This window comes from Choloepus didactylus, chromosome 9, assembly GCF_015220235.1.
Source record: "Choloepus didactylus isolate mChoDid1 chromosome 9, mChoDid1.pri, whole genome shotgun sequence".
NCBI lineage: Eukaryota > Metazoa > Chordata > Mammalia > Pilosa > Megalonychidae > Choloepus > Choloepus didactylus.
In genome coordinates, this window is record NC_051315.1 from 99,145,260 (window position 1) to 99,378,590 (window position 233,331).

The window sequence follows — 233,331 nt, forward strand, 5'->3', positions numbered from 1 at the left end:
AAAGAAATAACAAAGATCACAGCAGAAACAAATGAAACTGAGAACAGGAAAACAATAGAGAGAGTCAACAAAACCAGAAGCTGGTTCTTTGAGAAAATCAACAAAATTTTGAACTCTTAGCTAGGCTAACAACAACAACAACAAAAAGACAGCAGATGCAAATAAATGCAATCAGAAACAGGAAAGGAAACATAACTACTGATCCTGCAGAAATAAAGAAGATAATGAGAAGATACTATGAGCAACTATATGCTAATGAACTGGACAACTTACACAAAATGAACAACTTCCTAAAAAAGCATAAACAACCAACATTGACCCAAGAAGAAATAGAGGACCTCAACAAACAAATCACAAGCAAAGAGATTGAGTCAGTCATCAAAAAGCTCCCAAAAAGGAAAAGCCCAGGACCAGATGGCTTCACATGTGAATTCTACCAAGCATTCAAGAAAGAATTAATATCAATCCTGCTCAAATTCTTCAAAAAAATTGAAGAGGAGGGAAAACTACCCAACTCATTCTATGAAGCCAACATCACCCTAATAGCAAAATCAGACAAAGATACTGCAAAAAAATAAAATTATAGACCAATCTCTTTAATGAATATAGATGCAAATATCCTCAACAAAATACTCACAAATCGAATCCAGCAGCACATTATAATAAACACCACGACCAAGTGGGGTTTATTCCAGGTATGCAAGGCTGGTTCAACATAAGAAAATCAATTAATGTAATACACCACATCAGTGAATCAAAGCAAAAGAAACACATGATCATCTCGATCGATGCAGGAGAGGCATTTGACAAAATTCAACATCCTTTCTTGATGAAAATACTTCAAAGGATAGGAATAGAAGGGAATTTTCTCAATCTGATAAAAGCAATATATGAAAAACCCAGAGCTAACATACTCAATGGGGGGAGACTGAAAGCTTTCCCTCTAAGATCTGGAAAAAGACAGGGATGCCCACTATCACCACTGTTATTCAACATTGTGCTAGAAGTTCTAGCTAGAGCAATCAGGCAAGAAAAAGAAATAAAAGGCATCCAAATTGGAGAGGAAGAAGTAAAACTTTCACTGTTTGCAGATGACATGATTCTATATGTAGAAAATCCAGAATAACCTACAGCAAAGCCATTAGAGCTAATCAATGAATACAGCAAAGTGGCAGGGTACAAGATCAACATGCAAAAATCTGTAGTGTTCTTATGCACAGGTAATGTGCAACAAGAGGAAGAAATTTAAAAAAATTCCATTTATCATAGCAACCAAAAGAATCAAGTATTTAGGAATAAACTTAACGAAGGCCACAAAAGACCTATATAAAGAAAATCATGAGAAACTGCTAAAAGAAATTGAACAGGACCTAAAACATGGAAGAACATACCATGTTCATGGATTGGAAGACTAAATATAATTAAGATGTCAACTCTACCTAAACTGATTTATAGATTCAATGCAATACCAATTAAAATCCCAACAACTTACTTTGCAGAAATAGAAAAAACAACCACATTTATTTGGAAGGGCAAGGTGCCCCAAATAGCCAAAAATATATTGAGAAAGAGGAGTGAAGTGGGAGGTCTCACAGTACCTGACTTTGAAGCATATTACAAAGCTACAGTGCTCAAAACAGCATGGCACTGGCATAAGGACAGAGATACTGACCAATGGAATTGAATTGAGTGTTCAGAAATAGAGTCTCGCATCTATGGACAACTGATCTTTGATAAGGCAGTCAAGCCAAATCAACTGGGACAGAGCACCTCTTCAATAAATGTTGTTTGGAGAACAGGATATCCATTTCCAAAAGAATGAAGGAGGACTCCTACCTCACACCTTATACAAAGATTAACTCTAATTGAATCAAAGACCTAAACATAAGCACTAAGACCATAAGACTCTTAGAAGAAAATGGAGAGCACAATTCTTAAAGATCTGATAGGAGGTTGTTTCCTAGACCTTTCACTCAAAGTGCAGGCAACCAAAGAACCAATAGACAAATGGGATCTCCTCAAAATCAAACAATTTTTTTCATCAAAGGACTTTGTTCAAAAAGTAAAAAGGCAGCCTACACAATGAGAGACAATATTTGGAAACCACATATCAGATAAGGGTTTAATATCCTGAATATATAAAGCAATCCTACAACTCAACAACAGAAAGACAAACAACCCAATTTAAAAATGGGCAAAAGACATGGACAGACACTTTTCTGAAGAGGAAATACAAATGGCTCAAAAACATGAAAAAATGCTCAACTTCACTGGCTATTAGGGAAATGCAAATCAAAACCACAATGAGAGCACCCCCCTGAGGAGCTGGTGGAGAATGCAGGGGTGTTGCGCTTCCCCACCTCGATGTTTGCTGATGTGTTCACAGACATAGGGAACTGGTGGTTTGATGGTCTGAGCCCTTTACCACGGGACTTGCCCTTGGGAAGACTGTTGCTGCAAAGGAGAGGCTAGACCTCCCTACAATTGTGCCTAGGAGTCTCCTCCTGAATGCCTCTTTGTTGCTCAGATGTGGCCCTCTCTCTCTAGCTAAGCCAACTTGAAAGGTGAAATCACTGCCCTCCCCCCTATATGGGATCTGACACCCAGGGGTGTAAATCTCCCTGGCAATGTGAAATATAACTCCCGGGGAGGAATCTAGACCCGGCATCATGGGATTGAGAACATCTTCTTGATCAAAAAGGGGAAGTGAAAGGAAATGAAATAAGTTTTAGTGGCAGAGAGATTCCAAAAAGAATTGAGAGATCACTCTGGTGGGCACTGTTATGCACAATATAGACAACCCTTTTTAGGTTCTAATGAATTGGAGTAGCTAGCAGTAAATACCTGAAACTATCAAACTACAACCCAGAACTCTTGATTCTTAAGACGATTGTATAAAAATGTAGCTTATGAGGTGTGACAATGTTGTTGGGAAAGCCATATGGACCACACTCCCTTTTGCCAGTATATGGATGTATGAGTAGAAAAATGGGGGCAAAGAAAAAATAAAAAGGTACCCAGTGTTCTTTTTTACTTTAATTGTTCTTTTTCACTTTAATTTTTATTCTTATTATTTTTGTGTGTGTGATAAGGAAAATGTTCAAAAATTATTTTTGGTGATGAATGCACAACTATATAATGGTACTGTGAACAATTGAACGTATGCTTTGTATGACTGCATGGTATGTGAATATATCTCAGTAACATTGAAAAAATTTTTAAAAAATTAAAAAAAAAAAACCACAATGAGATACCATCTCACACCTACCAGAATAGCCATTATCCAAAAAAACAGAAAATTACAGGTGCTAGAGAGGATGTGGAGAAAGAGGCACACTTACTCATTGCTGGTGGGAATGTAGAATGGTGCAACTACTCTGGAAGACTGTGGAGGTTCCTCAGGAAGCTAAGTATAGATCTGCCATATGACCCAGGTATTCCATTGCTAGGTATATACTCAAAGGAACTGAAAGTTAAGACACAAATGGACATTTGTAAACCGATGTTTATTGCAGAATTATTCACGATTGCCAAGAGATGGAAGCAGCCCAAATGTCCATCAATGGACAAGTGGATAAACAAACTGGTATATACACATGATGGAATATTATGCAGCTGTAAGACAGAACAAAGACATGGAATGTATAATAACGTGGATGAAGCTTGAGGACATTATGTTGAGTGAAGTTAGCCAGAAACAAAAGGACAAATACTGTATGGTCTCACTAATATGAAATAACACTAATGAGCAAAGCTTGAGAGTTAAAAGCTGATAACACAGGCTACCAGGAGATAGAAAGAGGGTAGAAATCAGGCATTTGATGCTGAAGAACTCAGAAATGTTCAGCAGGATTGATTGTATAGATCCAGAAATAGATAGCATAATATACTGTGTGATGGTAGCACAATATTTTAAGTACATGGAACAAAGATGTCTGTGAATAAAGCTGAAAGAGGTGGGATAGGAGAATGTGTGACACCAGAGGTAAAGATAGATGATGAAGACTGGGACTGTATAACTTGGCAAAAACTGGAGTGGCCAATGACTGTTGCTAAATGTACAAATATAAAAATGTTCTCACATGTGGGAGAACAAATGAATGTCAACCATGCAGAGTGTTGAAAAAGGGATGGTATTTGGGAAAAAACATAATCAAAGCAAACTGGAGTCTATGGTCAACAGTAACATTCCAGTGTTTCCATTAAATGTAACAAAGGCAATATACCAAAGTTAAATGTGTGTGAGTGGTTGATATAAGGGAGGGATATGAGACTCTTGTTAGTGGTACTGTTTTCTGTCCTTACTATTATATTGTATTGCATGACATTTTTATTTTTATTATCTTTTTTATTATTCACCAAAAAAAAAAGACTTTTTCATAATAATCAGTAATGTTCAAGTGCTGACTGTGGTGATAAATGTACAACTATGTGATAATGCCGTGAACAACTGATTGTACACTGTGGATGATTGTATGTTATGTGAATATATCTCTATAAGATTGTAGGAAAAAATATAAATAAGGGTAAAAGTGCTGGAGAAAACATGGAAAGAGGGATGTACCTATTTACTGTTGATGAGGAGGCAGAATGGTGTAACCTTTCTGGAGGTCACTGTGGTGGCTCCACAAGAAGCTAAGTATGTGGTGCCATAAGGTCCTACAACCTCATTATGGGGTATGTATTTGGAAGATCCGAGAGCAGAGACATGAATGGACATTTGCACACTGGTGTTTATGGAGGCAGTATTCATGATTTGCAATGGGTGGAGGTGGCCTAAGGGTACATCGACTGAGGAACAGAATGGTGAACTGTGGTGTATGCATACAATGGAATATTGAGCAACTATGAGTAGGAGTGAAGCTGTGAGACACACAACGAGGTGACTGGATCCTGTAGACAGCATGTTGAGTGAAGTATGCCAGAAACCAAGGCAAACACTATAATGCCTCACCGATATGGACTAACTACAATGTGTAAACTTGGAATTGAATCTTAGAGCACAGCCTAACAGGGAAATGATTATTGTAATGGTCCCTAGATTGTAAGCTCTTACAGCAGGCAAATCTATTCCTGAATTGTAGTGGCTATCTCCAAACTCTGAGATGTTGATCCCTTAATGTATAACCTGATTGGTCTCTGGAGCATTGGGTATCTGTGTTACACCTGAAACTCAGAGCTAGAGCTCGGCAGATATGAATGTCGGTATTAATGCATACAGCAACTGTTAAAAAAAAAAAAAAGCTGAAAAAGAGCCCAGACTTCAATTAGAGATGTGAATAAAGCAGATCTGGTTAAGACTAGAGCAAATCGGGCCAAAGGGTAAAGGCTGAAACTGACTGTCTTCAAACTTCAACTTCCATGTGAGACCAAGGGAAAAGATGTTTATTTGGTGTAGGATCCATATTTTCCAAACAATATAACTTCTACAGTTTGTTCAAACACTACAATTGCATGGAACTTTGAATAGGAAGCAAGCTATTGTAGGTCTGTATAGATTAGAATGAAATAGCAACACATCTGAAAGTAATTTGGGTAGAGAATAAAACTATATATTCGGGGGCCCCTGAGGAGCTGGGGGAGGATGTGGAGGTGTTGGACTTCCTCACCTGGATTGTTGCTGATGTTCTTACAAACACTGGGGACTGACGGCTTGATGTACTGAGCCCTTTGTCTTGGGGCTGGCCCCTATGAAGCTTGTTGCTGCAAGGAGAGGCTAATCCAGCTTATAATTGTGCCTAAGAGTCTCCCCCTGAGTGCCTCTTTGTTGCTCAGATGTGGCCCTCTCTCTCTAACTAAGCCACCCTGGTGGGTGATCTCGCTGCCCTCCCCACTACATGGGACCTGATACCCAGGAGTGTAAATCTCCCTGGCAATGCAGGGCATGACTCCTGGGGATCAATCTGGACCCGACATCATGGGATTGAGAACATCTTCTTGACCAAAGGGGAATGTGAAATGAAATGAAATAAAGCTTCAGTGGCTGAGAGATTTCAAATGGAGTTGAGAGGTCACTCTGGTGGACATTCTTATACACTATATAGATAATACTTTTTAGGTTTTATTGTATTGGAATAGCTAGAAGTAAATACCTGAAACTACCAAACTCCAACCCAGTACCCTTGACTATTGAAGACAATTGTATAACAATGTAGCTTATAAGGGTGACAGTGTGATTGTGAAAACCCTGTGGATCGCACTCCCTTTATCCAGTGTATGGATGGATGTGTAGAAAAATGGGGACAAAACCTAAATGAAAAATAGGGTGGGATAGGGGGATGGTTTGGGTGTTCTGTTTTATTTTTATTTTTATTCTGATTCTGGTTTAAGCAAAATGTTCAAAAATAGATTGGGGTGATGAATAAACAACTATAAGATGGTACTGTGAACAGTTGATTGTACTCTATGGATGATTGTATGGTATGTGAATATATCTCAATAAAACTGAATTTTTTAAAAAAGTATATAATTGTTTCCAAATAACTTAACTCCAATAATGAAGTACAATAGTATTTATATAAACACAGAACAAAAACCCAGCTCCCAACAAGATAAAGTTAACAATTTCTGGGATCCTATCAAGAATTACCAGGCATGCAGAGAAGCAGGAAAGTATAAGCCATAATGAAGAAAAACATCAATCAGTAGAAAGAGACCTAGAAATGGCACAGATGATAAGTTAGTAGACAAGGACATTAAAACAGAAAAAGTTATATTCCATATGTCTAAGAAGGTAGATGAAAGGATGAGTATGTTAAGGAGATACATGGAAAGACACAAGTCAAATTTCTAGAGATGAAAATCATATGGAAAAACACACTAGGTGAAATTAACACAGATTAGTTACTGCAGAAGAAAAGATTAGGGAACTTGAAGTAATAGCATTAGAAACTATTCAAAATAAAATACAAAGAGAAAAAAGACTGAAATAAAATGAACACAGTATTATGAGCTGTGAGACAACTTCAAGCAGCTTAGTACACACATAAAGGGAGTCCAGGAAGGAGATAAGGCACAGAAAAAAATGTGAAGAAATAATACCTAAAATATTTTCATATTTGATAAAAACCAAAAACCCATAGATCCAAGAAGCTAAATGAACCGCAAGCATAAGAAGCATGAAGAAAACTATACCAAATCACAACATAATAAAATTGCTTAAAACAAGAAATAAAGAGAAAACTGTAAAAGCAGCTAGAGATAAATGACACATATGGAAACAGGAATAATAATAAGAATTACCACAGACTTCTAATGTATGCTTGAAGACAGTGGAGAAAGATCTTTAAAGTAGTGAAAGATAAAAAGTCAACCTATTATTCTATAATCAGCAAATATATCTTTCAAAAACAAAGGAGATAGAAAGAGGGTAGAGATCAGGCATTTGATGCTGAAGAACTCAGAAATGTTTAGCAGAATTGATTGTATAGATCCAGAAATAGATAGCATAATACTGTGTAATGGTAGCACATTACATACCATCTCACACCTACCAGAATCGCCATTATCCAAAAAACAGAAAATTACAAGTGCTAGAGAAGATGTGGAGAAAGAGGCACACTTATTCATTGCTAGTGAGAATGTAGAATGGTGCAACCACTCTTGAAGACAGTGTGGAGGTTCCTCTTTGGGTTACCATAAGATCCAGTAATTCCATTTCCAGGTCTATACCCAAGAGAAATGAAAGCATACATCCACACCTAAACTTGTCTATCAATGTTTGGTGCAGCATTATTCATAATAGCCAAAAGTATAAACAACTCAAATTTTCATCAACTGATGAATAGATAAATGAAATCTGATATATCCATACAATGGGATATTATTCAACAATAAAAAGAAATGAAATATTGACACATGGGACAATGTGGATGAACTTTAAAAACATTAGGCCAAGTGAAAGAAGCCTGTCACAAAAGACCACATATGTATGATTCCATTTATGTAAAGCATCCAGAATAGGTAAATTTATAGAGACAGAAAGATTAGTAGTTGCTTAGGCCTGGAGGTGACAGGGAGAGAATGGAGAATGACAGTTAATGGGGATGGGGTTTCTTGGAGAAAGAAGAGAAATGTTCTAAAATTAGACTGTGGTGATGGTTGTACAACCATGTGTATATGCTGAAACATTTAAATGTGTACTTTAAAAGGATGAATTGTGTGGTATTTGAATTATATCTCCATATAGCTGTTAAAAATAATGATACAACCAAGGTGAAATAAATACTTTTTCAGACATCAAACATGGAAAAAGTATTCAGCAGAAGACCTCAACTATAGGAAATATTAAAGGAAGTCTTGTTCTCTTTTTCTTTTATTTTTATTTTTATTCTTATTTTTAATTTTTGGAGTAATGAAAATGTTCAAAAAATTGATTGTGATGAATGCACAACTATATGATGATACTGTGACAATTATTGTACACTTTGGATGATTGGTATGTAAATATATCTCAATAAAATTGCATTAAAAATAAAAATAAAATTTTAAAAATTTAAAAAAGGGAAGTCCTTCAAGCAAAAGGAAAATGATACTAGATGTTAATCTGGTTCTACATAAAGAAATGAATGGTAAATATTGTTTTTTTCCTTGTCTTTAAAATTTTGTTAAAATATTATTGACTTTTAAAGCAAAAACAACAGTGTATGGTAGCCTTTATAATATATATGAAGTACAATGTGACAACAATAATGCAAAGGCCAGAAAGGAGGGGAAATGGAAGTATACTGTTGTAAGGTTTTTATATTACGTGTGAGGTGATATAATATTATTTGAAGATAGACCATGAGAAAGATGTGTAATATAAACCTGAAACAGGAGGACTCCTGGGGAAGGAGGTGGAATAGGGAGCTCCAGGACTCAGCCCTTCCACCAAACAACTATCAAACAAGCAGGAACTGTCTGAAAAAAAAAGTATTTTGAAACCCCAAAAGCCAGAAGAACACTGTATAGCAACCAGGGAAGAGGGGGAGGAAGAGACTGATAAACTACGGTAAAAAGTTGTAAATTGGTCTCTCCATGTGGCAGCTACCAGTACCCACCCCCCACCCTCATGGCAGGCCAGTCCCTAGCTAGCTCACTAGAGACAGAAAGGGGCATAAAAATCTTCTTCCCCAAGAACAGGTGGGCACAGTTGATCGTTGATCACAGCTTTTGATCAGTGAATTCAAATTGCTGGGTCCCAGCTCTGAGGGAAACTATCATTTCAATCCACCTCAGACAGAGGGGGCAGCAGCCATTGTTTCAGCCATCCCTGGGCAAGGGCAGAGGTAGTGGACATTTAAAGACACAGCCCTTCCTCAGGGCTGCAGGGGAAAGTTAACTGAAGGGCTGCATTTGCTGGGCAGGGCAGAGAAGCTCAGCTTTGGGGAGCCACTGGAGAAGATTTTGGTGCCCTTTCTGAACCCAACCCAAGGGTACTTTGGAGCCAGTCTGTGTGCCCCGTTTGTGGGCTCTTGGCCCTGTGTTGGCTGGGAAAGATTGACTTGGGAAAGTTGTCTCAGGGATGACACTCCTACCAGAGTTGGCCCTCCCTGCAAAAGCAGCATGAGGCAACAAAAGGAATGTAAAAAACTACAGAGGCAGATGGTCTGGGACAAAGGCCTACTGACTTCAAATACCTGGGAGAGAGAGGTCTGTCTTCTGGGAAGTGGAAGGGACAAGCAAACTCCTGTAAACAGGGAAACTCCAAAACAACTAAAGACAGAGACCTAGTTAAACAGGGAAAACCCTGCACACTGCATCAGCCTTGCACAGACCTTACTATTCTTACAACCAGCTGGTTACAAAATATGTAAAACACAGGGGTCCAAACCATCTGATACAAAAACTTTCCACAAATCCTTTCTGGTAACTGCATTTCCAATCCTGACTTGCACTGAAATGCCTGCCTGGATCCATGTTCAGTTAAACTAGCACATGGAACACTATTCTCTGGGGACTCACTTTCTGGAAGCTCAAAATTTCCAAACCATCAATTTCTGGATTTTAGGGACCAGGAGTTCAGTTCTCATCTCATCCCTCTCCTCTCTCATTTTACTGTAAGCTGCAAGGAGAAGCCAGGATGCACTTTCTAGATTTAGTTTGGAAATCTCCATAGCTAAATATCCAAGCTCATCACTTTCAAATTCTGCCTTCCCTCTGACATCAGGACTCAATTTTGCCAAGCTCTCTGACACTTTAAAACAAGGGTTGCCTTTCTTCCAGTTTGCATTGACACATTCATCATTTCAGTCTAAGGCCTAATTGAAAATGCATTTAGCATCCTTATTTCTACCAACAGCCTCTTCAAAGCAATCTAGGCCTTTTCTATCAAGCGTCTCACAATTCTTCCAAGATGTACTCATTACCCAGTTTAAAAGCCTTTTTAACATTATGGTATTTGCATTAGCAGTAGCCTACTCCCAGTACTGAAGTTGTATTAGTCTGGGTTCTTTAGGGAAACAACCAACAGGAGATACCTGTAAATATTGTGAGATTTTGGAAAAATTGTCTTATCCAACTGTGGGAATGTATAAGTCCAAATTCTGTAGGGTAGGGTATAAGCTGGAAACTCCTGTGAAGGTTTTCAATGAATTCCCCAAGAGAAGCTGGCTGGCTGAAATAGAGATGGAAACTCTCTCTTCTGACTGTTGAAATCATCACTTCTCCTTTTAATGCCTTTAGCTGATTGGATGAGACATTTTTCATTGTTGAAAGGCATCTCCTCAGTTGATTGTAGATGTAATCAGGCATAGACCCAATCAACTTACTGATGATTCCAGTCCATGAAATATCCTCACAGTAAAAATCAAACCAGTGCTTGCTTGAAAATAAATGGGCACTGTTACCTAGCCAAGTAGACACACGAACCTAACCATCACAGACACCATCAAGCACACCAATATACACATTATGGGAGTCCCAGAATAAGAAAGAGAGAAAGAGGCATAAGGAATAGTCCCTAAATAATGACAGAGAACTTCTCAAACTTAGCAAAAAATATGAATATGCACATTCAAGAAGATCAGAAAACACCAAACAGAATAAACATATAGAAAAATACACCAGGTCATATGTTGATTACACTATCAAATTTAAAGGTCAAGGAGAGAGTTCTGAAAGCTACAAGAGAAGAGCAATATGTTAAATACAAGGGAGTCCCAATAAGATTGAGTGCTGATTTCTCATCAGAAATCATGGAGGCAAGAAGGCAGTGGGTTGAAATATTTAAAGTGCTGAAGGAAACAACTGCCAGCCAAGAATTTTATATCCACAAGAATCTTGCAAACGTGAGAAAAAGATTAAGAAATTCTCAGATAAAAGCTGAGGGAGTACATCACCATTAGAGCTACCCTACAAGCAATGCTAAAGGGAATCCTTCAGACTGAAAGAAAAGGACACTAGACAGTGGTTCAAAGCAGCATAAAGAAATAAAGACCTGTGGTAAAGGTAATCATTTGGGTAATTATAAATGCCAGTATTATTGTATTGTATTGTTTGGTATGTAACTCCATTTCTTTCTTCTTGCAGGTGCTAAAATGCAAATACATAAAAAGTGATGATAAATCTATGGTTTTGGATATACAATGCACAAAGATATAAGTGGTTAGGGACAGAGGGGTATAGGAAAAGTATATGTGCATGTTATTAAAGTTAAGTTTGTATCAAACCAAATACAACTGTTGTATATTTAGGATGTCATATTTTAACCTTATGGTAATCACAAGAAAAACAGATGAAAAACATATCAAGACAGAAATGAGAAGGCACTCAATATCGTACAAATCAAGAAAGCAAATAAATATAAAAGGAGGCTTTATTGGACATTAGGGACAAACAAAGGAATAAGGCTTACAAAACTAAATAGCAAAATGGCAGAAGAAAGACATATATTGTCAGTAGTGATTTTAAATGTAATGGGATTAAACTCTCTCCAGTCAAAAGGCAGAGAGGGTAGAATGAATAAAAAATCATGACCCATCTATATGAAGTCTGCAAGAGACTCACCTTAAAGTCAAAGATAAGTAAGTTGACAGTAAAAGGATGGAAAAAAGTATACACCATGCAAGTAGTAACTGAAAGAGAGCTGGGTGGCTATAATAATATCAGATAAAATAGACTTCAAGTATAAAACAGGAGGGACAAAGATGGTCATTACCTACAGATAAAGGGGCAATTCAACAGGAAAATGTAACAATTATAAGTATGTATATGCACCTAACAAGAAAGCCCCAAAATATATGAAGCAAATACTAACAGATTTGAAGGGAGAAGTTGATGGTTCTACATTAATACTAGCAGACTTTAACACACCATTCTCAATAATAGATAGAACTTCTAGTAAGATCAGTAAGGAAGTGCAGGGCTTGAATGATACACTAAGCAAACTAGACCTAACAGACATATATAGAATGCTGTACTCAATGAAAATAGAATGCACATTCTTCTTGAGCACACATGGATCTTTCTCCAGGAGTGACCATATGTTGTGTCACAAAACAAGTTTCAATAAATTCAAGAATACTTAAATCATACAATGTATATTCTCTGACCACAACAGAATGAAGTTAGAAATCAGCAACAGAGGGAGAAAGGGAAAATTCACAAATATGTGGAAATTAAATACCACACTCTTAAACAACCAATGGGTTAAAGAAGAATCTGAAGCGAAATTAGGAAATATCTTGAGGTGAATTGAAATGAAAATACAGTGTACCAAAACATGGGATGCAGTGAAGGCAGAGCTGAGAGAAAAATTTTTAACTCTAAATTCTTACATTAAAAAAGAAGAAAGACTTCAGATCAGAGAGCTAACCTCAAAATGGGAAGAACCAGAAAAATAAGAGCAAATTAATCCAAAGCAAGCAGAAGGAAGGAAATAACAAAGATTAGAGCAGAGATAAATGAAATAGAAAACAAACAATAGAGAGAATCAACAAAAACCAAAAGTAGGTTCTTTGAAAAATCAACGAAATTGACTAAACTTCAGCTAAAATGATGAAGTAAAAAAGAGAGAGAACACAAATAATGAAAATCAGAAATGAAAAGGGGGACATTACTAGCTATCATGATGAAATATAAAGGACTATAAGTAGATACCATGATTAACTGGATGCCAATAAATAAGGTAACCTAAATGATATGGACAAATTCTTAGAAATACACAAACTACCTTTACATCAACTCAAGAAGAAATAGAAGATCTCAACAAACCAATTACTAGTAAAGAGATTGAATTAGTAAACAAAACCCTCCCAGCAAAGAAAAGCTCAGGACCAGATGGCTTCACAGAGGAATTCTGCCAAACATTCCAAGAAGAATTAACTCCAATTCTGCATAAAGTCTTCCAAAACCTTGAAGAGGAGGGAACACTCCCTTACTCGTTGTATGAGGCCAGCATCACTCAAATACCAAAGCTGGATAAAGATACAAGAAAAGAAAACTACAGACCAATATGTTTTATGAATATAGATGCAAAAATTCTCAACAAAATCCTAGCATACCAAATCCAACAGCATATTAAAAGAATTATACACCATGATCAAGTGAGCTTTATCCCTTGTATGTGAGGTTGGTTCAACATAAGAAAAGCAATTAATCTAATACACCACATTAACAGAATAATTGGTAAAAACCACCTGATCATCTCAACTGATGCAGAAAAGGCATTTGACAAAATACAGCCCCCCTTCTTGATAAAGACACTTAGGACACTAGGAATAGAAGGAGGCTTCCTCAACATGAAAAAGGGCATATATGAAAAGCCCATAGCTAACATCCTAGCTAATGGTGAAAGACTGAAAGCTTTCCCTCTGAGATCAGGAACAAGACAAGGATGCACACTGTCACCACTGTTATTCAACATTTTACTGGAAGTTCTTGCCAGAGCAGTCAAGCAAGAAAAAGAAATAAAAGGCATCCAGATTGGAAAGTAAGAAGGAACACTTTCCCTATTTGCAGTTGATATGATGCTACATACAGAAAATCCTGAAAAATCCACTGTGCCGGTTTGAATGTACTATGTCCCCCAAAATGCAATTATCTTTGATGCAATCTTGTGTGGGCAGACATATTAGTGTTGATTAGATTGTAATTCTTTGAGTGTTTCCATGGAGATGCGACCTGCCCAACTGTAGTTGGTAATTCTGATAGGATAATTTCCATGGAGGTGTGGCCCCACCCATTCAGCGTGGGCCTTGATTAGTTCACTGCAGCACTATATAAGCTCAGACAGAAGGAGCGAGCTTGCTACAGCCAGGAGGGCACTTTGAAGAATGCACAGAAGCTGAGAGAGGAGCTGCAGATGAGAGACAGTTTGAAGATGGCCGTTGAAAGCAGACTCTTGCTCTGGAGAAGCTAAGAGAGACAAACACCCCAAGGGCAACTAAGAGTGACATTTTTGAGGAACTGCAGCCTAGAGAGGAATGTCCTGGGAGAAAGCCATTTTGAAACCAGAACTTTGGAGCATACACCAGTCATGTGCCTTCCCAGCTAACAGAGGTTTTCTGGACTCCATTGGCCATCCTCCAGTGAAGGTACCCAATTGCTGATGTGTTACCTTGGATACTTTATGGCCTTAAGACTGTAACTGTGTAATCCAATAAACCCCCTGTAATAAAAGCCAATCCATTTCTGGTGTTTTGCATTCTGGCAGCATTAGCAAATTAGAACATCCACCACAAAGCTCCTAGAGCTAATAAATGAATTCAGCAAAGTTGTGGGTCAACACCCCAAAATCAGTAGTTTTTCCATACACAAGCAATGAACAATGGGAAGAAGAAATCAAGACAAAATGTCCATTTACAGTAGTAACTAAAAGATTCAAATATCTGGGAATAAATATAACCAAGGATGTAAAGGACTTGTACACAGAAAGTACAAAACATTGCTAAAAGAAATTAAAGAAGACTTAAATAAATGGGAGGATATTCTGTGTTCATGGACTGGAAGACTATTGTTAAGATGTCAAACTACCCAAAGCAATTTATGAAATCCCATTAAATATTCCAACAACCTCCTCTGCAGAAATGGAAAAGCCAATCAGCAAATTTATATGGAAGGATAGAGGCCCTAAATAGTCCCAAAGCTATCTTGAAAAAGAAGAATGAAGTTGTAAGACTCACACTTCCCAATAATAAAGCTTATTACAAAGCCACAGTAATCAAAACAGTATGGTATTTGCAAAAGGACAGACATATAGACCAATGGAATAGAATTGAGAGCTCAGAAATTAACCTTCACATTTATGGACAACTGATTTTTGACAAGGTGGCAAAGACCACTCAATTGGGAAAGAATACTCTCTGCAAACAAATTGGATCTGCACTTGATTAAAAAAGGAGGACCTCTGCCTCATACCATATACATAATCAACTTAAAATGAATCAAAGACCTAAATAGAGGAATGTGCCAGTTTGAATGTATTATTTCCCCCAGAAAAAGCCATATTCTTTGATGCAGTCTTGTGAGAAAGACGTTTTGGTGCTGATTAGATTTGTATGGAACTGCACCCCACCCAACTGTAGGTGATAACTCTGATGAGATATTTCCATGGAGGCATGGCCCCACCCATTCAGGGTGGGCCTTGAGTAGTGGAGCCATGTAAATCAGCTGACAGGCAGCAGGAACTCAGTGCAGCTGTGAGTGATGTTTTGAAGAGGAGCTACAGCCAAGAGGGACGCTTTGAAGGAAGCACAGGAGCTGCAGATGAGAGACAGTTAGAAGATGGCTTTTGAAAGCAGACTCTTGCTCCAGAGAAGCTAAGAGAGGACAAATACCCCTAATGCAACTAAGAGTGACATTTTTGAGGAACTGCAGCCTAGAGAGGAACATCCTGGGAGAAAGCCATTTTGAAACCAGACTTTGGAGCAAACGCCAGCCACGTGCCTTCCCAGCTAACAGAGGTTTTCTGGACACCATTGGCCAGCCTCCAGTGAAAGTACCCAATTGCTGATATGTTACCTTTGACACTTCACGGCCTTAAGACTGTAACTGTGTAACCAAATAAACCCCCTTTTATAAAAGCCAATCCATCTCTGGTGTTTTGCATTCCAGCAGCATTAGCAAACTAGAACAAGGAGCTAGAATTATCAAACTCCTAGAAGAAAACATAAGGAAGTATCTTCAGAACCTTGTGTTAGGCAATGGTTTCTTAGACTTAAACCCGATGCACAAGCCACAATAGAGACATAGTATCCAGAATATATAAAGAAATCCTTCAACTTAACAATAAAAAGATAAGCAACCCAATTTAAAAAGGGACAAATTAGTTGAACAGACTTCTCTCCAAATAATTTATACAAATGGCCAGAAAGCACATGAAAAGGTGCTCAACATCATTAACCATCAGGGAAATGCAAATCACAACCACAATGAGATAACATTTCATAACCATTAGAAACGCTGCTATTAAAAACCAGAAAATAACATGTGATGGAGAGGATGTGGAGAAAGAACAGCTATTTGCACACTGATGTTCATAGTGGCATTATTCACAATTGCCAAAAGATCGAAGCAACCCAAGTGTACATCAACCTATGAATGGATAAATAAAATAAAATGTGGTATATACATACAATGGAATATTATTCATCTGTAAAAAGGAATGAAATCCAGATACATGCAACAACATGGATGAACCTTGAAAGCACCATGTGGAGTGAAATAAGCCAGACACAAAAAGACAAATATTGCATGATCTCGCTGGTTTGAAACAATTAGAATAAGCAAACTCATAGAGTCAGGAGCTAGAATATAAATTACCAGGGGGCTGGGTAGCAATAGGGAATGGGAAGTTAAGGCTTAATATGTACAGTGTTCCTATTTGGAATGATGGAAATGTTTTGGTAATGGATGGTGATGATGATAGCACAACATTGTGAATGCAATTAACAGCACTGAAATATATATATGAACATTATTAAAGGGGAAATGTTAAATTGTATATATGATGACAGAATAAAAAATTTTTAAAAATCCATGGAGCCACACCAGAGAAACAGTGAGCCCTAAGCTAAACCATGGACTTTAGTAATAATCCAGTTGTAAAAATATGCCATTATTAATCACAACAAATGATTCACACCAATGCAGTGTGTTGGTGGTGGTGTGTGGGAATTCTGTATTTTATGCATGATTGTCTTGTAAATCCACAACTTCTCTCATTAGAAAAAAAAAACCTAAACCATCAAAAAAAAAAAAAAAAAAAAAAAAAAAAAAAAAAAAAAACCCAGGAATTTTAGCTAATAACTCAATAAAGGAAATGAAGTAGAATCATAACTAATTAATTCAAAAAAAGGAAGTAATAGAGGAAAAGGGGGACAAAGAACAGAGGGAATTAGTAGAAAACTAAGAACAAAATGATAGATTTAAACAACCATATCAATAATCATATTGAATGTACATGATCTAAACTTTGCAGTAATTATGAAAGACAAAGAAGAGTATATACTGCATGAGTCCATTTATATAAAATTCTAGAAAATGCAAAATAATCTCTGGTAACATATCAGGATATCAGTTGTTGCCTGGGGGAAGTGGGAGTTGCAGAGAGAGGTGGTAGGGAGGGTTTACCAGGGCCCAAGGAAGCATGTGAAAGTGAATGATATATTCATTATCTTGGTTGTGGTGATGGTCTTATTGGTGTATATATACGTCAAAATGCATCAAATTGTACACTTAAATATGTACAGTTTATGGTAAGTCAGTTATTCCTCAATAAAGTTGTAAAACAAAAAACCAATAGATGTTTCCAAAGAAGTAGCTCGTAGAGCAGATTAAATGATGGTTTTGGCTGAGAGTGATAGGGGTAGTAATCAGATGGGGTTGCAAGATTGTTTTTTTATAGGAGGATTAGGATAATGGGAACCAGGTTTTTCACTATTGAAGAAGAGTATAATTATGGGGAAAAAGGAAGCTAGAATTATTCTGCATTGGATTGGTGAGAACCTCATGAGGGTTTCTATATAAATAAAAATACAGAAATAAATATAGCTTTAATGTGTGTGTGTGTATCCTAGCTCTGTTCAATGAAAGGGCCTGGGAGCAGCCACACCCCAGTTGTAACAAGTTACAACTTGTGTCCAGATCTTGGTTTCTAAAGATCACTCTGCACTGAAAGGAGTCAGGGTTTCTTGGAGATTGTCTGATTTCAAGACTGAGGCAGGGAAAGTACAAGGTGTGCCTGAACATATTTTGGTGCTAGAAGCAAGGAAATACTCAAACAATGATGGGGACATATCAAAATCAAAAGTTCTCAGAAGCCAGTTTATAGGGGCTTTCACTGGCCAAATCTGGTAATTTGAGTATCAAATTAAATAATGATAGTTATAGATTATAACTCATGAATAAAATATGGACATGTTGAGTCCACACCTGTAAAAGAAATAAATGAGTAGGAAGAAGAGAAAAGTTTTGGAATAGAAAGCCAATTAATAACTGTACAAAGAATGATGATAATAGAAAATTTCCATTTGGCAACAATCATAGTTAATCATAATTAACATTAATTATGATTATTGCTAATCATAATTGACATTAATGGATGCCAAAACTAGGGGTAAAGGTGAACTGAAGAATGAGATTTTGCATAGTCTCAAATTATTTCTCCACAAAATATTTATTAATTACAAAAGGGGAAAATTGTAACTTTACAGTTTTACAAACGTGGCAGACATGGTCTTAACCACGTGAAATTAACACCGCCAGAAATGGAACTATTACAGTCATCCTGCATGTGCAGGATGGGCCCACCCCTCCCCTGCCACCCAAAATTGGTTTGGGTGTCAAGATTGATGACACCATGAGGGCATGAAGAAATTGATTACTCATAGGTTGAGTCTTTCTGGGTAGAGCTGAGCAGGCTCCCAATGAGCTCTGAAAATGGCTTGAGAGAGCAAGGAAGGTGACTGGCTTTGGCTTTTACTGTGGTCAGAGGGTGGGGCTGGGGTGATGGTGCTCATGCATGGGCCAGTGATTGTTTGGCTTGAATTTCCTGCTGGCACCAAGGGAGGGGGCATGAGTGGGTAAGAGAGGAAGATGAAAAGGTAGGACTTGAACTCTGTCATTAGTCAAATATCAAAAATGGTGTTAGACTCTTTATTATACTGGGTAATAGCAGGATCCACCTGATAGATGCAATGAAAATAATACCACATCTATGATATTCCAGCCAAAACTACATCACCTGGATCCTAGTCATGATAAACAGCAGACAAATCCAATGTGTACAAAAGAGTTGTACAAAGATCACTATCTGTAGAAAGCTCTGCTTGCAAAGTTGGTCCTTGGCTGCCATCTGGGAATTTGGGGAGCATTCCTACCATACTAATTGATAAGACTGGCTCACTGTGCCTAAACTTTATATATACCATGTGGCTTAAGCTGAACACCTGCATTTCTTCTGAGAGTCTGGAAGTTTGGTATTTGCCAGGCAGAGGGTGCCTACATGAACAGGCCCCAGTAAGTACCTTGGGCCCTCAGTCTCTAATGAGCATCCTTGGTAGACATTTTTCTTATGTGTGATCACAACTTGTTGCAGGGGGAATTAAGCATGTTCTGTCTGAGTTCCCTAGGACAGGACTTTTGGAAGCATGTGCCTGGTTTCCCCTGAACTTCACCTTACGTACCTTTCCCCTTTGATGATTTTGCTTTGTATCTTTATTTAATAAATCATAGTTGTGAGTCTGACTACAGGCTGAGTCCCTTGAATCCTTCTAGTGAATCACTGAAACTGGGGTAGTTTTGTAGACCGCTGATACACCCTCACTGAAAGACATTCTACAAAATTATTGCTCTATAATCTTAAAAAATGTCAAGGTCATGAAAAGTCAAGGAAAGACTGAGGATATGTTCCAGATTGAAAGCCTAGAGAATCATGTAGCTGGGAACTATGTAAGATTCTGAATTGGATCTTTTGCTGAAAAGGGACTGCCCAAAATTAAATGGGGTCTCTGAACGACGGTATATGACAGTTTTTCATGCTAACCCTGCAACTTTCTGGCAAGTTTAGAACTGTTTAAAATTAAAAAAAAATTTTTTTTTTATTTTGAAAGCATATTTTATTGCCTGTTATAATGTTCTACTTCATGAGTTTACCATAATTTACATATCCTGATGGTTCTTAAACCTGGGTGTACATGAGAACCATTTTGACAGTTTTTAAAAATACACTTTCCCAGGCCCCATACCCAGAGATTTTGTTTCACTTGTTCTGGTGTGAGAGAGACTTGGTTATCATTGTAAAAATAAAGCCCCCCAAATGATTCTAACATGGAGCCAGAAATGGAACCAGTAGGCTAAATTATGGTAATTACCAATCCCTTAATTTTTACTATTTAGGTTGTTTCTATCCCTAATATTTCAATAAGTATCTTTGTGCATAAAGTTTTTCCCTTATTTTGTGTATTTTTAGCATAAATCTCAGAAGTCAAGGGTATGAATATTTTTAAGGCTTCTCTTTACATTTTTCCAAACTGTTTTTCAAAAGCAAATTGTCCAGTGTCTATTTTACTGTACATGAAAACTTTTAGCATTTTAACATCTTTGTTAAGATTGTATAGACAAAAGATTGTATCTTGTTTTCTTTTGGATTTCTTTGATTTCTTTAGCAGTTGAAGTAGTTCCAGTTTTCGCTGGCTGTTAGTGTTTCCTCTTTTTTTCTTTTAATATTAATTATATTTATATCCTTTTTCTTACAGTTTTATACAAGTGCTTTCACATAGTTGTTGCAGTATTTCCCCATTTGTGGTGTGCCTTTTAATTTTGGTCATTTTACTCTTTAAGAGAAAGAGCATTTTCTTGAGAATGAGAATATCGGCTGCTGCAGCAAGAAGGGTTGCCAATTCCAGGTATGTGCTATGTCCGAAAAGAGTTCCTGAGACAGAGGAGAAAAGAGATCCTTCAAGCTCCGGCAAAGGGGTTCAGTGTTTGTGTTATTGTTATTTGGGTAGTGAGGAATGTATAACACACCCAGGAAGATTTATTTTGTTCTTATAGGACTGTGTCCTGTTTTAAGGACTACATTAGAGTCAATAATAAACATTAGAATTGTTTTACTCCTGGATCATAGAATATATGGAAAACTGGACACTAAATTAGTTGTAATAGCCCCCAAAATAAAAATTGCTCAAAAATGATTTCATGTAAGAAATGTTGTGTGGGTTGGCAAAAATATAGGAATAAGCAGATCTTGCTATTCTTGAGAAAAATATTCTGTGCTAACCCCAGTCATAATCACTGAAGTATTCAATGTTACAGCACAAGAACTGTCATAACAACAAGATGTCGTTTCAGAAAATACAACTGAACACATATTTCAAAAGAAGATAAGTGGACTGTACATAGACCTGAGAATCGGTCTGCAAAACCCCATTCACTCTATCCAGGTTTGTGAAACTCTTCTGCCACATGGGGGAGCTCAAATCTCATGTCCATCCGTTTCTACTCAACCCCCAAAGAGGTTGACCAGTGATAATAGATTGACCAAGTTCAAAAACTTAGTGAAAGTCACAGTGCTAGGGACTGGAACTTTCTCTGTGCTGAGGGAAAGATTAAACACTCGTTCCTCATGGCAAATTTTCTTTCTTGGCCCCTCATGTTTGTAGGATTTTCTATCTTTGATTGGCATTTTAGGAAAAGTGACTTTCCACAGCTGGAGTGATATGAGGGGCCATTGTATCCCAAGACCTACAGGTCTTGGAGCATGATGGATGATTTCTGGGAACTAAGAAAAACTTTCCTTCCCCTCCTTGCCTTAATTGCAGTTCGATTTGGGATCGTTTTTCCTCTTCAGCAGAGCCAAACAATGATAATGACTGCAGGCCAGGCAATAGCCAATGCAAAATAAGGTAGCAATGATAGTAGTGAGTTAAGAATTAATTTCAAGGGCAGAACTGACATAGCTTCTCTGTAGAGAATTTTCACAGGTGGTGCTGGCATTGGCAGACAGGAGGATGGTACAATATTCACAGTATTTTCCTTTTTAGCTCCTTTTTTTCCCCTTCAGCCTCAGCTGAGATAACTATTGATATTACTGTGGACTTAGGAGCTAGCGAGTTGTGAAATTCATCACTAGATGGATGAAAAGGTGTGAAAGTCCTTCTGTTTTCTCCTTGTTCTCTTTCTTTCTTTAGTTCATTATTTGTTCATTCATTCTTTTCCTTTTGCAGGTGATTCCATCTACAAAATCAATACTTGTTTTTTAATTTAAAATTGGTTTTTAATTATATAAGTGATTCCTCAATAAGTTCTCCTTCCCCCAAACCAGAAACCTACAAATAAAGCTTCTGTGAAGTCCTCTTGGAACACTAACCCACTACCCCAATGCTGTATCCCACTTAGGGAGGGGCTAGAGCCAGATTACCTAGGCTCAAATTTAGCTCTACCACTTAACTGGCTGTGCAACTTCAGGCAAGTTACTCAACCTCTCTGTGCCTATATTTCCTCATCTGGAGAATGAAGATAATGTTAGTACCTACCTCATAGAGTGGCTTTCAGGATTAAATATTAATACTATATGCAAAGCACGTAAAACCCCACATGGCCCTTAGAAAGCCCTTAATAAATGTTAACCACTGTTTTCCCAGTCCTCACTTGTCATGCATACTCCTCCCAATTCCAGAGGTAACTAATGTAATGTTTTCAGTATTGTGTGTGTTTGACACAAGTGTTACCACATCGTACATATTATACTGAAGATTATTTTTTCAATCAGCAATCATGTTTTGAGATTTATCCATGATGACACGTATGGATCTAATATATTCCTTTTAACTGCTATATAAAACACTATTGTGCACCTAGAATTTCTTTAGCTATTTCCTTATTGATGGGCAGTAAAAATGTTATCGATTTTTGTCTATTATAAATAATGCTGCACAGAACCTTCATGTGTGTGTCTCCTTATGCTTATGGGTCAGAGTTTCTTTCAGAGAGAAATCCATACGTGGAACTGCTGGGTTTTAGGGAATGTGCAAATTGGTTGAACACATTTATTTATGCTTTGGAATTCTTTGGTCCTAACAATCCTACTTTCTAGGTAAGTATCTGAGAGTATTCAATTCCTCAAAAACCTGCAAAGACTCATTAATAATATTAATATTTTTGCCAATCTAATGGAGAGAAACAGTATGTCTATATCATTATTGCTTTAATTTGCATTTGTCTGATTCCCAGTGAGATTGAGCATCCTTTCATATGTTTATTGGCCATTTGTGTTTTCTCTTGTGTGAATCATCTGTCATAGCCTCTGTTCACATTTCTATTATAGGTTGTCTTTTTTTTGATCTGTAAGATAATTTTTTATTAAGTATGTTACAAATGCTTTCTCCCAATCAGATACTTTTTTGTTAGTGTCATTCATGGAGTTTTTAGTTATATAGGCCTACATTTTTAACCAAAATTTAGATTCTTAATTCAAAATTGAATCTAAATTCTAACCAAGTTGATTAATCTCCTCTCTCTCTCTCCCCCTCCCCACCCCTTGCTTTTAGTACCTTACTTGAGAAAGGCTATTTACTATAAGTTTGTAAGGATCTATCTATCTATCCATCTATCTATCTATCTATCTATCTATCTACTTCTTTTTCTTAGCAAGATCCTTTTTATACAGGGATGTGTCATCTTGGAAAATACCAACAACCATGGTCCCAGAACACTCTGACTCTAGCAATCGTGTTTGCTCAGAGGTAGATGAAAAACTACATAATGAGGAAGAAGGATTCAAATTCTGATATTGGATCAGAAAACTCTTACTTGTGCTTTGGAAGCAGTATGTCTGGAACATGGAGAATAATAGGACTAGTTGTAAAAATGGATTGTTAACTTGAAATCAAGTGGAAAGAGAAAATAAAGGGAAGGATGTCATTGATCAGTGTAAGCCTACATGTTGTAGAGAAGGAATGGGCTATCTTAGGAACAGGTGCAAGTTTGAGGAAAGAAAAAAAGTTTGAATCTGCCTGAATGAGACAGAAATTCACTAGAAGAAAATGGAATTGGAACATAAGAGTAAGAAGTTAAGTTGTGCTGTTGCAGAAAAGGAGGTAGAGAAAGTGGTATTTCTGTTGGCCAGAAAGAAGGCTAGAACACATGGGAGAAGACATATTCCTTCTTCTTGCACCACCAAAGGATTAAGAAAAATCACCAACAGTAGCTCCAATTCAGAATATGTTGATAGAATAATTCTCCAGCTGATGCAAATGTGGAGGCAGAATGGAAAACTCACCTAGGAAGTAGGATTGTTTAGAACCAAAGTATTCCAAAGCAAAAAAAAGTGATGGTGTCTTTAGAATAAATGACAGCACAGGACCTAAGAAACAAACAAACATGGTATCTGGTGGGAGATAGAGAAATAAAAAGAGAAGCGCATGAAATTGGGACTATGGGAAATAAAAGGCTGGGAACATTGTGTGCTTGGAGATGCCTCTTATAAATGGGTGGATCATGATCCCAAATGAGCAGAACCTGCACTCTTAAATGGGGCTCAAATTCAGTTCAGCATTGTGGCACCAGGAATATGGGATAAATATGAAAGCAAATTAAGAAAATTTGAATATGCAGAATGAACACCAATAGGAAAAAGAGGACTTGAGAAAGCCCTGGGAATTGGGTGAGACTCTCAATGCAAATTTCTGAATCATGCAAGAAGAGGGGACAGTGTACATGAGTGGTAGATTTTTTAATGAAATTTGGAATTTACTATCACAATCTCTTGATTGTATTTCCTCCAACTGAGTTTAAGGTCATGGGGGATGAGGAGGATGGACTCTGGACAACTGCACAAATTGACTGGCATCCTGGCAATGCTTTTCTCTTTTTCCATCTTCCTCTTTAGAATGTCCCTGTATTAGGGTCTTACAGCATTGTTCATTCCTCAGCCACCATACCTGCTGACTTGGGTAGATTATTTCTGTGAAGCAGGGCTATCCTGAAGCAAAACTGTGATGTTTTTTCAAATTCCGACCTTGGATCTACAGATTTATCTATAGCTACACCCTTCTTTATCTTCTTTCCAGACGTCCCCATCAAGTGGTACTGTGAGTTCATCCTTACAGTATTCCCCGCTGTTCTAAACTTGAAAGACATAGCAATGAAAATAAGAAAACTAGACATTTTCATGGGCCAGAAAAGGAAAAGAAACACTCCGCAGTGAGCTGGGACTACAGTGCAGGCCTGCTGGGCTAGAGGTCCGGAAATAGGCAGAGTGAGGAGCCTGACTCCTACCGGGTTACAAGAACCAAAGTAGCCCACATGCGGTGGGGGACCAGAGCCAGCACCACCATATAAAACGAAAGGCTAGGTGAGCCTGCCCTGGACATGAAAGGAGGTTGCAACAGTTCTGACCACTGCTTGAAACTGTGGCTTTTTAAGGCTGAATCCCTGTGGGAGATAGGAGGAAATAGAGCAAGCAGCAAGACCTGCTTGGCTCAGTAACTGCATTTGCAACAGCCCCCAAATCACCCTGGGCTTGCAACACTGTGCCTCCAATGTAAGACCTGGTTCAGGACTTTTGGGAGGGGTTCTTACTGGGAACTGAGTGGAGGCAACTGCAAGACTTATAGATAAGGAACCGGGAAGCACAGAGAGAGAAAACAACATAGTATAAAACAACAGCAAAAACCCCAACCCCACTCAGGATGAACCTACCAAACCAGATATAAGATCACAATTAGGAAAAGAACTATAGACAGATAATAAAATCATCAATCAGGAGATGAATTCACTCTTGATGAAATGCAAAATAATAGAAAATTATCAAAGGATTTAAAAAACTATGTTTCACTTCCTCAAAGAGAAAAGAAGAAGAAATCACAAAATAGAAATAGGTAGACAAGACTAAGAACTGATGGTCTAAAAAACAACAGTTAGAAATTATGAGATTGAAAATAAAGTTATTGAAATAAAAAGTTTAACAGACAGGGTAAGCCCTATACTGGACACAGTAGAAGGGCACACTAGTGAGCTGGAACTAGGTGATATTAAATTTCTGCTCTTCCTCCAACAGGCCAGTACATGAAGCTATTTAGATTGTTACTTGTTTCTCACCCCTCTCCCTTTCTTACTCTGTGTGCTCTTCCTCTGTAACTCATTTTCTTGTAGGGCTTCAGTTTCCTCTGAAGACATGAAAAACAGTTGCAAGAATAATTGTGCAGTTATGCATAACTGCAAACGTGGCAGTTGATACATGGACCATTGCAGCTTTTATTATTGGATAGGTTGCTGGGAAGGGTAAAGCTGATTTTCAGCCAGTGTAAAATAATTCGCTTGCCACAATTTAGCTTTGAAAGTCTCCATGGACTTTCTGTGACAGGCACAATGATGAATAAACTGTAGGCTCCAAGTTTTCATTTGCTATACAAGTTATAATTTTAGAATTATTCTGGCAAGCATGCTTTCTCTTTACCTGCTTGTTCCCTTCATAAAGTTGATTTTGAATTATGAAAATTGCCTATATACTCTGGCCTAAACAGACAAGAAGAACTTAACATGCATCTATCTTGAGGACACTTCATTTTCAGAGTTCAGTTACAGAGGGTAGACCCAGCTATGGAGGGTGAAGGGTGAATAACCCAAGCAACCAGATTTCAGAAAGCAACTTCAAGTGCCAGTAGAACAGGTCTTGGCTATTTACTAGACCATACATATGTTTGGAGCTCACTAATAAAAAGGAATTTGGTTAGTGGGTAGAATTTTATATCAAATTCAATGAGCAACTGTTCTTGGGATTTCTAGACTATGATCAATTGTTGGTGACTGAATCATGTCCCCCACAAAAGGCAAGTTCAGGTCCCACCTCCTGGTCCTGTGTGTGTGAACCTGTAAGTCAATGGGAATTTAAGGATGATATTATTAATGTGTGTTCAAACTGAATGAGGAGGGGTGGGCCTGAATCCAATATGGCTGAAATCTTTATAAGCAAAGGAAAGTGGACACAGAAGGAGAAGCCACAGGTGGCAGCCAGAAGCTGGAAGTCAACAGAAGACAGAAGTTAAAGGAGAAGACACTGCCATGTGCATTGCCATGCGATGGAAAAGCTAAGGACCAGAGATTGCCAGCGGCCAGTCTCAAAATACCAGCGTCTTTGGGAGGAAGCATCGCTTGCTGATTCCTCGATTTGGGCATTCTCCTAGCCTTTAAACCATTAGCCAATAAATTCTGTTGTTCAAGTCAACCCATTGCATGTTATTTGTTTTAGCAACTAGGAAACTAACACATAAATTGTCTGGTGAATTAGGACTGGAAATGTGTGGGAGATACTACTTGCCTTCCTAACAACTCTACTCCTTCCTCCTTTGCTAACAGAACACTAATTTTGTTCAGGGAGGCGATGAGTTCAGTCTCAAGCAAAATGGACTCCCAGGTGAGTCCTATGGCCTAAGAAGTCAGTTGTGATAATCCTGTTCTTTGCTTTCCCAGTCTTCCTCATCCTTCCTTAGGTGTGGCCATGTGACCCAGTTCTAGTAAACAAGATGTAAACAGGAATCTGTTAAGAAAGGGAGAGATGTGGTTAGTGCTGCTCTTACCTCTTTCCTGCTGCCTTGAACTTAACATGATGTTTGAAAATGCAGCAGCCATCTTGTGACCACGAGGTCAAGAGAACCACAGAAATGCCAGCCCTGACCCTGATAAGCTGGTTCAACACCAGCAGTCAACTACCTGGATGAGAAAATGTGGCCTTATCAGTGCTACTCACAGCAGAACACAATTCTGACTGTTAAAATGTAGAAGTAAAATAGTTGACTCCTTTAATCTGTATTTCAAAAGAATGAAACAACTAGATCAGTTCCAGACTAGAATAAAAGAAACACATATTAATTGGTCCGTACTCAATAAGAACTTATAGAAAAGAAAGTGGGAAGCATTTCCTTCACACGTGTTGCTGAATTTTTAGTGGATAAGCAGATCAGCTTAAACAATTGAACCCCTCTGACATGAAGATTGAATTAAATGAGTTTCTTGAATGTTCAAGTTGATCAGCATGTCTATTCATCGATTGTACATTAACAATAAACTAGACATTTAGGAGACTCAAACCAATATATTTTATAGAAAAGGATTCTTCAGAATTGGAGTAGCATAGAATGATCAGAAAATTGCTCTGGAGTGGCAGTATTGGGACTGTCTTCCTAGCCACATATTACTGTCATCCATTAGCTTGCTTATTTATTATTATTCTGAAATAATTTCAAACTTACAGAAATGTTGCAAGAAAATACAAAGAACTTGCATATACTCTTCACCCAGATTCACCAACTGTTAACATTTTGCCCCATTTGCTTTATCATTCTCTTTCAATATAGTAAATATTTTAAATTTTCTGAACTATTTTAAAGTAAATTGTAGCTATGATGTTCCTTTACCCCTAAATTCTTCAGTGTGTATTTCTGAAGAAGATGGAAATTCTCTTACATAACCACAGTAAAATTATCAAAATCAGGAAATAACATTGATACAATAGGTATTATCTAATCTATAGACTTTATTCTAATTTTGCCAGTTGTTCCAATAATGTGATAGATGGATGATAGAGTATAGATAGATGAAAAATAATAGATGGATAGATAGATAGATAGATAGATAGATAGATAGATAGATAGATAGATAGACAGACAGAAGGGGGTAGAGGGAAAGCTATCTTTTGGTCCAGGATCAAGTCAGGCTTATACATTGCATTTAGTTGTAATGAACCTCTAATTTTACAATTAAAACATGCCACACTGCCTATTTTCTTAGATGACCTTATGTAACAATCATAAAATAAGAAATACCATACTGAGTTATGTCCGCTGTCTGTCCAGCTCAAACGTCAGCAATGGAGGGAGATGATTTATAAGAATAAGGATATTATCCTTAATGTAAATTTAAAAATTTTTTACTTAAGTTTTAAACACATGTAGTTTAAAGAGTCAAGTAATTCATTCTGCAAGGTTTCTGTCCTAGTTTGCTAACGCTGCAGAATGCAAAACACCAGAGATGGATAGGCTTTTATAAAACGGAGGTTTATTTCACTACACAATTACAGTCTTAAGGCCACAAAGCATCCAAGGTAACACATCAGCAATCGGGTACCCTCACCGGAGGATGTCCAATGGCCTCCGGAAAACCTCTGTTAGCTAGGAAGGCAGCTGGCATCTGCTCCAAAGCTCCGGCCTCAAAACGGCTTTCTCCCAGGATGTTCCTCTCTAGCAAGCTTGCTCCTCTTCAAAACATCACTCCCAGCTGCACTCTCTTTCCTCTTTGAGTCAGCTCATTTATATAGCTCCACTGATCAAGGCCCACCCCGAATGGGTGGGGCCACGCCTCCATGGGAACATCTCATCAAAATTATCACCGACAGCTGGGTGGGGCACACTCCAAGCAAATCCAACCAGCACCCAAGGGTCTGCCCCACACAAGACCACAAAGATAATGGCATTTGGGGGACACAATACATTCAAACCGGCACAGTTTCTAATGAAAAAATGGCAGTCTCTACCCCAATTTCCTAGAAGCAAGTATGTTCAACTCTTTCAGCCAATTATTTTGGTATTTACTTCCACATTTCTAAATAACATACTTGGATTACTATTTTTTCTTTAGGGATGATGATACATAATCTACTGATTTCTCATAATGGAAAATACTATGGCAGATGAAAATTTGGCTCTTTCAATTCCTCATCATCCTTATATGCATGCCCTTCTCTTATCCCTCTTATATTGAAATTTTGGTTAGGTTAATATTCAGAGTTCAAATTATTATGGCTACAAAATGCTATAAATAGCTCATATTATATGCTTACTTTTCCTTTTCTTCCCAAATTCATTTTCTTTGGATTTAATAATTATATTGCTTTTATGTTTGATAAATATATATATCACTAATCCAAGGACAAATTCCTCCAGTTGTCTGAATCTCTTTTTAGTATGTTCAGATATGTCAGGTTGTTTATCAATTCATATTCCTGACAAAAATCTCTTCTGGAGCCTTCTGACCTTCTCCGATCTGGACCAGTTGCCACCTCTATTTGGGGATCCCTGTCATCCAGGCATCTCCCTTTACCCTCATTCTGAGGATTCTCATCCCCTTTCTCCTATGTTGTATTCCCCATTTCCTGTATTCCGTGTCTGTCTCTTTCATCTTTTACTCTAGCAGTTTTCTGATGCTGTCAGTTTTTGATCTTGTGGCAGTTCTAATGTATAAATTGAATTGCTTTTTAGCTGTTTCCCCTGCTGGCTTTTGATTCAACTTTCCTTGCAGTAATTTTCAAAAACAAAGTATACAGTGTTCTAATTCCCAGACTAATTGATACCAGGTTAAATTTCTTCTTTTGTACTTTCATAGCACACACACTACATTTCTGATTGCTTGTTTAATGTTTATATGCATTGCCAGACTTTAAGCTACATGAGGGCAGGTGGGTTGCATATCTCATTTGTCCCTGTAACCTAGTGCCCTGTACAGTAACTAGTGCATACTGGAATCTCAGTAAGTGTCATTGAATTGAAGTTCAGGATTCTATAACCTATGGATTTAATTTATACTTGTTTTGAAACTAATTTTTTAGTCTATACCACATCTTAGTGCTAATGAGTTCAGTAGGTTTACAATTCACTGTATAAAGTTGTACATACTTTCCTTTTTCCCATACTTTGTTTCTCAAACCTCAAAGACTCCCTTGTTATCCTGGTGTGTTGGTATTCCAGGGAGAAGTGTGCACTCACCTGATCTATTCTGTTCATAGTTCAGTAGGCTACTGTTAAGTTTCCTTTGTCTTTTGAGAATCAACAGATTTTCCGTTTTCTAAGTAGGGCTGAGAAATAGTCCTTCAGGCTAATTTTTGAAATTCCAAAGATACATGTTTTATTCTCTATGGGTCGCTGATAGATAGTTTTTATAACCCTACAATAATGATACAGTCAACCTCACTATAAAATTCCATTTTGGACTCCTATTTTGAGTTTTAAGAAATACATTTCTAAAAGGATGTATATAAGATATGCCTCATCTATAACAAACAGATCCCAAACCACACTACAATTCATGGCCAAAAGAGCTCTATATTAAAGTTGCATCTTAACAAGTATATTTAAAAAGATAGATTCTAAAGACTCTCAGAGTTGCAAATAGACAATTTGTTTGTTTCATCTCTTTAATTTTTGGTGGTATTTTTTTTGTGTGTGTGAGTAAACAGACAGAATAACAAACAAAGTGTTACTATTCTTATTTTTACTGGATGTTAATGTCAAGAATGAAATGTCTTTCTACTAAGACATCAACCCTACTTTAAATTATTGGGAGGAAGAATAAAGTTAAAATACTAGCTTAGGTTTTAATGATTTGTGATAATCTGGACCTTAACAACAAAAGGGAATTTGTTAATTAATAATGTAAAAAAAAATTATAGGGGAAATGGAAGAAAACAAACCTTGCAAGCCCTTTTTACATACTTAGAGTTGATGTGCTGCTTCATTCATTTATTAAATTAGTAAATTCTAATTCAGACCCACAATATGCCAGATGCTGTTCTAAGTGCTGGAGATACATTAGCGAACAAGACAGACAAAGAATCTCACTCCTCATGAACTTAGATTCTAGCAAGAGGGAGATAATTATTAATAAAATTTTAATAAAAATTAAATAAATAAATTAATTAATTAAATTAAATTTTTATTTTAAAAAATAAAATAAAAATAAAAATAAATAAAATTAAATAAATAAAAATTTTATTAATTTAATAAAAATTAATAAAATAAAAGTAAATAATTAAATCATGTTATGTTTCTAAAAGGGATAAGTGCTGTAAAAAAAAAAAAAGAAAAGCAAAGAAGAGAAGAGAAGAGAAAAGAAAAGAAAAGAAAAGAAAAGAAAAGAAAAGAAAAGAATTAACAGACCAGGGTAAAGGAAATAGGGAGCTCTGGAGTGGGTGGATGTGTGTGAATTACAAATAAATTATTTTATTCATTTAAACAGATTCTGAGGATCCCATATTTGACATCTTTTTTAAGCCCAATTTAAGTTACTATATATATTTTAAAGTAAAATATTTCATTTAAAAATGAATTCTTTAATTTCATTAATCATGTAGGCTGTTCTTTAGTTAATCTGAATTAGTGTGGTTTTAATGTTCTGCTTTTCAGTTGAGAGAGGGGAAGTTCATTGAAATAGTTTTTGTTTTCTAAAGAATACAAGTATAGCTCACTAACGTACACTAGTGTTTTTCTTAGTTCTGTAAATCTTTGGCAACGTGGGATTTCTTGGGGAAGCCACAGTGCTTGGAGCCAAAGGGAGCCAACCACCTTGAGGAGTGTTCTGAGGAGAAATGGCCATCAAAGCTGGGAGCCCACGTGAGTCGGGAATCCGAAGAGTTACGATAGGGACATGAGACTCCAGGTGGGAACCGCAGGGTAGACATACAGTATCAAGAGGTTTGGAATTGGAGGGTGGAGAGAGACAGAGCTATGGCTGCTTTATACAAGGGTCTGTGGCTTTGGGTTTTGGCAAGGAAGGAATCTTTAAGGGCTTTCTCTTGATTTAGACACCTGTATTTCCTTCTTGTTTAAAAAATAAGATACAATAACCTTTCTAATCCAAATTAAAAGCAACATTTAAAAACTCTCTACAAAGGGATGGTTCTAATCTGTGGTGAGGAAGAGGTGAATTCTGCAAAGATCTTCTGCAAAGACAAAAAAATGTGGATGATTCAATTCCCTTAAGGTTACTTCCTCACCAGATTGACCTTGATAAATAATTCTACCTGTGGGTGGAAGGTACCAGTACTTCTGGGCTATGATTTGAGGGGCAAGTAGGGGAATGACATCTTTGTCCACAAATCACTTCTCCATCAGTTTTCATCAGGCCCAAAATTCCCATTCATTTAGATTAAGACATTTTCTTTAGAAAATGCATATTAAAATGCAATAATGTAGCAAAAGAATTCATCTACCTGCTAATTTGGAAAACAAAGAACAGGGTCTACAGAGATTAGGACATTAGGCAGATAAAGAATGGGGAAAGGGAATGTAAAAAGGAGATAAAAGTAAACCATAGAGAGCAGCCCTGGAAAGGTAGCCTCTTGGGGGATTGTAATGAAACCTAATGGACCCCAGGAGGAAACAGAAAATTTTCCAAATGGGGCACATAGGTAAATTTTGCTTATATGAATATTTTACTTCATTTCTAGACTGAGCATTTATGGATTACATTCTTTTTAATTGGCATCAATTCATGAACATCATTTCAACTTTTTATGAACACTATTTCAAGTTTTTATTTCTAGTTATTTTTTCACCTCAACCATGGAAATGAAGATAGAGCAAATAGCAGAGATACAGGGAGGACTATTGTAAATAACTTTACAGCCTACAAGAGAAGGTGCCATGGTCTTTGTTAGCAGAGCTGCAATTCTAACTGGTCTTGAGCTGTTCCATACTAGCAACTCTTTCTTAGGCAGATTCTGCATTCAAATAATGGAAAATTGATGGATTAGATAGTCACTAGGTGACATGGATGATGGGGGCTGGGAGACAGCAGGGGAGCAGGGGATAATCTTCTGAGATTAAGGCTAAAATTGCCCAGCAACTTGTTAGGAAGACCTCAGACTGAGGAGGATCATTAGCCAGGAAAACAGATGGATAGTAGACAGGAATCAGATGATGGCTGTTCTCTGAGGAATGTTAGATGCCTCAGTGTGCAGGTAACACACTTTTTACTGAAAGCTTTACTTTGGAGTTTGCAATATGGTGGAATGGAAGGCCAAGACATTGAGTAAATATCTATAACTACTTTAAAATCATTAATTTTTTTTTAAATTAAAAGTTACTACTCACTTTATAGACATTGTTTCTTTGATGTAGTCTATCTATTCTCAATTAATCCCTGATTAATTTGATGGGCTAGGATTAAAAGTGGATATGCAAAAGGAATTGGCATAGGCTGTACTGGACACCCAGAGCTGGCAGTCCACAGATACCTTAGCTTTTAGCTTATTTCTTTTAAACCTTCTAAATCTTTTCTGTAATCCTTAGTGACATCCTACATCTCCCTGTGTCTTAGAATGTTTTAAAGCCTCTTTATATTAAAACATTTTTAGTGATAATTACAGAAAACCTAACTCAAATTGGATTAAAGAAGAGGGAGAATTTACTGATCCACTTACCTCTTGGTAAGCCCAAGAGTAGATGTCACCAGGCTTTTATCCTCCAATTATCACTTTGTTTTCTTTTTGTTGGCTCCATTCCCAGGCAAGCTCTCCTTTCATGGTGGCAAGATGGGTGGCCCATCTCCCAGACGCTCTAGCAAATGTTCAGGATTAGCTTCCATTGACTTTGATTGGATAATGGACCCATCATTGGACAAATCACAGTGGCCAGGGATGTTCTGATGGGCTAAACCTAGGTTATATAGCCACCTCTGGAACCAAGTTGCAGGCACAACTCATTCTGAGCCTCATGGATTGAAAATAGGTGAAGGATGATTCCCAAAGAACAGAAGAAGGAAATACGGATTTTGGCAGCTGTTCTAGTTTGCTAATGCCGCTAGAATGCAAAACATCAGAAATGGATTGGCTTTTATAAAAGGGGGTTTATTTGGTTACACAGTTACAGTCTTAAGGCTATAAAGTGTCCAAGGTAATGCATCGACAATCGGGTCTCTTCACTGAAGGATGGCCAGTGGCGTCTGGAAAACCTCTGTTAGCTGGGAAGGCACATGGCTGGTGTCTGCTCCAAAGTTCTGATTTCAAAATGGCTTTCTCCCAGGACGTTCCTCTCTAGGCTTTAGCTTCTCTCCAAAAGGTCACTCTCAGTTGCTCTTGGGGTGTTTATCCTCTCTTAGCTTTTCCGGAGCAAAAGTCTGCTTTCAAAGACCGTCTCTAAAATGTCTCTGTAAACTGTAGTTCCTCTCTCAGGTCCTGTGCATTCTGCAAAGTGTCCCTCTTGACTATAGCAAGCTCACTCCTTTCTGAGCTTTTATAGGGCTCCAGTGAACAAATCAAGGCCCATGCTGAATGGGCAGGGCCACACCTCCATGGAAATTATCCAGTGAAAGATCTTGCCCACAGTTGAGTGATCACATCTCCATGGAAATATCCAATCACGTCTCCAACCCAATCAACACCAATACGTATCCTGCCCACCCAAGACTGCATCAAAGATAATGGCATTTGGGGGGACATAATACATCCAAACCAGCACAGCATCCAAAAACTACAGTTACTCCTTACAGTTTTCTTTTGTGATTGGAATATAGTTAGATAGTATTCTAAAGATCTATGGCAAATTTAGTGTTTACTGGATGCTAGCGATACAGTATGGTTTGGTGCCAAGGTGTGGGGAGGATACAGACCCAGCTGAGAATTTTTCCAGAATCAATGGGTGGGTACAAGAGCCTTCCAGAAGAACTGAACAGTGGATGAGACTCCAGAAGAATAACAAAAGTGAATTGATGGAGACAACATTTGCAAACATACTTTTCCCATTTTTCCTTGTAATGGTCCTACTAGTTATAACTAGGTGTGGGCTAAATGCTGATAGAATGGAGCTATTGAACTGGGCAGGAATTGTGAAATATTGCAATATGGGCAGGGGTATAACTGACATAACCTATGTCAAAGCTGAGTCCTTGGAGCGGGGCTTCATGAAATCAATAACATTTCCTAAATTTCCATGTCAGACGGGGCTCTAACTTCTTCATGTTATCCTAGCAACCTCAGAATGTTTACAGCAGTTAGGAGAAGGCCTGAGGAGAGGTAACATAGTTAACTAAACATTTTTGCGTTGTGTAACTGGTTCACAATATAGTTGTGTTCTTTGTCCTCATCTATTAAGAGACTGTACCATTTTCCTTAGCTTTTTGCACACAGGAAGGTGATTTATGGACAAATACATTCCTGCAATGGTAGAAGGACCCTTTGTCATACTTCCATCCCTGATTATCTCTCTGGACATCTCCTTTTGGTTTGAGAAATAAATTCAATTAATGAAAATAAGACTAGTTCTGTGCACAAAGTTAGACCCAATGTCAATTGGGATGACTCATATTTCACCCTTAGGATTCACTAAAGACTTTTTCATCTTACATAAAGCAACTGCAGTTTGGGTTAAATACAAAAAGCCGTTCTAAACTACAGCAGAGAAATCCATTTAATACATATTTGACTCCAGTAGGGGTCATCATAACTTTTTCATTTATTTCTATTGTCATTTTTTTTTAAGGATAAAGTCTGTAGTTTATTTAAGATTTTGAAATGCAACAAAAAGTTTCTGATCACTCATCTAGCTGAAAAAGAAACTGTAGTTACTAGAATTAGTAAACACTTTTGGTTTGTAAATTGTAATGAGCAGTGTTCATTAAAAAGTAACTCAAGATAAAATAAGGAATTAAAATGCCCATTTCTTTAGCTTCTCTGGAAATTGTTTAATTATCCAATCTATTAAGATTCTAGAAAGAGAAGGATTAAACCAGGTTTTATAGCTCCAAAGATACCCCAATTTCGTTTTATTGCCCAAAATTAAAATTGTCAATTATGAGATGATTATGACACAACCTTATCAAACCTAAAAATCTAAAATTTTTTATGTTGAGAAATCAAACATACCAAATAGATTCCAAGGGCTCTATGTTAAACGAAGTATATATGTAAAGTAAAACACAATTAAGCTTTAAAACATGGAATATACATTTTGTGTAAGAATTATGTTATTGGGAATGTAACCTACAGAATATTTTTTTACTAAAACTTCAAAACCTTGATACCTGCACATGAAAAATCATGAAAATATCTAGATACAACTGTACAAAGAAACTGACACTGACATACATACTTCCATAGAGAAGTAAACGCTTCAACAGTTGTGTATTTTGGTAAAAGTTTTGAAAGTATGTATATTTTTAAAGTAATTAGGTTTTTAAATCATGTAGTCTTAGACTATCATTTTTTTTTTTTACTTTTTTTCCTTAAAAAAAACACATCAATATAACGCAAAATGAAAATCAAGGGTATATGGCAAATCATTCTTTTTAAAAGGTGACTTCTCGACTTCTTCCCCCTCCCCCCATAGGACACACTAATTTATTGAAGCCATAATCTCTTGACATTTAAATTTTAAGTTCACTCTGTCTGTAAAATATACTCAGATCCCTGCTGAAGTGCAATGACTATGCTGAAAAACTTTTAAGAGTAAATTTCACACAAATAGTAATCTTCAAAGAATATACAATGGTATCAGTTAGGAAACAATTGTGCAAAAGTTTTTTTTTTTCCTTTTCAACTTGGTGTAGGACAATAGCAAGTTTCTGATCTACAACAAGTAATTCATTGTTTCTATAAAGGTGACAACATGTAAGGCAGTTCAACGAATGCTGACTAACCAAACGATGCAGTTATTAGATTATCTTTCTATTCATATCAGCTTAACTTGTTATAACTCTTTGCTCTCACATCTGTACAGCACTCCATCTTAAACTCTTGATTAATCCCACTCTTGATTAATCTGTTATAAATGCCAGTATTATTGACACATTTTTTTTAGCCAGAAGTCTGGCTAGTTGTGGCATCAGGTGAGGCTGTCATCCCAGCTCTACTATCATTTACATTCACCAAGGGGAATTCTGGAAATCCAGCACTTGTCCCTGGTCCCCGAAAGTTCACCTGTCCATTGGCAGTGCTAAACTGAGTAGTTATTTCAGCTCTCGATTCATGATATGGAGCACAGAAAAGCTGTTCAATGGAGCTCATTTGGTGAGCTTGGACAGGCTGAGCCTGAGCTTTCTTCTGGAAGTCACTTGATCCAAAAAGTCCTATGTTGATGTGGCAGAAGTGTGGTTTCTTTCATCACCTAGTCAGCTCAGCTCCGCTGCACTTGCAGGAGGTGGTGGTGGCATATTGTCATGTATTTTTAAGTAATTGCTTATTGAGACCTGCTATTTACCTAGGAACTGTAGAAATAAAGATAACTAAGACATGGTCTTTGCTCTTTGTGATGAGTCCTATAAAAAGATTCAGATATACAGCCCCAATATCCCCAACAAATTCGTGGATCTTGGATAAGATGCTTTTAACTGTTGGTCCATATATCTGTTTAAATTTGTAGCCACCCCACCTCAGCCTTCTTTCTGGGCATCTACAAAATGGGAGGTTGTTTCACAGTTAGTTTATGTCACCTTCCAAATCTTCTCTCCTTTTGCTTTGGTGGCTCCTCTCATTCTTTCTCTTAATCATTAGGAACTATTTTTTAGCTTGTCCATATTGATTCTGCCTGAACTCTCCATTGCTCTACTTGGGCTACAATAACCTATGCCCCACCATTGGGGTTCACTTCTTTTTCTGGTTTGTTGGTAGCATCTTTTTTCTTCACCCTTTGGCAATTCTCTTAAAAACTCTGTGAGTTTCTCATAAGTCTTACAGGGGTTCACTCCATTAGATAAAAGTCACATACACAAATCTCTTGCATCTTGTTTCTTCATTCTTCTTTATGTTTTTGGAGTCTTCTCCATTCAATTGGCAGGTGGGGAAAGAGAGAGGATTACCTGTGGGAGAATGTTTTAATTGAGATCCAGAAGTGATGCTCATCTCTTCTGCCTGCATGCTGTTGGCCAGAACTCAGTCACATGGTCCCTAATACTTGCAAGGAAGGTTGGGAAATGCAGTTCAGCTGTTGTGCCCAGTAAAAAATAGGGTATTAGATAGTCATGAGACTCTGCCACATTTTACTCCAAAGGCCTTGACATTTATTTATCTATATATATGTTTATTCTTCATTTTAATATTAAAGATGTGTAAATAGAGGGCAATAGAGAGAGATAATTGGATAGGTTTCAAAGCGTCTCACAGTATACCAATAAACCTTTGTGTTTATGGAAAAGTGGCTCAAGGTTATGCCTCAGGGTGGGAGGAGGAGGAGGAGGAGGAGGTTTCTTGATAAATACTTTCCCTGATACACTAACTACTACATTAAAAATGTAATAGTTTAAAAACTGACGGTAATTCATTACCTGCTAAAATGCTGCTTGATAGTAATTCCTTCTTTAAATTCCCAGCCCATTACAATCCAATGTTATTGGCAGAGTACAATACAGAAAAAACTCTTAAAGAAATACATTTTACAGTGGAAATGATATTGAGTTTTGATTTTGATATTGCATTTTGATTTTGATTTTTCTTCCTTGGGTCCTTCCTGTTTTCATTCCAAGACAGCCAAAGTTATTAGAAATGTGGAACTAGAGCCAGTACTGGCCAGTGCTTGGATAAATAACTTTCTTAATGGTCACACTGTCAGATTTATGGAGTGGGAGAAAGGTATTCCAGTAATGGGGCAAAATTCACTTCTAAGGGGGAAATATCAACTATATTGCTAGTTCATGCCCACACAGACCAACAGAAAGAAATTCTCCTGGACTAAGTGCTGTATCCATTTTTGGTAAACTCTCCCAAGTCAACCACATTTATTACTGCTTAATTAAACAGCAAAACCTGTTGAAGATGAAGATAAACAATAGGAAGACATAATACTTTTATTGTCTTTATGTCTGTTAAACAATATCTTGGTCACATTTATTTACATTTAAAACATTTACAGAAACATTTTAAAATTAAAAATTAACACAGTTCTGAGTTGTTCAAGATGGGGAGAGGAGTTGCTATCTCAACAGTACAGAAAATGTCAAAGTTTAACTGCTGTTCTCAAATCTAACAGTGACTGCAGACTAGATTATGAAAATAGTGTTGAACGGGGTCTTTTTCAAGCTTACAATGAGACTGTTTTAGTCTCACTGATGTTTTTGCCAAAGATTTCTTCCTTGCATGCTAATTAGATCCCCCAACTTAGCCTTACTTAATCTTCTACTTAAGAAAGTCTACCAAGTATTGTGTAAGGGTTGAACTCAGAATTTTATAAATGAAGAATTTTATTGTTGTTATCATCATAAAATTAATATATTTTCATCATGTGAAATGTGAAAATCCAGAAAGAGTAGAAAGGACAATGAGAATTCCCCTAATCTTATTACCCAGAGACAACTACAGTTATCATTTTTGAGTTTTCCTTTGTAAATATAGAAAGGTATATTTTACAAAACTTAAGTAGTTGTAATCATACTATATACATATACAATTATGTTTCTTGATATTTACTGTCTGTTATAAGCATTTTCCAACTCATTACAGAACTTATAAATGTGATTTTACTGTAATATTTTATGCTTATAAAAATAAAGCACTATTATAGAAAATTTAGAAATAAGAAAAGGTAAAGAGAGCAATTACAAAAGAGTAATGGTCATCTGGTCATTTCTCTAATATTAATATGTGTATATATATTTTAAATGGATGAACTTGTATTTCATTTACAATTTCGTATCCAATCTTAACACCTAAAAATGCAATATATGCATATTCCTGTGTCATCAAAACTCTCTGTAAATAAAGTTTAAAAAGTTTTATAAAATTCTACTTTGATAATTTACTTAACCTATGTCCTATTATTGTACAAAATAATGCTTTGATGAATATCTTTGTATATAAACATTTGATGCATTTTTGAAATTTTTCTTAGGAGAGATTCCTAAAAGTCCAAGGGTATGAAAATGTTAAGACACATGGTCTACCTTTCCAGAATAGTTGCATCCATTTGCATTTCTACCAGCAGCAAATGCATGCCGGTGTCACACTGTTGTGTGCTTTTAGTATTTTTAAAAATTCTATATAAATGATAAGATGAAAGGCAATATCAGGTCCCACTGATCAAGCTCATTCTGAATGGCAGTTCAATATTCTGGGGACTTTAGCTGTTTGAATCCTACACCGTCCATTCCCCAGAGTCAGAAGTAACTTGCATGATGCGAATCTATCATTCAATACTATTTTTGAGTGCCGCAGTCCTCTGCTAGAATCTGGGGATGTAGAGATAAACAAGCCATGGTCCCAAAATATAAAGCAGAGTTTTTCAACTGGTATGCCTAGGCATTTGTGTGTGCTAAGATATTGAGCTCCTCGGCCTTTGGGGCACCTAGGAGGAGCCTGAGATGGCAAGGACCACTGGGTTGGTCACTTCCGACAGGTAGCACACTTCTCTACCTACTGCAGTGTGCCACAAAATATTATCATTTTCCATGTGGGACAAATGTAGGGAAGCATTGCCTCCTGGTCATCTTGATGTCTTGCCACGTCTCCGTATTCCTCAGAAGTACAGATTCATGGGAAGAACGAATATTTTGTGCATCTACTAGTCTTTCTTCATAGCTCCTGCCTCCTCACAAACACTTCCTGCTCCTGATGGTGGTGGATACTCATATTCTTTTTGGTCTACAAATAACTTGATAGAAGTCAATATTCCTTACTGCAGACTCAAGCAAACTGTTTGCAAAGCTGCAGGACTACCTTGGGCAAGGAAAATCTCTTCTGAAAGGTTACAAAATGTATTGGCAACACTCTGTATCACAATGGAAAAGATCACATTTTCAGATATCTTTAGAAATAAAAAGAGGCCCCCTGTGTATTCAAAACTAGGTTTATACCCAGAATTGGAATCAGTGCCACAGTTTGATCTCGCCCATTTTTTTTTTTTTTGCAACTAAGAGGAAATAATTTGTGTTGATCACAATGACATTTGCCTGTTTTCTCACTCACTAGAGTATGGGTTTAGGCAGTGGGGAAATCAGGCATATGAGTAAATCAACATGAAATGACGGTAGAGGCACATGGCTCCCGAGTCTTTTTAGGTTTTTCTCATCTGGCAGCAGCTTGGTCATTTAAAATGCTTTCCCCTGGATTCTGTCCATTTCCTTTGTAATGACTGTACATCAGAATTTGGAATAATTTTGACAGTATTTCTTATTTGGTTACAAATATTGTTTTGTGACATTTTTATGTAAGTTGATTTATTCAAGCCAATATTGACTCCACAGTCTATTTTCCCTTTTGGAGAGTGTGTGTGTGTGTTTGTGTGCGTGTTTGCCAGGCATAATTTGGATAATACGCAATATGTGCAATGATGTTTGAAGGTGGGATGTATAGCTATTTAGATATATAGATAGTTTACATTACTTTTTCCAAAACTTACTTGCCCATATTGAAATCATTTATTAGTTTGGCTTTGTCACATAGCATCAGAAAATCTGTTTATAGTTTATTCCAGTTGATCCAAACATTTTATTACAAGGAAGAACTTAATATTTCCTGCAAGATAGGGCATTTCAGAGTGCAATACTTCCCTCAGATAATTTATCAAAATAGCAAATAAAAAGTCTTAAAATGGAACTCTAGAGAATCCTAGAGTTTATTCCTTTCCTTCTGGAGAAGTGATTATTTGTCTCTATCATTTGTTCCCTGTCTCTCAGCCATGTCATTATCCATGACATGAATAGTCTAATCCCATGACAATCTGACAGAAACAATATAGCTAGTTCAGCTTTGACCTACATGCCACAATGTACTAAATGACATAAGGAATGTTGTATGAACTAAGGAGCTATACAAATGTTGGCTATTCCTTTTGTCTTAGAACAACAACTGAATAAAAATATTTAATGGTTGCTGCTCAGGGTTTAATCTTTCATGGTTATATCTTTAGAAATATAAACATATTAAAATGTAGCAAAAGCTAATATTATTTGGTAGGAGTAGGTTAATAAATGCTGCTAATAATAGTAATCATATTAAACTAAATTTAGGGGGTCACTATTTCGGTTAATTTTAAATCTAGAAAAAATTAAATTCTCTGTTAATTGAGAATCTTGGGCTTCTCTTGTGGAATGGTACTCAATGTAAGAAATAGATGTCCAGACCGTAATTAGGTTTTGTTTTGGAATTATATATATAATTGTATAGAATGATTGTGTTAAAAAATCTTTAATGTGAAATTAGGAACATAATTTAGAAGAGTTCTTTTCATGGATCAATGTGTCAGTGGTTTTAAACATAGACAAAAATAAAGTTTTAAATTGTATTTATAGCCAAGTGCCACCATGATTTCAAAACATTACAATTTCTTTAAAGTGACCATTTTAGGTGCTTTGTTTTGGGACTGTTATCAAATACATTATACAACATTCAGTGTTTTCCATTTCTAATAAAAATGAATTGCTAATTAAGTGTGGAGTGTGTACAGTTTTTAATTTTAGTGATTTTTTTTCAATGAATTTTATTATTATATTTGATAGATTGATAAAGTGTTTGCAAATCAGTATGGTATAATTGGGAATTTAGGCTTTGGAGTCAAGCAAACATGGGTGTTTAACCCAGCCCTGTTTCTTGTTACTTATGTGACCTTAGACAAGTTGTTTAACTTATCCACACCTCAGTTTCTTCACCTGTAAAAATGGGATGATAGTAATAGCACCTTCAGAATTGCATGACTATTAAATGAGATAATCCAGATAAAGAGCTTAACACAGCATCTGGCACATAATAGGTATTGCACAAATAATTCTTCCTCCTCCTACTTCTTGTTAGTATCATTATTTTTTAAATTATTTTCTTCATTCTTTTTTTGTTTGTCAACAAATTTGGTACTACCTACAACAGGATTTAAGCAGCTTCAGTTGCTGAGATCTTACGTTATTCTGAGGGTATTATAAAAATCTCATTGGGTGAGAAAATTTTCCCCAGGAAATATTTGAGAAGCAAAAGACAAGAGAAGTAGGAGAAGAGTAGGTATTTTATTTGGATGTATTATCCCCAAAGATGTGTTGGGCCTCTCCCATATTTCTTTTCTCTCATACTGGGCTACCACCATACTGCAGTGTGAAACTATTTTACGCTGCCAAACTATGGAAGTGGGCTTAGAGGAACTGATGATATTGGGGGTCCACATTTCATGGTTGTATTCTTCTTTGTATTTACAAAACACTGTCATGTGAGAGAACAGAAATGGATTACATTACTGACTGTACATAAATTTTGCAAGCCTATTCCGCTCCCCCTCCTCTCCCCACAAACCATGTACAAAGCACAGTGGAAAGTTCAGTGGCCTGGAAAAAGGAAATTTGAATCTTAGGCCCAACTAAGAAATTCCAGTTCTGATACCAACTAGCTGTGGGACCTGGGAAAATCTCTTAACCCAGTATCTTAATGCTGGCTGCACATTCAATTACTCTGGGAGGATTTTTAAAGGCACTGATGTTGGGCCCCACTTCTGAAGATTCTAAATACTCAAAGCATTGATAAAGCTCTCCAGGTGATTTAAATGTGCAGTTGGGGTTAGGAATCACTGCAAAAGCTCTGTGAGCCTTAGTATCCTCAGATCCACAATGGCACTCCTCAGAAGATTAATAGTAACTGCCTTCTCTGTGTCACAATGTTAAGGATTGTATTAGTTTGCCAGGGCTGCAGTGACAAATACCACTCAATGAGATGCTTTAAACAATATTGGGTCACGGTGTTAGAAGCCAGAAGTCTTAAATCAAGGCCTCGGCAAGGCTATGCTTTCTCCTGGGACAATACCATTCGGGTGCTGGCTTGTCAGAATCCTTGGGGTTCCTTGGCTTGCATCTCTGCTTCCCATCACTTGGCAATGTCCTTGGCTTCCTCCATGGAAGGGAAGACTGTATCAGAATTTCTTCTGCTTATAAAGGACTCCAGGGATACAGATAAGGACCAAGCTAATTCAGTTGGTCCACACCTTAACTCAAGATAACATTTTCAAAAGTTCCTATTTATAAATGGTTCACATCCACAGGAATGCGGATTAAGATTAAGAACATGTCTTTGTTGGAGTACATAATTCAATCTACCTCAAGGATTAAATAAAATAATATAGATACAAGCACTTTGCAATGTGCAAAGGCACAGTAATTATTAGAATAAACATTAGTCAAGGGTTTAGCTATTGTTATTAGGCATATGGGGGGATTATCATTAGTACATTGATTTTCTTGCTGGAGTTCTAACTTTTTCAGGTGAAATTCAGTTGCTGCCTCTAAAAGCAGTTGAAGTCCCCCTACCTGCCCCGTCTTGGCCCCCCACAATTAGCATGTGGTAATTTAGATGTCTGAGATAGTCACACAACTCAAGCATATTTACTTCTGCAGAACCTCCTAATGCTGCTTCTGTGACCCCAGTGAGAGCTTAATAATTACAGATTGACTTAGTGATTATTCCTAATAAACACAATTCTTCGAAGTTTTGTAGAGCACATACCATTACCATAAATCATCACATGCTTGTTTATCCCTTTGTGCCACAACTTTTGTAAATGCCCCAGACTTTGGGATAAACAAACCTAATGTTTTCATAGTAGGGAGGAAAAATCAACTGTTTTTCAAATTTAACCTCTTTTCTCAGGAATTCCCAATTAATACTCGTTTAATTTAAATTCCCTTTAAGAACTTAATTTGATGTTTTTTCCAGTGGTTGTTTGCCTTCAGGTATTTTCATGGTTTGATACTTTGATACATTTTTTTCTGTTTAATTACTCCACTAGATTTATTAAGAAATGTCTGTTACCACTGCAGTTCCAGTAATGAATACTTTTTCTCCTCAATAGTGTTGGAATAAGACACATCTTGATTTCTGAACCTGTCCCAGTGTGGTCTAGCCTTCAGAATGAGCTATAGTATATATAACACAGACTTGCAAGCTTATTTTTCATGAACTTGAAGTTTGCCTGTGACATAAGGTGTGGTTCTGCTGAGTGTGTTTGGAGCGCGTACTTGCTGCCCCACAGCCCCTCTTCAGGATTGAATTTGAGGAACATGGGCAAATCAACAGGTGTGACAGGCTCCAGGCAGGGCTGGGGCTGTCAGTGTGTGTGTTACTCCATCCTCTGACCTGTCACGGTTGTAGCATCCATTCAACATCTCTCTGCTCACCAGGAATGTATCTTGGCAAACCAAGAGTCATCTGGCATCTTTCTAGCATCTCCGCTTTTCTGATGAATGATGTCTGACATTTTCCCCACTATCTAAGTCTAGGAATTAGCTCTAAAAGGAGGAATGCTCTTTTTCCTTAGGATCCCTTCAAGTGATGAACATCTATTAAGAATTTGGTAGGTACTTATTGGTTAAATGAATAGCTGAAATACAGTGAAAAGCAACCACTTCAGAATTAGAGCCATGGATATTGTTGACACATTTTCTTTCCTTTTCTGCTGACAAGTATAGGAGATAACATAGTTGATGAATAATTTTACCTTAAGAGTGTCTATCTATCTATCTATCTATCCATTTATCAATGCTGACTCTATTCCAGGTACTGTACTAGGCTCTGTGGATTCAGGGATGACTGGGACACAGCCTCTCTCTCAGTACCTTATGATAGGGTAGAGATGATATGTACATAAATGAATAGAGAGCAAAGCAGTAGGTGGCAAGTGATTAAGAAAGTTACTAAATATTATGAGACCATAGAGGAGAATATTTAGAAATAAATTCTATAACAATAAAATTCCAATCTACCTAATGAGAATACTACTAAATCCAACAAATTGACCAAGTAAAGAACATTTGATTCTGTTTTTTAGCCTTCCCTTAAATATATGGTGTGGATTGAATTGCGCACCCCAGTTTGGACATGTTCTTCGTCTTGGTCTGCATCAGTTAAGGTGTGATCCAGCTGAATCAGTTTGGGCTTTAATCTGGATTACTGGAGTCCTTTATAAGCAGAGCAAAAGTCAGATGATGAGAGAATCCATGGAGAACAGTCAGAAGCTGAAAGTTAACTGAACCTGCAAGAGCAAGAAGACACTGCCATGTGTATTGCCATGTGACAGAAAAGCCAAGGACCAGAGATCACTGACAGCCAGATCCAGAGAGCCATAGTGGTAGCCTTGTTGATGCCTCAATTTTCAACTGCTCCTGGCCTCAAAACCATGAGACAATACATTTCCATTGCTTAAGTCAACCCATTGCATGGTATTTGTTTTAGCAGCCAGAAACCAAAACATATGGTGTAAGTATCAACCTTCCAGTAAATTTTCCTAAGTGATTTACTCCATCCTGACTCACTGTCTTAGTTACTGATATATTATCTTGCCTCCAGCAATGCTGTAAACAGCAAAGTTCTGTAAATAACTGTAATCTTTTGATTATAGTGTATAACATCCCTCTTTGTAAACACCACCCTTCCCCATTATTAGAAATGAAATCGAATCCTCATTCTTTACCCCAGGTACATAGAAAGATGGCTTATATCCAGTGGATGTTCAGTCAGTTTGGATGGTATGTTTATTTATTGGAATAGGCTTTGAAAGGTTGTCACTCAAATTTCAAGAGATGCCTTGCAAACAATTTTGCATCTCAGCATCTTTCTCCTTTCATTTCCTTCTCCCTTCCCATTCTTTGTATACCTCCTTTCTGGCCTCCTACCTCCCGGGCCCTTTTTCAGGATGTATATTATACTGAATATTAATCGGGTGAATCTGGCCAGGACATGCTTGTATTAAAGGAGACACTTGCAAATAGAGACTTGCAAGTAGGGTTAGGAGGTGGGAGAGTTCACCAACCTGCCCTAAATGTGACTCCTGCTTGTGTGTATCGCCCACTTGCTCATTCACTCATCACGCATTTTGAGTGCTTCCTCTGTGCTACAAACACCAAGCTAGTTCCTGGGGACACAATGGTGGGCAAAAAGGAAAACTGTCTCTGCCTTCCTATGGTGGAGACAGCATTAATTACAAATTTACATGAATAAATGTGTGACAAATTAATATCCTAGGTCTGATATAGAGAGGAAGAGCTAATGTTAGTGCCTAATTCCTTAACAGCTCTGTGATTTCAGGTCTCTGTGTTTCTCTCCGTGTGAGTCTTTGTCTCTCTCCCTCCCTCGTTGCTCTTTGTTAAGTGGGAATGGAGAAGATGGCTAACAGTAGTTCTGTCATGGCTAAAGTGCTTTATACTCACATTCTTTCTTTAAATCATGGAATTCTTGATCCCCCAAGTAGATGTTATCTCCATTTTAAATATAAATAACGGATTAAGACAATATTACGTTATCCAGACTGTCGTTGGGAGGGTGAATAAATGAATGCTTGCACCGTGGGAATTTTGGGGCAGAAATACGTCACAGGCCCCTAATTTGAAGCAGTCAGATTTAGTGCCTGCTAAACCACCTAAATCAAGAACCTCGGATTTAAATTTTTTTACAAAGCGGAAACCACCCCGCCTCCCCCTCCCCCTTTTTCTCTGCAGAAGTCAGGACTGTATCTTAAAATTGGAAATATGTCCTCCCAAACGCATGCCCACCCATGGTTGACAAACGGCGCGTTCCCAAGGTAGCGGCCACACGCTCAGTTTCTAATCTTTGTATTTCTTCGCCGCCGGAATTTCTAAGTCTTCTCGAATACGCCCAGTCATACTTTCTGAACTTCTGAGCTAACGCCTTCCGGTTTCATACGCTTTCCGCAAAGCCCCTAGGGACAGGTAGGGAGGACACCGGCCAGAGCCGGGCGCCCCAGTGCGGGGGACTCCTGCGCAGGGAAACTGGCTTCCCGCGGGGCTCTCCGCGTCAGCGCGCCAGCCAGCCAGCGACACGCAAACGTGGTTCCTCAGCCCGCGTCCCACCCGCTGCCTTGAACTGAATGAAGAGCAGAGCTATTTTTACCTTCCCGGCTGCAATCCTTTATATTTATTTGCAGGAAGGAAGTAAACAAAGGATTAAGAAGGAAGTGCTTGGCATTAGTTTTTCCCGAGCAGGAGAGAGTTGGAAGAGAAGGGTGTGTGAGGTCTCCGGTTGTGAAAAAGGTTGTGAAAAAGGCAGGTGGAGTCCTCTGCTGCTGATTTTCTCCAGACCATCCATCTCTAGCCTGGAAGCACCCCATTCTTTTTTCTCTCTGGCTCATCCTTGTCTTCCAGCTGCCACCTCCACCCGCCCCCACCTCTGGAGGTGCCACCGTCACCTCTGATGTTGCCGGGGATGCTGCATCACTCTGCTGCTTTTATTTTGTTTCCCCGACAATGAAACATGCGCAGTGCGTCCTCTGCCAGGCAACAGTATCAGCATCAGGACCCAAAGCCGCGCTCGGGCGCGCTCTCCGGGGCGGGGCGCACGCCCGAGCCGCGCGTCTCCGCGGCCGCTCGCTCCCGCTCGTCGCCTCAGCATCTTCAGCCCCGGCAACAGCCTCCGCAGTTGCTGGAGCGGCCGCGCCCGCGGCAGGGAAGAAGCAGCAGTTGGGGAGGCTCCAAGTTGGCGGAGCGGCGGGGACTCCTGGATTCTTCAGCGCCCTGCCCCGGGACGGGCTGAGAGACGAGCAGGGAAGGGCCCGCCTCCCGGCCCCGAGCCCCGAGCCTGTGGCAGCACCATGCACGCCGAGTCGGCGTGACCGGCTCCGCCCGCAGCTTCCCCGCTCCCTGCGCCTGCCGGGCGACCTGCAGCCCAGCCCGACACTCTCGCTGGCCACACCGAACGGCGCCCGGGAGCTATGAGCCATGAAGCCGCCAGGCAGCAGTTCCCGGCGGTCGCCTCTGGCGGGCGGCAGCCTCCGCGGCACCTCCTGCATCCCCTGCGGCGGCCCCGCCGGCCTGGCGCCTACCTGCGTCCTGGTCCGCGCGCCGCCTTGCCGCATGCTCCTCATGCTTCTCCTGCTGCCTCCTTTCGCCTCCTCGTCCCGGCCCCGCGCTTGGGGGACAGCTGCAGCCAGCGGTGGGTATGGCCCCGGTGCCCGTTGCGTTGCCTTCCCGGCGGGGTCTTGCAGAGAGGAAAGCGAAGGGCACGCGGGTCCGTGCGCCCCGGACACTACACCGGTTCGGCCTGTCAGTGCCTCCCTGCCTCCCAGTTCACTCCTCATTCCCCAAACCCACGTCGTTCCAGCTCACTTTTTGAAGTCCATTTCTTTTGTATCCACTAAAACCCTTTCCAGTTTCCATTGGTACCACTGGAAGGTATTTAGTGAATCCCGGGTCCCTCACCGATCTCTTCGCAACTTGGCTGAGGGGAAACCGGTGCATGGGAAAGTGCAGCTAGGGTGCAAGTTGCTTCTTGCGTGGTGGAGTCTTAATGTTAATGCAAGAAGGTTGTAATAGTGGTAATGGGTTGTTTCTTCAAATTTCCTACCAATTTTATTCACTGCTGTTGGAATTAAGGTGAGGAGGGATACTTGGGAGATATACACTTTTGGTTGTGATTTCTCAAATACTTGTCACTATAATGAACAGTTAATATAATATTTAATAATATAATGTTTAAATATATTGATGATTGAAAAATCACTGAAAGCTGAAAGCAGGCCTTGTCAGGAAAAAAAGAAGAAATTGGAAAGTTGCCACCATATGCATCCCCCTGCTCATTTCAAAATTAAAAGAAAAGAGAATTGTTAAAAGAATCAATTAGCATTCTGTGTCCATGAATTCAGTACTTAGTTATTTTAGGAGCGTTGTTAGCTCTCAGATGGGGTATAAATAGGCCGAGTACAGTTGAGCTTCTGTAGTCTCACAGAAGGAGTGAAGATGAGGGTCAGAACCCACTAGCATGTTCATTTAGTGACTCTTCCCTCAAATTCATTCGCCTCCTCCCTCCCCCTTTAGGAGTATAGATTCGTGACTGGTTGGAAAATGTGCATGTAACACAAATTAAAAAAAAACAAAATAAAACTCAGTACATTATTGTACAAGACTTATTAGCTGTGTTAACCTACCCAGGCCATTTAACTGTTGGAATAACTTGCTTTACTCTGTCTCTGCTCAGCTGCTTATAAATGGAAAACTTTGTTTTTGCTGGAAAAGTGCATTTTAGTACTTATATATTTATGGAGTTTGTGTGTGTGTGTTTGTGCTTTCTCCCTCCATCAGCTCCGCATTGGAATGAAACTGCAGAAAAAAATTTGGGAATCCTGGCAGATGAAGACAGAACATTGCAACAGAATAGCAGCAGTAATATCAGTTATAGCAATGCAATGCAGAAAGAAATTACACTGCCTTCAAGACTCATATATTACATTAACCAAGACTCGGAAAGCCCCTACCATGTTCTAGACACAAAGGCAAGACACCAGCAAAAACATAACAAGGTAGGGGGCCTGGTGTGCAAAAGTAGTTGCCATGAAGAGTTTTCCTTTGATTTGATTTCCTGCCAGAATATGATTTCACAAATTTTACTGCAGCACTTATCAGGAAAGCAATTATTATTGATAGGAGAGAAACTAGAGGGAATTAAGCTGGGATCTACTGGGATAGGATTGCTGTTTGTTTCTTTCTCTGGCTTTAAACTGGAATTGGAATTTTCTTATTGCTTCTTTAGCTTAACAGCCGAAATGTGATCCATGTTTCCTTCAGGTGGATTGGACACTGAGCAGTAGTTCAGTGTATGTTTATGGTCCTGACTTGTTTCTGTGTCGATTTATGTAAGGATGCGGTATTCTGTCTGATGATATAGAAACTGCTTTTGGTCTGCACACTTAGGATTGTTGTAAGAGACAACTTGGCTGTGGTTTCCCCATCAGTTAGTTGTTCACTTAGAAATGGAATGTTTAAATTGAAGCAACTTCTTTATTTAATTGATGCAATGAACTTTTTATTTATATTATCAGTAGGTAAGCAATTTGACATTTTAAAAGATAATTGTCAATAGAAACACATTATTTACATAACATAGAAAACAGTTTTGGTTGGGTTAATCCTTCAAGACTTAATCTGCCTTAACTGTGAGCAGTCACTTCCCTTTTTCAAGTTGGTTCTGAAAGTGGCACCAATTTTAAAAAGGCATTCACTGGAAGATAAAAATTTATTCACTGGAAGATAAACTTAATACCAAGTTTAAAGGACTTTTTTCCTACTTACTATTCTGTATTTGAATTAATAATATATTAGATCCCGAGCAGATTTACACAGTGGTTGTCAGACCCTCTGTTCTTCATCAGGAGCAGAAAATAAAGCCTGCATGTCAAATATTTCATTTTGAATTGTACCTGTGCAGTTGAGAAGAGCAGTAACTGTCTAAACTTCTAGGATTTAAGAAAAGTATCTGTGATTTACATCATCTTTTTGTTTTCTAAAAGATAGGCAAGTGGTATCAGTATTTATCCCCGTTTTACACATTGAGAAATAAAAAACTAAGGCTTTTAGATGATTTTCCCAACATTGTAAAGTAGTTAATATAAAATTCAGGAGGCCTAAATATTGTGTTTTTATTGTTTCTGACAAGTCAGATGTCAGAGAAAATGCTTCTTTCATATTTAATATTACTGGAGAAGTTAACTTTGTTTCATGTTATTATGAAGTGACTAGTTCTCATGTTGACTGAGATAAATGGGTCTGTTTTTTTCGACAGCCCCTTTTCCCATAAGCTACTCTGTAACTTAATGGGCTGACTCCTAGATCAGGTCTACCCATTTGTCTTATTGATGTGAGAAGTGGGTGATGTCATTAAGGAACAGAAATCCAAGGCCCTCTTGATAAAATGCAGTGAGGCCTATTTTATGGCTTTCCTAATAAATGAGGTCTTTTGTGGTTAAGTGACTGCCTTGAAAACTCCAGTGCCTTTGCATAGAGTGCTGAAGGAAGAAAAAACTACCTCAAAATCTATTTTAAAGAATGCTGAAGCTTCCCTGAGCTGAGGCTCAAAAGAAATATCAGCGGACCTCTTTATAATTCAGATGTTGGAGGCTATGACTAATGCCTGTCTTACAGTCTAACCTTATATGTTTGGTTTTGTAGCACATGATTTTACTATAATATATCTGAATTTCTGTGATAATAAAGACTGTTGAAACTTTACCCACCACTCATGTAGAGGAATAAATTTCTCATTATGAAACACCTACTTGATGTTGGAATGATTCTACCTCCCCATACCAACTCCACATGGTGGCTGGTTTGTTTTATAGGTAGACACTTAATAATGTTTACCCAGAAATTATATTTGAAAGCATTTTTTTCTCCTTTTCTCATCAGTTCAACAAACATTTGTTGCCCATTTCTCTTATGCAAAGCAGAGTGCTAAGAATCAAAGGATAAGAGATATAAGGTACAAGGATGATAAAAGCATGGTCTGTGCTCCAGGAGACACAAAAATGAGATAAGTGAGACTCCAAACAGTGCTTCTTCTGTAGAGGTATAACAGTGTTCTTATTTGGTGGGTTCTGAAATTTCCATTTGTGTTCTGTGATTTCCCTTTTACTTGTGTTTTTAAGCATCTCTTAAACTAGTTGACAAAAAGTGTTTCATATGGTTTCTGCTATTATCTTAGGTTGACTTGCTTCATGATAGTGATGAGAGACGTACTTCTCAGTTCAGCTGCTTTACAAATGTTTCAGCAGGGGCAAAAGTATAGCATTTTATAATTTTTGCTTTTATAAAAAGAAGTTTTGATTTTAATATCTGTGTAATATGTACCTTTTTTCTCCCCTGATTTCATTGCACTCAAGCACATTTTAATGAATGCCTTAGAAATGCTGAATCACTCTGCCACTCTCATGGATCTCTAGATTGGGGGTGGAAGTGGAGAGGAAATTCACAGATACAGGTTACAAGGCAGAGCTCTGAATTTATGTCTGAAGAAATTTCATAAATATTCAATATTGATCAATCCTTATTACTTTATAGCTGTGAAAGTTAAAATGTTTATTAACTCTTTCAAAAATGGTGTGTTTAAAAGCAGATTGTGCAAAGCACCTCTATACATATCAGCGTTTCTGAAAACCTTAAAGTTTTCTTTGTCAAAGAATATTTAGGGATCTTTTTATCTTCACATGGGGTGATGTATAGCTTATTGTCCAAACTGTGCTATTTTTGAGAGTGAAAGTAAGCACTATTAATAATTATGCCAGGACAGTAAGTATATGTGAAGATGGTCCGAAACAGTCAGGGAATATGGTCATCTCAGATCTAAACAGTTATGTTCCTTGATTTTTGGTACTTATCAATTAATTACTAGACATAAGCGTTTAGTTGACAATTAATATAACATATGAATAAAATGGACCATGCATTTGGAAAAGGGAAGAAACACTTTAGAGCCATTCATTAATTTGTTGTGAGATAATCCTGTGGTTCTGTTCCCAGGAAAGTTAAGGAACCTTTTCCTAAATCTTTCCTTTAGTCAAAAATTACTTGTCTTGTATCCTATTTCCTTAAGATTCTTTTCTCTTTCAGTGAGAAGGGATGGAAGAGGTATATTTTACCTGGGTGAAGGTAAAGGGCATCTCCTTTGACTTTAATCTGCCTGAGTATGGCTCAGTCTTTTGTTGTGCTCCCCAACCCCCGTCTCCCCAGGTTTGCGTCTTGAGCATAAGAGGAGAGAGAAAAGTTTAAGTGATTAGATCTTGGTCATTATTTTTTCTTCCTTCTCCACTCTACGACAAGACTGGTTTGAGGTTCCTTGACTGTCCAGAAGCTAGCTGCTCCATTGTTCTTGGATGTGAGACAGCAGAAAGAGGAGCTGGGGAGAGGGGGTCTGAGTGTCTGACCCATGAGATGCTATCACACTTTTTAGAGTTCTGGAACTCTGGCCCTTTCAGGGATTAATTTTTAAAAATCAATAGAAAGTTCTAGAGAGTGGAACATGGGGAAAATGTTCCCTTCTGGAAGTTTCATTAATAAGCACGGGTTTCAGTTAAGGAATAGTTTATAAAAATCTTATGGCATATATTGTGAAAACTGCTATGCTTCTTCCTAACTCAGTTATATGAATTTGGTTGGTTGTTAAGTCTGAATTGTCACAGGGAGCTTTTTTTTCCTTTCCTGCTCAGTCCCTATGGGAGGTTTTGTTTTGACTCTGTTCCCTAGCTCTTCTCTCCCATAAAGTCTAGACCATTTTTGATCATTTCAGCCTGGACTGATTTGACTGCCACCATGCTTTCCAGCAGCCCAAGGCTGAGCTGTGCTAGTGAGAAGTCTTGCTTCAATATGTGTCCCTAAATGTTTTCTGCTCTTTCTCCTTATGGATTGACTCATTCCTACTAACTGTTTACCTCTAGTGTCATTCTGTCTCCATTTATTCTCACATTTTGTTAACAGATTGGCCATTGTCTTTCTCTCTACAGCCAGCAGCTGGTCAGAAATTACCCAGGAGCATCTGCACAATGGCATTGCCGAGGGCTGGTGGCATCACCCAATGTGAGGGCTAAGTTTGTCAGGAAGAGAGCTGTCCTTGCTTTCCGATTTTTCTCATCAGTATCACTGTTTTCTCAGCAAAGAGGGAGCCTTAGAGTTATCTTTGACTCTTATCTCTCCTTCAGCTCCTTTCTATAAATAGTTACTCATTAAGTCTTGATGTTTCTTCCTTGAATCCATCCCTCCTCCTCTCTCTGCATTGTATTCCTGTCATTGCCTCTTGTCTCTTTCTCTGTCAATCCATCAGTCCCACTGCTGACAGATTAATTTTCATGGAACACTTATTTCATCATATGACTCCTTTTATCCGCATTCAACAAGCATAATTCAGCTAGTTGAATTTTACTTGTGGAGTGAAAGAGAGGCTGTGAACGGCTCTGGAGAGCTGCTCCTCTCCTTTTGAGTACCCACATTTGCCATATTCTTCTCTTTTCAGCATTTTTTTCCCAGGCATCTTTACACAAAGGTCAGTCCACAGCAGGAGTTGATTTTGTCTGGATGATTCCATTCATATCTGTTCAAAATCTGTGGCTAGTTATGGAAAACCCTTGTGGTAAATGGTAAGAACCAGTCTGCCAGTACTGTGTTCTCAGGCTGATGGTATAAATCCAAAATTCTGTTAAATTCTTGCTTCAGATGACCCTGTCATCGTCATCTTTAAGGTCTGAGTAATTAATCCCTCCCAGAGTAAATGTTTTCTGAATGAAAATACTTATATTCTTTTCAAGAATGTACATAATAATAAGGCTTTATTCACACAGAGTATTCATTTCACAGGTGATATGGCTACCCTTTAACCTTGTAAAAGACTCATTCATTCATATAATCCACTCATTTGTAATCCACTGAGTGTCTGAACTTTGCAATATTAAGGGAATCTTTGTGTTTAGAAGTTATATAAATTCAATATAATTCTAATAAAATTTAATGCTAGGAATAGTTTTATTAAAAGATGAGATCCAGTTATATTTTATTCAGAATAATGAGATGTTAAAAGCAGTCATGTTTATTCATGGTAAATTTGGATAAAGTTTTTGCTTTCTATAGATTAACATGAGAGGTCCATTATCCATCACTGGGTACCGAGTCTGGAACAGAGCCAAACCTGTGAATTAGCTGATAATGCTTCATAATAAGACTTGTTTATATAGGTGTCTTTTCTGGCTAAAGAGTGGGCAGAAGCTAATTTCCTCTTCTAGAGTATTACAAATTAATGAATTTGAGTACTCCTTTCAGTTCTATTATGAAAAACATTTGTTAATAAAATTACTTTAACTCCAACTGTTCTTTAAACCTTTTATTTAGAGATGAAAAGGATGGAAATTCAAACAGGTCTTCTCTACTGATAGAGACTAATTGCAGAGTAGTTAAGTTCAAAGAAACCAGTGAGCAAAGAGAAGTATACTTGGGACTTTATGACTTGTGACTGTATTGATCTTTAGCTTTGATCTGTATTTTTACTGGGGACATTTACCTTTTGCTTGTTTGCAAGAGAGTGTCTACTTTAGGAGTTTTTGGTGCACATTTTAAATCCTAGTGGGAACAAGGTCATCATATACTCTTGGACCACCTCTGTCTACCCTCAGTAGGGCTAAAGACTAACTTTAGTGATAGTCAAATCTAAGCACAGCTAGAGGCATGACATGAAAAACATCCCGGAGCTACAGAGAAATTGAGTTTTGGTATCTCTTCCAGTGTTTCCTTTCCTTTAGTGTGGAAATTGAAGAATTTGCTGAATCAAGTTGTAGTTTGGATCACTTAAGTGGGTGCTTTGTGCTGTCTTTTTAGTGTAAACAAGACTATTAATACCATATACTTTAATAGTTCTATTACAGGGGGACTCATGTAAGACAATCACTGCTTAGTAAAGTCTTCATCCCCCATGTGTCGCATTGCTCCTTTCTTTTTTCCATTAAGTAGAATGCATTAAATCAACTTGAAATTCAGTTTTCCAATGCATTGGTAGTAACAAATAAAATACATTGTCTTTGTATTAAATCTAATTAGTTTTATCAAGACACTTTAATATCTATAATCTCGCTTGGTCCTCAAAATGATTATTATTTCTGAGGAAACTAGGGTCAAAGAGGTTAGGTAAATTGCTCTAGGTCTTAGGAATTATTGACATGACAAGAATGACCAGAACCTTGGTATGTAGACTTCCAGTCCTTGTTCTTTCTAATCACATTTCTGTGGGTTGAATAGGAACATTTCTATTCCTTTTATATACCTTCCCTTTTGATGATAAGGACCTGTCAACTAATTACACCTTGTGTGCACACTCACACTTAACCATTTCTGGCTTCCTCTAGCAACCAATTGGTTTTGTCCCCCCAACCCCATATGAGTACTCTACACAAATAATTTTGTTTAAAATGCTGGCATTTAAAAAATATATATTTTGCTTATCTCCTTATCTTATTAATCTTCTTTAATTTTCTTTTTTCTCTGTCATATTTTTCTTCTTATTTACTGAACAAGCATTTCCAAAGTTAGACATTTGAACCATTCTAGAAATGGCTTTTTTAAAAAAAATATTCTCTAATACAGTGGTCAGTGGCTTGAAATAGATCTTCAAAACAAGCTGAATTTAAGAATTGGCTAATTTACCCTCCATTTTTGCTAATTAAAGAAATGACATAATACCCAATTTAAACTTTTTGTCAGCATGTGATAACCAGTGTTTCCATAATGACATGGTATTATTTCATCTCAGAGCGAGGAAATTGGCATCTTAATGATCCAGTATAACCATTTGTGGAATAAATATGATCTATGATAGGCTGTTTAAAATGTCAAAAATTCCTTTGACTTCTCTTACTACCTCCATTGCCACCTAGTGGAGGAAGAATGGTTGGGGGGTCAAGAATCGTGGGGTCGAACAGACAATGCTGTTACCAGCTCTTTGACTTATTGCCACTCACAGCCCCAGCTTCCTTATCAATAACATGGACCTAACAATCCGGAGGATTGTGACTGCCTATATAGGATCATTCGTGTCAAATAGTTGGACAGTGCCAGAGATATAGGAAGTCCTCAGTCAGTGTTACTGATTAGTTATTGATAAGAGATCCAGAGAATCCAAGTTGGGAACTGCTCTTTTAGGGAATAAAGCATTTGTTTTAAGAAAAAAAGAAAGAAAGTAGGTTTTGGGGTAGTTAAGGGGACAATTTGGGGGAAGATCATTCCTGGTTTGGCTACAGATGAACTTGATTGATTCACTGCAGATGGAAGTAGTTGCTACTTCTTAGGAGTGAACACGTGAGAATGTGATGTGATGTCTCGGAGCCCGCAATCCCCTGAACCAGGCTGAGGCTGTAGTATGTAAACATGCTGCTCATACTCTGGGGAAGTTGAAGAGTTTCCCCTAAATCTTTGCAAATAATCAGGGTACTCCAGGCAGGGCTTAGAAAGCAGACATTTTGGTGTGTGTAAGGTGAACTGTTTTCTTTGCAGAGTTAACTGCCAAGGTGGGTATGGCATAGAACCAGTACTTATACTATAAATGGCATGCACTGGTATGGTAATTTCCCCAAGAAATGTCCCTGTTAGACATCCATGCACCTCTTTCCCCTCACTCCCCAGCAAAACCCCCCAAAACCCCAAGAAATGTTTTCATCCACCATTGGTAGTTTTCTGGCCTGGGAATGAAATGCAGCAATTTTAACACCAAAATGAATAGAGTGGTATACAGACCTTTCAACCAGAAAAAAGTTAGCAGGGTAAAAATATCAGAAATATGGTTCTGTTTTTTGTTTGACACTGGGAAAAAATTGAAAATTCGTTGCCAGGAGGTAAAATCTTGGGCTTTGTATCTTAACCAAGTAGAATTCATACACTGATTCCCCTCTTCTTATAAATTACAGTTAAAACCAGTTAGTGAACTCTGATTAAATACCTTGCTAATTACTGTGAGCTGCCCGTTGCAGTATAATGGACTCCCATCTCTGTAGAATGTAGTTAGAGGCATTTATCACTATTAGGCTGAATAAATGCAATCAATTGTTCCCTTCAGAACCAGTGGGACAGTAAGATGATGTCATCTTGTTATTTTTGGCTTTGCAGTGGTATGTAAGACATTTTATGGAAATGGTTAATTATTATTTTTTACCTTTCTACTTAACTGTTTTTTCTTTTTATTTATTTTATTTTGGACAGTAATCCTTTTAAGACCTACTGATACGTTTTAAGATTATTACCCAAACAGTATATTTATAAACTCTTTTCTGCCTGTCAAATCCTAAATTGTCTTTCCGTTTTAGTTTTTTAGAGTTCTTGGATTTCCCTTTAGCTGTTTCAAGACCCTAACATGTTTAAAAGTTTATGAACTTATTTGACTTATTTGTATGAAACACTTGTTTGTTACATTTGAGAATCAGTTCTTTCACAAACTTGGCGTAATCTCTTGATACCCGGACTTACATATGCAACTATTGAGATGATGTCTCTGCTTGGATGTTTAATAGGCACCTCAAACTTACGTCCAAAATGGAATTCTTGATTTTAACACCTCCAATCCCAACCTGCCCTTCCCAAGTTCTTCCCCAGCTAGGGCCAGTTGCTTAAGCCAAGCACGTTTAATCTTCTCTTTCTCTCAAATGCCTCTTTAAGCCATCACATCTTGTTGGCTCTACCTTCACATGCTATCCAGAATCTGACCACTTCTCACTGCCTTCATTGCTGCCAAGCTGGTCTAATCCACCATCACCTCTTGCTTGCATTATGAAACATCTTCCTTACTGGTATCCCTGCTTTTGTCCTGCCCCCATCCCCTGACTCCAGTTCCTCTTATTCATATCAAACAGACCTGTCTTTTAAATCCTATATCACATCATGTCATGCCTCAGCTCAACAACCTCTAGGGGCTTCCTGTCTTACTCAGGGTGATTTTTTTCCCCCAAAACATCATATGGTTGCTCAAGAAAATTAAACTACTGCTAGTTGTTGCTGTTGGACAGCAGGAAGTGCTCTTTTTTGTGTGTTCAAGCATAAGTTAGATGAATAAGATTTAAACATCCTTTTCACTAAGGATTAAAAAACCAGACTCCATATTTTAATTTAAAATTAAATTGTTTTCATTATTTCTTGCTCCATTCATATTTTAATTTAAAAATTTGTCCCCATTTTCACATTGTAGGGCCAACATGCAATTAAAATGGATTAAGTATTTTTTAATTGTAACAATCAAAAATAAAAGTAACCCCTAAACATTTTTATTGACCTTATGACATGTTCAAGATTATCTATCCAATGGCCTGTTAAAAGATTGTACTTTCTTGTTTGCCTCAGAAGTGGAGATGATGCTTCTGAACAATGAGCTAAAGAAGGGAAGTATTATTGCTGTAGTAAGAGTTAGTATCACAGTTTTTATTTCCATCAAAAGTGGTGCTTTCTTCTTGCTAGCTGAGGAAATTGCTAGAGGTCAAAGAAAAGAAGCTTGATAGTGGTGGCAGGAATCTTCACAGAAATTTCAGAGGGGGGCTCTTATGTCAGAGCTAAAGGAAACAGATTGTGCTTCAACCTTTGGACTTCATGGGGAGAGGACGATTCCAGAGAGGTGAGTACGACTAAGTTCTTAAAGGAAAATTGCTCAAAAGGGAGTATTTGGAGATGGTGTGCAGGAAGCTGAGATTTGCCAGTAGTTAATGGCTAAACAAATGGAGAATATTGTTTGAGAGGAAGAATGATGAATAGTTCAATTTTTGCTTGTTTTCTCTAATAGATTCCTTTAAAAGGGAGATGGCCTACTGTTAGAATAATTAATTTGTTGCATACTGGTTGAGGTATTTTGGGCAAGTCAGTGATCTCTGGATTTAAATTTCCTTATTTTAAAAATAAGGAGGTTGGGCTAAATTTGAGGATCTCAAACTGTAGTGTGTGTTGGAATCACCTGTGGGGAGGTTACAGAAAAAGTTTGAGTTAGTAGGTCTATATAGGAACCAGGGATCTGTTTTGTTATAAGCTTCAGGTGATTTTGATGTGGGTGAATTCAATCTCTAGAATCCCTTATTTGCCTGAATTTCTGTGAAATAGCCTCCAACAAGAGATGATCAGGTGTTTATCAGAACAGAGTAAATGTGGGAGTGGGCAGTCAAGTTAGGGATTGTTCATCATTCCAAGCATTAATGGAATAGCTGGCTCCTTGGGTTTGTTTGGGCATATTGGAAGAAGAATGGGAATTAGTAAGTGTGGACATTTATTAATTGAAGGCAGGAAGAGTAGCTGGCTCTAGGAGTGGTTGACATCAGGTAATTTGGGGAGAAGAGAGTTTTTGAAAAACTGGGGCAGAAGAGGGTCTAAGGAACAATGTTCAGCACAGAGGCTGCTGGTGGGATCATAGTGCTCCTCTGATTTATCACCAAGGAGTCCTTGAAAGGACAATTTCTGGTGAGAGAATGCTGGAGTAGTGTTAGAAATCAGAGGGAAGGAATATTACAGTCGAAAAACTGATGACCTATTTGCATATATAAACATGCACACCTACACATGTAAAATGAGTAGTTACTCTAATATATTTACTTACATGGTCTAAATATTTTGAGTTCAGAAAGGTATAAAATGAAAAGCAAGCCTCTTTACCTATCACTTCTGAAAGGCTGTTAAATTTCCATTCTAGTTATTTTACCATTAAATAGTTTGTATCTTCTCTATTTTTAGATCTCTTAACCTTAGATATTGTCTCATGCCTGCCTACAAAGGCAGAAGAACGTCTCACGATTTTGTTGTGCTCCTCTCTATCTTTCCCCTATCTCTGGATTTTAATTTCTTATGTATTTTGAATTTTCTGGTGGTTTTAGCAGGTAAATGAACTCAGAGGGGGTGGGACTAGGTTTAGAATTTTGTGCCTGTGGGGAACCCAGGAACAACAGCTGGAACACAAGTACAAGTAGTACAAGTACCCCTCCCCCCCTCCCCACCTTTGATGATTTGTTAAGAGTTCCTGCTGCAGGGTACAAGGCCTGGGAAGGCTGATGGTGAGGAAGGAAGAGAAATTTAGGATAGGGATTCATTCCTCCCCCTCCTCTTCCTCCTCCTCCTCCTCCTCTTCTTCCTCTTCTTTTTTTCTCCTTCCATTCATTCTTTTAAAGGTAAGGTGAAGAGCTTATTAGGAATTGTGTTCTGATCACAGTAGGAAGCCGTTGATGGGTTTTAAACAGGGAAGTAACATTATCTGGCTTGTATTTTAAAAAGATCATTCTAGCAGCTTTGTGGATGGTGGACTGTAGGGGGCAAGAGTGGAAGCAAGGAGACCAGTTAGGAGACACTCATGGTTGTTCAGGGCAGAGGTGGTGTGGCCTGGACTAGGGCAGTACAGAGAAATTGGAGGAAGTAGATAGATTTGGAATGTATTTTGGAGGTAGAGCCTCCAGATTGCTATTCATTTGGTGGTGGTGGTGGAGGCAGGTGAGTTAGAAAAGGAAAGGAGTTGCAGTAGACAGAATAGTGGCCCTGTAAGATGCCCACATCCTAAACCCCAGAACCTATGAATATGTTATTTTACATGGCAAAAGGGACTTTTGAAATTAAGGATCTTGACATGGGGAGAATATTCTGGATTACCTGAGTGGGCCCAGTGTAATCATAAGGTCCCTTATAAGAAGGAGGCCAGAGGGTCAGTCAGAGAAATATGTGAGGCAGAGGACAGAGTGATATGGCCACAAGCCAAGGAATGTGAACAGCCTCTAGAATTTGGAAAAGGCAACGAAAATTCTCCCCTAAAGCCTCCAGAAGGAAGTAGTTCTGTTGGTACTTTGACTTTAGACTTTAGATTTGATTTTGGACTTTTGACCTCTAGAACTGTAAGGTAATAATTTTGTTGTTTTAAGCCACTAAGTTTTGGTAATTTGTTCCAGCAGCTATCAGAAACTAATACAGGAGTCAAGAATGATTGTAAGGCTTTTTCCTGGAAAACGAAATGGTGATACTATTTTCCTACATGGGAAAGGCTGGATAGCAAAGTTTAGAAAAAGGCTAAGAGAAAACTGAACCTCTTCAGCTTAGGGCCACCGGCCATGTAAGTGGATATGCCATTAAGCTGGCTGGCTGTGGTCTCAGGGCAGGTCAGGATGAGATGAAATGTGGGAATCATCAATGTATAAATGATATTTAGAGACTGGGGATTTTACACCCATGGAGAGAGCCTATTACATTAATTATGGAAAGAGAGCTTAGTAGCTTCTAAACAGGCCACATACAGACTTACTCCCTCTCATCCTTGCTGTTTAAATTATAGTTGTTTTCTTTTGAGTCACCAAATGACATTTCAGAAGATAATAAGAAGCTGCCACTTTGGAAGGGAAGAATGCGACAAAATGTCAAAAAAAGACATTTAGTCTTTTAAAAGATCAAATTTCTGGACTATGTAGATAATTGCAGCCGTTTTATTGAGATATATTCACATACCACACAATCCACCTGAAGTGTACAATCAGTGGCTTTTAGTATAGTCATAGAGTTGTACATTCATCACAACAATCAATTTTAGAGCCCCACAAGAAAAACCCCGTAAGAAAAACCCCATACCCCTTAGCAGTTACCTCTCAATCCTCTATCCTTCCCCAGTCCTATATATAACCAATAATCTAATTCTGTCTTTATAGATTTATATATATTTACATTTTATACAAATGGGATCATACCATATGTAGTACTTTGTGTCTTGTTTCTTTCCTTTAGCATAATGTTTTTTAAAAAAATTGTTTTTTTTTTAAATTATAGAAATTGTAGGTTGACATAAAAGTCATGTAAAAATGCAATGTTCCCATATACCCCTAGTTCTTGTTTGCTAATGCTGCCAGAATGCAAAACACCAGAAATAGATTGGCTTTTATAAAAGGGGGTTTATTTGGTTACATAATTACAGTCTTAAGTCCATAAAGTGTCCATCAACAAAGGGTACCTTCACTGGAGAAAGGTCATTGGCATCCAGAAAACCTCTGTTAGCTGGGAAGGCATGTGGCTGGCGTCTGCTCGCTCCCAGGTTGCGTTTCAAAATGGCATTCTCCAAAATGTCTGCATCAAAGATAATGGTGTTTTGGGGGGACATAATACATCTAAACTAGCATACCCCCTGTGCTGGTTTGGAACTGTTGTGTACCCCCAGAAGACACCATGTTATTTTAATCCACCTATTGTGGGTGGGACCTTTTGATTAGATTGTTTCAATTGGGATGTGACTCACCCAGTTCAAGGTGGGTCTTAATCCTTTACTGGAGCCCTTTATGAAAGGATAAAAGGCAGAGACAAATAGAGAGGGCAGAGAGATGAGAAACTCCCAGAGAAGCAAGAAGGAACCTTAACTGCTGAGAGCAAGAGCCATTGAAACCAGAACCCAGAAGAGAAGGACCAAAAGGCATCACCATGTGCCTTCCCATATGACAGAGGAACCCCGGATGCCAGCAGCCTTTCTTCAAAGAAGGTATCCTCTTGTTGATGCCTTAATTTGGACATTTTCATGGCCTTAGAATGGTAACTTATAACTTACTAAATCCCCGTTGTTAAAAGCCAGTCCATTTCTGATATATTGCGTTCCGAAACACCCCCCTATTGTTAACATTTTGCATTAGTGTGGTATCTTTGGTACAATTGATGAAAGAATATTAAAATATTACTGTTAACTATAGTCCATAGTTTGCATTAGGTGTATTTTTTCATTTATACCACTCTATTATTAACACTTTGTAATAGTGAAGTACGTTTGTTATAATTCATGTAAGAACATTCTTATACTTGCACTATTAACCATAGTCATTGTCCACAATAGTGTTCACTGTGTTAAACTGTCCCATGTTCTATCTAACTTTCCTTCTACTAACATCAAGGACCCCAAATTTCCCCCTTTCAATCACATTCATGCATGTAATTCAGCACTGTTAATTAATTACCCTCACAATAATGTGCTACCATCCCCACTATCTATTTCCAAACATTTACAATCAACCTAATTAGAAATTCTGCACAAATTAAGCATCAGCTCCCCATTCTCTAACTCCATTCTTTCCCCTGGTAACCTATATTCTAGACTCTGTGAGTTTGCTTGTTATAATTAGTTCATAGCAGTGAGATCATACGATATTTGCCCTTTTGTGTTCTGGCTTATTTCGCGCAACATAATGTCCTCAAGGTTCATTCATGTTGTCACATGCATCAGGCCTTCATTTCTTCTTACAGCTGAATAATATCCCAAAGTATATATATATATACCACATTTTGTTTATTCATTCATTTGTTGATGGGCACTTGGGTTGCTCCTGTCTTTTGGCAATTGTGAATAACTTGCCATGAACATTGGTGTGCAAATATCTGTTTGCATCCCTACTTTTAGTTCTTCTGGGTATATACCTACTAGTGGGCTTGCTGGATGCTATGGCAGTTCTATACTTAGCTTCCTGAGAAACTGTAAAACTGTTTTCCACAATGGCTGCACCATTTTGCATTCCCACCAGCAATGAATGAGTGTGCCTGTTTCTCCACATTCTCTCCAACACTTACGGTTTTCTTTTTTCTTTTTTTTTTTTTTTTAGTAGTAGCCATTCTAGTAGGTATACAATGGTATCTCATGGTTTTGATTTGTATTTCTCTAATAGCTAGTAATGTTAAGTATCTTTTCATGCTTTTGGGCCTTTTGTATGTCCTCTTTATAAAATGTCTATTCAAATCTTTTGCCCATTTTTAAATTGGGTTGTTTGTCTTTTTATTGTTGAGTTATAGGATATCTTTATATATTCTAGACATTAAATCCTTATCAGGTATGTGGTTTCCAAAAATTCTCTCCCATTGAGTAGGCTGCCTTTTCACTTTCTTGACAAAGTCCTTTGAAGCACAAAAGTTTTTAATTTTGAGAAGTTCCCATTTATCTATTTTTCTTTTGTTGCTTGTGCTTTGGGTATAAAGTCTAAGAAACCATTGCTTACATGATCTTGAAGATACCTCCCTGCATTTTCTTCTACAAGTTTTATGGTCGTGGCTCTTATATTTAGGTCTTTGATCCATTTTGAGTTAATTTTTATGTCATGTGTGAGATAGGGGTTGTCTTTCATTCTTTTGCAGATGGATATCCTGATCTCTCAGCTGCATGTGTTGAAGAGACTCTTCTGTTCCAGTTGAGTAGACTTGGCAGCCTTGTCAAATATCAGTTGGCCATAGATGTGTCTATTTTTGAACTCTCAATTTGATTCCATTGGTCAATGTAGCTGTCTTTATGCCAGTACCATGCTCTTTTGACCACTGTAAATTTATAATATGCTTTAAAGTCAGAGTTGTGAGTCCTCCAACTTGGTTGGAGAAAGTGTTGCAGAAAGAAAAGAGTTTGCCTGGAGTGTATATTTAAATGGATTTTTAATTTTGGGGCTAAGATAAACTGTGAAAGTTATTATAGTCTAATATTTTTAGAAACAGTTCATGTTCTACAAGTAGTTTTTATTTTAGACCATTTATCAAGTATATTTAACACATCATGTCCTCTCTAATAATGACTAACTAAACATAGACTTGGTATAGTTATTAGCTTATCTCAGGTAAAAAAAATCTGCTGAAATAGCTATAATTGAAATAAAATAAAATTGTAAAAATTGCCTGATTTCTCTTTCTTTTTCTTTTTTTTCAATGTTCAAGAAAATACTCCTTTTTGCCATTTAACTCAAGTGTCAGCCAAGTAAACAGATGTCAGTATGAAGAGATTCATACAGTGTTTTCTAGTTATTTCATTGCTAGATTTCAAAATATAAACTTTATTAAAATGGTAAGTGACTTTGAGAAGTCTACATTATTTAGTAGGATGTAGGATTTCTTTTGTTTTGTGACTTAAGATCAGGTCAATCCACTAAGATGGGAGATACAGTTTAAACTAAAATCAGTAATTATATATTTTTAAAAATTCCTAAAATGTGTTATGTAACAACATGTATCTAAAAACAATTTGAAATATTAAAGCAGTTAAGATAGCATGGCTTCCAGCATATGGAAATGAACTTCCAGGAAATCAAAGGTAAGCACTGTGTGTTTATTAGGAGTACATGCATGCACACACCTATGACCCATGTGGTTTGTTAGAGAACTGTCATCCTCCTTTGCTAATCATTTTTTTTTTTGTAATTTGAATACATATATACAGGATATATGAAAATTATGCTCTTGGACTCAAATCCTTTTGGGGGAGTTTGTAGTACATAATATACCCCTTAGGTTCCAAAGTGACTATTTATTAAAAATTGTTTATTTTGAAACCCAGTGAGTGGGTTGGTTTATACTGACTTCTAAGTTTTTCTCCCCTACAGTTTTTTTCCCCCAGTAGTCTCAGCTTTCTCATTTAAGCCCTAGCTATTTCAGACAGTATGGTATCTGCTGAACTGTACTTTCCTCATTAGTTCTTTCACTGGATTTTTTTTTTTTTTGGTATCCCTAATATTCCTTCATTTATTTACTCATTCACTTAACCATTCATTTATTCATTCATTTTGTTTACTTCTTAATTCACTTATTTACTTGTAGATATGTATTAGAGCATTTATCTATGTGCTTTGTGTCAAATTGCCTATTCCATGTCTCCACTTGGACATATACTTTGCATAACAAATTTTTAATAGGTGCCAAACAGAGGTCCTGAATCCTCATCACCTCCTTTCTTGCAGTCTTTTCTGTCTCTGTAAACTGCTTGCTCCTTCTGGTGAGTAAGATAAAAAAAAAAAATTGGAGTTTTGTTCATAACCTTTATCTAATCTGTAAGTAACTCCTTTTCCCCATCCTGTTCCCATCTACCAGAATCTGACCACTTCTCATCAACTCCTCTGTTACAACTCAAGTTCAACCCATTGTTACTTCCTATTATCAACCCATTATCACTTGGATCATTGCAACAACCTCTTAACTGGGCCCTCTGCTTTCTCCTTGCACCCCCCTTTGCCCCCCTCTTTAGTCTATTCTCAACACAATAGCCTGAGTGAACTTTTAAAAATAGAATCCAGATCAAGTCACCCTCAGCTCAAAATCCTCAGTGACTTCCTGTTTTATTTAGAGTAAAAGGCAGCAGTGTTTTCACAGTAGCCTACAAGGTTGGCCCTCTTACCTTTCTAACTTCATTGCCTATGATGCTCTCTTTGATTCACTGCACTTGAACCAAATTGACCTTAATGCTGTTCCTTAAATATAGAACATACCAGTATGCTCATGTGTCAGGGCGTTTATAACTATCTGCCTGGGAATCTTCCACCAGCTATCCACATGGCTTGTTCCTTCACTTCCAAGTCTTTGCTCAAATGTCATTTTTTTCAAAGAGTCCTTCTCTGACCATTCCATTTATAAAATTATCACTTCTCTTTACTACAGACTCCCTGACTCCATTAGCCACTTTATTATTTTCTTCTATATATACTTATCACCATCTAACTTGTGTTAAATTTATCTGTTTATTGTATTTATTACCCCCACCCCCTCAGACATACTAAAATGCAAACTCCAGAAGCCCAGGACCTTTGCTGGGAACATAGTAGGTGAACAATAATTATTTGTTGAATGAATAAATGATATCATATATGATATAGAAGCCAATGAGGTAGCATATGGTCTGAGGAAGTAGATATAATCCAAAGTACTATTTTTTTTTTCTGTATGTCTTCAAGTCTCCATGTAATTTCTGGGTTCTCATTTGGAAATAAAAATTGGTTTTAATGCACCAAAAACATTCCCTGGACATGATGAGCTACATTGTTTGATTATTAAAATAGACATAATGATCAATATTCTAAATTTTAGATTTTAAAATTGTATGGATACAGGCTGAGTGGTTGACATTTTGTAGAAATCAATGGAAATTGGATGTTAGAAAAAATTAAGTCACATCAGTATTAGCTTTCCCATGTCTAGCTTTGGGCAAAGTATGTGTAGTGCACATGATATTTGTTTTGAATAAAATTGTGAAACAGGACAATTGTGAATCTGGGAACAGGCCTAATAGTGTTACCTAGCCAAGGACAGAGAGCTGGACACAGCTGAGAACCAGAGTATATAAAACTCTAATCCATATTTGCAGGACTGTGCAGACAAAAGGAGGCTACAACCCCAGTAACACTCAACTTAAGGGACACATTTTGCAGAGCATGTTCAAAGAAAGCGAAGACCTGTTAGGACTTAGAAACACCATTGTCAAAAAACTATGTATTTAGAATGAGCTTTGAGCAATCTTATAAGCAGAGCCTGAAAGTATTTCTGCAAATAGCAATAATAGCCCAGGCTTAGAGACCTCAACAAAAATCAGCTCTGGGCAAGAATAGTGTGGTACCCACCAATGACGATCAGTAGAATCAGGATATGTCAAAAGAAGAGAGATCTGGCCTTTACTGGTCTGCTTAGCTTCTTTTGGTTACATGTTTTTAGTAGTTTCTTACTGAGGGAGAGCTGGAAATTAGTATTTGAAACTACTCCATATCATTTGCGGTTTGTTGGCTCTAACAATGTTCAAGTGAACTGTATAATTACTGCATCAAAATTCTCATTTCGTATTTCAGACTCATTCATTCTTAGCTAATCCTTTTACGGTCATCATAAAGACCTGTGTTAAAGAACTTTCTTTTGCCCTAAATAGGCATTTGAATTGACTTGAGCCCACTGGGCTGTTGTAGCCAAATTCTGAGGTCCAGACTGGGGCAGACCAAGGAAGTACAATTCCTCATAGAGTGCTGCCTTAGGAGGCTTTTCTTCCTTCAGGATAGTGTGAACATTTTATAAGCAAATTAAAAAAGATCATGCAATGAGTCAAAGACATTAAGCCTGGAGTTTGGTGTTTTTGACTTTCCAAAACTTATACCCTATTTCTATGTTTTTATTCATTTTACTTAGTGGGTGTTCAGTAATTCTGGCTAGAAAGCAAAATATGTTCTTGCTTTATGACAAAAGCGTTAGCAGAGAGAGAAGCACTCCCTGGAGTTGTATAGTTTGGTGATGTAGGACTTGATGAAAGAGAACAAAGTGAATCACACCTTAGTTACTAGATTAATGCATCAAATTAAATGTTACTATTCAGGAAGGCAGCGGAAAGAAACTGCTTCCATGGTAACTGTTGTCATAGTTGTAGTTTTACTTGTCTTTCAGAAAATATATTAATGCTAAATAATACAGCTGTAGTGATACTTGTAATGGTTTACCCATTTTTAAATAGCAAGAGCACTGAAGGCTTGTGATTTAACCTTTGTCTTGAGTTGGCATTATCAATTTAATATCCTTCAAACATTAATCGTAAATATATGGAAGTCATTTTATGTAAATGTCCAAAAATGCTTTGTTGGTGAAAATGTGTTGTTACCTAGTCCTCCTTGTGGCTAAATAGTCACTAAGGAAAATCTTATTATGACCCATTAGGGCTGTAAAGAAACACTTTCCTCACACCCCCTCACAGTTTTAGATGTAGTTTTTCTTCTGTGACTAACCATGAAGAATTTTAAAATAAATTTTTAGTACAGCGAAATCATTGTTTATTCACTAGAATGCTTGGATTATCAGTGTCTATTATTCCTCTTTCTCTTCTGTGTCCTTTTGCTGTCTGTATCAAATTTTAAGGGTTCCTCAAAAGGGGGTGGGGGTAGGTTTGTAAAGAGAGGAAGATGAAACTGTAATCTCTTTAAAATTGATTTACTTAGAAACAGTTCTTGTAAAAGATTTGATCAGAAGTTAAAATTCATGCATCCATGCCATCCTTTTTTCTCTGTCATCAAATTGGATTATTGAATGTTGGTTAGATTTCTTTTGGAGTGGAAGTTCCATCTTTCTTGACTAGATCAGCACAGAGAACAAAGTCAAACAAGGACCTGCTTCCTTTGCCGGGAGATGCTGATTTGTTTGTGTCTTGTGAGAAGAGTGTGCTTTGCTGATGTTTTGGTCTTGATGCTGTAGGATCCTTCAAAGTCTAGGATTTCAACTTACTAGTTTAAGGCTGAAAGAGAAATTGATTAATAAAACACATTGGCATTTTTGAAGGTGTGTGTATTCGTATTACTTACTGATTTCATGAAATTTATTTTAGAATTAACTTTCATGTTTTAGTTCTCACCACAATCCAAATTGCACTTTTTTAACACTCCAGAATGGAAGGCATCCTGTGTTCTATTTGAAAGAGATGTTTCTGAAGCAATCATTTGTTAGCAAACACTTGGAAACACACTGAAATTTCATCCTATTAAATCAATACTGGAGCTGAATGCTGTCTATCTATAAATGCTAAGAAAAGCTTCCCCATGATCTTTCCTCAGCTTTCTCCAGCCCCCGGTATTCTCATTCTTCAAATTCCAATCACTCGTTGCCCATACTCCAAATTCAGGAATAATCATGTTTAAATAGCATGTAGTGTTTTAAAAAAAATAACAGTTATTAAAGTGTATTTTTTACTCTTTGTGATTCTCATCCCATGTCCCTAACCAGATTATAAACTTTATGGTGTTAATACTATCTCCTATATCTTTATATGTACCACTCAGGGTAGATAGTCAATGCATATTTGTTAATGAATTAACCAATAATACTGCGAATTGGAATATGCTAGAAGGAAACATGATAATTTCTCTTCCACAAGCCATCTATTTAAATGCATCTTGACAGGAATGTTCAGCAAATTACCTTAATTTGCAGAACTGCCTTCATGTAACATTTGCAGCTGTTCCACTTCTCAGGGTAATGATTCATATTATTTTAAAGACACGACAACTTGAGCAAGGTCAAAACATAAGACATAATAGCAATTAGCAATAAAAATATAAAATTTGCAAGTTTTGCGGAGTAGAAATACACACTGGAAGTTGCTAGAAGGTAAGCCAGCTGTATTGGAAGATTACTTTTAAGATAGGTCTGACTGATGCCCTTTCCAAAGTTAATTTATTTTCTTCCTTTTTTCTTTCTTCTTCCACTTTACTACCTCCTTAAATTGTTGGGCTCTTATTATGTGGCCAAAATTCGCTAGGAATTTACTCTTACGTTATTATATAATTTAATCCTCACACTTCTTGTTGGTAGGTTAATATTTATATTTTAATGCTGAGAAAACATTGAGGCTCAGAGGTTTAAGGACTTCTGGCATAAAGGCTGGCACTTTTTCTCACTGAGCTGAAGCTAACTCCTCACATTTCTTCTTTTGATGTGTGACCTTGGACAAAAATATCACTTCAGTGCCTTTTAAAAAGGTTTTTCTACTTTAAAAGGGTAATGAAAATGTCTGCCCTACCAACCTCATGGGATGCTGTATTGTTCTGGATATACATGGTAGTTTTTTGAGATGACTAAAGCATGAAAAATGTAAGGCATTATTATTTTTATTATATACCTTTCTGTGAAATCACCAACATGCTAAATTAGAATAAGGGATTAGAATCAGATTGTAATTAAAAATGGTCTGTTTAGATTTTCTTTTGGACTTTAACACTCCTAAGATTAATTTGGAAAAATAAAAAAATTAAAATTAGAAGTTGAGATGAAGAAAACTCTAGATTTGTTAAGGATTGTGGCTATAGTAAGGATTGTGGATAGTGTTGTATAGTTGGTGTTTTTTTTTTTTTTTTTTCCCTGCATTTTACAGAGAAAAGATCCATAAACTGGACTTTAATGTTTCTTCTGGTATGGGGTACACCCAGACTAGTCATCTACAGGAAAGCCCCTGTTTACTCTCAAAAGAAAGTGACAAATTCAACTTATTTCAGTTTAAACATGGCTGTTGATTTCTTATTGGAATTTGTTTATTTGAGTCATCGGATTCTGTCTCATGTTTTTATACGAAGAGAAAAACATCATTCAGCCTCGTTGGCCCAAGGCTTCCCCAGTGAAGTCTCCTCTTTCCGCAGCCAACCGTTTCAACAAAGCAGGCTTCCTCTGGAATTCAAAGGTCATCTCATATCTGATTAGCTGATTTCTCTCTTCCCTTCTTGTTAGTTGGTTTATTTCCAAATCTGTCTTCTCTAAAATATCATAAAATGTCCTGAGTCCCCAAAGAAGGTGAAGTTTGCGATCCTGTGAACTTTTTCCCACTATATTTGAAGAAAGTGGAATAGAAACCCTTGAAGGGTCTATTGAAAAATCATCAGAATGGGGGGAAAGCATCAGCAAAAAGATAAAAGGAGAGAAAATACTGCCTGAAAAGATTATCGTTTCTGCATGTGTGTATTTGATATTTTAATAAACAATATTATCATAGCAAAGAAGGAAATAAAAATGAGAAAAAATTATACTCTTTTGAAATTAACTGTTTAGTCTAGTTTTTTTTTTTTTTTAAACCTTTTCCATGATTCCTTCCTGTAGAAGCAATCCTGCTTCTAACTGTAATTGCAGCATTTTGTACTTTGTAGCTCCCTCTTTCCTAGAAGCCAAGCTCCACAGCCGTCTTCTTTGGGAAGCAGAGCTTGAATAATTCGGCTTGTGTGTCTGCTCAGTCCTGCTTGATACCCATCAGGGCTTCTGAATCCCGTTTGTAAAGCATTTTACAAATAGGCTACTCTGGCTATGTTCCCTTCGATATTTGACTGTTACCCGGAATAAACCAAAAATGTCTAAAGAGCAGGGAAACGTCTTTCAAATTTTCTTCTGTTTCCCAAACCCTTTATACTGCAGTATGGTATACAATATACTAAAGTAAAATGTGTGATCAGAGGATGTTGTGATTGGTAGTGTAGATATCCCCAGTTCTCCAGGTTGCTTACTTTCTACTGAGTTATGTATCATAATATTTTCTGAATACTGTGAGAGTGCTGACTTTTAATTTCCCATTTCCAGTTCCAATGATGTGCATCCTCTACAGAACTCACAACACTTGCCAAGTAGTAAAGGCTATTGATTGAACACTAATTAGGTGTGAAGCATTGTTGCATGAAACAGATATATCCTGCAAATGTCTGCTTTTTATTTCTATAAGTAGATAGTCACCTTTTTCTCTTGTTTTCATGCCCATGTTAATGTAATTATTCTAGAATATATGTCCTAAGAAAACATAACTGTTTGTTCAGCTTATGTAATGTGTCTTACCAAAACATAAAAGGAGAGAAAATACTGCCTGAAAAGATTATTGTTTCTGCATGTGTGTATTTGATATTTTAATAAACAATATTATCATAGCAAAGAAGGAAATAAACATGAGAAAAAATTGATTGAACACCTAATTAGTGTTCAATCAATAGCCTTTACTACTTGGCAAGTTTTGTGAGTTCTGTTGCTTAATATCATAACATCATTTGATGATGGGGTGCAAAAGAAGTCTTAGCTGAGGAACTTAACAGTCTTTAAAAGTTTTTTGAATATGTTACCATTAGGTGCCATCTCCTAAAATGAAAGAAAACCCAGCAACCAAAGCACATTATTAGGATGTGTAAACTGTTCTTCTGTGAAGGAGGTTTGTGTATATAATTGAGTTGAGTTGTTTTTGTTTATAGAGCTCCTGTAATTTCACTGAGCCAGATCGTGAGTCAAAAGAATAATGCCAAAGTGCACTGGCAACAGCTGTTCTCAGTCCTTCAGGGTGGTAATTCTGAGTCCAGGGATGTGCTCACTCTTGTCATGAAATGATGCTCTTTGCCTATAAAATCCTGCATTTTCCCACAGAACTATTATAGTGAATGTCCTTATAAAACAAGTGTCGTCGTCAAGGCTATTTAACAGATATCCTGAAGGAGCAAAACACCATTCATGACCTTATGTGTAGTGTGATTTGTGAACTCTACTCTGAAGTATTCCTACGATCTGATTTTGAATTACTGAACACATTCTAAACCTAGCTGTATAGTTCCCTTCTTTGTAAAGTAAGAGCAATACTGTAGGTAGTCTTTGTATTTACAGTTGATTTTAGGTGCTGCCAGTCAGTCAACTCTAAAATCATATTTGATCAACCATAAATGATGTGGCTTTATGTTATAAAATTTTCTATTACCTGAGCCAGTCTTCTAATTTTTCTACCATTTGCAAGAAGTAGGCTAAAATTATGTAAAATCAAATAATGCCCAACAATGTAATTTGTAAAATGACAATGATGAGAGCTCATTTTACTTGATTTAAAACATATTTAAAATTGTTATCAAAACTGCATAGTATTTTTAAAAAATAAAATACCTAATAAATTGAAATGGAGTAACATAGAGATTCCAGAAGTTAAAAGTTATTTTTAATCACATAGAAGACAGAACAGAAATAAAAGAATGATAGGAAAAAGAATCACCTGTCAGATAGGTATTTTGGTGTAAACAAGAAATCGGTACTCTACTTACAAATGCAGAATATATACAATGCAAAGAGAAACAGAATGTAAGAAAAATAATATACACCAGTGTTTTGAAAAATACTTAAAATGGATACAGATATATTAGATGAATATGCCAATTCTATTTGATACATGTGTAAAGAAGATGAATGCTGTGAGGAAATCTTAAATCATTTTATAGAAAAATGCACCGCTTTTTTACAATTAAAATAAATTTGAAATAAAATGTTAAAACATTCTTATTGATGAAGGTAATAAAAGATTTTTCCCCTTTATGGAGTTATGCAATTTTTGGAGAAACAGGTATGTTGTTGATGGCATTATAAATTATTTCAGTCATTCTGGAGAGTATTCTGTCAATATGTTTGAATCATAGTGATGATGATGATGACGACAGCATCTTTTAAAACTTTGCTCAAATACCACCTGGTCAGTGAAGTCTTTTCGTACTCTTCTGCCCTGGGTGTGGCTCATCCTTAATTTCGGTGTGCTTTAGACACACTGAGGCTGGCATCTCCCTAACTGTGCTGAGTGAGTTCTTCCCTTATCTCTTTGGGTCCTCATGACAATCCTCAGTGGTGGGAATTTTTATCTCACATTTTACGGATGAGAGGATGAAACTTATGACTTGTCACAGTGTTAGCAAGTAATAGGAGTCACTTTGTACCCAGGTCTGTCTGACTTCAAAGCCTGCTTTTCTAATCACTGTATTTTATTGCCTTTCGTAATACAGGACTGTTAAATCAGTTATAACTTTTGATCTGGGATCTGCACTTTAAAATTTACTGTTAAGGAAATAACCCAAAAGGGGATAAATAAGTGAGAATACGGCAGCTATAACAGACCTCAAATGTTAGCAGCTTAAACCAGAAGCTGATTTCCATGTTATATGTGAGTGTGGGATGAGCAGTCCGGGACCGTAGGCAGCTTCCCCATGCTGGGGGCTTTGGAGTCTTTTATCTTATGGCTCTTTCATCTCTAGGGGTTTCCATCTTGTCTCCATGGTCCATGATGGCTCAACCCCCACATCAGCATTTCAGTCGGTGGAAGAGGGAAAAGGGGTGTGACTGGGGTGTTCCATTTCTTTATGGGGAACACCTACAAGTTGCACTGTAGCTATACTTACATCCTGTTTGTCAGAATGAAGTCCTACAGGCCCAGCTAGCTGCAAGAGAGGCCAGAACCATACAAAATGACAGTAGAGGGAAGCTTGTTGTCTTGGCCACAGAACAAATTTGAGATTGTACACATCATTTAGCATGCCACATAAAGCCCCCCAGTCTCTAGTTCACCTTTCCAGATTCATGGTTTGACATTTCCTTTGCAAGCCATTTTCTTACTGGTCATATTTATTTTTCACTCTGTATTTTTATTCATGTTTTTTCTCCATGCCCTGAAAGTCTTTCTTTCCTTAACAGGTGGATACTTACTCATCTTTTAAAACTTTGCTCAAATACCACCTGGTCAGTGAAGTCTTTTCATACCCTTCTGCCCTGGGTGTGGCTCAGCCTTAATTCCTGTGTCCTTTAGACACACTGAGGCTGGCAGCTCCCTAACTCCTTCCCTGGGGACTGCTGCTTTTTGAAGGGTGGGGGCTTTTCTGAGTACAGCCATCCATGTACACATAGTGGGGCTTAATACAAGTGTGTAGAATGAGTGAGTGAAAAAAGCAAAAGAAAAACCCAATGCTATTTGCTAGCTCTTTCAATAAATTCTGTTAAACTGAAGCTTGTCACTTTGATTCAGTATAAATTTAATAATTAAATTGTATAATCCCAGTAATTGTATAACTCTTCACCAAGCCATCTTATTTTGCAAAGTGTGTTGTTAGGATTTGAACCTGTTTCATTGCTTGTGTGCTGTAAAATGAGCCTTTTACTGGATCACTGTCAGGTTTTTCTTTGTGTTTATAAGGATGCCCAAGGAGGTACATTTATCAGCTCTTTCAGGACAGGGTGCTGCTAATGAACTCTTCTCTATCATTTAATGTTTTTAAGAGAAAATGGTCCTAAGGATCTATCTTATTGTCAGGAAGTAAGGTATTCCATCTTTATTAAAGCTTTTGGGATCCAGGGCTGAAGAATCTCTGCTCGTACAAATTATTCATTGGTATAAAAGTCTTCATGCAAAAATTAATGCAAGTTGCAGAATGAATTCAGGTTAACAACTATAAGATATTTGTTTTAAATAGTTATTGGTCCTGCTGCTGCTGACAGAGATGCAACTTGATGAGACAGATTTTTCTCTCTCATGAGGTTGTCTGGACCCTGCTCCATTTAGTTGTGTAGGATTTGGCTTGGCATCCCATGGTGTTAGGGATCTAACTGCCTTCTCTCTCATTGTTCTGTATTTAAAATTTAATGTCCTTTTTATTTCATTACATTTATTGACTATTATAGAATGGCTGTCTGTTTAGCAGTTGAGCTTAACTGGAAGTAGAAGTCATACTTTATTTGGATAATTTTATGGCTTTGGCATAGCAAAATATTCTTGACAGTACATATTTGGCGAATTAAATGAAGACTCCTATATTTTGGGCAAGGGTCACTGAACTGCAAGGTTTCAACCGTTTGCAAGACCCCCATGGTATGAATTGTGGAGCTCCTTCTAGGGGAGGGCTGGGAATGGAGCTCACATCACTGTAGGTGGAGGAGGAAACAAAGTGATTCCAAAGTCCTGAGGAAGAAGAGATTCATGGGAAGCATGTCAGTTGGGCTCCCCTTGAGGGATGGGTAGGGTTTTGATAGCCAAAAATAAAGGAGAGTGCAAAAAGGCACATGGTTTGGTATTGAGGGGAAGGCGGTAGAGGAAAGTATAGGAGGGGTAGGACGCTGGGTGTGTTCTTGCCAGTTTCCCATTGCTGGGCTTGTGGCACTTCACAGGTTATTTGCCACCCCTCTGTGCCTTAAGATTGAAGCCCTGAGGAGGGACATTGGAGAGGGAAGGGAGAGGGGCTCTACCTGTTGCATTTTTCCTTCTCTAATTTTTTTTGTGATAGGATGACAAAGGAGAGTTTTATCTCAGATAATACTTTGACAAAACTTCATTAAGTTGTTCATTTATATTATTCAAGACACTCCTGTGAGCTGTACCGACGTTTAACTCCTGGTAAATATGATTCATGTTTAGATGGGATTATCTTTATATTAAGACACAATAATTAATGACAGTATTTGTAAATGTGTGATTTTTTTTAAAGAGGAACATGAAATCTCAGTATTCCCAAAGGTGCAGGTTCTGAGTGCTTTCTGAAGTTGGAAGGGTTGTTCTATCCCATTTTACTGTCACATTCTGCTGATACATCATTTAGAGAAATTTCCAGTTTCTGATGAAGAGCAGAGCACTGACATGATTTTTTACTTAGGTGTGCAGAAAGAATTGGTTGGCTCTGTGCACAAAATAAGCTTAAGTAAAGCTTTAATTAGTCAGAGTTTTGTGTAGTTCATCATGGATACTTTGGAAGTACAGCAGACTATGCTTTGTTATTTAATCACAATGGATTCATTTTAAAGGACTGGTTGTCTTTTATTAGTTTGTTGTTGCTCTAATATTTAGACCTTCCCAGCAAAGCCATAACAACTTACCTAGTCTCCTTTTAAAGAAATGAATTGCTACATAAAAATACATAAAGAAATGAATTGATATATAAGGAAGCTGCACTTACTAAATATCATTCTCGATATGACTGTAGTCAGTCTTAAAGACAGAAAAGTAAGCTAAGATTCTTTCTTCCTTTTCGAATCTATAGGCTGTCCATCTGGCCCAGGCAAGCTTCCAGATTGAAGCCTTTGGCTCCAAATTCATTCTTGACCTCACATTGAACAAGTAAGTATTTGGTCATAATCCTGTTAAGAAACAAGTACAATAAAACTTCATTTCCTCGATATTGGTTTAGTCAAGATAATTTCTGTTGTTGGAGCAACCTATATTTTCCAGCTGATTATATTTCATAGAGCATTTATAAAATATAAATAGTCTGAATAGAGTTAATTCTGTCTTTTATTCTTTTCCTGATAGAAAAGACACTTAACGTTTAACATGTTAAAATATCTTACATAAAAAGAGTTTATTATATAGTACTTAGATATTATGATTTTAAATGGAATAAATGTTTCCTTAATGTCAGTTAGTTAAATGTTAGTTGCAATCATTACTGTATATAAGAAGCATGATAAATTACTGATTCAAGAATAGACTCCAGTCTAGAAATGTTGTCCACTTTATTTTTCATTATGCAATTCATATGACTTTTGTATGAAGAACAAAATGATAACATGCAGATGCCTGCTTTGAGAAGAGTCTTTCCTTCATAACTTGGCTCTAAAACAGTTTCTTAGAAATTTTGGTCTTGATAAAAATTTACCTGATTTTCTCTTGAGTTTGTGTCTATGTTGATATTTTAATATTATTTCCTAAACTGGAACCAGTTATACAAATGTATAAAGTGTGAGCAAGAACTTTTGACTTAACTAGGGCTCTTCTGCTTCAACTAGAGGTGGCGGGCCTTTGGTGAAAAGAGATTTCCTTTATAATTTCTTTAGTTACAGAAACCCAGCAGTATTTTAAACCCTTGTTAGTATTTTGACCAGGACTGCATCATTGCAAGAAAAATACCATTTAATGTTATCAGACACTGTAATGTAGGTGACCGTAGTCCATATCTGAGAAACTGCCAAGGAATATAAAGAACAACTATTAAATTTCTTGTCTGCCAAGTTCTGTGAGCTCTGCAGGGGGGCGGAGGGTGGAAAGCAAAGTCAGCTTGGGTGCTCCTTACTCAAGTGTTTTTGCAGGTTTAAGTAAGAATGAATCAGCAGAACTCAGAATTTCCTGTGTTAAAGATATTGCAGGTTTTCCTCTTTGGGTCTGCTGAGGACTGATTGGGTTCCTTTTTGCCATGCTGTGTCAGCAGTGTGTCTGCCTGAGAGATTTGTCTTGCCAAATCTTAGACTATGTTGAGTAGCAAAATATGGCTAATTTTAGTTTGTTTTGGTCCTCTTGGTCCTTTAACTCTTACTGCAGTGGAGACTCAAACTAGACTAGCATAGTGATAGCAACTGCTTGGCTTTTCAATATTAAAGCATCAAGGCCATAGCAGAACCTCTCAATTAAATAGCACATGACTGAGAAAGAGTCACATGGCATGCACAGGATAATTAGAAGTCTAGAAACATATCAGAAAATGTTTACCATTAACATTTGATGTCAAGGAATTAGGTTGAAAACCTACTCTGAGCAATCCTGCCTTGAGGAGCTTATGGTCTAGCTGGGGGAAGATTAATAAATAAATATATCATTTTAGGAGAGTGCGAGCTGTGTTGTTTTAGAGGTAAATATGGAATGCTATGGTAGCACTGAGGAGAGGCAGCTCTTCAGTCTGAAGGGGTGTGAAAAGGGATCTTGGAAGAAGTGATGATTGGGCTGAGTCTTAGAGGATAAGTGCTAGTCAGGAAGGAAGGTGATAGAGATGGGAGGGAGTGGGGAGAAGATGGAGAAGGGTGTTCCAGGCAGAGGAGACAGTATGTGCTAGGGAGGCAGGGCCGTGGAGTAATGTGGTATGTTCAGGGAACATACAAGCTCTTTGTTGAACTTCACAGTAAGTACAAGATTGAGGCAGAGGTGACTCTTGAGAGGAGGCCTGAGGACAGCTCATGGAAGGTCTGCTATTTCATGCTCAAGTGTTTGGCCTTTATCACGTTGACTGTGAAAAATCAAATAAGGGATGTAAACGGAGGTCCTGTACTAAGAAAGTGCTGGAGGCATGGGGTGGGGGATGCTTTCAAGAGATCTTCAGTTGAGACATATCACTGAGATTGATTAGATGTGGTTGATGAGGTAGAGAGAAGAGTTAAAGCTGACAGAGGTACCTTGATTGGACAGCTAGGTGAAGGGTTCTATGCAGGTGAAATGGGCAGCACTAGGGAACCACAGGTTAAATGGTGAGTTGAAGATGATGTGCAATCAGAACAGACAGAACAGATTTGGTGGGCTTTGGTACATCCTTGATCCCATGACTAAGAGGGAGCTGAGCATAATAGTATAGAGCTCAGAGAGAGGTGAGGGTGGGAGATAGTAGACCTGAGAATCATTTCCATGTAAATGTTAATGAATGTGGCTGTGAATGAGATTGCCCAGGGAGGGTGGATCGAGTAAGGACAGGGTAGGCATGGAAGAGAGTTAAGAGATGGGGAGAGAAAGCAGAGCCCATGAAGAAGACAGAATAAGTGATCAGAGAAGCAGGAGAATCAAGAGAATGACTAAATAGAGAGTTTCAAATTAGAAAGATATGATCTATAGCATTACATACAGTAGAATGATCTAGTGAGCTAAGGAGAAAATTCCCTTTGAATTTGCCAACTGGGTAATCACTGGTGGTCTAAAGGCTGAAGTTTCAGTGAATCTCTGGGGGCAAAAACCAGATTACATTGGGCTGGGAATGAATGACAGCAGGTGATACAGAGATGGCAAGTAGTCACTAAGGAGGTTTGGGTGAGAAGGAAAGAGCTACAGCAGTAGCTGGAGGAAGACATAGGGGTCAAAGGAGGGCTTTGTAGGGAGAATAGAGCATGTTGATAAGACTGAGAGATGGAGCTGGTAAGAGTGAGAGGTTGAAGATGTAGAAGAGAGAGGAGATAATTTACAGAGCAAGATTTGGGTGGAGACAGGGGAATGGGATCAAGAGCATAAGCACAGAATTTAGTTTTAAAAGAGAAGAAGAGACATATTCCCACATAAGTGTGAAGGTGTAAGGGTGTGTATAGGTAGAGACTGGTGACAGGCAGGTGGGTGGATGGCAGTTGAGGAAGTGTATATCTGAAGATCTCCTCCTCCTTGGAGATATCATTATCTGCCATAAAGTATTGGGTTAGAGAAGGTGGTTGGGATAGGGCTTGAGAAGAAAGATGAAACATTTAGGCTAGTTGCGGAGAGGAGAGAAATGCATGAGGCAGTACATGAAGGTCATACAAAAGAACTTATTAACAGCATTTATTAGATATCATACTTGTTCTTCACGTCACTCTTCCTAATGCTGTTTTTTTTTTTTTTTTTTTTTTTTTAAACCTAAGGTGCTCCGTCATTGCAGTTTGTGAGGGAAGAAGAAGATTGTGGGGTGGAGCTAGGGTTCAGTTTTTCTGGTGGTAGCACAGAGAGAGAATGGGAGCAAAATTTTTGGAATACTGGTGAAGAAATAGTTTGGATAGTTAAGTATCAGGATCCAGTCTGGGTAAGAAAGGAGATGAGGTCCTGAGGAGGTGGGTGGACTGGGAGAAGATAGAGGTCTCTGTAGGGAAAAGTAAATGCAGTGGGAATAAGACCATGAGAGCTCCACTCATGTGGCGACTTCCCCATGCAGAGTCCTGAACCATCGAGTGCAGCATGAAGAGACAAGGGAATTGTGTAAAAGTATAAGACGTGTTGGCTGATGTTGGCCCCTAGATTTAAGTGACTTAATAGGCTGGGATTAACCAAAAAGTCTGCTCTGGGTTAGGATAAATTTAAGGAGTCAAAATAGTTTTAAAATCAGTCCTGTAGAAACCAAAAGAACTTCCAAGAAAAGAAGGATATAATTTCCACCATAGAGTAATTATTGCCACACTATTTGTAAGGATTTTAAGTCATACAAAGAGGGAAGAGGCAAGAGGTGTCTGGTAAGAAAGTGTGCTCAGTGTGTGAGGAGGAATGAGAGCATAAAGATGTTATGGTAAAGTAACCCAAGCAATGGCTGTAGAATCTAAATCGTTAGTCACCTCATAAGACCTGCAATGCTAGATTGTGAAGACTACAATGAAATGAGTTCCTGAAATGGGAGCCTTTTTGAGTTGTGCTTCCGTAAGATTAAACAGCCAAGGTATTGGCTTCTGAGGCATCTCAAGGCAGTGGTGTGGGTATTATTCATTTGTTCAACAAATGTTGAGTGAGCTTCTGCTGTGTGCTGGTGACTGTTTTGGGTGCTGATGCCTCCAGGGATAACATAGACAGCATCCCTTCCTTCCCCCATGGGTCTTACATTGTAGGGGAGAAGGCAGGCAGTGAACCAGTAAATAAAGACAAATGTGTTGAAGAAAATAAAATGGTTATGTGAGGGAAAGGGGCTGTAGGTGGAAGTGGCCAACTTGATTTTGATGCTCAGAAGAAGCCAGAAGGCCTTTCTCAGGAGGAGCATTTGAGCTGAGATCTGAGTATCAAAGAGGAGCTGCCACATGAAGCTGGAAAGCCAAGGGTTCCACCCAGCTGGTACAGCAAGTACAGCAAGTGCTGAGGCCAGCATGGAGTGTTCAGGAAGGACAGAAGACTGGTGTGACTGGGGCTCACGGGGGTTGGGAAGTAATGGGAGACCAAAGAGGAAGCGGGGGCCAGGCCATGTGGGGCTGTTGTCCATGGCGAGGAGTTTGGATGGGAAGCCATTGGAGGGCTGTAAGCATGGAATTGACATGATAGGATTTATATTTTATTTATAGTCAGAGGACCTTTAGTCATATTCCTTCCTTTCCGGATACTCCCCTTAAAAATTTTTGTTTTGTTTATTTTGCCTCTAGAATCACCATTGTTCCAAGATACAGAAGGTTTAAAAAGAATTACTAGATGAATAATTCCTAATGTGTTTCCATCTTTGGAAATTTAAAGAGGTCTGAGGATTGTCTCCTCCGTAGGAGTAATTAGAATTATGCCAAAGCCCATATTACCTACAATTAAGTTTGTTGGTGTCTTCAGCAGATGTTTATGGAGAGTAACAGTGATCAGTGCACAGGTTCTGGAGTCAAACAGACACAGGCTTGAAACTAGGGCCTGTCATTTACTAGCTATGTGACTTTGGGCAAGTTTTTTAGCTTTTTCTTTTTTTGATAACAGCTTCATTGAGATATAATTCACACACCACAGAATTTACCCTATTAAAGTATTAAGTTCAGTAGTTCTTAGATCTTTTCCCTGCTAAAAGTGTACTGACAGGAGTGAGATCATCAACGTGGTGACATAAGACATCCCGTGAAAAAAACCTCTCCAGAGATTGAGCGCATAAAAGGACAAATCCCACTTGTTTAAAACTCTGGAGGACAGTAGAGACTGGAGAAGGACTCAACAAATGCTGAAATGAAGAGAAAGAAAAATACCAGATAGGAAATTGCCATCCTGGAATGCTGGTCCCGCTCCCCCCACTTACCCGGTCCAGAGCAGCTTTGGAGTCCCTCAGAGACAGGCTGGGGTACCTCCCTCCCAGGGAGTCATAGACTTTAGGGCCATTTGCACACCCATATTCATTGTGGCCTTTTTCACAGTTACTAAAAGTGTCTGTCAACTGATGAGGTATATATACATAAACAATGGAATATCATTCAGCTGTAAAAAGGAATGAAGTCTTGATGGATGTGACAGCATGGATGCACCTGGAGGATATTATTTTGAGTTAAATAAGCTGACACAAAAGGACAAAATATCGTATGATCTCACTGAAATGAACCAATTATATTAACCAAACTCATAGAGTTAGAATCTAGAATATAGGTTACCAGGAGATAGATTGGGGTTAGAGAATGGGGGGTTGATGTGTAACTTGTACAGAATTTTTTGTCAGGTTAGTTTTAAAGGTTTGGAAATGGATGGTGGTGATGGTAGCACATTATTGTCAATGTAATAATCAGCACTGAACTACAGAGATGAATGTGGTTGAAAGGGAAATTTAGGTTGTATATGTTATGATAACAAAAATTAAAAGATAACCCCCAAGACTGTACAACATAGTGAACCCTATTGTAGATGATGGACTTTAATAGTACAAGTATAAGAATGTTCTTTCAGGAATTATAACAAATGTACCATACCAATACAAGGTGGTAATTAATAATGGGGTGGTATATGGGGTAAAAATACACCTAATTTAAATTATGGACATTAAATAATAGTATGATTTTAATAATCTTTCATCAACTGTAACAAAGGCAACTACTGTTAAAAAATAGTACAATTAAAAAAGAAAGTGCTATCATCAATTATAACAAATATTCCACACCAATGCAAGGTGTTGGCAGTGGAGTGGTGTATGGTAATCCTATATTTTATGCATGATTGTTTTGTAAACCCACAACTTCTCTAATAAAAAAATTAAAAAATTTTAAAGAAAGTAAAAACTGGAGAAAAATTAGCAGGCCCCTTAGTTGATATGTCTTCAAGGTAAAGAGCACTAAGAATTCAGATAACATACTTCTGTTGAAGTGAAAATGTATTTGTGATAGATTTGGTTCTCCTGTTGTCCTACAATTGTTTACAAGACATCTATTAAAGAAAACAGAAAGAATTGTAAGTAGTTGAGTGTTTGGATGTTTAATTTCCCAGGCTATCTGACTGGGTCCAGTGTGAAGGTTCAGCCTTTAGCATGTTCTCCAGTTTGTGCTGAAGTGAATCGCTGTGATCCTTCTCCTGTGCTCAGCAGAGAGGGAAGAATTCCAGGATGCATCAAGTGTGATACCTTTTTGGTTAACACGGCATCAACATGTTCCTCGGTGTTTCTTAGGTACCTGGAACACTACTTTAGATGAGAGAATGTGGGGCTCTTAGAAGCCTCTCTTATACATTTATCTTGAATGATGTCCAGGGAGAGCTCAGATTGAGTGAAATCAGTGTAAGACAGTGATGTTTGGTGGCTGTACCTAAGACCAAGGAGTAGACCTGAGACTTGAAGACTAAGGACTTTGCTTCGTTAAGGACCAAGTGAACTGAGAGAAACAACTCTGACATTGGACTGAGGGCTTGGGGGAAGTCTAAAAACTGATATTATTATTGTAAAACCTGTGCCAAGCTAAAGTAATCATGCATGTGTAATTTTTAGCTGTGTATGGTTTGCATTCCATATTGCAGTTTCATAGGTTTGCAGTGTGAGCTGAGAATTCTGTCATGGATGTCTGCTGTGGGAGAAATGTGGGGTAAGATTGTGTACAAACAGGTGGCATCTTTGGAGGATATTCTTCTCTTTCTCCATTTCCCTGATAGGTTAATGGCTGAAGAATAATTCATAAGAAGTGCCTCAGATAAGGGGGACACCACTGGAGATGTGGAACCTAATAATGGAGAAACTTTGCTCCTCTCCCTGCTTTCTCATCCTACCTCCATAGAGAAAAGGACCCCATAGAATCTTTCTCCTTTCTTAGGGAAGTGCTGACAAAGGACTTCCCCCTTCTCTATACCCATAGTTGTTCTTCCCTAGAGGGAGGGAAAACAATTGGGCAGAGCCTGACTTCCATTGGTCATGAGCTGGGCATTAATAGATAGGGTTATTTTATCTAAAATGGCTCAGTTAGCTTCTCAGACTCAATTTCCTGCTCTTGGGTAAGGTGGGGATTCTCTTGGTGCTTCTAGATTACACTCAGCAATCAGAAAAGACAGGTACCTGCTTTCATTGTCCTGACTCCTGTGCTTCTGATTGGGCAGTGAGGCTAAATTAGCCTTTCTCCGTGGAAAGCCCCTCTTTAGTCTAAGGTTCCAACAACATTCTCCAATCTCACTTGATTAGGAAACTTGTTTCTGGGGGTTGTCTTGTTTGGCTCCATCCTTTTGTGTGCATACGCTATTGGCCAGAACTTGGAGTAGTGACTAGCAACTCAGATTAGCTCAAATAAACCCCAGGGCGAGATACCTGGATTTGTCCTTGGGACAGACATGTGTAGATAGTGGTGACATTTGACATTCGGCCACCAGGCATCTCTGAAAAGGAAAAACCAATGTAGTGTACCCAGTTCTCAGAAGTATACAGTCCTCACCCAGAATACCCCTCTACGCAGAGATCATTGCATTGACTTGTAGTGATGCTTCCCCTCACCCAGGGATGGTGTGAAGTGGTGCTTGATGATGAGGGTGCACAGAAGAATGGTGCATGATGGGGTAATGCAAGGACACAGATGTCTCAAGTGTCTTAGTGCCTCTGCATGGAGAAGGGTGGCTTCAAAAAAAGTGTTAAATAAGAGTAAAGATGGGATGAAAAGGCTGCTTCCAGTAATGTATACAGTAAGGCAGTTCCTGGTTTAGGAATATATTTTTGTTCTGATTTTCTGGGAATCAGAGGTGTTTGGTTTAAGATGAATATCTGGATATGCTGATTTAAAGAAATATATGCACACAGTAATTTGCTCATTAAAAGTAGTTCATGGAGTGCTTTTGAAAGAAGAAAACAGCCACATTGATGTAGTTCCAGTTAGGTTAAATAAAGAGCATAATGTTCATGCTAATTGGCACTGGTTATTCATTCTCCATTCAGTCAGCAAACATTTATTGAGCATTTAGTTTGTATATAATACTGTGTTGAGCAACAAAGAGAATTCAGAGGTGGTTAAAATAATTCCTCCTTTCCAAGAGTCCACATTAAAGAAATGAGATTAACCATTTACAGATAGCATTAAAACATGACAGAAAGTGACTTGTGAGACCTTGGTGATGAGGGAAGGTTTTATGGCAGGAGGTGGGATTTAAGTTAGTCAGGAAGAATGCTGTCTTGGTTTTGGTTCACCTAGTAGCAGACCCTGGGCCCAGGAACGCAGGAAATCCCTGTGAGGGAGTGGGGAAGTGAGATAGGAAAGGGAAAGCTTACTACTTACTGTGGGCAACTGGGGCACATTCCCACTGAGGAGCCACAGGAGACTAGATTATGTAGAACTTGCCAGAGAGTTATCCGCCTGAAGGGTGAGGAAGCTGGAGAATTTATCTACCAACTGCCAATCCATTATTGGTTGAGTCTTGCATCTGGGGGGGCACTAACTCTTCAGGTTTTCTGGCTTGCCTGCTCCTGGTCAGAAAAAAGTTCTTTAGGCCAAGAGTCTCAGGCATTTGCAGTCAGCTACCTTTAGTTTCCAGGTGAATGCTTAGGACAAGTGGGAAGGGCACTCGGAGTCTGCTACATATGCTTTGGATTTTGAAAGATGTGGGAGGAAGAAGGGCATTCTACCCATGGGAAAAATGTCTGAGCAAAGGTGTGGGGTCAGGAAAGCATCAAACTCCTGGTGTGAATGAAGACTGATGAACTCCCTTCACTCAGAAGCTTGAATTGTCAAGCAGCAGATGGAAGGCAAACTATTTACTGGCCTGCAAGGGGGAATTTCAGCCTCATTCTGCTGAATGTTTTTTCAGCTCTGCAGATTTTGAGATTTTAATTGATTTTTGATTTGTAAGAAGAAATATGTGGAGGAAAAAAAGCCGCCCCCCCTCCCCCACACGCACACTCCATCCCATTTTTTTTTGAGCAAATGGTACCAGGAGTGAAGGGCTGTGGCATAAGAACAGTGAGAAACAAATTCACCTGTACTGCACCCCAAGGGCCTGGTGCCATCCAACCTATTCCTGGGTTTATGAATTTGCTTGACTCCTAATTCAAGTTTGGCTGGCTGACTCCAGTTTGTCTCCTACTATCTGCCCCTCAGTCTCACTGCCCAAAATTCCTTTTGCACCTCTGAGTGAGGGAAGCAGAGAGAGTGAGGAGCCAAGATTTCCAATCTCAGTTCTGCTGCTAAGATTGCGACCTGGGGCATGCCTTCTGGGTTTTAGTTCCAAGGAGTTAGACTAGATGATTTGTAGCACTGCTTTCCTTTTTAGGATTCTGTGTCTTTATGATGGCTGCTAAATCATAGGCTAAAATGGTTTATTTCTTAATCTAAGGAGTCTGCAGGAAGAAGCCTTTATTTCTACAGCAGCAATGATGGTGATAGACCCTGTGTTAAGCCCTTTGCCCATATTATAGTATATAAATTCCTTTAATAGCCCTAGGAGGAAAGGGTGTTCGTCCCCATTTTACAGCGGAGGACCCTGAGGCCCGTTAAGATTCTGTCACATGCTGAGATTCCAGCACAGGCTGCCTGCTCTGGAGTCCTCTTCACTTCCATTGTTGTGCTTGCAACATCGGACTATACATTTACAAGTGAGCTGATCAGAATTCTAGCTATTGGTCATCAGTTACCATTAAGTGAGAAAAAAGAATTAAACCATATTTTAGTCCATTTGAAATGATATAAAGAACACACAAAAGGTCCCAATAGAATTTAAAATCATCCTGTTGGTTGTGCAGGACCATCCTAATTCATTTACTGCTTACTTATTGCGGCGTTAAGCTGCTGCTTGTTAATAGCTAAATCTGTTGGTTTCTCATAGGTAATAATCCTACTATAATTCCCAAGGACCGTTTTGAGAGATTATGGTCTCTTTTGCATTTAAGTACTTTAGGAAGGGCAGAACTATTTTTGGTAGTTTTGAAAACTTTTTTGTGATAATAAGGAATTTAATAGTTAGGCAAAAATCCCCAAAGTTGCTGTGAATATTGATTGCCACTATGCCATGTACAATATGAATATTGCATTTTATGTATCATCGAGACCCAGTAGTAGTTTGAGCTTTTCAGTGTTGGCAGGGATGAGGCATCCTTTCCTGTCTAGCTCTGTCATGTTTTGATTCCATAGTTCTGGGTATCTCTTCTTTTTGTCTTTTTCTTTCTGATCAGTTGAGTATCTATTAGGTCTTTTGGGCATTTCTGATTGAAGAGTTAGACCTATATTGGAGGCTTTGGGTGCCATTATCATTTGCATTTGATGATCCATCTTTATGCTGGTTAGAGCAGGGCTAGAAATTCTTGAACAATGTAAAAATAAAATAAAAATTGCCTAAATTTTAGTAGGCTCTCATTCTATTCATTTAGGATGTATATCCCACCTACATACATTGAGAATGGCTTTCACTGTTAAACGTAATAACAGGAAACTTGAAAAAAGAAAATCACATCTAAACTTTCAGGATTTATAGACTGATTCTTGATTTCCACGGTTGGAAGAGATCCATTATAACTCTTGGGGTGGAGAAAGACTGTGGATGTTTGTGCCCTCACCATGCCGTAAGAGGCTTTCTTACCCCTACTTCCTCCTGTCTATTGACAGTAATTATTATGTGTGAATGGGACCCAGGGAGATTCAACACCAGACTGAGGAACCAGGAGGAAGAACTAGATTTAGATTCTCTAGGTTCCAAGAGATAAGAAGACTGTGACTGCCCAGAAAAGAGGAGACTGCTACGGCCTCTAGTTCTGAGGAGATTAAAAAAAAAAAAAAAAAAAAAAAAAAAAAACGGCATCTAAGAATTTCTAGCAAAATCAAAGAGATCTAACAGTCAAAGGGATCATCATTGCACTGTTTCATTGTACTTTTTATCTAATCTAGGATACAAAAGACATATCTAACAAATCAAGAGACTATTTTTTGACTGATGGATTAAAGGAGACCTTTTGCAGTGTGCACCTCAAGGCAGAATGTGGATAAATAAAACATGAACTTAATTTATTCTTCAGACTACTTCTTGGTCTTTTAAAGACAGATTAATGTATAAAAATTGCAGCAGAAATTAAGCATGACAAAAAATTGAGAAGCACAGAGGATTAGATGTTACTAGGCATCTGAGATGAGTTAATTACAGTAGTTGCTAAATTTAGATTTTTCTTTTCTGACAGTTAAATGACAAAGGCAACACACTGGGTTTTATCATTTTCATTATCTGTAAAAGATGTTTATCTGTCTGTCTACAGATATAAATGTTTTCCTGTCAAGGAAGAATTTATCCCTTTGGCCCTAATGTAGTAGGGCATTCTTTAGCATAATGGTTAATGTCTGCAACCAAGGTTTTGCGAATGACCAAAAATGTTATTTAAGTGAACTTTTCATATTGACCCTCTGTCTTAGCCAACTTCTCTTTAACCTCAGTGAATTGATCAATAGGTTTCCATTGATTGAAGCCTTTTATGAATCATTCCAAGCACTTTATTTTATAGATGTTTATTGAGTGCCAGCTAAGTGCCAGACAGTTTGGGAGCCACCAGAAAGAAACCCTTCCCTCATGAAGCTTACTGAACAATGAAGAAGAAAGACAAATCTACAGGCATTTAAATTATAAAGTGAGAAGTGCTGTGGTGGGGAAAATACAGGATGCTTTTATCCCACACAGGAAGGGCATCTAATCTGGATTGGGGTGGAAGTAGAAACGGAGCTAAATGTTTGTGGAGCTAAATGTATAACCTCAGACCTAAAGCTTGTTTAAGAGTTGGGGTTTGAAGGAGAAGCGAGTAGGAAGACCTGAAGGTACCTGAGAGAATTGGGCATGGAGTGAGAGAAAGTGGGCAGATTAGCAAAATCACACAGCTACTTCGTGGCAGAGCTGGGATCAGAACCCAGGAATGCCCATTTTTTAAGCCTTTGAGAGTTAAGACATTTTTCAGTATTAAAGAAATTCTGTTAAAGTTGGATTTGGAAAGTTCTACAAAGGTGAACTTTAGAGAAAAAATTTTTTTTAGTATCTTGTGTCTTTATATCTTGTTTTACTTTCAGTATTCCTCTCTCTTGCATATATTTAACCTTGACTATTAATTTATTAAATTTCCTTTTGATACTGTACAGATTTATATAAAGTAAGGGCTTCACAGATAAAAGGCTCATTAAGTTACCCAACTTTTGCCAATAAGACTTGTTATTTCTTTGAGGATTCGTAGATTAGCATCAGGTACAAAAAAAACAGAATCATTTCTCTAATCTTCTAAAATTAATTGTAAAGACTATCATAATCCCCCCTTAATATTGGATTCTCAACTATGGTTTATAATGATTTGTTTATAAAAATGTTCTCTTTAAAATATCAGTTCAAACTCATTTTCCATGATGGTATTTATGTGCTTTAGTATTTAAATTGTGTTTAAAAACAAAACAGTCTACACAGGCTTTTTATGTGAAGTCATTTCCACAGTATTGTCAAGTCCTCATTTAAATTTAAAGTAATTTCATAATTAAAAATATATTTACCTTCCTTACAGGAGTATTTTTTCAAATGAGAGGCTGGAAATCTGTAACGCATTGTAGAATGGACATGTCATTTCTTCCTCCTCTATTTTCTGCCCTAGTGACCTCACACATGCAGTAAATCAGACTAAACCACATGACCAGCAGGATCTCACAGCCTAAGGACAAGACTATGTCTCTTAGAATCCCTAGGATTTCTTAGACTTGGTTTCGTCTGAGTTTCTTCCTCATTACTGTTAGTATTTATTCATTAAGCACTGACCTGGTACTTGACTCTAAGGAGATGCTTTGCTCTTTAAAGCTATTTAGACAACAGGAAAGGGTTGCTTCATGTGACTACTAGCACTTGCCCACTTTCTCTCCCTCTTTCCCTCCCCCTCCTTCTCTCTCTCTCTCCCTCCCTCCCTCCCTCCCTTTTACTATGCTGGGTTATGGGAAAACAAAGAAGAATAAGATGCAGTCCCTTTAAGGACCCCACAAGTTAGGGTAGGATCTGGGAAAGCTACAGAGGAGGGGGTTGTTGAGCTGAGTTTTGAAGGATGAGTAATTCCAGGATGAGTAGTTCACATCTTTTGGGTTGGGGGAGAAGCAGTAACTCTTTGTGCACCCGTTTATTTTTGCTGGTGAGTCAGTGTTTGCTATGGTGAGTTTGCTGGATGTATACAAGCAATGGACTGTTGATACAAGATAGTTATTTTGTATCTTTTTTTCTCACTAGTACCTTTAACCTAATAGCTTTAACAGTCAGAGTAGTTCTATCAGCTGCAAAAATGAAGTACTAATATTTTACTGAGGTTAAAAATGTATATATACTTTTCCCCTCGGGTGGTTTAGTTAACTCCATTTCTATATTGATGTACCCACGATCGAATCTAAACATTTTCACAGCAGTGCTGTCAAAAGTAAATAATACATCTAACTTTTCATCCAGTTTTGAATACCTGAGTTCTTTTGTGCTTTTGATTTGGTGAACTATAAAAAATGAGTTAACTGCAAGACATCATTAAATATTCTTTTTCTTAGAAGCAGTTTGAAGCAAGGTTTCCAGTCTATAAATTAAAGGCAGCAAACTGTTCCTGTTTCTGGCACCATCAAGAAGGTGCCCTTACTACATTTTCCTTGGTTTGACTTTATATTTCTCTTCAGGATATGCTGTTTGGAAGTATGTTTTTATGATTAAAATATTGCATGACTTGTTGAAAAAGCATTTTTGATATTTAATATGTAGGAACTTCGTTTTTCATGAAGGCTTGCTTAGTGCCTGGTTGTGTTGATCAGATACTAACTAATGCCAGTGTAGAATATCTCATAGTGCTCATAGTGCCAACCCCATTATCATAGAGCAAAGCCATATAGAAAACCCAAAAAAAGAAAAAAAAAAGCAATTATCTTTGGCTTCTTTGTTTGTAGCCACTTCCTGGTAATATATTAAACTTGAAGCAGCTGAAGACCTAGGAACTAAGTTCCAACTTTCCAAAAGGAAAAATACCAGAGGACTTTGCTGCTAAAATAATAATGTAGGTTTTATTGAGCAAGAATAGCGTGCATGTGGAGCAGCACCAAATGGGGGTTCTGTTCAAAAAGCTGGGCTGTGGCAGCAGCTAATTTGGCTGTTTGATCCCCTTTTCTTCCCCGTTGAGACATCTTCTTGGGTCTTCCAGAACACCTCCTGGTCTGAGGTCACTGATTCTTAGATTGTGCTAACTGCTATAAAATTCTTTTTATCTGTCTTTCTCAATTTTTTATACCCTGGTTCCAGGTTTTGTACTTAACAACTACTTGCTCTAGGAGACTGGATATTCTTCTTCATTCAATTATCAGTACCTCCTAGAAGTTGGTTCCTGAGATTGCTATTGACCTGAAGAAAACAGGCAAAATTCTACTTGTAGGTGCTTTTCTAGAAAACAAGACTACAGGTCACTTTCCAAGGGGAAAAGATAGGAAAGTTATAAAAAAAAATTTTTTTTTAATACATGAAAAATACTGTATTATAAGCATGTAAGAAGTTATTTATAGTCTCTCCCTGGTAGTGTTCAGTACTATTAAACAGAAGAAGGTTTGTTTGTTTGTTTGTTTTGTAGTCTAAAAACTGGTATTTTGAAGTTGAAGGATGTTCTGCAAGGTAGAAGCAATTTCAGGTTTCATTCTGCCAGATTTTTGCTGTCTCAATATGTTTTACAGATGAGATGAACTTAATACAGTCTATTAAGAGAACAGTTAATAACAAACTACCTATTACTGTAATACCCAGTGTGTAAGTATAATTTAGTTTTATTTCTAAAATTGCTTTGAAACGTGATTTTAGCATTCTGGTTAGAATTGAAATGCAGTAATTTAATTTTGTTTTTAGTTTCTTTTTTAGAGAAACTATTAGTTTATTGCAAAAATCAAATTTGATGCCAAAAAAATAGTCTGATTTCATCTGATTTTATTAAGAAGAAGAATGTTGAAAACACACTAATTTCCTTTGCCTCAGCTTGGAGAGTGATGGTGATGCACTGAAAAATAATTGAGAAATGATCAGTATGAAATACCAGTATTTTTAACTCATTATTTATTGTATTTTTTATTCTTAACACATTGTGTTTGTGTCCTAAGGCTGCCATAACAAAGTGTCACAGATGGATAGTTTAAAAGTTTATTCTCGGAGAACCTAAGATGGCAGCTAGGTGAGACGGCAAAAAAACACCTCCATGATAAATACTAGGTAGGAGACAGAAAGTGACCCAGAACACCAGTCCCAGCAATGCACCAGCTGGACAAGGTCTACTAAATCCAAAGGGACTGTGCACTTGGTGAAACTGGGAGTCTGCATTCTGAAACGAGTGAGTGAGCCGGCTGAAAGTCCGGCGGCCGTGCTGCAGTGTGGGGAAACCATGGGTTGGCATTTGGAGACCGACTAGTTCCTTTAAAAAAAAAAAAAAACCTGGGAGTGGCTGCAGTTAAGACGTTGAGAACCTTGCAGTAAAGCACGGCAGGAGCGGACTGTGCCAGCGTCTCAGTGTCTGCCATGGAGGATAGCCCACTGCTGATTGTCCCAGGGCCAGGGAGGCAGAGGGAAGCCAAAAGGAGAAAGAAACTGCGCCCCTTGCAGCCATCTCCCCAGCAGGTGGGGGATGCTCCTGCCTGGGCCCGACCCACAGCCCAGAGCCACACCAAGAAACCCAGTGTGACAGGGAGTTTTTCCCGCAGCACCGCGCACACACCACAGTATCAGCTGTGGACAGTGGCCTTTGGTGCACCTGCAGTTGGTTGTCCTGGACTGGGAAGGCGGAGCTGTGTGAGGAGGGGGAGATTAACACGCCCCATTCAGCCATCTTTGCAGTGGGCCAGGAGTGCCCCTGCACGGTCCAGTGGCCCAGGGCTTACCTGGCTGGCTGGCGTGCACTTGTGACATGTCACGGCCTTCCCTTGGCAGAGGTCCTGGAAGAGCACAGCTGAGAGGGGGGACCTGCTTGGATTCCCAGGGACCCTACGCAAATGCTGGGGACTTGTGGGTCAGCGGCAGAGACAATCTGAGGCAAGACTGAAATGAAGGCTTAGACTCTTGCAACAGCCTTAAATCTCCAGAAACACCTGGGAGGTTTGATTATTAAAGCTCCCCTGCCTCCCTAACCACCCAGACTCACACCCCACATTCAGGGCAGACAGCACCAACAATACACCCAAACTTGGTGCACCAATTGAACCCCACAAGAATCAGATCCCCACACACCACAAAGACAAAGTTGGGGAGAACTGACTTGAGGGGAATAGGAGACTCACAGACACCATCTGCTGGTTAGTTAGAGAAAGTGTACGCCGCCAAGCTGTAGATCTGACAAATTAAGAGATCGGCATTTTTTATATCTGGAAAAAACCCTATCAAGTAAAGCAAATGCCAAGAGGCCAAAAACAACAGAAAATCTCAAAGCATATGATAAAACCAGACGATATGGAGAACCCAAACCCAAACACCCAAATCAAAAGATCCGAAGAGAGACAGTCCTTGGCGCAATTAATCAAATTAAGGACAAACAATGAGAGCATGGCACAGGATGTAAAGGACATGAAGAAGAGCATTGCACAGGATATAAAGGACATAAAGAAGACCCTAAAAGAGCATAAAGAAGAAATTGCAAGAGTAAATAAAAAAATAGAAGATCTTATGGAAGTAAACTGTTGGCCAAATTAAAAAGACTCTGGATACTCATAATACAAGATTAGAGGAAGTTGAACAATGACTCAGCATCCTCGAGGACCAAAGAACGGAAAATGAAAGAACAAAAGAAACAATGGGGAAAAAAATCGAAAAAATCGAAATGGATCTCAGGGATACGATAGATAAAATAAAACGTCCAAATTTAAGATTCATTGGTGTCCCAGAAGGGGAAGAGAAGGGTAAAGGTCTAGAAAGAGTATTCAAAGAAATTGTTGACGAAAACTTCCTAAACCTTCTACACAATATAAATACACGAAGCATAAATGCCCAGCGAACTCCAAATAGAATAAATCCGAATAAACCCACTTTCCAAATACAAAGGAAACAACATAAGACTAAGTAGTGACTACTCAGCGGCCACCATGGAGGCAAGAAGGCAGTGGCATAACATATTTAAAATTCTGAGAGAGAAAAATTTCCAACCAAGAATACTTTATTCAGCAAAACTCTCCTTCAAATTTGAGGGAGATCTTAAATTTTTCACAAACAAATGCTGAGATTTTGCTAATAAAAGACCTGCCCTACTTCAGATACTAAAGGGAGTCCTACTGACAGAAAAACAAAGAAAGGAGAGAGAGATATAGAGAAATTTAACAGACATATATAGAATATTACATCCCAGATCACCAGGACACACATTCTTCTATAGTGATCACGGCTCTTTCTCCAGAATAGATCATATGCTCAGACATAAAACAAGCCTCAATACATTAAAAAAAAAACTGAGTTTATTCAAAGCACATTCTCTGACCACAATGGAATACAAATAGAAGTCAATAACCATCAGAGACTTAGAAAATTCACAAACAACTGAAGGGTAAAAATGAGGGGGAGATGAAAACATTCCTGGATAATCAAAAGCTGAGGGACTTCATCATCAGTAGATCAGTCCTATAAGAAATGCTAAAGGGAATTGAACAGGCGGAAAGGAAGGGACACTAAAGAACTGACTGAAACCACATGAAGAAATAAAGATTTCCAGTAAGGATCACATGGTAAATATAAATACCAATACTACTGTATTTTTTATTTGTAACTCCACTATTTACTTCCTACAGGATCTAAAATACATAAATGGTAATGATAAATCAGTGGTTTTGGACTCAATTTAAAATATATAATTTTTGACAAGAACTACATAAAGGTGGGGGAATGGAGGAGTATAGGAACATAGTTTACGTGTCCTATTGAAGTTAAGTTGATATCAAAGGAAAATGAGATTGTTATAGATTTAAGAGGTTAAATTTAAGCCCCACGGTAAATACAAAGAAAGTATCAGAGAATATGACCATAGAGATGAAAGGTAGAGTATGGGTTACAAGAAGTGGGGGAAGGTGCAATGGGGAGTTAAGAAATGAGTGTAAGGTTTCTGTTCAGGGTGAAGGGAAATTTCTAGTAATGGATGGTGGGAGGATGATAGCATTGCAACATTTTAAATGTGATTAATCTCACTAATGGAATGCTAGGGATGGGTTGGAATGGGAAGATTTAGGCTATCTATATGTTTCCACAATTGAAAAAAAAAAAAAGGCAGTCTAAATAGATAATGATAATTAAATGCCAAGGATGATCCTGGATGGGATCTGAGGATGGAGGAGAGGAGGCTCAAATGGACACAGTTGGGACATAAGAAAGGAAAAAAAGGAAATATAGAATGTAAGCTTCATATCAATGTTGAATTTCTTGAATTTCTTAGCTGCGCTTAATGGGATTACATAAAAGAATGTTCTTGTTCATGGGAAGTGTATATGTGAATTATAGTGTATGTTCAAGGATGTGTGCAGCTTGCTGTCATATGTTCAGAAGACAGAGCAATAGATGATGGATGATAGATAGGGAGGGAGGAAGGGAGGGAGGGAGGGAAAGAAAGAAATAGTGGTGTGACAGCATGTTAAAGTTGATGGATCGTGGTATCAGGGGAGGGGGGTCAGGGTATGCTGGAGTTCTGTGTATAGGGTTTGTATTGTTTTTGCAACTGTTCCTGTAAGTTTGAATTTATTTCAAAATAAAATTTTAAAAAAAAGTTTATTCTTTCATAGTTCTGGAGGCTGAAAATCTGAAATGAGGGTGTAAGCAGGGCCGTGCATGCTTCCTCTGAAGCTTCTAGAGAGTAACACTTCCCTCCCTCTTCCAGCTGCTGGTGGCCCCCATCTTTCCTTGGCTTCTGGCTGCGTAACTCCAACCTCTGCCTTCATCTCCACAAGACCTTCTTGTCTGTGTCTGTCTCTGTGTCCTAGGATGATTTTGTCTTAAGATCTTTAATTACATCTGCAAAGACACTAATCCCAAATCAGGCCACATTGTGAGATTCTGGGCAGACATGAATTTTGGGGGATGCTATTCAACCCACCATACATATCTGTTATCCAAATTTGATTGGAAATGTCCTTTTTGTGTGCACACAACAGGTGCCTTGTGTATAAAAGCATGCCCTTTGAATTTGCTAAGTATTTTGCCCTTTTCTTTGCTAAAACAGGTCACCTTTTGATGACTTGATGTAAAAACATTTCACGAATAATTGTAATTATTTTCTTCTGTGTTACCTGTAAGCCAGCAGAAACTTTTCATTTGTGTTTAGTTATTTAAAAGGTTTTTTAAAATCATAATATGCTGTTTATTGAATCTTTGCCATGTTAGACAAATATTGGTGGTAAAAATCAATGTATTTCCATTGGCTTTGAAGAACAGTAGAAAAGAATTCAAGCACTTGCATATAACAGGCATTGGTGGCCATGATTGGTAGCCCTTTGTTTTTCAAATGAAATCAGGTATGGAGGGTTGCATTAAGTATCTGTCTTATTCATGGCATGTTTTATCATTGGTCTGGTCAAGATCCTATTTCATTTTATGTTTTCATTCTTGTTTACTGTTCTCTTAATCTCCTTGCCTCCATCCTAATGAGGCAACCATTATAGTGTATTTTATGTGATCTTTTATTGGTGTGCATTCTTGTAAAATATATATTGTAGTTTTTGGACATGCAATTTTTTAATATAAATGGTTATGCTGTAGATCTCTACTCAACACAGGGTTTTAAGATCTGTGACTGTAACCATTCCTTTATGTCTAACTTTTGCAGAGTATCTTATGGAGTGTATTCAACACTCTTCCATTCCCCCAGGAGTAGACATCTAGACTCCTTCTGACTCTCTGTTACCACAATCCATATTATAATGGATCTGTGGACCCATTGCTCGTGGACCTGTGTAGGAATTTCTCTGTCACACAATCCCTAGGAGCAGGATTGCTGGGGCTGTAGGATAGGTGTATATTTAATTTGATGAAGTACTGCAGGATTGCCCTCCAGAAAAGCTGCACTGTGTTACTCCTGTGCAAACCATGATGTTCAGTAGAGTGTTCAAATTCTGTATTCATTTGTAGGATGGGCCAAGTGATTTTTTTTTTCTCTAGGCATAGTTACTGTCTGTATATTGAGAAGCTAATTGCTTATTTTTATTGGTTAATGATTTCTGAAATGGAAGATTAAACCTTATGAGTGAAGCAGCATCTCCTTCAGTATGAATTAGTTCCCTTGAGGCTGCTTCAATTTGGTCATGCCACTCTGATCCCTAGATCCTGTGTTGTCTGATGTTGTCATGTTAATTAGAAAAGTTAGCATGGTTAGAAAGGAGAAACATATTCACTTTACAGGATTGGACTCATATTTATTTAAAACCAAGCGTCATTGCATATGCCAGGAGAGGCTCTGTTGTGTGGAATCAGAATGAAAGTTTGAATGGATATTTTCTTACAGGAGATGAGTTAAGAAAGCACCTGTTTGAAAGTTAAATGAGAGGAGATAAGAGGTGAGAAAAGGAAGAGGTAAGAATTCATTGCTCTTCAATACTGTGAACATAGGGCCTGGCACAACACAGGAGCTTAATCAATAAATGGGTGATGAATGAATTAAGTGTTGTGGGGTGAAAAATACGCTTTAGATTGATTGATAAACATTTTGATTTGCATTCCAATTCTGCCATTTGGGGAAATCATGGAACCACTGTGGTCCTCAGTTTATTAAACTGTAAACTGAGATTAATGGGAGAACCAGCCAAGATGAGTATGTGAGAGACTGGCCTGAGTATATCAGACCTTTAACAGGCACCCAGTTGCTTCAGCAAAGTGCACTAGATTCTGTTTCCTTGCCTTCAATAATGTTTCTTTTGCAAATATTCTTTTGTAATTGGATTCTGGTCTTGGCCTTTTTGATGGCTGGTATAAAGTTTTCTGTCTCTTCTTTTTTATTTTGCTATTCTTGAAAGACCTTGCTTGAAAATTACAACACAGTTCTATTTAAAAACCTCTCAAAAGTACCATGGGCTCACGTACACAATTTTGTATGCTGCAACTATGTAAATTTTGACATATTTTTTACATTGTTAAAACCTATAAAAGGCGATTTTTTTAAAGGTTTTATATTGTGAAACCTCATTTATCCAGGTTTGCTGGGGGAATGAATTGTTCCTCATGAAATGGATTGTCCAGATAACTAAAGTTTATTCCTTGATATGCAAAACTTTTTAAAAAGGGCCATTTTTGAAAGAATCCGTAAGATATGTGTTAAATACTTAACTGCCTTCTTGGATAGACTCTACTACATGTAATTAAAAAATAAAAAAAAATTTTTTTAATATGCAGTGTTATTGTTTTGTCTGCTTGGCCAACAATATAATAGGTAATGCATCTCTTTTTCCTGTGTGGGCTATCAGTTTTGCTTTCAGTGAACCTGTTGTTTCAGCCCAACTCTTATTAATTTGTTGCTTTTTAATATATGACAGTCAGTCTTAGAAATAACCAAATTACTAGCATTTTATGTAAATCAAGGGTTAGTAGACTTGCATAAGACTTTAGATCTCTGCAGGTAAGTGTAAGAGGCGCCTTGCCTTTAAAACACTGATGTGAAGATGCACGGAGCCTGTTGTCCTTGTGTCCTGGATGCTGGCCATTTTCCAGGTGGTTGAGTATCAGGAGCCTGAGGACTGGAAAAGAAGGTGTATTCTTTACTTCACAATAGAATAACTTTAGAAATGTATCTTTTAATTTGACACATAATTTGTAGAGTCATAGAACCAAATTCTACCTTTTACAGATGACAACACTGATATTCAATAATGGATTCTTTTGCCAAGGTCACCCAGGATGTGTGGGGCCCTAGAACCTAAGGCTGTGGACTTCCAGCCCAGAGCTCTTCTCATACTCCATTCCCAATACAGAGTGAATTGCTTTAGGGCTCTTATGTATATGAGCTATAGATTATGCACATAGAATTATTGAAATGTGCATGCTCTACCCAAATATTTCAAAATATTTGAATAGTAAATATTAAGTAGAAGGAAAAATGAGTGCATCAAAATTTGTTGAGGATTCTGGGACTGAGAATTCAGGCTTTGAGGCTTTAAATATCAGCCCTAATTCCCAAAACGTTTCCTCTTCTGACTTCGGTATATCTGTGTGGTTTGCAGTGCAGGAAGAGGCTCTCAGACCTACCAGTTACTGAATTTACAAGTGGACACATAGTTGCAAACTAAGGTTTCTAACTATGATGATTTAAATCTGGGTTTCACCTCCAGAATTACCAGCAAAAAACTAAAAGCCTTAGCTCTGATAGGCTAAGCAGGACTTGAAATTCAGGCAAAAATAACAACAAAAATCAATTTCCAGTGTGTGCTATAGTGATCAGAGTGCCCTAAGTGAACTAACTCATTTCATTCTCAAAGCAACCTAGGAGAGAGATACTGTTATCCTTCCCCTTAATGATGATGAAAACGAGGTACAGAGGAGTTAGGTCACACATCTCATCCGTGGTAGCTCTGGGATTTAATCATTCTGGCTCTAGAGCCCTATCGTGTCTTTAAAGAGGCAGCCCCATTTAGCTGTAATTGCAAAGGAAATCCAGATTTGTATCCAGCTTTTCCCCTCTCTCAAGAGTGTTTGGTACTGTTTGGAGCAACACAGATTTGCATTGATTCCTGAGAAGTTCGACACTTTATAAAATGTGTATCACATTAAGAATGGTTAGTTCTAGAGAGTTCTCACACAAGTCAGAATCATTTCTTTCCCCTTAATTAACATATACGTATCAGCGGCCACTGCGCTTCTTGGAATTTCTTACATACTACAGAGCAGCCATCAGTTGTACTGCACCACTACAATCCCTGCAAATAAAAGGCAGTTGTTACCTGTATGGTTATTCTTTGACATATTTGAGCAAGTTTGGCAGAGGAAAGGGCTTATGGGAAGGGGGTTAGTTACCAGGTGCTGACCCTGGTAATAAAGAGGGATCAGGATGGGGATGCAAACAGTAGTAACTTCAATAACTTTAGCTAAGAATGGAAATGTAATGGTCTTAAGCCTCTCTTCCACAGGCTTACCAATGGGTTGGTGCTTTGCTAGATAGAAGAGAACCTCAACTTAGGAGCCTTTTTAAAGGGTTGCTTCCCCTACTCATGATACAGCTGTACCTTAATATTCCCCACCTTCTTACTCTTTGGCCTTTACTCTTTCAAACTTTTCCTCAGTTACAGCTTGAAATCTCTATTTCCACGTCAAGGTAAACCAGACTTCTCTTATTTGGATTTTACCTTCCAGTATAGCAGACCCAGTCTTTTCATTTTTATGAATGTTTGCTGTCCGAAGGATAAAGCCTTTCATGCTTTATTTTCATTTTGAAAATTTATTCTTAACTTTTCTGCTGTTCACAAAACAATCTAGTTCCTAAAGCTTTTTCTGAATGGAATGAGAAAAATCTTGTTTTCCAGTTAACTATATTTGTATTTTGTTACCAAACAGTGGGCACTTGTCAAAATTAATGGTTGCATAAATTTAGAGGTATAAATAAAAGAGGGTGAGATGGCTGAAATAATCTTTTAACATTTTTCAAAGGAGATCAGAGCACCTGAAAAACATTGCAGAATTGCACATTATTTTGCAGTAATAAGAGGTTCATATCTATTTAAGGACTCTTGCCTTTTCAACATTCACATAGGAACAAAAGCAGGAACTTTTTTTTTTTTAAAGTAAAAAGCACATATAAAGTTTTGACAGTTGATAAAGCCATTGCATTCCAGATAATAAGCTGCAATCATTTCCTTGCCTGGTAGAATTTACTGTATGGCATTTTCCCAGGTGCTTCATTTGAAAGTGCTCTTCTTAACTAGATTTTGTCTGAATGTCCAGTGTTGTGTATATTCAAGTATAGTTTTATGCTTGAGATTGGTCCCACTGATATTAAAATAAAAAATACAAAACACCACAAAGGTGCTTTTAAGTTTGTGTCTTTATTTAAGCTTTGCCCTGGTAGACTTTATTCCAGCTCTTGTATTTATAAGCTGGGAGCAGACAGTGTTAGCACAGATTTGCAGGGTACTGATCCTGCACCTGCTTGAGCTTCCTTCATTTCTAGGCCCGTTTTCCAGTGGAGATAAAGGTATGATGGGAACAGCGAAGAAGAGATAAAAGGTAGTCTGTCTCCCCCTCCTTTATTTGCCTTGTTCATTTTTAATTACTTTACCAACAGGGCTTAGACAAGGAAAGGGCTTAGACAAAGCTGCTGCTTTTCAGATATCACTTAATTAGGATAGATGTTAACATGCATTGAGTGCCTACAGGTTCCAGGTGCTGAAGTAAGCATTTTATATTTGAGTAATAAAGACCTTGTCTTATTTCTGAGAGGTCAGCAACAATATAAGACTTGTAACAAAAGGACCTAGTAGATCCATGGATAATTCTCTCAACTTTCCTGTGATTACTGACAAGGTTCAGTCTTAATAATTTCTGTCCGAAAGCAGAGGTTCATTAAAATGGCTGCTTGCCACGATGAAGTAATGTATATCCAGAGTTACAAAACTCATTTGTCCTCATTACTGAAGTTCCAGACCTATTGTCACTAAACCATCATACAAAGAGCAGCGAATGGTAGTTGTTTAGATAGTTTCCTTTTCATTGTCAAGAAGTCTCTGTATTTCTGAGACATGGAAGAATAGCAGCTAAATTGAAGGCAATTTTTGGAAGAAATGTTTTATTGTTTTGTAAAAATGATACTACTAATTATAAAATTTCAAGTTAATACAAAAAGTGCGAAGGAAAAATAAAAAAACAAATTACTATTCAACAGTAATGCATATTAATGTTTGATAAACTTAATTCAAGGATCTCTCTATGTATACAAATGGAAGCCTTGGTAGATAGGTAGTTTATAAAAAATGGGACATATTACAATAATATTTTTAATATAAATAATTAAATTTAACAAAATTTGAATTTAATGAATATTAAATTTAACAACAAAAATAAACAAAGTAAGAGGAATTGTTGAAGGGCAAGTGGGTATTTCTTCACAAGATCTGTTACTTGCTAAAAAAAAAACCAAACCACCAACATTATTAAGAAGAACCTTGTTTGGAGTCCTTAAAAAGAAGTCTCAATTAGATCATATATTTGAAAGAAATTAACATACTAATTTATACTTCTTCCACTTCTGTTCATCCCCCCTGTTGGTTATTGTATTCTTTTTACATTGTCAAGGTTTCCGCACTGGCATTTTGTTTGGTAACCACAAGTCCCACAATGCTTTAGTTAAATGGATTCACCACCCACTGTGAGTCCTTTAACTGTTGTTTCTCCATTCTTTCTGGGTTATTTGCCTTTTGCTTGGCTGGAATTCTTTGAGAAGTAGATTGTTCAAGATAGATTTTGGGGTGTTGTATTTCTTCAGTTCTTGAATGCCTGAAAATGTCTGTTCATTAACTTTGTACTTGAAGAATAACTTGGTTGGATATGAAATTTTTGAGTCATCCTTTCCCCTGGGACTTTATAGACATGGCTCCACTATCTTTGGGCATCAAGAATTACTGTGATTGAGTCTAAGTCAATCTAATTTTCCCTCTTTTAGACAGCTTGCTTTTTCTGCCTTAGATCATCATATTATTTTCTTGCCAGTAACTTCAGCACAATTAATAACACTTCATTGTTAATAGTGCTTTATCAGTTTTTCTCGGGACATGGTTTGCCTTTTTGAGCTGCAAATTCAAGCCTTACTTTGATTTTAAGAAATTTTGTTGTTATATTTTTGCATATTCTTTTCTTCCACGTTTTATTCTCTTCTTCAGAAACAATAGCTATGTGTACATGCTGTCTTCTTTACCATCTCTGTATTATTTTGCCATTCATTCCTGACTGTGTTTTCATTGTTTTTCTTTTTCTTTTTTCTGTTTCTACTGTGGTTTGCATCCTTGTATGTTTATTTTTAATTTCAGTTTTTCTCTTGAGCTTTGCTAGCTTCCTTTTCATCTTATTCTGTTCTTTCATAATGTTTTTTGAGCTCCTCTTTTCAAAAAGAGGTCATTTCTATAATTTCTGTGAGACTATAGAGAACTGTTTGTCTGAATGTTTCCTCTATTTTCTTGTTATGTATAGCTTTCATCTCCCCATTGCTTTGGTACTTCCTTCTTTTTCTTCTGATGCATCTATGCTTGGGTCCCTGCTTTTTCTTTTGAGTTGTGATTCATCTGTACATGGGGCCAGCTATTTACTGAAGCAAAGTTTGGGGAAAAGAGGTTGTGAGCTGGGGAGCGAGGAATAAGCCAGGCCCCTCAGCTTTGCTTGGGGTTTGTTGCTTTGATCGCTCTTCACCAGTTTGTTGTTCTCTTCCTTTGGAGAGGCACTTCTCTCGCTGGGTGCGTAAAAGGGTCATTGGAGCTCATAGCGAGCCTCCTTGGCTCGGTGGTGAGCCTAGTGTTTGCCCTTTCGCCGTCGTCCTCCTCTTCTTCACTTCACCTCTGAAAGGTCCTCTGAGCTGTTCAAAATTCTGGGGAGATATATGTTGGTTCAGATTTCCTAGTACTTAGCTTTGTCATTTTTGGTAACTTGAAATTAGGGTCATTTTCTTTTTACTGGGAAAGTATAGTCGTTTTTTGGTTCCTCTTATTAAAATTTTTTGTTGTTATTTATGAGTTTTAAGAGGGGGAGTAGAATAAAATTTATTTTAATGTTCTATCTTTAATGGAAGTCTTGAATAGACTTTTCAATATACTAATATGCTGTTTATTGTTTCTGATTTTCTCTTTAGACTAATTAAGTCTTCACACTTTTGAATGCCTACAGTTACTATATATTGTGGAGTTTAGGGGCAGAAAAAGCTAAAAAGATGAACAACAATTTGTGATCTTTGCCCCTAAGGAGTTTAAAATTTATGTAAGGAATCTAAACACAGGAAAACTAATGACAGTCTAAGGAAAGAAATGCAAGGGAGGGAAACATTTTCAGTCCTTGCAAGTATTTTGACCATTAGGTATTTCTCTTAGTTATGTTATAGGGCAGTAGATTGGATTCGTAGAATGGATGACTCAGAAACAGTGAAGGTCTGTTAACAAGGAACTTTCACTGAGTTGTCAAACACTAGGTAGAGATGATTGGGGATTTGGGATATTTAGAACATGGTTTCACATGACACCTGGGGTGAAATTTAGAAATTGATGCAACTCTAGAAAATGATCCAGTGCCTGAAGTTCAGGTAAAAGAGTTAAAGAATGAAATTATGGGGTAAAAAGTTTCAATTATCTTTTGATTTGTAAAAACAAGCTATTTAATATCCTTTCAAAGGACAAGCCAAATTAAAATGCATTTCTAGTAACTGTAGGAATGAGTAGGCATGAGGCATGGGAAAAAAAGGAAAAAGTCTCATTATGTTATACTTCACTCATCTGTTTTGATTTGGATCACAGTTTAGTGTGGGTGTTTAAATTATTAGCCATCTAACTAATGTCCTCAATAATGTGCTCTGATTTTAGATACTATTAGTCATCTGAAAAGGCTAAGTGCCAGTACATGGCTTCAGAATTTAAAAAATTGTATATAAATTTAGAGCAGTTTATAATACTGATCTGACCCTCTAGGCAAGCATGTGAAAATACTCCTAGAATAACCCTTTCCAGAATTATTGGATGTTCTAATTATTATAACACTATAATATATTTTCTAGGACAAAAAAATAGGAACTCTGAAACATATTGCATCTCGTTGAGTAAAAACCATCTAGAAGTGGCCTATACTATATAATATGAGTATACCTTAATATAGATGAGGATATTTAGGTCTTGTTTTTTTTCATAGACCCATGGTTGGTGTTATCATCCATGAATTCCATCTTTCTGTAGACAAATAAGTCTCTTAATACAATGAGAGAATGAGGAATTGAGAAAGAGAAGGTATAAGGCACTGTTATGAATTTAAAAAAATGTTTTCAAATGATTATCAGAAAGCAACTGAGATTGGCGGTTTCCAGCCATGGCAGTTTTGGTTTAAAAACAAGAATTTTTAAAAAATTAAGTTTAAGTTTGTAGATTATTTCCGTGAAGGCTATGGGATGATAACTTGCCACTTGAGAGTGAAATATTTTGGTAATGAAGAGTTATATAATTCAAATTCTGTCTGGTCTATTCTTTGGTTAAATTTCTGAATTTTTCTTTTCTATACTTCAGTATCCTCTAAGAACAACTTTTCCTTTCTAAGTTTTATTCTTTTAACAGAAATGGAGTCCTACATGAACAATGGAGTCTAAAAATGGCCTAATAAGCCTGCTATTTATAGAGAAGGAAAAAGTTGTTTGTTCTGTCTGTGCTTTTCACCTCCCACATGTTCTTTAGAGTTTTTTTCCTCTCTGGTCTTAGTAGTGATAGCTTTCTAATTCTAGATGCTTTTTCCTTGGTCCATATCTGGCTCAATTTGTCTCAGTAAAAAAGTTTAACAGCAGGGTTGGACTGGGGCTCTTCTTTTTTAAATGCCTCTACATATTTTAGGCTCTTTTTCCTCTAGTAAATTTTTGAAATAACATGTAAAAAGTGGAAAATATATTTTGCAGCTTAAAAATAATGATAAAATGAACATTCATATATACCCACCATCCAGGTTGATAAATAGTGCGTTGCTAGTGTCTTAGAAGTTCTGTGTTCCTCCACCGTTGCTTCTCCCACTCCCAACCCCTACCCAGGGTAAGCTCTATCCTGAACCTTCTGTAAGAGATTTGGGACTATTTATGCCCCCACCCTCCTCCTCCCCCAAAAAAACCACCACCAACAAAACAAAACAAAACTCAGAAAAGTAGCAATAACAATAGAATTTTCAGAAAAAAAAAATATGCATGCATATGTTCTTAGCATTCCATAAAAAAGCTATTTGGTATTGAGAGGCGGGCTTGGGAAGCAAGATTAGCACTCTTGAATGGTTTCAGTTATTGATGTTGTCTTACTGATAATGGAATTAGAGTAGAATAAAGGGCCAAACATATAGTGAAAATATTCAGTGGGCTGCAATCAACATACGCTTGTCCGATGTTAAATTTAACAATTGGAAATCTCCTATTTTGGTCTATCAGTTTGAGGGGAAATAACTTCTTTACCTCATCTTAGAGGACATATAACAGCAGCATTTCCATGTCTTGCTGTTTGTTATAGATAAGAACTCTCCCCCCCCACTCACACACACACACACACACACACACACACACACACACAGTCCTTTCATAAAGCTCTGGGTAAGTGTAGAAGTAGTAAATAGGACCATTCTTAGAGTTGTCTTACCATCACATCTCCTCTGATCCTTCATTCTTCTTTCAGCCATGCATTCCCAATCTTAATGGGCTGATGCCCGGGTTTGGCTTTTGTCTTCACAGATACTCACCTGTAAACAAGGCAGAATGTAGCCTGTGTCTTAGTTTTCTTGCTGCTACTGCCATGTCCTGTCTCAGGCACAATGCTGCTTATCTGGGAACTGAAGTCTGCCTCTAGGACCCTCTAGTTCCAATGGATTCCTCTGTCTGGAGTGTGATGTGCCATCTTGTCTTGTTTTTTGTTTCTTCTGAGTCTCTCAGTTGGTTGCCTCATCACCAACAAAACTTTATTATCATTCCTACTCTGTATGGGTGACTGTACCAAGAACTGTGGGTACAACCTGATACATGCCCTTTCTACGGGACAGTAATTTTGAGACTATTATTTGCTTATCTAATGTTCACATCCTGGTATGATCTCTAGCCTTTAAGTGCATTTAAACTCCTGAATATTCTCTTTATCCTGGAGTCTTGACTGTACCAGACTGTTAGCTTCTGTAGTTTTCTTTGTAGCTAGCTCACTCCATTTTCTACCCGATATCCTGAGTTACCAATGTTGGAATGACTTTTCTGGATGTGAATCAGTTCTTTTAGGATTTCTAGCCTTCCCCATCATCTCCAACCCTAACCATGGTCCTGAAACTTACTGTTAATTGCAAGTGAATTTGGCACTATGGCTCATAGACAGTTAATTTCCACCAAGGTTCTAAATATGTCTGGTTTTAAGATTAAACTATAAATAGTTTCCCTGAAAGAACCTTAATAGAATAGTTTCTTCCTTTTTCTGTGTCACTCACTCTGGGATTTGATTTCTTCTGGAATCTTTTAAAGGTTTGCTTTTTTAAAAAAAATTTTTATTTTGAAATACTTTAAAACTTAAAGGACAGTTACAAAAATAATACAGCCCGATATAGAGAATTCCAATGTTCCCATACAGTCCTGCCCCCTTTCCCCCAATATTTTGATTTAATTTAAACATTTTTCTACATTTGCTGCATCATTCATTCTATCCATCCATCCATCATCCAACTACCTACATGTCTATCAATCCATTTTCTGTCTGTTTATCAATCCATTATGCTCCTTGAACACTTGATACTTCCATGTACATTTTCTAAGAACAAGGATATTTACATTTTTAACCACCTTAAGTGCAGTTATCAAATTCAAGAAGTTTGAAATTGATGAAAAGATTACAGTCTGTATTCCAATGTTTTATATGTCCCTTTGAGCCTTTCTTCCTTCCTTGTTAGATCCCATCCAGGATCATGTATTGCATTTAATTGTTATTGTCTCTTTAGTTGTTCCTTCTTTTCTTTTTTAATTGTGGGAACATATATACAACGTAAACTTTCCCATCTCAGCTACTCCCAGGTATACCATTCAGTGGGATAATCACATTCACAATATTGTGGTACCCTACCAACTTCCATTACTAAAACTTTCCTATCTCTCCAAACATCCATTATGCATTAACTCCCCATTCCTTCTGACGCCCACCCCTGGCAACCTGTATTCTTATTTCTCTCTCTATGAACTTGTGTGTTATCCTGTATTTTCTTTGTAGTTACTATGGGGCTTAAATCTAACATTCTAAATCTATAACAATTTCATTTACTTTGCTTCCAACTTAACTATGTTCCTATACCCCTCTGTTACCCTACCTTTATGTAGTTTTTGTCACAGATTTGCATGTTTATACATTATGATTCCAAAACCACCAGTTTATCATTATGTTTTATGCCTTCACCTTTTAAAGCCTGTAGGAAGCAAAAAATGGACCTATAAACCAAAAATACAGTAGTACCTGCATTTATATTTACCTGTTCTGTTACCCTCACCAGAGATCTTTATTTATTAATGTGGCTTCAATCTATTGCGTATTATACTTTCCTTTCAGCCTGCAGAACTCTCTTTAGCATCTCCTATAGGGCCAATATAATGGTGATGAACTCCTTCAGCTTCTGTTTATCTGAAAATGTCTTAATTTTTCCCTCATTTTTGAAGGACAGTTTCTTCAGATATAGAGTTCTTTGCTTTCAGCATTTTAGATATGTCATCTCACTGCCTTCTTGCCTTTATGTTTTCCAATGATAAATTGGCACTTAATCTTTTGAGGCTCCTTTGTATGTGACATGTTGCTTCTCTCTTGTGGCTTTCAGAATTCTCTCTTCATCTTTGGCATTCAACAGCTCGATTATAATATGCCGTGGTGTGGGTCTGGCTTATGCTGTTTGGGGTGTGTTGAGCATCTTGGGTGTATATATTCATGTCTTTGTTAAATTTGGGAAGCTTCCAGCCATTATTTCTTTGAATATTGTCTCTGTCCCTTTTCTCTCTCTTCTCCTTCTGGGACCTCATGATGCATATATTGGTACTCTTGATGCTGTCCCATGTGTTCCTCAGACTCTGTTCATTTTTTTTTTTTTTTCATTCTTTCTTCTTTCTGCTCCTCAGACTAAATGATTTCAATTGTCTTATCTTCAGGTTCCCTGAATCTTTCTTCCACCAGCTCCAGTCTGTGGTTGAACCTCTCAAGGGATTTTTAAATTTCTATTGCTGTAGTCTTTAGTTCTGTTTGGTTCCTATTCATAATTTCTGTATCTGTATTGGTAATCTCTTTGCATTCATCCATCATTTTCTTGATTTCCTTTAGTTATTTGTCCATATTTTCCTTTAGTTCTTTAAGCATATTTAGAACCATGTTTTAAAAGTATGTCCCAGGTCTGGTCCTCCTTATTGACAGTTTTTAATGCTTTAATTTTCTCCTTTGCCTGGGTCATTGCTTCCTGTTTCTTTGTATGCTTTGTGCCCTTTTGTTGAAACTTGGGCATTTTGATATTTTAGCGTGTTATCACTGGAATTAAGACTCTGTTCCTTAAGATTATATCCAACTACTGTTATGACAGGGATTTCCTTAATTGGCAGGAACTTAAAAAAAAAAAAAAAAAGAAAGAAAACACCTTTCCCAGTCTTTGCAGATTGACCTGTGGGAGGGCTCTCCTTCAGAGCTTGCCCATACAAGGAGTTTAGAAAACAGCTGTAGGCTAAAACATAGTGACCTCCCTGATTCCTTCTGTACATGTGTCTTGGACATGTGTGTGTGGCCCTGTGAATTCCCTTGTTTTTTTTTAAATGCAATTTTATTGAGATAAATTCACATACCATACATCATCCAAAGTGCACAGTCAGTTGTTCAGTGTCAACATAGAGTTGTGCATTCATCACCACAATCAATTTTTTGAACATTTTCATTACTTCAAGAAATAAAGATGAAAATAAGAATAAAAATAAAAGTAAAAATACAAAAGAACACCCAAAACATCTCGTACTCCTTCCCCCACCCTCATTATTCCTTTACTTTTTGTCCCCCTTTTTTCTGTTCATCTGTCCATACATTGAATAAAGGGAGTGTGAGCCACAATGTTTTCACAATCACACAGTCACTCTGTATAAGGTATATAGTTACACAGTCATCTTCAACAGTCAAGGATACTGGATTGCAGTTCAACAGTTTCAGGTATTTCCTTCTAGCTATTCTAAAACGCTAATAACTAAAAAAGGGATATCCATAAAATGCCTAAGAATAACTTCCAGAATGACCTCTCAACTACATTTGAAATCTCTCAGCCACTGAAACTTTATTTTGTTTCATTTCTCTTCCCCCTTTTGGTCAAGAAGGCTTTCTCAGTCCCACAATGCCAGGTCCAGACTCATCCCTGAGAGTCATGTCTCATGTAGGGGGAAGGGCAGTGGGTTTACCTGCAGTGTTGGCTTAGAGAGAGAGGCCACATCTGAGCAATGGAAGAGGTTCTCTGGGGGTGACTCTTAGGCATAATTATAAGTAGGTTTAGCTTCTTTGTAGTAATGAGCTTCATAAGGGCAAGCCCCAAATTAAGGGCTTGGCCTAGTACAATGGTAGTCCCCAATGCTTGTGAGAATATCAGGAATTCCCCAGGTGGGGAAGTTTAATATTTCCAGTTTCCCCCAGTCTCTCAAGGAGGCTTTGCAAATACATTTTTATTCTCTACCCAAATTACTCTGGGATGTATCGGGGCTTCATGCTAACTTGTTAAGATCTACCCACTATTCAAGGTGCCATGTAATTATAGTGTTTCAATAAACTGACCATGCAAGTTAAATTATATAGTGTGCTACAGAAAATATAGATTTTCCACCAAATAAACATCTCGTCCTTTGGTTTCACATAGAAGTTGGGGTTTTAGAACACAGTCAATATCATCCTTTTCCCTTTAGTCTGGTTTACCTTCGTTGTAACCAAGTCTGTTTTATTCATATCTCTAATTAAATTAAATAATTAAAGCCTGATCTCTTTTTCAGCTTCTTTAACATTTGTGAATGGAGTAATGCTGAAAATTTATAGCTGCTGAACTCTGTCTCTGAGTTTCAGGTGTCACACAGATACCCGAAGTTCCAAGTTATACACAGATAGCTCATAATCTCAGAATTTAGAAATAACCATTACAATTCATGAATAGATGTGACTACTGTAAGGGCTTACAATCTAGGAACCTTTACCATAAGCCTTGCCCTGATAACCTGTGCTCTCAGATTCAATTCTCAGAGTTTGTACATTATAGTTAGTACATATTAATGAGGAGTTATAATGTCTATCTTTTTGATTCTGACTTATTTCACTCAACATACTGTCCTCAAGGTCCATTCACCTAGTTGCATACCTCGGATCCTACCACTTTCACGTAGACTTTTTCTTGATTTGGCACTTGCCCTGTTACTGCAGCCCTTTAACTAAAATTTTCTGAAGCTTTGGGAAAGATGTTTCTGTCAGTTCTTTCTGGTTGTTTGAAACTTCTGTGGGGAGCCTAGAAGCATCTCACTCCGTCATCTGGATCCCAATCCCCAGGGTTTTAATTTTTATCCGAACCTTGAGAGGTACTTTCATAGTTAGTTTGTGTAAGATTGTCTATGTGAACTTAAAAGTTTTGAACAGTTCAATGAAAGTTGTCTAACTGAGGAAAAGCCCCTTTATAGAAATTGTATTAAAACTCTGATTTATAGATTTGTTGTTCTACGTTTTTCTAGTCTACTGATTTGGTCTTATTACTGACACTTTATATGCATTATAATACAAGGAAGATAGCTTCCTAAAAATTATTTTAAATGATTTTTAAAGCATGCATTTTAGAGAATCAAGTGCAAATAGTTAATGATCTGAGCAGCCTTTAAAAAATAAAAATTGTTTTAGTGTTATGCAAAATTTGCAGACTCTGTAATTAGGTGGGAGTAGGTTAGATTATTCAACTCTAATCACTATTTTATACATGTTTATAGGATTAGTTTCTAATCACTATTTTATACATGTTTATAGGATTAGTTTCTAATCACTATTTTATACATGTTTCCAAAGTGACATCAGATGTCATCAGATTTGCTTATCATATGGTACTTTTGCTGGATAAGTACTCAGTTTTTCCAGTTATCTTTGTTTTTTAGTATCTACATGAAAAACCATGTTAATATGACTCTAAGTTTGTAAATTTATATTTGGTTACAATCAAGTAATGGTTTTGTAGTTGGGTTATCTGATCTTTAGCAGATCACTTAAATAAATTGGTATTAATGCAAGCTTAACCTTAACAGTTCTTGAACATTAGCTTTTATATAAAAGTTTTTTGCTAATTATTAATCTAATCTGTAAAAATAGATTATCACTTTACATTTTAGAAATTTGAGGTTGGTTTTTGTTTTTGTTTGTTTGAGGTACATAGAAATATGTATAATTAGGAAAAATTATAAAGTTGCTTTTTACAGTTATAGGGAACACTATGGAACTGTTCTTTCAGCACCATTCTCAAAAGGTCTGCCCGAAGTCAGCCTAGCATACTGACAGCTGATTATTTCAGATATTCTTCTGTTACTGGTGTTATGACAGTGAGCAAAATGAAAAAGGCCCAGTTAACACTCTAATAAAATACACCAGATTTGAAAATCCACACTAGCTTGGAGAAATCACCTTCCCAGAGAAGCTGTAGACAATTGGTGGTTGTGTCAATTTGAATGTATTTTGTCCCCCAAATGCCATTATCTTTGATGTAATCTTGTGTGGGCAGACCTATCAGTTTTGATTAGCTTGTGATTCTTTGAGTGTTTCCATGGAAATGTGCCCCACCCAACTGTAGATGATAAGTCTGATGAGATAATTTCCATGGAGGCTTGGCCCCACCCATTCAGGGTGGGCCTTGATCAGTGGAGCCATGTAAATGGGCTGACAAACAGAAGGAACTTAGTGCAGATGCAGCTGTGAGTGACATTTTGGAAGAGTAGCTACAGCCAAGAGGGACACTTTGAAGAAAGCACAGGAGCTGCAGATGAGAGACAGTTTAAAGATGGCCATTGAAAAGCAGACTCTTGCTCCGGAGAAGCTGAGAGAGGACAAATATCCTAAGTGCAATTAAGAGTGACATTTTTGAGGAACTGCAGCCTAGAGAGGAATGTCCTGGGAGAAAGCCATTTTGAAACCAGAACTTTGGAGCAGGTGCCAGCCACATGCCTTCCCAGCTAACAGAGGTTTTCCGGACACCATTGGCCATCCTCCAGTGAAGGTACCCTATTGCTGATGTGTTACCTTGGACACTTTATGGTCTTAAGACTGTAACTGTGTAACCAAATAAACCCCCTTTATAAAAGCCAATCCATTTCTGGTGTTTTGCATTCCGGCAGCATTAGCAAACTAGAACAGTGGTTTTTCCAAAAATGCTAGAATTTTCAGAAGTCTATTTCTTGCCATTATTTTGAAAATGGTCCGTAATTTGGGAAAGTGAAAAATTAATTTTGGTTAGAGAAATTGGTTAGGCTTTAGGCAAATCTTGACTTTTTAAAATAATTGAAGGCCCTGTGAATAATATTAAAATTTTTTTGTTATATGTAACATAAAATTTGTTATTTTTTAAGTTTACAATTAGTGCCATTATATTTACAAAGTTGTGCTACCATCACCACCATCCATTAACAAAACTTTTCCATCACTCCCAAAAGAAACTCTGTATCCACCAAAGGATAATTTTTAATGTTATGAAATGTGTTCAGAAGGTGGGACGAATTTGAAGATAATTTTTCTAAATAGTTAAAACATTGGTGCTATTTCTGTGAAAGTTCTCCTCCTTTTTTTTTCCTGCTCTGTGTTTTTATCTGCTGTAATGGTTTGATGTTGCTGCAGAAGTGTATTTCTAATTGCTACATTGTGATAATTTCTTAAACATATCGAATATTCAGGAAGGACCATGGTTATTGTCCCTGAATGTCCTGTGGTACATGGATGAAGATTCTGTGATTGCTTAGAGCTTACAGGGTTAGTTTCTGCCTGGGGTCACATTTCAAATGCCTTTTCCTGTATGGGGCTGTGCATACTTGTCCTCAGCCTGTGTCTCAGGGCCTCGCTCTGTAGATGCCTTGTGTCTTGTTCAGGTAGCAGGTGCCATCCAGGCTTATGTTGTGCCTGTACCTGAGAAAGAGAGGGCTAGGGTCTCCTAGGTAGGAAGAAAAGAGAGGGCAGGAGAGCATGTGGTAAGACAGTTGTTCTACCAAAAGCTTACCCTTCCTTTAACTATTTTTTTTTTGTCTTTACAACAAAAATATATATTTATTGTAGAAGAACTAGAAAATACAAAGACGTTAACAGAAATACAAATCCTCTGAAATCCCAGCACCCAGAAAAAAATCAGTTTTAACATTTGGGGTGAATGTCCAGAGTTTTTCCTGTTCAGACATATACCTCTATATGTGCATTTTTTTTTTCCAAAAGATAGCTCTCTTTATATACATTGTTTTGTAACTGGTTTTGTTGTCCACTTTTCTCTAACCAAAAAAAAAGGTATTAGAACTGCTTTTGATATGTTTTTAAAAATTTTTTTAATTTTTTAACTCTATCGAAAAATTAAAAGTAACAAACAACAGAAAACCCACAACATTTCAAACAAAACAAAGCAACTTGTAACTATTAAAATAGCATAAAATTGCAAAGTATTCACTGGCATGTATAACAAATTTAACAATAAATACCTATACTTTACAGTAAAATTATTTTTAAAAATAGAAACAAAGTAAAAATTAAATAATCTTTAATCTTTGTTAATCATGTCTTTATCTAACCTTAAACTGCTTTCTTTTTTTTCTCTTCATGTAGTCTTCAGCCATTAATTGAATGAGTGAAGGAAAATTAAAGCTGCAGGTTTTCATATGTGTAAAAGTCTTTTTTCAATGTCTTTGCTTGTCTCTTGCTGTTCTCTCCTGCTGCTAACATTAATTACTTTGCTGCTGGCTCTAATTGTCCCAGTAAAAGAACCTTATCTGTGTTCAGCCCTTCCCAAGCCTTAAAGTCTTTGTACCTCTATGGATACAGAATCCACCACTTGCTTTCTACTCCTGTAAGGAGAGCTGTTTGAGCCTTCCGAGTTCTGAGTTCTGGTCCTAGAGTGTCCTTTCCTTGGAAAGTTCCAGCTCCTAGCTTAAGTTTGTGTACTTGTCTGGTCCCAAACCTGCCTTTTCAATACTATTCCCTCTTACAACTTGATGCCTCAGCAAAACTGAACGTCTAAATGTTCCCAGAATATGCCCCCTGTTTATTCCTATCTCATGTGTTGGCATACACTGACCCCTGTGCATATATATAATCTGCTCTTTCCTGTTCATATTTACCTATCTAAATTGTGTTGTGGATCCTGCCCAGGCTTGCTTCTTTGTTAAGGAGTTCCTAATTATATTAGGCAAAATTCATTTCCCCTTTGAGGGATGCTTGATGCTTTGTTTATTATTTATATTATTAGGGTACATATTCCCTTGTCTTATTTCACCTATGAAATTATAATTACCTGGCGAGTAGGGACTGCATTTTGTTTCCTTTTCTGTCCTCATCCACTCCCTCCATCAGAGTGGGTGTTCAGTGCATGTCCACGCCTCAGGGTGAGGGGAAGGAGAGGTGGGTGGGGTGGGTGCTGCTCTCTCTGTGGTCAGTGGTGCTGTCATGAATATCTATGGCTCCTTTCCTTTCCTGGACCTGAAATTAGTCAATAATAAAATAATTGCTTTCTCAAAGGAGCTATACTTCTTTTAACAAGTATAACTTTTATTGTGGCTCTTGTTAAAAGGGTACTATATATTCATTGTAAAAGCTTTAGAGAGAGAGGCGGGGCAAGATGGCAGACTGGTGAGCTGTATGTTTTAGTTACTCCTCCAGGAAAGTAGGTAAAAAGCCAGGAACTGCGTGGACTGGACACCACAGAGCAATCTGTCTTTGGGCATACTTCATACAACACTCATGAAAACGTGGAACTGCTGAGATCAGCGAAATCTGTAAGTTTTTGCGGCCAGGGGACCCGCGCCCCTCCCTGCCAGGCTCAGTCCCGGGGGAGGAGGGGCTGTCAGCTCCAGGAAGGAGAAGGGAGAATTGCAGTGGCTGCTCTCATCGGAAACTCATTCTACTGATTCAAACTCCAACCATAGATAGACTGAGGCCAGACACCAGAGACTCTGAGAGCAGCCAGCCCAGCAGAGAGGAGACGGGCATAGAAGGAAAACAACACGAGAAGCTCCAAAGTAAAAGCAGAGGATTTTTGGAGTTCTGGTGAACACAGAAAGGGGAAGGGCGGAGATCAGGCCTTGAGGCGCATATGCAAATCCCGAAGCAAGGCTGATCTCTCTGCCCAGGGCACCTTTCCTTAATGGCCCTGGTTGCTTTGTCTATTAGCATTTCAATAACCCATTAGATCTCTGAGGAGGGCCGTTTTTTTTTTTTGTTTTTTTTTTTGTTTTTTTTTAAATCCTTTTTGCTTTTTCTAAAACAATTACTCTAAGAAGCTCAATACAGAAAGCTTCAAAGAATTGAAATTTGGGCACGTCAAGTCAAGAGCAGAACTAAGAGAGCTCTGAGACAAAAGGCAATAATCCAGTGGCTGAGAAAATTCACTAAACAACACAACTTCCCAAGAAAAGGGGGGTGTCCGCTCACAGCCACCATCCTGGTGGACAGGAAACACTCCTGCCCATCGCCAGCCCCATAGCCCAGAGCTGCCCCAGACAACCCAGTGTGACGGAAGTGCTTCAAATAACAGGCACACACCACAAAACTGGGCGTGGACATTAGCCTTCCCTGCAACCTCAGCTGAATGTCCCAGAGCTGGGAAGGGGGAGCAGTGTGAATTAACAGAGCCCCATTCAGCCATCATTTGAGCAGACTGGGAGCCTCCCAACACAGCCCAGCAGCCCAGAACTGCCCTGGGGGGACGGCACTCACCTGTGACATAGCACAGTCATCCCTCAACAGAGGACCCGGGGTGCACAGCCTGGAAGAGGGGCCCACTTGCAAGTCTCAGGAGCCATACGCCAATACCAAAGACTTGTGGGTCAGTGGCAGAGACAAACTGTGGCAGGACTGAACTGAAGGATTAGACTATTGCAGTAGCTTTAAAACTCTAGGATCATCAGGGAGATTTGATTGTTAGGGCCACCCCCCCTCCCCGACTGCCCAGAAACACGCCCCACATACAGGGCAGGCAACACCAACTACACACGCAAGCTTGGGACACCAATTGGGCCCCACAAGACTCACTCCCCCACTCACCAAAAAGGCTAAGCAGGGGAGATCTGGCTTGTGGAGAACAGGTGGCTCGTGGACGCCACCTGCTGGTTAGTTAGAGAAAGTGTACTCCACGAAGCTGTAGATCTGATAAATTAGAGATAAGGACTTCAACTGGTCTACAAACCCTAAAAGAACCCTATCAAGAACAGCAAATGCCACGAGGCCAAAAACAACAGAAAATTATAAAGCATATGAAAAAACCAGACGATATGGATAACCCAAGCCCAAGCACCCAAATCAAAAGACCAGAAGAGACACACCTAGAGCAGCTACTCAAAGATCTAAAGATGAACAATGAGACCCTAGTACGGGATATGAAGGAAATCAAGAAGACCCTAGAAGAGCATAAAGAAGACATTGCAAGACTAAATAAAAAAATGGATGATCTTATGGAAATTAAAGAAACTGTTGACCAAATTAAAAAGATTCTGGACACTCATAGTACAAGACTAGAGGAAGTTGAACAACGAATCAGTGACCTGGAAGATGACAGAATGGAAAATGAAAGCATAAAAGAAAGAATGGGGAAAAAAATTGAAAAACTCGAAATGGACCTCAGGGATATGATAGATAATATGAAACGTCCGAATATAAGACTCATTGGTGTCCCAGAAGGGGAAGAAAAGGGTAAAGGTCTAGGAAGAGTATTCAAAGAAATTGTTGGGGAAAACTTCCCAAATCTTCTAAACAACATAAATACACAAATCATAAATGCTCAGCGAACTCCAAATAGAATAAATCCAAAAAAACCCACTCCGAGACATATACCGATCACACTGTCAAACATAGAAGAGAAGGAGCAAGTTCTGAAAGCAGCAAGAGAAAAGCAATTCACCACATACAAAGGAAACAGCATAAGACTAAGTAGTGACTACTCAGCAGCCACCATGGAGGCGAGAAGGCAATGGCACGATATATTTAAAATTCTGAGAGAGAGGAATTTCCAGCCAAGAATACTTTATCCAGCAAAGCTCTCCTTCAAATTTGAGGGAGAGCTTAAATTTTTCACAGACAAAGAAATGCTGAGAGAATTTGCTAACAAGAGACCTGCCCTACTGGAGATACTAAAGGGAGCCCTACAGACAGAGAAACAAAGACAGGACAGAGAGACTTGGAGAAAGGTTCAGTACTAAAGAGATTCGGTATGGGTACAATAAAGGATATTAATAGAGAGAGGGAAAAATATGGCAAACATAATCCAAAGGATAAGATGGCCGATTCAAGAAATGCCTTCACGGTTTTAACGTTGAATGTAAATGGATTAAACTCCCCAATTAAAAGATATAGATTCGCAGAATGGATCAAAAAAATGAACCATCAATATGTTGCATACAAGAGACTCATCTTAGACACAGGGACACAAAGAAATTGAAAGTGAAAGGATGGAAAAAAATATTTCATGCAAGCTACAGCCAAAAGAAAGCAGGTGTAGCATATTAATCTCAGATAAAATAGACTTCAAATGCAGGGATGTTTTGAGAGACAAAGAAGGCCACTACATACTAATAAAAGGGGCAATTCAGCAAGAAGAAATAACAATCGTAAATGTCTATGCACCCAATCAAGGTGCCACAAAATACATGAGAGAAACATTGGCAAAACTAAAGGAAGCAATTGATGTTTCCACAATAATTGTGGGAGACTTCAACACATCACTCTCTCCTATAGATAGATCAACCAGACAGAAGACCAATAAGGAAATTGAAAACCTAAACAATCTGATAAATGAATTAGATTTAACAGACATCTACAGGACATTACATCCCAAATCAACAGGATACACATACTTTTCTAGTGCTCACGGAACTTTCTCCAGAATAGATCATATGCTGGGACATAAAACAAGCCTCAATAAATTTAAAAAGATTGAAATTATTCAAAGCACATTCTCTGACCACAATGGAATACAATTAGAAGTCAATAACCATCAGAGACTTAGAAAATTCACAAATACCTGGAGGTTAAACAACACACTCCTAAACAATCAGTGGGTTAAAGAAGAAATAGCAAGAGAAATTGCTAAATATATAGAGACGAATGAAAATGAGAACACAACATACCAAAACCTATGGGATGCAGCAAAAGCAGTGCTAAGGGGGAAATTTATAGCACTAAACGCATATATTAAAAAGGAAGAAAGAGCCAAAATCAAAGAACTAATGGATCAACTGAAGAAGCTAGAAAATGAACAGCAAACCAATCCTAAACCAAGTACAAGAAAAGAAATAACAAGGATTAAAGCAGAAATAAATGACATAGAGAACAAAAAAACAATAGAAAGGATAAATATCACCAAAAGTTGGTTCTTTGAGAAGATCAACAAGATTGACAAGCCCCTAGCTAGACTGACAAAATCAAAAAGAGAGAAGACCCATATAAACAAAATAATGAATGAAAAAGGTGACATAACTGCAGATCCTGAAGAAATTAAAAAAATTATAAGAGGATATTATGAACAACTGTATGGCAACAAACTGGATAATGTAGAAGAAATGGACAATTTCCTGGAAACATATGAACAACCTAGACTGACCAGAGAAGAAATAGAAGACCTCAACCAACCCATCACAAGCAAAGAGATCCAATCAGTCATCAAAAATCTTCCCACAAATAAATGCCCAGGGCCAGATGGCTTCACAGGGGAATTCTACCAAACTTTCCAGAAAGAACTGACACCAATCTTACTCAAACTCTTTCAAAACATTGAAAAAAAATGGAACACTACCTAACTCATTTTATGAAGCTAACATCAATCTAATACCAAAACCAGGCAAAGATGCTACAAAAAAGGAAAACTACCGGCCAATCTCCCTAATGAATATAGATGCAAAAATCCTCAACAAAATACTTGCAAATCGAATCCAAAGACACATTAAAAAAATCATACACCATGACCAAGTGGGGTTCATTCCAGGCATGCAAGGATGGTTCAACATCAGAAAAACAATCAATGTATTACAACACATTAAAAACTCGAAAGGGAAAAATCAATTGATCATCTCAATAGATGCTGAAAAAGCATTTGACAAAATCCAACATCCCTTTTTGATAAAAACACTTCAAAAGGTAGGAATTGAAGGAAACTTCCTCAAAATGATAAAGAGCATATATGAAAAACCCACAGCCAGCATAGTACTCAATGGTGAGAGACTGAAAGCCTTCCCTCTAAGATCAGGAACAAGACAAGGATGCCCGCTGTCACCACTGTTATTCAACATTGTGCTGGAAGTGCTAGCCAGGGCAATCCGGCAAGACAAAGAAATAAAAGGCATCCAAATTGGAAAAGAAGAAGTAAAACTGTCATTGTTTGCAGATGATATGATCTTATATCTAGAAAACCCTGAGAAATCAACGATACACCTACTAGAGCTAATAAACAAATTTAGCAAAGTAGCGGGATACAAGATTAATGCACATAAGTCAGTAATGTTTCTATATGCTAGAAATGAACAAACTGAAGAGACACTCAAGAAAAAGATACCATTTTCAATAGCAACTAAAAAAATCAAGTACCTAGGAATCAACTTAACCAAAGATGTAAAAGACCTATACAAAGAAAACTACATAACTCTACTAAAAGAAATAGAAGGGGACCTTAAAAGATGGAAAAATATTCCATGTTCATGGATAGGAAGGCTAAATGTCATTAAGATGTCAATTCTACCCAAACTCATCTACAGATTCAATGCAATCCCAATCAAAATTCCAACAACCTACTTTGCAGACTTGGAAAAGCTAGTTATCAAATTTATTTGGAAAGGGAAGATGCCTCGAATTGCTAAAGACACTCTAAAAAAGAAAAACGAAGTGGGAGGACTTACACTCCCTGACTTTGAAGCTTATTATAAAGCCACAGTTGCCAAGACAGCATGGTACTGGCACAAAGATAGACATATAGATCAATGGAATCGAATTGAGAATTCAGAGATAGACCCTCAGATCTATGGCCGACTGATCTTTGATAAGGCCCCCAAAGTCACCGAACTGAGCCATAATGGTCTTTTCAACAAATGGGGCTGGGAGAGTTGGATATCCATATCCAAAAGAATGAAAGAGGACCCCTACCTCACCCCCTACACAAAAATTAACTCAAAATGGACCAAAGATCTCAATATAAAAGAAAGTACCATAAAACTCCTAGAAGATAATGTAGGAAAACATCTTCAAGACCTTGTATTAGGAGGCCACTTCCTAGACTTTACACCCAAAGCACAAGCAACAAAAGAGAAAATAGATAAATGGGAACTCCTCAAGCTTAGAAGTTTCTGCACCTCAAAGGAATTTCTCAAAAAGGTAAAGAGGCAGCCAACTCAATGGGAAAAAATTTTTGGAAACCATGTATCTGACAAAAGACTGATATCTTGCATATACAAAGAAATCCTACAACTCAATGACAATAGTACAGACAGCCCAATTATAAAATGGGCAAAAGATATGAAAAGACAGTTCTCTGAAGAGGAAATACAAATGACCAAGAAACACATGAAAAAATGTTCAGCTTCACTAGCTATTAGAGAGATGCAAATTAAGACCACAATGAGATACCATCTAACACCGGTTAGAATGGCTGCCATTAAACAAACAGGAAACTACAAATGCTGGAGGGGATGTGGAGAAATTGGAACTCTTATTCATTGTTGGTGGGACTGTATAATGGTTCAGCCACTCTGGAAGTCAGTCTGGCAGTTCCTTAGAAAACTAGATATAGAGCTACCATTCGATCCAGCGATTGCACTCCTCGGTATATACCCGGAAGATCGGAAAGCAGTGACACGAACAGATATCTGCACGCCAATGTTCATAGCAGCATTATTCACAATTGCCAAGAGATGGAAACAACCCAAATGTCCTTCAACAGATGAGTGGATAAATAAAATGTGGTATATACACACGATGGAATACTACGCGGCAGTAAGAAGGAACGATCTGGTGAAACATATGACAACATGGATGAACCTTGAGGACATAATGCTGAGCGAAATAAGCCAGGCACAAAAAGAGAAATATTATATGCTACCACTAATGTGAACTTTGAAAAATGTAAAACAAATGGTTTATAATGTAGAATGTAGGGGAACTAGCAGTAGAGAGCAATTAAGGAAGGGGGAACAATAATCCAGGAAGAACAGATAAGCTATTTAACGTTCTGGGGATGCCCAGAAATGACTATGGTCTGTTAATTTCTGATGGTTGTAGTAGGAACAAGTTCACTGAAATGTTGCTATATTATGTAACTTTCTTGGGGTAAAGTAGGAACATGTTGGAAGTTAAGCAGTTATCTTAGGTTAGTTGTCTTTTTCTTACTCCCTTGCTATGGTCTCTTTGAAATGCTCTTTTATTGTATGTTTGTTTTCTTTTTAACTTTTTTTTTCATACAGGTGATTTGAAAAAAGAAGGGAAAGTTAAAAAAAAAAAAAAAAAAAAAAAAGATGTAGTGCCCCCTTGAGGAGCCTGTGGAGAATGCAGGGGTATTCGCCTACCCCACCTCCATGGTTGCTAACATGACCACAGACATAGGGGACTGGTGGTTTGATGGGTTGAGCCCTCTACCATAAGTTTTACCCTTGGGAAGATGGTTGCTGCAAAGGAGAGGCTAGGCCTCCCTGTATTTGTGCCTAAGAGTCTCCTCCTGAATGCCTCTTTGTTGCTCAGATGTGGCCCTCTCTCTCTGGCTAAGCCAACTTGAAAGGTGAAATCACTGCCCTCCCCCCTACGTGGGATCAGACACCCAGGGAAGTGAATCTCCCTGGCAACGTGGAATATGACTCCCAGGGAGGAATGTAGACCTGGCACCGTGGGACGGAGAACATCTTCTTGACCAAAAGGGGGATGTGAAAGGAAATGAAATAAGCTTCAGTGGCAGAGAGATTCCAAAAGGAGCCGAGAGGTCACTCTGGTGGGCACTCTTATGCACACTTTAGACAACCCTTTTTAGGTTCTAAAGAATTGGGGTAGCTGGTGGTGGATACCTGAAACTATCAAACTACAACCCAGAACCCGTGAATCTCGAAGACAGTTGTATAAAAATGTAGCTTATGAGGGGTGACAATGGGATTGGGAAAGCCATAAGGACCAAACACCACTTTGTCTAGTTTATGGATGGATGTGTAGAAAAGTAGGGGAAGGAAACAAACAGACAAAGGTACCCAGTGTTCTTTTTTACTTCAATTGCTCTTTTTCACTCTAATTATTATTCTTGTTATTTTTGTGTGTGTGCTAATGAAGGTGTCAGGGATTGATTTAGGTGATGAATGTACAACTATGTAATGGTACTGTAAACAATCGAAAGTACAATTTGTTTTGTATGACTGCGTGGTATGTGAATATATCTCAATAAAATGATGATTAAAAAAAAAAAAAAAAAAAAAGTAATACCAAGGATTACATGCTTTATCACTAAATTTAGATTTATGAGGTTTGGGAAACAGGACACATTGAAATAAACTTTGAAACTGCTATTCAAAAAAAAAAAAAAAAAAAAAAAAAGCTTTAGAGAATACAGGTAAGCAAAAGGAAGAAAATAAAAACCTTTGAAACATACAGGAAGCAGCAGCCCACTGTTAAATTTTGTATTTTTCCAGACGTTTTTCCCATATGCAATGTATACATATCAACATACTTTTAAAAAATTACCAAACATGTTATTCTTCATTGAGTTTTTCATTAAACAATATAGTGAATGTCTTTCCAAGTGTGCGTAAAAGCACGTATAAACCTACTCATGTCTGCATCATCTGTAGAGAGTAAGCCTTGTGTGTATGTATGTATACGTATATGTACATATGCATATGCATATGCATACTTATACACACCCACATATGTATGTGTGTATATATCTTTGTATGTATATATGTGTGTCTCTATCCATCTATATCTATCCATTTTTGCCCTTGTTCATTTAATTCCTCAAGAAACCTTTATAAATGGAACTTGTGGATTAAGGTGTGTACATGCTGTTAGGGTTTTTGATATCTGTTGCCACTTTGCCCCTAGAAAGGTATATTCACATCCCCGACAGTAATGTGTACAGTGCCAGATTACACCTTTGTCAGCACTGACTACTATCATTCATTTTTATTTTCTAAACTGGTGGGGGAAAATGGTCTCTTATGGCTTTTTAATTTACAAGCCTGTTATTCCTTGAACACTTGTGCATTTCTTTCTAATTGATTGCTATTAGTATTTCTTGTTTTCCTTTTTTTCCATGAATTGTGTTTTATAAATTCTATTTTGTGAATTACCTGCCCATGTCTTTTTCCCACTTTTCTCTTAGATTGTCTGTTTTTATTTAGTTTTGGTTTTTAAGTGTTCCTTATATTTTATAGCAGCCCTTAATTTTTCACAGATTTCCATATATTTTTCCTCAATTTACCTTGAAATGTTTATTTTGATGTTGTTTTACTCATGGAAGTTTTAAAAAATTTAAAGTCTTAACAATTTCCTTCTCTGTGAAATCTGCGTGTAATACCATGCTTAAAAAGGCTTCTCTCTTCCTAATATTCAACTGTATTTGTATAGTAAATTTATGGCTTCATTAAAAAAACCTATATACCATTAAGACAAATAGAATTAGTTTGTTGTAACATATGATATAGGATCTAACTTTCTTTCCCCAAGTGTTTAGTCACTTGTCACAAATACATTTACTCTTTATTTTCCTCTTTACTAATTTAAAATGCCCATTATTATCAAATTTTAAGGTGGTGTGTTTTTGTTTTTGTTTTTGTTTTACATGAACTTGAATCTCTTTCTGTAATTTCCATTCTAGTCTTTGGGCCTGCTGTCAAATCAGGCCAGGTACTGTATCTTTAGTTGCTGTAGTAGCATTATAATTTCTTATTTTTTACTCTTATTTTGAGCAATGGTTGACTAGTCTTAAGCATTTATTCTTTAAGAAGAACTTTAGAATCATTTTGTCAAGTTAAAGTAACTTTCTGAGATTTTGCTTGGACTTATATTAAAGTAATAGTGTAGGCTGAAGGAAATAGACATCTTTATAATATTGAGTGTTCCCATGGAAAATCAAGGACTATGATTCATTCAGTCATGAACTCTTTTATTTTTCTTAGTAAGGATTCGCAGTTTACTTCATATACACATATCTGCACATTTATTTAAACTAAGTTTACTCTTGGTTTAGTCTTGCGTGTGCGTGTGTGTGCATATGTATATATAAACTTTGAAATTTGCTGTCGTTAGTACAAACTTTCTCCCCCAGATTATTTCCTTGTTGTTTTTGCTGGTACAAGTAGGAAAGTATTTTATTTTTGCATATTTATCTTGTAACTAGGCACCTTACTTAACTCTTATTGTTTTTGTTAAGTTTTTCCTTGGTTTCCTTTTTGCTGTTGTTGTTCTTCTCATTATTTCAAACATAACTGGGAAGAATGGAACACTATATAAACAAATGTGCATTTTTTTCTGTATAGATTGAAAGATGAAAGAAGTAGAATGTTCTTGTCCTAGGATGTGGCAAGAACTGGATTTGGAAGAGAGTTGTTTTTTCTAGACAAAGTTATCAGAAGGCAAGATTGATAATGGATCCACATCCATTCCCTACCCTTTCACTATGTGTAATGCCTGGTTTAATAGTTGTATAAGTAAATATCGGGCATATCAGAAAAGAACCCAAATTAGTAATATTCAGTGTACTATAATATTGACTTCATTATTAGCTTTGAAATTTGAGCCATGTGACTTTGTGCAAAAGGTATGCCATAATTATTTGGATTCAGTTTTCCCTGTGTTTAAAATTTTGTTTCATGACATACGGGGGTAAAACTAAATTGTGAGTGTAATCATGACTCAATCATAGTGGAATTTCAAAATTACTGATGCACAACTAGGAAAGTGTTAGTCACTTCATATGGTCTGATTTCGAGTCTGGCTTTAAATTGGGGAGGAGAAATTAAACATCTTGCATTTTAATATATTGATTGATACTATCTCCTCAGAAGGGAGCTCTCAATTAGCTACCCTTATTGACTGATCAAGTCAGCTGGGTCCTCAGCTTTTATATCACCTCAAGTTCATTCCCCATTTCTCTCTTAGCTCTCCCTTTTTTACTCCCTTATCTATAAACTTGCAGCCCTACCTGTGTTTACTGTTCTCATTATTCAAGTGTATCCTTAACCTTGTGGGTTTAAAATGGGGACCCATCTCCTGTGAGATGCAGGAGTGCCTACAGACTGAAATTCCTGCTGCAACCCCTCATGAGTTTAGCAACTCATTAAATTCCCGCTGTTACCCTGAAAGAAGCTTAACCCCCTGCATCTTACTCATGCTAGGAGTGTTCTCACCCGCAGATCCCTGCCTATGGAATATGCCCATGTTCCCCCTCCTTGCCTAGCATGCCGTCTTATGTCTGACTAAACACAAAGCCTCTATTCAACCTATGATTACTTTAACCCACGTAACATATCATTTCTACACTCTTAAATCCCAACCTCTCCATGCTTACAACATTTTAACAGAGCTTCAAAGTCTTACTGCATTGTTTACATCCAAGAGGATATATATTTTCTAGCTGAAACAACTTTTGTTATGAAACTATTTAAGGTGGAATGAGTCTAACTGTTTCTTAAAACTTTAGAATAAAGTGGCAATTGAAAATTTATCTTAATTTTTAAAGCATTCTTTTCAAAAAGGAAAGCAATAGAAGGACAAAAGCATAATCATAAGATTACAAGCTTTACGCTTGTATGGATGTATTGAGTTTAAATTCTTTGCCTCTCTTCATTAGCACTTATAGTAATTTTCTAATGAATTTAAAATATTTTATGTGTGTAGAAGGAAAAAAAGAAGTTTCTAGTGTAGAGATGGAAAGGGCATTGTGCTTCATTGCACAATATCATTATGCTTGAAGCCCCTCCATGTCAAGGACCTCCACAGTGACCAGCATTTGTTGTCTGAATGAATGAATGTGAGATCTGGCAGGGAGGGATGGTGAAGGAATGCCCTGTTGGCCTCTAGGGCCTTTCAGAAAATCTTCTTCACCCAATTTCCTAATTAGAAGTAGACAGAACTCAACCCAAACTTTGAGAGAATACAGACTTTTGGACCTAGAAGAGACTTCCAGAGACTGATAGTTTGAATAGATTTTTAGAAGGAGGTGAATGATCTGTAACTCAGGTAAAAAAAAAAAAAAAAATAGAGTCCTTGTGGTCCAGTGTATGCCTTTCCAGGTAGAGTCAAAAGTCTAAGGCCTTGTAATATATGCTGCCTTGTTCTAAACAATTTATTTGCTTGATGAGTCTGTTCCTAAGTATTTCCTGATAAGGGTTGTCCCCCCAAAAAAGAGTATGATTCTTTCAAGTAAGAGATTGAAGTTATTTTCCATAAAAGTAGAAGTCATTCATCCTTTTAATTACTAACTTTTCTAGCCATTAGAGATTCTTAATAACTTTTTTTTCAGTTACTAAGACCCTTGGCTTCTCCATAATGAACCTCCCTTTAAAGGAAGATATAAACTCCTGGGAGTTTGACCACTCGGTTATTTATGTGTCTAATTTCATTATACACATGAATCTCAAACTCAGGGATGCCAACAAATATATATTCATTGTGTAGTATGTATATGGACAAAACCTTCTCAAAGCACAGCTCTCTCTGGGTGTGAATTTCCACTATCGGGATATAATAGCAGCTCTCTGTGTATTTGTTGATGGTTCTGAAATTCTTTTGAACATGAATTCCTAAAATATTTCTTTGTGCTAAATCCTGAAATTAGTCAGTATAGGTTAGACTGTGTTTTAGTAACAAGCATGAAATCTGAGACTTTACACAGTAAGATTTGATCTCTCATCCACATTATAGTTAAATACAAGTTGAAGGGCTCTCCTGGTCAGCTTTCCTCGAAATCATGACCCAAGAACCTAGGCTTCATCAATCTTGTATCTGTGCCATCTGGATCATATGGCTTCCAGGGTTGCCACAGAAGAGAGAGCTTGGATAAATGTGCAGGGATTTAATGACCATGATAGAGGGGCAGATATCACTTCTCCTATACCTCATTAGACAGAATCTAACCTAACTGCTGGGGAAGCTGCAGAATGCCGTCTTACCACACCAACAAGGGAAAAAGAAATGGGATTTGGTGGATATATTGCGTTAATTCTGCCACAGTCCCCTTCATTGACCTGATTTTTGGCTCATTTGCCATGTTCTAATAGCCTTACCATACTCTTTGTCTTAGAGTTCAGCATCTTCAAGATGCTTACTCTTATCCTTCATAGTTTTAGTAAGATCACATTCAGTCTGACTCCAGAGCGCATGTTCTTTTCGTGACCTCAGTGCTGCCGATACACCATGAAGTTGCAGAGTTTGTGGGCCCAATAGTGTTTCCTCATTCTCATGCTTCCATCACGCTTTGAACTTCCTTATCCCTTTGTTTCTAAAGGCCACCCTTCTTTCACCAGGCAACCTGAATGGGAAACATTGTAGTGGCCATGGCATATAGCTTTTCTGTGAATTATTAGAAAAAGGATGCTAATTTCAAAACAGGATGCTTAGGAACTCCCTTTTACCAGTTCTCACAGGAGTTATTGGGCTCTGCAGAACTAGATTGCCAAGTGGCTAATCAACAAAGTAAAATCACAGTTTATGCTTGGGACCATAGTTGCCAAATGGATCAGTATTGGCATGTCAGAACATTTCTGATCCCACCAGGAAATTCTGCTAATGAAGTTACAGACAGGAGGGATAGAGGAAAGATCTTAGAGAATATGCTCATATAGGGGTTGTCCAACAGCTCCTCTCCAGGCCTACAGAGATATATATTACCTATTCTTATTCTGCTGGGTGGGGCTAGAGACACACCATCACACACTTAGCCATGCAGTTCTTCCTTTTCAGTGTTCCTGTCAGTCACTCAGAGGCCTGCTATTTCAACATTTCCTTCAAGAATTTCATAGTTAACTAGATTAGATTTTAGTTGGCATTAATTACACGTTCAGGGAGATTACAAATTATCTGTGAGGGTGAGATGACTGATCTCAAACATTTATGCTGATTTTGCTTAGTTTCAGTTGCAGTGAGTTGCATTCTTCATCACGGCATCCCAGTGCCTGGTAGGGTCTGGCATATTATAGGTATTGGTGGATGTTTGTTTATTCAGCAAATATTGATCACTGGCCTCCTAGGTGCTGGACATTCTGCCAGGTGCTAGGGAAGCTGTAATGAGGAAAGGAGCACTGTCAAGGGAGGGATTGCTTTGATCAGAAGGGAGGAAAAGAAGGAGCTAATGGAGATGTGGGCTATTTATAGGAGGTAGAAGAATGGAGTGGTGATGGCGGGGACTGAAGAACCTTTTCTCAATGTCTGTCATAGGTTCCCAGAAAAGTAACTGTTTCTCTTCTTTAAGATGCTCAAATGTAGAATACTAGAAATAGGTATGTCCATGTGGGAAGAGGCCCTTAATTTAAAAGGGGGAAATAGGATAAAGTGACCTTTAACAGATTTGGTGATTAATGGTTAGGATGCTATAATTTGTTCTTGTAATTACAGGCAAAATTAGTGGTCTAAAATAACTTTGTTTTCAATTCTCAGACATGCTCCAGTGATTGAGAATTTTGAAAATAATGAATTACCTATATAGAGAGGTGATTAGAAATGCAGTTAGTGAAACCTCTTTGCCTCTTGGTATGGAGGAAGAACTCCTCAGAGAAATGTTAACAGTCATGTTTATGTATATTCATGGTGCTGGGAGCTGACTTAATTAACTAGAAATGAAAGAAGTTTCTGAAAGAGAGAATATAGAGATTGAAAGAATATGGGGAACACTGTATTCTCAAATATATAGAATGAACTCTTGTCTTGACTTTTACTACAACTTAGGCTTTTAAAAGAGAATGAGTAGATTTACCATAACTGAGTTTCAAATGTAGAATAGTCAATAAATATGCATTTGATTAGCAATTGCAGGAGGAAAGCATGTGTAAGTTACAAGCATCGACTTAATTTCTGTCCTGTAAAGGTTGTCCTTCAGCTCATGCGGGAAACCATGCTGGGCGCAAGTGTGAGGCTCCCAGTAGCTCTCTGTGGACTGGCTATAAGTTGCCCTTTCTAGCCCTTCACATTGGATCATTTTAGAACTGTATCAGGTACAGCTAGCAAAACGATGCGAAATCATTTAGTCCTCCTGCCCTTCAGTTAAAGTTGTTTTAAGGTTTCCTGATGAGAAACCTGTGATCAACCAAAATTGTAGAAATCAGAATATTAGAGCAGGAAGAGACCCGAGGTGTCTTCTACTCCAGCCCTTTGTTTTCCAGAAGCAGAAATGAAGGCTGAAAGGGCACACTTCTAATTTCTAGTAAAACCCCTGTTGTTCTTCAGTTGTCATTAGGATTAAACAAGTTAACACCTTTTAACCACGCTTAGGACATAGTAAGTGGTCAGTAAATCTGAGTTATCACTCGTTACCATCACTCCTAGTGGCAGAGTCCAAAAAGGAACCCAGATGCCCTAACACAGTTTAATGCATTCTAGGAGGCCCATATTTTGTAATTGCAGAGGGAGAAAACTGTTTTAGGAAATTGAATTAAGATTATAAAAGTGACAGCCGCAATGCCCATTACGGGGCACTTACTCAGTGCTGACTTCTCTGCTAGGCACTGCTTATGTATGGTTTTTATTTCGTCCTCACAGCATCTTATGAAATTCTCACTCTTGTTGTCTCCATTTGACACGTGTAAAAGCCGAGTGGGCTGACTTCTCAACAATCACATCAGCAATAAGGGGCTGAGTCAGATTTTAAATCTTGATTTGACTTCAAAGTCTCTGTTCTTTACCATTCCAAACCAGGAGTTGGCAAACTGTGGCCCAAAGGCCAACTCTGGCCTTCTCTATTTTTGTACAGTCTGCAAGCTAAGAATGTTTTTTTCATTTTTAAATGGTTAGAAAAAATCAAAAGAAGAGTAATATTTAATGATGTGAAAATTACATGAAATTTATTTATATAAAGTCTTGTTGGAACACAGCCACCCTCTTTTGTTTGTGCATTTGTTTAAGTGTTGCCAATGACTGCTTTGCACTACAGTGGCAGATTTGAGTAGTTGTGACAGTGACCTTGTGGCTCGCAAAGCCTAAAATATTTGCTAGCTGGCCCTTTAAAGGAAAAGTTTACTGATGCCTTTTCTATACAATTAATGTTTTGTGAGATTGCAGTCATTCAAGGCATTTTTAGAGGTCCTGTGTCCTCTTGCTACCTGCCTTTTAATTTGTTCCATATGAATTAACTTAATCAAATGATGAATAATGTGTATGAAAGTTGAACCTTACCTTATCCGTGTTTTGTCTTTGTAACAGACTGGGGAATGATTTGTTCCTGGATAACATTTGAGACCCTTGATGAGAACATGTTTTTGTACTAACGGGACTGTAGCTATTTGTGGTTTGCATGCTTCTCACGTCCATTTACTGAGCTGATTATTTTTAAACCTCTAAGTGTCTTAGATGCAGAAATCACTCTATTTTCTTTCCTTCATAGTGGTTTGCTGTCGTCTGATTATGTGGAGATTCACTATGAAAATGGAAAACCGCAGTACTCTAAGGTACAGTTAATAGTGCAGAGAAATCCTGTAGGAAAACTATAGTTCATCACACAACTGTTCAGTGTACACTGCATTGTTTTGATGGCTTCTCAATAAAATCACTCACCTTCTTATACAAGGGTTTTTTTAGTGAGAGGAAATTTATTTAAAAATATACACGCTTGAGATAATGTAAGAGATTTCTGCTTATTCAGGCTTATTGTGTGGGTTGTACATGTAGCATCTTACATGAGAGGCATGAAGAGCTGTAAGTCCCATATCAGATAACATCTTAAAATGGTAGGATTTAGGAGAACCAAGGTCATGGACACAGAATCTGGATTATAAGACCAGGTGAACTACTGGAATGATTATTTAGTTCAAGTGACATGCCCAAGGGGCAGAGGGCAGGTGGGGAAGGAAGATTTAGCAGTGCTTTCCCTCTTCATCTTTACAACTGCTCCATGAGGTGGATACTGTTATTCCTGTTCTACAAAAGAAGAAATTAAAGTAGAGAGAAGGCAAATAAAGCTGCTTAAAGCTACCAAGCATTGTAATATAAAGGTAATTGGGTCACTTGATCACCTTCGGTTGGGTGTTAACTTTTGTTCTTTTCACAGAGAATCAATAAAGAGGAAGTGGGTGAAGATTAAAGCAAGGGGGAAATGATTTGTATTTGTAAGGAGCACAGTGGTTTCCACCAGTCAGGATGAAAATCCCTGGAATGGCTACAGAAAGAGACTGATGTTTAGGGAATCAGAGTTCCGCTGAGCCTGAGTGGTGGCCATGATACCATGGGCATGGGATGGGAAAGAGAGAAAAACAAAACCAAGCATTGAAAATCAGATTTTTTTTTCTAGATTGCTATCTAGTGTTGGCATAACAGCAGCACCTTTCATGTTTGGGCTTGCTGAGTTGTGAAGCTTAGAGAGCTGGGGTTTTCAGACTCCTTTTCAGACTGACAGCCTCTCAACAAATATTTATAGGTGGCCTTAATTGTAACTACTGCCCAGGGGCTTTCGCATTTCTCAGGGTTTGTAACTGTCCAATTAGCAGCGGGCACATTTGTAATTTGATGTGTGTTCCAGCCTTTAAGTTTTATGGCACAGATTAAGAACTTCCGTACATTATACTTACCTTTCTGTCAGTTTTTGCCTTAGGCTGCATCTTGGGATTTGTCGAATCTCCCTAAAAGTTAATGCTGTGGAAAGTGAGCAGAAATGCTAAATCAAGCCTGGTAACAGTGCTCCCTGGCATTTGTACAAACCAAAGCTACTGGCAGCTGTGCCAGCCCTGAAGCACTGCGGATGCTGAGTCATGAGTCTGGAGTCCAGAAGAATGCCTAAGGACTTTATAGACTCAGCAAATGAGCCACCTTTGCAGGCATCAGTAACCTGAGCCCTACTTCTCACTAAGAAGTTCACTTTTTTTTTTTTTTTTTAAGAAGCAGAGTAGCTAATTGGCCTCCAGAGGTCATTTTAGGTCCCAAAAGGGGAGGACTTGTCATTAGTAAGACACTCCAAATCTGGTAGCAGTTGTAACTCAATTCTAAACAAAGTGTATTTCACCTGCAAGAGGAGCCACCTGCAATTGTGTTCACTGCAGTTTTTTTTGTGTTCATTGCTTTTCTCTCATTTGTGACCCTTTTTCTCCTAAAAGCTTGTATGCCCAAACTTAATTGCTTTGTATATAAATGAAAGAATTAGTGGTAATAGTTTTTTATGTGTTCATATTTATATCCACAATAAAAAATTTGAGATAATATGTACATTATCTTGTAACAGAACTTTTGACCTAACAAAATTATAAACATTTTTTTATGCCATTGAATAATCTTCTAAACCTGTATTTTAAAAAATGGCATTTTCTGGTTTGCTAATACTGCCATAATGCAAAATACCAGAAATGGATTGGTTTTATAAAGGGGATATATTAAGTTACAAATTTACAGTCCTAAGACCATAAAAATTGTCAAAACTAAGGCACCAACGAGAATACCTTCAGTGAAGAATGGCCGATGGTGTCCGGAACACCTCTGTCAGCTAGGAAGGCACATGGCTGGCATCTGCTGGTCCTGGGTTGTGTTTCAACTCCACTCTCTCAACTCCTATGCATCCTTGCTTCTTTCTACTAGGGCATTTCTCTCTAAGCATCTGGGGGTCATCTCTTAGCTTCTCTGGGGCAAATTCTGAGCTTCATCTCTTAGCTTAGCATCTCCAAACATCCTTCTGACTGCATCTCCAAGTATCTCTAAGCATCTCTGTCGGTCCCAAGTGTCTGAGTGTCCTGGCTTAGCATATCCTGGGGCGTTTTGGTCTCTGTTTTGGGCTCTCTGCTCTCTGTGTGAACTCCCTTTAAAGGACTCCAGTAAACTAATCAAGACATACCCTGAGTGGGCGGGGTCAAATCTCCGTGGAAGCATTCAATCAAGAGATTACACCCTTCAAGATTGGGTTAAAAGTTCATGGCTCTTCTGGGGTCCATGACAGTTTCAAACTGGCACATGGCATAATATTGTTTACAGTGTATTTGATATAGTTTAAAAATCTCGTAGTAATAGATAATATGGATTGTTTCCAATCTTTCACTGTTACAACTAATGTTGTAGGAAAGACCTTGCCAACACTTTTGAATACCTCTTTAATCATTGCTTAAGGATTAATTCCAAGAATGGGACTTTCTGGGTCAAAGTGTTGTTAGGTTTTTAAAAGTTTTTGGTGCATACTTACAATTTTGCTTTCTGAAAGTTTATATAAATTCACACTCCCACCACAATTATACATTCCCAAGCATTAAAAACACACACACACACACACACACACACAAAACTTTGCATTGACTTTCGGGTTATTTGAGAAAATCTTCAGACAGAGTACCAAAAAGGAAATGAACATGTAAGAATGGCTGGGTTAAATAAACTTTTTTATATATTATGCACCCTCTCTTCCCAAGATATAAAATTATTTAGATAAAAAACGCATGCATCCAAAACACAGATACACAATCAGTATTATTCACACAACTAGAGAGTAACAGAATCACTAATAGTCAATTTTGCTTTGTGTTAAATGTAACTGTGGACATATGAAATATTCTGGGAACTAGTTAAGCAAAATGATGTTGTCTAGGTTTCCCCATTTACAGCACTACCAGACTCCTCCTTACTTCCCATTTCTAGTTAAGAATAGACTAACATCTTAGGCTTTTACTTTTACTGGACAAAATGGGTTGAAAGAGCTTCTTTCCATGTGAAGCAAATATAGGGACTTGAGAGGTCAGCAAATGAAGTACATAATATACTTATCTGTAAACACATATGGAAAAATCTTTGCTCTATAATTGATTGTCTAGGAAATTTTTGTTGTTTTTCTATGACTGTCAGAATTTGGGCTGATATTAACTACATGTCTCATACCAATTTCATTTTTTTAGCGTATGCATTGCCGACAGAGCATTAGTTTTTATTAGAATTGCTAGCTCAGTGCTTTACATATAGTCTACAATTAAATCAACTTTGTTGATCAACTTTGATAACTTATTAAAATAAGTTAATTTTTAGCATTTAGATTTCCTATAAAAGAGTTAAGTATTAATGTTACAGTGTGAGTATAGGAATACTTTTCAAATTTAACCCATTCCATTAATCTCCTTTACGTAAGCCATTCATGCACATTTTTACGTGCTTACTGATAATTTGTGCTCTCTTCTGCTTAGAAAAGGAACAATGACCTAGCCAAAAGTGTAAGACTGGAGAGATAGATGCAGTGACCCCCCATTTTGACTTCACTCTACCTAATTGGTCGTTAAATTATTGGGTGGAGAAAATACCCCAGCTCTATTTTCTCACCCCTGGCCTTTCCTGTCCAGTTGCTCACTCTTCCCCAGGGGAGGGCAGGTGGTTAACTGATGGGAAAAGGAATTGGGAATGTTTTACACAGTCCCTTTCTCCCTTTTCTTTATGGGATTTACCTCCCTACAGGAAGAGCACTTTCTGTACTTTTCCTTACACTAATTGCAGTGAGTGGGTCTGAGTTTGTCCCATGTTGTCTGTACCTTGGTAGATAAGTCTGGCTAATTCAAGTACAGCATTAGCAGGCCCATTGGATTCTCAGCTAAGCCACACCCTCCAGTATGGCTCTGTCAAAAATAAAGGTGATATTTTGATCTCTATTTGTCTAATTCCCCTATCATCCTCTCATTTGGTTTTAAATTTGGGTGGCTACCACTTCACACCCACTAGGATGGCTATAACAAAAAAGATGGGCAATAATAAGTGTTGACAAGGATGTGGAGAAACTTGAACCCTCATATACTGCTAGTGGCAAAGTAAAATGGTATAGTCACTTTGGAAAACAGTCCATTAGTTCCTCAAAAAGTTAAACATATGTTTACCATATGACCCAGCAATTCCATTCCTAGGTATATACCCAGGTGAATTGGAAAAGTGTTCTTGCAAAAATTTGCACACAAATGTTCATAGAAGCATTATTCATAATAGCCAAAAAGTGGGAACAACCCATGACCTTCACCTGATGAATGGATAAATAAAATGTAGTATATCCATACAATGGAATATTGTTCAGCAATAAAAAAGTACTGATACATGCTACTATATGGATGAATCTTGAAAACATTATGCTAAGGGAAAGAAACCAACTATACAAGGCCACATATTGTATGATTTCATTTATTTGAAATGTCCAGAATAGGCAAGAGGAAGAAAGTAGATTAGTGGTTGCTAGGGGCTGGGAGAGGGAGGAATGGGGAGTGACAATAATGGGTATAGGATTTCTTTTTGGTGTGATGAAAATGTTGTGGAATTAGATAGTGTCGATGGTTGTAAAACTCTGTGACTATACTAAAAACCACTGAATTGTATACTTTAAAGGGGGTAAATTTTATGACTTGTGAATTATATCTCAAAAAACACACACAAAAAAACAAAAACAAAACTCAGAACTCAGGGAATGAAGGTTTATTTACTACCCATCCCTCATCAGCAAGCATAAATCCTCTGCTCCTGTAAGATTGGTCTCATCAAATAGGCTCATGAACAAGCCATTCTTATTTATTAAACAATTATTTTTTGAGCACCTACTGTGAACTAGTCACTCTTTTAGGTATTGGGGATACATCAGTGAGCCAGATAAAAATCCTTGCCCTTATAGTTCCTACGTTCTAGTCTAGTCACTGTTTCGACTTCATGCTCCTAGAATGTTCTTTGTGCTTTCCATATCACCATCATGGCTCAGCTCAAGCTCACTTCTTCCATGAAGCTTCTGGGCAGCAGGAAAGAAGGGATTGTTACAGGATGGAGGGGGCACCTGCTGAGAGGTGGGATTGCTGCAGAGCAGTGGGGATTGGAAGATTCAGTGTCCTGAAAACCCTGTCCAATACCTGAGCCCAAGAGGGAACGGGGACTGCAGCAACGAATCAGAGCCTGGCTGAAGTGCCTGAGTTGAAGCAGGGGACTTTTTGGCTGCAAATTTCTGCCTGTCTTTCCCTTTCTGACTTGCCCTCTCTCTTTCTCTCTTCCCCCTTTTCTGCCTCTTTTTCTTTTTTCACTTCCCTCTTCTGTTATTACTATTTTATAAGTTTTCTCAATCTATTTTTTGCCATCAGTTTTTCCTCTCTTCTCTTCCTGCCTCTCAGCTTTCCATGACTGGATTTAAAAATTCATGTTTTGGGTACCCTGTTTGTTATAAAAAAGTTAGTTTAAAGTTTGTATTTTCCCCTCTTATTCTAGATTAGAATGAATTTTTTTCTTGTGTGTGCCCTCAGATTTTCTTCTCTCTTTTGAATTAGTAGGCGGTTTAAAAAGCAAGTTGTTCACCACTGAATGAATAATAAAAAAAATTAGATAATGGGGAAAACAAAATTATCTACACTAAATCTACTTATGCTAGATGTAAGGTTTTCAGTTATTTAAATCTTGGTTTAAAATTGAAATTACTGTTGTTAATCACTCAAACATTGTCTTCTTGGCAATAATCTTAGTGTATTATAGAATAGGAAAGAAGCCTGGTGTTAAAAAAAATACCCCATGAAATCGAGATGGCGGACTACACTGGTTCCTCATGAGGCTATTTTAAGCTTGAATAGTATAATTTAGATGAACTATTAAAAATTTATGTATCATTGGTACAGCCAAACTGTCCTAATACTTTAATTAAATTACTGCAAGAACATTTTCCCCCCATTGAATTTAATGAAGGTAAATAATTAAACTGGTGTTGGGGGGGTTCTCAAGTTTCCCCAGTCTCAAATATATTTTCTTTCATTTCCTTATTCTGCAGTACTCAAATTTGGATATATGGGTCCAATTATAGTTGTCTTTTCCTGTTTCTATTTTGCTACTAGCCCAATGATTTTTAAAATAATTTGACATACCCTGCTTATTGATAAGTTTGAAATATTGAAAGATTTGTGTATAGAATAATTATTTGAGTATAGTATCATATTTTATTGTTTTATTTAGAATCTGGAATATCATAATATACACATTTGTGGGATAAAACCTTTGTAGTTCATTTTTAAATGTTGTCCAGACCTTCAGGAGTTGATTGAAAATGTCTGTGCTTGGTTGCCATGAATATCCAAGGCTTACGGGAATATCTTAAGTAATGGAATTGAAAGGAACTAACTGATTGAACTTGAGATAATTAAGCAGACACGAAGGTGGGGCAATTTAAAAATTAAAATAAATTAAATTGAAATTATAGGTTCTTTTTCCAGTAAAGTGTATAGAAATAAACAGTTCTTGTCACTAGATCAATAAAACCAGGAAACTAATTCCTCCCACCCCCACTCTCCAAATTGTTATCACTAGAGTCACAAAGTTGTTATCCCCAGCTACTTGTGATTAGGAAGTGTTTAAAAAGCTGTACATGACTTCAGTGTTTCATTATTTGCACAAGCCGCTTGCTGGTTTCCAATGGGAGGTTGATTTGTGGAGCCAAGTTGCCATTATTTGAGCATGATCTAGTTTGTGGAGTGCTTATTTATGTAGAAATGGTAGCCGAGAAAGCTGAGGAGCACACTTACTAGGATCTTTTAAATTCCTTTTGATGAGCTAATGAATTCTAAACACAGATCCTCAATTTTTGTTGAACTTAACTGACAGTTTTGAATTTGAAATGCCGATGGCCACAGGGACGTACGTAGACTTGCACTATGCGCCAGGTTAGCTCCTTCGTTCTCCTTCCTGCCGTTTGCCTTGTTACAGATCAGAGGTGGTGGTGATGACCACGCTGGCCAGCCTTCTTGAGCTGTCCCAGGACTTCCTGGCTGGAGAATAAATCACTGACTTGACAGCCTTAAGATTATGATTTAGTTTAGCTTTTTGCTGTCATTGTCAGAGCCTTGTAGCACTTTGTGCCTGTCTCCCTATCTGTGCATGGGGACATAGTACTTGAAAGACGCGAGTGTTCGAGATGAATGGGTCCTTCAGTGAAAGGCCCCCCTGGAGCCGATTGTCCGCTGTCGTGGTTAATAGCGGAGGCCTCTGGAAGTGAAAGTGTTTTTGCTGCCTCCTCACTGCACTGGTCTGCTACTGTTATGCCTGTGCCCCAGAAGGAATTTCCTCTTCTCTCCTGGAGTTTAATTTACACAAAATACCTCAAGATGTTACTTTGCAGTGATATTGACAAAATGCTGCATAGTTCTGAAGAATTACAAATAGTATTTTTCCAGTAATACTTTTTTTAAAACATGATATAAATTTAGTAATATGAAACCCAGAAATTCTTCTAATACTAAATTGGAAGCTGCTGAATTGCTTATAGTACAATTTATGTGTTAAAGCTTTCAGCTGCATTCAAAAATTTATATATTAAAGCTTTCAGCTGCATTCAAAGGTACAGGAAACTCAAACAGTTCCTTGCAGATAATTTCTTGCCTTACTTCAAACAAATAACAAAAACCTTTATTGGGAGAGATCATTGTCCTTCAGTTTCCAGTGCAAGTGAGTGAAGTTTAGATCTAAGCAAGGTCTAGTAAATATTTTGTGGGGATTAGAAGAATATTTGGATGGAAATCTGGGAAATACAGGTCAAGTAAATTTGACCGTGTTTGCTAGGCACTTTAATAATCACTTAAGATAGCCTTTTGATGTGGTACAAAGTGCTAAATAATCAGTTTGATGGAATTTACAGTTACATATGGTTGTTTTTAGAATCATGTGAAGATTTAATTTGCAAAATATTAACCTCGATTCCCAAATTACTGAGACGTGATACCATTTGACATTGGAAATCTCACAGTTGAATATGCAACTAGAACTTGACATATTATATACAAGTCAGTATTTATGTACAAGGTTGATTTTTGAGAACAAGAAGAAACCTTTTACAAAGTAGTAAAAAAGCCATAATGCAATTTAGACAACCAATATTGAAAATCTGTATTTTTAGTTACCAAGAGGAAACACATAAACTGAATTGGTTGGAAGAGTCATTTAGTTTGTGGGTAAATACCCTTAGGCACTTTAAACAGGCTCTGAGGGTATCAGTCTTTATATAAAAATGCAGTATAATAAGTAGTTTTCAAAATGACTGTAAATTATCAATAAAAACTCAAAATATGGTCAGTATTTTCTATTTAAAAAGACATATAGGAAGCTTCTTGTTCAACAGTGTGAATTCAGTGCACATATTCATCTCCATTCCTTCTCAATAACCAACTTAAACAACAGTTAAGGAATAAAAAAGGATATAAACCCACAAGGACAAAAAGGAGGTAAGACACAATTTAATAAGTTAAGCCCTTGATCCTGGGGCTTGCCCTTATGAAACTTATTCCTGCAAAGGAGAAGCTAAGCCTACTTATACTTATACCTAAGAGTCACCCCCAGAGAACCTCTTTTGTTGCTCAGATGTGGCCTCTCTCTCTCAGCCAGCTCTGCAGATAAACTCACTACCTTCCCTCCTACGTGGGACATGACTCCCAGGGGTGTAAGTCTCTGGCAGCAAGGGACAGGACTCCCAGGAATGAGCCTGGCCCTGGCATTGTGGGATTAAGAATACCATCTTGACCAAAAAGGGGGAAAAGAAATGAAACAAAATAAAGTTTCAGTGACTTCAGAGAGATCTCAAATAGTCGAGAGGACAATCTATAGGTTATTCTTACACATTGTATAGATATTCCTTTTTAGTTTCTAGTGTATTAGAATAGCTGGATGGAAATACTGAATCTTTTGAATGGTAATCCAGTAGACTTGATTCTCGATGATAATTGTATAACTATAGATAGCTTTTATCATGTGACCATGTGATAGTGAAAACCTGGTGATTGACATTCCCTTTACCCAGTGTATGGGAAAATGAGTAATAAAATAATGACAAAAAGTATATAAATAATAGAGGGGATAAGGGGTATGGGATGGTTTGGGTGTTCTTTTTTATTTTTTTCTTTATTTTGGAGTAATGAAAATGTTCTAAAATAGACTATGGCGATGAATGCACAACTATATGATGAGGCTATGAGCCTCTGATTGTATACTTTGGATAGATTATATGGTGTGTGAGTATATCTCAATAAAATTGCATTTAAAAACTACAGCAGAGAAAAAGAAAAAAGGGATAGATGAAGCAAAAGTGATAAAAACTTGATAATTGTTTACTCAAATTGATGCATATGTGGGGGTTCATTATTCTATTTTTTGTTTCTAAATACCTGTTCCAAAATATTCTTGACTTATTTTCATAATAACAAATTCTTAAGCAGGATACAAAATTGGACATAAACCTTAATTCCAATGTGTTCAACATACACATTTAAAGAAAATACTGTAAAATACTACTAATAAGTATTTCTCTCTGGATGGAGGGATAGCATTTTTTCCTTTATCAGTTTAGTATTTTCCAAATCCTCTGAAATAAGCATGTATTGCTTTTAAAATTAAAAAAAAAATCTGTTAAGAAAAAAAGGGAAGACAGCAGAAGAGAGGTATGGATAAAATTTTAGAGGGTAGATAAGGGATACCTATTTTAGGTTTAAGCTTTTCCTGCTCTTCTAAGTTCTATTGGGGGGTACCAAGAAGCAGCAAGTGAACTTCTGTCACTTGACCCAGAACTGCCAATGATTTGAAGGCACCTGAAAACAGAAGGATTGGTTGAAAGACTACATGGAGAGTAGTTAAATCCCTGATCTATGCCCTACCCCATATAGCCAGGTGGCCATCCTTTCCCTACTTTGGTGGAAGAGCTCAGCTTATGGAGAAAAATGGAAAGGAGAGAATTATCAGAGAAATAATAAAAGATAGTTTCCAAGAATGGAAGTTCATGAGTTTTCTTGATTAAGAAGCTTCAGAGTGCCCAGCACAATGAATGAGCAAATAACTCACAGCAAAGAATATCATGAGACTTCATGAAAATGGGGACAAATAGAATTTCCTAACATCTTCTGAAAAGGAAAAATACAGGTTTTATAAGAAATATCAAACATTAGGATAACATAGATTTCTCAACAGGAACGTTAGAAGCTAGAATGTGCAATGGCCTTTGAAATGCTGAGAGGAAATAATTTCCAATCTAGAATTCTCTACCCATCCAAGCTATAGATCTAGTGTGAAGACTGGAAAAATTATTTATCTTCCATGCATACTTTTTCAAGGAAGTACCAGAGGATGTGTGCACAAAAGATGGGAGAGAAGGGGGGACCATGAATGGGAAAACACGGGATCTGGGAGTCAATATAGAAGGGAGACAAAGGGAGTTCCCAGGATGATGCTAAAGAGAAGCCCTAGGTGATAGCTGTGTGTCAGGTTGATGAAGCCAGAGTGGACTGAAGCAGGAGGTTGAGGAGGAACCAGGGAATATCTCCAGGAAAAGAAATGGATATATAGTAAGTTACCTGATATGTTTGACTATACTGAGAGGAGTTTTAGAGTATTCTCAGGTGATAGGGCCTATAGTAGTGCTGAATGAATGGAAAAATAAGCAAACAAGGAAATGAAGCAATAATTCTCAAACAAAATTTTATAATGGTGCAAGAAAATGTAACCATAGTGGCACAGTTGTGTTCAATATTTGTGTATTTATAATATAAACACATTTAGCCAAAAAATGGTGGTGTGTATCAGAATGTATTGGGGGTGTATTAGTTAGGGTTCTCTAGGGAAACAGAATCAATGAGAGATATCTATAAATATAAGATTTATAAAAATGGCTCACGCAACTGTGGGTATGCACAAGTCCAAATTCCGTAGGGCAGGCAGCAAACTGGCAACTCCAATGAAGATGTTCAATGAACTCCTCAGGAAACGAACTGGCAACTTTGACGAACTCCTTAGGAAATGCTTTGCTGGTCAGCCGAAGAAGTGAAGGTCCTCTATCTGTCTCGCTTAAAAGTCTTCAACTGATTGGATTAAATCCAGTTGACAGCATTCTCTCATTGTGGAAGACATGCCCTTCATTGATGTAATCAGCCACAGCTGCAGCGAATTGACTGACGATTTAATAAACCAGCCTTCTGGTTTATTAATCAGCCACAAATGTCCTCACAGCAATGGTTATACCAGTGCTTGCTTGACGAGACACCTGGCCATGTTGACACATGAACCTAACCATCATAGGGGGTTAGGGGGGTTCTCAAGATTATATATTAGGAAAATAATTTCTAAAAGGGAATAAATTAGGACATAGCAGTAGAAATATTTTGTTCAGGAATATATAGGTAACTACCAGAAGAAATAGCTGAAGGAGTTAAAAATGGTTGCCTTGAAGGTGGGAGGGAGGGAGGAAGGAGACTGCTGAATTTGTGTGTCTGTGTTACCATTTGACTTTCAAATCTATGCTCATACGTTATTTCTATTAAAAAATTTATAGAACTAATTTAAAAGGCAGGAAAGCGAATGATAAGGTTTTATATAGTTTTCCATAAAAAAAATGATTACAAATGACAACTTTGGGGTCTCTCCTCAGTTACACAGAAGACCTTACTCTGTAACAATATCTGGTATCATCTCCTTTACATGCTTAAGAAATGTATACACATTTTACCAGTTACACTGGTATCTTATTCCTTTTAAAGACTTTTCTCCTTCGTTAAGTTTAATACACATATGGTCATTATCAAAAAGTTGAAAACTTGCCTAAGTCCTCTTTGAGACTGCATATCACCATGTGGAGTTTCTAGGATTGTCAATCCATAGTGTATGCGCATTCCCATACTCGGATTTCTTTTTCCTTTAGAGAAGCAGCCCAAAGAGTGAATCACATTGTATAAAACACAATTAGCCACTTAAACCTTTTTTGTAGGGTGGAGAGCACTGTTACTACCACGGAAGCATCAGAGGCGTCAAGGACTCCAGGGCAGCTCTGTCCACCTGCAACGGACTTCAGTACGTGGGACTCGCCTTGGGTCCTCCCACCCTACCTCCTTGCTTTCCACCATTTGCCCTTTCTGTCTTTTCTCTGTTGAGTGACTCTCTGTGCCAGTCCCATGTTAAAGACTAGAAATGCAGTGGTGAACAAGGAAGGCAAACTGCCTTCTTAACAGAGTTTGCAGGAGATTTAACTGCAGCTTTGGTAGGTGCTGTGAAGGAGGAAGGACGGGAGCTTATGGGGTGAATGAACCTGGCTCAGGAGGGTTTCGCAGAGGTGTATCCCCCAGGCCATACCACTCAGAAAAGACCAAGGATAAGTTGGAGTTAGCCAGGCAAGGGGTGGGGATTGAGGAGAGAGGAGGTCAAGCATCGGCTCTGAGGCAGGATCAGAAAGGACATCTCTAGGACCTTTTAGATCAACATGCAGTAGCCCTTCACATTAAGATCTAGTTTGACCATGTGATAAAAAAGGATCTTGAAGATCTTCTCTTCATACTTCATAAAGAATCCTGTGTCTGTCAAAATTAAATGTAATTTGCAACACAGAGCCATGCTGCTTGACAGAAATCCACAAGATCTTCATCTCTTACAGGCGTAAAGATACTTCTGTTTGCCTCTTTAGAATCTATTGGCTTTAGATTATTCTCATACATAAAGGACCTGTCTGTTTTCTTATAGATTATATAGAATTGGTATAACAAGAAATTAGTACTAGTACATTGTGCTGAAATAGTAACTTGAGATACTAGAACTGCATGAATTGTCCCATCCCAGATCAAATTCCTAATATGTCCATTTAATTTTGAAAATTAATTATATTAGGCATGTTAGTATGCTCTTGATGTGTACTTTCATGCTTTTTATAGCATATACACTGTTTAGTAGAGTGTTGGCACCACAGCAGAGTTCCCTACAGATATGTGAATTTGATTTGGGATTGTGTAAAGGTATTTGTTCAGATACATACTATTTATTTTCAAAGACAGAATAATGAAGCTCATTTGCTGACTTATTTCTTGTTGTGTTTGGTAAGGCTCTCCTTGTGTGGTTTCTTGTGTTTTAGTGGTATGTTTGAAGATAATACCTTTGCGTATATGATAGAACCACTGGAGCTGATTCATGATGAGGTAAGTCTGAATATGACTTCAGTTTCTTTATTGGGTTTCACTCTGCCAACGTATTTGCCTTTGAGCAGTGACAAGAAAATGTAGATTTCAAAGTGCATAATGCATATTATCTTGTTTCAAACTTAGAATGAAACTTAAGTTACTCATTCCAGGTCACACATCAGGAAGGGATGATAAGACGCATCAGACCTACGTTTTCTGAAGCTTAGGCCAGCGTCCATTCCAGTCTGTGCAGAGGGGAGATGACTGGTCATCTTCTCCTTTAAACTGGTTTTTATTCTCATAATTGTGTGACTATATGCATGTACTTACCTTTTGTGAGCCTTAGAATCTTCAGTGGTGAAATTTGTGGGTTGGACTATGATTACATGATATAATACTTAGTTTTCTTTAGAGATAGGGAAGAAAATAATGTTTAGAGTCCTGTACATAGGCCAGCCACCTTATAAGAAATCATAGACTGTAGTAGTGTTGCTCTCAAATAGAATACAACAAAATTTAAATTTATATATATATATATATAATATATTCATCAAATATTGTATGGAGGGCTGCCTGCAGGCTGGGTACTGTTCCAGGTGCTGGGGATATAGCAGTGTACAAAACTGAGTCCGAGCCTCATGGAGCTTATAGGGATAGACAAGATGAATAAGTAAATGCATATGTACGTAAGATATTGATATATGCCAAGGAGAAACAGTAAAGCTGGGAAGATGGAGAAGAGAGTTAAACTCTTAAAGGAAATGAAGGAGCTGGAAGAACATTCCAAGAGAAGAGCAAATGCAAAGTTCTTGGGCAGAAGTCTGCGTAGAGTGCTCTAGGAACTGCAAGGAGTCGGATTAGGTTGGAGAGGAAGTGAGGAGGGAAGTCGGAGTAGTGAAAAGAATTACTGATGGGAAAATAGTATTTTGAGAATAACAGAGTCAGCATGTTGCAACGTTTTGATGGGGAGCAGAAAACTTTTTTTTCTCTATAGAGATTTCAAATTTGGGTAAACTAAATTTTGAAACGGTATGACAGTCATTCAGGCTACAGATAACAGTTGAACGGAGAATCATTTATTTTCTTGGTTTTGACAGTGTGTGTCTGAATATGGGGTAAATTCCAAATTTGAGGCAGAAAAATCATTGTATTTTAAATAGTTAATATTTGAGTAAGTCTGTATCATTGTTCAACTAATAACTGTAAATATGACCAGACAATGAAAACAACCCCACCTGGATCTTCTGATTAAGTAGAATGATTTTCCCCCTACTCCAGTAGTAGGTAAACAACTTTTGTATAGAAAAATTATTGAGTCATTCTGCAGAAAATTTGACTTTGATTTCTAGCTTTGATTAATGTTATCCTGAAATCCCCACATACACAAAATTCTCTAAGCATTAGCATGTTTTAAATGTATAAAATGAGATAATATTTTTCTAAGCATCACTCATAAGGCAGTTTTGTAAATTCCTTGAATTAAAAAATTTTTGCAACACTGATAAACTGTTGAAGAGATAATGTAAATGTAAGCTGCTGTTATCATAATGTTAAAGCATTGGTTTTGCATTTTATACCCATAATCATATTGTCCAGGGGCTGATTTTTATGTGCTTATTCCTGCCTCTTCTTTTTTGCCTTCCTTCTTACTGCCTACCTTTTGTTCATGTATGTATTTGTCTTCATCCTCAACATGGGTAAGGGAAAAGGAATAGTACTTGAAACTTTAACAAATCAATTTTAAAAATTGTGTTGCTGATATATTAAGCTCTTTATTTTTATGCAGTTTACTAACCAGTTGTGAATGTTATTAATCTGGGGATCTTTTCACCTGAATTAATTCTAACTGAATTAAATGTAGATTTTTTTTATATTAGAGCTGGGTGTTTAATTTTAGTATGCTTTACAGTGTCAAGTAATGCAGAAGGCATGTTCCTAATGAAAATTCATGTTGTCTCTCAAGTAATCAATGAGTGGCAAAACTTTTATTGTAAGTCTTTTATGTAATCTATAAGACTTTTAAATAATTTTTTCTGACTATAAAGCAAACACATTGTAGGAAATTTGGAAAGCAAAATAAGCAATTAAATAAATAATAAATATCCATCATCCATTCCCCAGAGATAACTTCTTTTTACCCTTCAATATATAGTCTCCCAGTTTTTTAATGATATAATCTCATTTTAAAAATAAATTGGATCATTATTTTGTAATATAATTTTGTTTTAAATTTTATTTTGAAGTAAATTCAAAGTTATAGGAACAGTTGCAAAAACAATTCAAACCCCATACACAACACTCCAGCATACCCTGACCTCCCTCCCCCGATACCCGGATCCACCAACTTTAACATGCTGTCACACCATTTCTCTTTCCCTCCCTCCCTCCCTTCCTCTCTCCCTATCTATCATCCATCATCTATTGCTCTGTCTTCTGAACATATGACAGCTAGCTGCACACATCCTTGAACAAACACTGTAATTCACATATACAATTCCCATGAACAAGAACATTCTTTTATGCAATCCCATTAAGTGCAGCTAAGAAGTTCAAGAAATTCAACATTGATACAAAGCTTACATTCTATTTTTCCTTTTTTTTTTTTTTTTTCCTTATGTCTCAACTGTGTCCCTTTGAGCCTCCTGTCCTCCATCCTCAGATCCCATCCAGGATCATCCTTGGCATTCAATTGTCATCTATTTAGACTGTCTTTTTTTTTTTTTTTTCATCCTCTTTGTGGGAACATATATACAGCCTATATGTTCTATAAATCTTCCCATTCCACCCCCTCCCTAGCATTCCATTAGTGGGATTAATCACATTTAGAATGTTGTAATGCCATCACCTTCCCACCATCCATTACTAGAAATTTCCCTTCACCTCAAACAGCAACCCTACCCTCATTTCTTAACTCCCCATTGCCCCTTCCCCCACTTCTCATAACCCATACTGTACTTTTCATCTCTATGGTCATATTCTCTGATAATTTCTTTGTGTTTACTGTGGGGCTTAAAATTAACCTCTTAAATCCATAACAATCTTGTTTTTCTTTGATACCAACTTAACTTCAATAGGACACATAAACTATGTTCCTATACTCCTCCATTCCCCCACCTTTATATAGTTCTTGTCAAAAATTACATATTTTACATTGAGTCTAAAACCACTGATTTGTCATTAGAGTTTGTGTATTTTATATCATGTAGGAAGTAAATAGTGGAGTTACAAATCAAAAATTATTGGCTTCTATTTGTATTCCATTGTGGTCAGAGAATGTGCTTTGAATATATTCAATTGTTTGTTTGTTTTTTTTAATTTACTGAGGCTTGTTTTATGTCCCAGCATATGGTCAATTCTGGAGAAAGATCTGTGATCACTAGAGAAAAATGTGTGTCCTGGTGATCTGGGATGTAAAGGTTCCATATATGTCTGTTAAAATTCTCTATATCTCTCTCTACTTTTTTTGTTTCTCTGTCGGTAGGGCTCCCTTTAGAATCTGAAGTAGGGCAGGTCTTTTATTGGCAAACTCTCTCAGCATTTGTTTGTCTGTGAAAAATTTAAGCTCTTCCTCAAAGGTGAAGGAGAGTTTTGCTGGATAAAGTTTTCTTGGTTGGAAATTTTTCTCTCTCAGAATTTTAAATATGTCATGCCACTGCCTTCTCTCTTCCATGGTGGCCGCTGAGTAGTCACAACTTAGTCTTATGTGTTTCCTTTGTATGTGGTGAATTGCTTTTCTTTGCTGCTTTCAGAACTTGCTCCTTCTCTTCAGTATTTGAGAGTCTGATCAGAATATGTCTTGGAGTGGGTTTATTTGGATTTATTCTATTTGGAGTTCGCTGGGCATTTATGCTTTGCGTATTTATATTGTGTAGAAGGTTTGGGAAGTTTTCCCCAACAATTTCTTTGAATACTCTTTCTAGACCTTTACCCTTCTCTTCCCCTTCTGGGACACCAATGAGTCTTAAATTTGGACATTTTATTTTATCTATCGTATCCCTGAGATCCGTTTTGATTTTTTCAGTTTTTTTCTCCATTCTTTCTTTTGTTCTTTCATTTTCTGTTCTGTGGTCCTCTGGGACACTGAGTCATTGTTCAGCTTCCTCTAGTCTTGTATTATGAGTATCCAGAGTCTTTTTAATTTGGCCAACAGTTTCTTTTATTTCCGTAAGATCTTCTATTTTTTTTTTATTTACTCTTACAGTTTCTTCTTTATGCTCTTCTAGGGTCTTCTTTATGTCCTTTATATCCTGTGCCATGCTCTCATTCTTTGATCGTAGTCCTTTGATTAATTGCACCAAGTACTGTGTCTCTTCTGATATTTTGATTTGGGTGTTTAGGATTGGGTTCTCCATATCGTCTGGTTTTATCATATGCTTTAAGATTTTCTGTTGTTTTTGGCCTCTTGGCATTTGCTTTGCTTGATAGGGCTCTTTCAAGTTGTAAAAAATACCAGTCTAATTTTTCAGAACTACAACTTGGTGGTGTACACTTTCTCTAACTAACCAGCAGATGGTGTCTGTGAGTCACCTATTCCCCTCAAGTCAGTTCTCCTCAACTTTGTCTTTGTGGTGTGTGGAGAAATGATTCTTGTGGGGTTCAACTGGTGAGCTCAGTTTGGGTGTGTTTTTGGTGCAGTCCGCCCTGAACATGGGGTGTGTGTCTGGGTGGTTAGGGAGGCAGAGCAGCTTTAATAGTCAAACCTCCCAGGTGTTCCCGGAAATTCAAGGCTATTGCAAGAGTCTAAGCCTTCATTTCAGTTTTGCCCCAGATTTTCTCTGCCGCTGACCCACAAGTCACCGGCATTGACGTAGTGTCCTTGGGTTTTCCGAGCGGGCCCCTTTCTCAGCTGTGATCTTCCAGGACCTCTGCTGAGGGAAGGCTGTGCTACATCACAAGTGCATGCTGTCCCTCAAGGGAAGCCCCGGGCTGCCGGGTCTTGCAGAGGTGCTCCCAGCCTGATGCAAAGATGGCTGAATGGGGCGTCTCAACCCCCCCCTCCCCACGCACAGCTCCGCCTTCCCACCTCCAGGACAACTAGCTGTGTATGCACCCAAGGCCACTGTCCATGGCCGATATTGTGGCATGTGCGTGCTGCCGTGGGATACGCTCTCCGTCATACTGGGTTTCCTGGTACGGCTCTGGGCTGTGGGTACAGCTCCGGGCAGGAGTATCTCCAGCCTGCCAGGGAGCCAGCTGCAAGCAGCGTGGTTTCTTTCTCCTTTTGGCTCTCCCCTCTGCTCCCCTGGCCCTGAGGGAATCAGCAGTGGTCTTTCCTCCATGCCAGACACCGAGAGGTTGGCTCAGCCTGCTCCTGCCATGCTTCACTGCACAGTTCTCACTGCCATATCTGCAGCTGCTCCCGGGTTTTTGTTTTTTTTTTTTTAAAAAAGAACTAGTCCGTCTCTGTTCTAGTTTGCTAATGCTGCAGAATGCAAAACACCAGAGACGGATTGGCTTTTATAAAAAGGGGGTTTATTTGGCTACACGGTTACAGTCTTAAGGCCATAAAGTGTCCAAGGTAACACATCAGTAATCTGGTACCTTCACTGGAGGATGGCCAATGGCGTCCGAAAACCTCTGTTAGCTGGGAAGGCACGTGGCTGGTATCTGCTCCAAAGTTCTGGTTTCAAAATGGCTTTCTCCCAGGACATTCCTCTCTAGCAAGCTTGCTCCTCTTCAAAACGTCACTCACAGCTGCACTCAGTTCAGTCTCTTTAGTCAGCACGTTTATATGGCTCCACTGATCAAGGCCCACCCTGAATGGGTGGGGCCACGCCTCCATGGGAGTATCCCACCAGAGTCACCACCCACAGCTGGGTGGGGCACATCTCCATGCAAACAACCTAATTCAAACTTTCCAACTTAATCCCCACTATTCTGTCTGCCCCACAAGATTGCATCAAAGAATATGGCTTTTTCTGGGGGACATAATACATTCAAACTGGCACAGTCTCCAAACGCCATCCTCCAGTTTCCCCACACCACAGCGCGGCTGCGGGACTTTCAGCCAGCTTACTCACTCGTTTCAGAATGCAGACTCCCGGTTTCACCAAGTGCACGGTCCCTGTGGTTTTAGCAGACCTTGTCCAGCTGGTGCATTGCTGAAACTAGTGTTCTGGGTCACTTTCTGGTTTTTATGTAGTATTTTTCATGGAGTTGTTTTTTTGCCCTGTCTCACCTAGCTGCCATCTTAGGTAGCTGTAATATAATTTTAACCCAACAGATTCTCTCTCTGAGCATCCATGTCTTCATTTGTAAAATGGCTCTAAATAATTCACTATATGGATTCTTGTCAGGATTAAATTGAGTAATGTGTACATTAGCAGGGCCTGGCACATATTGTGCACTTGGTAATGTTGGATAATGATAATAACAGTAAAGATAGTAATAAATTCCTAAAGGTATAATTCCTAGGGCAAAAGACATGAATATTTTCAAGGTTGTTGATGGACATTGCTGAATTTCCCTCTGATACTGTGCTACCAACTTACTCCCACAAGCAACTGTAACTAACTATGGATATCATAATTTTTAATTTTTTGCCAACTTGATGGCAAAAAAGTGATATTTCATTGCTTTTTTAATTTGCATTTCAAATCAACATTAAAGTGTTCAGCACTTTTTTGTATGTTTTTTGACCGATTATCTTTCTTGTGAATTTCCTATTCATGAGTTTATTAGTTAGGATTCTCTAGGGAAACAGAATCAACAAGAGATATTTATAAATATAAGATTTATAAAAGTGTCTCATGCAACTGTGAGTATGCACGAGTTTAAATTCCTTAGGGCAGGCAGAAGACTGGCAACTCCAGTGAAGATGTTCGATGAACTCCTCAGGCAATGAACTGGCAACTTCAGTGAACTCTTTAGGAAATGCTTCGCTGGTCAGCCAAAGAAGAAGTGAAGGTCCTCTGACTGTCTCACTTAAAAGTTTTCAACTGATTGGCTTAAATCCAGCTGATTGCATTTTCTCATTGTGGAAGACACGCCCTTCCTTGATGAAATCAGACAGAGCTGCAGCCAATTGACTGGTGATTTAACAAACCAGTCTTCTGGTTTATTAACCAGCCACAAATGTCCTTGCAGTAACGGTTAGGCCAGTGCTTGCTTGACCAGATACCTGGGTACCATCACTTGGCCAAGATGACACATGAACCTAACCATCACAATGAGTTTTAAGAAAACTGGGTTTTAAGAGTAACTAATAAAACTCTGCTTTGGTCTAAACTGGAGCCATTGGATGCTATTTTATTTAAAATAAAAGTTTTATTAAGACGTATGCTTCTCCTTTTTGATAGCTAAAACAGTAGCATATAAATATTCTAATGTATGGACATTAGAGAAAGTTTTAATATTGTTCCATAGAGTTTTGTTCACAGCTTGCTTTTTAATTACCTACAATTGTGTTGTTTCAGAAAAGCACAGGTCGACCACATATAATCCAGAAAACCATGGCAGGACAGTATTCTAAGCAAATGAAGAATCTCAGTAAGTTTTAATTAAAATACCATTGGATTTTATGTAGTAAGAGCTGTGACTTGGTGGAAGTCAGCAGATGTGCAGGCTTGATGGGTGGTGAAACTGGTCTGAGATCTGGGGTGAGTAGTATGGATGGGCAGCAATTGGAAGACTGAAATATGAAGCCCTAGAATAAAGCTGCTTTGGAATCCAGAGAGTGTGGCCAAATACAACAGAGGGTTCAGTGAGGATCATCCCTAAATTTCACTAGCAGTTTATTGCTGGAACTGAGGCATCTTAGGCATGCAAATGTTGGCCAAATTTCTTTTGGGTTGTTTGGATCTGTAATATCGTTTCTATATTTTAATGCCAAAGTCTTTAATAATTTGTGCAAAAGCTTATTCCATAAGTTATTTTTAATTCTAAAATAAATTTAGCCTTGTAGAATTCTCTTTAATTTTCAGATATTGAGTGTCAGGTGGTTGTAGGTCAAATACCCATATTCTAATGAGTCTTCACCAGTCCATTATGTTTTTCATGGTGTTTGGAAGTAAATTACATTTGAAATATTTTTGTGATCATGAGACTCTGAAATGTGTGATGAAAAGTATACTTTTTCATCTTGGGTTATCTTGATTTTGAGATGACATCTATTATTAATGTCACTATTCCTTTGTATAATATTTGAAAAGCATACTCAGATTGGAATGCAGTCAAACATAAATTTTAGTATTTGTTTTTCTTTTACATAGGTATGGAAAGCAGTGATCAGTGGCCCTTTATGTCTGAATTACAGTGGTTGAAAAGGAGAAGGAAGAGAGCAGTGAATGTGAGTGTGGCATTGAGCCACAGGTGGGGTTATTTTACTTAGTTAAATTGTGGCCTGTCATCACACAGTATCTAAGTGTAGCTAAAGCAGTTTAGATTTGGAGACTGCCCTCTTAAAAACAAAAACAACAAGCAAAAAACAGCTGTGCTTATGATTTCTTAGGTGACTTTAATTCTGAACTGGAATCCTTATTAATGGATGAAACTGATTACAGTTTCATGTTCATGTACCGTTCTATGAATTCTGATGTCATATAAAGAATATATTATTTTCAGCTCCAATTTAAGTGTTTTCTTAAAAAAGTTGCAGTGTATGTGTTTTCTTCTGAAAGTATAGCAATTTTTTTTGACTATGTGGTTTATAGAACATCATGTGAAATGTTTCTGTTAAAAAAGGCAGGGGGAGGAGTTAGGTTTTGAGATGTTGGCCTATCATGTTTATTCATATTTCTTTCAAATTAAAAACCTCATTATACCAAACTTCATAGCAGGATGTGTTTTTCAGAATGGAATGAATCTATTTGACCATTAGTAATATGACAGTTACTAAATAAAAATCATATAATTATGTAATCAACAACTGTTGTATGTCTCACATGTATTAATAAATGTATAGGGGCTTTAAAACTGAAATTATGTTCCTAGTTTTTTTCAAAATAGATTAGAAAGCTGTAATGATGGGGATGGTTTGTAATTACATGGTGAATGCTATGTAACCGAAAATTAATTCCATAGCTTATAGATTACATGGCAATTTACTAGATAATTTAATGAGTAATTAGAGTGGAAATTGCTCATTTTAGATAATGTTTTGCTGAATGTATTTTTTGTGTGTAAAAATTAGACCACCAGCTATCAAAAACCTAGTTCCAGGATAATTCATCCTCTCTTTTATGATCCTGTATTAAGGTGATTATGAATAACACTTAATTTTGTACTTAGAGATCTTGTGCTTACTTTTGAAGATGCAGTTGGTAATAATAAGTTTTGTATAGCAGGTTGACCTTACATAGCAGGTAGACTAGAGTCTACCCTTATCAAATATAAACTAATGAATGACCATGTAGGAAAAAACAAAGAGCCACCATTATTAATTTTCCAATTATGAAAAAGAAAATAAAAGACCAAATGAGGGCTAAAAAACTTAGCCCTTACTCTTAAAGATTATCCAGTAATAATTAAAATTTCAATGTGCCTGAATATAATAATCTGCAGTGTTTGTTCCTTTGAGAAGTTGTCTAGTTAAGAATTGATACATTATTGGAATTTCACACCAGTGGGTTAACATTTCTGTTTTTGACTATGTTGATATCGGTTGCATATATACCTGGAGGTAACTATAATTTATGATTTGAAGTTTTAAGTAGGTATTAATATTTTATCACATCTTCATGCCAAAGAAATTGAGGTTTATTTATTTTAACAGAATTATACTCTATTTCTCCCTAGACCTTCTTTTACATATAAAACACATAAAAACAACATGGGCTATTCCTGTCTTGATGAACACTTAACTATAATAACAGTTAAGTCCTGTTCATTTTCAAATACTTGAATATTTATCCACAGTTTATAGTCAACTTTTTTTTTTATTCCCTGGGTAGCTCTTTAGTGAGGTTATAAGTAGATACTTAATTTCCTGACCTTGGTTCTTACAGGGTGTTTATAAAGCAGGCAACACAGTCTTCTGATGTTCAAAGACAATCTACAACCTAATAATGAACATGAGAAATATTTTCTGTCACCACTATTCTGACCATATATTTGCATTTCCACAGCCATCTCGTGGTGTGTTTGAAGAAATGAAATATTTAGAACTTATAATTGTTAATGATCACAAAACGGTAAGAATATAGACTCGGTGGTCTTTAGACCAATAGTTTACTTAAGAAAGAAAAGTTTCACTTTGTATTTAATCATTATTTGTCACTTATTAAAGCCAAGATATTTAGATGCTTTACTTTTTTAGAGCTAGTAAATGCTTTGATTTATTTCAAAACACTAGGTATTTTATAGAATTTACTCAACTCTAAATTTTTCCTGCTTACTAATAGCTATAATTAGTGGATTTAACTATTTGTTTGCCATCGTTCACTTGCCTTCATTTAACATTCTTACTCTCTATTTACCTTTGTCTACGTGTTTGGTCAGTGCTTCCTAATTTTATTCCATGTCTTTGTTCCACCAACATGTTATTTTTTTTTTGCTAATTGTTATGATTTGTGTGGATATAATGATAAGAAATAAACATACAAAATAAAGATCTGTTCAAAGAGAATATGCTAACCAATGATTTATCTTCTTTCAATATTAGAAATATGAATAATCTTGTGTTATTTCTGTCAGAGTACAATGTGATTGAAGTGTCATTTCAGTCACACTCAAAAGACATATGAAAAATAATCATTGTCCTCCATTGTTCTCTCTTGAAGATAAAGTAGAAATTCTTTTAACTGTACTCCACTCAACTGTACAAAATAGGAAACTTGATAATTTTTTAACATCTTATATTTTGAATGTATTTTTTAATCCTTCTAAATTTAATCTTTACTTCATGAATAATAAAATGGCAGCCTTCTTAAAATATTGTTTTCATATATGGAAAATTTCTACACATTATACCAGACTGTGATAAAGTTACCTTATTCATTCTATCAAAATAGGAAAGTCTTCTAATGGTAAATATTGGAAATTCACCTTATTATTAAAATGAATTGTAATTATGCACATACTAATCTGTCTTTGAAACCAGAAAAAAGTACTGTAATTTGTATGATAAATTTGGAAGGAATACATGTAAAGAAATTTTTTTAAGCAGAAGCTTTTTATTCTTGAATGATAATAATTCCTAAGATAGAAAGAAAGGACCTAAGAAGATTTCTACTGTTTAAAGAAATATTACATCTGGGCTATGAGAACTAAAACTATTTTCCTTTTGCTTCAAGACCAATTTAAATCCTAATCTATAGTAGTTCCAACTGTGTCATTTTGTAAGAGTATTTTTTTTTCTCTTAAGAGTTGAGAAAAGCCCTTTTTTATGGTGAAGGCAGCTTTGGAAGTTGATTAGCACAAAGGAGCAGTAAATCAGAACATGGATCAAAGTACTTAAATTTACATGTTTAAAGTCATACTGAACTAGAATAATTAATACATCTACTTTTTAATACCTGGAGATTTGCCATTGATTTTCAGAATAATCATCCCACTGAGACTACTTATCTCACAATCCTTTGCCTATATGAGGCAGAACAGTATTTTGATTATTGTCACCCTCTGTTAAAACAAGTTCTAATTTTAATTTTTTTCCAAAAAGCAAGTTTCTTAAGGATTGTATTTGTTAAGGAAGCAAAAGCAGATTTGCCACTTTCGATGTAAATTGTTTTCAGTGATCAGAGGATATGAAAATGAGTTTTATCATAAATGGAGCTTGCACTTTTTTTAAATATGCAAAATCAGTTCTCAATGATGCAGAAAATAGAAACATTTTGCCTACATTTGCATTAAGCATGACTCTTTAATTCATAGTAACCTAATATTGGTTTCCTGAAAAAATGTGGATATCTTATTTTGAACAACCCACATATTTGTATCAGTGGTTTTCAATTAAAAAAGAAACATCCCTCAATTTTGTAGAAAGCATTCTGGTACCTGGATGGCAGAACCTAATTTCTGGGCCAATTATAGCCTCGATAAGGATCTGCAAACATTTCTCTGAGCTGCTTAAGCTAAAAATAAATATTAAAAACCTTACTCTAATAGAAAATTGACTGAGATATTTTAAATGTATGAAGAGCAAATGTTATGCCTACAGTTCTGCTATATTCTTAAGTATGAGTCAGTAAGGACAACTATGTAATGATAGCTCAAAATATCTTTCAGTGTTGGTCTCATTTGGTTTTTCTTTTGGAAAAAAAAACCACTCTTTTATATTTACCTTAAAAATTATGAGTTCTCATGAATGATCATGATTTGGTAGGGATGTACATAAACTGTTTAATAAGAATTATTAACTGAACAAGTTTACCTCTTATCTCAACCCAGAGTAGGGTTTCAGTTTCAGCGGTGTGTCTTGGATAGGTTATTTGTCCTCTTTGTGCTTCATTTTACACTTTTTTGAAACAAGGTGTATTGGTTTTCTAGAGCTGCTCTAACAAGCTACCACAACAGGTTGTGACAGGTTGATGTTGTAAAATAACAGAAATTTACTCTTTCACAGTACTTGAGGCTAGAAGTCCAAAACCCAGGTGTTGGTAGATCCGTGCTCCCTCTGAACTCTAGGTAGGACAAATCCTTCCTCACTACTTCCAGCTTCTGATGGCTCCAGGCAGTTCTTAGCATTCCTTGCCTTGTAGCTGCATCACTCCGATTTCTGCCTCTGTCTTCACATGGCCATCTTCCCGGTGTGTCTCTCTGTGTGTTCTGTTCTTATAAGACCACCAGTCCTTGAATTACTTCCTTGCTTTACTCCAGTAAACTAATCAAGACCCACCCTGAATGGGCAGGGTCACATCTCCATGGAAACAATCAAAAGATCCCACCCATAATAGGTCTGCCCCCACAAGGTTGCATTAAAGAACATGGCTTGTTATGGGGTACATAACAGATTTAAACCAGCACAATAGGTATATGATACCACTGCATTAGAATAGGTGTCAGCTAATACTTTCCTTTTCTTTTTGTGATTCTGTACTTTTGCTGCTTTTAATTTAAAAAGTATGTTTGCAGGTTTTTAGCTTGTGGAGTTTTGCTAGGCACATTAAAATGCTCAGCTATTTATGGTAACTTCTTTATGCTAAGTTTTAGAAACCTATTCTGATGCCTGAAAACATTTAGATCAATATGAACTTTATGACTCAGTTATATACATACATTGAAGTTTACTGTAAAAAATCAATACAGTTTTGGTCAGATGATGATGCACAGTGGTAGCAATAATAATAACAGTAATGTTATACTAATATGTGTGAATTAATAAATTCTACTAGCACAGTATTAATCAATTTCTTGTCTATTACCATGTATCATCAGTGTGCTGTGTTATAAAAGATAAAATAGCATACTTGTAAGCATTAAGACATATATTCCTTGTTTTAAAAACATAGTCATGGGGTAGAAAGAGAATGAAATGAAAGGGTCTGACAAATTTAAGGATGAAAATGGGCAAAGGAGAAATAAATAATCATGGTTTTCCACTGTCGGCATATTTTAAATCTTCATGAAAGATGCATTATTTTAATAAGTATTTAATTATTAAAACAATAATTTTTCAGTTGTAGAAAATAATGAGAGCCTCATTGACCAGTAGAGGGTGTAATCCTGCTGTGATGCTTCAGTATTCAAGTGTCCTCTTAAAAACACACTGAGGAAAGTGCACCTTGCTAAAATTGTAGCCATCCATGTGTTGTTATATAATTATTCTATTAATTTCTTTATTTTCTTAAAGAATCATAAACACTCATAAACTATTGGCACACTTAACATTTTTACTTTTCTTCTCCTATTTGTTCTGACTTTGATCAATCCCAAGCAAAAGGTTTGTTTGGAGGAGTTTTTCCTCTGAAAGAATATACCAAATTTACTACAAATGCATACTCTATCGTGGACTGTATCTGTAATGCCTCCTAAGTTATTTTCTTGATCTGTGGATAGCCTTGACTTTGAAGCTAAGAGAGTGTCCAATTGTGGCTAAATTTCTTGGTCTAAGAAATTTCTAAGCTGGTAAAGGTAGTTTTAATGAAAATAAAAGGATTGCATTTGTGGACATTAAGACTGCATTAAAAACTTACTTTTCAGGTATAAAGTTCCTCGTGCATAGTTCTGTAGGCCCTCTCAGTTACCTAGGACATTGTGGATGTTTTAAGGTAGAGTTTTCCTGTCCTGCAGAGAAATAAAATAAGAACATACGCAATCTGGTACAAAATAAATTTCTTAATCCCCACTCTTACTATTGCTATGAGGTTGTTGCTTTTATAGAATTTTGAAATTTTCCATTAAGTTATGATTTGGCAGTGACTCAAATATCTTTTTTCTCCCCCAGTTTAAGAAGCATCGTTCTTCTCATGCACATACCAACAACTTTGCCAAGTCTGTGGTCAACCTTGTAGATTCTGTAAGTATCCCAGTTTTCTTGACCCTATTTTTATTATGATGTATTGTTTTACATTTGTTTGCTTACTCATTACTTTAATTATTTTCTTGGGCAAAAGTAAAAATAGACTCCTTAAGTTCACCTGGCTAGAAGTTATAGGGTGTCTGCTTTATAAAGACGAGTGCTGTCAGTTTCAAGGGACTGTTCGTTATTCTCAGAATCCCAAAGATGCATTGGTGTTGCTTCCAAGTGATGTCTAGACCTCATTGTCACCAGTGTCTATGCAGGATAAAAAAGCTGAAGAAAATAAGGTACCAAAAACTGAATTTCACTTGGCAGATGAGACTGTGTTAATAATAACTACTTGGGTTTAGTGTCCCAAATATTTAGTGTTAGCAGAGAACTAATAAATTGACATGGAGTATGTTTGGAGAATGCAGGTAATACAAAAGTTTTTTTAAAGGAAAAAATTTCCTGGTGTTCCCATTAGTGGAATGCTTCAGACTTTATTTCTATTTGACAGAATAGGGTGCAGTCCACAAATAAAATTAATTGCAAGCAGTAAAAGATATATCTCTTTACAAAGACTTTTAACTCCACAAACCTTTAATTTCAATATGTTTTCCCCCCTTTCACTTTGTAAGTTACAGAAAGTGATGATTAAAATTTTCTTTTTTCCCCTGATTCAGGTAGTAACTCCATAGATATGTATGTTATGCATTAAGCTCCAATAAATGATTCAATTTTGACTAATCATAAATTGAAAATAGCATACTACATTGTATATTTTAATGTATAGTGCTGTTTTGTTCAACTAAAATATATTTACCTGAACTTTATTTTATGTTCCCTCTTAATTGGAAAAAAACTTTAATTATAAATTGCTCAACATCTAAATGATGTTTATTTTCTCTAAGAAGTTGCCTTCTTTTCTGCTTTCTAAACAGTCCTGATCCCCTCCCCCCCATCATGTAAATGCCCATAATAAATAATATCTGGTAGGCACAGCTGAACAAAAGCAAAATATGGGTAGACGGAACAGTATCATATAAAGTTAGGGTTGAACTTCTGAGAACCAGTTTGTACCTGGTTTATTAATTTTCTTTATTCTCAGCTCTTGGCAGTCTTCTCAGAAGAAAATCGTTTGTAATACATTCTTTGAATTAGTTACATAATGTGATGGATAGAAAAAGAAACATACATGGAAAAGAGAATACTAAACACATCTTTTCCCCTTTGAAAACTGTTTACTTGATAGCTTCTCCATGTTAATCATTTTAGCATAACTGAACAGAATCACATCTTGCAAACTGTAACCTTTATTTTGGTTCCCATATAAGATACAGTAGCTGATCAATTCTAATTTTTACAAGATGTTACATTTCACTGGTTCTTTGTTGTGAAGCCTGTGCAGCTTCAGGCTGCTAGTCAGTGTCTTCAAAGATCATTCATTGTTTTCCTAATTAGTTTGAAAATAAAACAGAATGGTAACATTCATTGAAGTTGCTTAATTATGCAAATTATTTAGCTACTTGGCCAAAAGTAGAAAAGCAGAAAGATGGTAATTTAAGTATCGTGGGGGATACCACCTTGTGATGAGGGTGAAATGGGAGACATAGAGCTGCTCTTACCTCTTATGCTCCTCATTTTGTGATTTTCCACCAGTGTTATTTCACTTTTCCTTTGATGCGGCCTCCAAAGGCCAGCCAGCCATATTGTTTGATGCTTGTCTGAAGATGTAGTGATCCATTCCAACCCTGCAGGAATAGCATTTTGGGCTCCAACCTGGCACTTTGGAGAGGTAGTTTTACTATGCCCTGTTTTCAGTTTTCATCCTAACTTTAGAATCTATCCCCTAGTGAGTTGCTGGGCCACCAGATTTGCTGATCTGGAATTGAAATAACCTTGTTGGAGAGTAGGTGACATGAGACCAAATTGCATGACTCTCTTGTTTGTTTGTTGTGTGCTTATTTATGCACTTGGAAAAGAGAAAGGAAAAGAAGACTCTGTCTGAGTTAGCTAATCATGACCCCGTGTTCTCCTCTCACCTCCCCCTTCCAGACCTTCCACTGACTCTGACTCATGGTCGTGCATGTTTGACCCAGTGTTTTCCTCCTGCCCCTGTACTGTTGTATACCCTTAGATTTACAAGGAGCAGCTCAATACCAGGGTGGTCCTGGTGGCTGTGGAGACCTGGACTGAGAAGGATCATATTGATATCACCACCAACCCCGTGCAGATGCTCCATGAATTCTCCAAATACCGGCAGCGCATCAAGCAGCATGCTGATGCTGTGCACCTCATCTCGTGTGTACCCGATTAAGCTTTTACTGTGGTCTTGGTTTAACATTTATCTTTATCCCTTTATTGTATCAGTTGAGCTACATATTAAAAAACAGTGACTTGAACAAGACTGGTGTTTATTCTTCCATCTGTTATGTAAGAAGCATGAAACTAGGATTTCTTATGATGAGATGATGGTCATAGGCCAGAGAACATAGCTTCTGTCCTAAAGGTCAACTAATGATCCAAGATGGGTGTTGGCTCTCCATCCATCACAGCTCTTCTTTACAGGCAGTGGGAAACAGGCAGGTAGGAGGTCAAAAGGACACTCCTAATTGAGTCAGCTACCTAAAAGCGGCTTTTCTGAAAACTGCACATACTAATTATACCAGCATATCATTGGCTAGATCTTAATCATATGGCCATACCTAGCTGTAAGAGAGGCTAGGAAATAGTCTTTTTTTTAGATGGATCATTTAATAAAATTGAGGTTCTATCAATAAGGAGAAAGGGTACCATACTTTCTTTTTGATATAGGTAGGCTGTTCCCTTCCTCATTCATGGTGAAGCTGTTTTTAGATCTCCCTCCAAGCCACCCAGAGTCCTTCCTTCCTTCCCTCTCTTCTTTACTCTTTCATTTCTTTTCTCTTAGTCTTTACTATGCAATTTTTAAAGATGAGCAATTTTTTTGTAACTACTAGATATCATCTAGTAGAATTGGGGCAAAGACCATGCTTATCTTTCTGTCCTTAATTCCTGACCCATTATGTAATGCTGAGTAGGTACTCAGTTAATATTCGCTCAACTGAAATAATTCTGACAACATAATTGAAAAAGATTTAAAATTCACTTTTGGTTTCTGGGATGATAGCTTTGGTGTATTCAATGTAGGAGAATAGACTTACCTACATATTTTGGGAACGTTTGTATGATGGTTAACACATTGATTTCCTAATAGCACTCTTTTTTTTCTTAAGGCGTGTGACATTTCACTATAAGAGAAGCAGTCTGAGCTACTTTGGAGGTGTCTGTTCTCGCACGAGAGGAGTTGGTGTGAATGAGGTAAACTTGATCAATTTTCTTAAAGTGGAGCTTTATCTTTGTATCTGATCTCTTCCTCCCCTATTGCCCAGTTTACATCCCTACTTGTTTAGAACAATTCCAATATCACGAGTGGTGTTATATTAGCCAATAGATCCCAAAGTGGTCTTTGGTGTTAGAAAAGAGGTATTATTTCATTTCCTAATGATAGTTTTTTATATTTTCAGGAAACCACAAGCTGAAGATTGGCCCAAAGATTTTTAGCCTCTATAGATAAGATGTTGAGTTTTTTAAGGTTACTCATCCTCCCTTATAACTTTCTTTTTGAGTTATAATACTCTTCTGCCCATGTCATATTTAACTCATTTAAATCAAAGTGTCTACGATTATATCCAGTTGGTATTTTTCTTTTCTCCCCATGTAAATGTTTTCATCTTTATGCTTTCCACCTGCCTATCTGTAACATAAATTGGAACTATTTCCTTAATCTCATTGTTTTTGTTTTTGTTTTTGTTTTTTGATATCCTCATTTTTATGAAGGCAATTTCTTCTAACAGTTGGTAACATCATCCAGAAAGCCTAACTGCTAACTATATCTAAATCCTAGTCAATAGCTATCATTCATTTGGGACCTATCTTGACATGTTTGTAGAAAATTGAATTTATCCTAGGTTTGGTAAAAGTTGAATTGAGGCACAGATTTTTGTGACTTGTATTTTACATTTCCGTATGAAAGTGTCAAGTTCTGAGAAACATCACAGAGTAAGAGGGGCTTTCTGCTTCTTGGGCCCAGTTGCAAGAAAGAAGTGGTAAGGAAGATATGCCACCTTTAGATGCTGTGAGGCTCTACGTAGGGAACTGAGATGATATGTGGTTACGATTAAGAAATAATAACTAGCTTTGTGCACTCTCTCAAATGTTTCCCACACACTTTCAACTCTGAAAACCAGTATGGTCTTCCAATGGCAGTGGCACAAGTACTGTCGCAGAGCCTGGCTCAAAACCTTGGAATCCAATGGGAACCTTCTAGCAGAAAGCCAAGTATGTACACTGACCTTCTTATCACTTTCATATGCCATTCTGTCTGTATAATGCATTTTAGTCTATAAATATTTTTCATTCCTAAATTACTACAGTTTAATTGTATATCTCCTTCCTCTAAAAAAGTTTATAAAACAAGCAACTTAGGGTAATTTTTCATCTCTTTCCCCCTTTAAAATCCATAAAATAGGAGACAGATTCATAACCTGGTTTCTCAGGGCATGAGTTAGCTCTCTCTCTCACACTGCACAATGTTGGATTCATGGGTGCTGAATGCTCACCTGCACACTCCTCTGGGTTCTAATCAGTTAACTGTACACAGAAGATGCCAGATGAGGTTCCATCACAAGTTTAATAGTGGTACAGCTGGATTGGAGAAGTGGCTTAGATCTTGGGTCCAAAAGGGCTTTCTTCTCCTATTCACTTCAAATTAAACTTACCCACCTTGTGCCTCAGAAAAACTGGAGAAGGTGGCTCCCCCACAGTAGACCTCCCGCCCAGGGCCTTTTAGCATGGGGACAGGTGGTGGAGGAGAGGATTCTTTTTCAGATCTTACCCAGTAGAAAATATGACCAAAGTCTTTTAGGTGTCACTCTTTTCAATAAGCAGGTGAGAGGTAGATGGAAAGACAGGGCCAGCTTATCCAGTAGGCCACAGTGCCAGGGGCCACAAAACTTTTAGAGCCCATGAAAACTTTCTAGTTTCTTTTAAAATCTGAGTAAAGAAAGTGCACAAATCCAACCTGGTTTATATTTACGTTTACTTCAAAGCAGCTGTAAAATATAATTTTTATTTTTCATGTGTGGAAGAAGGCATAATACAATCCTTTGGGAAAAGGAACCAAGATATTCACTCAAATCATTCTCTTTACTGGGAATTAAGTAGAATTCCTCTTTTCTCTGAGAAAATGTGAGACACTAGAGAAGAAAGTCTCCATACCCACCTAATAAAAAGGAAGAAAAGAACAAAACCTACTTTAACATTATCCTACATTTTATACTTTTGAGCCTACTACCAGGTAATATTAATACATAGTATTATGGAAAATTAAAATCAAATGTATATCCAGGGGCTACTTCATTCCCTTTATGGGTATAATTAAGTCGTCAAGCAACATAGTTATCACGAACGTCTAGGGGCATTTGGCAAATCTCAACTAACCTTTTATGTATTAATGCCTTGCTTAGAGTATTTTTCCCAAGGAAACACACAGTACACATTAAAGGGGAATTTAGGGTTCAGTCAGCTAGCATAGATGCCTTAAAATCAGAAAAGAGTAGGACTAGGTTTATAATCTTGTTTGAAAGACCCTGGAGCTGTGAAGTAGGCAGTGCTGAGGTCAGTTGAGAGATGTTACTGAGTTGGATGACGGGGTAGAATGAGAGACAGGGTTCATTACTAAGGCCTGGCATAGTTCTGCTTTCCTAAAATCCTTTATTCCTTTGTAAATTGTGGGGGTAGATAATTTGTTAGTTCCGAACTCTGAATTTCTTTAAGTCAGCCCATTTGGAAGTTTTTCTTCCAACATGTCCTTATCTATGATAGGAAAGAGAACAGGAAAAAATAAATGAAGGGCCAATCACATTATCAACATGTCTCTCTATGATATTTAAGTCATGTTCATGACTGTTATTTAATTTAAATGTTTGTTTACACTTTTATTTTAGGTTGTTCTCTTTTACTAAATCTGTTAGCTTAGTGTTCCCCAAAGTCATCACATTGACCAGCAAATTTAATTCCCTTCTCTAACTTCCAGGGAACTTTGCTAGGACTTCAAGAATGATCTGTTGCATTTGTATAACACAGCTTTACAGTTCAGAGTGCACAGGTGCATCATTTCTTGTGAACCCCAGACCCAATCTGGGAAGTGGATAAGGAAGTGTTATTCCCACTTTAGAGGTGGAAACACTGAGACCCAAGAAATGCTAACTCATGTACCTCTGGAACTTTCTCATATGGTAGAACTTGGAATAGAACTCAAGCTTTCCAACCTTTAGACCAGCATACTTTTCACTAAACATTACAACCAGAACTTGATTGGGTTCTCTGAGTTACTAAAAGACAGACACAATTTTATTTCTTGTCTGCTGTTTTCTGACAAGTGATCTATAATTCAGGAAAGGATAAGATATATTGATTTAAAAGGAATACATTGTGGCTTGTGAGACTTCCCCTGTTGGACCTATTTGGAATAGAATTAGTAATAAAAAATTATTGTGAGGGGTGTATTGCAAATTAAAGATGTGACTTTTGTTGCTGCTTTTTTCTTCTGTTGCTCTTCTTTTTTTCATTGTACTAGAATGTGACTGCACAGAATCCTGGGGTGGCTGCATCATGGAGGAAACAGGGTAAATATCATTATGCATGAACTTAACATGTGACTTTTGTTAAAATTGCTGCTTATAGCTAGACATAATCTCTCAGGTACTAGTCTTTCAGACATAGCAGTTAATATAAATTCATATTATCTGATATTTTAGAACTAAAAGGAATAAATTTACTTAATATTTTAATCTTTTGTTTAAGGTTAATAATAAAAGTAAAATGTATTCTCTACTATTTTTTATCTGCTCTTACAGGAAAGCACATTATTAAATGCTTCTAAGTTTAGTAGAAGCATTAATTTTTTTTTAGTACACTTAGAGTAATAGGTGGTTGTCTACATGAAAGTCTGCAAATCAATTTAGTCATCAATTTACATTTTAAGAAACTTGTAAATAGATATGTTTACGGTAATAAAAATTGTACTAAACTACTTATATAATCAATAAGGATTTTTTTATTAAGACAGATTTATTGTGTCTAAATAAAGTAGTCTTCTACTGATGGACAATTGAATGTACACTCACCTGTCTCCTCTTTTCTTCTGTGGCTCCTTTGGGAAGTAGAGCAGCTGCCCCAGAGTGGCATTGCTTCAGTGAACCAAGGCCTGGAAACTGCCCTCTTTCCCAGTAACCCCTGCCCTGTAGGAACTACTGCCTCAATATCTCCTTAGCAGAGCCCACTCCTAATGGATAGAGGCAGTTTCCACACCCACATGCCTCTCCTACATTTTTGCCTATGCCAGCTACCTGCCGAACAAATTGGCCATTACTGGTCCTACCCCATCCCTCTGAGCTAGTTGTGCAGGCAGAGTCCCTTCCTTATTCTGGCATCAGACCCTTCTGGAAGCCCAGCTTGTGGGAGAAGAGAAGCACAAGCATGAGGGTTTGGAGAAGGAGTTGACCATTATCCTTACAACTTTAGAACACATTTCAAGGAAATGTAGTTTAAACTTGAAGCAGTTAGCTTCCATGGTCTTATTACTATTGTACTAGAGTTCAGTAATTATTACAGGTTAAACAGGCTTTTTTTATGAGGACTGCTATAGGAAGGAGATACCTCCTGTGTTCTAAACTCCCAATTTCTAAATGAATTTTTGGATCAGCTGCCTATAGAATGTAATGAAGCCATTTAAATTTAATATGTTTTCTGAAGTATACATTTACATATTGTTCTTTTCACCATCAACAGTGGAAGGTTTTCCCTGCTTCCTATATACATCAGAATACATAAAATTATCGGATTACATCCTAGAATAAGTGGCCAGTCACTCGCAAATAAAATCTGTTGCAACTGTGTCCAAGGGATCAGTGTGTATGATTCAGCTTACCCTTGACCATGTGTATAATATTCCCCTGTGTACTTACATAGGGATAGTAATTTAAGTATGAGCTCACAAAGGGGCTCATATTATATCTGTGCTAAATCGTGAACTTCATAGTCTTTGAGGTTGAGAATAAGGTGTTATTATTCATGGAGCTCACCTTAGTTCTGCTTTTATTCATATATATCTAGTGTATATATGTTATGTGTGTAAAATATATGCACTAAAATATTACATGTATAATATGTATTGTATGTACACATAATATACAGACAACATATCTCTTTAGGGCTTCCTTATTTATCTGAATCTTGTTGTTGGAGCTTGCATTATATAGTCTTTAATAAATTGCCTCCCATGACTCCCTCTTCCAAGATAAAATCTAGTAGGTTCACGAGCTCCTTTGATTCAGGGCAGAGACACAAAAGTGCTGCTTTTACTGAGACATGGCAAACAAAAATGACCACATTTTAAAATACAGCCTAGACGAGGTTTATGATGAGCTTTTCATAAACTGCTTCAAACTAGGTGCACAAAAGTGCTTGACTGCTGAGAAGGATATAACATATCACCCATATCTGTGATTTTCTTTGAATGTCTATTTTTATAAAGCTCTACCACATGTATTTGTTTTTGCATTTTGAACCTAAGTGCTTTATAGTAATTTGTGTAGATTCATTTAGATCTAGAGCAAACATTTTGCTCTAGTTCAAGGGTTTTCATTTTCTTCTCTGATGACTGCTTTTGGTAAATTAGCTACATAATTGATTCTTTGTTTCTTTAGGGTTTCCCATTCCCGAAAGTTCTCAAAATGCAGCATTTTGGAGTACAGAGACTTTTTACAGAGAGGGGGTGGAGCCTGTCTTTTCAACAGGCCAACAAAGGTTAGTAACTTAGAAAGTGTAATTATTTCTTCAATGTTTTATAATGGAACAGAGCAAGTATCAGAGGTTGTCTTGGGAGGCAGGTTTCTTGTCAATCAGATTAATATTTAGTTATGAAAGGCTTTTTCTTGTTGAGGTTCCAGTCCTGTTAAAATGAATGACAAAACCATAGTTTCAATGTTCTGAATCTCTGGGTGTTCAATGCTAGCAGCATGCCCCCCAAATACTCCCCCAAAACCCAACAAACCTTCAATTAAAATACCTTTGAAAATTTCATGTTAGGGTTCTATACCCTGCTAAGGGAGAATGGGTTGGATAAAGAATAAAATATTACTTTAACCTGTTTATCTATAAAAATTCCATTTCCCCTTGACTGCATTCTCTCTAGGGACCAACTGAATTTCTTAACTTTTTTTTTATTTTGTAGTTTAAGAGTGGTCTTTTCTTCCAGGCAGAAAGCATTGCTAGTATCAGCTGGCCAAGAAATGGTCCAAGGTTTTTAGAGTCTACAAATACACATATGTATTTGTACTTTTACTTTGTGGTCTCTTTACCCAGGGGTTTTCTTGTTGTCGATTGGCATTTCGTCAAATCTCTTATCCACAATTCATTAATCCAAAAACTCTAAAAATTGGAAGTGTTTTTTATGAGTTTACAGAAAACATTTTTGAGAGTAAAAATTTTTCCTGAACTGAAAAATCTTAATTTATTCCTCATATTGTGAATATTCACAAATCTTACCATAGAAATATTAATGTATTTGTTATAGCTTCAGGCTATTACACAGAACATGGTAAATGTATCATACATTTCTAAAAGCCAGCAGATCCAGAATTCTGAAACTCATTAGCTATGAGGCTTTTGGATAAGGGATGGTGGACCTACTATAGCATATTTGGAAATGAAGTTACTCAACAGGCATAAAGAGGATTGGTGCTAATTAGTAAGTGTACAGAAATTCTACATTGTAAATTTCATATCTTAAAATATGACTTCATAAGTCAAATATAGTTCATGGCTATACAAAATGGTAAACACTGTACATTTTGAGAGAAAAGTGAAATGTTAGCATTTAAAAAAATCAGTGACTAATGTGGATAGCTGACAACTGTTTATTTCTCTACCCAAAATTAAGTGATACTACTATAGTCAAAAGATGGTGTTTGATGCCTGACATCTGTATGAAATCTCAGTAAGGCTGCAGAACAAGAAACAGGAATTTTAAAGTGAATTTGCATCATTAAACACTGAGCTGCCTGACATTGATATCAATGCAACAGAAATCTGAAAGCTTCACAGTTTTTTTTAAAAGGGTGAAAATAAGTAATAATGAATGAGTGTGGGCTGTTTGCATTTTTGAATTGCAGTGCACATGGCTGATTTTACCGACCTTGCAGCTCACTAGCTAACTAGAAGCATCATGCCTGAGGAAATAACGCTGAGTTGTTAGGAAATGTTAAGGTTTCTAGTATGTATATGAGGTTCCATCATTAGACTTCTGAAATCACCTGTGAGGAGGAGGAATATTATTTCAGTAATTTTGAAACTACATTAAAATGATTATACGTCTCTAATTTTAAAAATTAGTAAATGTGGAATCATTTTTTTAGTTTAAACTGCATATTATAATGGTTTAAAAACCTATGGATTTCAGTGGAATAGTTCATATGTTTATGTTGAAGAACTGATTTTTTTTTAAATGTTTTAGTGTAATAAAATATGTTTGAATGCAAATATTATGTATTATGTATTGTTCTCACCTGTGCTTATTTTCTGTTTTGGGAGCCTTCCCAACTCGGTGTTTTCCATCTGGTTTAAGATTGGGACCCATCGCAGGATAAAGAGTTGTCCTAGGAATGAAACCTAGTAGGTTGCTACGTGAGAGTCCTGATGAAAGCCCTAGTCCTGTTCCAGTCTGTCCCTCCCTTTTCCATTTTCTCCTGCCTGCTGACCAAAACACCACAGAGATTAGAACTGATGACTTAATTCACTGCACCGCCCCAGAGGAAAGTCCCACCTAAGTAACCTTGCTTTCTATGGTAATTTTCTGCTCATGGAAGTGGAAGGGGGATCAGGTCTTTCTCAGAGGGATTCGGTGGAAGGCAACCCTTCCTTGAGGTGTGTATTGCAGCTGGGGAAGTAGTTTCTCTCTCTCATATTCGTTGCTCCAAGCATTTGGATTGCGATGTGCTGTTCTAGTCTTCATGCAGACCAGATGGTAATACACAAAGAAATCCTGCCCCCAGGCAATTCAAAATAGAAATGTTTCTCACAATTAATAAACTGTCGCTACAGGTCTGTAATATAGTTTAACTGGTAAGCAAATTCATAGCACCAATGGGGCGATTATTCTAGAAATTTGATTCTACCATTGCTCCAGGAATGATTGAGATATTTCTTTACATCCATGCATGTGTCTACACGTTTACTCCACATGCTTCAGACAGTGCACATTTCTCTTCAATGAGAATGATGGGCATGGATTTCCAGCAAAATTTTTCTAAATTTATTTGCAATTACTTGGTGGTATATATTACATTGGGCTGTGACTGAAGCATATTTATCTTTTTGGTAATTTTTATGTCTTCATCAGCTGCCTTAAGACGAGTCAACACATTAGATATCTGTGAGTCTTACTAGCAGTACATTTTAGCTCCATTAGCAAATACGAAAGGTGATCTATTCCCCTTGACAGCTTACCTCCATAAAAAGTAACTATAATGCTAGAGTTCATCCATGGAGCCCACCACCAGACAGGCCAAACAGCTACAGAATTCTCCAAGACATATTACCCAATTTCAGGTATGCTTTTTAGAAGTTGTGGAAGTATTATTAATAAATGAATTTCCCACACAGATATCATTTATACGATACCTTTGACAACAGATCACAGAAGAATACCACATGATAGCTGATTATAGGATCATGTGTGTGTTCCTGGTGGTGTGTTGATTTTCTGTGATCAATTAAAATGTTTCTCCTTTCCTTTCCTAATCTCTTCCAGCTGTTTGAGCCCACTGAATGTGGAAATGGATATGTAGAAGCTGGAGAGGAATGTGATTGTGGTTTCCATGTGGTAGGTATAAAAGACCCTCTCTACCTTCAGTACAGCTCTTACCCAGAACAAACAAGCGTGGCATTAGCAAGAGGTCTGTGCTATCATGCATTGTGGTCCTGCTGCCTTTCTTTCTGAGCTCCCAGCCTAGACACGTTAGAATTAGTCATGTCCTTATGGTCTTGTCTGAAAAAACTTAATGGATTCTTCTAATCAGATTTCCTACCTCTTAAAAATTCATAGCTCATATTCATCTCAGGCAAATTTTACCAAATCATAACCCTTTTTTTCCATGTGGAGTATTACTTTTGTCTTTATGAAACTATATTAGAATATTAAGTGTATAGTATACTAGAGCTAACCACAGGTAGGGTATCTGCTGAAAAATAAGCATAAGCCTTTGTTAGGGAGCCCATTTTATAGAAGATTATATTTTGCTGAGAGTTGTGGCAGGAAAGCATTTATCATTGTTTAAAACAATTAATTGTTCCTAAAATATTTGCTTACTATTGTATAAGTCTCTTTGTTTGGATTATGCATAAATCATGTGTGGAGTAAATGGTGGATGACCAGTGGGTAAGGTTTCTCACATACTCACATGAAGTGTTTTCTCTAGGAGTGCTACGGATTGTGCTGTAAGAAATGCTCGCTCTCCAATGGGGCACACTGCAGCGATGGACCCTGCTGTAACAATACCTCATGTCTGGTGGGTTCTCTGACATCATTTCATCTTTCTCTTACTTGCCAGATTAGCCAAATATATCACTGTGTAAGCAGTTGAATAGCTTGTCATGAGTTTGTTGGTTAACAGTGTACCTTTCAGCCATTCAATTTTGTAGAATGTGTAAATCCAGCCAAATTCTGTGGGTCATAACATTTGCCTTTACTATTGTTCTCTAACAACCATCTTATACCCCTATCTTCCAAGGATTCCTTAAGAAAATATACTTCTACCACTTCCAAATAAACATTGAAGGTTGCCCTACTGACACCAATGAAAATCAAATTAAATTGTTGAATAGAAGAGGGACATTTCCTGTGGTGTTTTTTTTAATAATATGACCTAATTACAACATTCTTTTTAAAGACTTACCCTAATTTATGTTAGACTCTGAGCATAAAAGCTAGTGCTCGTATTTTCACATTTGGCTTTTTAAGTCTTCTATAAAGGCAGCAGAGCTAGAGAAGGAAGTAATTTATTTATATGTTTCCATGTGTACATACACAGTTTGTATGCATGTAGACATGTAGAGTCACTTCCATATAAAGAGGCCTGTAGTTAGTTTTTGAAGAGTCATCTTTTTAAACCTCCTTTTTCTCACCTAAAAAACCTTTAATATTCCTAAAACCATAATATTACATGATTTTATTGTTTTCTTCAATACCAAGGGATATTATGCATTATGGTATTCCAGAAGATTCTGGTTTAGCTTATACTTGCCTGCCTTATGTCCCCTACCAGATTATAAGTTGCTGGAGGGAAATGAGTTTTTTTCCTTCATGTTTTATCTACTCCCTCCTCAGATAAGCAGAATGCCCTGAATATGGTAGTCATTCATTGACACCACTGAAAGTAATTCATATGAATTCATTGAGACTTGATTTTGTGTATTTAACTAAGGCAAGATTAATATCCAAGCCAGTAGATAAATTGGTGAAGGCTGGGCATGTACATCGGTCTTTAGAGAGATCAGGTGTTCTGCTATTTTGTCTTCAGCCAAACCAGTGTTTCTTCTTTACATGCTTGCCATCTCATTGCTTTCCTAAAACAATAGTCTGAGACAGTGGGTTTGGAAATATGAACATAAAATGCCTTGGTTGATGATTCATATTTAGTACAGAGACTGGCACCTGGGCCTTGTTTCTATTCTGCAGCTATCTTGCTAATTCATAAAGAGTTTGGGGATGAGAGAGTATGTGGATTGTTGGTGACTATAAGAATGTTAAGTTCTTAAAATATAAGTTAATACTAGTCTCTAACTAGTGAATGTTGAATTGTAGTTTCAGCCACGAGGCTATGAATGTCGGGATGCTGTGAATAGTTGTGATATTACTGAATATTGTACTGGAGACTCTGGTCAGGTATGGCAAACTGAATTTTAGTTAATACATTTTGTTTGTAAATACATAATTCAAAGCTTTCTATATATATTACATGTGTTATATGCTTTTTTGTTGTTGTTTTGTTTTGATTTGATTTGTTTTCTAGTAATTTCTAGCTCTTCATCCTGAATTTAAGGAAAGTTTTCTTTCTTTTTTCTTTTTTTTTTTTTTCATTTGTGTGTGTGTTTTATTATAATCAATTAATTTTTAAACTTGTATTTTGAGATAATTCCAAACGTACAGGACAGTTACAACAATAATACAAATCCCTTACAGAAAACTACAACATACCCTCCCCAGATACCCAGATCCACCAATTGTAACATTTTTCCACCTTTGCAATATCATTTTAGCTATCTATCTATCTAATCTGTCTATCATCTATCTTTTTTTTTTGAAATAAATTTGAAGTTATAAGAACAGTTGCAAAAACAATACTAACCCTATACACAGAATTCCATCATACCCTGACCCCCGCCTCCGATAGCTCAATCCACCAACTTTAACATGCTGTCACATTGCTCTTTCTTTCCCTCCCTCCCTATCTATCATCCATCATCTATTGCTCTGTCTTCTGAACATTTGAAAGCTAGCTGCACACATCCTTGAACATTCACTATAATTCACGTATACACTTCCCATGAACAAGAACATTCTTTTATGCAATCCCATTAAGCGCAGCTAAGAAGTACAGGGGATTCAACAATGATACAAAGCTTACATTCTATATTTCCTTTTCCTTATGTCTCAACTGTGTCCCTTTGAGCCTCCTGTCCTCCATCCTCAGATCCCATCCAAGTTCATCCTTGAAATTCAATTGTCATCTATTTAGACTGTCTTTTTTTCTTTTTTTTTTTCAGTTGTGGAAACATATATACAGCCTAAATCTTCCCATTCCACCCCCTCCCTAGCCTTCCATTAGTGGGATTAATCACATTTAGGATGTTGTAATGCTCTTCCCCACCATCCATTACTAGAAATTTCCCTTCACCTCAAACAGCAACCCTACACTCATTTCTTAACTCCCCATTGCCCCTTCCCCATTTCTCTTAACCCGTATTCTACTTTTCATCTCTATGGTTATATTCTCTGATAATTTCTTTGTGTTTACTGTGGGGCTTAAAATTAACCTCTTAAATCCATAACAATCTTGTTTTTCTTTGATACCACCTTCACTTCAATAGGACACATGAGCTAGTTCTTATACTCCTCCATTTCCCCACCTTTATATAGTTGTCTAAAATTACATATTTTACACTGAGTTCAAAGCCACTGATTTGTCATTAGAGTTTGTGTATTTTGTATCATGTAGGAAGTAAATAGTGGAGTTACAGTTCAAAAATTATTGACTTCTATTTGTATTCCATTGTGGTTGGAGAATGTGTTTTGAGTATATTCAAAAATTTTTTTTTTTTTTTTTAATTTCTTGAGGCTTGTTTTACGTCCCAGCTTATGGTCCCTTCTGGAGAAAGATCCATGATCACTAGAGAAAAATGAGTGTCCTGGTGATTTGGGATGTAAGATACTATATATGTCTGTTAAAATTCTCTATATCTCTTTCTCCTTTCTTTGTTTCTCTGTTGGTAGGGCTCCTTTAGTTTCTGAAGTAGGGCAGGTCTTTTATTGGCAAACTCTCTCAGCATTTGTTTGTCTGTGAAAAATTTAAGCTCTCGCTCAAATTTGAAGGAGAGTTTTGCTGGATAAAATAGGTTGGAAATTTTTCTCTCTCAGAATTTTAAATATGTCATGCCACTGCCTTCTCTCCTCCATGGTGGCCGCTGAGTAGTCACAACTTAGTCTTATGTTGTTTCCTTTGTATGTGGTGAATTGCTTTTCTTTGCTGCTTTCAGAACTTGCTCCTTCTCTTCAGTATTTGAGAGTCTGATCAGAATATGTCTCGGAGTGGGTTTATTTGGATTTATTCTATTTGGAGTTCGCTGGGCATTTATGCTCTGTGTATTTATATTGTGTAGAAGGTTTAGGAAGTTTTCCTCAACAATGTCTTTGAATACTCTTTCTAGACCTTTACCCTTCTCTTCCCCTTCTGGGACACCAATGAGTCTTAAGTTTGAACGTTTTATTTTATCTATCGTATCCCTGAGATCCATTTCAATTTTTTCAAATTTTTTCTCCATTCTTTCTTTTATTCTTTCATTTTCTGTTCTGTGGACTTCTAGGACATTGAGATGTTGTTCAGCTTCCTCTAGTCTTATATTGTGAATATCCAGAGTCTTTTTAATTTGGCCAACGGTTTCTTTTATTTCCATGAGATCTTCTTTTTTTTTATTTACTCTTGCAATGTCTTCTTTACGCTCTTCTAGGGTCTTCTTTATGTTGCTTATATCCTGGGCCATGGCCTTCTTGATGTCCTTTAAATCCTTTGCAATGTTTTTGTTCCTCGATTGTAGATCTTTGATTAATTTTGCCAGGTACTGTGTCTCTTCAGATATCTTGATTTGTGTGTTTGGAGAAGGATTCTCCATATCGTCTGGTTTTATCATATGCATTAAGATTTTCTGTTGTTTTTGGCCTCTTGGCATTTGCTTTGCTTGATAGGGTTCTTTCAAGTTGTAAAAAAAAATACCAATCTAATTTTTCAGAACACAGTTTGGTGGCGTACACTTTCTCTAACTAACCAGCAGATGGCGTCTGTGAGTCACCTATACCCCTCAAGTCAGGTCTCCACCTTGTCCCCACAGTGTGTGGGGAAATGATTCTTGTGGGGTTCAGTTGGAGAACTCAGTTTGGGTGTGTTGCTGGAGCCGTCCGCCCTGAATGTGGGGCGTGTGTACAGATGGCCAGGGAGGAAGGACAGTTTTAATATTCAAATCCCCCAGGTTCCTGGAGATTCAAGGCCGCTGCAAGAGTCTAAGCCTTCATTTCATTTCAGCCCCAGACCCTCTCTCTCGCTGTCCCACAAACCACCGGGCTTGGCGTAGTGTCCCTGGGTTCTCCGAGTGAGTCCCCCCTCTCTGCCATGATCCTCCAGGGCCTCTGCCGAGAGAATGCCGTGCTATGTCACCAGTGCGCACCGTCCCTCAAGGGAAGCCCTGGGCCGCCGGGCCGTGGAGGGGCACTTTCAGCCTATGCAAAGATGGCCGAATGGGGCATCTCAACCCTCCCCTCCTCGTACAGTTCCTCCTTCCCAGCTCCGGGACAACTGGCGGGGCTCTGGGCTGTGGGCACGGCCCCAGGCAGGAGTTTATCCAGCCCTCCGGGGAGCCAGCTGCTAGCCGTGGGGTTTCTTTCTGCTTTCAGCTCTCCCCTCCATTTCCCCATCCCCGAGGGCATCTGCAGTGGGTTATCTTCCAGGCCAGACACTGAGAAGCCGGCCCAGCCCCCTCTTGCTGTGTTTTACTGCGTGGTTCCCACTATCGCAACTGCAGCCGCTCCTGGGTTTTTCCCTTTTTTTTTTTTAAAAGATCCCGTCGGTCTCCAAACGCCAAACCCTGGCTTCCCCAGACTTCCACGCGGCTGCGGGTCTTCCAGCCAGCTTACTCACTCGTTGCAGAATGCAGACTCCCAGTTTACCAAGTATATGGCCCCTCTGGAACTAGGAGACCTCATCCAGCTGGCGCATTGCTGTAACCGGTATTCAGGGTCACTTTCTGGTTTTATCTAGTGTTTTTCACAGAGGTATTTTTTCGCCCTGTCTCACCTAGCCGCCATCTTAGTTTCTCCAGTTTTCTTTTTTTTTTTTAATTTTTATTTTGAACCTAAATTTCTTCAACTTTCCCTTGGATAGTTAGTTCCCTTTATTTGATCCATATCCAACTAATTGATTTTTCTTTCCTGGTCCCCATGTCCAAAACAGTACATTTGGTTAACACGCAACCCCCCCCCCCTTTTTTTTTAATTTGAATGCAGTCACTGTTTATTAACTGACCAGATTATGAAAGTAATCATAGTAGACACCTTAGTTCATCCCTCTAATAAGCCTATTGATCCGGTCTTCCCTGTTGCCAGCATCTCCCCCTTCTACAAAGTGGGTGGTCTTTTTCTTCATGCCCCCTCTGGGAGAAAAGTAATGTGAAGGGCCACAGGAAGTTGTTTGCTTCTTTGAAGCATTTCCCAACAATATAGATCTCATGAATCAGGTCCTCCATGCAGATGATGCCATATTTACCAAGAGATCGTGCAATCAGAGTTATCTGTCAAGGCAATCTGCTTCTTATTGATTTTGCCATAACCACGCTTGTAGATAGTTCGTTCACTGACTGCAGGTTCGGGTACCCCCATGCAATATATGGTTCCACAATCCTCAGCATGTTAATTGAGGCCTTGTTGAGCTTAACCAGTGTGCCATTGAAGATTTGGTGAAGGTGAAGAAGTTGCAGCACTTTTCGGGCCTTTAGGCTCACGCCATTGATACCTCTGATGCTGATGACAAATGCCAATTTGGGTTCCAGAGGTACATAGAAGTTGCCAGCTTTTCTTGCCATTCTAGCCATTCGAATCTCAGTTCTGTACATTTGCCTATATTCCTTGTGATAGTGCTTGGCTTTTTCATAGATAAGCTTCCTCCTTGCCTTTCGAAGCATCTTTTGGGCAAACTTCTTTCTCAAGCGCTTGATCTTCAGTTCAGCAAAATTCCTTCACTTTTAATTGAGGGTTTCCGGCACAGCTGGAACCTTCTTCTTCTTCTCTTCAACACCCTCCATGGTTCCAGCCGGAAAAGAGGCCAAAACCCTTTCTTTAAACAAAATTTCGGATGGAAGCCCAATGTAGAAAATAGTAAGCAGCACTGTTCTTACCCCTCTCCACATAGACAACCCTGGCTGCAGAGGCCTATATGCTTTGGCCTGATTTTCTTAACGTGGTAATTATTCTAACATTGTAATTAAGGTTGCCTCCCAGCATTCCTTATTTACATTATTTTATGCTTTTTAATTTATAATATTAAGCCTTTATTTGTCATGCAAATAAAATATGTTGAGCTCCTACTGTACATGAAACACTGCTGTAAATGCTGATATATTGTTGTGAACAAGATAGACAAGTCCTTGCTCTTACAGTGCTTCCATTCTTCTGGGTATAGAAAGGCAAATAAGTAAACAAAACTATTAGGTGGTAATAAGTGCTAAACATAAAATAGGCTAGATGAAAAGAGTGATGGGTGGGGTTCTTTATCAGGGGGATTGGTCCATCCTCCAGGAGGAGGTGGTGTTTAAGTAGAGATACAAGTGGCAAGACAGAAGACAGCAATTCCAGAAGCTTGGTTTGTTCAACAAATTGAATGAAAGCACAGATGGTTGGAGAATAGTGGAAAAGATTCAAGGAAGAAAGCAAGATTCAGGGCAATGGGGACTTGTATGGTAGGCCAGGGTAAGGATTGTGGATTTCATGTTACTTTCATTTTCATTCTAATATTACTGCAAAAGCATTTTCCCATAATATTACAGTCTTTATAAATAGCCTTTCTGTGATTGCATGAGAGTCTACCATGTATGTCAGTTGACATGTACCCAGTGGTGGATGATTTGCTGGCAGTTTTTCATTACTTATTTAACAAGGAAGTGAACATTTTTGTGCATTTTTTAGAAAGTGTTCCTTGTTCAGATTTAGTTCTTTTGGATAAAGTCTCAGGAGTGGGATTACCTATTACCAGGTATTAGGGTTTCCAAAGAGCTCCCAATAAACACAGTAAAGTTGGAGGTCAAAATATCACTTTTGTTATTGATAATAACTAAATTGAAGGCCAGAGCTTAATATGAGGGCCATATGGACTTCTTTATGGCTATCCAGTGACAGCAGGTTACTTACTGACAAAATTAAGTCTGCCATGACCTCTACCTGCAGAGACGTGCTCTTGCACACTGCGTGACATGGAGGGCAGTGGAGGATGCATGCATCACGTGAGTAGGCTCACTCTTCTCAAGAGAAGAATGACAGAAGTGAGCCAGAATGCCCAGTTATTCTTCCCAAATTTATCAGTCACTCACTTCACCTCAGGGAGGAAGTGATTAAAGGAGCAGAGAGTGGGCAGTTATGCTGAGTTCCCTTCACTGGAAGGAAACATGAGGAGAGAGAAAAAAAGATTCCTAATTAAACTTTTTGAAAGTACTTGATATGTATTATCTGAAGCTCAATTAAAATGAACTCTTTTAAGGATATGGTGCAGTGAAATATGTGCAGGCTTTTCTTTTATGACTTCATGCACATCTGTTTCTTATATTTAAATATGTAAATAGTTTTTTTTTGTAATTTTCCAATAATGTAGTGACAGTGTAAGAATTGTGGGTTCTGTGTTTAATGACAAGTGTGTTGACAGTCCTGATATTCTGTTTCACAGAGTTGTAGTTTCCATTTTGTAGAATACTACTATTTTTATAACCATCATACATGGTTTTGGCTTTGTGTATTCAGCCCTTTCAAAGGTATTGTTCTTACATTTTAACCTTTAACTCTTAAATTGGCATAGAATTTACTGGGAAAAATGCTTTTATAATGAGGGCTTTATGTTTAACCTAATTTTCTATTATCTAATTAAAAACAAAGTTTTTCTTTTTATCTTATATGTCTAAGGTGAAAATTATACTGTTAAATTACTTTCTCAGTGACATATTGGAATCACATGTTCTTTTACTAACAATTTCATAACATGACTAGAATGAAATGAAATAGATCATTGGCGTAGAGGGAGTTTACCTCTCAAAATATTCTTTTACATTGTAAAAGATGTGAACTTTTAATTTAATTAATGTTAATAATGATACAAAAAGTGGGACTTCCGAGAATCTCTGTGTATCTGAGAATCAATATTTATAGGCAACATTACGACTTTATCTCTTCTACATTATCAGTAGCTTTTGGCTTATTTTTTAATAAACTTTTTATTTTGAAATAATTTCAAACTACAGGACAGTTGCAAAAATAATACAAAGCCCATATAGAGAACTCCAACACACCCCCAGCCAGATACCCAGATCTACCAATTTTTAAGATTTTGACAAACATTTTCCATCATTCCTTCTATCTGTCTATCTATCTATCCATTGATCCATCCATCCATCCACTGACCCACCCACCCACACATCCATTCATCTATTCATCTATTTTACAAACATTTGAAAACAGATTTTATACATCATGCTCCTTGAACACTTAATACTTACATGTGCTTTTCCTAAGAACAAGAGTATTCACTTAGATAACCACCATAACTATAGTTGTCAAATTCAGGAAATGTAATGTTGATATAAAGATTACAGTCTATATTCCAATGTTTTCATTTGTCTCAATAATGTCCTTTTGGGATTTTTTTCTTCCTTTTGGCTTAATTTTGGTATTAATGTTTATTGATGCTTCTATGCTACTTTTAAAATTCATAATTTGTAACAAAATAAGCAAAAAAACTTGTGCGTTTAAGAAAAATTCTTGGCAAGTCATACTGGGTGATATAGTAAAGATATTTTTGAAAAATGTGGGAAATGTTTTAACGCTCTGAAATGTTTTGTCTAAATGTGTGGTATAACACAGTTTAAAATAAGCACATTTACATGCTGTTGTACTGTTGAAGCCTGCCTCAAGCAAACCATTCTGTATATCATAAAACTGGTGCCTGGAATGGCATTTAGATGTTGAATCCAGAATAAAGTACACAGATTTATGGTTCTCCTATTTTAAGACTTCAGAGAACACAAGATATCCCATAATGTCCTTTGTTAAATTTCAGCAATAAGCAACTGGCTTTTATTAACCTAAACTAAAACTTTTTTTAGCTCTCTTAAATGTGGTAAATAAAATGCACAGTCAGAGTAAAAATTTTAACTTATTCAGGATAGCTTTTAGGGAAAATGAAATTCACTTTAAAAAATGATTTGATGAATACACCTGTAAAAAGAAATAGCTATCATACCACAAATCTTTCTAGTAACTAGTCTATTGGTTTGAGAAATCCAAAAGGTAATGGAGGTACAGCGCTTTCATTGAGGTGAAAGGCAGGGAACTGATATTTCTTCTTTTTCAGTACAGTAGCCCATAGGTAAGTGTAATGGGTGTCAAATGCAGATTTGATGTTTTCATGGAGCTGAGCAAGGTCTTGTAAGTTAGTCAGTCTCTGAATGTGTATACCCTACTAAGATGATTCATTTCCTTCATTGTCCATTTTAATCCCTTCTACTTTTAACTCTAAAGGGAAGTGAATTTAATTTGTTATTCTAACCCACCTCATGATAAACAGAGAAACATATAAAAAGCTTCCACTGCATGGATCTAATCTACTTTTTTACAAATAATAGGAGAATTAATTTGGATAACCTTTTTAAGTAGTTCCACATTTTTTTAAACATTCCTAATGATATATGCACCATGCTTACATTTTTTTCATTTTCATATCATTGTATGTTTTATTTGAAGGTATTTGATATGCTGAACACTTAGTAAAAAGATTGTGTTTTTCAGTGCCCACCAAATCTTCATAAGCAAGATGGATATTCATGCAATCAAAATCAGGTATGCTGGACTCAAAGGTTTAAATGTTATTTTAAAAGGATTAGTTTGGGAGTTTTATTTTTCTTTTTTGATAAATGTAACTTCTTAGGGAAATTCAACTCAACAGTAAATTGTTGCACTGTTGTTCCAGTTTAGAGTGGTTCTATGTCATATCAAATACTAAAAAAAATACGTTCAACTTATGGCAAATTGTTGAGAGGAAACTGAAGAAAAGAAGAAAAACGTAATGGTTGAAAAATTAGGAATTTAATTTATTAAACTGTGACCGTTTTTCAATAATTTTAGCCTATCAGTCTATTATGGGAGAATATGACAATCTGTTTGAACATGATATTTTTCTGAAGCTGTTTTATATCCTGATCAGTCACATATCAGAGAAGATAAACATCATTTTGGCATCCCTTGAGGAAATATACTAGTTTTTGTTTTCTATAAAATTTTAAATTGTTAAATTTGGGCTTTAAAGAGCTATACTATGATATTATTGTTCTGAGTTTTAAATTTTAACTGTCCATTTTTTAAAAAACTTTTATTATGCTAACATATACACAACTCAAAATTTCCCATTTAACCACTTTTAAGTGTACAACTTAGAGGTACTAATTACATTTAGAACAGTTTGTTACCATCACCACCATTCACTATGGAAACTTTTTCATCACCCCAAACAGAAATTGTGCACCCATTAAGCAATAACTCCCCACTGCCCTTCTCCACACCCCTGATAATCTATAATCTACTTCCTGTCTCTGAATTTGCATATTCTAGGTATTTCATGTAAGTGGAATCATGTGATACTTGTCCTTTTATATCTGCCTTAATTGCTCAGCATGATGTCTTCAGTGTTCATCCATGCTGTAGTGTATATCAGAACTTCATTCCTTTTTATGATTGTCGATTATTATGCTTCTCTTAAGATGTTTGTGATTCTGTAAAAATATTAGGGTATGGAATGAAAAGAAAAATTAAGATGACCTAAAGGAGACCTTGTAGTAAAAATTTTGTGGGAACAGAACTGGTTCCTTGAGCCTCATCACATGTGTACTGCTGTCCCTAGGGCCGCTGCTACAATGGGGAGTGCAAGACCCGGGACAACCAGTGTCAGTACATCTGGGGAGCAAGTAGGTCACATTTTCCTGTCTGATGGTCATACATGCATTTTTCTCTTAATAGTGTTCTTCTCTTGCCAGTTTTGCTGAAACATGTACAGCTTAGAGTGATGCTTCAAAACAAAACAAAACAAACAAACAAAACACCCAGAAAAAGGGTGAGAATAAAAAGAAGTCCGACTCTCAGTCATGAAAATAAATACAGAAAACAACTGCTCAATTCAGAGGCTTTTCATCAGAGGAAAGAACCACTCAGTGATTGTGGCATCCACTTGCAAAGACTGGGTTGAGTGCAGTCGTGTTAATTATCCAGACCCTCGCGTGATTTACTTTGTTTTGGGGATTAAATATTTATCCCTAAATTAGCTTTCTGTTTTCCCCTCTACGTGTTTGCAGGTGCATGGTCAGGATTTTCAGTACATTTCCTACATGTTAGTACAGATATTGTGTTCCTGTCATTTACAATGCCTCTCCAACGACTTTTAGGGACAGACTGCAAGAGAGGAATTTGCAGTTGCCTTGCTGGCTGAAGCGGGGTCACCCTAAAGGAAAAAAAAAGCATACATAAAGGACAGAGACCCTGGCATAAGTGATTTCAGGGTTTGGCAAATAGCATTAACTGAAAGATTTACATTTGAGACTTCAGTTTTGACAGGGGAAAGATAATAGAGAAATATTTTTCTTTTCAAAGTTTAGATATCAAAACTCAAGTGCCAACATAAAATCTGAATGGGCTAAGACTTTATAGTATTTCCTAATGTAAAAATAAAACCATTAAGAATGTTTATTAGCTTCTGTATGTCACTTCACTAATTCTTGCTACAAGTAGTCATTACTACCTCCAACTGCCAAACTCACTGAGAGAAATTGGGAGAGTTTGGTTCTTGAGTTAAAAACACTGGTATTTTGGAACTGCCTCACAAGAGCCAATTGTTAAATTCTTGAGAATTTTGCATGCCAGTAGGCATCACACCAATAGCTTGAAATTAGCCATGGAGTGTTTACACCATGGAAATTGGCAAATGCTACAAATCAGGAGTTTATTTTTCTGGAGAGCCAGTTTTTAAACATTTACTAGGCCACTGCTGGTTATGGATAACAAAGAGAACTAAATAACTTTTCTATTCTTGCCCATCTCCAAAAGAGGCTGCAGGGTCTGACAAGTTCTGTTATGAAAAACTGAATACAGAAGGCACAGAGAAGGGAAATTGTGGGAAGGATGGAGACCGATGGATCCAGTGCAGCAAACAGTGAGTGGTCAACTTTGATGGCGTTAATGACTAGACTTGCATGATTCAAATGTGAAATGGGCAATGGACACAATATAAATGTTGTTACATGAATGTTCACTATTTACGTTTTTAAAGTATGTATTTTAAAAACACATTTGTATATCTATAGGCCAAATAGCCACAGACTAAACTGTTACTGTGGTGCATACACACCATTTCTGTAAAATTCTGAAAATTTCTCACATGCTGTATCTTACTTGATCCCTGTTTTAAAGCGATATTTTGCCAGAGTATTACAAATTGATATTTAGGTTTTAATTTCTGCTGGAAGATAAGACCTGTGAATGTACTAGTATACACAGAGATTAACATGTGAAATATATAGACTCTATAGATAATATTCCAGGGACCATTCAAAGTGAAATATATTTTTGACCATTTCACAAGTGTAACACCATATGATTTAATTAGGCATCTAATAGCCATGCCAGAGAGATTTTTTTTCTTTTTAAAAGCAACTAATCAGTGTATTTTGGAGGTATCTTTACTCAGGAAATGCAATACTTTCAGAGTGCATTGATGATATTTCCCCTTGTTTAGTTGAGGAAGATTATAATCATGATTTAATAGTTGAGGTTATTTCTATGACTTGGATCTATGGGACCATTAAGTTTGAAATTATAGGTTGGCACTCCCCCTTTTTATTTCATAGCATTAGGCATCTCCCAATTTTAAATCAAAGTGAAGATTTAAGGGAAGTTTTATTTTACCAGTTAATGATCTCTAGGTTGTACTTTATGAAACTTGATAATTCCATGTAGTCTTTGAAGGTGGATGAGGCCTTAGAAGGAAACGAATCTTTGTCCATAATTTCTTTCAAATTAAACCAAAATAACAGAGAACAGTTGTGTTTCCCACTTTGTGAGTGGGTTGCAAACGTTCTGAGATGTTGATCCTTTAGTCCTTGAGATGCCAGGGAGTAGGTGGAAGTGGGGCCTGAGGGCAGTCAGAATCCATGGGGTTAGGCACCTCTGGATATGATCAGGTCCGCTCATTAACCCAGCATCCTAGACAAATCTGATCCTTTTCTCCATGCCTCTATGACTTAAAAACTCTGGGAGACATTGGACTAGATCCTTGTAAAAGATAGCTTTTGGAAATCTGGTATCAATACCCAACCACTAAAGAGTTGAAGAAAGTTATTGTGTGTGTGTGTGGGTGTGTGAGTGTGGTTTTTTTTTTTTTTTTTTTGGCAACTTTTAAAAAATTGTGAACTGTAATATATGAACAGAAAAGTGAATAACACACAAATATAGAGTTTACCAAATAATTATGGCATGAATGCCCATGTAACCCCTACCCAGGTCAACAAATAGAACATTGCAGCATCCCAGAAATGTCTCCTTCCACCTTCCCATCCCAACTGTCCCCTGCCCCCCAGCCCCTGGAGGTAGTATCATTCTGATTTTTACTGGCAATCACTTTCTTGCTTTTCTTTAGAATTTTCATCACTAAACAACATATTTTGACCAAAGTTTTGGTTAGGTTATATAAAAGGAATAATACTCCATGTATTATTTTGTATTTTGATTCTTAAGCTGAGCATTTTTTAAGAGTCCTGTATGTTGTACCTAGTTGTCTTTGTTCATTTTTGTTGCTCATTTGTTTCATTTTAATTCTTCATTTGACTATACTGAGATTTCTTTCTCCGTTCTATGTTAAATAGGCATTTGGGCTGTTTCCATTTTTTTTTGCCTCTTACGAACTAAGCTGCTATGAACATTCTTGTCCATGTAACCCAGTGCACATGTGTGCGTGTTTCTCTAGGGCCGGTATCTAGAAGAAAAATTGCTAGGTCATAGAGGATGTGTATTTGCATTGTTGCCAGGTGATGCCAAATAGTTTTTCAAAATGGTTGTACCAATATACCCTACCATCAGTAATATATGTATGAGAATTTTGTTGTACCATGTTCATACTAACGCTTGATATCCTCAGACTTTTTACTTTTATCTATTCTAATGGGGTGAACTGCTATATTATTGCAGTTTCAATTTGCATTTCCCTGATTACAGAGGGTTTTAGCACATTTTTATGTATTTATTACATGTGGATTTCCTTTCTTTTGTGATGTGCCAGTTCAATTCTTTGCCCAATTTTTAGGAATTCATTGTTTACTTAACAAATAGGCTAGAGGTGGGTGTCCTCATGGTCATTTTCTCATGAAGGACACAGATGCTTTCCACCCTTCTGCTCTGTAATCTTTAACCTGTTGAGTTTTTATCTGTTTGCTTGTGAACTCATATGATTGCATGGTAGATGCAAAAACTCCACATTCAAATGTAGGAAGTTTGGATAGGAGCAAAAGGACTTCTCCACGTCAGTCTCTAACCTAAACCTTCACCCAGAAAGCAAAATTCTCCCCAGTATCTCCCAAGTTGACTGTACCTTACGTCTCTGCAGTCAGAGCTGGGTCCTGAGGCCACCTCTAGTTCCAGGGGGTGGGGAGGACGGATGACTGGGAAAGTGGGTGCAGGGAATGGGAGAGCCGTGACCAGCTTAGACACCAGTCACACTCGATCTTTCAGGCCTGAACTCTTGTCTGCCCCAAACAAAACAGTGATTCTTTTAGCAAGGTGGGGGTGGGGTGGGGGCAATGCAATGGCCGACCAACAATATCTACAACAAATGTTGTTCAGAAGGAAAGCGAATACCTTAAATTTTGAAAATCATTTTAATTTTTTGAGCTTGATTCCTTCTGTCTGTTTTTTTCCTTAACATGTTCAGTGATGTGTTCTGTGGATTTTTACTCTGTACCAACCTTACTCGAGCTCCACGTATTGGTCAACTTCAGGGTGAGATCATTCCAACTTCCTTTTACCATCAAGGCCGGGTGATTGACTGCAGGTAACATTAAATGTAGGAAAACCTAACAATCATGAGATTACAAATTTAGAAAAATCAAAGGAAATTTTTCTAGTTTTCACAAGAGGAAAGTTGACTTAGATTTTACCATCAGCCTTTTATGTTGAGAGTCATTTAAAAAACAAAGTTGTATATTGATTTTCAAATTACCAAACATTTGCTCAGTGTTCATACAAGGTACTAATAGTGAGGCGGTCTTTGTTTCATAATCTTAAGAGTAGAATTATGGTATTCATTTTGACCCATGATTAAAGTTTTGAGCATTGGTATATGTCACTATTTGAATACTCTGTGTGTGTGTTTCTTTTTATGACAAAAAGCAAAAGAGTTTAAAACCTGTACTCTATGTAATATTTGTCTGGTTTAAAAGATGGGTTAAGAAATACAATCACATATAGAAAGTATTTATTAAAATGTTATTCATAGTTATAGGCAAACATTTGATATCCAGTTGTCTTTGAATACAAAGCACAAAAAATATGAGGCTTATTTTTTAAGCCAGGGAGTCATATGTTAAATAAGTATTGTTCCCTTCAAAGTAGTCAGGTGGTCCTCAGATGCTGTGCTCTCATTCCAATAGTACTGTTATTGCCCAAAATACTTTTGGATTCCCCTATAGAAGTGGTCTCCACATGTGCAACTTTTTATTTTTGGTTAAGTAGCAACCTTGGAGTAGCAAACCTTCATTTTATGTTGGTGAGTATAAGAGTTGGAGTTATCCAAAAGTAATTTTGAGCCAAGTTTATAAATCAAGTAATCCTGTCTTGGTCAAATGATGTTTTACTGTCTTTTAAATGGATCTAAAGGCAATTCTAACACCATCTTAGACAATAAACTCCTTCCTAGAATGCATTTGTATCCTTCAAAGCTAGGTTAGTATATTTGTAAAATATGCAGCAAGACTACTCTATTATTTTAACACTGGTTATCATTCAAATTTAAGCTGTCCCTAACTTTGAAATTTTAGAATTAAAAATCAATAGAGAAGAACAGTTTCAAGTTATTTTAAATAGCTAGCACACCTCATTCATTTTGACCTTATATTTCTACGTGTGGTGCTGATGGTTTTATGAATATCTTTTTCCTTTTAGTGGTGCTCATGTGGTTTTGGATGATGATACAGACATGGGCTATGTAGAAGATGGAACACCATGTGGCCCATCTATGATGTGTTTAGATCGGAAGTGCCTACAGATTCAAGCCCTAAATATGAGCAGCTGCCCACTCGATTCCAAGGGCAAAGTCTGTTCAGGCCATGGGGTAAGTTGGCATCTGTGTTCCAGCTCGAGCCTTCATTGTCTGGCATCATGAAAGTTCTCAACAGTTAGACTTCCAGTCCAGCCATTCTCCTTCTGTGGTTGCTTCCAATATCTCTGCACTGGCTATGACAATTCCCTAGCACCCTTATCTGCTAGGAATAACACCCACATGTGTTAATATGGTTTTATTTTTGCTGTTCCCTTTATCACTGGCTATTTATAGTCATCACCTTCTCTAGACAAAGCTTGGCATCTAAGAAGTTTGAAAAAAATTGATACGGTTTCTAAACAAACAGTAGTCCCCATGTGACTACTTTGTACCATTCAAAATAACTTTTAAACCCTCTCAGTAATTCACTCCCAGCTATTCACCATGCACACTGAGTATCTATGTATACAAGATCACACCAGACTAGAGGCTGGATTATTGATATAATTCACATGCTTAAAGTTGTAAAATTATGCTTGGACCATTGCCAGCCAGAAAAGATCCTCTCTACTCATACCTGCACATAACTTTAATCCTCATAACAACCTGTTTGGGCAATCTGTCTTACTGGTAGACCTAGGCTTAATATCCCAAATCAGATTTCAATGATTACTTAAATTGAGCTCAGCAAAAGGAATATTTCTCAAAATTTATTTACACTTCAGAAATGGGGAAAAAAAGAGATGTGAGGAAACTGAGAGGAATAATATAAAATGTAGGTGCTGGAATGAATGTAAAGACAATCCATGATATGGCAGTTGATATGGAGTAGAACAAGGTGGAAAGGCCTAAGTGTGCATCTGACCACAAAACTTAGGATTTCTTAGGCTCAAAGGGCAGGCAGTGATTGAGAGTGTGGATTTTGGAGCTAGATTAATATCCTGTGTTTGAATCCTGGCTCTGCTGCTTGGTATCCTGGTGACTTTGGGCAAGTCACTTAACCTCTCAGCTGTCAGGGCACTGTGTTTGAGGATCAAATAAGATGCTATACTTAAAGCACTTAGCACACATACCTGGCACATAGTAAGTGCTCAGTAGTTGTTAATTTAAAATAAAATCCCTTGGCAGACCTTTCGGTTATTGCTCTAATAGTATAATAAAACTCAATCTATAAAAAAAGGTTCTTAATTTTTCCCTACTGCTCCCTCCTACTTTTTTGTCTTGTTTAAAAAAAAAAGTCCAATTCAGTCTTGTTGATTATAATCATGGTACTATAACATTTCAGATTAAAAAGCTCCTTATACCAATAAGCTTAAGTTTGATTTTATCATTTTTAATAATCTGTCTCTGGATGCATTTCACAGAGAGATAAGGGTTTAAGCACCACATGTCTCTAGTTTTGCGGATGTTTTTTTTTATTTCATCTAAATTGCAAGTCCATTCCAGCATGCTGCTTGGTCCCCAGAGGAACTGAGAGGAGACAAAGATCACTCTAGGGCTTTCCAGCTGGCTGACTGAGAGCAGAGTGATACCACGTAGGCAGGGAGGTGTGTGGGGGGGGTGGGGCGGATCTCCTTGGCAGAAAGAGCAGTGAGCTTGGTGTTGGACATAGTGAGGTAACACAGTGCATTGTTGATTTATGCCTCCTGGTCTTTGAATCTCTAGCAGTGCCTATTGGGCACACAGTACTGTTGATTTGTTGAATTAAGTATATTATGTTTTTAAAGTATGTTCCTAATGTCAACAACTTCTGAAAAAACAGCATGGTCACATACTTGTCCTTGAATAATACCAATATGAAAAATTAAAATTTAATTTTAAAATTTCTTCCTTTTTATCTTTATTTTTCTGTAACTAACTGAGAAAAAAAAAACACCATCAACAATTTGATCTGTACATATTTTCCCCTTTACTAGTGCTCAAAACTGTGGGGAACTTCTTTAAGAAGTTCAAAAGATTTTTAAAGCTTCCCCCTGCCTCCTATATTTCTTTTATATTTATTACCACTATTATGCATAGTACATCACAAATGCCACATCTTTATGGTTTCTTCTTCACAGGTGTGTAGTAATGAAGCCACCTGCATCTGTGATTTCACATGGGCGGGGACCGACTGCAGTATCCGAGACCCAGTTAGAAACCTTCATCCGCCCAAGGATGAAGGACCCAAGGGTTTGTGTGATTTCAGTATCAATTCATTGCATCCTGAATTCATTGGCACTCTTTCAATGGCACCGAAATAAGAACATAATAGATCTGGAAGGAGACATAAGAATATCTCTGTTTGTCATTAAAATGTATAATTCATGTTGCTGCAGAGTTAAGGATTGTGTATGTCATATTGAAAAAAAATGTGTTTGAATTAATTCCTTTCTCACTCTAGAACTAAGATTGAAAAGAAGTAAATATACCTATATCCTTCCTTCAAGGTTCTTTTCTTTAAACCTCATTCTTTATCCATGATCACAAACATTATTTCTTTTTTTAGTTTGTGTAAGCTATACCAGTTTTCTAATAGATACAATCCTTTTACCGAAAGGAGGCTCTGGAAGTTCCTCAATACTTGAATCCCTCCAGAGGGAAGTTGTAACCTTCCATTCTCCTTTGAAACACTCTCTTGATTAGTAACAAGTTGGACTTCTCCACAAAACCTTAATTCTGCAAAGAAAACATGACAAATCTGGATCTTTGTTTTGATCAGCTATTAAGAGGAAAGAAATTAGAAGTTTAGAATTGGAAGGAGCCTCAGTGACCATCCAGAACCAGCCTCTCATTTTGCAGATGAGAAAGCCCAGGCCCTGAGGGCAGGTGATATACTACAGTTATCCAGCTAGTGGGAGATGGGGCTAGGACCAGTGCTGTCTTCCACTACATCACGTTATCATGTAGCCCGAGTCATCGTGACTGTGGTAGTCATCTTCTCATTATTCTGCCCATCCCCTCATATGACTTTCAGCCCTAAAGATCTAGAAGAGCCGTAAGTTTGTAATAGATTTACAATATACTTCTATATCATTGTACCTGAGAAATCTACGTTTGTTATTAAGTCAGTGAATTACTGGGAATAATGGTATACCCTAATGACATTGTACATCAGTTTTGTGTGTGTGTGTAGTACTGCTAATGGTATTTTGTAAATAACTGTCATGCTTTTCTCCTACAGGTAGGAAAATACATAGAGATAATATTGTTTTGATCTGCTTAGTTTTGGATGAAAGATCATTAAAACTCTCTGAATTTCAGTATAATTCATATGGGAAAATATGACCCACCCCAGAGCATATGAATATTTATAGTCCTCAATCCCTGAAGATATGTGGGCTGATTCAGTGTATGTGAATTGTTCAGTAATAGTGGATGTGTTAAAATACATTTCTTGCCATTGCTTAAATATGACCATGCAATCAAAATTCTCAAAGAATCATAAACACACCCTCACAGTCTATTTCTGTTCTCCTTCTTCTATTTCTAAAAGGTAACCAATTACACTTTTACATTTAGTCATTTGTTACTTTACAAAAAGAACAAAAAATTCTTAGATCCACCTTCAGAAGTTAGATTTAGAGTTTTAGGCTCTAACAAGAGAAGCAAAGTTTCGTTCTTTCCAAGTTTTCTTTCCTTAGCATGTCTGTGACTCTTTTAAAGATCTAGATGCTATTTCCTCAATTGATATTTGAGATAGGTTCGTATAAAGATGACTGAGCAGATGAGCATATCTCGATGTGCCTAGATTTTACCAATTTTCTTTTGGTGAAATTTTTAATTGTCTGGTTCTATCTTTTTCCCCACTCCTTTACCCACCTATCCTTGGAAAACTTATTTGGAGGCAAAAGTAAAAGCTACATTCTAGAGAAGAGGGCATTCACAGCTGTCCTTTAGTTTGTTTTGTTTTCTCCTCATTTAATGTGATGCTATATTCTATGCTAGCTTTAAAAAAAATAACTTGATCATTCATGTATCATGATTATTGTAGAAAATTTTGAAAATACAGAAAAGATTTAAAAGAAGATTAAAATTACCCTTAATCCCACAAATCCGAAATAACCAATATAAGTATTCTGGTATGTTTCTTTCCTGTTGTATACTTACTCTTTTAATTCTCAATGAAAATAAAGGTATCCATTGGTTCTACAATTAATAAAGTCCTATCAAATCTATAATCTCAATTAAAATAAGCCATTAATTGATATGAACTAAGATCAGTTATTGTTGTGAATTATTAGATTTCCATAGAAAGTCAAGTAATTTTAGGATAACTGAATATTAGCTGTACCTATAATGGCTATTTATATCTTTTCAGCCTCAATAGAAAAGTCTATTAATATACTAGTAAAATAGGAAACAATAGATATCAAACCTTTTAATATTTTATTGTGGATTTTAAAATTTTATTGTTATTGTGCTTTTAAAAAGATACATAGAATGGATGTACTTTAATTTTTGCCCATTTAGCAAATATTTATTGACTGTCATCTATTTGAAAGGCAGCACACCTTTGTCACATAGCAGGCACTCAATAAATATGCCCCTTCCTTTTGGGAATGTGTAAAGGAAATGAAATTCTATACATTAGTGCTGATTTTCAGTTTATCAGTATTCGTTTGTTGTATTGCCTTGCCAAAGAGTAATAGGTAATGAACTCAAGATATTGAGACACTCATTACTTTTTTGGCTATAGGTTCAGCACCTGTGTGAGGTGCCAAGGATTTTTCTGTAACTGCATATTGTATATTCGTCTCAAGACTGAATTGGTTTGAGTGACATTTGCTTTATTGAGTACAATGTTTGGGCCCTCCTCAAATGCTTGCCTTAAAGATTGAGCAACACCCACAACGATCCATAAGTGAAGGTTTTTCTGTATAGATGTAGTGTGAGGGTTTTAAAAATACTTGTTTTTATTAATTGCAAAGAAATTTTTGTTAGGGAGAAAAATTTAAGAGGCATAATGAAAATAACAGCCTTTTTTCATGAACATGAGCATAAAAGATAAATTTCACCCAACTACAGCCCTTTGACTAAGATCAAATTGATAAAAATAAAAGCTAATATAGTAACTCCCATTGATTTGAGAATGTCAGAAATGAACCTATATGTTTGGTTATTTTCTTCATTTGAAGTACGAATTCCTGAAACAGTAAGAAATTCAGCTTCTCCATGTGAGTAGGAACTAAGAACGGATATGTGAAAGCATTGCCAGTGAAGTCATTCTGCACTTGCTAAAGTTATCCACTGTGGACCCACAGTTTAAAGCATGCTGGATTATATGCTTCAATTTCTCAAGCCAAAAGTATTCAAAGCGCCCCCCCTCCCCCAAAAAAAGGAAAGGATTCCATAGCATAAACCATGTGCTCAGGGATTTTTAAAAAGATTTTCTATTTCATATTCCTTCATCATATATAAAAACTCTTCTGGTACTTCTTCTCCCAAGTTATTTCTGCTAAACTTACTAAAAGAAATTATTTTGGTTTGTTTTACAATGGTAAAAATGGCCCTGGCATCATGGGATTGAGAAAGCCTTCTTAGACCAAAAGGGGGAAGCAAAATGAAACAAAATGTTTCGGTGGCTAAGAGATCTCAAAAAGAGACTAGAGGTCATTCTGAAGGTTATTCTTATGCATTATATAGATATCCCTTTTTAGTTTTTAGTGTATTGGAATAGCTAGAAGGAAATACCTGGAACTGTTGAACTACAGCCCAATAGCTTTTATTCCTGAAGACTATTGTGTAACTATATAGCTTACACTGTGTGACCGTGTGATTGTAAAAACTTTGTGGCTCACACTCCCTTTATCCAGTGTATGGACAGATGAGTAGAAAAATGAGGACAAAAAGTAAATGAATAACAGGGAGGGATGGGGGTTATGGGATGTTATGGGTGTTAAAAAAAAAATGGATGATCTGTGTATAAAAGACTAGAATTTCCACCTGCTATTGGGAGTTCCATGTCAAGAACCCTCAATTTTAGTCCATAATAAGCATGGTTGCTTATTATGGAATTCAATGGAAATTTTCTCCTGTGAAGGTATGCAACACCATTGTAAGAGAAGAAGAAAAAACTAGAACATTTCAAATGTTTTCAGTGATAAATATGCACAGAGATATTGTTTTCCTGGAAGCTTTAATCAGACCCATTCATCATAACTGTGGTCATAAGATCTGAGACAGAAAGGCAGTTCAGTCTAGTCCTGCCATTGTACTAGTGAGAACATTAAGTGAATTATCAGAGTTAATAGCTAGTTTGTGGCAGAGCCAAAAATAAAATGCAGATCACCTGATCTGAAGCACATTGCTTTTTCAGTTTTTCCATGCTGCCTCATTTGAAGCTGAGTATTAAGTTATTCTGCAAGTTCTTATAGAACAAATGACAACTAGAAGGGGTGAAAGCACAATAATAATAAGTAGAAAAGGTGAAACAATAACCAAATAATCTTTACGCTTATTAGCTGATCTGTTCCTTGCAAAGGGAAGTATTATGTTATTAGGATCTAACATTGTGAAAACAATAATTTCTAAGGTCTAATAGTACCTTGAAGAATACTATTTGGTGTTTACATTTACCTTTTGCATACATGTTTTTGGTGGCATTTTTGTGAGTAGGCAAAACTTTGATTTTGCAGATGTGTTGATTAGATATAAGATGTTATGATTTTCATGTATGATTATGCTAATGTGTGTCACTTGGTATTTTTTTTTTTTTTCATTACAACTGGCCTCTTAAGACTTTACCAAGTTTTAAAGCTTTTCAGTTTTATTTTGAGTTCAGAAAACTCTGTGATATTTTCATTAACAATATAAACTGTCTGAAATACTATTCTCCATGAAATATTTTATTTTGCATGATTTTTGATATTTGTCCCAATGCATCAAAAATAAGCTTTCCTTGTATTTCATGGAAAACAGAGAAGAGATCTGATTGTATTTCTGACATATTGAAATATGGACTTAGATAAATTATTTTTTTTGCTGTACCAATATTATATTCTAAAATATAGCATGTCTATTTAGGGTTTGTTTACCATCTAATTTTTAGCTAAATGAAAAGAATTTCGGTCCATAGAGTATAAATGATGGCTTTGATGTTTCCTGCCTATGAAGTCTTAAAGAATGCAGGATTATAGATCCTTTGGCTCATTGGAATCACATGAATAAAATAATTCACCAAATTTAATCACCTTTCTGTTTCAGAAACTTCCTAAAATTAAGAAAAGGAAAAGAAATGATTCAATTTCAAAAGCACAACTTCAGAATGCCTAAAGCATCACTTGTCTGTTGAATAATTCTATACATAAAATAGAAAATCTTAAGAAAAGGAGAAAATTTATAGTTTGTATCTTAATATTACATACTTATCAAATATTCTACCTTTTGGCACATATAAACCTAGACAGCAGGGACCAAGACTAAAAATAATAATAAACCAACAAACAAGAGAACAAACCAGAATACAAGAATGAAACATATCACAAAGTAATAAACAGGTACCATGAACAAGTTATAATGAAAGGTAAGTGTGTCAGAGAAGCAGGGAGCAAAGTTATGTTCCTAATGTTATGTTCTGTGTTATAAGCTAGAAGCTCTAAGAGTTCCATCTCCAGGTTTGTTAGGATGAGAAGAAAAAGTTTATAATCATGTGCCCAGCATATTTCCCACTGAAAGAGATATTCAGTAGATGGATGAATGAGTATTTGGGTGGATGGATGGGTGGGCGGATGGGTAGATGAGTAGATAAGAGGGTGAATGAATACAGTACATAATAAATGAAAAAGAAGTACAACTAGATCATAGGCCCCGAAAGGGCCAAGGAATTTTTGGTAGCTGTGAAGAACAGCTGAAACCTCAATTTTCAAACATTCCCTCTAAAACTCCACCCACCTATGAGCCACTCAGTTAATCCATATCCGTTGGAAAACAACTTGAGTCACTACCTACCTGAAGAGATAACCCTGTTAAGTATAATGACAAAGAATCAAATTAATCTTGACATATATTTTCAGTACAACAGAACAAAAAGTGGTTGGAGTAAAAGGATGCTTTTGAAAGAACTATTTTCCCACTTTATTTTTTCTTGCTTTGATGGTAAGAATACATATCAGTTAAGAGCTTGGATATGATTATTCTTACTCAGCAGAGGTAATAGTTTATATCTGTATCTTTTGAATAAATATTTGAAGTAACCATAGATATGCCTTATCCGTCTGGTTGTTTTTCCAGTATCTGCATGATGGACTGCTTAATTCTCTTGTTTCCACAGTGAGAAATTACATCCATAGCAAATCCAAAGCCTTTTTAAACTGTTGTTTTATTTACCATTCATGCAGTTATTACAATTTTTAAAAATCAGCGAGTTTTCATTTAGTATCACACTTTCCTGGGAGCATTTGTTTTTCCTGTAATTTAGCATATATGGTTTATATAAGAATTGAAGAAGCTAATAGGGCTTCCTTGTATTTGGCCCAGAGAACAAATACCTAAAATTTGAGGGGGAAAAACGTTATAAAATAATGTATCCTAATTAATTTAGTATTCTGAAAATAATTGTCCAAGGTCTTTTAAAAAAGGCTTTATATTTGGAATACCTTTCCATCGCAGTGTTTGCTTCCACAGTTTAAAAATCTGAGCTATAGTTTAGGTTATTTTGAATTATAATGTGTTGTGATATTTGGAAAACATTACCATTACCTTATGTGTTGATCTTCTCTTTCCCTTCAGTGCTTGCTTTCAGTAGACTTTCTCTGTTTTCTGTCATGTCCCCATTTTTTTTTGTTGTTTTAGAACTCGGACTTATATTTAGTTAATGATAAAACTAGAATCTGTCACTTGTGTTATTTACCCCTTGATAAAATGAAGTAATTGTACAGTTGCTCAACAGGATTTCTGATTCAACATTTTCTCTTCTTCTGGGAGATGTTTGGTTAAAAAGGTCAATGAGCCCAATATTAACCCTTAAAAAATTATGACTTAGATTCATTATGGCTCTTTGTTTTGTTTCACTGTGTCTCATGGCACACAACTGTGGGATTGTGTTGAAGCTAATTTTTATTTTCATTGGTGAAGTAATTTGAAGTCAGTATTTTTGATTCACTTAGAAATGTGAGATGTAGTTCATGCATATGTGGGCATGCGTGCACACACACATACACACACACACACACACACACATACACACAAGCCCTAAGTAATCTGGCTTCCTGCTTCATTACCAAATTTCATTTTACCTGTGCAGGGGGAACCCTGGGGACCCCGACACATTCTAGGTCGATTTTCCAATATACAAAAGCTGTGAACAGAAGCAGCCATGCACAGGGATTGAGAGTCTTCAGTCAGTAGTAATCTTCTACTCGGTGGTCAAAAGAAATTAATAGTTTCCTAGAGACCCTAACTTCCTTTTGGTGAGGAATTCACACACCAGAAACTATGAACAACAACAACAACAAAATGTCCAAATACTCTGACAAAAATCCAGACATCACAGAGTTATTTGAAATACACTTTTAAATAATATTCCAGGTAAAAATGCATTAATTTAAAAAAAATCTGTTTTTAATTTGTAAGGATTTTTCACAAAACCATGAATGCTACATTCTTAATTTTACAAAGACCTAGTTTCTTATGCATATTTTACAGCTTGAGAATTTTATAAAATACATCCTAATGGTTTATTACTTTGGTTATTAAAATACAGATTTGCTGCTATGCAATTTAAATTATATTTTTATTTTATCTCACACTTTGTAGAAACTATAACTCAAGTTAGATTATTTATGTGTTTAAAAGTAGTTCTAAATGATTGTTTTTAAGTAGGATTTGTGGAGTTGAAGGTAAATTCAATTTCTTCCTCAAATATTTTCAGTGTGTGTTTAGATCTGAACTATAAATCTTAAAGCAAAGATTTTAATATTTAACTGACTTTCAAAGAATTTCCTTACTAGATTTTTATGTATGTTGGTGGAATTGGTGTGTAATTTCCTTCGTTAAAAAATCTCCCTTTTCCCTCCACACAGTGAGCATGGCCACAAGCAGGCTAATAGGGGCTGTGGCAGGTACCATTCTGGCCCTGGGGGTGATTTTTGGAGGCACAGGGTGGGGAATAGAGTAAGCATCTTTATGCGTTTCAGAGTGTTTCTGTTTGGTGCTGATGTGTGAGGTGACCCTTGGTTCCCCCCTCCCCACCCCGTGTTTTGTCTCATTGTCTGTGTTTCCTGTAGCAGTGCTACTCGTGGTGTGACTTGGATGTGTTTGTGTCTTGTGGTTTTCTCGTGCAGTGCAGAACCTTCTCCTGTCTGGAACAATGTGGGGCATAATTAATGTTGGGGTTGCTTGCGATATTCACCATTAAGTCAGTGGTCCAAGTTTCCATTGCTCCTCCACTTGTAAAAGCTATTTTTTAAAATCTAGATTTATTTTACTATTCATTGGCAAAAATGCTTCTTCTTAGAATTCTTTTAATGAATTTAGTCTTCATTAGTCAAGTAGATCCACATATGCAACTAGGAATTATTAACGTTTGTAGCACCTTTTAAAGATAATCTGAACAGTAGCCACTAATACTTTCTCCATTTTTTTAGAGTGATATAAGAGGCTTCAGCTTAATTTTTTTTTTAAAAAAAAAAAGGATGTTTAGTATACTGCCTCATTTTTTCTTATAAAATAGATTAATAATTCAAATTTGAATTTTGCATAGGTATTTGGGAACTAGCAACCTTAAGTATGAAAAGATATTTCATCCAATGTGCACAGTCTTAAGTACACAATTAGAAATTAGCTGGTGGGTTTGTTTCAGAAGTAACCAGTGTATTAAATATTTTATGCCACTTGCCCATTAGCCTCTCACAGAAATCCACTTCTCCTGATGCCTTCATTTAGGTTGCTCTATACTTAATGCACAGCCTCAAAATAGTTGCCAGTTATTCGTGGGATTTTACTCTCATGAGATTGCTGATCTGTGGACTAAAAGAGCTTTGTGATTTTTTTCCTGCTATCTAATTAGAGAGAGAGCATTTACAAATGACAGAATACCCCTTCACCTACTGTCTTTTCTGTTCACTGTGGTGGTGGTGGTGGTAACGTTTCACTTTGGTCCAGGAATGAATTATTTGTATCTTAAGGAATCACCGGATATCCTCTGTGCTGATAATCAGATACATTCCTCCTTAGTCACGTTAGTTGGAGTACACAGATGCTGTTCTTATGTCCTGGAATTGGGAGACCACTGAAATACATTAGACTCACTGAAACGGCATTAAGAAGTGAGCAAGTCCACACATAAAACTGGTGTTGAAGAGTACATGAACCTTCTCTCCGCCCAGAATTGAAGGATTTTAACCAGACTTGGATCTTCTTTTGGTATGAACTGTGAAACAAGTTAGCCTAGGAGAAGTTGGAAATACTGGAACAGATGTTGGGTTTCTCCTTATTTGTTAGAAAATAAATATATAACAGAGGTAAAAATTTTTAGAGAAAATAAGAAATTGGTCCTGTGCAATTTCACCTTGGATCTCTTGACTGGATTATGTACTGGAGTTAGATCCCTTTTGCAGGGGAAATTCTCTATATATATTTAAGTGAAATTCCCCTTTGAAGAAAGATACTTTTCAAAAATCATCCCAAATCAATTTTTTACATTATTTATTAACCATAATTATAGTGTCTTGAAATGTACTAATTGAATGAAAGGATGAATTTTAACAGTCTTCCCATTGAGTCTCCAAGATTGGCAAAACCAAAAAGGCCTTTTTTTTGTTAAACATAGTCCTTGTTACTAGCATTTGTTTTCATTCATCCTTTCCAGTGTTGTGGGTTTGTGGCTATTTCTGCTTGTGTCAGGTAAGTTCATACAAATTTATATATATATATTTTTATAAAAATTGGTTTTTTAAAAAAATTATTCTTGATGTATGCACTGTTTGTATGTATTAATTTATTGATTTTTCCCATCAAATTCTAAATTTTGCCATAATTGCTGAAAAAGTAAATGTAGATTTAAAAAAATAAAGTTAGCATAGTAAAATATAGATTGTTTAAACATTTCCAAATTGAAATGATATTCGCTTAGTTACTAAGGATTACATGGACATATTTTTTTGCTTTTAATCTAATCCTTAGTTTAGAATTGGAAATCACAATTCATCTCTCATGAATTATGTTTTTATTCTAATTCCAACCCATGCTTTTTAAGATAGTAAAGTATAATGTCTAGACTATAGAGTGTGTATATGGTGGCATAAATTATTTTTTAAATATTTGTTTCAAAATTGATTCCCTATTAAAATGTGGGAAGGAAATAAATGTAAATGGGATAATTTCTCATTAGAGCAGAGATTAGCAAACTTTTTCTGTAAAGGGCCAGATTGTAAATATTTTTGGCTTTGGAGGCCACACCCATAGTTTCTGTCACAACCTGTCAACTCTGGTCCTAGCATGAAAGCAGCCATACATGATATGTAAATGAATGAGCAGGCTGTGTTCCAATAAACTTTATTTGTAAAAACAGGTGGCCAGCCAGATTTGGTCTGTGGGCAGTAGTTTGCTGTCTCCTTATTTAGAGCATAGGTTTTAGAGTCAGACAAATCTTGCCTCTATCATTTATTAACCTCTAGAAGCCTCTATTTTCTCATGTATTCAACAGAGGTAGTCATTGTTCTATGGTTTTTACCCTATGGTTTTTGTGATGATCCAATAATATAATATATGTCAATTGCTTTGAACTGTATCTGGTATATAGTAAGTGCTCAATGTACAGTTTCTAAACTGCTTTTATTGTTCTCATTACTATTTGTTATTATTGGTGTATCTTTGAAGCACACTGAGATTCGTGTTCAGTGGGTGGCAGGTGTTCTTAGAAGCATGTCACAAACCCAGGAGCCTGAAGAGACCAGCATCCTCCTGCCACTCCCAGTGCAGTTTCCTCCACCTTTCCACTCACACCCACAAGCACTAGGTGATCTCTTTGAGCCAAAGCACAAAATGCACACAATTTTAGTGCTGCCAAAAGTGGCATCCATTTATGTACACAGTTGAGGGCTGATGTGAGCAGAAAAGAGAATTTTCTACATAGAAATGAATATGTACACAAACTGAAGAGGATTTTTGAGGAACTAGCAAAATTGGCCTTGGGACTTCTGTACTAGGGATGCATAGTTAGGACTGAAAGTAGTTTGCTATTGGGGCACTCTATTTGTAAATTAGCATCCTGAGGGTATGTGATATATTAAATAAATCTCGTACTAAATTTAGCTTTGTTTGGATCTTAAAATGCTGAGCTAAGGTGTGTTTCATGTGAGTGATGAGGAGTTAGTGCATCATGTATCATACTTAAACAACTAATAGAAACTTCACCTTGTATTTTCTGTCTGGGGTCCTTCCTGCCACTCTTCTTTTCCTCTATCTCCAGGCTGCAAATTCCTCTAAGTAATAAATGGGAATTTGAAAGACATTCTCAGTTGACCCTTAGGAAACTTTTTTTCCCATTTCCCCAAAATTATCTGAATGCTTCCTTTATGTTTTGCCTTGGGTGTCCCATTTTGCCCTTTAACCCTGTAAGGACCATGAAGAAGTATGTTTCAAAAGGACAAGGCTACAGAGTCAGATCTTCATTAATAACCTCTTTCTGACCTCTAAAATTTAATTGTCTCCAAGCAGGAGATAATAAAAGAAAAAAAAGAAAAGGAGAGGGAAAAACCTAAGAGATTCAGACAACTTTATGTGCTCCTTCAAAGAGCACTTTAGTAGAATATTTTTCCTTCTTTTTACACCCTCATTCGTCAGTCAGATTAAAGTACTTCTAAAACAACCATGTTCTTTATGCACTCTTTTACTTGTTTGATACATGATACTGGGAAAGGGGAGAAGAAAGATGTGCAACAAGAGCAATTTGAGCATATTTGCTTCAAATTCCCCAAAAGGTGAATTTAATGGAACTGAATTGTCAGTGGTACAGAAACTTTAGATGAAAAGGAATACAAATCCAAGGAACAGCTTTCCATAGCATCTCAAATGCAGATAAGTAAACAGAAGGCGATTTAAATGTTTAGCGACATTTTACACAGGATGCTTACTTCCTGAAACCGTTTACTTGCCTTTCCCTTGTGGTAACGAAAGTGGCGGCTTATACGACTTTCTTCCCATGATCCTTTGTCACAGGTCCTAGTGCCACCAATCTCATAATAGGCTCCATCGCTGGTGCCATCCTGGTAGCGGCTATTGTCCTTGGGGGCACAGGATGGGGATTTAAGTAAGCAACGCCGCATGTCTTCTCAGTGGCTCTGGCACTTCTCTTTTCTGCTTACATAACCAAGTTTTGAGTTCCTGCTACAAGATTTCAAGTTTTGAAAGTATTATGCTAAAAATAAATATTTTTGTTTAGAAATGGGTTAGAAAGAAGAAACGAAACTTCAAGTGTCATCTTCAGGCAAGTGGGAAAACATGAACTGAAATGTATAAGGAATTAATGTGCCCTAGTTTAAGGAAAACAAAGTGGAAATTGTTCCATTAAAGTCATTCTAGCTTTCAGGAGCACGCAGTCTGAGACATTCATTTATTAACCAACAATCAAGGAAACACTGTAGTCAAAAATAAGTGAGTATAAACTACATATATCTGTTTGGATATAAATATATATATAAATTGGATATATAAATTGGTTTATATTCCATTGATATTCTTTATTTTTTAGGTTTTCACAGCCTAAAGACCATTTGGTCATTATTTTTCATGTGTAACGTTATTATATGTAGCTTCATGATTTGAAAAGCTTTGTTATCTTATAAGAAACAGATTTTTAAAAATATGTTTTCATTAATTTCCTAACCAAATTGATGTTTGAAGTCCATAGTTTTGTGACACTTAATATTTTATAATTAACTGCTGATATTGACATGACTGGTAGGCCTGGTGTGATTTCATAGTGACCTTTTAGGTTGGAGTGTGCATTGATCACTGAACTAACTTTAAATAAACAACAAGCCAGATAATCACAAATAGGCCTTAATTATAATTAAAAATTTTAGACTTGATTTATCCAGTTTGGATATTTCCTTACCTCAGATTCATTGAATAATTGCTTTTTACATCTTTTCATTCTGTGGCAGCTTTATCTCCTGTGCCAAATATTCCCTTTGATAAATTAAGTGTCAAGCAGATTTATAAAAACAAATTTAAGTGGGAAATAAGACCTACCCAAATTTAATACCCACTTTGCCTCAATTCAATACCCACTTTGCCTCCATCTGGTTACTCAATTAAAAAAGCTTTTGACCTGAATTATTTGAATAAGTATCTTAATTATGAACTTTATTCTATTTTATATTTGGAATCCTGCACTCAGTATATTTAAACTAGCCAAAATGTTATTATCAGACATATTCTATTTTATATTTGGAATCCTGCACTCAGTGTATTTAAACGAGCCAGAATGTTACTATCAGACACTGATTATGAAAGCAAAAAAACAAAAGACAATTTAAATAAATGTAACATTTTCTGCTAATTTTGATATCATATAAAGATTTAATGAGTAAGACTATAGTATTTGAGTGGCTTCAACTTGAAAAGCTGTTATCAAATGATACTTCTAATCTACAAAGATATTTATAGCCTTCAACTTGTTTAACAAACAGTTGTTTGGTATCTGTGTTTTAAAAAGCATACACAAAATGTGCAGTTCACATTTGAATTCCTTGTCATGGTATTAACAAAACATCACCTGGATAATAATGCATCACTCATGTGGCACCTAATAAAAGAGTATATTTTTGTTTGGACTGGCCCAATTCAAGTAAAAACCTCTCAGTGCCCCCACTACTATTAAAAGCTGGTTGTACATTATAGTAGTTCCATACTCTGTAATTATTTTGTTGTAATGCTCTCTTGAATTTTTTCACATGTATGTCTCAGAAAAAAATCCAGTTCATTTCCAGGCTGATGCCTGCTTGACATGAGGAAATCTCACTTTTAGAGGCCTGGAAAACAGTCTAACTATGATCTTTGCCACCCAGCCACATGTGATGCCAAATTTGCCATTTTGAAGTTTGGAGATAAAAGCACTATTCTGTATAGCAGGACCTCAAAACAGTGGCCTGGCCTAGCTCACAGCTTGAATTGCATGTTTCTTTGGGGAAAAGTGGAAAAGCCTTTATCACTGTGTATATAAGTGGATTAGGCCCTGTACAGATCATTTATATCTAAGAGATATGTCTAATCATCAGAATAGAAAAAAATAATAAAGGGGAGTTGGGGAGGAATCTACACTTTGTGAGTTGAGAATCAGCCTTTGTTGACTGCTGTGTGTAGATTGCTATGTAGACACCCATTCCGCTAAGCTAAGTTAAACCCCTTTCCATTGCCTATGACCCTAATAATTACTTTAGAAGAAATCATTGTAGAAAGGCAAAGAAAAAAAATACTAAAAATAATTTTTGAACATATAACTTTATGAGTTTAAATTTGGAGAAGCAGCTGCTCTTTGTATTAACTATTGTTACTGCATGAGGATCTTAATTTGCTTTAGATTTTAATAGTAGCTATGTCCTTAGTGTTAAACTTTAAATAGCTAACTTCTGCCTCACAGTGAAAGGCTTTGGGTGTCAAAGGATAGCATTTAGGTTTTCCCACTACTGTGACAATTTTGGAGATTAGTAGTCTATTATCATTAGAGATGTTTGGAAGTATAGTTATTTGCTAGTTGAACTGAAAACCATTGAGTTTTTCATTGGATTTTATGTAAATTTAAAGAGATTCCTTTAGAATCAGAAGTGAGAAATAGATTTTAAGAAAGCTTGCTCTAAACACTGCTACTGGGTATTCTTCCTGAAATCAGGTTTTATTCCTAGAAGAGTAATTAGCTTAGTGACCTGAAGAATTTGAAGGTACATAAACTTTCAGATTAAAGGAAAATATGTTAAATGCTCAGGAAAAGTAATGCTTTTTTATAATATCACATTTCTTTAGAAGATATAAAACTGAGTCATTTAGATGTAGAAGTATCATACCACACATGACCTGTTCAGGTAGAAAGGAGAACGCAGCTATGCCCTAAGTGCTGACATTGTCTGCCATTTTTTGTTTGTATTTTTTAAGCCATGTTTTCTCCCGAATAGGTGGTAAAAAGCATGAGTCTATGTGAGTGAGCACACGTGTGCGTATGTGTTAGTTTTTGAGTATTAAGTAGTAATGAAGATTTATCAAAGGTATTGTGGTCTGAAAATATTATAAGTTTAGGTGACCTCTTTTTACCAGAAGAGTAGACTCTGAAAGCTTCAGTAAAGGCAACAAAGACTTCCATACTGGATTGTGGAATTCCTGAAAAGGAAAAAAAACAAAAACATTTATTTGGTGGGTTATTTTCTCTGACCTGTTTTGACATATTAGGTAATGTGGTGGGTAAACCTTAGTAACCTGGGCCAACACCATACTCCAGAAGTTTGCGGGTACAAGGGATGATTAGTCTGTGGATTCCCAGGTTTTGGGGTTTTCTCTGAGAGATCCTGTGAAAAGTGATCATAGGCTTTTGGTACACCAATCTGTCAACTTTTCCTCTTATATGCATTCATTTTCCCTCTTCTCCTTTTCCTCCCAATCATCTATACATGCAGAATAAAGCTGTGAACTATTGTGAAGAGGATTCCAAACCTCTCTCCTGGTTAACTCATGGAGACTTGTGCTGCCTACCCAGTGTTGAATAGTAATGCTGCCCAATTCATCTATTAGAGCTATTGTTTTTACTGGGTATTGGAGAAAAGTAAACAGATGAAAGAGCATTTTAGTAGCATCTTCCCTAAAGCGTAGGAAGGGTGAGAAGCATAACGGACTTGGCCATAGGTGAAACAGAAATTCTGGTTGATGGTAGGAAAAGAACTTGTGGGTAACAGTGACATAGTTGTTGACAAATTCTTATCACAGTGATTCTGGGATAGATACTGAGCTCTTCCAACCATAGTATACTGTGTCAGTCCTAGAAAAATATGGCTGCTTATGACATTAAAAATGGTAAATTTAATAAGTCTGTGTAATTGTTATATATGTTTTCTTCTCTCTGAGAAGTTACTTAGGTCGCAAGTTCATTCAGAGCCTGACTTTAGCTCTTAGAGATTCCATCTGTTCTGTGTTCCATTTCATTGGACATACTAAAGACTGCTTATGGACGTGCTAAAGATATTTTATGCATTCACATAAAATTAAATTTAAAGGACTGTATCTGGATTACCACGAGGAAAGTTAACTGAATTGTTTGAATGTCAAGTCGGATGAAATTTGAAAGAACCTTAATATTGCTAATTATATTTTCTCAAATGATTAAATTTTTTTTTCATTTTAGCTTTTGACTTTTACAGAATTAGGAAACAGAATCAATTTTAACTAATCTTTCCATGAGAAGGATAACCAGACTGCTGCTTATCTGAATTCCATAGCCATATCTCAGTGCGAGTGCAAAATAACAAGCCTGCTTCCTCTAGTGCCTGGGACTCCTCAGTTAGGCACTTGCTCATTCAGACCCTAGTGTGTGGGTGACATTAGCATCCAGGCTGGCCGGGAAGACACTATAGCTCCCTGAATCAGTCCCCAAGGGAAGTGAACTCAGTCGAAGATGGCCTAGGATGTATTGGGTGAGAGGCTCTGAGTCTGCTCAGTTTCTGTGTTTCTGTGTGAGGGGATGGTTGCTCAGTGCAGAAATGTAAGAAGATAATAGTGGTGGAGAAATATGTACCCTGAAAGAACACCTGAAGGCTTGACAACTTTGAGATGGTGATTGTTACCTGAAGGGTTGTTTTAATTTTGTATAGATGTGTATATGTATAATATATATTGTAGAAGTAAGTATAGATTTTTCAGAAATAGTAAAAATGGATGAAAATTGTGTCAATGTAAGGTTTACTGATTATGCTAATATTTTAGGATGATCCAGAACTATTTTACAGATTATGATGTGAACATTTAATGCCTTTAGAATCCTAGTGAGCAGAGGGTATTCAGAGGAAACAGTCGGGGAAAGAAGGCAGCAAGTGTCCTCCCAAGATAGTTGAACTTTCACATTAAAATTGATCAAAAAGAATTTCTTTGTAGGGAAAATTCAGGTCACACTGTTCTCCACATACAGTGGTCCACAGAGGTTTTACAACTGATGCTTGACGAGCCCTTGCAGTCAGCATTACCACAGGAGTTCCCTTCTCTTTCCCCACCCATGGACCCTGCCTCCTCTTTTCCTCAGCAGGCCTTCTCCCTGCTGGGACATCAGTGGAGGAGATATGTTCTTGCAGTGCCCATTTCCTATGGAAATAGATACTTCTACAGGGTGGTTGAGCTTTCTGGGCTGACCCGGGAACCCTGCTGTGCTCCTGAACATTGTTTCTATAAAAAGTGCAATCTATACTTCAGAAACCAACTTTTAAAAGGAGCACACATACTTGGAAACCAGAGGTTGTCAGTATGCCAGCCTGGAATGGAATTTCATATCCCCATTTAAAAATGAACAGGATTGCCATTATTACCTTGGAAATGGCTATTTATCTGACATTTCCAAAATTTGAATAAGGGGGTTAGAAGTGACCAAAAGAGTCATTTACATGCACAATGCCAGCTTTCCTCTACTTTCATATTAATTGAGGAGACAGTTTAATATTCCTCTTGAGCTCCAGCAATATGTAGCTAAAAAAAGATTGGGGCCCTAGTTTTTCACAAGGTGAGGCTGTCCCTGTTTTTCCTTCTTGACTCACAAAGGATAAGTGTGATTCCTTATACCTCTACCTTCAAGGGGTATGAGCATGGATAGCAGGTGCAGATCCTTGCTCCCTGGCAAACTCTCTCAATGAAAGATAGATTACAGGGGATTCTCTTTTTTGATCACTTGTGTTTCCTGGGTGGCTTCAGCAATGCCTGCTTTCAAGAATGTGGACTCAAAAGATTGCTGAGTGAGAAGGGCAAAGAAAAGGACTTGGTGCTATGGCAAATAGTGTTTGCAGCACTGGATTACCTGCTAGGCCAAGGCTTAGGTCGTTATTGAAGACTTTTAATGAAAACTTAAAAAAGAAAAGAGGTTTCTTTAAAGATTTTCATATTTGATATTTCAAAAGAGAAGCATCACCGTGGTCAATATGGGAAAAATAAGAACTTTTAAGAATGTCTTTGAATGTGTTTTGTGCTTTGGTGGTGTTTTTATTTTGGATTACCTAAGAGGAAGGAGGAAAACTCTAGTATTTTTGGTACCTAGGGCCTGTGAGGTTGTCAAACTGGTCCTGTGTGAGTGGGCAGGGGAATGAGGGATCTTGGGGACCCCCCAGTCTCCAGTTTTGCATGAAGCCTCAGTGGCAGCAGCATTGCACACACCTAGTCTGCAGACTAAATGCATGAGCCTCTTGCTTGATGCCCCACATGAAGCCAGACCATGGGGAGGTTGCAACCAACTTTTGTTGTTGCCTTATAGTGTCTCGCTGGTTCTTTTCTTTCTCTTTTCAAACTTAGGAACCACTTTTTAGGAGACTGGACACTGTGAGCAAGGCATTTTGACTTGCTTATTTTCAATTAAGCTAAACTGCTGCATTTGCTTAACTAACCCAAGCCTGTGTCCATTCTCCTTTGAGTATACTGTCTTATTGTGCACTCTGTTCTTCAGCTTTCTAAATATGAAAAATGCTTGGTTCCAGGTTGGTGTAAAAGTTCATACATCCAAGGCAGCAAGATAATTGAGTAGAGCAAAGCTGTTTTGCCACCTTCTTAAAGGCCAATTGATACAGAACTCTTGAGCTCTGGAAGAACGTAGCTCTGAGACCTCAGAGTTTTTCTAAGTTCTCTTAATAGCTCTCTAAGTGGACAAGCTCTCTCCATATTAATTTTCTAGTTAATTAGCAAGGCTATTTTCTTCTGAAATAAAGAGATAAATTGGACCATTGAAACTTTCTATGATTTAAAATGAAAACGTCAAGGTTCTTTTGGTCTTCACAATTGGACATTCTCTAGTAGAGATGTTATAAAGACAAACCAAAGTGTTAGCTCTTCTGTGTTTCAATTTCAAGTTATTTTGGAAAGTCTGCCTCGGTGTGAATTGATTACTTTACTCTGGAACTAGCATTATTGTCACTATCATCACTCTTCTCTTATCATGATCTGATTAATATTGTGGATTTTTTCCCCTCTGCTTGCATCTTCTTTTGACGTACTCTGGAAGAAATGTCAAGAAGAGGAGGTTCGATCCTACTCAACAAGGCCCCATCTGAATCAGCTGCACTGGATGAACTTGGCCTTGACTGTTGGATTCTGGGTCTGACATACTTGCATCAGCGAGGTCGGAACTATTAAGTCTGTAAACAAGAATATTGGGTGGTAGTGACTATAGAACTAAAGTTGGGGTGACAGGAATGGGGTAAGAGAATACTGACCTTTATGAAGATAATTTCAAAGAACTCCACACATCACATGTCTATAAAAAGGGGGCAAAAGACCATGTTATAAAACAAATGTTTCAGAATCTTTTTCTCCTAACTAAAGGAAGAAGGAACAACAACAAAAAAATTAAGTGCAATAAAAAGAACCATTAAAAAATAGCAAATGATTATTTTTCCCTCAGCCTGCTGGCACTTAATATCTTCTAAATGATTTGGCATGATTTTTTTTTTCTTTTCTACCAATGACAAACTCCACTGGCATGAAGATCTAATTTTTGAAAGGGTAAAAACTGCATGGCATATATACAACAACAAGCTAGCAAGCCAATCCTCAGCAAAACCTGCAACTGAATTCCTGAAATGAAGATGACAGATGAACACACAGAAGCTGGCCTGGGCCTCTTCACTAAGCTCCCTGCCCCTCTACTCCTGAAGGCCATGGCAGAACTTCAGGGGGTCCCACTCTTGTTGATTCACTTTCTCCATTGTTTTTCCCCTGGACTGAGCATCTGTTGGAAATGGGAGCTGGAATTTGAACAATGATGCTATTGTATAGTTCTTTTATAAATGTAAATATGGAAATAAGAGATTTTGACATCATTTTCACTTGTCTGTGCTGAAATATTTTCTTGTAAAAGTTCTCTGTAAGTTTGAATTTATCCTTTGCTCCTCAACTTTTCTATTTCTTTTCTCATGCTTTCTTTCTTGCTTTCTCTTTCTTACTTTCTCCTCCCTCCCTCCCTCCCTATCTCCTTCCTTCCTTCCTTTCTTCCTTTCTTCCCTCCTTCCTTCTTTGTCTCTGTCCTTCTGTCTTGTAACATATTGTTCAGTGATTGTTGGGCTTGCTTATAAAGAGATGTAGCCACAGATAGAGGTAGCTTGGGCATGAATCAGGTGCAATTTAAAGTCATTATGCTTGAAACCAAAAACAAACAAAAGAGGGGGGACACAAACAACAAAATACCCATATTAAAAACACTCTACGATTATGTAAATGCAAATATATGTTCTGACAAGTCTCTAAAATTTTTTGATGTCATTATAAACGTATGTATATAATGTAAGAAAGTAGACACCCTTTCAAAGTAATCACAAAAGTGCCAAGTTCATTATTTTAGTTTTTGTTTTTGACAGTTTTCTTTCCCTGTCTTTAATGTGAAAGGAGGATAAACTTAAAGCCTTAAAAAAAATAATAATTTTTAAATGTTGAAAGCTTGGAAAAAGTTAAGCTTTCCATTTTATTCATGTTGTCAATATTTCATTCATGCTTCAACTTCTTGCCTCAAAATATATATGGTAGAACTCCACTGTAAAATTGCTAATGGGGAGAGAAGGAGCAGTTATCTTCTTGTCAACATTGTTACAACATACTTTAATTCTGTGTGTTGTGTTTTCAAGAAATAGTTTGACCCATAGTATTCTCTGATCCATGGAATGTTGTACTGGATTATGATGGGATTCTACTATATACAAGTTCATGTTCTTTTCCTTCCAGACATTTGCAGGTGTAATCTGGATTCCCAAGTCCCTCTGAGTTTACTTCATTTTCACTTGATTTCTTCTTCCTTTTATGGTCAAGATAGCTTCCATGCAAGTGAGTAAGTTAATAAAGAAATTTGGTCCCAACTTTGTTTTAGAACATAAAACTTGTACCTGATCACATCAGTGAGCATCCATCTCAAGACAAGCTTTACTCAAGCCCCGCAAGGAGCCCACCCTTCTGTAATGCCTTCTTATCTTTAAGAATGGGACATGCAGTTGTCTATTCACTTCCGCGTGACTCTGAATCAGTTGCTAGCTTTAGCTCGAAGTCCCTTTTCAGCAAGATTCATGGCACTAGTCTTACAACTTTAACTTTGGAAAGGAATATCTCCTAAAAATATACTGCTTAAACAGTGGGATTTTATTTCCCAAAGTTATCTTTAATTGTGGAACTATCACACTCATAGAGCAGAAACCTTCATTTCTATATGCTACAGTAGGCCATACCTAACATCCTAATCTTATTATTTTCTGAGTAATAGGTGCTACACAAGTATGTCGTCTTTCTCTAGAAATAGCTATATGTTCATACTGTAATTACAGGGCTATCTACAGGTTTATTGGCCTTGCCCCTGGCTTCATAAGATGCGGGTTTTATCCCCCTGCATAGTTATGGTTATGGTTCTTTCAACTTGGAGGAAACTCAGATTACTTAGCTTCTGTGCGTTTTACTGCATTGCTTAGTATCTCCCTGTTACTGGATCCTATTCGCTAGTAGACACTAAGCTGCTGCTAAGTACACCAGACTAACTTCACCACTCTTCCAGAGACACCATGGTGACTTAACAGGAAAAAAAAAACCATGGTGGTTACAAAACAAGTTAAATCTCTATTGGTAGCTTTTGAGCATTTCACATACAACATTGTAAATGTGCGATGTTATATTTTAAATCAGACCACAGTGGTCCCCAAATATTATGTAAATATGGCAAATGTCAGTGTAACTTTTCGTTACACTGGCAGTTTCATAGGTAACCAAACCTATGCTCCAATGTTAAATTGTTTGTATATGTAAAGTACACAAGCTTTAAGCTATATGTGTATGAATATGAAAGATAATGCAATCATACAATTCGTAAACAATGGATTATAATTACTTTGGGTGGCATTAGGTTATGTGATTTCCAACTCTTTGCTGTATTTTTTCTTGCACATGCCATTCATTTGCTGAGTTTTGTGGTTTGTGGTATGAATACTCCTTTTTATTAATTTGAGCTCAAAGCACTAGCATATCACCATTTAATGTTACCCAACAAGGTGTTAAGTGATGACAGGTTCCCATTTCACCTGATATACTTTTGCTGCGTTAAGTAATAACACCTGGATGAGGGGATGTGGGCTAATTTCACTGCTCATGCCAGACACTCCATGAGCCCACTGAATTAGAGCCATTCCTACTAGATAAATGAGCAGTACACATAGGTGCATGTTATGAAACATGACTCACATAGAGCTGTGGAGTTTTACCAAATGATGTGTGGGTGTTTGGGTGTTTGGGTTTTTTTGTTTGTTTTTTTACTATGCAAAGATGGGGATTGCACAAACTTTTCAAAGACTAGTGTCTGAAGAACTTTACAAACAATACTTGAACATTTCCTTTAAAAGCATCCCATCATTATAGTCACCGTTGCTTCCATTGTTAATTTTCTTTTTTAAATGGTTTGTAATTTTTTAGGTGCACAACCTGAAGTTTTGTTTCAAGTTAATAAATTCCTTCTTATCGTGTTGGCTGCCTATGGTTGGAGATTTGGTAGTCACTGTATGCATCTTTTAGCCAAGCCTGTATTAAAACGTTTGTTAACATAGAATGTTGTAGCTTTATACTTTGATCAATTTTCTTAAACCTTTTTTTGTGTGTGTGTTCTCTTGCATTGTTGATTAAATGACCATGCACTTGATATCAGTTTTGGCCCTGGTCTCGCAATCAAAGGCTCACTGAAAATTTAAGCATTCATTGGAGCAAAATAAAATCTCTGATTAATGATAAATCTATTCCTGGGTAGAATTCAGTTTCATTGGATCCTTGGAAGTGCTTTGCTTCTTATAAATCAAGAAAAACAATGTCTTAGGATAACACCTTTTTTCTTTCTTTCTTTAATGTCTCTCTTCTGAGTTTACAGAGGGGATGGCTGGTAGTAACTTCTACAGTTTTGACGTGGCACCAAATTTATAATCAAGCTATAAAGAAAATAATTTTATCTGGTTTTGTAAATTGTATTTTCAAAACATTCAAAGGAAGGTATTTCCTCATGCCTCACATGGAATTGGTCACCAAATTATATTCCTCCTACTTCATAAATGCCTGTCAACATCTCCTACCCATTCCCATTAACAGAGCCTTGCATTAGGACTCAACAGCCAAGTGCATTGACTGTACAGGAGAGTTCTTTCCAAGATGCTAATCTGACTGCATCATTCCTCTGATGAAAGTCTTCCAGGGACTTTCCATTTCCTATGGTGTATATCCTGTAGGGTAACGTCCAAACTTGATAACATGGCATAAATTTGTGTCTTTCATGACCTTGCTCCTGTTACTTTTGTAGCCCCATCTACTCCCCTTGTAGTTACTCTTAAAGTTCCTCTTTCTACCCAAGACTGGATCAGCTTATGTAAATTTTATGTCCACTCACCAATGCATCATTTGTTTCTGTGTCATTTCATGTAATTGGAGAAATAAAAAACATTTTACAATAACATGAATATTATAGTAAAATTAAGAAAGCGTTAGACTGACATTTATATTTGACTTTGAAAGAATGATCTGCGTTTTTGATATGTTTTTCTTTAAGTCATTCTGTTTTTGAGGTTGACGTTGAAATGAGTTCTGCTCTAGGGTTCCTTAGTAACTGACTGGGAAAGGTGACTCAGAAACTCCCTAGATAATAGTATGACACCAACCCTAGAAATAAAATTTTGATGTGAATAGTTAAATAGATAATCCATATGCTCATGATGAAATTCATAAGTAACTTTTCAAATTTAACATAGGTGCCCTTTAAGGTTAATATGTGAGGGTTAGGGGATTCCACTGAATTTATTCATTCAACAAATCATTTACTAAGCATCTACTTAGTGCCAGGGAACTTCTAGGAATTGAAGAAAGAAAAAAAATTCTGGATTTAGAGTTGCCCACAATATAGTGGGGGGACACATGTATTTGCAACAAAAACCTACAAGTCAAAAGTGATAAGTAAACTAAGCTAATAGTGTAATGGAAGTAAAAAAGAGCACTGATGGGTAGGTGGGAGAGGGATGCAGGAAGGCTTCCAGGAAGAAGAGTTCATCAGTCTATTAAAGTGGGAAAAGCCCCCAAGACACAGGACGCTGCATGTGCCAGACCTAGGAGGAGGAACCCAGACCCTTGGGGTAAGTAGTATTAAGTGTCTGATCCATTTAGCCTATTTTTCCTTCAGTCCACTCATTGGCTTCCTCCTCTGTCTTCTTTCCTTCCTACTTTTCACAAATACATGATCTTCTATAAAAATCTACAGCATTGTGCAAGACCCCAAGTACACAATAATGAGCTCTCAGTCCTATTAAAAAGATGCAGCACTTAAGTACAATATGATAAGCACCTTAATAGACCTAAGTATGGGTGCTTAGGAGCAGAAAAGAGGGAGTCTCCATCCTTGCCTGGTGGGATAAAGGAGAATTTCACAGAGATGACATTTGAGCAAAAGGCTGTGTCAATGGAATTGGACCTAATTCCATGATCACTTATTGTTAGGTTTAACCAGGGTTCATTTTGGTGGGGGGAAGCATGTTCTTTTTAAATCCATTGGAAGTAGAACAACCCAGCAATGTTCAGATCTAATCATCTCCAGATCTTTGGGGTTCTTACACTGTATGAAGATTTTGATCTCAGTCAGGACCTTATATTTTTTGTATATTTTTCCACTCATGTGCTCATGGTGGATCAGCGGTAAATTCTTGGGGCTGTTACTGATGACAAAGAGGGCTTCTTGACCCTGCTTGTGAATCCTTAGTATTTTCTTTGCAAAAGGATCCCTGGCTAATCTCAGTCTGGAGTCAGGGGGTGGATAAGAAAAACCATAAAAGCTTTTAAAGCATCATTTAGTAAGTCCTTCAATTAATGAGGGGTCAAAATCATTTTCAAAGTGCAGCAGCATTTCCTCTCAACCAAAATTAGTGTTTGTCTACTTTTTGCCTTGGGGAGAAGGTTATCTAACACTCCTCAATCTATGCAGAGACCCATCAGCAGGTTCTTGGCCACTTGTGCAGCTTCTGGAAAGAGGAAATACCATGATCCCTCATCACATGAAAATGGTTGTCATGCCAGGATCTGCCAATACTTCTTTGCCACCTGATTGCATGTACATCCACACTTGCCATGATGTAGCTGCAAAACCTGTACTTTCAACTCCAGACAGTCCACCCTTATGAGAACATGTATCTGACTGAGATGATCATCGAAAGCCAAACTGGCCCAGTAAATTGATTGGTCTGACAAAAACAAGGCAAAACAAAACAAAAAACAAAATATCTTCACTCTGAATGCTCAAGACCATAGCATGAGTTCTTCAAATCTCTTTGGAGCTTTAAATAACTTCCAGCTGTCAGGAGGTAAATGAGCTTGTGGCAGAGCTCCCTGCCATTTCAGGCCCAAGACTGGGTGAAGACGCAGAGAGGTAACTTGATTGTAATTGACTTCAGGGAGGTCTTTGTTTCCCAGTGACAATGACAGCCTTGTAGAGCCATTGCAACTCACGAAGAGGTAAAAAATGGACTGTAGGCCATGGGTTTGAACTGCTTTTTCTACATAGGTGAAATGGCTCTAAAGCAAGAGTCATAAACGCTAATGTCTACAGAAGTCAGTCACTGAAATGAGCAGAACACGGCAGGTGTGTGAAGCAGGCTGAGTGAGGGGTCTGCTAAGCTGGAGAGCACATGCCTTGTTCTGAAGGGAGCAGCCTCTACTCAGCTCCATGCGGATAAACGGGTCCATTACTGACCAGTCCTCTTATTTTTCTAGAGTCAGAAATCCAGATTTCAATGTAATTTTTCTCAGTTTTTAAGTGATGTGGCCATTTCACATTTTAAATATATTGTGTGGACCAAGACTGTGCTAACAGAACCCAGCGTTGCATAAGATTAAGACCATTGGCCAGTAGTATGTAACTTATGCATAACGAGACATTGTCATGTGTGGCTGAAGTCATCTGATAGCTACAGTGAAATCTGTATGCAGACATGGCCTTGCTCCCCTTCAGGGTTGCAGTTTGCCATATGAAGAATCATGCAAGAGCTCTAATGAGTTGCCACTTACAGTGTGGACTTACTGTTTTCTGTGGATGAGGAGCGAGAACTCAAAAGTCAGAGTATCAAAGACAGCCTGCCTGAAGATACTTCCTTTTGATGGTGTTTTGTGTACCACCCATATTCAGATGTGCTCATCTTAGGAGACAGACTAGACCCAGGTTGGCAAATAGGTTTTGTCTCAATGGTAATTCCATTCCATTGGCCATGGCTGCCTGGCTCTTGGAACCATGCCTACCATTTGTTCAAGTGCTGCAGTTGATTGTGGATGTCTGCTACCCAGCAACCAGAAGGATCTGACTAGATCTGTACAAATCTTAAGACGATCTTTCTTACTATCTTTACCTCCCAAGACCAATGGAATATAGGGACAAATCAGCCAACTTTACTAATCCAGAAGTGCCTATATAATTTTCTGGCTCTCGATAAATAAGAAAATGATTCTTGAGCTAAGAAATGCAGAAACTGAAGGATCTAGCAGGAAAGAAAAACCATTTTATTTCTCTTTGAGAATTTTTGTTTTGTTCTGATTAGGCAATACATGTTTATTGCAGAAAGTTTTAAAAACAAAGAAAAAACTTAAAGAATAAAATTAAAATCACTGTAATCTACTCAAGATATAACTCCCATTAATATTTTGTTAATTTCTTGAACCCAAGCCACAGAGTCAGCCCACAAAAGTAGACAGCAAGTGACCATCTCTGAGGATCTGCATTTTCATCTTCCTGGTCACTTTTTTGCATTATATGTGCCAAGTGCCACATTCTACGGGGTCCAGAAAAGGATGGGAACAATAGGATCATTAGGGCAAAGAAGAGTTTCTAGCTTCTCAGCTTTGGTTCAGCCAATTTCCTCTGCTAGGAATTCCCACCCTTCCACAGTCCCTGTCAAAACCCTGTGCATCCCAAAGTGTCACCTCAGCTATTATCTCCTTCATGTGGTCTTTTCTGCCCCTTCTACAGCTTTCTAGTTAGGTACAGAGAATATGGGAGCTTCAGTAAGTGGTGGAGCTGGGAAGAAACCCCAGAGATTTTAAGCTTCAAGAATCCATGCCCTGACCATATCATTTTATTGTCCCTCTATTGTTATTCCCATTTTACAGATGAAAAACCTTGAAGTTGGAGAGGTTTAGCACCTTCCTGGAGATCACCCTTCTAGTAAGTGGCAGAACCAGAATCAGGACCCAGACAGTACAATTCTGGATCCTTTTCTGAACCCAGTGGAACATGGGACATAGCAATATACAAAGAAAATGAGCAGGAGGATGGAAACAGATCCTCAGAGAGAAGCAAATGCAGCCCGCCTTTCTGGGCTGATTCTGCTGGGAGCGCTCGTTCTGACACCTCTACTCTTATCACCACTAGGTGAGGGAGGAAGTGGCCACGTTTAGAAGATCTGTTTTGTAAAAACTTAATAATCTAAATGAAAATTTTAACTTTATTTTGTTTTAACTAGAAAGAGCAGATAGCAAGACCCAAAGAAAAGCTTGAAAATTTATTTCTAGGACACTTGACATGAGAGGGAAGATGTTAACCAGTTTGAATATCTGCAAGTCTATTGAGAGGAGATACAGGATTTTCCTTTACATCTGAGGGCTTAAGCAAAAACTGATGAGTGAAAAATTATAGAAATATCAATTTCAATTTCATATTACAAAGAATTTCACTGAGTCAGCAGGTATACAAACATCTACTAAATAAAAAATTCTTTGCTGGGAACAAGGGTAATAAAAAAAAATATGCCCAGGTGCTGAGAAATAGGGAAATAATTACCAATTATAAAGAAAGTATAATACCAGGTAAGTGAAATACAGATTAATTACTATGGGAGAAAAATACCACTTTCTGCTTTAGGGAGGAGATCAACAAACCTTTGTAGGAATGGGGTAGCATTTGAGCTGGTATCTGAAAAATGGTGAACCATGGACATACAGAAATGGGGAGCAAAGTATTGCATTTGTACTCATTTGGATATACCAGTTCAGCTGAAGTAACCAAGACCAAAATAGCAGTGATTTAAACAACTAAGAATTTTTTCTCTTGGGTAACAGTCCACACATGAGCAGTCCAGAGCTGGCATGGTGGCACCACACACCTTCCTTCTTCTTGCTGGGCGATCCTTGGCACATAGCTTCCATCTCATGGAACAAGTTAGCTGTTCCTGTTCTCACCATCATGTCTGTCTGTCAGCCAGCAGAAAGGGAAGAAGGAGACATAGAGGTCTTGCCATTTCCCCTAGGCACCAAGCTGATGGTTGTTTATATCACTTTTGATCATGCCATTGTTCAGAACTTAGCCATGTGGGCACACCTAGTTGTAAAGCAGGCTAGAAAATGTAATGGCATGGGGGTAGTAATTATTAAAGAAAGAAAGTTAAAAAGGGGTATTGAAAGAGAGCTAGCAGGCTGCCACTGAGCTTAAAGAAAAATGCCCATGGGAGGTCGTGAGGTGGGATGGAGATCAGCTGGTAGATGCTGTGATGGATGCTCAGATCCATTTTGAAGAATTAAGACGTTATAAAGGGTTTATTCCTCTATCAGTGCCACCAGAAGATAGGCATCAGTTGTTGCCCCTCTCTGGGGTTTGCCTTGAGGCCATGCCCCCTTCCAGGGGCAGTCTGCATCTGATGAATGATCAATGTAGAGTTATCAAGGCCCAGCCCTCTCACTCAAACTCAAGATAGATCAGAAGGGCTAATATGGTTCCAGAGCTGCTGTGGGATCAGATGAGGCCTTTGTTGGGCCTGCAGGAAGTTCATCTCTCTGCCCAATCCCACATCTTTCCCCCTTCCTTCTTCAGTTGTGGAAGAACATTCCCTAACAACATTTCACCTGCTAATCTCTGCCTCACAGTCTGCTTCCCAGGGTACCCAATCTTGGACAATCACCAAGCAGTTTGGTTTTATCAGAGATAGAAAGTATAAAGGAGAAAGGAAGGAAGTGAGGAAGGAATTGTAGTTTGGTTAAGGCTGTAGAGATTCTGAACTGTCATGTGTGGACTTGATTCTGCAGAAAATTTTGAGTAAATTTCTGAGGATAGAGTAAAGACAGCTGTCTGGCAGCTGTAGACAACACGGATTGTGGGTAAAGAGATGCAGGAAGGGGGCAGAGCAGTTACAGTGCCAGGGCCATACCACAGAAGCACAATAACAAAGAGCCAATACAGGTCTCTGACAACACAAAATGGAAAAGAGGGGACAGGTCACCAAGGTAGAATCAGCAGAACTGGGGATTTGATTGTGGAAAACAAGAGGAGAGAAGAGGAAAAGATGAGGGCCAGGTTTGATAACTGGTGATTGGGATAATTGAGACAGTCTGATTTGAGATCCTGATTTACAGGGTAAAAATTTACCCAATTTTGAACATTTGGATGTGATAGGCTAGCAGGAAATATAGGTGAAGATGTCTGGCAGGCCATTGAAATGAGGATATGGAGCTCAGTAAAGGGGTCAGGATGGAAACATTTATTTGAGAACCAACTATAGCTATAATAATTTAAACCACAAAATTAGAGGTAGTTTCCAAGGGAGATATCATAGAAAGGGAAAGAAAGAGAGAAGGGGCGAGAAGGCTAAGGAGATCGGTAGAAACTATGGAATAAATGAAGCAGGGAACCACGAATATTTCCATGAGATGGAAGCTATTCTGTTAGTCCCAAGAACATAACTCAGCAAGAAAGGGTAAGTCCTTTGTAGCTACGATTCTAACTGATGTGGTCCTCCATAAAGAGGAACATAAAACCAAATTACCAAAATACCTGATGGCTTTATTGGGCTATATGAAAAAAACTGAGGGAAACTGGGATGTTCACACTTGAAGGAACTTTTTGACAGTATTCTTGGGTAGCAAAAGAGTGATTTAAAGAAGACTTGAAATCACAAGAATTTGACATTCCAGGAAGAAGAGACGAGACTGACAATGCTCTACTTACTCAGATGTCAAATATTGGTTTATCAGGAGGATAGTTGTTTATAAGTAACATCACTAAAACTCTCCACAGAAAAATATTATTCCTTGGCCACTAGGACTTAAGAGCATAAGGTAGTGTAAGATGGGACACAAAGAAAGTTGGTAATTGTTCTTGAGTCTCCAAATTACATTCTCAGTGCCATATAAAGAAGTGAAATGCTTAAAGGAAATTTTATCACACATGTAGTACAATTTTGAAAAAGGAGAGCTGAACATAGGAAATAAAAGGAACCAATCCAGGGAGAAAGGTATAGGGGCAGGTAACCAAAATGGCTCTAATTGTATTCCATTGAAGTCTCAGAAAGTTGTATAACCTTTCCTTTCTTGGTGATGTATGCCTGGAATCACATTTAGTTGACTATGGTTAGAAATGAAGAAGTGAACTTTTTAAATTTAATATTGAAGGATTCTGAGAAGGCCTTGTACTCAAATATTTACATGACACCGTTCAGATGAAAGGAAGAAAATGTAGTCATTTCAATCAATTTTTTCTTTGTTCTCATGTATACTGAGTAGGTAGCTGCCCATATGGAATAAAAAGCCTCTATCTTTTTACAGATGAATGAATTACAGATGAATATCCCTGGAAAAAGTCCTTTGACTAGAGTTGGTGCAATTTCCAATTACCCAGAAAGGCAGACAGTTCACATATCTGCAAATCCATACCATGTATTAATGGAATATTGCAAATATTTTGTAACATAGATCGTTTCTCTGTTTGGCTGATTTGCCTGCAGTAGTTTGGTGATTACCTAAATAGCTTTGTAATTAGTTTGGTTATCAAGTTTGTATTTATCTACTTTTATTATAGTGAAAGTAAAAGGTAAATTTTGAATTCCTTGCACAAAAAGTGATTGACAGCTAAAAAGAATGTTGTCACCTTGTTTTTGAAACAGTTCTTTTCCAGAATGGAAAAATTATATCCTGGTAAGCATCCCTAACAGAATTATCCAACCCTTCATAATACTGTCTTCCCCTCCCAGATTTTTGGGGGAACTGAGAGTGCCTCTGCCTGGAGGAGAAAACAGCTGGGGTGGTTTAGAAAAAGGTGGGTAATCTTTATTCATTTAGAAAAGAGGTGGGTCATCTTTATTCATATGACTTTTTTTAAATGCTCAGAGAGTTGGCTTGAGTCTATTAGCAGATGAACATGGCTTTAATTTTGTTTTGTTTGCTGTTTTTTCACTTCTCCTCCTGGTCTAAGATTTCACGTCTGAAAAGTTTACAACTGGAGAAGATGTTCAACAGTCTTGACAACCAGCAGCTCACTAGGGTGTTTCAAAAACTTGCCAGGTATTTGATGAAATGTCTAATGAAAATGATTCTAGTGTGGTGGTTGCTTTATGTCTGTCTGGTCCTAAAATGGATCAGTGCAATGGTGCAAAATAGAACTCCTGGACAGTTCTCTCACTTGTGCCTGTCCCTAGTGGGGAAGGAGGTGTTGAACTGGAAATTTGGGAAATTTGCTCCAAATCAAGTTATCTGTTCTGCTGGCAATGATAACTAACCTATGATGAATGTTGAATGCAGCTGCTGTGTTTTAGATCAGAGATGGTCCGCTTTCTGATAGCAACTCTGGATCAGGTTTATAAGTTGAAAAAAATTACAAAATTATATATAGGAATTCCTGAACTTTTCACTAAGATTTCATTGATTCCCTGGCCGATGTCACAACTTTGCTAGATTCTAGTTCTCTGCATGATTATTAACCCAAAGCCATGTGTGAATGTGTGCCCCAATATGTGTGTCAGGTATGAAACTTAGTCTGAACATGGGATCCCAAGATGGGATGGAAATTATATATATCCAGACATTTGAATATGTAGCATGCTTTTTCAAACCTGTGCTTATATATGTTAATTTAAATTCCCTTAGGATATAATTCTCAGACATGTCAGAAGCATGGGACCTGTTAAAAGAAATGTACTGATCTAAAAGCTACTGATTATTTTCTGTTTCAAGTAACTTTATTTTCTAAAAACCCATCTTACAAATATAGTAGGGGTAGGTCACCCATGCTCCTGAGATTTTAAGAAGATGGGAGGCAGGGAGTAAACAGGAGCCTGATTGTAGAGAGGTTGAATGGTAAGGAGACATGTACTCTTCATGTACCCACTTGGCCAAGGTTCAGCAGTTTCAGATATGCCTAAGAAGAAGTCTATTTGGTTGATACAAATACATTTTATAAGCATAAATGGCTGTAATTTTGTTCTTGAATTTCATTAAAATTATGCAATTCCAAAGCTTGCATGGATTGAAGATCTAAAAAAGTAGGAAGAGACCTGAAGTCATTGCTTTTCTCCACAACCTCTATCATAACACATGGTTTTGTTTCCTTCATTTCACTTTTTGCTCTTAAGTTATCTCACATATTTATTTGTTTACTTAAATATTGTTAGTTTCTTCCAGTAGAATGTAAGTTGCACAAGAGCAAAGACTGCTTATTTTGTTTATTGGTGAATCCTCTTATGCCTGTAATGATGAATGGAACATCGTGTGCATGTGCGTGTGCAAGTGCACAAACACGCACGCATAAGTAATGTTGAACAGATTGCTTTTGTTTGAAATATATGTGTCAGTATACTTCAGTACCTTGTTCTTTGCCAGTCTTGATCTGCTGCATTCCCCATTAGCTTGTGGATTCATCTGTGGCTTAAAACATATCTTGATTTCTCATGGCATATAGAGGCCATGTTTGAAATAGCAAGTATTCAGGTATCTCAGAAATCTCCTGTCTGCTCAGGAGAATGCTGTGAATGGACCTTTCCAGGAATTGAGAAAACCTCTCCTCTCACCACCCTGATCCTACTTCAGAAAAGGAGCAGAGTGGTGGGAGTGGTGGGCACAGGGAGCAGTCATCCCAACAAGGACTGTAATACAAGGTAGAGTGTGACATCTGTTTTGGTTTCCCTCCATGTTTTATTAGCACTATTTAAATGACTGGGTGCTCTAATAGTAGTCATCCTAAATAACCAAGAAAACTCTACTATTTTTAGTGAATGAATTTTTGCATCATCTGTTTTGCATGAGTAATGAAGAGCATTAACTTAGGATAAAGACTTTCCATAGATGATACGGACTTCTGATTTATTTTTACTTGAAATTTAGGTACACATAATCATAATCCTTGGTTCTTGACATACCCTATTAGTAGTCCACTGATCTTTTGTATTCATGTGTGTATTTATTTACTTATCTACTTATTTGTTTAAAATCCCATCATAAATTCCATGAATCTACCACTCAACATGATCATTACATTGACAGTAAATAACATTACCTATGAGAAACCCCTATATCATGTCCATTGGCCTCCTTCCCACAATATAACTACTATCTTGGTTCTTTTTAATAACCATTTCATTGTCAGTTGAAAGCATATATACTTATATTCATTTACATATTCTTAAAAAGTGTATTATTTAGTTTTAGTTGCTTTAACTTTAAAAGGGGGTATTGACATGCTGTATATAATCTTTTGGCACTTATGTTTTCCTTCTCAACGTTATATTGCAGCAATCCATCCATTGTTGTTCAACTAGCTGTACTTCATTCATTTTAACTTCAATGGTGTGAACACACCACAGTTTATTTATCCACTCCCTAGTCTTAGGCATTTGAGTTGTTTCCAGGTGTTTGCTATATGAATAGTGCTTCTGTGAATATTTTTGTATGTATATACTGGTGTACAAGTTCAAGAATTTCTCTGAAGTTTATATCTAGGAGTGGAATTGCTTACTTATGGGGTATGCTAATGTCTAATTCTTTTTTACAGTGATGTCACCATTTCTAATTTAGTAATTTGCTAAACTCCAGACTTTCTAGACATTTATTTAATTAATTGATTAGTACCACAAAATCATAGAATAATGAATTGCAGAAACAGAAAATAATTGTGAAATTATCTAATTGGATCAGCTCAATTTACAGAAGAGGACACTGGTGTGGTGCCTACAGAGGTGAAACTGACTTGCTCAAGGTACTAGAAATGAGGGGTTTTCAGATGCATCCCAAATAGTTTATGGAACCATCACTGCATTCTTACAAGTATCTTCCATTCCTCAAATAAATTGTTTCCTGAGCAATAATAAAGCTTCCATTTTTAAGATGAAGTCAAGTCCTAAGGAAATAAATAGACACACAGTAAACGATTTATCCCAATTTAGGACTAAACCTGAATTTACTCAATGCATAGTTTTCCACCAGCTCACATTGCCAAGCGGTGTTCACCTTGCTTGTCAGCTCCCCAAAAGCCATACCCAAGTCTCTTCTTCATAGTCTCCTGTTTCAGTTTCCTAGGCTACTTAAAGCAGATGCCATGAAATGGGTTAGCTTAAAGCAATGAGAATTTATCAGTTTACAGTTCAAGGCTAGGAAAATGTTCAAATCAAGGCATCATCAAGGTGATGCTTTCTTCTCAAAGACTAGCTGCTAGCAATCCTTGGCTACTCTGCCACATGGCAAAGCACATGGCAGCATCTGCTTGTCCGTTCCTTCTCTTTCGGGTTTCGTTGCTTTCAGCTTCTTGTTTCTATGGCTGTCTCTCTTTGTCTTCATTCTGTTTATAAAGGGCTCCAGTAGTAGGATTAAGTCTCATCCTGAATGAAGTGGGTCACATCTTAATTGAAGTAGCCTCATCAAAAGAGCCTACTTACAATAGGTTTACACCCACAGAAATGGATTAGATTTAAGAATATGCTTTTCTGGGGTATATATAATTTCAAAACACCACACCTCCCAATGGAGAGGCTCTTCTTTCCAGTCTTACTTGCATGTACAAATGATCAGTAACCTAGGCATAGTCCATGAATTTAAAGCCTAAGACCACTGAGGAAGATGAGGCCAGGTTGAAGCAATCCTTCCTCTTGCTTCTTTTTTTTTTTTTTTTTAATGTTTGTCTTTTCATTTCTGGTTTATTTCACTCAACAGCTTCTTTCTTTGAATGCAGATATGGTATCTGGAAATGTGACAGCTATCCTGTGAGTCTAAGGGAAGATTAAGAGAATCATAAAATCATACAAAGAGCCTAATATACTTAGGTCACTGAATTAACCACATATCTCCAGACTTCTTATTATATAAGAAAAATAAAAACCTTTGTGTTTGAGCCACTGTAGTCCATTTTCTGTTACTTGCAGCATAATGCATTCCTAACTAATACAATGTGTTATAAAAATTATCTCCTAAACTAGATTTAGACTGTTTCTCATTTTCTAATGACCAAAAATTAAAATCTTGTCATTGAGTGGAAAATGTTTTTTCTTAGGGAAAAATGACTTTGAACTTTCATGCTTAGCATCTACTTTTAGATTACAGTTTTTCAATCCAAAACTCTACTTATGAGGATGTGTCCATAACCACATCAAAATAGTATCTACATTCAGTAAAACTATAGGAAAAATGTTGTCACTAGATGAAGAAAAAGAAAACTTAATTGGATGATTAACTTATTTTTTTTTTGTTTTGCTTTTTTTTTTTAATCATCATTTTATTGAGATATATTCACATACCACGCAGTCATACAAAACAAATTGTACTTTCGATTGTTTACAGTACCATTACATAGTTGTACATTCATCACCTAAATCAATCCCTGACACCTTCATTAGCACACACACAAAAATAACAAGAATAATAATTAGAGTGAAAAAGAGCAATTGAAGTAAAAAAGAACACTGGGTACCTTTGTCTGTTTGTTTCCTTCCCCTACTTTTCTACACATCCATCCATAAACTAGACAAAGTGGAGTTTGGTCCTTATGGCTTTCCCAATCCCACTGTCACCCCTCATAAGCTACATTTTTATACAACTGTCTTCGAGATTCATGGGTTCTGGGTTGTAGTTTGATAGTTTCAGGTATCCACCACCAGCTACCCCAATTCTTTAGAACCTAAAAAGGGTTGTCTAAAGTGTGCGTAAGAGTGCCCACCAGAGTGATCTCTCGGCTCGTTTTGGAATCTCTCTGCCACTGAAGCTTATTTCATTTCGTTTCACATCCCCCTTTTGGTCAAGAAGATGTTCTCCATCCCACGATGCCGGGTCTACATTCCTCCCCGGGAGTCATATTCCACGTTGCCAGGGAGATTCACTTCCCTGGGTGTCTGATCCCACGTAGGGGGGAGGGCAGTGATTTCACCTTTCAAGTTGGCTTAGCCAGAGAGAGAGGGCCACATCTGAGCAACAAAGAGGCATTCAGGAGGAGACTCTTAGGCACAAATACAGGGAGGCCTAGCCTCTCCTTTGCAGCAACCGTCTTCCCAAGGGTAAAACTTATGGCAGAGGGCTCAACCCATCAAACCACCAGTCCCCTATGTCTGTGGTCATGTTAGCAACCATGGAGGTGGGGTAGGCAAATACCCCTGCATTCTCCACAGGCTCCTCAAGGGGGCACTACATCTTTTTTTTTTTTTTTTCCTTGTTTGTCTTTTTCTTTTTTTTTTTTTTTTTAACTTTCCCTTCTTTTTTAAATCAACTGTATGAAAAAAAAATTAAAAAGAAAACAAACATACAATAAAAGAACATTTCAAAGAGACCGTAACAAGGGAGTAAGAAAAAGACAACTAACCTAAGATAACTGCTTAACTTCCAACATGTTCCTACTTTACCCCAAGAAAGTTACATAATATAGCAACATTTCAGTGAACTTGTTCCTACTACATCCATCAGAAATTAACAGACCATAGTCATTTCTGGGCATCCCCAGAACGTTAAATAGCTTATCTGTTCTTCTTGGATTATTGTTCCCCCTTCCTTAATTGCTCTCTACTGCTAGTTCCCCTACATTCTACATTATAAACCATTTGTTTTACATTTTTCAAAGTTCACATTAGTGGTAGCATATAATATTTCTCTTTTTGTGCCTGGCTTATTTCGCTCAGCATTATGTCTTCAAGGTTCATCCATGTTGTCATATGTTTCACGAGATCGTTCCTTCTTACTGCCGCGTAGTATTCCATCGTGTGTATATACCACATTTTATTTATCCACTCATCTGTTGAAGGACAGTTGGGTTGTTTCCATCTCTTGGCAATTGTGAATAATGCTGCTATGAACATTGGCGTGCAGATATCTGTTCGTGTCACTGCTTTCCGATCTTCGGGTATATACCGAGAAGTGCAATCGCTGGATCGAATGGTAGCTCTATATCTAGTTTTCTAAGGAACTGCCAGACTGACTTCCAGAGTGGCTGAACCATTATACAGTCCCACCAACAATGAATAAGAGTTCCAATTTCTCCACATCCCCTCCAGCATTTGTAGTTTCCTGTTTGTTTAATGGCAGCCATTCTAACCGGTGTTAGATGGTATCTCATTGTGGTCTTAATTTGCATCTCTCTAATAGCTAGTGAAGCTGAACATTTTTTCATGTGTTTCTTGGCCATTTGTATTTCCTCTTCAGAGAACTGTCTTTTCATATCTTTTGCCCATTTTATAATTGGGCTGTCTGTACTATTGTCATTGAGTTGTAGGATTTCTTTGTATATGCAAGATATCAGTCTTTTGTCAGATACATGGTTTCCAAAAATTTTTTCCCATTGAGTTGGCTGCCTCTTTACCTTTTTGAGAAATTCCTTTGAGGTGCAGAAACTTCTAAGCTTGAGGAGTTCCCATTTATCTATTTTCTCTTTTGTTGCTTGTGCTTTGGGTGTAAAGTCTAGGAAGTGGCCTCCTAATACAAGGTCTTGAAGATGTTTTCCTACATTATCTTCTAGGAGTTTAATGGTACTTTCTTTTATATTGAGATCTTTGGTCCATTTTGAGTTAATTTTTGTGTAGGGGGTGAGGTAGGGGTCCTCTTTCATTCTTTTGGATATGGATATCCAACTCTCCCAGCCCCATTTGTTGAAAAGACCATTATGGCTCAGTTCGGTGACTTTGGGGGCCTTATCAAAGATCAGTCGGCCATAGATCTGAGGGTCTATCTCTGAATTCTCAATTCGATTCCATTGATCTATATGTCTATCTTTGTGCCAGTACCATGCTGTTTTGGCAACTGTGGCTTTATAATAAGCTTCAAAGTCAGGGAGTGTAAGTCCTCCCACTTCGTTTTTCTTTTTTAGAGTGTCTTTAGCAATTCGAGGCATCTTCCCTTTCCAAATAAATTTGATAACTAGCTTTTCCAAGTCTGCAAAGTAGGTTGTTGGTATTTTGATTGGGATTGCATTGAACCTGTAGATGAGTTTGGGTAGAATTGACATCTTAATGACATTTAGCCTTCCTATCCATGAACATGGAATATTTTTCCATCTTTTAAGGTCCCCTTCTATTTCTTTTAGTAGAGTTATGTAGTTGTCTTTGTATAGGTCTTTTACATCTTTGGTTAAGTTTATTCCTAGGTACTTGATTTTTTTAGTTGCTATTGAAAATGGTATCTTTTTCTTGAGTGTCTCTTCAGTTTGTTCATTTCTAGCATATAGAAACATTACTGACTTCTGCGCATTAATCTTGTATCCCGCTACTTTGCTAAATTTGTTTATTAGCTCTAGTAGGTGTATCGTTGATTTCTCAGGGTTTTCTAGATATAAGATCATATCATCTGCAAACAATGACAGTTTTACTTCTTCTTTTCCAATTTGGATGCCTTTTATTTCTTTGTCTTGCCGGATTGCCCTGGCTAGCACTTCCAGCACAATGTTGAATAACAGTGGTGACAGCGGGCATCCTTGTCTTGTTCCTGATCTTAGAGGGAAGGCTTTCAGTCTCTCACCATTGAGTACTATGCTGGCTGTGGGTTTTTCATATATGCTCTTTATCATGTTGAGGAAGTTTCCTTCAATTCCTACCTTTTGAAGTGTTTTTATCAAAAAGGGATGTTGGATTTTGTCAAATGCTTTTTCAGCATCTATTGAGATGATCAATTGATTTTTCCCTTTTGAGTTTTTAATGTGTTGTAATACATTGATTGTTTTTCTTATGTTGAACCATCCTTGCATGCCTGGAATGAACCCCACTTGGTCATGGTGTATGATTTTTTTAATGTGTCTTTGGATTCGATTTGCAAGTATTTTGTTGAGGATTTTGCATCTATATTCATTAGGGAGATTGGCCGGTAGTTTTCCTTTTTTGTAGCATCTTTGCCTGGTTTTGGTATTAGATTGATGTTAGCTTCATAAAATGAGTTAGGTAGTGTTCCATTTTTTTCAATGTTTTGAAAGAGTTTGAGTAAGATTGGTGTCAGTTCTTTCTGGAAAGTTTGGTAGAATTCCCCTGTGAAGCCATCTGGCCCTGGGCATTTATTTGTGGGAAGAGTTTTGATGACTGATTGGATCTCTTTGCTTGTGATGGGTTGGTTGAGGTCTTCTGTTTCTTCTCTGGTCAGTCTAGGTTGTTCATATGTTTCCAGGAAATTGTCCATTTCTTCTACATTGTCCAGTTTGTTGCCATACAGTTGTTCATAATATCCTCTTATAATTTTTTTAATTTCTTCAGGATCTGCAGTTATGTCACCTTTTTCATTCATTATTTTGTTTATATGGGTCTTCTCTCTTTTTGATTTTGTCAGTCTATCTAGGGGCTTGTCAATCTTGTTGATCTTCTCAAAGAACCAACTTTTGGTGATATTTATCCTCTCTATTGTTTTTTTGTTCTCTATGTCATTTATTTCTGCTTTAATCCTTGTTATTTCTTTTCTTGTACTTGGTTTAGGATTGGTTTGCTGTTCATTTTCTAGCTTCTTCAGTTGATCCATTAGTTCTTTGATTTTGGCTCTTTCTTCCTTTTTAATATATGCGTTTAGTGCTATAAATTTCCCCCTTAGCACTGCTTTTGCTGCATCCCATAGGTTTTGGTATGTTGTGTTCTCATTTTCATTCGTCTCTATATATTTAGCAATTTCTCTTGCTATTTCTTCTTTAACCCACTGATTGTTTAGGAGTGTGTTGTTTACCCTCCAGGTATTTGTGAATTTTCTAAGTCTCTGATGGTTATTGACTTCTAATTGTATTCCATTGTGGTCAGAGAATGTGCTTTGAATAATTTCAATCTTTTTAAATTTATTGAGGCTTGTTTTATGTCCCAGCATATGATCTATTCTGGAGAAAGTTCCGTGAGCACTAGAAAAGTATGTGTATCCTGGTGATTTGGGATGTAATGTCCTGTATATGTCTGTTAAATCTAATTCATTTATCAGATTGTTTAGGTTTTCAATTTCCTTATTGGTCTTCTGTCTGGTTGATCTATCTATAGGAGAGAGTGATGTGTTGAAGTCTCCCACAATTATTGTGGAAACATCAATTGCTTCCTTTAGTTTTGCCAGTGTTTCTCTCATGTATTTTGTGGCACCTTGATTGGGTGCATAGACATTTACGATTGTTATTTCTTCTTGCTGAATTGCCCCTTTTATTAGTATGTAGTGGCCTTCTTTGTCTCTCAAAACATCCCTGCATTTGAAGTCTATTTTATCTGAGATTAATATTGCTACACCTGCTTTCTTTTGGCTGTAGCTTGCATGAAATATTTTTTTCCATCCTTTCACTTTCAGTTTCTTTGTGTCCCTGTGTCTAAGATGA

General features: G+C 37.3%; 1 protein-coding gene and 1 long non-coding RNA gene across 3 annotated transcripts; one reads left to right on the forward strand and one right to left on the reverse strand.

The window, feature by feature from the left end:
• Positions 1-48,980: 48,980 nt before the first annotated feature.
• On the forward strand, positions 48,981-215,407 carry ADAM23 (ADAM metallopeptidase domain 23). 2 transcript variants are annotated; one of them, XM_037849407.1, is made up of 26 exons: positions 48,981-49,528; positions 50,674-50,891; positions 78,897-78,973; positions 133,856-133,919; positions 146,156-146,238; positions 147,287-147,350; positions 154,748-154,820; positions 155,543-155,619; positions 157,397-157,462; positions 161,656-161,727; positions 163,850-164,013; positions 164,967-165,051; positions 165,981-166,071; positions 168,371-168,419; positions 170,502-170,601; positions 173,606-173,677; positions 174,273-174,362; positions 175,658-175,738; positions 184,163-184,213; positions 185,271-185,334; positions 186,467-186,572; positions 189,342-189,461; positions 190,571-190,739; positions 192,728-192,839; positions 204,807-204,897; positions 211,822-215,407. In XM_037849407.1, the coding sequence occupies exons 1-26, from the start codon at positions 49,315-49,317 to the stop codon at positions 211,868-211,870; spliced, it is 2,502 nt and encodes an 833-aa protein (XP_037705335.1). In that variant the 5' UTR covers positions 48,981-49,314; the 3' UTR covers positions 211,871-215,407. The 2 variants fall into 2 exon arrangements, with proteins under 2 accessions (XP_037705335.1, XP_037705336.1); XM_037849408.1 differs by lacking the exon at positions 204,807-204,897.
• LOC119544186 lies at positions 169,996-199,464 on the reverse strand. Its single transcript, XR_005218784.1, has 3 exons — positions 199,347-199,464; positions 189,376-189,483; positions 169,996-170,746 (listed from the first exon to the last, which is right to left on the reverse strand). It is a non-coding gene; the product is annotated as an uncharacterized LOC119544186 (long non-coding RNA).
• Positions 215,408-233,331: the final 17,924 nt, after the last annotated feature.

Excerpts from the sequence above, each read along its gene's own strand:
- ADAM23 (XM_037849407.1), top strand. The coding sequence starts at position 49,315 with ATGAAGCCGCCAGGCAGCAGTTCCCGGCGGTCGCCTCTGGCGGGCGGC. Across the intron at positions 168,420-170,501 it reads TGCATCATGGAGGAAACAGG|GGTTTCCCATTCCCGAAAGT; the intron begins GTAAATATCATT and ends TTGTTTCTTTAG. Across the intron at positions 170,602-173,605 it reads TTTTCAACAGGCCAACAAAG|CTGTTTGAGCCCACTGAATG; the intron begins GTTAGTAACTTA and ends AATCTCTTCCAG.